The sequence below is a fragment of the Gambusia affinis genome, linkage group LG04, assembly GCF_019740435.1.
Source record: "Gambusia affinis linkage group LG04, SWU_Gaff_1.0, whole genome shotgun sequence".
In the NCBI taxonomy this organism is placed as follows: Eukaryota; Metazoa; Chordata; class Actinopteri; order Cyprinodontiformes; family Poeciliidae; genus Gambusia; species Gambusia affinis.
Window position 1 is genome coordinate 125,201 of NC_057871.1, and position 262,300 is coordinate 387,500.

The 262,300-nt window shown below is 46.9% G+C and overlaps 25 protein-coding genes, 2 long non-coding RNA genes and 1 other non-coding gene across 76 annotated transcripts in view; 13 read left to right on the forward strand and 15 right to left on the reverse strand.

The window, feature by feature from the left end:
* Window positions 1-11,224: 11,224 nt before the first annotated feature.
* On the reverse strand, window positions 11,225-15,553 carry LOC122829990 (serum response factor-like). The gene is made up of 8 exons (XM_044115000.1): window positions 14,781-15,553; window positions 14,188-14,454; window positions 13,958-14,117; window positions 13,671-13,805; window positions 12,346-12,450; window positions 12,082-12,255; window positions 11,924-12,003; window positions 11,225-11,797 (listed from the first exon to the last, which is right to left on the reverse strand). The coding sequence occupies exons 1-8, from the start codon at window positions 15,186-15,188 to the stop codon at window positions 11,705-11,707; spliced, it is 1,422 nt and encodes a 473-aa protein (XP_043970935.1). The 5' UTR covers window positions 15,189-15,553; the 3' UTR covers window positions 11,225-11,704.
* Window positions 15,554-15,627: 74 nt separating this feature from the next.
* On the forward strand, window positions 15,628-18,936 carry opn6a (opsin 6, group member a). Of its 2 annotated transcripts, XM_044115003.1 has the most exons (6): window positions 15,628-16,528; window positions 16,656-16,861; window positions 16,935-17,034; window positions 17,122-17,226; window positions 17,291-17,514; window positions 17,583-18,936. In XM_044115003.1, the coding sequence occupies exons 1-6, from the start codon at window positions 16,399-16,401 to the stop codon at window positions 18,066-18,068; spliced, it is 1,251 nt and encodes a 416-aa protein (XP_043970938.1). In that variant the 5' UTR covers window positions 15,628-16,398; the 3' UTR covers window positions 18,069-18,936. The 2 variants fall into 2 exon arrangements, with proteins under 2 accessions (XP_043970938.1, XP_043970937.1); XM_044115002.1 differs by having other exon boundaries at window positions 16,935-17,226.
* Window positions 18,937-19,565: 629 nt separating this feature from the next.
* LOC122829149 lies at window positions 19,566-25,472 on the forward strand. Its single transcript, XM_044113466.1, has 4 exons — window positions 19,566-19,600; window positions 19,686-19,810; window positions 22,970-23,287; window positions 25,082-25,472. The coding sequence occupies exons 1-4, from the start codon at window positions 19,566-19,568 to the stop codon at window positions 25,219-25,221; spliced, it is 618 nt and encodes a 205-aa protein (XP_043969401.1). The 3' UTR covers window positions 25,222-25,472.
* Window positions 25,473-31,496: 6,024 nt separating this feature from the next.
* On the forward strand, window positions 31,497-34,637 carry zgc:110222 (uncharacterized protein LOC550336 homolog). Of its 4 annotated transcripts, none has more exons than XM_044115009.1 (3): window positions 31,497-31,823; window positions 32,954-33,213; window positions 34,223-34,637. In XM_044115009.1, exons 2-3 carry the CDS (start codon window positions 32,955-32,957, stop codon window positions 34,429-34,431), a joined length of 468 nt encoding a protein of 155 aa, XP_043970944.1. In that variant the 5' UTR covers window positions 31,497-31,823; window position 32,954; the 3' UTR covers window positions 34,432-34,637. The 4 variants fall into 4 exon arrangements, with proteins under 4 accessions (XP_043970944.1, XP_043970946.1, XP_043970943.1 ...); XM_044115011.1 differs by lacking the exon at window positions 31,497-31,823 and adding an exon at window positions 32,219-32,239; XM_044115010.1 differs by lacking the exon at window positions 31,497-31,823 and adding an exon at window positions 32,249-32,530.
* A 145-nt stretch (window positions 34,638-34,782) lies between these two features.
* On the reverse strand, window positions 34,783-44,544 carry alg13 (ALG13 UDP-N-acetylglucosaminyltransferase subunit). The gene is made up of 24 exons (XM_044114991.1): window positions 44,175-44,544; window positions 43,977-44,060; window positions 43,705-43,755; window positions 43,541-43,587; window positions 43,400-43,472; window positions 43,244-43,325; window positions 43,003-43,168; window positions 42,887-42,926; window positions 42,317-42,434; window positions 40,531-40,595; window positions 40,314-40,414; window positions 40,134-40,219; window positions 39,796-40,063; window positions 39,563-39,667; window positions 39,346-39,493; window positions 38,743-38,908; window positions 38,636-38,671; window positions 38,513-38,568; window positions 38,068-38,136; window positions 36,222-36,345; window positions 36,035-36,154; window positions 35,784-35,965; window positions 35,560-35,652; window positions 34,783-35,477 (listed from the first exon to the last, which is right to left on the reverse strand). The coding sequence occupies exons 1-24, from the start codon at window positions 44,292-44,294 to the stop codon at window positions 35,106-35,108; spliced, it is 2,772 nt and encodes a 923-aa protein (XP_043970926.1). The 5' UTR covers window positions 44,295-44,544; the 3' UTR covers window positions 34,783-35,105.
* Window positions 44,545-44,911: 367 nt separating this feature from the next.
* Window positions 44,912-57,481, forward strand: aars2 (alanyl-tRNA synthetase 2, mitochondrial (putative)). 5 transcript variants are annotated; one of them, XM_044114988.1, is made up of 22 exons: window positions 44,912-45,330; window positions 50,458-50,646; window positions 50,725-50,870; window positions 50,942-51,133; window positions 51,212-51,356; window positions 51,436-51,581; window positions 51,646-51,754; window positions 51,828-51,866; window positions 51,942-52,050; window positions 52,131-52,258; window positions 52,382-52,553; window positions 52,624-52,793; window positions 52,860-52,973; window positions 54,682-54,822; window positions 54,891-55,028; window positions 55,093-55,196; window positions 55,503-55,611; window positions 55,693-55,818; window positions 55,887-55,997; window positions 56,071-56,154; window positions 56,237-56,350; window positions 56,425-57,481. In XM_044114988.1, exons 1-22 carry the CDS (start codon window positions 45,043-45,045, stop codon window positions 56,590-56,592), a joined length of 3,042 nt encoding a protein of 1,013 aa, XP_043970923.1. In that variant the 5' UTR covers window positions 44,912-45,042; the 3' UTR covers window positions 56,593-57,481. The 5 variants fall into 5 exon arrangements, with proteins under 5 accessions (XP_043970923.1, XP_043970924.1, XP_043970921.1 ...); XM_044114989.1 differs by having other exon boundaries at window positions 52,415-52,553; XM_044114986.1 differs by having other exon boundaries at window positions 52,624-52,973.
* On the reverse strand, window positions 57,174-59,977 carry LOC122829150. Its single transcript, XM_044113467.1, has 3 exons — window positions 58,720-59,977; window positions 57,958-58,378; window positions 57,174-57,317 (listed from the first exon to the last, which is right to left on the reverse strand). The coding sequence occupies exons 1-3, from the start codon at window positions 59,166-59,168 to the stop codon at window positions 57,174-57,176; spliced, it is 1,014 nt and encodes a 337-aa protein (XP_043969402.1). The 5' UTR covers window positions 59,169-59,977.
* A 264-nt stretch (window positions 59,978-60,241) lies between these two features.
* On the forward strand, window positions 60,242-70,047 carry LOC122829988 (calpain-2 catalytic subunit-like). 2 transcript variants are annotated; one of them, XM_044114995.1, is made up of 21 exons: window positions 60,242-60,519; window positions 61,233-61,302; window positions 62,112-62,230; window positions 62,309-62,442; window positions 62,637-62,805; window positions 62,931-63,014; window positions 63,085-63,170; window positions 63,387-63,452; window positions 63,537-63,697; window positions 63,959-64,128; window positions 64,200-64,211; window positions 65,480-65,691; window positions 65,863-65,899; window positions 66,698-66,763; window positions 66,834-66,891; window positions 66,971-67,035; window positions 67,261-67,329; window positions 67,415-67,493; window positions 69,423-69,539; window positions 69,678-69,736; window positions 69,815-70,047. In XM_044114995.1, exons 1-21 carry the CDS (start codon window positions 60,283-60,285, stop codon window positions 69,836-69,838), a joined length of 2,094 nt encoding a protein of 697 aa, XP_043970930.1. In that variant the 5' UTR covers window positions 60,242-60,282; the 3' UTR covers window positions 69,839-70,047. The 2 variants fall into 2 exon arrangements, with proteins under 2 accessions (XP_043970930.1, XP_043970931.1); XM_044114996.1 differs by lacking the exon at window positions 60,242-60,519 and adding an exon at window positions 60,712-60,832.
* LOC122829995 lies at window positions 69,854-70,738 on the reverse strand. The gene is made up of 2 exons (XR_006370465.1): window positions 70,610-70,738; window positions 69,854-70,082 (listed from the first exon to the last, which is right to left on the reverse strand). It is a non-coding gene; the product is annotated as an uncharacterized LOC122829995 (long non-coding RNA).
* A 46-nt stretch (window positions 70,739-70,784) lies between these two features.
* LOC122829987 (calpain-1 catalytic subunit-like) lies at window positions 70,785-84,840 on the forward strand. 2 transcript variants are annotated; one of them, XM_044114993.1, is made up of 22 exons: window positions 70,785-70,980; window positions 71,610-71,850; window positions 71,922-71,991; window positions 75,057-75,175; window positions 75,427-75,560; window positions 75,642-75,810; window positions 75,924-76,007; window positions 78,330-78,415; window positions 78,486-78,560; window positions 78,634-78,794; window positions 78,885-79,054; window positions 79,559-79,570; window positions 79,647-79,858; window positions 79,934-79,973; window positions 80,426-80,491; window positions 80,563-80,620; window positions 80,896-80,960; window positions 81,072-81,140; window positions 81,243-81,321; window positions 81,405-81,518; window positions 81,595-81,653; window positions 82,405-84,840. In XM_044114993.1, the coding sequence occupies exons 1-22, from the start codon at window positions 70,883-70,885 to the stop codon at window positions 82,429-82,431; spliced, it is 2,208 nt and encodes a 735-aa protein (XP_043970928.1). In that variant the 5' UTR covers window positions 70,785-70,882; the 3' UTR covers window positions 82,432-84,840. The 2 variants fall into 2 exon arrangements, with proteins under 2 accessions (XP_043970928.1, XP_043970929.1); XM_044114994.1 differs by lacking the exon at window positions 70,785-70,980 and adding an exon at window positions 71,028-71,432.
* Window positions 84,841-84,940: 100 nt separating this feature from the next.
* On the reverse strand, window positions 84,941-85,845 carry mrps28 (mitochondrial ribosomal protein S28). The gene has a single exon (XM_044115007.1). It carries the CDS (start codon window positions 85,596-85,598, stop codon window positions 85,077-85,079), a length of 522 nt encoding a protein of 173 aa, XP_043970942.1. The 5' UTR covers window positions 85,599-85,845; the 3' UTR covers window positions 84,941-85,076.
* A 40-nt stretch (window positions 85,846-85,885) lies between these two features.
* On the forward strand, window positions 85,886-88,814 carry sde2 (SDE2 telomere maintenance homolog (S. pombe)). 3 transcript variants are annotated; one of them, XM_044115004.1, is made up of 8 exons: window positions 85,886-86,030; window positions 86,704-86,806; window positions 86,935-87,046; window positions 87,122-87,291; window positions 87,369-87,474; window positions 87,547-87,669; window positions 88,085-88,406; window positions 88,489-88,814. In XM_044115004.1, the coding sequence occupies exons 1-8, from the start codon at window positions 85,929-85,931 to the stop codon at window positions 88,684-88,686; spliced, it is 1,236 nt and encodes a 411-aa protein (XP_043970939.1). In that variant the 5' UTR covers window positions 85,886-85,928; the 3' UTR covers window positions 88,687-88,814. The 3 variants fall into 3 exon arrangements, with proteins under 3 accessions (XP_043970939.1, XP_043970940.1, XP_043970941.1); XM_044115005.1 differs by having other exon boundaries at window positions 88,492-88,814; XM_044115006.1 differs by lacking the exons at window positions 85,886-86,030; window positions 86,704-86,806 and adding an exon at window positions 86,807-86,841 and having other exon boundaries at window positions 86,873-87,046.
* On the reverse strand, window positions 88,727-93,086 carry mtif2 (mitochondrial translational initiation factor 2). 3 transcript variants are annotated; one of them, XM_044114997.1, is made up of 14 exons: window positions 92,952-93,086; window positions 92,044-92,144; window positions 91,860-91,971; window positions 91,620-91,791; window positions 91,383-91,543; window positions 91,118-91,294; window positions 90,908-91,047; window positions 90,706-90,830; window positions 90,434-90,638; window positions 90,042-90,294; window positions 89,834-89,974; window positions 89,582-89,746; window positions 89,352-89,492; window positions 88,727-89,018 (listed from the first exon to the last, which is right to left on the reverse strand). In XM_044114997.1, exons 2-14 carry the CDS (start codon window positions 92,140-92,142, stop codon window positions 88,849-88,851), a joined length of 2,061 nt encoding a protein of 686 aa, XP_043970932.1. In that variant the 5' UTR covers window positions 92,143-92,144; window positions 92,952-93,086; the 3' UTR covers window positions 88,727-88,848. The 3 variants fall into 3 exon arrangements, with proteins under 3 accessions (XP_043970932.1, XP_043970934.1, XP_043970933.1); XM_044114999.1 differs by having other exon boundaries at window positions 90,042-90,291; window positions 92,952-93,044; XM_044114998.1 differs by lacking the exon at window positions 92,952-93,086 and having other exon boundaries at window positions 92,044-92,162.
* Window positions 93,087-99,586: 6,500 nt separating this feature from the next.
* LOC122828917 (echinoderm microtubule-associated protein-like 6) lies at window positions 99,587-126,092 on the reverse strand. Of its 8 annotated transcripts, none has more exons than XR_006370286.1 (42): window positions 124,543-125,747; window positions 123,840-123,999; window positions 123,629-123,727; window positions 123,494-123,562; window positions 122,327-122,512; window positions 122,110-122,245; window positions 121,631-121,832; window positions 121,405-121,542; window positions 121,045-121,301; window positions 120,678-120,887; window positions 120,379-120,546; window positions 120,129-120,235; window positions 119,954-120,054; window positions 118,720-118,906; window positions 118,537-118,642; window positions 117,785-117,878; window positions 117,461-117,561; window positions 117,153-117,355; window positions 116,257-116,368; window positions 116,055-116,182; window positions 115,572-115,941; window positions 115,368-115,499; window positions 115,168-115,256; window positions 114,927-115,094; window positions 114,651-114,852; window positions 113,915-114,041; window positions 113,761-113,839; window positions 113,556-113,685; window positions 113,378-113,476; window positions 112,450-112,470; window positions 110,375-110,548; window positions 109,959-110,167; window positions 109,725-109,882; window positions 106,738-106,852; window positions 105,291-105,479; window positions 105,044-105,216; window positions 104,806-104,968; window positions 104,625-104,728; window positions 102,243-102,396; window positions 102,053-102,153; window positions 100,279-100,371; window positions 99,587-100,055 (listed from the first exon to the last, which is right to left on the reverse strand). XR_006370286.1 is itself a non-coding variant. In XM_044112962.1 (42 exons), exons 2-42 carry the CDS (start codon window positions 123,912-123,914, stop codon window positions 100,347-100,349), a joined length of 5,586 nt encoding a protein of 1,861 aa, XP_043968897.1. In that variant the 5' UTR covers window positions 123,915-123,999; window positions 125,794-126,092; the 3' UTR covers window positions 99,587-100,346. The 8 variants fall into 8 exon arrangements, 4 of the variants coding, with proteins under 4 accessions (XP_043968897.1, XP_043968895.1, XP_043968894.1 ...); XR_006370285.1 differs by having other exon boundaries at window positions 99,587-100,112; XR_006370284.1 differs by having other exon boundaries at window positions 99,587-99,832; window positions 99,944-100,371.
* A 539-nt stretch (window positions 126,093-126,631) lies between these two features.
* LOC122828918 (spectrin beta chain, non-erythrocytic 1-like) lies at window positions 126,632-154,393 on the reverse strand. 2 transcript variants are annotated; one of them, XM_044112963.1, is made up of 36 exons: window positions 154,258-154,393; window positions 150,996-151,189; window positions 147,979-148,130; window positions 146,962-147,135; window positions 146,790-146,881; window positions 146,632-146,712; window positions 146,444-146,559; window positions 146,257-146,369; window positions 145,219-145,406; window positions 145,021-145,138; window positions 144,791-144,949; window positions 144,411-144,713; window positions 144,191-144,344; window positions 137,340-138,210; window positions 137,129-137,266; window positions 136,277-137,033; window positions 135,969-136,171; window positions 135,660-135,750; window positions 135,401-135,547; window positions 134,439-134,702; window positions 134,134-134,358; window positions 133,928-134,017; window positions 133,576-133,854; window positions 133,374-133,504; window positions 132,984-133,188; window positions 132,542-132,916; window positions 132,193-132,437; window positions 131,982-132,120; window positions 131,616-131,700; window positions 131,351-131,547; window positions 131,168-131,274; window positions 129,523-129,574; window positions 128,885-129,096; window positions 128,642-128,815; window positions 128,315-128,357; window positions 126,632-128,090 (listed from the first exon to the last, which is right to left on the reverse strand). In XM_044112963.1, the coding sequence occupies exons 2-36, from the start codon at window positions 151,147-151,149 to the stop codon at window positions 127,902-127,904; spliced, it is 7,023 nt and encodes a 2,340-aa protein (XP_043968898.1). In that variant the 5' UTR covers window positions 151,150-151,189; window positions 154,258-154,393; the 3' UTR covers window positions 126,632-127,901. The 2 variants fall into 2 exon arrangements, with proteins under 2 accessions (XP_043968898.1, XP_043968899.1); XM_044112964.1 differs by lacking the exons at window positions 150,996-151,189; window positions 154,258-154,393 and adding an exon at window positions 148,668-149,038.
* Window positions 139,338-167,731, forward strand: dzank1 (double zinc ribbon and ankyrin repeat domains 1). 8 transcript variants are annotated; one of them, XM_044113014.1, is made up of 16 exons: window positions 139,338-139,412; window positions 161,801-161,946; window positions 164,221-164,368; window positions 164,440-164,506; window positions 164,595-164,828; window positions 164,901-164,971; window positions 165,210-165,324; window positions 165,402-165,506; window positions 165,680-165,802; window positions 165,872-166,033; window positions 166,103-166,286; window positions 166,431-166,534; window positions 166,627-166,710; window positions 166,782-166,887; window positions 167,143-167,189; window positions 167,472-167,731. In XM_044113014.1, the coding sequence occupies exons 2-16, from the start codon at window positions 161,838-161,840 to the stop codon at window positions 167,499-167,501; spliced, it is 1,689 nt and encodes a 562-aa protein (XP_043968949.1). In that variant the 5' UTR covers window positions 139,338-139,412; window positions 161,801-161,837; the 3' UTR covers window positions 167,502-167,731. The 8 variants fall into 8 exon arrangements, with proteins under 8 accessions (XP_043968949.1, XP_043968953.1, XP_043968950.1 ...); XM_044113018.1 differs by having other exon boundaries at window positions 164,440-164,483; window positions 164,656-164,828; XM_044113015.1 differs by having other exon boundaries at window positions 139,361-139,412; window positions 161,804-161,946.
* Window positions 156,508-161,100, reverse strand: polr3f (polymerase (RNA) III (DNA directed) polypeptide F). 2 transcript variants are annotated; one of them, XM_044113052.1, is made up of 9 exons: window positions 160,965-161,100; window positions 160,669-160,786; window positions 160,380-160,447; window positions 160,235-160,302; window positions 160,054-160,166; window positions 158,206-158,349; window positions 157,501-157,608; window positions 157,229-157,420; window positions 156,508-157,153 (listed from the first exon to the last, which is right to left on the reverse strand). In XM_044113052.1, exons 1-9 carry the CDS (start codon window positions 161,024-161,026, stop codon window positions 157,076-157,078), a joined length of 951 nt encoding a protein of 316 aa, XP_043968987.1. In that variant the 5' UTR covers window positions 161,027-161,100; the 3' UTR covers window positions 156,508-157,075. The 2 variants fall into 2 exon arrangements, with proteins under 2 accessions (XP_043968987.1, XP_043968988.1); XM_044113053.1 differs by having other exon boundaries at window positions 156,514-157,153; window positions 160,879-161,017.
* LOC122828977 lies at window positions 164,689-165,302 on the reverse strand. The gene is made up of 3 exons (XR_006370309.1): window positions 165,169-165,302; window positions 164,910-165,042; window positions 164,689-164,823 (listed from the first exon to the last, which is right to left on the reverse strand). It is a non-coding gene; the product is annotated as an uncharacterized LOC122828977 (long non-coding RNA).
* On the reverse strand, window positions 167,724-172,102 carry kat14 (lysine acetyltransferase 14). 2 transcript variants are annotated; one of them, XM_044112995.1, is made up of 10 exons: window positions 171,892-172,102; window positions 171,490-171,611; window positions 171,302-171,423; window positions 171,014-171,186; window positions 170,516-170,944; window positions 169,889-170,451; window positions 169,682-169,815; window positions 168,583-168,758; window positions 168,325-168,515; window positions 167,724-168,242 (listed from the first exon to the last, which is right to left on the reverse strand). In XM_044112995.1, the coding sequence occupies exons 1-10, from the start codon at window positions 172,100-172,102 to the stop codon at window positions 168,069-168,071; spliced, it is 2,295 nt and encodes a 764-aa protein (XP_043968930.1). In that variant the 3' UTR covers window positions 167,724-168,068. The 2 variants fall into 2 exon arrangements, with proteins under 2 accessions (XP_043968930.1, XP_043968929.1); XM_044112994.1 differs by having other exon boundaries at window positions 170,516-171,186.
* Window positions 168,265-192,282, reverse strand: LOC122828925 (CSC1-like protein 2). 7 transcript variants are annotated; one of them, XR_006370290.1, is made up of 25 exons: window positions 191,492-192,281; window positions 188,779-188,997; window positions 188,316-188,395; window positions 188,106-188,144; window positions 187,174-187,264; window positions 181,954-181,991; window positions 181,717-181,859; window positions 181,258-181,309; window positions 180,805-180,913; window positions 180,645-180,715; window positions 180,473-180,553; window positions 180,275-180,398; window positions 180,059-180,192; window positions 179,757-179,894; window positions 178,811-178,964; window positions 178,590-178,696; window positions 178,347-178,433; window positions 178,205-178,270; window positions 177,351-177,513; window positions 177,172-177,277; window positions 176,935-177,102; window positions 176,709-176,824; window positions 176,547-176,630; window positions 174,126-176,447; window positions 168,265-168,289 (listed from the first exon to the last, which is right to left on the reverse strand). XR_006370290.1 is itself a non-coding variant. In XM_044112989.1 (24 exons), exons 2-24 carry the CDS (start codon window positions 188,968-188,970, stop codon window positions 176,247-176,249), a joined length of 2,544 nt encoding a protein of 847 aa, XP_043968924.1. In that variant the 5' UTR covers window positions 188,971-188,997; window positions 191,135-192,282; the 3' UTR covers window positions 173,498-176,246. The 7 variants fall into 7 exon arrangements, 5 of the variants coding, with proteins under 5 accessions (XP_043968924.1, XP_043968923.1, XP_043968925.1 ...); XR_006370289.1 differs by having other exon boundaries at window positions 168,270-168,289; window positions 174,122-176,447; XM_044112989.1 differs by lacking the exon at window positions 168,265-168,289 and having other exon boundaries at window positions 173,498-176,447; window positions 191,135-192,282.
* Window positions 172,012-172,961, reverse strand: LOC122828975 (protein PET117 homolog, mitochondrial). Its single transcript, XM_044113098.1, has 3 exons — window positions 172,773-172,961; window positions 172,223-172,371; window positions 172,012-172,120 (listed from the first exon to the last, which is right to left on the reverse strand). Exons 1-2 carry the CDS (start codon window positions 172,866-172,868, stop codon window positions 172,228-172,230), a joined length of 240 nt encoding a protein of 79 aa, XP_043969033.1. The 5' UTR covers window positions 172,869-172,961; the 3' UTR covers window positions 172,012-172,120; window positions 172,223-172,227.
* Window positions 184,482-196,640, forward strand: LOC122828959 (3-oxo-5-alpha-steroid 4-dehydrogenase 2-like). 4 transcript variants are annotated; one of them, XM_044113065.1, is made up of 7 exons: window positions 192,447-192,686; window positions 192,809-193,307; window positions 193,497-193,836; window positions 194,647-194,810; window positions 195,720-195,821; window positions 195,887-196,037; window positions 196,161-196,640. In XM_044113065.1, the coding sequence occupies exons 3-7, from the start codon at window positions 193,562-193,564 to the stop codon at window positions 196,225-196,227; spliced, it is 759 nt and encodes a 252-aa protein (XP_043969000.1). In that variant the 5' UTR covers window positions 192,447-192,686; window positions 192,809-193,307; window positions 193,497-193,561; the 3' UTR covers window positions 196,228-196,640. The 4 variants fall into 4 exon arrangements, with proteins under 4 accessions (XP_043969003.1, XP_043969000.1, XP_043968999.1 ...); XM_044113068.1 differs by lacking the exons at window positions 192,447-192,686; window positions 192,809-193,307 and adding an exon at window positions 184,482-184,789; XM_044113064.1 differs by having other exon boundaries at window positions 192,809-193,836.
* Window positions 196,641-197,117: 477 nt separating this feature from the next.
* On the forward strand, window positions 197,118-198,642 carry dpy30 (dpy-30 histone methyltransferase complex regulatory subunit). The gene is made up of 5 exons (XM_044113097.1): window positions 197,118-197,226; window positions 197,970-198,010; window positions 198,087-198,134; window positions 198,316-198,458; window positions 198,533-198,642. The coding sequence occupies exons 1-5, from the start codon at window positions 197,217-197,219 to the stop codon at window positions 198,603-198,605; spliced, it is 315 nt and encodes a 104-aa protein (XP_043969032.1). The 5' UTR covers window positions 197,118-197,216; the 3' UTR covers window positions 198,606-198,642.
* A 178-nt stretch (window positions 198,643-198,820) lies between these two features.
* Window positions 198,821-202,781, reverse strand: psen2 (presenilin 2). 4 transcript variants are annotated; one of them, XR_006370292.1, is made up of 12 exons: window positions 202,543-202,637; window positions 202,029-202,162; window positions 201,792-201,961; window positions 201,591-201,732; window positions 201,120-201,187; window positions 200,818-201,038; window positions 200,646-200,744; window positions 200,381-200,440; window positions 200,214-200,306; window positions 200,020-200,135; window positions 199,733-199,835; window positions 199,496-199,637 (listed from the first exon to the last, which is right to left on the reverse strand). XR_006370292.1 is itself a non-coding variant. In XM_044113042.1 (11 exons), exons 2-11 carry the CDS (start codon window positions 202,158-202,160, stop codon window positions 199,482-199,484), a joined length of 1,257 nt encoding a protein of 418 aa, XP_043968977.1. In that variant the 5' UTR covers window positions 202,161-202,162; window positions 202,627-202,781; the 3' UTR covers window positions 198,821-199,481. The 4 variants fall into 4 exon arrangements, 2 of the variants coding, with proteins under 2 accessions (XP_043968977.1, XP_043968976.1); XM_044113042.1 differs by lacking the exon at window positions 199,733-199,835 and having other exon boundaries at window positions 198,821-199,637; window positions 202,627-202,781; XM_044113041.1 differs by lacking the exon at window positions 199,733-199,835 and having other exon boundaries at window positions 198,821-199,637; window positions 202,543-202,641.
* A 5,615-nt stretch (window positions 202,782-208,396) lies between these two features.
* On the forward strand, window positions 208,397-243,969 carry LOC122828948. Its single transcript, XM_044113050.1, has 7 exons — window positions 208,397-208,463; window positions 208,717-208,785; window positions 217,291-217,522; window positions 227,779-227,996; window positions 228,533-228,662; window positions 228,764-228,830; window positions 240,652-243,969. The coding sequence occupies exons 4-7, from the start codon at window positions 227,830-227,832 to the stop codon at window positions 241,308-241,310; spliced, it is 1,023 nt and encodes a 340-aa protein (XP_043968985.1). The 5' UTR covers window positions 208,397-208,463; window positions 208,717-208,785; window positions 217,291-217,522; window positions 227,779-227,829; the 3' UTR covers window positions 241,311-243,969.
* On the forward strand, window positions 214,073-214,178 carry LOC122830449. Its single transcript, XR_006370532.1, has one exon. It is a non-coding gene; the product is annotated as a U6 spliceosomal RNA (small nuclear RNA).
* Window positions 230,635-236,294, forward strand: LOC122828949. Its single transcript, XM_044113051.1, has 10 exons — window positions 230,635-232,636; window positions 232,757-232,863; window positions 233,005-233,173; window positions 233,563-233,764; window positions 235,086-235,204; window positions 235,288-235,344; window positions 235,566-235,631; window positions 235,726-235,814; window positions 235,893-235,998; window positions 236,123-236,294. Exons 2-10 carry the CDS (start codon window positions 232,844-232,846, stop codon window positions 236,282-236,284), a joined length of 990 nt encoding a protein of 329 aa, XP_043968986.1. The 5' UTR covers window positions 230,635-232,636; window positions 232,757-232,843; the 3' UTR covers window positions 236,285-236,294.
* A 4,967-nt stretch (window positions 243,970-248,936) lies between the features above and the next one.
* The window catches only part of LOC122828924 (sodium/calcium exchanger 1-like), a 26,332-nt gene continuing 12,968 nt past the window's right edge, over window positions 248,937-262,300 (reverse strand). For all 6 annotated transcript variants that reach the window (XM_044112982.1, XM_044112985.1, XM_044112987.1 and 3 more), the window contains 4 exons: window positions 253,581-253,708; window positions 253,221-253,320; window positions 252,873-253,145; window positions 248,937-251,789 (listed from right to left, as the gene is read on the reverse strand). In XM_044112982.1, the coding sequence (XP_043968917.1) occupies window positions 251,413-251,789; window positions 252,873-253,145; window positions 253,221-253,320; window positions 253,581-253,708 (878 nt within the window). In that variant the 3' untranslated portion in view covers window positions 248,937-251,412. The remainder of the gene's footprint in view (window positions 251,790-252,872; window positions 253,146-253,220; window positions 253,321-253,580; window positions 253,709-262,300) is intronic.

Here is a 262,300-nt window from a genome sequence, read left to right on the forward strand (position 1 = left end):
TGCAATAGGCTGGTAATAAGCAGTTTATTTGATCCCGGTGTGTTTCAACAGAGATGCATCTAAAAGTTGCAGGACGGTAGCCCTTGAGGAGTGGAGTAGGAGACCCCTGGTGTAGTGTGAACTGGACATTACACTAAATCAGTGTTTCTCAATTCCAGTCCTCAGGCCCCCAGCCTGCATGTTTTAGATGTTTCCCTTCTGCCACACCTGGATTGAATCTTTGGGTGATTAACAGGCTCCTGCAGGACTTGGTGGCTGCAGAAGATGTCATGCAATCATTTGAATCAACTGTTCTGGTAAAGAGGCCCATCTAAAACATGCAGGCAGGGAATGAGGACTGGAATTGGGAAACACTGATCTAAGGAGATGAGGAAGGGAGGGTCAGTGGAGAGCAGCAGAGTTGAGCCTTTTTTCATTCAGTGTCATCAACAGAAAGAAAAAAAGGCTGGAAGAGACGATAATCAAAATGACGTCGATAGTTTTAATTTATCCTATGATTAATTGATTTATTGTTTATCGCGACAGGTCTACCCATATGATAAAAGTTTCAGGGATTTCCAATCTACCTCATAGTATCGCTGTTTTACAAAAAATAAGTGTTGTCATCTTCGCATGTTCTCTCTGTAATCTTTTCAAATCCTGGTGTTTTTTTTTTCTCTGATTCTCTTCTCATATGAGATAATAGATCTAATTTCCCGGACGATTTTGAAATTCCCCGGGACATTTATTTTAGGTCTGAAAAGTAGGACATGTCCGGGAAAAAGAGGACGTCTGGTCACCCTAACACAAACACAAAGACCCCAGCATAAATGTTTGTCTGTTGAACTGGACCGGTCCAGGTCGTTATCAAGCTAATGTTCTGTTAGCAGCTTTACTAATCTTTTACATGGACCTTACCAGAGGGGCCGCTTTTCATTGGCTGATGCCCGCTCTACTGGTCACGTGATTGGCCGTCTCACAAACAGCTTCCTGTTAGCTAAGTACAGCATAATAGCAGCACTGATACAACTTGTACACCTTGTAGCCTGTCTGCTACAGTCTTACGTTAGCTAAACAGATCAATATGCAACGTGTATCTGACTCACACTGAAGATTTTATTTTAGCCTCTCTAGCACCAAGTACAGAGTATCAGGCCTGGACACACTCAGACATTTGCCAACAAACCACAGGAATCACCCACTGATTTCAAAAGCCAACAAATCGATGAATGTCCGACTCACCCAGCCCCCTCTGGGGTCCAGGTACATAAGGTCGTTTTTGACCAATTTTGATTTTACCCTAAAAGAAACCATAATAATATATAATATTGCCTCATGTGGTATCATTTTTTTCAGGACAAGCTGAACTTTATGAATTTACACTTAGTTTTTACTTTTGGACATACTGTGGCTGCATTTTGGACCTTGAGTCACAGAAAAACAAAATCCGATTTGAAAAAATAAAAAAAAATTCATTGTGAAAATGTCAAATATTCACAAAAAATGTTTTTTATAATTTAGAATTACAATATATACTGTAAATTTCTTAAACTGATGTAAAAATATTGCAAACAACACAGTTTTACAACATTATTAGCATGAAAATGAAGGCAATTCTTCATTCATTTGTATGCAATTTTTGAAAAAACATCATAAGTCAAAACAAGATGACAAAAAATTTATAATTGTTTGGGGGAACAAGGTAAAAAAAGGTATTTTGGAATATAGGAAAAACCTTGGTTCCCGGAGATAGCCGTGGGTGTAAGCTGTTTACTACTAGCTGCTGGGGGAGCGGCTCTGCATCACCCCGTAGCGATCGACTCGTTGCAGCTGCGCAGTGCCGCCATTCCCCTGCTTGGATCTCTGAGTATCTGCCTCTCAGACTGCCAGGATCTCATCATACTCTCAGTCTCTGATACTCTGTCAGTTGCTAATAAAAACGATCGATCTGCCATCGTCAACATGTCAATCCTCACTGCGCTAACATTGCGGCTTCGGGTTTCCCCTCTTCGTCTTCCGGCACAAAACAGAGCGCCACTGCCTGCTGCGCGTTCATTCTTCACATAATCCTTTATATACAGAACAGAAACCACTAAGCTAAAAAGAAATTAGTTAGGGATCCCACCGATCGCCCCGATATCTTTGCATCAATTTTGCGATCTCACTGCCTACGGCGCTACTCCGTTTCCGCTTCTCTTTCACCGTAACTTGAGCAACTTTACTTCGTTTCTTAGCAACAAGATACAGCCCATAATTATTTGTTGAAGATGTGCGATTTCCAATAACAAAGGAATCTAATGTTGCGTTTCGTTTTTTGCGTTTGAAGCTCATTTCCTGTCACGTTCCTAGAAAAGCCCGTTTTTAACATTTCTGACATTCCGAAAAATATGGTTTACTTATTTTAGCTTAACTCCGTTTTTACTTGACCTATTAACACAATTTAAAAACTGGCGTGTAGCTTAAAATGTACACTTTAAGCACAAGTTGAAAGTGAGAATGGGGGAGGTGGAGTCTTGCTGCTACGTCGACGCAAAGCAGACATGTAAAAAAGACGCGTATACGCGTCCATGGACTCCAGAGGGTTAAAAACAGTCATCAGTGATCTTGTCCTCAGCTATATTGATGCTGAGGGTTTGAGGATCTGCCGTTTTCCTCCTGGAGCGAAAGCATTTTGCTGTGACGTCACAATGTTGGCGGCATCTGAGGCTCAAACACTTTGATCTCATCCAAAACGATGACATGAACTTGTTAGTTCCTCTTTCCAAAGCTGATATGTTGTGAAAATCCAGTAGAAATGAAGCACTAATGGAGTCAGAAATACACAGCAGAGAATCAGAGACGCCATGTTTCCATAGAAACAACGCGCCGCCAGGCTGTTTGTGAGACTTTTATTTTTATTTTATTAAACAATTTTGAACAAGTGTACAAAAACACGTGGCATGTACATACAAGAAGAAAACAAGTCATACAGACTTATGGCACACATAATTATAAGACAATAAAAAATAAAACAAGTAAATAAAAATTTAAAAAATACAAAAGTAAAATAAAAATATAAATTAAAATGAATCAGAGATCAAACAGAATGAGAAAAACAAACATAAAAAGATAAAGGGGCTTCAGTTCTCTAATCCATTCAGATCATTCCAGATGTTCTAAAGTTGTATTCCTGCTTGTTTTGAAGTGTTTGACCATTAGGAGGTTTTTAAAGGCTGAAAAGTCAGGATTTCTATTTCCTCATTTCCAGGAATGGATGAAGAATTTGGTGAGGATCAGCAGGTTGTTCAGAATGAGGTCTAAATATTACATCCTCTCTTTTTAAAGGATGATGCAGGAAATGTTTTGATGAGATCCAGTCCTGGAAGTTTCTCCAAAATGTTCCAGAAGAAGAGATGATCTGTAGTTTCAATGTCACAAAAGGTCCAGCTGTTGGAACCAAAGTTGAATCTTTGTCTTAAAGATTCCCTGGATGGAAAAATATTGAGAATTTTAAAATGAACTTCTTCAGTTTTAGGACTTAGAGGTTATTTAAGGTCAACAGTTCTCCACTTATTGACCCCTGAATCAGAAAACAGATTTAAAATGGAGTTTTTATTTGTTCTGACAGGAAATATAAAACTAGTCAGGTGCTGATGCATCTGCTTGTTAGAATGACTTTTGTCCAAAAGGTGAAATTAAACAGATGAAGTAACTGAAGGTTGGCTGATTGAATGTTTCTATTTTAACCAGACATTTGACTGCAGAGGGGTCAGAGTTCATCACTGTGTTAAACTGAGTGTGTGAGCAGTTCAAACTGTACAATAAGCAGGATTCATCATGAGACAACCGATCTCCACCATCATTTAGAAAATGTCTTTTGGACCAAAGACCTTTTTCCATCCAGTGATCCAAACTCAGATTTCTTCCTGTGAAACTCGTTTCTGTTCGTTTCTGTGGCTCCAGATGGAGTTTGGTGAGGAATGAATCTGTTCATGTTCAGAAGTTTCCAACACAACAAAACCTGATTGTAAAGGCAAATAATTTAACAGGAAGTCTGTCCACACCAGAGTCACATCTAGGAACAAAATCTATGCTTCCAATCTTTTTAAACCAACCATTGGGAAACAAAACCAGAAACTATTTTATTAGAAACCAGTTTAGCTTTAAAACCACATTTAAAGTGAAAGATGAAATTAAAGTTCATCTGATTTCTATCTGTAATATATTTGTTATATATTTGGCAGTAGAATAAACTGGGATCTGAACTGGAACAGCGACTCCATTTTGGTTCCACAGGTTCTCCAAACAGAGTCAGATCTATTTAACTGAGATTTGCAGTTCTATATTTTATTCTCTATGTTAACAGTTTCACTGAGTTTAACTTCTTTAGTTATTAAAATTACTAGATTTTTAACTGAGGATTTAATGGGGATATCGTGTCGGATCAGAACCATGAATCACCATCAGTTCATATTTCTGCAGGTTTTATTTAATCCTGATGCTTTAGAGAAAGTATTCATGAACTCAAGTACTTTAGGACTTTGTTCTAGACCAGCGGTGGGCAGTCCTGGTCCTGGAGGGTCGGTGTCCTGCAACTTTTAGATGTTTCTCTACTTCAACACACCCGAGTCCAATAATGAGGTCATCAGCAGGACTCTGGAGAACCCGACTGCACTGAGGAGGAGATTCAGCTGTTGGATTCAGGTCGTTGGACCAGAGAGACTCTAAGAGCTGCAGGACACCGGACCTCCAGAACCAGGACTGACCACCCTGATCTAGACTCTTCAAAAACATTGTGGTGTCATCAGCTAGTTGACTGATTATAATTTGGTCATCTAAAACTTTCAATTTAGGTATATTTGAGTTTTTTATGAAAATACTCATTTCAACAGCCAACATGAAGAAAAAGGGGGAAATCTTGCAGCCCTGTTTTATTACCCTATTAATGGAGAAACATGGAGACGCACCGTGTGGCAGAGCAGCTGAACTTGTTATAAAAGCTTTTTATTATTCTGCAGAATCCAAACTTTGAACAGAAACTGATGTTCTAACATATCGAAGATTATCAAAGGATGAAGCTTTTATCCTCCATCAGGTCTCTGGACTGGAATAAATCCTGCACCAGCCTGATGTTATCATGTTTAGATCTATTGGACATAAAACATGTCTGAGTTTCAGAAATAACATCCTTAAAACCAGCCTTTAATCTATTTGTATAGATCTACATTAATAGTTTAGAATCAGTTTAGAAGGTGATCGGACGGTAACTGTCCAGAACCTTGTTGTCTCTTCCTGGTTTGGGTTTCAGGGTGGTACCGCCCTGCTTCATGCTGTGTGGAAGTGAATTATTACACAAGATCTCTTTAAAAACCTGGAATATAAATTCTCTGATAATCCCAGAAATGTCTTTATAGATTGGCAGTAAGGCCTCAGGGCCAGGAGATTTATCCAGTTAAAGCACATGGTGGCGCTGTCTAGTTCCTCAATATTAATATCTCTGTCTCAGTTTTCTCCTCAGAGGTTTGAGGGACAAAGTCTTTGACTTGGTCTAGCAGAAAGTCGCAGTCTGGGGTTGAAAAAGAGAAATAAATGTTTTGGTAAAAGTTGCTAATTTCTTTTGCAATCAGAGTTTGGTCCATATATTCATTATTGTTAATAATAATAAGGGATTGAATGTGTTTTTTATTTGCCTCCAGTCTGCAGAAGTAGGAACTGGTTTTTTCCACTTGATCCACTCTGGATCTGATAAAAACTCCTTTCTTTGGTAAAATGAGTTTAATTTAGTTTGTAGGTCAGGAGGTTATTTTTGTCAACATCTGTTTAACACATGATAAGTTTAACTCTTTAACTAACTTTACTTCTTCCAGGTCATTGTTTCTTTTTAGGTTTTTGCTAAACGAGAATCAATCAATCAATCAATCAATCAATCAATCAATCAATCAATCAGCTTTATTGTCAATTCCTCTTACATGTCCAGACATACAAGGGAATTGAAACGTCGTTTCTCTCCATCCCACAGTGACACAAAACGGGGCGTTACTAACATTGAGTAACAATAAAAGACACAGAATAACTAAAATTATCCTAAACAATTAATAAATAGATGTACAATAACTAGACATATATATATATATATATATATATATATATATATATATATATAGCTCAATAGATAAGTCAGCGGTTTTTCACCCGGTCGACCCGGGTTCGAATCCAGCAAAAAGGGGCGCTATCCTGTCTGGGTCCTTAGGCAAGATCCTTCAAGCTACAGCCTACCTCATAACATGAGAGACACAAAGAAGCAAGGAAACATGCCGGCTCAGACGTCGCCCGGCCAAACAAGGTCTGCGTCAGGTGCTGGGGAACCAGAGCACCTTGATGATAAATGGGCTACTGGAACAATGAGGCGGGCAAGAGGTGAAAACTTGGATCTGTTGGAATGCTACTACTCAAGTAGCCCCGATCGGAGGGGCTATATGCAAAGACTGAGGGAGGAATGGTCACTTCGACATCCCCAGTCCACACTAGTAGCTCAGTGTTCCAACATCCGCAAACGGCAGCTGCTATCACAGCTTGAGATTGACGAAGTACAACACAAATGCTATGGCAAAGAGGAGGAACCTGGATGTCAGAGGGGGCGGGGCTTAACTACAAGCTTAACTACAATAGTATTGTTCAAGGTTCTGTTGGAGAGTCTGGTGGTGCAGGATGGGATAAGAGGCGGTTTTCACAATGCGCTGCAGGGCTTTGTGCAGCTTCCACCCCACACTGTGATGCAGCTAGTCAGGGTACTTTCTATGGTGCCTCTGTAGAAAGTACTGCAGAGCCGTTGTTGGGCCTTCTTCACCAGTGATGTGGTGTTGGTGGTCCAGGAGATGGTGGTCTTCACAGATGTGCACCCCAAGGAATTTTGTGCTGCCTACTCTCTCTACTGCAGCACCATCTATGGTCAGTTCAAAATGGCCCTTCCTGAAGTCCATAACAATCTCCTTGGTTTTGCTGACATTTAGCAAGAGGTTGTTGCTGCATCACTTGGTGCAGCCCGTATCTTATATTTTAGATATTCCCATTTTTTGGTCTAGATTATTATTGAATCTTTTTCACTAGTTTTTTGATTTCCCTGCAATACAATTCATATTTTAAGAGATTCGTATTGAATTTCCAAAACCCTCCATGCCTCAAACTCTCAGGAAGAGGAGAAATTAATAAATTGATGCTGCAGTGATCAGGAAGAGGAGTTGGAGAAATATTACAGTCTGATGTTAGTTTGAGAATATCATCTGTTCCCAGCCAAATATCTATTCTAGATCTGCTTGAAGCGTCTGATTTAAACCAAGAAAACTGTTTTTCATTAATATGTTTGTCTCTCCATCAGTCAATGAGACCCAAACTGTTACAGAAATCAGACAGAATCCGGTTTGGATGCATCAGTCAATTTGTTTGGGTCTCTATAAACTCGTCCATCACCAGATTCCAATCCCCACCTAATGAAACATATTTAGTAGGAAATCTGTGTTTAAGTTGTTTGATATTTACTTCAATAATAGTAAGAAGCTCTTTATTTTTCAAAATGTTACAGTAACCATATATATTGTCTAGAATTATTAATGAGTCTTCAATATGTAATAAGAGACCAACGACCATCACCATCATGTTTTGTATGAATTATTTTCCCTGGAAAGTTATTCAGTTTTTATCAACCATGTGGATAAATAAAATGTTTCATCAGAGTTCAACGAGTTTCTAAAGAAGAATACAATCTGGAATCTTGTTTCTACATAAACATTGTCTTCCTTTTAACATTTTCTCTCAGGTCCTTTACATTTAACCACAAAAACCTGAGATTAGATTTTAAAGACATAAAAATTAAAACAAAAGAGAATATATGTTTAATAGACACAAACCTTAATACCACAAGTTTTGTTAAGATAGAATGAACTAAAGATGTTGGGAATCTGGGAAGTTTAAGAATCCTCTTTACATTCTGACATGGAAAAATCAACCTGCATCCACAACCTTCACTAAACTTAACTTAAAACGGCTCCTTTTTCATTTGAACAGAAATAACCTCTGGAGCTCAGATCAGAGTTTGACTCTGAGATTTAACTCGATATCAAAAGGAAAAACGGTGTGGATTTTTTTTAACCCTGTAATAGGAGGATGTAAAAATCAGAATAATCTCTAACCTCAGAAGGGAGATGAAGCTTTGATCCCCTTGCCGTCGATCACTGCGATGTGACCTCTGTAAAGGTCACCTGACCCTGGGATCTGACCTTGGTGATCTTAGGCCACAGATCTTCTCTTGCCAGCTGATCTTCCTTAAAATCTTAAACTAAACGCAGACCTTGCTCTTTGCACACCGCTGAATCCTTCGTCACTATCCAGACTGTCTCGATGGCGCCTCCTAGTGGCGCCTCCTGGTGAACTGCAGGATGACCTGACGGGTCCGTTCCTCTTCTGTTCTTCCTAATCGATGGATTGTATCGATCACATCTCCTATTTGCTCCGCCCACTGTGGTCAGATTCTTTTCTCTGAGGTTTTCTCCTTCTTGCTCTCCGACAGCTTCAGGTTCTTGTATCTTTCAGCCTCCAAGAGTTTTTCTTTCAAAGCTCCGTTTTCTTTATTTATTGCAGCAAACCTCAGTTCCAGGTTTTCCACCGTAGATTTACATTCAGTAACGCTGATGGTCTTCTGCTCCACTTGCAGAGTAATGCGGGCAAACAAGTCAGAAGTTTCTTTTAGCTGTTTTCCAAAGTCATCATCCTTGCTATCCAGACTTTTAATGGCTGCTAACACGGCAACTAAGGAGACCTCAGTGTCTCTGGCTTGTTTTTTTTAGCAGGTGGTAGTTTAGTAGGAGTTGCATTCAGTTGCTGTTTTGTACCGGAAACATTTCTTGAGTCTCCATCGGTGTTTCAGCAGCGGCAGCATAGTTATGCATGTTTAGCTTAGCAGCGTTAGCATTCTTCAGACTAGGGAAATGTTTGTCTTTAACGGCAGACATCTTTTATAAAACTCTTATTTTCTTTCGTTACTTTAGAGCGTGGACGTTCAGGGTTCACCTGGGGATGGAGTGATGAGTAAAGGGCCAGTTTTAGTAACTGGTTGCTGCACGGATGGAGCTCAGAATAGTGCGTGTGCCCACATCGCCATCTTGCCGGAAGTCGTCCTGTTTGTGAGACTTGCGGCCACCTGGGATTTTCTTGGTGGTTGTGGGCGGAGCTTGGTAAGGTCAATTACATGGACCTTACCAGAGGGGCCGCTTTTCATTGGCTGATGCTCATTCTACGTGGTCACGTGGGTGGCAGTCTCACAAACACGAGCTTTTCGTTAGCTAAGTACCGCATAATAGTAGTTCTGATACAACTTCTACACCTTGAAGCCTGTCTGCTACACAGTCTAACGTTAGCTAAACAGATCAATATGCAATGTGTATCTGACACACACTAAAGATTTAATTTTAGCAGAAAAGGCTTTGGACTAAATTGTTACTCCTGTTAGCCTCTCTAGCACAAAGTACAGCTGGTCAATCAACCATCGCTGTGTTCAGGGAAGCGCTGATTAATAATCCATAAATAAATATCAAGCCTGGAAACTTGATATCGTAACGGACTGGATGTTATGTTTTTAACGTAATCTTTGCTCGTCTTGCGGGGCGCAGGCGATTGATACGGTAACAAGTGTGCTTAAACTACAAAGAGAGAGAGAGTAAAAAGGTACGAGTGGTTTTGAGTTGATCACCTGTTCGGGTTATTTTACCTTTGTTTACATTTGCTGTGGCTCATTACAGCCGCTGTAGTTTCTAAACGTTGGACTAATTACCCTGTTTGTTTGTGATTATACGTCATTCATAACAAACATCAAAAAGAACAAATAGATTTCATAAAATTTTAACAAACAAATGGCTTCTTTACCTTAACAGAGCTCTTTGGTTCCTCCTATCAGTCTGTAGCTTCTCATATTGAGGTCATCAAACCAAATTTCAGATCTACCATAACTGACTGACTGACACCTGCTGGCCTCAGGTTTGCAACCAGCTTGTGACTGAGAAACCAGTAACCTCCTCCCAGATGATGACATGAACTTGTTATTTCCTCTGTCCATTGTAGTAGCTGATATATTGTAGAAATGATGCACTAATGGAGTCGTGTTTACATAGAAACAACGCGCTACGAGGCTTTGCTTGTGAGACTTGCGGTCACGTGGGTCGGTTGTGGGCGGAGCTTGGTAAGGACCATTACATTACCAAGGCTCATCAAATCAAAGCTTTATCTTGGCTTTTTTCTATTCTTCCTCTTTCTTTTCTCCCTCCCTGAAGGATAAGTCCTTTTTTGAGACGTAGTTTTGCTAACTACAAATCAGCCATGTTGGGAAGGAAACAGAGGCTTGTGTAACACTAAAATAGAAATAATTATTTTAGCCCAACACTGGCAAAATTCTGGTCAAGTTCACACAAAGATCAAAGCGTGTAGAAACACTGTACAGTTATCAGAAATATCAAAGTCCAGGAATGTGCTACCTGGTGGTATGATTTAAATGTCCACAATGTTCATATGTATTGAAGATTAAAAACAACATGCTGGTTACAGGACAGCATATAAGTGTAGTACAGAAAATAGATGTGCAATAACAGCCGAAACTCTTAAAAAATGAGTAAATAAGAGCAAATGACTGAAGGAATGTAAAGTTCTTGATTTTGTTGGAACAGTGATGGTCCAACAGCTGCTGGCAGGAAGGATCTGCTATAACGCTCCTTTGTGCACTTTTAGAATGAAAAATGCATCAAAGCAAACAAACTGAACATCCATCCATTTTCTAACAGCCTTTTCCCCAGTGGGGTCGGGAGGAACAAACTGAGCAACATTTCACAATTTAAAGATTGTTTCTGCAATATTTTAGAACTCATGCAAAGATCAGGATGTTTAAATAAACTAGTCTCTCTACCAGTTATTAAATAAATATGAAGCCACTCCACAGATGTTCCAAAAGTTCATTATTATTTACACTGACTGACCAGAGCAGCTGAGCTCCATCCTGGGTCTTTACATCTAGAATGCAAAGTTCTTCATGATCTACCTGATGACTATCTATGTTAACATGTCCGCCCGTCTGGGGTCGGATCGCCAGGACCGGTCCAGCACTGAGTTCTGCCTTTGGAGTTCCTCTAAATTAGGTCAAAGGTCAGCAGTAATCTTAACCGAGTCAGAGTTACCATAGTAACAACCAATCAGAGCCTGGAAGAGGAAACAAACAGAAGAGCATGAATAAGTTTCCAGAAGCAATAAAAACTTTATTTGTTTCAGTAAAAACACAACAACAGTCTTCATGTAAACCTGATCAGCTGTTTGGGTCAGAACCGGACCAGAGAAGAATTATCAGAACCATGCACTGATCCATTCTGCTGCATCATCAGTGAAGCTGCTCTTCCTCACTCAGCAGTCAGAACCGGATCAGAACCGGTTCCTCCCAGTCCCTGAACCAGTTCTGAACTGGGTCTCTGCTGGTTTCAGGCGTGTTGTCCGTCAAACAGCAGTGTGTAAATAAAGTTTGCTCGCCTTCAGGTCTGTGGCGGCCTGACATCATGATGACATCATGATTCCATCATTTTCCAGCCTCTATGAGGCTTTTATTTTGAAAACTTCCTGTATAATTTACATAGTCATCAGTCCAATGGAAAGGATTCCTTCAGATGGAACCTGCATCATGTGACACTAAGGAGTGACGGGTGATGAGGTCACATGACCTTCAGTCCCCCTTGGACTGGTGAACGTCCAGACTGACCACCTGCAGCTCCGTGAGGCCGCCGCCCCCGCTGCCGCCGGGCGCGCCGATCACCATCTGGACAAACAAGCAGCCGTCAAAGTTCTGGTTCTGGGGTTAGTTCAACCCGGTACCACAGGGTAGCGAGTGTGAGTGTGTGTGTGTGTGTGTGTGTGTGTGTGTGCGTGTGTGTGTGTGTGTTACCGGGTGCAGCTGCACAGCAGAAACTGGGATCTGAGCAGCAACCGGAGGAAGAGATGTGAGGAAGACCTGCTGGACTGCACCTGTCACACAGAACCGCAGGGACCAATCAGAGTTCTGGTTCTGGTTCCGACCCAGCCCAAACAGTGAACGGATCGTACCTGGGTCGTGGGACGGGGTGTGGCCGGCGGGGAAGGCGTTGAGGACGGCCAAGCTGCTGTCGGCCAGAGAGGGGCTGGGCGTGGCGTACATCACCGTGGGACCGCCAGAGTACATCATGTGACCCGCCGCCGAGGAAGAGGAAGAAGAAGAAGAAGAGACCACAGAGAGACCAGCTGCCAAGAAACAGACAGGAAGCAGGTCAGAGCCCTGTCACAATAAAAGTCTTTTTCTCTCTGAATACCTGCCTGTGGGCGACGGGTTACCTGTGGAGGAGGCGGGGTTACATGTGTCAGAGCCGCTGTGATTGGATGTTTGCTGACTACTGGGCTGAACCTGAATGGTCTGCAGCTGCTGAGAGACTCCGGCTCCTGCAGAACAGACAGAACCAGAATCACACTTGAGTCCACGTGGACCAGAGACAGCAGGGCCAGAACGGGTCAAAGGTCATAAGCCTACAATAATTCTAACACTAAAGACGTACTTTATAGTAATACATTTTAATAATATCACAACCATAAACAAATCCCCAATGAACCTGCCAGGACCTGGTACTCTGGGTACCAAAGTTACCCAAATTTACCAAAGTTACCCAAATTTACCAAAGTTACCCAGAGTTACCAAAGTTACCCAGAGTTACCAAAGTTACCCAGAGTTACCAAAGTTACCCAAATTTACCAAAGTTACCCAGAGTTACCAAAGTTACTAAGGTTTTACCCCTATTGGTTTACTCACAACAGTCTTAGTTCATCAGTTGCTCAACTTTGATGGATCTTTAATGACTTAGCAAGATTTTATTATAGGATAGGATACTGTGCTATACTTCCTAGTAGTTACCCTGTAATAAATGTAATCCCTGCTGGAGAAGTTACTTTATTTAAAAGTATAATAGGAAAAAACTTTAGCACTGTTTCCTTTTGATACAACTAAACTTGAAATTGGTCAAACGTGTTTCTCCTCAAGTCGTAATAGAGACGGACATATATGCTCATTATTTCAGAAAGATGCATCAACTCCATATGTAGTATTTGCACTTTGATTTGTACTTCCAATGAACCAGATTTCTCCCTTTGTCTTCAACATGAATTGTTTGGCCTCATTGACTATTTTTATATTAAAAACATTTTTATATTGTTAATCTTATGATATTCTTAGCCAAATGGCACATTCACAAATGCCGTTACACTAATTAAAAACCACTTCTTTCCATTTTTGAAAATGAGGTCAAACAATTTATCAGAACTATGGAAAATTCCACCAATACCAAAGCTATTAAAACATGCTCTGTATGTTCTCTCTTTATTGTGTTTATGTGATGTTATGGTGACGTATTGTCTCAATGTTTGTAACCCTGGCAGACATTATAACACAATGTATGCTGTGTTTGTACTGTTATGTATTCTGTATCTCAATAAAGATCTATAAAAATAAAAAAATAAATACCAGAAGAAAAAAGAAAAACTGGTTCAGCAGATGAGAAGCTTCTGTTTCTGATCCAAATCATGTGACCTCAGCTAGTTTGGACCATAAGAACCCTTTAAGCTGTTACCATGAGCCACTCAGAGAGAAGGGGTGGAGCCTGTACACTGACCTGTCAGAGAAACGGTAGCGGGGAGGCGGAGCAGTGTGGCCGGCTGAGTGGGCGGAGCCTGAAGCGTTGCGGCGGGGGCGGGGCCCTGCAGCTGACTGAGAGGGATGGTGTGGGTGCCCGGGGGCAGCTGGGCACCTGTGGACAGGTGAAGGGAGGGGGCGGAGCCACAGAGCAACATTAACAGCAGAGAACAGAACACTGACAGGAGTCTACCCGCATCACTTCCTGTCTAATGTCTCAGCAGCCAGGCTGCTTCTGATTGGTTAGAAGAGACCACGCCTTCCTACCTGACATCAAGGTGAGCCCTCCAGGGAGCACTACACCCGCAGGAGTCTTCAGCACCGCGCCGTTGCTGGAGGAGGCCGGAGGCTGCCAGGAGGGGGCGCTGCTCTGCAGGGGGCCGGAGGAAGAGGAGGAAGGCGGGCCGAAGGCCGGCTTCACCGGATCCTACCGAGACAGAGCACATGCCATAAACAGAACCGGGCCCGGATGGACTAGGCATCCGTCTCCCCCGTACCTTGGCGGCCTCGGGGGCGGCGTCCGCTTCGGCCACCTGGTAGGTCAGGTCGGTCTCCTCGAAGCCGGTGGCACTCATGCGCTGGTCGCCGGACGGGTCGCGCGGCGGAGAGTCGGGCGAGTTGAGGCAGGTCTGGATCAGCGCCTTGCCCGTCTCCGAGGTGATCATGGGCTGCAGCTTCCTGGTGGCGAACGTGTAAACGTGACCCGTCTCACTGGCCACCAGCAGCAGAACCTGGGTCCCAGTCAGGGTGGACAATTCGTAGGCCTGCAGATGGGTTAGAACCAAAACCGGGTCAGAACCAGAGACGGGTCAGAACCAGAACTAGAGACGGGTCAGAACCTGAACTAGAGACGGGTCAAAACCTGACCCGGTTCTGATCAACTGGCATTATTTCTTAATTTATTCCCAACCCAGAACCGCCACACACCTGTCTGATTATCCTCAGGTGTCTCTGGGTCGGGCAATCTGGTCACCATCTTAGCTGCAGGTGACATGACCAGCATCAACGAACTGGGTCCTGAACTGGGTCAGAGAACCGGGACCGGTGTGTTGAACTCCGGGGGTTTCCCGTGAATTCCTCTGGGACTTACCTTCTTCATGATGCCGGTCTTCCTCTTGCTGAACGTCGTGTACCGCCGCAGCTTGTTGTCGATGAACTCCATCTTGATCTTGACCCGGCCTCGGGTCTTCTTCCCGGGTTTGGCTCCTGACTGCGCGGGGTTTCCGCCGCTGTAAGCCCGGTTCGGCCCCCCGGAGGACCGGCCAGATTGACCGTGCTCGCTCCGCTCCCGCTTCACGCCCCTCCGGTCCCCGCCGGAACCCACGGCGTCCTCATCGTCCCCGGACTCCGAGTCCTGATCTGAGCCGCTGTAGACCACCTCGGTGCTGAACTCCAGGTCCTCGAAAGGTTCGCTGTCCGTCTCCTGTCCAGCGGTCGGTTCGGGTCCCGCGGAGCTCACCGCAACACTGCCGTTACCTGCCCCGGTTCTGGTCGCCATCACGGCGGTCAGCCTTCCTGCTTTCCGTAGTCCTAAAGCCACGATAGGTGTAGGTTCTCCCAAAAGCTCGAAGCTCTCTGACCGGACGGGATCAGTTAAGTTCCCCGGCTCAGAGCCCTCCAGCTGGGCAGAGTTCAGGCAGTCTCCCGGGACGCATACCTCTCATTGGGGGCAAATTCAGTTCGGTTTTCCGGGACTCGCACCTCTCATTCTGGACAAATTCAGTTCAGTTTTCCGGCGCTCCAAGTTCTCATTCTGGAGAGATTAGGTTCGCTACGCGGGGCTCCGAGCTCTTGGGAGAGACACCCGTAGCTAATAACGTCGCTAGCAACAGACCTCAGCACTTCCTGTGTGAATTTTCTTCTTCTTCTTCTTGTGGTTGACAAACAACTTAATGCCGCATTACTGCCACCAATAGGCGAGGAGAGTGAATCCGGGTTTTTTTAAATATCTACTTTAGATAACAAAAACAAAGTTGTAATAATACATCAACGAATTTATTATAACTATGATAAATTATTGTAATTGTAATAATTGTTATTATAAAGAAAACCCAATATAAAGGGAGAGCATTTCTTTTTCTCCAACTCTTCAATTTGCTTCTCTCTTTGATCTTTTCAAGGTTTTGATGTTTCATAATATGTTCTACTGACTCTTCATCATCACAAAAATCACTGCTTCCTGTCTTATTATGTTCTAAATATTGTATCTGAGTGTTGATATTATTGATCTTTTCTCATCATCAAATTTTAATTTTAATCAGTTTAACCTGAATGAATTTATTATTTAATGGTGGTTAGGGTTTGTGGAGCATTAGCTTTACTAACTGGAATGGCTCCAGTCCCTTTACCCGCCTCTCCATCGTATCCCTTAACCCAGTGAACCCGGTCGGCCCGAGGGCCTGGCTGTGCAGATAGAAGTCATGGAGGAGGAAGAGGCTGATAAAGAGGAAGACATTTCAGCAGAGTAACCTGCTGCTGATCTGAATTCAGATGTTTCTGAACCAGACAGGAAGCATAGCAGAACTGAAAGCTCTACCTGATCATCCAGCCAATCAGAGATTGGTTTACATGGTGACCTGACCTGTGACCTCCCCGGCTGGGCGTTGGTTCTACGCCAGCTGGGAGCTGAACCAGGATCAGCCGCTAAATTTACCTCAGATTACCAGCAGAGCTGTTGCTGAGAGGACCGTCAGACCGCAGACAACAACATGTCTCTTAGCAACGCCGCCGGACCCGGACCCGCCTGGAAGAATCACAGCTTCAGCACAGGGGGAGGCAGGGACCCCCCTCTATCTGACCAGGGAGAGACTATCATCGGGGTCTACCTCCTGCTGCTGGGTGGGTTCTGGACCAGAGGAACCTTCTGGACCTTCTGGAGGTTCTACAGAACCTTCTGGACCTTGGTCCAACATTCGCTGCGCTGACTGACCCTGATCGATGGGTTCGCTGTCCTCTCTGTCCCCAGGGTGGATGTCCTGGTTTGGGAACAGCATCGTCCTCTTTGTCCTCCTCAGACAGAGAGCGTCTCTGCAGCCCACTGACTACCTGACCTTTAACCTCGCCATCTCCGATGCCAGCATCTCCGTGTTTGGGTACTCCAGAGGCATCATTGAGATCTTCAACGTCTTCCAGGACAGCAGCCACCTTGTCTCCTCTGTCTGGACCTGCCAGGTATCTCTATTGGAGTAGATGGACTCCTCTGTCCTGCTTTAGGTAGAAAGACTCCTCTGTGGTTCTCTTTCAGGTGGACGGGTTCTTCACGTTGGTGTTTGGTCTTAGCAGCATCTACACCCTGACAGTGATCAGCTTCACCCGCTACATTAAAGGGTGCCACTCCAACAGAGGTCTGGGCCCAGCAGAACTCATCTCGGTAGTTTCAGAACCCTGGCTGGAAGGTGCTTCTGACCCTGCAGCTCTGTCTTCTGTTTCAGCTCATCGCATCACCAGGAGCTCTGTTTTCGTCTCTTTGCTCTGCATCTGGGTCACGGCTGGGTTCTGGTCTGCAGCGCCGCTGTTAGGCTGGGGCAGCTACACAGGTAGGAACCCGGTTCTGATCCAAACCCACTTCCGGTGCTGCCCCTCACCACTGCTGCTCTGCAGATCGGGGGTACGGTACTTGTGAGATCGACTGGTCCAAAGCCAGCTACTCTGCCGTCTACCGGTCTTACATCATCTCCATCTTCGTCTTCTGCTTCTTCGTGCCGGTCCTCATCATGCTCTTCTGCTACGTGTCCATCATCAACACGGTGAAGAGGGGCAACGCCCTTTCTGCCAACGGAGACCTGACCGACCGGCAGAGGAAGATCGAGAGAGATGTCACCATCGTGAGTTCCCACCGGTCTCCGAGTCTCTGTGAGTCAGCAGGTCTAACGGCTCTAGTCTCCTCCTCCAGGTATCCATAGTGATCTGCACGGCCTTCATCCTGGCCTGGTCTCCTTATGCAGTGGTCTCCATGTGGTCAGCCTGCGGTTTCCATGTGCCCAACCTGACAAGCATCTTCACTCGCCTCTTTGCCAAGTCCGCCAGCTTCTACAACCCCCTGATCTACTTTGGCCTCAGCTCCAAGTTCCGTAAAGACGTGGCCATCTTGCTTCCCTGCACCCAGAACGCCAAAGATGCCGTCAGGCTGAAGCGCTTCAGACCAAAGGCAGAAGGTCACGGCCGCCGCGCTGCAGGAGGAGCCAGACTCAAAGGTCCCCTGAACCGCTCTGAAAAGAAGTACTCCCCGATGAACCAGATCCCTCAGGCTGCCACCCTGGGCAGTGGCAAGGAGACGCCGCCGCCTGGCACTGCACCAGCTGACGCCAAGGAAGTGTTTTTCATCAACATGGCCGCTGCGAACGAGGCCAGCTCTGAGTTTGAGTGTGTCAGACTCTGACCAAGCCACCTGAACTCTGTTGCTGCAACTCTGTCCGACCTTAACCAACCACAATCCAGGAACATTTCCATCCTCTGAGAAGAACCAGGTGTCTTTGACCTTTAACCCCATCTAGAGACACTCTTGTAAAAGTCCCAAATAAATTGAAGAGGTCAGGTAAAGAATTATCTCTAGAGTCTCAGATTCAGGTTCTCTGACCTTTAGACTGAGTTTTATTGAGAAGCTTTTGGTCTGGCTCTGATCATCAAATGATCCGATTCCCTGCTGAATGAAGTGACCAGACATACTTAAAGGGCCAGTATCGTGTAAAATTTTACCTTTCCAGCATGTTAGAATCAAACCTGGAGTGTTCCCTTGATTCGTTCATGTTTGATAAATCCCTTCCCTCAGCTGTGCAAAACACCAAGGTGGACCTAGCTCCGCCTTCAAGGTGCAGCTCCTCCTCAGAGCTACGGCTCCTTCAGACTAGCCAGCAGCAATTAGTAAACATCTGCTGTGTTCATTACAGGAGCTGCTGCTTAGAGCAATGCTGGTAAAACATTAAATGTTGAGGAGAGAAAGAGCAGGAATTGTTAAACAGACAGAGGCCCAATTTCAAGGCACTAAATTATAAAATCAAATTTCTCTCAAGTCACTTGAGATCAATGCAACATTTTTATACCAACTGAAGGGAACAGCAACTGGATTAGGCAACAAATGGCACCATGTGGCTGGAAAACAGAATACAGGCCCTTTAAATGTCTTTTCTGTCTGGTTAGATCAGTTTCCCTCCTGTGAAGTTTGGGGTACCCCAAAGTTCCCTTTTGGGACACCACCCCTTCTTATGTTTCCTCTGGGGTCCATCCATCCATTTTCTGTTCACCTTTGTCCCTTAGAGGGGTCAGGAGGGTTGCTGGTTCCTCTCCAGCTACATTCCTGGCGAGAGGCGGGGTCACGGGGTCACCCTGAACAGGTCGCCAGTCTGTCGCAGGGCAACACAGAGACACACAACCATTCACACCTAGGGAGAATTTAGAGAGACCAATTAACCTGACAGTCATGTTTTTGGACTGTGGGAGGAAGCCGGAGAACCCGGAGAGAACCCACCATGCACAGGGAGAACATGCAAACTCCATGCAGAAAGACCCCGGGCCGGGAATCGAACCCAGGACCTTCTTGCTGCGAGGCAACAGCTCTATCAACTGTGACACTGTGCAGATGGCCCCCCTCACACAATCCGTCATTTCACTGCCCCAGGTTCTGCTGCTTCCTGTCTCATTGGGTTTTAATTCTTTTATTTCACTGCTTTTGCCTGTTCTTGTGTAACAGGGCTATAAAATAAAGATTGATTGAACATAGGAGTGCACTCTGTCTAAGGTTTGGTGGAGGGATGATCATGCAGTGGGGCTGATTTTCAGGAGCTGGGCTTGGGATCTTCATCATCTTCATCTTCACCAGTGGATCTTCTGCTCAGCTAATGAATCAGAAACACACTGAGCTGTAAAATCTGATTTCATCATGAATATTTCTCCTCCGCCTGACTCCCCCTGTCGGTCAGAAGACGAACTGCAGTTGACTTCCTCCACTGGAAGCGACTCGGAAGTCTGACATCATTTCTCCTGGAAAGCCGGCTTTCAGAGACGCCGGAGTTTACCGACGGCAGCCGGAAACAGCCGAAACTGAGAGGAGCCGAGCGGAACAACCCTCCCCGACCGGAGGACGGAACTGCAGTAGAACCGGAACGGAACCGGTCTCACCAAAAGGTCAGTGTGGCCCAACACTTAATTAACTCAGTTTAGCAGCAACCGAACCGTCTGCAGGTCAGAACCGGTTCCCGGGCCGCAGATCGACCAGCTGATGGTGGAGCTGCTCGGATCGGAACCAGAACGTCAGAGGAAGGTTCTTATCGGGTCACCCGAAGCAGAACATCACGGGAGGGAGGGCTGGCTCTGTGTTGCCATGGTAATGCTGGACGAGACGTCGCCATAGCAACCCATTCATGATGGCTGTTTCTGACAGTCAACTCTCGTGGATTCTGGTTCTGGTTCTGGTCCGTTGATCAAGTTTATTTCAGCTTTACATCACAAAAACACAAAAATAAAAAGTCATAGAAATTAATTATTACAATCATCAATAGATGATCAATATGTTAGTCAATACTTCATTCATCATTGATGAAACTCCAACCAGCTGCTTTGGCCTGAAAGGAGCTCAGGGTTTGTTCCAGATCTGTGGTTGTGACGGTGTGGTTGGAGGCTGGAGAAGGAGTTAGTAATGGGGTTAGGCACTCTACTCCAAAACAGCAGGACGCACTGTTAAAGTTTTCCACACCTCTTCTTTATTCAGAATCTGGACATCAGTTAAATTCAGAGTGGACTTGTATGCTGACACAGCCTGTAACCAGTCCTCTGCCTGCACTTCACCATCCCCAGTGAATACTGGTGGTTCCAGCTTGGCGTGATGTAGTGCAGCAGCAATCACTCTTGTGGTGTTGGTTATCTCAGCTGAATGAGTCTGTAGGAAAGAGCTATGCAGGATAAGGGCATGTGTCATTGGAATGCCTCGCACTGATATTCACAGGAGGTACACATGGTGTTGAGGTGACCACAGGAGCTGCTGGACACTGTTGTGCAGAAGGTCCACCAGACTCACAGGAATTAACCTTATCCAGATGGTTCAGCATTTTCTGTTGCCGGGACAACGTGTTTTGAAGGACATCCCTCAGCTGCTTGACATCATCTTTTAATTCTGGTACCTGCTGACAGAGGTCTGGAGCTCTCTGCTGCGGCGTATAAATCAAAGAGTCAATATCCATGTCAGAGTCAAAAACAGAAAAATCTGGTTCAAATGCCATTTTTGTTTCTTTAACCTTTATGGTAGAGTCCAAAAAAATGCAACATTCACACCAAAAACACTCGGGACCGTGAACAAAATCATTTGTGTTCTTTAATGTTCAGTTCGTTTTACTTTTATTTCTATGTCAGCACTGGCAGTAGGGCTCATAGGCCAGAAAATGTCCAAATATAAAATATGATTCTTAAACAGAGAAACAAACGAGCCCACAGGATGTCTTGCTCTCGCTGCCACTGCTGTGCAGCACGATCTGTCCGTATCCTTCCGCTGGTCAACGAGTCAAAATCCACAAAATAGTCCGTATGACTGAACTCCACTGAACAACAATCCACAAAACTCACCCAGTCCTTAGCAATTGTGAGTTCATTTAGTTAACATGCGTTGGTCTTGTCGTTTACACATAACCTCTTCAGCAGACTAGCAGACGCAGAGCTCTCAGGAATTAAATCCGACCGGGACAGCAAATCACGACGTCCAGCGACGTCCAGGCAATGAACGCTTCCAGCAAACTTTAACACGACGTATTCCGCTCAGAAACTGTATCCACCCCGTGAAACAGACATCCACAAGGAACTCGTTAGCAATCACCTCTAGTCCAAAGCTGAATCGGTATCCAGGAGGGAAAAGGTCCAAAATATGTTCGGGCGCCAATTGTGACGGTGCGGTTGGAGGCTGGAGGAGTTAGTAATGGGGTTAGCCACTCTAACCCAAAACAGCAGGACGCACTGTTAAAGTTTTACACACTTCTTCTTTATTGTCACTCATAATCTTCTCTACGTACACGTGGAAGACTAGTTCTTCCTCTGTACAATCTACAACAAGAGAAAAAGGGAATAGGCGCCCCCTTGTGGTGATGCCTATTCATAACGAGGAAATAAGCAGTATAATAACTGTTACATGGTGCATAGAAGCTGAAAGCTGCTTTTCCATGAACCAGCAGGTTGATCCATCAGCCGCAGACCTTTAATCCATTCTGTGATTTATAAACCAGGTGACGTAGAACTGGGTGGGGCAGAACTCTAGATCTACAACACTGGATCTATAACTCTAGATCTAAAGAACTAGATCTATAGCTCTAGTAGAATCGGGTGGTGGTTTTCTCTCTCTCTTGCTCTCAGTGAAGGCGGACGCTTCTGTCCTCTGCTCCCTTCCTGCTCTGTTTCGTGTCTTTTTCTCTTTTTCTATATTTTTGGAGCCTTTCTTTGCACATCCTCCAATCTACAAACTATGGATCTGGTCAGCTGCTCTCAATGCAATTGATCAAATTTTCCCGATGAGAAGACTGGGCACAGGAGAGCCCTCCTGTCCTGTGGGGACACACCCAGAGGGATTCATCCTGGATTTATTTGGATTCCTGGCTCATTGGCAGATTTGTGACGGTTTGGGCCAACTAGCGAACACGCAGGATGTGATTCTTGCTGAGACTCTAAAACTCACTAACGGGATGGAATCCATCTGGGAGAAGTTGCTGGTTTCAGTGGAAAGACCAAATTAAATTGGATGATTGGGAGCTGAGATGTATCAGAGACTTTAGGGAAGTCTAACATCAGACATTCTGTATCTGAATTGTCTTCCCCATGTTGCCTTGGAAGGGCTGCAGATTTCCAATCTCCTTAAAGAGATGGAAACAAAACGCTCCTTCCCACATCACCTCCTCCTGTTATCCATGCAGCTGTGGAGCTGAGCGCTAACAAGGACATTCCTTGATAACAACATCTGATCGGACTTCTGTTGGGAGGTTGAGCAGCGAGGTTTCATGGCCCTATGATGTCACTTCCTTCACTCATCTCTTTGTTTTGTCTGAATGTCACCATGTGCCCTAATGTGTCCTTTCCTCTTTTTTATTTTATTTAGTTAGAAACTGTGGAGTTCTCATTTCACCCAGAGAAGGAATTAGAACAAACTTAGAATCCAGAAAAAAAAAACTTCCAGAACAACAACACTGCAGTGCGTCACCAACAGTGCACTGGCTGCCATCATCAAGCAGCTGGGAGGACTCAGTGAGTGGTTCTGACCCGGTTCTGATATCTCATCTTGCTTTGTTGACTTTTGACCCTGGTGCTGACCAGGTCGCCATGCAGACGACATCTTTGGGAAACTCTTCCTGGAGGCCAGCAGCTTCTACCTGAGGATGAGCTGGCTGCAGGAGAGGGTGGAGACGCTGGGGTTAAAGGTCAAGCAGCTGGACTCCACTGTGGAGGAAGGTGGGAAGGCCGGGAGACACACAAGTGAACACATCATCACCTCTGTTCATCCATGTCCAGAGTCCCTGCAGGACATCAACCTGAGGAAAACCTTCAGGAGCAGTACCAGCCAAGACCAGCAGGTGGTGTCGCGCTGCTCCATCCTCACACCGCTGCTACCATGCCTGAGCCTGACCCCTACAGGTCAGTGTAAGCCCCGCCCCTCTGCGTCTAATAGGCCACCTGGTTCCAAGTCCACCTGGCTGCAGCAAACAGGAAGTGGCGGGACGGACCGCTGTCAGTCTCAGACCTTATATGGAAATGGAATCATTGCACTCCAGAAGTGAAGGGGGCGCTATTTCCTATATTATCTGCGGTTTCCCATTTATATTTTCCTTAGAAATCTGATATATTGTCACCTTTAGGAAGGAGTTTCACTCTCAGCGTGTATTTAAACTTCTCTCTCTCATTTTCTTCAGCTCAGTTTTTAACTAATTCTGTAGCTTTATGTGAACTTCTAAATCTGCTGCTTAGTCGCATCTTTTCAGGCCTGATGCTGCCTCTAGTGGCGTGGGGTGGTAACACAACTAATATAATTACATTAATTCAGCAGAATACCACAAAGTCTTTATTATTTATTAATTCTGGCATTACTGGAACCGTAAAAGATAAAACTCCCTCACAAAACAACATACATTTTCATTTCCTCAAGGAAGTAGAGGTAAATAAATGATATAAACAAAACCTGAAAGTGGTTCCAGTTTCACTTGATGGTCAACTTGTTGAAACTGAGGCTAATTTTAAATTCCTCGTGTCGTTCCTGGACAGTCAGCTCCACTTTCCTGAAAACACTGACTACCTTTAAGAAGTCTGTCTGTTAGGAGACCCAGAGATCTTGGGGTTACCCAACCAGAGCTTGTGTACAACCTCTGGTTAGATAGAGGTTGTTGAGTTAAAATTTTAAAACCTAACGTTCTAACTCAAGTTTTAACTGTTGAGTGTTTTAACTTTTAATCTTTTCAGCTGATTTGGTCACATGAGCTGCAGACTAACAGATAATATTTTAAGAAAATTTTCAATGACAGGTAAAATAGTAGGTAATAGTTTGAGCTCATGAAGGCCTCATTGTGTTCCTCTGGTAACCATAGATCATCTATTGAAGTCATTTATTGACAGTGCAATAATTATTCTTAGCCAAAACTAAATTATAACATTTACCTGTAGCATCCAAAGTGTTTTCCTCAATGCACAAATTGCTGATATTGTGATTCTATGAAAGTTTTATTTTATCGCTTTAGAGTTGAAGAAAAATGTCCACCTTGGAAGACTAAATAGTTTAACCACATTTTTTCCTATGTACAAGACTCTACCAACAAACAGCCTCAGAATAAGATGGCATCGTAAAAATAAAAATGTGAATTATTGCTTGTATCTGTTTAACAACTCTGGTTATTCTTCTGTGAAACTAATTAATGTTTATTGACTTTTGCTCAATTAAATTTATTACGTATACAATGTAAGTGGTGTTTTTACTGTAGTTGATTGTGTCTTATTTCCTTTGTAACTCCTATAATTGATGGAGATATATATATATATATAATGTATAACGGTATTGTTTATGTCATTTAATTAGCACTACATCCTGAAGAAAATGGAAAAATATGGCGTTTTAGACCATCATTTATCTGTCATGGAAAAATTACTATAAGGTCACATTTGCTGGTCATGTCATATGAAATGCTTATGAACTATCACCAAAAGAATTATTTGGGTTTCATGTAGAAGGTTAGAAGTTGTTTTTCCACTACTGCGTCAGAACCAGACTATCTCTCCCTTTGTTTAATTCTTTATCGTTGGTATAAAACTCATGTGTTTCTCTGCCTGGCAGAGCTTAGCAAGCTTTTCATCCAGACCTGCTTCATTACTGATTGTCCTACAAGCTCTCTGTATTGTGCACAATATATGAATAAACCTGATTGATTGATTTCACCTGAACAGTGCTTGGAAATAGAATTTTTTCCACGACAATTTGGTGCCGTGACCCGGATCCCTCGACTGGACATCCGAGGACGTTGACGAACAGCGTTAAGGCGCCAACCTGGACTAAACACCAGCCTCAAACCTGGATTAGGATTTAAGAGAGAAGAGGGCTGTTGGTCGGCTCCACGGATCCAGCGCTGGGATCAACGAACTCAAAACCACTGTTATCAGGTGGGATACTCACTCAGGATAACAAATTAATTTTACAAATTCTAAATTATAAAATCTAAAATAGTGAAGGATCCGATAAACCTTTCACCCTGGGGAATAGAGATTGGCGTGTTAAGAAAAAAACGTTGGGTTAAAGTCCCACGAGAGAATAAATAAAAGAAAAGAAAAGAAAAGAAAAATATAAAAATAATAATAAAAAATTAAAAATAAAATAATAATAAAAAAAATTAAATAAAACAAACAAAAAATAATACAAACATAAGTGTGGGGTGAATGTCCCCTCGACAGCCGGTTTTTAGACCGAGGAAATGATAAAGGGAACCACTAGTTTCTAGGCTGAAGGTCCTAGTTAAAGCCCTTATCGGTGAATAAGGCAGGTATTTTCTTCAGTTTTAGTTTTTTTAAATTAGGGGAACTAAACCTTTAGAGAATCCTAAAGACCTTTATCGGAAATAAAGGCCCCTCTTAAAGGAGTAAGAGGCAGAGCGACCACAAAGCTGATTTGTTGGATTCTGTGAAGACGTTTGCAGTCTAAAGAGGAAATCCCACCCAATTCAGGAAGAATGGGTCTACGTGGTTCCAGGACGCAATCTCCTCCTCAGGGTGAATTGTTTGACTATTTGATAATGAAATAAAAAAATAAATAAATAAAAAAAAAAAAGAGTGTGCTTGGTGTGAATGGATGTTTGGAATGATTTTAAATGTGGAATTTTCCCTGCAAAGTGAATTAGAAGCAGAGAAAAACAAATAAGGAAAGAAAATGCTGAACATAAATATTTAGTGGATAAATTACTGGCCTTCATATTTAAAACAAAATTTGTTTCGTTTGATTTTTTTTCTCTTTGAACAAAAATTATTTTATTTCTTAAAAGTATCAATCAATAAACTTATTTATAAGGGACCCTTTCTTACTAAAGGCATTCTGGATGGAGATTAAATGACTAAAAGTATATGATCATACAAAAGGTTAAAATATGATTCATAAATACATACTGTATGTATAGAAAAAAACAAGGAAGGTAACAAAACAAGCCCTAATCAACTTCTACTTGCTTCTCTTTCTCTCTGTCTGAGCCTCACTGCAGTGCACCTGACCTCTGACCTCAACTCCTCAAACCTGTCTTCCCATGGACCAGATGATGTCCCTCCTACAAAAAGCAGCCGGTGAAAGTGACTGAGAGGATCCAGAGAATCGAGAAGATGAAGAAGACAAAGAAGACAAAGAAGACCTCCATCACATTCAGGGGACGACTGTCAGGTCTCCTGCTGGACATTCAGACTGAAAACTGAGAGCAACTGAGCTTTAAAATCCTCCACTGGTCTGAATCAGTGTGGAGAAGGAAAAGATAAACATGCTTCTGAGCTGTGAGAGAAGAAGACTGAACTGTTTGATGCCGTTTTCATCTTTGGACAACATGGACATTGACTGAGGGACCATCTGGACAACCCAAAGATCCAACACGAGAACCAGTTGGACAGACAGGAAGCCGGAGGAGAGAGACGGGGGAGGATTTCGCTGCAGCGACGCCAACAGCAGGAGTGGAAAGGGAGCGAAAATAAAAATAAAAGACATTTAAGATAAGTTATAACACACACACTGCCACTGCAACAAAAACTGCTTGCTACTAACCCTGTACACATTTAGAAATTAGTGAGAAAAGAATGACTTCAATAGAGTTTTGTGCCCCTGTTATCTCTGAGTCCTGAACAGAAGAACCAATATTAAAGGTCCTTTACGGGTCCATGAGCCATAGATTGAGAAACTGTGAAGGGAAACTGTAATAACTGTGGTTCTGTAACAAAATTATCCCATTGAAATATAACAAATAAGATGTTGGAGAACATTTTAACCAAAACTATGGTTCTGAAAGAAAAGTTTTAAAATAAATAAATAATTTAAAAGCTGAACTGTTGCAGACAGAGACAGTAAATAAAATGTTATCAATGAGAATTACAAACTGGTCCTATATAAAATACTGGTGTCCCTTGACTTTCCTTTCTTTTTGAAATTCTATGCTGTGTTACATAAAATATTACTAATTTTTTTTTTCCTTTTGTGTTAAGAATTACAAAACCTTGCTACTGCTGTGTTTATAATGTTTTGGTATACCATATAATATTTGGTTGCGTTTAAATTGAACAAAGGAAAGTTTCTATAAAATACAGCTGTGATAAATTTGAACTTAGAGGTTAAAATGATTTTGTTGTCCTGGAAGTACTAGTTATGAAAAAAATTAATTAATTTAAATAATTAATGAAGCGCTTCAGCAAAAACTTGATCAATTGGTTGCTATGATCCTACATTTCTACCTTGATCTTCACTAACTGAAATCTTCTGACTAAACCAAACTTGATGCAGTTTGTTGATGGTTCTGCATCATGTGACCATGCTACTGATCTAACCTTGTTTGCTGTTTTGCATAAATCACCTATGTTTGGCTCCATGTTCAAACATTTTCCTGCTAAAACATCTGTGCTAGTAGCCCTAACTGATGCATGAAAACTAGTTGCTTGTATGTTATTATTCTCACTGATTCCAAGATTCTTATTATGTTGTCTTATTGCTAAAACTTGTCCACTATGCTTTGTCGAGCCTCAGACAGTGAAAACCTTCCTTCCATTTCCTGCCAAAGTGCTGCAGCCATCAGACCGGCTGACGGGTCCAAATGCTGGCAGAGGCCGTTCCAGAGGATTTTCCAGGTGTAACTGGTGACCAACACACCTGCTGAAGTCCAGGAAGGAACAACCTGAATCCACACCAACCACTGTGAAGGACTACCTGTCTGTAATATGACTACATCACAACTCTAAATCTGAAACAACAACAGATTGGTGTTAAGTGCTAGTAACCTCTGACACCCAACATTCCAGAAGAGGAAAGAAACGGAATGAGGGGGAATATGGAAAAGATGGAAAATAACAACAACCATTGGTTGCTTTTGTACGTCAAAAGGCTCCCCAACCAAAGAACTATTGCTGGTCCACTGGCGAGTGGCCGAAGTGGGGAGTGAAGACTGAAATAAATATTTAGTAAAGATCCTGAGAGAGAAAGAAGAAAAACAAGGACGTTCATTACTCATTGTTCCAGTTACAGACATTTGTGTTGGTTATTTCTAATATTTCTTGTTGTTGTTTGTTTTTCTTTATAAATGTTTTAATGTTTTTTTTTCTCCTCCTTAATTAGTTTTGTATTACGTTATTATTTTATTGTTTCTTGGATTTTTATGTCTTTAATCATTGGTATGATACCTCCTCACTTTTCCTGGACAGAACATATACAGGGCAAGGAGGGGTTGCAAGATAAGTTTTCCTACCCAACTCAGAGAAAATATTGTTATGGAGTAGACAAGGTTGCTGCCGGTAGGTTTTTCGTATCTTGCGTATATGTTCCTTTTGTTACATCTTCCAGGATAGTGTTGTGTTATGACTGAGGAGGGAAATGTGTTGATTAATATTAAATATTTTCATATTTATTTATAATCAAAAGGGGGGAAATGTCATGGAAAAATTACTATAAGGTCACATTTGCTGGTCATGTCATATGATATGCTTATGAACTATCACCAAAAGAATTATTTGGGTTTCACGTAGAAGGTTAGAAGTTGTTTTTCCACTACTGCGTCAGAACCAGACTATCTCTCCCTTTGTTTAATTCTTTATCGTTGGTATAAAACTCATGTGTTGTCTCTGCCTGGCAGAGCTTAGCAAGCTTTTCATCCAGACCTGCTTCATTACTGATTGTCCTACAAGCTCTCTGTATTGTGCACAATATATGAATAAACCTGATTGAGTGATTTCACCTGAACAGTGCTTGGAAATAGAATTTTTTCCACGACAATCTTTTACGGTTCCAGTAATGAATAATAAAGACTTTGTGTTATTCTGATTTAGTAATGTAATTATATTAGATGTGCTACCACGCCCACGCCACTAGAGGCAGTATCAGGCCTGAAAAGATGCAACTAAGCAGCAGATTTAGAAGTTCACGTAAAGCTACAGATTTAGTTAAAAACTGTGAGCTGAGCTGAAGAAAATAAGAGAGAGAAGTTTAAATACACGCTGAGAGTGAAACTCCTTCCTAAAGGTGAAAATGTATCAAATTTCTAAAGAAAATAAAAACTGGAGGCCGTGGATAATATAGGAAATAGCGCCCCCTTCACTTCCGAAGTGCAATGGTCTCATTTCCATATAAGGTCTGAGACCGACAGCGGTCCGTCCCGCCACTTCCTGTTTGCTGCAGCGAGGTGGACTTTCTGGTCAGGCAGCAGAACTAAAATCTATTTCAATGTTTTCTAGCGCATCTGGTTTGTCTCTCAATATTGATAAATGTGAACTTTTGCTGATCCATTCCAGCTCTGAGACGTCTGTTGCCTCCATTACAGTAAAGTCTGAGGTTAAATATCTGGGAATGCTGATTTCAAAAGACATTATTAGAAGAGAGGAGGAAAACATTTGTAGTTGCTTGGATGGTATGAAGAGATCATTGAGTCATTGGTTAACTAGAGATCTGACTATTTTTGGACAAACACTTCTGTCCAAAGCTGAAGGAGAGTCCAAATTAATTTCTCCGTGCCATTCTGCTTTTATCTCCTGCAAGAATATTAAGAAACCAATTCAATAATCTTTCAATTTATCTGGAGAAACAAAACTCACTATTTAAGACGATCTGATCTTATTAAAGATTATGATAGAGGAATTAGAGCATTAGATTTTGAGGCTTTGATTGGCTCATCTAGAATAAATTGGCTGAAGATCTTTTTGTCTCATTCCAACTCAATGTGGTTTCATATCCCTAAATCTATATTTAATAAACTTGGTGGCTTGGATTTCCTGCTTAAATGTGATTTTGAATTAACCAAGATTAATATTACACTGTCTAATTTTCACAAGCAAGTTTTACATTTTTGGAAAATATTTAGCCACATTTTGACCCCACATGGATCTGTAGTGTGGAATAACAGATCAATATTGATAAATAGAAAATCTATTTTTAAAACTGACTGGTATGAAAAAGGTATTTTATTTGTAACTGACTTAATGGATAGTAATGGTATGTTGTTAAATCATAGAGATTTCACTAACAAATTTGATCTGAACTGTTCTTGTAATGAATATTTAAAAGTATGTAAATTTATCCCCGTAGCTCTGATCATCTCATCCAAAACACCTTAAGATACTCAAATGTCACTTCATCTTTACCCAAATTAAAAATTGGAGAATATAGTGTGACTGATACAAAGTGCAACAATGTTCTGCTTGTGACTGCCTTCAAATCTAAATTATTTAATAATTACAATAATAATATCTTGATAACAACCAATCTGTCTAGAATTGAGAAGATGTTCTCCAAGTACGTAAAATGGCCGATTTCACCAAAGGTTAAAGAAACTCACTTCAAAATTTCTCACAATTTTTACCCAGTGGCTGAATTTTTGCACAAAAGATTTAAATTTGATTTAGCATGTTGTGCCTTTTGTGATTGTCCAGAAGAATCCAATAATCATCTTTTTTTTCTTGTGTCCCTTTTCTTTTAAACTATGGAGAGACATTAAAAATTGGTTGTCCCTTAAAATTGAAGACATTCCTGAGATAACCATCACCCATATTTTATATTATATTGATGGCCTTGATAGTAAAATATCTGACATGGTTAATATTATCTTTTTACTTGTTAAATATCACATACTCTGCTGTAAATGGAGAGGTTCTACTCCTTGTTTTGATTTTTTTCTTAACCAATTTAAACTTTATTTCACCTCACTGAAACTTTTGAAATCTGTTTCTGCAAGAAAAGTAACTGCCAGTATCTCAACTTTTCTTTTGTTTTAAAATCCTGCTCTATTATTTTTCATTTGCCTTAATGTTTTATGTGCTTGTCTTTAGTCTTAGCCCCTTGTTTTTTTGTTTATTTTTTCTACCTATGTTGCAATGTTCTTGCACCTCATCAAGACTTTGTATACAATTTGTTCAATAAAAAAAACAACAACAAAAAAAAAACTCTTCAAAAAAAAAAAAAAAAAAAAAAAGCAGAACTTACATGAACCTCGGCTTTACTGTTTCCAGCCTGCAGAGGGCGACACCGCACCGTTGATCCGGGACGGTGAGAAGAAGAAAGCAGCAGGACGGAGAGGGAACCGCCGGTTCCGAACTCTGCGGATTGATTCTGAAGGAGGTTCGGCATCGGTTTGCGGTGCTTTTCTGGGCATGCGCTTGGACTTATCACGTGGTTTGCTGCAGGTTGACGGTCAGGTGAGGACTTCCGGTCTGGTTCGAAACCATCAGGTGGTTATAATCGGATCCATTTCGGGGGTTCTGGATCCTCAACCCGCTGATGGTTCTGCTGAGCATCAACTCCTCTTGCAAAGAGACTGGACCCGACCAGAACCAGAACCAGAACGGCGTTGTTTACAGTGTTTCCTACTCCTGCTTCCAGCTGCTGGCTGATGAACAGTGAACAGTGCGGTTCTGGTTCTGGTTGTATGAAGAGAAAAATCCGAACCTGAAGTCAAAAGTCGAGACTTACTGACATGTATGGATATCATATTTTGTTACAATAATTCACTGGAAATTGAAAATTTTTCTTTGACTAATAAACCAAACTGAATATTTGGTGTTGAAACAAAATCCACATTTATGGTTTTAGAAGACAGAAAGTTATGAAGTAGTTCCCATAAATTTAGTTATTCTTTACATTCATTAAACAAATGTTTAGTTGTTTTTGATTTATTCTATAAATCTGTTTTAAGAGTTTTGGTTGCATCACTTTTAGTTAATGTTTCACCAAAATATGCCAAATCTTTGAAGCCAATTATCTTTCTATATTTATCAATTAGTTTAGTGATCTGCAACAGACTGGCGACCTGTCCAGGGTGACCCCGCCTCTCGCCCGGAACGTCAGCTGGGGATTGGCACCAGCAACCCTCCTGACCCCATTAGGGACAAAGGGTGAATAGAAAATGGATGGATAGTTTAGTCATTTTTCCTTCACTAGTAGCTTCACATTTAATAATCCACATTTCTCAGTAGTTACACATGTGAAAAACAGAAACAACTTGAATCTGACAAACGTAATAATGAATTCAATTTCTTTTCAAACGTCATTCAACGTTTTAAAAATAACCTCACCAAACAGGACAAACGGTTCAGCCGGTTCTCCTCCGCTCCACATGCCAGTTAGGAACCTTTTCCAGATGTTTCAGCTCCTTCCAAAGATGCTCAATAGGATTCGGGTCAGAGGTCAGAGGTCTTCTCTGATCTTCACTGATCTTTAACACTGAATCAGCGCCTCTGTTTTTCAGCGGAGGCTCCACCGTCTTTTATGTCTTTCACTGTTTAGGACTCTTTCAGCTGCATGCTCTCTTTGGAGAAGGAATCCATTTGTTTCTCCATTTCTGTTATTTTCTTCTTAGTCTTTGAGCTCCTCCGACTGGAGCTGAACCGACTTAGCAATAGCGGCTAACATAGCACCGTGCTGCTTCATTTGTAAGACAATTTCTTCCATGCAGTCGTCTACGTCCTTCTGACTTCATTTGCTAGCCCTAGCTGCCTCCACTGACAGTGAAGTCACTCCCGGAGCTTTTAGGATGCAGAATTTTGACCGCAGGTGGCGTAAACCTCTGACCTGTGAGTCCTGATATCTCCCATGATGCTCCTCTGCAGCATGGCGGTCCAGCTGTGGTGCCTGTCGTTCCGTCAGCCATACGCCGGTTTGGTTCTGGACGGGGTGAAGACCGTGGAGAGCCGCTGGCGCCCCCTGCTGGCGCCGCTGGAGAACCTCACCCTGGCGATCCACATCGCCCGGCGGGACTGGGAGGGGGAGGAGTGGAGGGCGGTGTTGGGCGGAGCCTGGGGGCTGAGCGCCGCCGGCGTCCAGGAGCTGCTGGAGTCTGGGGACCGCTTCGGCCGCGGCGTGGTGGCAGGTAGGCAGAGACGATGTAATTACTTTGAAAAAGTAACTTCTAAGATCACATTTTACCTTTTTAGTTACTTTCAGCATCTGCTGATAACTAATCAATGTAAAAATTACTCTGAGTTTTGACAAAACTTATGGAATCACTATTTATTTTATAAACATCAATAATGTGTCTCCACTTGTGAGTTTGAAGTGAAGAATAAATCGTTTAATGGTTACAACAGTCCAAAAAAAAAAAACTTGATAATTTTTGTTTTTTTCTTTGTTCCACTGTCTGTAAAACTCTAGATAAGGTTTTAAAGCCCCCATGCAGCCCCCTCTGGGTTACGGCCCAGCGCTCCTCCTGCAGCTCCACCAATCAGATGGCTGCACTGATTAGTGACACTTATCTCAACTCCAATGATTGGTCACGTTCAGTTGTGTAACTTTAGGAACTCCTTAATCCGATTAGTCTCCATGTTTAAAGTTTTCTGGAAACTCGACATCGTTCACAGGTCATATAAATATAATGATATATATTTCTATAAAGACACAGCAGATCATCAGTCAAATTCTGGGGTTTATTCTGCTTATTTCTAAATGAGCAGCTTCACCTTCAGAAGCAAACCCAGAAAACTGAACCCGGCTCATTAAATAAGAAACTTTAGAAAAAAACCAGTCCAAAGTCGCTTATAATAATTGGACCCAAAGTCGTTCCTGTTTTTCCAGGAATAAGATGCGAGTCTCCTCCATGGTTCAGCATGGCAACAGTGGCGAGACGCACAGAGATTAAATGACTAAAGAAAATAGATCACCTGTTTCTGAAAACAGTGGCTGGATTAGTTACTGACATCACTGCATGTAGGGGACCCTGAACGCACCACAAGTCTGCACATGGTGGCAAGTGGTGACCTGCGACTGCCGAGCTTTACACGCCACCCTGAACGGGTCACCCTCCTGCCAGGCCCTGAATGGTGGTGCGTTCAGGGTGGCGTGTAAAGCTCAGTCATGAATGCATTGCTCTCTGTTCCTGCCAGGCCTGGTGGATGTGGGCAGGACCTGGCAGTGCCCCGCCTCTCTGCCAGAGGCGGAGCTAGCGGAGCTGCAGCGGTCGGCCGTTCTGATTGGTCTAGAGCAGAAGCACCTGACCTGGCTGTCCAATCCTCGCTGGCTGAAGGGGCCCCTGAAGGCCCCAGGTGGTCGTGACCTCTGGACTGTGGAGATTCCCGCTGAGCTGTTGCCATGACAACGCTGGCAGTAACAAGGAAGTAACATTGGGGTCACCACTGGTCTCCATGGCAACAGAAATCTGCTGACACCCTGCTTCCTGTGTAAGCTCCTCCCCCTGGCCAGACGGACGGGTGCTGGTCTGGTCCAATGTCAGCTTCCATCATGTTTGTAAATATTTTGTGTTCATTTTTGTAATCAATAAATTTCTACTGGTTGAAAATATTTCTGCTCATTTCCAGTTTTCTAAACAAGTGGGGGAGGGGCTGATATTGCTCACTTCAAACCAGAACTCCCCTCCAGATCAGGTTCTGGTCCCAGGGAGTCAGACTCCGCCCCCTTCAGCCCAGAAATGTAAAGGACCCAGTTCTGCTGTGGAACAAACTTTATTCACCCAAAACAAACTAGCACCAGAACTGAACACAAAGAAATCCCTCCAAAGGTGAGGGACTAGCCCCGCCCCCCACTCTGATTGGATGCTGTTCAGAACAACCCGGTTCTGATTGCTCCGTCTTCTGAACAGCAATTGACTGTGGCAGACATGTTGGAGAAAACCATGCTAGCAGTTAGCTGTCAGCTAGCTGCTAGCCTAGCACATCTCAGTCATGTGACTGATTTTAGTTTGAACTCAAGTTTTGAACCTGAACCAGCTAGCGCTGCCCATTGAAAATAAAGGGAGCTGTTAGCCACAAGCTAACGTTCAGATGGAGGGGGGCACGTAGTGCATGGGGGTGTGGTGAGGGTGGGGGGCAGTAATGTAGCCGACCACATGAGGACTGGGGGCGGGACAGTAGACCCGGGGGGCGTGGCCTGAAGTCGACAGCGCCCCCCAGTGGGCAGGAACACAAGGATGGTAAGAGGAGTGGGGCAGGTGGGCCGGGTGAGGAAGAGGAGGGTGAGGCGCTGCTGGCAGGTAGCCAGCAGGGGGCGGAGCTTCAAACGGCAGGTGCAGCAGAGTAGGGGCAGGAAGGGCAGTCTGATCCTGGTACAGCAGTCCTGAGGGGGCGGAGCCTGGAGAAGCTGGGGTGACGATGGAGGCGGGGCCTTCTGCTGAGGAGGCGGGGCCTGAGAAGTGGGAGGAACATCAGAGGTTCAGACTGTCTGTCTTATGGAGTTCCTACCGTCAGAAGGTGGCGCCGGTACCCACCGCTGGCCTGGCCGTCCGATGCCCTGGAGGATTCTGGGTAGGAGGAGGGGGGCTGCTGGGCCCGGCCGCTCTCAGGGAAGGAAGTGGGGGCCGCTGGGGGCAGAAGCACAGGAAGGAGTCATCACATCCCAGTTCAGACTGGTTTCACTGGTTTTTAACAGACTCTGTTGTCGGCTCCGGCCCAAACGACCCGGTTCTGTCGATGAAATCTGGACCCGACTCACCGTGGGGGGTGGGCTCCTGGCCCGGGTAGGGGGGGTAGTGCTGGTAGGGGTAGGCCAGCTCCGGCGAGGTGGGGGGGGGGTAGGCCTGCTGCTGCTGCCAGCAGCTCTGGTGGAACCACTCAGTTGCCCCCAGTTACTCACCTGCACTCCCAGGTTGTAGTAGTACTGGATGACCCTGCAGTCTGAACACAAACATCATCAGATCTAAAGCCGACCCCTGGGGGGTCAGACAGAACCATGTGACCTCTGACCTCTGGGTAAGTCGCTGCCGTTTGGGTCGTAGGAGTAAGGGGGCGGAGCCAGCACGGTGCACAGCGGCTCGCCCGACTCGCTGACCAACCAGGGAGCAGCAGCGGATATCGTCATGGAAACTGAGGAGAGAAAACCAATCAGATCTCCCAGCTGACCGGCGGCCCCGCCCACAGACGGCAGGTGTACCTGGGCGAGTCTGAGCGTGTGCGGCCGGCGGCAGGTGAGGGGCGGCCGGAACCCGAGACGGCGAGGGAGGCGAGGAAGAGGAGGAGGATGGGGAGGAGCAGATGACGGGCAGCGGCTTCACCACCTGGAACAGACACACCTGAGGCAGTTCAGCTGACAGTCGGGCCGTCCCATCAGCGCCCTCTAGAGGCGAACGTCAGGGAGTTCAGGTTACGAGCTCCGAGTCGAAACGTCGGCACCAAAATGGCGAACCGGTCGCATTTAAACAGACAGTAAAGATATTTCTGCTTCCCAAAATCGTCACTTGAGACAATGGAGCAAAACTCGTTACATCACTAGTTCAAACAAAAACAGACTTTTTATTTTGCAACAGACGGCCAACTGTTTTAAAAAAAAAAAACAAAAAAACGTTGAAACACTCAATTTAACAGTCTGTGGTTTGACTGGCTTCACATTTTATGTGGCTGAAAGTTAGTTTGCTGTAAAGTGGAGCTGATGTGCCAAAAACAAATTTAACAACAGAATATAAATTTATTTAAAAAAAGCCTGATGCTACATTTCAAAAATAAACTAAACTTTAAGAGAAACTATGAATGTTGTGACTTTATGACCCAAAAATGTAACAATAAATTCATCACTTTTCTCCTCTAGTCTAAGAAAACATTTGTTTAAAAATCATAATAAACCCAAACAGCTTTTATTCCACTCCAACAAACTTAATATTAATTTCATAATTAATGACATTTTCCCTGTGATGACTTTCTGCAAAAGAAATTCAAGATAGATATCAATTCCTGCGTTTTGTGACAGATTTTCAGACAAGTGCAACTTTATTAAAGTTTTAGAAAGATTTTCAAAAGTGGATATTGCACAAGAAATAATTCTATAGTTAAGTTTTGAAATAATAAAATTTGGTCTTGTAACAGGAGACCAAAGAGTTAAATTATAATATATTTAATCCTAAAAATCACCTCCACTTTAAAGTGAAATCATTTTATTTTAGTTTAAATGTTGTAGCATCAGAAAAGGCCAATCTGTAACCAACATGTTAATATCTTAAGATTTGACATTTGTTTTATTTTCCTCACTCAGTTTGTGATTATTCTTTTTATTTCTGATCAGTTTATTAAATCAAGCTTTTTTATTACTAATGTGGCTCGTCATATTTTCTTTGAATTTTATATAAATATGAAAAAACAACAAAACATTTCCATGAATCCAACTTCAAACTCAAAACGTTCAAAATGCAGCAATGAATTGTGGGTAATACACTTCGTCAAAATGCAGACTCAGCGTAAGAGTGGAAACAGGACCCAAAAGGGGCGGGGCTAGTGCAGGAAGTGGAGAACAGGGTACACAGTACGACCTGGAACCCTCCCACATGAACGAAGCAACCTCATTTGGTGAACGTCTGAAGCTGCATCACTCCCAACAGCCCATCTGTCTAGTCAAAGTCCAGTTCTGTTGATGAGGTGTGACTGCTAATTGACCTCTGACCTCTGGTCCTCCAAACCTCAGTCTGGGTCCAGTTTGAATGTGAATACCAAGCAGACCAGAGCAGGGCATTCTGGGTAAATCCAACCAAAGCTAACGTGCTAGCCTAGCGCTAGCAGCAGAAATGTCTCCTGGTCTTCAGCCAAAGACTAAAGAGAAATCCTCCAACACTAAAATCTGACGCCTCCATCTTGTTTCCATCTGGTGAAGAAGGAAGTTGCTCTCAGTGTCTTCAGAGGTTTTTGTGTGGTTTCCTTCAGTGGTTGTTGGTGCAGCGCCCCCACAGGCCAGGAGGGGAACAGGTTTCTCAGAGGGTTTAGGGTTAGCAGGGGGCAGAAGCAGGTGTGCTTACCTGAGGAGTGTAGCTGTAGGATCTGTCTGATCTGCTTGGAGAGTTGGTGAGACCCCTTTCCTGTTCGTCCTTTCACAATAAGACAAAATCAAATATATTTATTTATGAAGCATGTTTCCAACATGCAGCAGCAAAAAAGTTTTGCATAGAAAAACAACCAAAAAATTCAAAGGCAAGATCAAAGAATCAAAGATCAGACAGAAAAAACAGCCTGAACAGCTGGAAACCTGACAGCCAGCCACAAAGGTCAAAGGTCATAAAAATGAAACGCCTGGGTGCTGCAGAGTTGGTGAACTGATGGCCATAATGGAGGAAACTCTGAGGCGTTTGTGGGCGTGTCTGTAGTGATTCATGCTGAATGATGAAGGGCTAGCGTTAGCCCCGTAGCTACCGTCTGGACCAATCAGGAGAGAGGAGCTGCAGCCAATCGGGGAAGCGTCGTTACCTGAGTAGCGGTGGGTTCATCGGCTGTGTAGACACCTGGCATCTGGTAGCTCTGATCTACAACACAACACGATGTCACTTCCTGTCCCAGTAGGAAACATGGCAGCAATGTCCCGATCCTCACCCGGTGCGCCGAACACGTACTCCTCCGCGTACTCGACTGAAACGGATCACATAGCCGTCACACGGTACCCTTACCCAGGCTTTTATTCTGAAAGGTCTGCCACTCACCCTGGTCCTCCACGGTGCTGGCGTCCGCCTGGTCGTCCTCCGAGGAGCAGGGAGGCGTGGCGTCGGGCGGGGAGGCCGGCGGGCGGCTTGCCGCAGCCCGCTGCACCCGGTAGGAGGAGCCAGAGGGCGGTGAAGGGGTCCCACTGGGCGGAGCCACAGCAGGGCCCTGTGTGGGAGCACCGTCAGCAGGATTAGCCAATCAGGTGCCAGTAACCGACTCAACATCAGCGCTAATGGTGGCAGCTAGCTCTACTAGCAAATAGGGTTAGGGTCATGGTTGGTAAAAGTTGCTCTAAAGTTCTGAATAACTTTTGGAAATACACAGGTATTCTACAGTACAACTATTTCCCGATACTCCAACGTACCGATATCAGTACCGATATCGGTACCGATATCGGTACGTTGCCCCGACGACGCCGACATGAAGCAGTTCTGCTATGAAGTGTCGACACCTGGAAAAAACCTCAGCCTGAAGGAAATTAAATGAAATTCTCATCATTTAAACCCCGCCCACGGCCGATGGGACCCCCGATGGGACCCTCCCGTTCATGATGTTCAATACTGTAGCTGTGATCTGGAAGCAACCCGGTTCTGGTTGCTCACCTGCAGGGGGGGAAAGACGGCATCGCCGGCGTCCTCCAGCTGGTAGAAGGTCATGGGCGAGTCGAGGTCGGCCGCTTCCTCCACCGCCTCGGTGGGAAACCCGAACTGACATTCCTTACTGACGGCCAGCAGGTGGCGCCGACTGCGGCTGGCGACACAAAGACATGAAGGAGAAGGTTCTGAAAGACCCGTACTGGTTCTGGGCGTGTGGGCTTACCGGGACCGGAAGGCGTAGTTCTCGTAGTCATGGTAATATCTTCTGCCTGGGTGGTAATAGGTCAGCTGTGGACCAATCAGCTGACGGTTCAGGAACCGAGCAGGACTTCAGAGCAGAACCAGAACCCCGAGGTCGGGTCGGGTCAGAGAGAAGAACAGAAACCAGCCAATCAGACATGAAGTAGCTGGGGGCGAGGAGGCGACAGACGGCGGACATATTGGACGGCGTTCTACCTCGACACGCCGTAGCGTGGGGCTCTCGCTGCAGGGGGGTGGTGGTGTGGGGAGGCGTAGGGGTCATAGGTCATGGCGCCTGGTGACGGGGGGAGGGGTGGGCGAGGGTGACCCACAGGTTGGAAGCGGGGAGGGAGAGGTGAGAGGGCAGGGCCTCCATAGGAGATGGGCGGTGGCATCAGTAGCTCCGCCCCCTTTGCCCCGCTGCTCCCGCGGGACTTCCTGAAGTAACGATGGCGGTGATGGCGCTGACCTCGAGGCTCTGGGTCTGCTGAGACAACAAAGGGGTCACAGAGGGGTCACAGTGTACCCCAACAGAACCAGAACCAGAACCTCACCAGGATCTCCTTTCCTGGCCGGTGCCGCCACGTTCCAGGCAGGCACTGGGTTGACTGGTTTCAGATCCGTCAGCGGAACCAGGTGTCTGCATCACATCAGCAGGAACTTCAATCTGTTGCCAACAGCCAGATCCCGGTTCTAACAGGGTTCTGGTTCAGACCCGGTTCTGAATGGCTTACTTCTCTCCCAGCTCCTCGATGAACACAGTGACAGCAGTCGAGTGGGTTCCCACTTCCTGGATGAAGGCGTTGTAGAATTTCCCTTTGGGCTCCAGGCGGACCTGAAACCAGGAGACTGAGACTGATCCTGGTTCTAGAACCAGTCCAGGTTCCCGGTCCGGCCCTCCACCAGCTACAGAAGGACTGGAGAACAGCCAATCAGGAAGTGAGTCGTTACCTGGCACTTGTCTCCGAGAAAGTACTGTCGACCCGCGAACACCATGTAGTCCGTCTTCTGCATCTCTGCCACAGCACAGCAATCAGATTACTACAAACAACCTGACTTCATCCAGGTGTGTCTCACCTGTGATCAGCTGAACAGTTCACCTGGGACCAACAGTTCAAGACCGAGCAAAGTACGGCTGGGCAATATTTTCAATTGACGATATTTCGAATCGCTATATCGCAACCATCCAGTATAAACTGTCTTTCAAATAATAAATGTTCGCCGTCAAATTCACGGAGCGTATGGTTTATCCGACACCCTATGAATGCATCACTAGTCCCTCCCCCGCCCAACCTGAACATTTTCTACCAATCAGCTGCGCGAAGAAAACAAACAACATGGTGACAGCGACAGTTTGAATGAGACGGAAACTGAAGAGGAATCAGATGAACCGTCTGGTTCCGAAGAGAAACAGCAGGATCAATAATCTGGCACCGGTTTGGATTTTATATGGAGGATGTCGAGCAAAACTAGGTAATTTGCGAAACATGTTATCAAACTATCGCCACAAAAGTTCGTACCATAAATTTCTTTCACCACCCAGTGAGACTGTTCTGTTCGGAAGAACTGCAGCTATGATTCATTTATAGATATACAATGGAAAAATAACTCAAAACTACTCATTCTGTCTTTTTTTCACGGTTTTACGCTGCAAGTAGACTTGTTGCCATGGCAACTGACAACAACGCATCTTCATGTATCAGGATTCAGCACCAAAAACACTCCAACATTTCCCACATAGAGCAAAACATTCAGGTCATTACAGTTTCATGCTTTTAGACTTGATGTGTATTTTGCTTTTATTAGCGAGTGATCGCTGTGGTAGATTAGCCACCGCTGCTACTAGCCACGCTAACACAGATGTGGTAGATTAGCCACCGCTGCTATTAGCCACGCTAACACAGCTGTGGTAGATTAGCCACCGCTGCTATTAGCCACGCTAACACAGCTGTGGTAGATTAGCCACCGCTGCTGTGGTAGATTAGCCACCGCTGCTATTAGCCACGCTAACACAGCTGTGGTAGATTAGCCACCGTTGCTATTAGCCTCGCTAACACAGCTGTGGTAGATTAGCCACGGCTGCTATTAGACATGCTAACAGAGCAATGGTAGATTAGCCACCACTGCTATTAGCCATGCTAACTCAGCGGCAAACAGCTGCTCTACTGATGATCTGTCAGTGTGTGTGTCGGTCGCCTTTTTTATTTTAAAGCTGAAAGAAAACACACTTTATTCCACAGCACATCTATATGTTAAGTTTGTCAAAGTCAAGCAAAACTGACCTACTTCCTTCTCCTTCGCTAAAAGTAATTTCTCATCTTGTTATCTAGTCATAGTGTAGACAGTTCATAGCAAAACACTGCATCCCTTTTATTTCATATATCGACCTTTAAGTCTAACAGCGAAATGGCGACGGCAACCTGCATGGTGACGTCATGCTGCATGGAGTCCATAGTTTAAAATAACATTTGAGTTTATTTAAAAATATTGTGATATATATCGTGTATGGTAATATAACAAAAATATATCGGGACATTAAATTTTCCTCACATCGCCCAGGCCTAGAGCAAAGAGGTTCTGACAGACCGGAACCAGGACCGCCTGAGCTGCAGTATTACACAGACACCAGAAGGGGACAACATGAGTTTCATCCCCAACCTTTCAACCAATCAGAGTTCTACTGATCTGATCTGTTGATGTCTGATCAACGGGTTGGCCCATTGACTTCCTGCGTTACCTTTGCAGGTGTCCTGCCACACGTCAAACTCCAGGTTCCTGTAGACGTCACCGTCCAGAGACTTCAGGACCTTGTAGGGCAAACAGAGTCTGGAGGTGGGCGGAGCCTCAGCAGGCGGCTAAATGACAACAGACACGACATCAGCACAGGTAAAGCAAGGCCGCCATTTCATTGTCTGACCTTCCCGATGCGTTTGACTGAGCTGGACGCTCCGCTTCGGTCAGACTGCCAAAAAAATAAATAAATAAATTAACACCTGACAGTCAGCAGGGGGAGCTACATTGCAGGGATGAGGGGGCTTCTCCAGGTCTGGTCCTCCAGAACCGGTCCAATGGAATCGCCTCATTGGTGCATTCCCGGTTCAGCAGAAACCGGGCCGGACCTGCTGATCCGGTTCTGGAGATTCTGTACCAGACCTGCAGAAGCCGCCATCTTTATTTATTCCTGTATTTAAAGAGGAAGAAATAATCATCACTCCTCGACCGTCTTCTTCAGACTTCAGTGCCTTGTTTGTTGTCATGGAAACGGGGCTAGCTATATGTGGGCGGAGCCCGAGGCTGGCGGTCTCACCTTGGTCTCCTCTGCTGCTCCGCCCACCTCCGCCTCGTCCCTGCAGGTGAAACCAAAGAAACACTGACCTCATGTGACCACAGACTTCCAATCAGGAAGCTGGAAGGTTGGCTCACCTGAGCACCCGGTCCTCAGGTGCGTCGTAGACCACGTCAACATCGCTGCACACAGACAGGCTGTTTCTGTAGCGACGACCTCCGGCTCTGAAGGCCTCCATGGCCTGCCAGAGCTCCGCCCCCTCCACGCCAAACACCTGAGTGTACAGCAGCTCGTAGAGCAGAGCTGCACACAAAGACACACCTGAGCAGGTAGACATACCCACAGCCCCTCCCCTCGCCTGAGGCCACACCCACTCACACTGGCACAGTGCTGCTGAGGCTGGGTAGCTCCGCCCATAGATGATGTCATAGTGACCATTGATGGAGCAGCACAGGGTTACCTAGACAACAGGACAGCAAGCTCACCAGCAGCCAATCAGAGGCCAATCTGAAAACCTGACCTCAGTGACCCCACCTTGTCCTCAAAGTCGTTCTCTGAGATGACTGTGGCCGGTTTCCCGGGGTAACGGTAGATCAGGAAGCACCGCCTGCAGATGGACTAGAAGTTACCTGCAACCAGGTGACCATGTGACCTGCAGCAGTCATGTGACCTCACCTATAGAGCTGAGACAGAGCTTTAATCTCCACCTGACCCACCGTCTCCTGAAAACACACACACACACACACACACACACACACACACACACACACACACACACACACGGTGAGCTGGTAGGATCCAGGTGAGCTCAGGTGAGACAGAAGCTCACAAGGACTCACCTTGGGATCCTCCAGACGCTCCAGGTACTTCTCAAAGGAACCCTCCACAAACTGCAGAGACAACAACAGGTGTCAGGGGGCGGGGCTCCGGTTCTGTCAGAACCACTGATCCCAGCACTCTTTCAGCCCAAACAATCAGAACATGTACAGGTCAAAGGTCACCGAGGTTCTCCATTTCCAAAAGCAGAATACACCGACCCGGTTCTGGATAGCACAACTCCCCCAGAAGGTTTTCGCCAGTGGGAGTTTCGGTTCGGTTGGACCCAACTCACCGGCTCAAAGTTGCACCTGTTGGCCCGCATGAAGCTCGCGCAGTCCAGTCGTATCTTCTGATGGTAGTTCTGGGAGAAGTAGAGCTGCGGGACAAAACCGAACTGACTGAGTCAAATCGGAACCGTCACAGACACACTGGTCCTGTTCCAAATCTATCATCTCCATTCGGTGACCTCTGACCCCCAGCACCGGCTCACCTGCTCGGACACGGCCCGGAACAGGCTGGACGCGTCCCGCGCGACCATCTTCCGGTACAGACCCAGACTGGACAGGTACTCGTCCATGTTCACGAAGTACTTCTTCAGGCCTTTCTGCATCCCGCCGAACCGAACGGCGCTCCACGTGCACGGAACAGTTCCTGACCTCAGTGACTTCCGCTAAAGCGGCCGCGCGCGCCTCCAGGTGACTTCAATCAGGTCTAATGAGCGCCAGGGCGCGCGTTGTCTGCGAGGCGTTCACGGACCGAGAGAGGATCGGAAAGAACCGTTCTCTGCCTCGGAACCGCAGCACTGAATGAACCGGATCATTATGACGTCAGAGGAATCAACCATTGTTGCGTAGAAAGTTACAAAATTCACAATATATTCAGATTAATGACGTTAATTCTGATTTACTGAAGCTTCCGGCTGCAAGTGAGCACAGAGCAGAAGGCGGGGCTTAGTCGGAGTCGAATGTCGGAGCTTCCGGTTTTTTTCCCGCTTGTCGGTGTTCGGCTCTGGTTCTGGTTCTGGTTCTAACTGCGTTTGGGTTCTAACTACAACCCAGAACCAAAGGACACTCGAGCTTCAAGAAGTTCTTGATGATTCAATTCAGGTTCTGTCTGTGATAGCTCAGTTGTCACTGGATAAATACTAATATTTATTTATATGTTTATCACTATTATCTCTGGATCACTCTCAACCTCTCGAGGACTGAGCGGCAAATCCTGAGCTTGTGAATTCTAGCAGAACCGAGCCGAACCTCAGTTTCTTTTAGCTGCAGTACCTCCACCCTAACATCAGGCGCCGCAGCAGCGCTGACTGTTCAAATTGTCTAAGGTAGAAGTAGAACTGCATCGCAGTGCGCATGCGCCGGGAAGCCTCTTGTAGGCTTGTAGTCCTTGAGGCTGTGCGTGGTTCAGGTTCGACCTGGTTCGGTGTCGCTGTGGTCCAGATGATGCGGCTGCTGCTCCGGAGGCTGCGGCAGCTCTCCCCCGCCTCGGGGCGCTCCTTCAGCGGCCTGCCTGCCGCTCAGGTCCGTCGAACCTTTCTGGACTTCTTTCGGGATCAACACCAACATCTGCTGGTTCCGTCCGCTCCGGTTCGACCCAGAGGAGATCCCAGCCTGCTGTTCGTGAACGCTGGAATGAACCAGGTCAGCCTGGTTCTGCATGTTTTGGTCCGGTTCGGTCCAGTCAGGATGAACGAGGCGTATGTTCCGGTTCTGACACAGTTCTGCACGGAACTGTTTAATTGTCCTGTAGCTGGGTCCGAGACATCAGAACCAAATATAAAAAATCATACCATAAAATAACCTTATTGGTTCCGATCGGTCCAGTTTCGTTCAGCCCAGGAGATGACTGAAACAGGGATAGATGGTTCAGGTTCTGGTTCTGGTCCAGTTCAGCAGGGACTCATCCAGGATCTGCAGGAAATCAGGCCCAAAGAACCAGAACCAGCTGATAACACCCTGGACCACGAATATTTTGGTAGAACAAATAATGAGCTGCCGATATTTACATGAACAGTTTTTATTTGATCTGCTGGATTCATTGTGTCTCAACAAAAGAGGCGATAAGTGGAACCATCATCACTGTCAACAAACCCGCAGCTGACAGCTTGATGAATGTGAACTGCTTCAGAGTTAGATTATATAATATATATGAATATTTCTTACTGTGTTGTGAAATAATGAATACATGAGATCAAATAGTCCACTGACCGGTGAGGAAGGTCACCAGGGCCTCCAAGTGTCCCTTGGCAGAAAGTAAATGTTCTGCATTTGGAAGATTTTGGATAGTAATGTGTTATATGAACTGTTCTAGACAACGACACAAATCCTCTGAGCTTCTAGAGTGACTTTATATCTGAACGACACTTTGAACTGAAAACAAGTCATGCAAATATCAGCAGGCTGCATGTTTTAGATGTTTCCCTTCTGCCACACCTGGTTTGAATCTTTGGGTGATTAACAGGCTCCTGCAGGACTTGGTGGCTGCAGAAGATGTCATGAAATCATTTGAATCAGCTGTTCTGGTGTAGAGGCACATCTAAAACATGCAGAGCAGGGGGGGGGCTGAGAGCTGTGTGAAGCTGACACCCCACCCACGTCAAAAAATTCAGCAAATAGTCTGAATGGTTAGTGCTCCGTTTGTGCCGTTAAAATTTTCGTTTGTGCAGTTTTGGTTTCTGAGATATTAAAAGTTATTTTTTAGGTCATCTAGAGTTCACCATCCCCCCATATCGCTCCAAAACAAACCAAAGTGGGCTAGTTCGTTAGTGCTCCGTTTGTGCAGGTTTGTGCCGTTAAAATTTTCGTTTGTGCAGCTTTCGTCTTTGAGATATTAAAAGTTATAATTTTGGCCGATGACGTCACCGTCACCCCATCTTGCGCCAAAACAAACCAAAGTGGGCTACTTCTTTTAATTCTTCAGATTTTCAGCTGTTGTACAATGTGTACCTTTTGTTTTGAACTTCAATAAAGACTTAGAACAAGAAAAAATGTGTCTCATTTCAAGTAATGTTTCAAGATAGCAATGTTTTCTCGCGAACGTAGCGTTCTCTCCACAATAATTGAATCCTGCTAATAAAGGACATGCAGCCCTGACTCTAACGTAATGTGTATAACCTGTTCAACTGTGCTTTGACTTCGGAGGTGGTCTGAACAATTATATTCACATTGTTGACGTACTGTCTGCTGATTATGCAGCAAACGTGTAAAAAATATACATTAGCCTATAACGGTTCAAAAAATAGAAAAAAAGTATAATAATAATAATAATATAGTAATAATTATAATAATGTATAATTAAATTGCATTTTCAAAACAGTCACTTTCATGGTTCATTACTTCTCAATTAGGATAGAAACCCTTTGTCTCACACTACAGATATTTGGGTGTGTCAATAGCAAACCATGAGGCACATGCAACTTCATAAAAAAACAAAAAGACAATTACCAGAAATATTGTCTTACTCTAACTGTATACACGATTTATAATACCTTTTCTACCAAAACATAGCGAGGCATCAATTGCATAAAAACGACACAAATTGTATTCTAGCAGTGTCTGCACACTTAAAATAGTCTTGAATTTAAAAATATCAAGTTGGTTTTCCCAGTTTAATTTCTAACATTTAAGCTAATTAAAAAAATATATATTTCAATAATGCATTGTTACTTGAAAATGTAAGTACCTGTTAAAATTAAATTTTCCTTTGGAATAAATTTTTTAATTGAATTCAGAAGATGTGCCCTTTGTGCATATGCTTAAGTGTTAATGATTCAATATAAATGTAAAGGCTGCAAGATGATGCCTCACTATGTTTCAAAAGGTTTGAAATATTGACTTAATACAAGTTGTGAATTTAAATAAATGCATATATAAGCTAGGGATGGATTGCATTGAGTCAATATTTTATGTGAAGCCTGAGCATTAATTTACTTACCTTGTTCAAAAATCAAAATCGGGGTTGAAAAAATTCCAAAAATGACTTATTCAAAACGATTTGAGACCGCTAGAATATTAACGAGAGGTTGAAATTACACTTGCTCTGCCGCCAAAACAAGATCGGGGGTGGTGGGGGAGGGGGCTCACTAGTGGGTGAAGCCAATCCCAGTTGCGTGAGAACTATGTCAAAGTTCGCAAAACATGTGCAGCTTTTCAAAATCCTTGAAGCCCATACACATTTAATGTAAGAAATTTGATGAAATGAAAGTCGTTGCATTGAAAATATATTTACTAAATATTAAGTACATTACTTGGATGAACTCTGAACCAATGACACATTTCCGTTTTACTCTGCAAAAACTTTGCTCAAGCAACTAGCAAATTGGCTGTGGATTTTTTTTTTCTATTTTTTGAACCGTTATAGGCTAATATATATTTTTTACACGTTTGCTGCATAATCAGCAGACAGTACGTCAACAATGTGAATATAATTGTTCAGACCACCTCCGAAGTCAAAGCACAGTTGAACAGGTTATACACATTACGTTAGAGCAGGGGTGTCAAACTCCAGTCCTCAAGGGCCGGTGTCCTGCAACTTTTAGATGTGCCTCTGCTGCACCACACCTGTATAGAATAATTAGGTAATTAGCAAGGCTCTGGAGAACTGATCTACACAAGGAGGAGGTAATTAAGCCATTTCATTCGGGTGTTTTGTACCTGTGGCACATCTAAAAACTGCAGGACAGCGGCCCTTGAGGACTGGAGTTTGACACTGCTAGAGTCAAGGCTGCATGTCCTTTATTAGCAGGATTCAATTATTGTGGAGAGAACGCTACGTTCGCGAGAAAACATTGCTATCTTGAAACATTACTTGGAATGAGACACATTTTTTCTTGTTCTAAGTCTTTATTGAAGTTCAAAACAAAAGGTACACATTGTACAACAGCTGAAAATCTGAAGAATTAAAAGAAGTAGCCCACTTTGGTTTGTTTTGGCGCAAGATGGGGTGACGGTGACGTCATCGGCCAAAATTATAACTGTTAATATCTCAAAGACGAAAGCTGCACAAACGAAAATTTCAACGGCACAAACCTGCACAAACGGAGCACTAACGAACTAGCCCACTTTGGTTTGTTTTGGAGCGATATGGGGGGATGGTGAACTCTAGATGACCTAAAAAATAACTTTTAATATCTCAGAAACCAAAACTGCACAAACGAAAATTTTAACGGCACAAACCTGCACAAACGGAGCACTAACCATTCAGACTATTTGCTGAATTTTTTGACGTGGGTGGGGTGTCAGCTTCACACAGCTGGGGCTGAGGACTGGAATTGGGAAACACTGGACTAGACCAGGGGTGGGCACTCCTGGTCCTGGAGGTCCGGTCTCCTCCAACCCTTAGATCTATCTCTACTTCAACACACCTGAGTTAAATAATGAGGTCATTAGCAGAACTGTGGAGAACCCGACTGCACTGAGGAGGAGATTCAGCTGTTGGACCAGGGAGACTCCAAGAGCTGCAGGACAGCGGCCCTCCAGGACCAGGACTGCCCAGCCCTGGTCTAGACAGTTAAGGATGATATAAAATGTTCTACATAACGGGCCTCTGTTTGTGATGCTTTAGCTTTTATGGTGTTAAAAGAAAATTCGGGGAATTTCAAACCATCTGCTGAGAACATTTTCATCGGACACTGAAAAACGTCCGACTCATATGTGTCAATAAAGGTGTAAAAACCGTATTTATGTAAATTAATCTGCGAAATAAAACCCACCGTTTTAGGGCTTACATGGTTAAGAAACGTGATGATGTCACGAATATCTTTAAAAGTTTCCTCTTCGGTCATTTCAGTCTGTTTTGTCATCAATATGAGAGTTCAGAGCGATGCGCGCTCCCGCGACAGGGCGCGCGTTATAACACCTGTTAGCACAAAATATTCACGTGCGCGACAGCTCAAGACGTTTACGTGCTGCTTTCACAATAAAAGCTCACATCCAGTTCATGTTTGATTTACTGCAAGTAGATTTGCAGCGGCTTCATGTTTAGACTTTGTATTTATCCAGTTGCAAAAAGAAATAATGTATCGGAAATAATTGGGGACATTAAGCAATACTGAAAAACTCTCTGTTTCCAGCGACTTCCCTCACTTCTGGGTGGCAGAGGGTCACCTCTGGAACACAACCAGCAACCCTATCCACATCTTCATTTTTTCTCCTCTAAGTTGCCGTGCTTTTATTTTGAAATTAAACATCAAACGTGGTTGACATTTGCTGGTTGTGCTCTAGAGGTGTCTCTCTGCCACCCAGAAGTGAAAGAAGTCACTGGAAGCTCAGGCTTTCAACAATGTGTGTCTACTTTTGACAAATAAAAATCAAATTGTGTTCCTTAGGCCGGCTCTTATTTTGAAATACACATCAGCTCCGTAGGCCATTGACTGCGTGTCTTCAAGAAGTGTCTTTCCGTCAACCTGAAGGAGAGAAGTCACTGGTAACGCATCGTTTGTCCCCATTTTTTATTGAGGTTTTATATATATATGCTTTACAGTATTTTTTTATACAATATATTTGAATACATTTTCAGATGCATAATTTTCTTTTGCATCTGTCTAAATATAATGTCTAAAGGTGAAGCCGCAGGAAATCTACTTGCAGTTCATGAAACATGAACCGGATGTAGGCTTTTACTCTGAAAGGGGCTCGTAATTGTGCCGAGGCGCAGGTGAAAATCGAGTGTGGTCCGCGCTTTACTGTCACGTTTGAAGAGGCTGCTAGCTTTACCACAGTGTGGTTCTGCTCCAGTTCTAACCGGTCCTGGTTCTGGTTCTGACTCAGTTCAAACCGGTGCTCCTGGGCACGGTGGACCCCCGCAGCCAGATGGCGCTGTGGCGCCGCGTGGCCAACAGCCAGCGCTGCGTGCGAGCCGGAGGGAAGCACAACGACCTGGAGGACGTGGGGCGCGACGGGACGCACCACACCTTCTTCGAGATGCTGGGCAGCTGGTCCTTCGGGGACTACTTCAAGGTGGGCGGGGCTTCCGACGCAGGGGCGGGGCTTCCGCTGCATAGTGGGCGGGGCTTCAGGTGTGTGTGTGTGTGACAGGAAGAGGCGTGCCGCATGGCGTGGAGCCTCCTCACCGAGCATTATGGGATACCGGCAGACAGACTGTACGTGTCGTACTTCGGAGGTGACGCTGGCTCCGGTCTGACGGCGGACCGGGAGACCCGGGACATCTGGCTGGACCTGGGGTAGGTCCGAGCGGACTGCGGCCGGTTCTGGCCCACGTGACTCGGTTCTGACCCGGTTCTGTGCGTCGCAGGGTTCCTGCGTCGCGCGTGCTGCCATTCGGTCTGAAGGATAACTTCTGGGAGATGGGGGACACGGGCCCCTGCGGCCCCTGCACCGAGATCCACTACGACCACGTGGGCGGCCGCCACGTGCCGGCGCTGGTCAACGCAGGCGGACCCGAACTGGTGGAGATCTGGAACCTGGTCTTCATCCAGTACAACAGGTCTGGCTTTGCACCACACCGCCTCAGACCAGTTTAAACCAGCTCAGAGCCGTGTAAACTGGTCCCAGTCTGCCTCAGGGAGGCGGACCAGAGCCTGCGGCTGCTGCCCCAGTTCAGCGTGGATACTGGGATGGGACTGGAGCGACTGGTCGGCGTTCTGCAGGGGAAGCGCTCCAACTACGACACAGATCTTTTCACGCCGCTGCTGGACGCCATCCACCAGGTGAGTCGGTCGAGGGGCGACTGGCCTGTTGTCATGGCGACTGGCGTGTTGTCATGACGACCTGTCTTTGCGTCCGCAGCGGTCGAAGGCGGCTCGTTATAGCGGCAGGATGGGCGCGGCGCCGGAGGCCCAGGTGGACCGGGCCTACCGGGTCGTGGCCGACCACGTTCGGACCCTGGCGGTCTGCATCGCCGACGGAGTGCATCCTGGGATGTCTGGTGCCGAGTGAGTGTGCGGCCCATTGGCTGGCGCCATCGTGATGTCACGCTGACCCGTTTGTTCGGTCCAGGTTGGTGCTGAGGAGGATCCTGAGGCGGGCGGTCCGGTTCTGTGCCGAGGTTCTCCAGGCTCCACCGGGTTCGCTGGCCAGCCTGGTGCCCACCGTGGCTCAGACTCTGGTACTATACGTTTCCCATCATCCCTCTGGCTTGCAACCGTGTGCTTTCATTGACCTTTGACCTCTGCCGACAGGGCGACATTTTTCCGGAGCTGTCCCAGGAGGCGGACCGGGTGAGTGTTGGTCCACAGGAGCAGCACGTGAATGATGTCACGGGAAGTGGTCACCAGCGGCGGGGTCTCTTTCAGATCGCCGACATCATCGATGAGAACGAGGGTCACTTCCTGTCGTCTCTGCGGCGCGGCAGCCGGCTGATCCAGAGGACCTGCCTCCAGACGGACGGCGGCCACTTCCCCGGTCCGCCGCTGCCGCGCTGCGCATGACGATCTGCAGGTGTGGGTGTGCAGGTGAGCTAACTTCCTGCTGCTCGTCCCCAGCGGCGGTGGCGTGGTCGCTGCACCGGGACCTGGGCTTCCCTCTGGACCTGGTGGACCTGATGCTGGAGGAGCGCGGCGTCCAGGTGGACCGCCAGGAGCTGGACCGCCTCGTGTCCCACGACCAGAAGGTGAGGGACTCCCTGTATGCACCTGCTGGTCCTCTGTAGGTCAGAGGTCAGACTAACACGTCCAGCATCGTGGTGGTTGTTTGGCTCCCTGTCAAAAGCTGCATGGGAGGTTTTATTGTGAAGGAGCCAATGTCAGTGGTGATGTCACCTGCCCAGATGCGGGCGGAGCAGCAGGCGGACGCGCAGCCCCGCCTGCTGCCGGACGTCCTGACCCTGGCGGCGCTGCAGCACAGCGGCGTTCCTCACACCGACGACAGCCCCAAGTACTGCTACCACCTGGAGGACGGCCGATACGGTAGGCGCCGCCTGCACAGGTAGGCAGCCTGTGATTGGCCGACGCCGTAACTCCTTCCTTCTCCTCCCAGTGTTCCCAGCATGTCGAGCGACGGTCCTGGCTCTGTACGACGGCCGGGCACTGGTTCCGGAAGTCGGCCCGGGTCAGCGTTGCGGAGTGATTCTGGACCAGACCTGCTTCTACTCGGAGCAGGGCGGCCAGTCGCATGACCGCGGCTACCTGACCCGCGACGGGCTGTGGGTGAGCCAAGCATCATGGGAAACGTCCGCCGAGTCTTCAGACGTCTCCAGGTGTTCTGTCCCCCAGGAGGTTCTGCTTTCAGTGGAGGAGGTGAACCGGGCTGGAGGATACGTGGTCCACCAGGTGACGGTTCCGGACCACCTGAGAACTGGAGACCAGGTGGAGCTTCACCTGGATCAGGTACCAACAGAACCAGAACCAGAATGACTTTATTGCCACCGTACTGAAGTCCAGCCACAGGAAGCTCCGCCTCTCTGTTGGCCATGAGGAGAGAGAGTGTGTGTGTGTGTGTGTGTGTGTGTGTGTGTGTGTGTGTGTGTGTGTGTGTGTGGCACTTTCAAAAAGTGCTGTACAAAAATGATAAAATAAATTGATGAAAAGAGAAATATTATCCAGGTTTTCCTGCTCAGCGCCGAGGCGATCCATCGGGTTTTTGCACTAAAACATGTTAAACTGCAACCGGGGGTCAGACCACCAGGGCCCCCTCCCTCGGCCGCCACCCATCACACATTGCACCCCGACCCCCGTTGGCCCCTCTCACAGGTGGTGGGCCTATGGGAGGGGGCCCCATGTTTCCTCTTCGGGCTCCATGGGTAAAAGCCCGGCCACCAGGTGTTCACCATCGTTGCCCCCCCCCCCTCCAGGCCTGGCTCCAGAGTGGGGCCCCGGTGACCCGCGTCCAGGCGAGGGAACACAAAGTCCAAAGGTTTTGTTCATCATCAGGGTCTTCAGGCTGCACCTTGTCTGGTCCCTCACCTGGACCTGTCTGCCTTAGTGACCTTACCAGGGGCATGAAGCCCCAGACAGCAGAGCTCCCAGGATCATTGGGGCCTCAAACCCCCCCACCACCACAAGGTGACAACAGTACAATTAAAATTTCTGTTTAATCCAAATGAAGTCGTCAGACATTGGATCTAAAAAATAATGTAATGCTGGTCACATTTTGAGCCGGCCCAAGGCATAAATGAACTAAGAGATGAATGATGATGAATGCTGCTAAACTTGACTTAATGGTTTCAGCATCGATCAATTAAAAGATTTTAAATTGTTTAACATTTAATTTTTAAGATTTTAAGGACCTGGCAAGTTGACTTTGTAAAAGTTCAAAGAACAATCTTCATAGTTTGGTTTTGTTACCATAGCAACAATCTGATCCTGTGAGTTTAATCTGTAAGTTTTAGCTGTTCATTAATGCATCTTAGTAAACTATAATTGTCACCGACTGCTTTTAAACAATTAAACTCTCCCAGATTTGCTACATCCATGGTGAAATCCTGCTGATGGGGCCCTAAGAGCAGCAACGAAGGAAACCCGATTTCTTTTCCTCTTAAGTCCAGGGTTTATTGGACCTGAACGTTCTGGACCCAGAAAGAAGTTTCAAAAGAAAAGGAGCGGCTAACCCATTTAAACTTTTTAAGTTGTTAAAAGAACGCTAAAGTCTCTTGGATATGAAACAGGAAGCCAGTTGGTCCTGATCCGGTTGGCTTCCTGCTGCGTCTGGGATTCATCAGTTCACCTTTGGTAAAATCCACAAGGGATAAAACTTGATCTAACGCGGCGCTCCAGCATTGTTTCGGGTCGGTCCATCTGTCTGCCCCACAGGAACCTCTTCCAGCTGGCGCTCTGTTAGCATAGCATACTGTTAGCATAGCGTGCTGCTAACGTAGCATGTTAGTGTTCACACTGATCAGGCAGCCCGACCAGAACCAGAACAGCTGCTGACACCTAACAACCTTTACAATATGCCAGTAAACACCAGAGAAAACTGACCCTCTTATCGACCCGTCCCGGTTCTGCTCTGGCTCGGTTCGGTTTGGTGTGTCTGTCCTCTGTAATAGTCTGTGTTTTCTCCGACCCGGTCCGGTTCTGGATCCGGTCCGGTCCCCAGGCCCACCGGCTGTCCTGCATGGTGAAGCACACGGCGACCCACGTCCTGAACTTCGCCCTGCGGTCGGTTCTGGGTCGGTCCGTCCAGCAGAGAGGTTCTCACATCTCGGCCGACCGCCTACGCTTCGACTTCAGCGTGAAGGTTCCGACCCGATCCACAGCCCGCCGACCGGGTCTGCTGGTTCTGAAGGTTCTGTTGCTTCTCCTCAGGGTTCGCTCAGCTCCGCCCAGCTGCAGCAGGTGGACAGGTGCGTCCGTGACATCATCTCGGCCAATCAGGACGTCCACACCCAGGAGGTTCCTCTGCGGCTCGCCAGCGCCATCCGGGGCCTGAGGACGGTGGACGAGGTGAGCAGAGACGCCGTCCTGGTCCCACCTGGCGCCCCAGGTTCTGATGCTCCGCTCCCTGCAGGTGTATCCGGACCCGGTCCGCGTCGTGTCGCTGGGCGTCCCGGTCTCTGAGCTGCTGGCCAGCAGGACAGACAGAGAGACATCGGTGGAGCTGTGCTGCGGGACGTAAGACGGAACACCCCTGTCCCCCCGGTTTACCCTGTCCCCCCCGGTTCCCCTGTCCCCCCCGGTTTACCCTGTCCCCCCCGGTTCACTCTGTCCCCCCCCCGGTTAACCCTGTCCCCCCCCGGTTCCCCTGTCCCCCCGGTTTACCCTGTCCCCCCCGGTTAACCCTGTCCCCCCCGGTTACCCTGTCCCCCCGGTTTACCCTGTCCCCCCCGGTTCACTCTGTCCCCCCCGGTTAACCCTGTCCCCCCCGGTTCCCCTGTCCCCCCCCCACCGGTCCTCCTGAATCTCCCGTGTCTCTTCCAGCCACCTGCTGCAGACCGGCTCCATCCAGGATCTGGTGATCGTCTCTGAGAAGCAGCAGGTGAAGGGGATCAGCCGGATCGTCGCGGTAACGGGTCAGGACGCTGTGCAGGTGGGATATGGCTCAGGTTCTGCTGGACTCAAGCTGAGATTCTGTGGGACTGGACCAAACCGGTTCCGTTGGTCTCTGCAGGCGAGGGACATGGGACGGGTGTTGTCCCAGGAAGTGGAGTCTCTGTCAGCTAGACTGTCAGGTTCCGCCCCCTCCAGCCTAGGCTCCGCCCTCCAGTTCTCCAAGGAGGCCAGCGCCCTGTCTGACGTAGGTGTCCTTCCCATGATGCCGTGCGGCAGCGAGGTGACGTTTTAACCCTGAGTTGTATCTGACAGGCTGTGGACAACACGCCCATCCCCCAGTGGCAGCGCCGGGAGCTGCAGGTCCGGCTGCGGGCCTCACTGCGCTCCATCGGCACCGCCATCAGGAAGCTGGAGGCTCAGCAGGTGAGAACGCACCTGGACGCCGCGGCGCCCGAATACGCCCGCCGCTCACGCTGTCCCATCATGCTTTGCTCAGGCTGCGGAGAGCGCGGCGGTGTTGCTGCGGCGGCGCGGACAAACGGAGCTGCTGGTGGACGCCGTGGAGACAGACTCGCCATCAGTGAGTAGAACTGGGCCTTGGTCTGGTTCCGGTCTGGGATCGGAGCGCTAATGTGACTGGATCGGTTCTGGTACTGTTCCAGGTTCTGATGAAGACCGTCAACCAGTTGAGTGCCGCCGCCCCCCTCAGTCACGTGATGCTGCTCGCTCACCAGAGGCATTCTGGGAAGGTTTTCTGTGCCTGTCAGGTTCCCAAGGTAACTGCTGACATCATGGGGGGGGGCGGGGCCATCACCGGCCGCCTCTGATTGGCTGTGCTCCTCCTCCACAGGACTCGCCAGCCCTCGCCGCCTCTGATTGGGCGGTGGCCTTGTGCCGCCGCCTGGGGGGGAGTGCTGGTGGATCAGCGCTGGTTGCCAAGGGAACCGGAAGCAGTGGTGACATCACAGAGGCCCTGAGGTGGGCCGAAGACTTTGCCCGCAAGAAGACAGGGCGATGATGTCACAGGCTCCGCCCCCAGGAGGCGCGCTGTGATTGGACCCAGAGATTTCTTTGTTTTAGAAGAAATAAAAGCAGAAGTGAGTTTTTGATTTATTTATTGATTATTGATTACATCAGCTTGGACTGATGTAATCAATAATCAACCAAACACCAAAGGACACCAGAAGATCTGTTGCTTTCTGGGTCGGAACCGGAACCGGCCGTTCTTCAGAGCAGAGACATGTTGAGCCACTGCAGGAAACCAACATTTGTCAGAACTGGACGACTTTCAAAATAAAAGCTTCACACAGAGCGCTCTAAAGCAGCAGATTGGACCGGGCCAGCTCGGTTTGCGGGTCACAGCAGAACCTTCCAGCCCAAATCCAGAGAATATTTAAAATATTTACAGAGAAATTATTTCAAATTCAGGGACCTGCAGCAGAAGAAGAAGAGCGTTTGAAGCCCGGTGTCGATGGAACCGGGATCGATGGTTCCTGTCCACTCTGAGGTTAAACCACCTCCACTCTGGACCGACAGTCCAGTCCAGGGAAGATCTGGACCGCCGGATGTTCTGATCCACGGACGCTCCTTCCTCACCTCCTAGATGGCAAAGCCGATGGTGTGCATGTCTTCTCCCATCTTCTTCATGCGTCCGCGGTTCTTCTGGATCAGAACCACCACGGGTCTGATCCAGACCTCGCCGTCGTCCGGATCGTCGTCCTCTTCCTCCAACCGGATCACAAACTGAGGATTCGTCCAGAATGAGTCTGTGGGTCCAGAGTTAAAGTTACATAAATGAATTTGACTTTGACAAGTTCAGGTGATCAAAGTTAAACTAGCATAACTAACCTGCCCTCCACTTTCCTTCTATTTTTAATTAAAGCTTTTTACTGACCTGTGAAATCTGATCCTGTATCTTGTTATCATTTGTTCTGATTGAGTCACATGATGTCCAGTCCACTGAATCACTCACTGAACTCACACAGGAAGTTTAAAAAGCATTTCCTGTCTGTTAATGCTGTGAAAACAGGAAGCAGGTCAATAAAGACAAAACCGTGTTGTAGAACCGTCACGCCTCACAGCAGACTGAAGGACGGGTCCAGACTGCTGGAGAGGCCCGGTTCTCCCTGGACCGGAGCTGTTAGTGGTGGAAGCCGTTCCAGGGAGAATGGTTTTCCCACCAGAACCAGAACTCTGGTCCAGTTTCTGTTGATTCCGTCTTCCTTTGTTTGTTTCGGAGCCGTTCCCAGTAGAACCGGTTCTTCCGGTCCGGCTGGTTCTGGAAAAGCTGCAGTTCTCACCCAGAGCGCCCTGTCAGATGTCGGTTCTGGAAGCGCCGGAGATCAAGAACTCGGACTGAGACGTCAGAACCTGCAACACAGACAGGAGGATGAGGAGCAGGATGAAGACGAAGGCTCCTGCTGCAGAGAGGAAGACGGGGCCGGTTCCGGGTCCAGGGCCGGGTCCGAGTCCGGAGCAGGGGCCGAGTCCGGGGCAGGGTCCGAGTCCAGGTCCAGGGCCGAGTCCGGGGCCGGTTCCGGGTCCAAGTCCAGGTCCGAGTCCAGGTCCAGGGCCGGGTCCGAGTCCAGGGCTGGGTCCGAGTCCAGGGCCGGGTCCGAGTCCAGGGCCGAGTCCAGGGCCAGTTCCTGGTCCAGGGCCGGGTCCGAGTCCGGGGCAGGGTCCGAGTCCAGGTCCAGGGCCGAGTCCGGGTCCGAGTCCAGGGCCGAGTCCAGGGCCAGTTCCCAGGTCCAGGACTGGGTCCGGGTGGTCTGGAGCTCCTCTCATTCCAGCAGGTCCGATTCAACCTGGATCAGAATCAAACTGTTACCAGCAGGAAGAGGTTCTGGCCGGTCCAGCCGGGTCGAGAAGAACCACAGTGGGGTTCATGTTTTCATCAGGCCCGGTTCAACCCACAGAACTCCCCAAAAGGTTCTGAAGGAACCAGGCAAAACCAGAATATGACTGGATCAGGTTCTGCTGCAGGACGGGTTCTGTTAATCCTTCTGGGTTTATCAGAACCTCATCAGAACCTGCCTGTCTCCGGACCACTTCATTTGGTTAACCTGGTTAAATTTGGTTTAATCACTGAATCAGACGATCACCTACTAAGCTCGGTACGGATGAACAGAACCGAGTCAGAACTCACCGTGGGCCCAGTTCGTTGAAGCCCAGAGAGCCCAGCGCAGGGAAGGAGTCATCCTGGAACAAGCGCCGCTTCAGAACCTCGTAGTCCTGATCCAGGTACCGGACGGCCTGGCTATTGGTTCCGAAGCCCGGCCCGGCCCCGTTCGGTTCGGTTGGGTTCGGCCCGGCCCGGTTCCAGGTGAGTGATGCCAGAAGGGCGGGACCCTCCAAAATAAAAGTTATTTCGTCCTTGGCTTGGAGAAAGGTCACAAAGCCTCGGGTCCGAACCGGATCCAGAACCAAGGTTCTGCATGAAGAAGTGAACCCAAGGATGAACAGAAAAATCAGAACGACCCCAAACCAAAAGTCCAAGAGGTTCCGACCCAGAAGGTTTTCTGCTGCGCGCATGCTTTTATTGTGAAAGTCGCGAGCAGCAGGAAGAGACTTCCGGTTCCCAAAAAACTGCCTCATAGCTGCTGCTTGAGTCACCGCGTCTCCACCCTGCTGTTTACACCACCACTCCCAGTTTGATCCTCCATGTTTCCCAGTCTGTTGCTGGGCTCGGTCGTTTCGGACAGACTTAACAGCAGGGGGCGCCCTCGGGCCAGGTGAGCCGCTGGAGAAGAGGCTCACCTGGAGGGTTAAGGGGTCAAAGGTCACCCCTTGACCCTCCACCCCCAGGAAATCTTCACAGCCTGAATCACATCAGTTTCAGACCTGAGAGGAACCTGAAGAGGAACGGAATTCATTTGGATCCGAGAGTTCTGGTTCTGATATTCATTATTTTGGTTCCTGCAGCCAGTTCTGGTTCTTCAGCTGCTTCCTGTCTGGTTCTGCTGAATCGGACCCAGCCATGCGAGGCCAAGGTTCTGTTAGATCAGCATCAGAGAGAAGCAGCAGTGTGTGTGTGAGTGTGTGTGTGTGTTAGGTAAACAGCCTGCAGAACAAACAGAGCAGCTGAAAGAGGTTCTGTTCGACCCGACCCGCTTCAGGACGCTCCTTCATGGAGACACTGACCACATCTGAGGAATGCGGAGCAGAACAAGGTTCTGGTTCTGCACCAGGACCAGAACCAGAACCAAACATGGAGGAGCAGCATTCAGCTTCTATGCTCCACAGATCTGGTTGGAGTTTGATTGATAAATGAGGAATTGACCAACATATTGATCATGTATTGATGATTGTAATGAAGGTTTTGTGACATCATTTGATGTAAAACACTTTGAAGTGCTCAAATGTTCTAGACTAATAAATTGATTGATTGATTGATTGATCATGGTGAGCTGCAGCAACACGTTTCTTTGTGGAAACTTGGAGCATCCAACCGGTTGGATGCTGGATGAGCAGCGGACCTGCTGGTTCTGGTCGGGATCGTAACTGGACCGAGATCAGATAAACTGGTCCTGATCCGGTTCTGGTCCGGGTTCCGGTCCTGGTTCTGGCTGTTTTGGCAGCCAGTGAGCAGCAGAGATAGGCTCCTCCTCTCAGGGAGGAGGTCTCACTCTGACTCAGACTCCGAGTACAGCAGCAAAACTTTTTCCGCTTAGTTGCGATCCGGTTCGGTTCTGTTCTGTTCAGCGCCATCATGTCCGGAGTCGCCTCCACTCTGGCCAAGAAGCGGGCCCTGGCCGCGGGGTTCGGAACCAACTCCAACGCGATTCGGTACCTGAACCAGAACTTCGAGGCCCTGCGCGCGCAGTGCCGCTCCTCCGGGCAGCTCTTCTGCGACCCCACCTTCCCGGCCGAACCCGAATCTCTGGGCTTCAAAGAACTGGGTCGGAACTCCTCCAAGACCCGCGGAGTCACCTGGAAGAGGCCCACGGTAAGAACCGAGCCGAACCGGGGCGGATGGAGAATCCGGGAGTGAGAAGAGGGGTGGGGCCGGAACCTCCCTGAACCGAATCCGACCGAACCATCCGACTGGCTCCGGGTTCTGGTTCTGGTTCCGGACCTGCCGCAGAGAAAATGGGAAGACATGAACTCCGAGGGTTTTTCTCCGGATTGGACCGGAACCCCAAAGAGACTCTGAGCAGGAAGTCGGACAGAACCAGAACCGGGTCCGATAGACACACCTGGGTCAGCAGCAGTTCCAGGTGGTCCTGTGAGCTATCTGATCCAGAACCGGAACCTCTCAGGTCTGTAGAGACATGGAGAACTGGGTCGTACTGAACCGTCCAGAACTATCAACCTGCAGCAGCAGGTTACTGGTTCTGTTCGGGTCCATTTGGAAGCAGCTGGCAGTCATTAAGAGACTCACCCGGTCCGGCTTTCAGAACCGATCCAGTCTGGTCCAGATGAGTCCTTCAGATTCATTCCGTAATATCTGGAAAATGATTTGATCAGAAGTTTATTAAAGTTTGAACCGAGAGGAGCAGCTCTGCTCTGATTGGTCCAGATCAGGGCAGCTCTGACCCGGTTCTGTCCATCTGTCTGACGCGGTTCTGTCCACCTGTCTGACCCGATTCTGTCAGTCTGACCCGGTTCTGTCAGTCTGACCCGGTTCTGTCAGTCTGACCCGGTTCTGTCCTCCTGCAGGAGCTGGTCTCAAAGCCAGAATTCATCGTGGGCGGTGCCACCAGAACCGACATCTGTCAGGGAGCGCTGGGTGAGTTTTCCACACTGGCCCTGAATACAGAGGTCAAATGTCACAGATTCCTCTGCTTGGTCCAGTCATGTAGAACCGGGCCATGGGTCCACAGAACCAAACCAGCAACTTTGCAGGGGAAACCAGATCCAACCAGCAGAAGCTCCACCAGGTTCTGGAGAGTCCGATTTTACCCGGCCATTCCCATCTGACAAAGATGGTTCTGCTTTGGTTCTGATCCGACCCGGCCCGGGTCCAGAGAGCAGCCAGTGGCTGCAGGTTACGGGGTGGACTCAGCATCATCAGCCGCACAGGAAGAGAAGCAGTATGAGAGGAGCGCGGTCGGCCAATCAGGACGCATCGTGTCACGCGCTCAGTGACTCACGCTGCAGCCAGAAACCGCAGCGCCACAGCTTGTACAACCAGAGATCTGGTCCCACAAGCTGCAGCAGGAATTCCCTGCAGAGTGAGACCTCTCCCAAACTGGTCTCTGTGGAGCTGGACCAGAACAAACATGATGGGAGCCTGATGGAAACCGTCCTCCTGTCTCTTTAAGAAGCTCTTCCTGCTCTGATTGGCCAGGAGTGATGGCGCTGTTTGGGAGAAGCTCTGAGAAAAACTATAAACTATAAACTATAAACCCATCAGAACTGATTGCATCGCCGACAGGCAGGTTCTGATCCAGAACAGAACCGGCTTCAAGTCGACTCCCAAATCAGAAACCATGAAAGCCGGGGGCCAGCAGGGGGGGACAGAGAGCCTGGCTGGATGTGAGGGGTGTGCACTTCCTGTAGGGGGCAGCAGTGAGGTATGGTCTCCTTTCTGTCCAGGTGACTGCTGGCTGCTGGCTGCCATTGCCTCTCTGACCATGAACGAGTTTGTGATGGCGCGAGTCGTTCCCACAGACCAGGGGTTTGGAGACAACTATGCAGGAATCTTCCACTTCCAGGTATTTCAGGTGTTTGGCTTCTTCCGCCATCATAGGAAGTTTGTGTTGTGTCTCAGAGGTCTTCCTGTGTGTCCTCAGTTTTGGCAGTTTGGGGAGTGGGTGGATGTGGTGATTGATGACAGGCTTCCGGTTAAAGACGGGGAGCTGCTGTTCGTCCACTCGGCAGAAGGTCAGGAGTTCTGGAGCGCCCTGTTGGAGAAGGCCTATGCCAAGTAAGAGCACCCAGAACTGATAGAACACAACTGGTTCTACTGGAGCGGATGGGAGGAGTTTGGATCCACAGGCATCTGCTGGGGGGTTGTCCTCCTGGCTGAGTCCTTCTTCTGTCTTCTGCATAGAAACAACTGAAGGAATGAAACCTTATATGACATGGTGTCAACCCGTGACTTTACTGCTGCTCCTGCAGGGTGAATGGCTGCTACGAAGCCCTGTCTGGTGGCTCCACCACTGAGGGCTTCGAGGACTTCACCGGAGGCATAGCAGAGAACTATGACCTCAACCGGCCACCATCCAACCTGTTCCAGATCATCAAGAAGGCGCTGGAGGCCGGCGCTCTGCTGGGCTGCTCCATCGACGTGAGTTCACTGTCACTCCCACTGTGAACCACCTCGAGGGCTCCTGAGGGTTGACATCCTGTCAGCAGAGCATCAGCTCTCTTCAGTTGAACCCTGGCATGATGATTTTCTTGGTGTTGCTGCAGATCACAAGTGCTGCAGACTCAGAGGCGGTCACTCGACAGAAGCTGGTGAAAGGCCACGCCTACTCATTGACGGGGGCCGTGGAGGTAGACTGAAGTCGTGGAATGGAGATTCCATCAAGCAGAAACAGGAGAAAACTATATGTTCTGGTTGCAGGTGAACTACCGCGGGCGTCAGGAGAAGCTGGTTAGAATGAGGAACCCCTGGGGTCAGGTGGAGTGGACCGGAGCATGGAGCGATGGGTAAGCAACCAGAAACAGACTTTGAGATTCTAAAACCAGCAGGTGTTGTCTTCAAAATGAGTTCAGATGATCAAGAACTAAAGAACCAGTTGATCTGGACAGAAGGTAACTGGTCTAACTGGTTTCAGGACAGACGCAGGAGCCTGACCATCAACCAACTTGTCAGTCTTTGGTCCTGCAGCTGAGTGTCTAACAGCAGCATCTCTTTCTATGCAGGTCTTCTGAGTGGAGCCAGGTCCAGGGGGACTGTCCTCACGCCAACTCAGAGGACGGAGAGTTCTGGTAGGACAGAGAGAATGTCCCAGTGACATTCATGAACTGACCTGAGGATGGAATGAGATCACGTCTCTGTTGCTGTCTCTGCAGGATGTCGTTCAGTGACTTCCAGCGTCACTACTCCCGAATCGAGGTGTGCACTCTTACTCCAGATACGATAGAGGACGACTCCGTCAAACACTGGAGCGTCAGCAAGTTTGACGGCACCTGGAGGAGAGGCTCCACGGCTGGAGGATGCCGGAATCACCCCCGTTAGTACACACACGCACCACTACAGACCTCTTGTGGTACTGATGGACCAGATGGTCCTGACTGTTCCCTTAAGAACTGATATGAATCTGGATCATAGAAAAAGATCAGCGTCCTGCCCGAAGCACATGACTGGACCAGAACCAGAACCAGAACTGCTCAGGACAGGTTCTAATGGGAGCAATGACTGTCATGACCCACTGGGTTTTATTGAGTCAGAGGGAACCAGAGGACGATTCATGTCGGCTGGTTTTTCTCCTCAGACACGTTCTGGACAAACCCTCAGTTTGTGATCAAGCTGGATGAGGAAGATGATGACCCTGATGACGGTGAGGTGGGCTGCAGCTTTGTGGTCGGTCTGATCCAGAAGAACCGCAGGAAGCTGCGCCAACAAGGCGAGGACATGCACACCATTGGCTTTGCCATCTATGAGGTCTGAAACCTTTGATTCCAGCTTCAGATCCCAGCACGAGTCCAGGATCTAACTCTCCTTTGTTCCTCCAGGTTCCCCCGCAGGTGAGTCTACCTGGAAGCCTTAGAAACATGGAAACCTGCTGGCTGGAAGCGACTCAGTTCAGGTTCTCCCTGACCAGGGTTGGCCTTACAGCCTGATAGACGTGTTTCACTGGTAATATCAGGGTTGTTTCCTGGAAAGGCAAACAGCATTGTTGATGACTCAACCTGGCCTGTAAGCTAACGGCTGATGGGCGGAGCCTAATTAGGCTACAGGAAGGGAGGGAATTCCCTGTCCTGATCCAAAAGGAAACTATTAACATCTTAGCCAAACACAAGGTTTCTCTTTGTTAGAAAGCATCACTTCCTGGTTTTAGAGTCTATTTTCAGTGAAACCTGATGAGATCACAGAAGGTTGGTTTCAGCTCCGATCTATGTGTCTCTCTGAAGTCCTCCTAGAAGGTCTTCAGGTTATGGACCTTACCAGAGGGGCCGCTTTTCATTGGCTGATGCCCGTTCTACGTGGTCACGTGATTGGCCGTCTCACAAACAGCTTCCTGTTAGCTAAGTACAGCATAAAGCAGCACTGATACAACTTCTACACCTTGTAGCCTGTCTGCTACAGTCTTATGTTAGCTAAACAGATCAATATGCAACGTGTATCTGACTCACACTGAAGATTTTATTTTAGCCTCTCTAGCACCAAGTACAGAGTATCAGGCCTGGACACACTCAGACATTTGCCAACAAACCACAGGAATCACCCACTGATTTCAAAAGCCAACAAATCGATGAATGTCCGACTCACCCAGCCTTAAAGAACAACAGTCATCAGTGATCTTGTCCTCAGCTATATTGATGCTGAGGGTTTGAGGATCGTTTTCCTCCTGGAGCGAAAGCATTTTGCTGTGACGTCACAATGTTGGCGGCATCTGAGGCTCAAACACTTTGATCTCATCCAAAACGATGACATGAACTTGTTAGTTCCTCTGTCCATTGTAGTAGCTGATATATTGTGAAAATCCAGTAGAAATGAAGCACTAATGGAGTCAGAAATACACAGCAGAGAATCAGTCCAAGTGCAAGACGCCATGTTTCCATAGAAACAACACGCCGCCAGGCTGTTTGTGAGACTTGCGGCCACCTGGGATTTTCTAGATGGTTGTGGGCGGAGCTTGGTAAGGACCATTGAACTCTCATTGGGATGAGTCTGCAGATCCTCCTGAAGGTCTTCATGGACGTTCTTGCCTTCATTAGCTCATTTCTGAATGCCGCTCCTGAACAGGCACAGGTGACTTTAAGAGCTTTCCTGATTGGCTGTCTATCTGCAGTTCCATGGACAGAGGGAGGTCCACCTGGACAAGAACTTCTTCCTGACCCACGCTCAGACGGCGAGGTCAGAAACCTTCATCAACCTGCGGGAGGTGAGCTCCCGCTTCAAGCTGCCACCTGGAGAGTACCTGGTTGTCCCGTCCACCTTTGACCCTCACCAAAACGGAGACTTCTGCATCCGAGTGTTCTCCGAGAAGCAGACCGAGACCATGTAAGTTCTGCTGGACCGGAACATCTTGGGTTCTCCGTCTGACGTGTCCCCCTGCTGTAGACTCTGTGTGAGGTTCCTCAGAGACTTCCTTCAGTCCAGAATCCCGGTTCTGTTCTGTGGAAGGTGGAGAGGAGGGGAAGATCGTGATCAGAGCCGTTTGTTCTGTTTCAGGCCCTGTGACGACCCGGTCAGCGCCGACCTCAGTGACGTGAGTGATGATCCGCCCACATCTGGTTGCTAGTGCATTCCAGCTGCTAGTGAAAGTGTTACAGCTGTTAGCTTCCAGGTGTAGTCGTTGGTTAGCAGCTGTAGCATGTATTTAACTTTGAACATTTTAGCCTCTAAAGTTGTGTTAAAATATGTTGGTGTACAGTTATGATGCTGCGCCCTAACCTGGTGAAACGGAAAGTACCTGGCACCATTCTGACCTATGAACCCTGGCTGGCAAAGTTTGAAATGTAGATTATTACATTTTAAATAGTATTTCCTGATCATTCAGGCTTGTACAGCTCTTTGAACTCAATATGGAAATGTCGGTTCCTCTGCATCTACAAACGACCACCAGCCTTTAAACCTTTTCCTATCTTTATCCCAAAGTATGGAATGATATTCCACAACATATAAAGTCCATCTCAGTGTTGTCCAGAAGACTGCAGGACACTGGCCTCACTGGGAATGGACGTCTGCCTCGCTTGCAGCATATTTGTGTATTTCTGCATTCTGCTGTGAAACTGCAGTCATTCTAGACTTGTTTTAAACATTATAATAAAATCAAATCTATAAAATATTTTGTAGCAATTCTGGTTTAGATCATGTTTTATTATTTACAAAAACTTGTAATAATGATAGAATTGTTTCTTTTGAATTTAAAACCAGTGGAAACAGGAACATTAATACTGGCTGATGTTGCTGGTACCAGTTGGTACCATGATAGCCCCGATCTTTGCACCGTTATCCATTTGGTTTGTTGTGATGCTCTGACTGTTGCCATGGTGACTGTGTCTAGGAGACGGTGTCGGACAGCGAGGTGGACTCCGGGTTCAGGAACCTGTTCACTAAACTCGCGGGAGGCGTAAGTGTCGCCGTGGCTGGCCCCGCCCAGCGGCTGCTTCCTCCCTGCTGATTGGCTGCTTCTGTTTCAGGACATGGAAATCTCCGCCTACGAGCTCCAGACCATCATGAACAAGATCGTAGCCAAACGTGAGCCGACGCTTCGCCACGTTCAACACGCTGCGCTGTAGCGGCCGCAGACATGACTTCCTGTTTGCTGTTTTAACAGGAACTGACATCAAAACAGACGGATTCAGCCTGGAGACCTGCAGGGTCATGGTCAACCTGATGGACGTATCCTTCACCGCCTGAGGGGCGGAGCATCAGGGCAGAACATGCGGGCGGGGCTTAGGAGGGGCGGAGCCTGTGAGGGTTGTGAGGAGGTTCTGGTTCTGGATCTCTGGACCCAACCAGTTTAAATGTGTTTAGATGATCTGTGATTGGTCAGCTGATCAGCCAGTTGATTGGTCATCGGTCCCACCTGTCCAACATCTGTGAGTGACCTTTAACCTGCAACAGGACAGCGGGAACGGCAAGCTGGGCATCGGGGAGTTCGCCACGCTGTGGAAGAAGGTGCAGAAATACCTGGTGAGCCGTGACCTTTGACCTGTGACACCCGCTGTTTTCTTGTGGGAAAACTTGTGGGAAATCTCAGAGTTTGCTGTTCCTGCAGTCGATCTACAAGCAGATCGACTCGGATAACTCTGGAACCATGAGCACTCCGGAGATGAGGGTGGCCTTCAAGGACGCAGGTGAGTCGCTGCGGTCAGAGGGGAAACTTCCTGCCTGCTGCCTTTCTGCTTCCTGCCTGCTGCAGCGGCGCTGCCAGCTTTAACCGTGTCAGTTTGATGTTTGGTGCCACTGGCAGACGGATCAGCTCTTGGTTTTGGTTCTGCCTCTGACCCGTTTGCTGCTGCAGTGCATGATGGGACAGCGCCATGAGGATGCTGAGTTTTCCCGTCTCGCTGTGACCAGCTTCCTCCTCTCCTGCCCCATAATGCAACACTGTCGGCAGGTCGGGCCGAGTCGATCCAATGACAGTTTGGAGCGAATCGGGTCGCTCTAAACAAGCTGCAGGAAACCGTCACCATAATCTGAGAACATGTGGGATTATCAGATCGGGTCCAAAATCGGAACCAGAATCAGCCGGAGTGAAGCGGCCAGCCGAACCGTCAGCAAAGATTTAATCTGCTAATCTACCATGCTACTGCTGGACCCAACAGAACCAGCAGAACCTGCAGCTGGGTTCTGGTAGAAACCTCTTCACTAGTCAGATTAAGTGGGATTATAATCTGGATTTCGTATCCGAAACTGAAACAGGAGAAACGTGATTTCTGATTTTCTGACTCTTTGATTCCTGAAAAACCGTCGAGGTCAGAGCAGCTCCAGTCCTGGAGGCTTTAGAGAACCTGCTGCAACACCTGAGTGACATCATGAGGTCATGAGGTCATCAGCCTGCTCTGAGGTGTGTTGGACCAGGGACACACGGAAAAGCTGCAGGAGGCCCGGAGTGGACAGATGGACAGATGGACAGATGTCTCTGTGTCTCTGACGTCTATCTGCTTCCAACATCTGCAGTTTGTGCCTCTGATGGAATCGCTTCCAGGATGGAGGCAAACAGCCAATCAGCTGTTAGTGGGTGGAGTCAGAGTTCCCTCTGTGGAAAAACCCCGGCTGGGTGGGAGGGGCCACTCCCCCTGACATTCCTGGGCCAGGCGGCGCCACTCTGAGGTCGGGATGAGTCACGGTCCGGGCATCCAGCCCGAGGTGCTGCTGTGTGTGTGTGTGTGTGTGTGTGTGTGTGTGAACTGAGGAGAACTTCCTGTTTATCTCTAACTTCTTCTTCTGCAGTGTTTGTCTCTAACGTGTGTTTCTGTTTTCTGCTGCTCATCCTGCTGATGGCGATGGTACGTCTGGTTCTGGTTCTGGTTCAAACTGTCCTTCATCTGTGTGTCTTTCAACATGAAGCTGGGTTCTGTTCAGGTTCTGATCAGCTAACAGTGAGTCAGACTCAGGCTGGTTCTGTTTTACAGATGTTTCCAGAAATAAAGACCATGTAAGGATCCAGAACCTGCTTCAGAACCTGCTTCTGCTTTATTTAGATCATTTTAAATGGGTTTCTGTCTGTTTAATTTAATTTATCTTTATTTTGAAAGGCCAGTGAAATGACTTTCCTGTTTGGACTCCAGATACTTCTGAACTGTATGAACTAAATTCTGCAGAACCAACCCGGTTCTGGAACTCAAGAAGTTCTAATCTGGGATTACTGTGGTGGCCATGATGGAAGAAGAATCAGGAAGTCAGTGGTTGCCATGGTGATTCCCTCCTTTCCTCAGCAGGAGGCGTGGCCTGTAGTATCACTGGTTTCATTTGCTGGGCCGACAGAACCGTTGACCCGTCTCTGCGGTCCAGCCAGGTCCAACAGGAAGTTGTTAGACAACCTCCAACCGGCCTTAATGTGTCCTGTTGGCGCTACATTTGAAGCTAGCCCAATTAGTTTCACCAGTTGTTCCAGTTTAACCATCATAAATCTGGACATTAAACTTTACCTTTAACTCCATCATCTCATTTTAAAACTGGATTATTTTCTCCTGTTGTTCAGTTGTCAACTCGTTATGCTAGCGTCCTGTTAGCATTGAGTTAGCATGCTGCTAGCTAACTGCTTCCTGGTCCTTCTGAAGGTTTCTCCCTCAACAACACCATCTACCAGCAGCTGGTGGCCCGGTACTCGGACCCGGACATGACCATCGACTTCGACAACTTTGTGGCGTGTCTGATGAGGCTGGAGATGATGTTCAGTGAGTCTGATGACCAACGGCGCGAACGAGAACACCTGGAAACCTGAACACACATCACTGTTGTTCCACTTCCAGAGTGGTTAAAAATCTATCTGTTTTCAGCCGAGCAGAGACGCTAACCTCCGTCTTTTTCCTCAGGGATCTTCAGGAAGCTGGACGCCCACCAGAGCGGCTCCATCGAGCTCGACCTGAACCAGGTGAGGCAGGAGGCTGACTCCGTTTTTAGTAGTTTATTATCAGAGTTCAGGAAGTGATCCTCTGTGTTTGTCTTGCAGTGGTTGAACTTCACCATGATCTGAACCAGAACCGCTCTGCTTCACGCCATCAGGGCGTTTCCAGCTGCAGCTTCTCTCTCTCCTATTGTAACCTCTCCTCCACCAGCCGACTGGCCCTGAACCTTCTGCTCTGCAGGTCCATTTGGACCGGCGCCACACAGAACCTGTTAGTCAGGCTTTTATCTGCCGGCTGCTCTTTACCGGATCATTAAAGTGTTTCCATGGCGAACGCACTCAGAGTCTGTTTCATTTGAAAGACATGAAGAACCTGGAATCAGAAATGGAATATAATAAACATAATAAAACAAATATAATAAACATAATAAAACAAATATAATAAACATAATAAAACAAATATAATAAACATAATAAAACAAATATAATAGATATAATATAATAAACATAATAAAACAAATATAATAAACATAATAAAACAAATATAATAAACATAATAAAACAAATATAATAAACATAATAAAACAAATATAATAAACATAATAAAACAAATATAATAAACATAATAAAACTAATATAATAGATATAATATAATAAATATAATCCTGTTTCCATGACGTTTACAGTAAACAGTACTGTAGAAAATAAAGAAATAATTTCTAATCACTTTTCTGCAGCTTCACTTTCATTGGCCAACAGGAAGTTCTGAACTTTCACAATAAAACTATTTACCAGAACACAAAATAAAGCTCAAAGTTCATACATTAAATATGTAAATACACCTTATTACTCTTAAAAATCACAAACAGGTTCTGACCCGGTTGGAACCTGCAAACTAACCAGAACCGGTTGTGACCCAGTTAGATCCTCCTCCCGAGCCTGAGGGCGGTTCTGTTCGCGTTTCCAGAATGTTCTTTTTCATCTCAGCCGGTTCTGATCTGATGATTTTGGACCAGAACCCGCCTTCTGAGTCAGAACCAGAACCAGATGTTCGGTTTGGATCGCTGTCCTCCTGCAGGGGGCGCTTTCTTACCCCCCACCCCCTTCTCTCTCTCTCTCTCCGTGGCGCTGTGACGTCATGCGGAGCCCCGCCCCTCCCGCCGGGCGGGGCCGATGCTGCACTGTAGCATCCTCAGCATCATTTGGAACCAGAACCAGACTGCAGAACCCAGAGACATCCCGACACCGAGCCGCCGGAACCAGAACCGCAGGTGGGTCAAACTTCAAGCTGCGGTCCGACCCGGTTCGGACTGGGAGTTCTGGTCCGGACCAGCCGCTAAACTGATGAAAAACATTTGAACCAATCAGAGCCGTGCTCGTCACAGCGTCCCGGGCGCGCGCACAGACAGGTGTTACTGTGGGTGGCGAGGTTCGGAAGGAGAACTCGGTTCTGGTTCCGGTTCTTAGGTCAGTGTAATTGAATCAGCAGCAGAGTTTGGTCCGGCCCGGTTCGGTTCGAGCAGAACATCCAGAGCTGCTACTTCAGAACCAGCCGGAACCAGTTAAAGAACTCTGGTCCACTAAGTTGTACTAGGAGCAGAAAGTTACTGGTTCGGACCATGTCCCTGAACTGGACCTGACGGTTCTTCTGGTCCGGCCCAATTAATTTGTTAATTTCCACTTTAATTAGTTCCTGATCAGAACTGGAACCAGAACCAGCGAGGTAATCAGCTGATGGTAGAACAGGCTTTGTCCCGGTCCAGCTCATGTCCGGGTCATCCAGTCCAGAACTTTGACCGGAACCACTGGGTCCAGTTCCGTGTCAGAGGCTCTTTCACACAGCAGGGGGCGCCGCTGCTGGTTCTGACCCGGTTCTGTGTTTGGTTCTGGTTCTGCTTAGGATGTTCAGCAGCGTGTCGGGTCGAATCCAACACGAACGGGACCGGGCCGAGGGTCTGGGCTCGGCCCGGCAGGCGGTCCGGTACCAGAACCAGGACTTCTGGGCCCTGAGGGAGGAGTGCCTGCAGAACGGAACCGTCTTCCTGGACCCTCTCTTCCCGGCAGAACCCGGCTCGCTGGGCTTCAAAGAGCTGGGCCCACTCAGCACCAAGACCCGGGGCGTGGAGTGGCGCCGGCCTACGGTAAGAACCGGAACCGGGCCGGGAATCGAGGACGTGTCGGTGACGCAGCTCTTCTCTGATTGGCTGGACAGGAGCTGTCGGCGGAGCCGCGGTTCATTGTGGGCGGAGCCACCAGGACCGACATCTGCCAGGGGGCGCTGGGTGAGTTACCATGCCAACCTGACCACATCTACCCCTCATTCAGCCACCTGGTCTGGTTCTGGACCTGGCAATGTGTACAGAACCCAGACCAGGTCCAGAACCTTGCTGGTCCTGATCCTGTTGGGTTTCCTCTACTGAGGCGAGACCAAGCCGGGTCAGAACCTTAAGTTGAAGGTCCTTAGTTCCCAGCATGAAATGGGGCAGATGCTACCTGTCCGCGCAGCCTCTGTGGGCGGGGCCTCCGCTGTGGGCGGGGCCAGTCGGTGTTTGTTAGAAAGCTGCCGGTGAGGCTGAACTGCTTGTCACTGAGGAGTCAGTCAGGAGGAAACTGAGTGGTGGCTGCAACCTGCTGCTACAGCCGCAGCTCTCTGAGGGGCGGGGCCTAAACGAGGGGCGGGGCCTCGTCATCCCCCCTCCTGTGGCCCAGTTGGCATCATGGCAACCGAAGCCCCGCCCTGCTGTTTGCGTATAAACTAAGAATGCATTCACACCAACCCCGTCTAGACCATCCATCCATTTTCTAACTCCTGGTCCATCTCCAGTGAATGTTTCAGGTGAGAGGCGGGGTCACCTGGACGGGTCACCTGGACGGGTCACCAGTGTGTCGCAGGGCAACACAGAGACAGACAGTCATGTTTCTGAACTGGAAGAGCGCCACTGTGCAGCCCTCCGTTTACTCTAATTTGTCAGTCTAGAAAGTCCGATTCGTTTGTGGAGTGTGAATGCAAATATGAATTCCAATCTGGACTGAAACAGCGAACTCTGATGCAGTTGGGAGGCAGTGAGAATGTAACTGCTCCTAAAGCAGGAAGTTAGCTACAGTGCAGTGCAATACTGTCTCCGGTACTCACATCACCGATCCGATCGGACCCATGGAGGTTCGGGTCGGTGGTAAAGTCTGGTGTGGTTGTTATCACCACCCGAACCGGACACAGCGCGACAGACGCCGGGGGAAATGTCAAAGGCAAGCGGCGCTAACGGAGCTATTACTACTGGAAATGCTAACGGAGCTAGAACACCGGTGCTGAATGTACCGAACCACTACCAACACCGGACAAAGTTCGGATCCTAAACTTTTTTTGCCGAACCGGATTCAGAGCTACAGAAGTACTTACCGGACCACACAGTGACCAGAGGTGAGTCTCATTCATTGTTTCATTATGAACCTGAAGGCAGCAGCAGCTACGGCCAACTCTTCCTCTTCCTGTTTGCTCCTCATCTTCACCTCTTGTTATTTCTAGTTCTGATCGGTTTCAATGCGCTCCGGGTCAAATTAAAAAGGTTTAATCACGTTACTCATCACTGTTGTAGCTGGAGGAGCCAGGCAGTTGGACGATTACACGTCATTTACCCAGAATGCATTGCAGCGTGAACAACATGGCGACATTCCTGTGACAAAATTGAAGTAAAATGTATAAAAACTAAATAACCTGCAGTATTATTACTGTATTGTTTTTACATCCAACATTAATACTTCCCAAATAAGGTCTATTTTTATCACTAGTTGTGGTTCCCTTTAAACTAGTTGTGGTTCCCTCCCTCAGGGACCCACTTTGGGCCCCCTGCTTTAAACCATCGGAATCCAGCTCATGGAAATCTCAGTGAAATCTTGGCGCCCCCTGCTGGTGAAGTGACACGTGGAAGAAGATCACATGGGAGCCAGCCGTTGAGTATTTCCTGACGGCTTTTCCAGCCTCGCAGCGTTTGACAGATTCAGCTGCAGAGAAAAAGTCAAAGAGGAAAGATGTGAAAATCTTGTTACTAAATCAAAAGAATCAAACCTCAGAAAAAACTGAACTCATTTAGTTATGAGAACCAGGAAGAAGCAGCTGCTGATCCAACAGCAGTTTCTTTCTGCCGCCTTTCCTTCTACTTCTGTTTTGCGGTTTTTATCTCATACTTAATTTTCCTTTCAATCCTTTCATGCAGGAATTGTGATCCTTTGTGCCAGGATGTATTTTCAATTTTTATTTTTACTTTTTTAAGGCATTAAAAAAAGGTAGGAAAAATATTTTGTAAAAAAAAAAGAAAAAAAGTTTTATTTAGTATTTTTTCTAGGTGATCAATTGTAATTTTCTCCAAATACAAAGTTGTTATTTGAAAAACACATCAGTAGTAATGTTTTTAGGGTTATCTGGTGTCAATATTTCTAGAGTAGAGACAGTCGGCCATATTGGATTTAACAAAAATAATTTCTTGCATTTGCAGCTGATGGCCAGTAGTTGATGCATTTTCTGATGCATTAGTGTCCACTTCAGTGGTCTGTGGGCTTTTGTAACATAAGACCTCTATGCATGAAAGGGTTAAGTAAGTTTCCTTCTCAGAATGCCTTTCTCTTCTGCTTCAACAGATTGTTGCTCTAAGAACATTTTTTCACTGTTTTCTTTTTGAAATCAGTCAGTCTTTATAAAAATCCCTCAGCGACTAATAATATGATCAACATTCCTTAAAATGCCCCATAATTCCTCAGTCTCTTCCGTCTCAGCCCCCCCTGCTGGGCGATCCTGGTGACACACTGGTCCAAACTCAGGGGCCCCTGAACCTCCACGGCCCCTGAACACAAACCTTTCACAAGGGAACAGGCAGACTGTTGTGGTTAATAATTAATGTTTCTCAATAATCATAAATCATGCATCAGCCGTTTCCCAGCAGGAGACACTTCCTGTTTACTTGAACCACTTCCTGTTTACCTGCAGCTTGAGGCAGTCAACATCTAGAAAGTCAGGATTACAGAGGACACCTGAAGGCAGCATGGAGCACAGGCTGATGGGTGGACGGGTCCGTCCGTCCGTCCAGAGTCAGAATGAGGCTTGAATTCCTGCTTCCAGCCTGGAAGGAGCTGCAGAGATGAGACGGTTCTCCTGGCTCAGTGGCTGGTTAGACTGGATCAGAACCAGGACCTGGAACCCTCTCCCTAAATGTTTGATTATCTGAAAATCTTTTCCACAAGCCCCTCCAAGTTGCTGCCTGTCAGTGAGAGGCAGCAGTACGAGGGTTTAAGGGCGACAGACGGCCTCACCTGGCCATGTGAAGCATCAGCTGACTGCTCTCACTCTCTCCTCCAGGCGACTGCTGGCTGCTGGCTGCTATCGGATCTCTAACTCTCAACCAGCAGCTGCTTCATCGGGTGGTTCCTCATGGCCAGGACTTCAGCCACCTGTACGCCGGCATCTTCCACTTCCAGGTGAGATTCTACCTGCCAGCAGGCCACGCCCCCTGACCTGGAGGAGAAGTTCTAGTTCCTCCTACTGGTCTTTCCTCCAGCCCTGTAGGGCCGGTGCACTGCAGGTTTGTCTCTGCTTCGTCATCCAGTCATTAGCAGGTCACCGGCCCTGAAGGCCTGTATCCTTGGACTAGGCCGTCTCAGAGGTTCACTGCTGATTCTACAAATCTGAGTTTGGTAGACAGGATTGGATTCAGTCTGTCTGTCCTCAGTTCTGGCAGTTTGGCAAGTGGGTGGACGTGGTGATTGACGACCGGCTGCCGGTTAAAGACGGAGAGCTGCTGTTCGTCCATTCAGCTGAGGGAAGCGAGTTCTGGAGCGCCCTGCTGGAGAAGGCCTACGCCAAGTAAGAACTGGAACCAGCCATACATTTGTCCATCCACCTGTTCATCCATCCAACCATCCATCCCCGTTTGTGTTTTCTGAGGCTGAATGGCTCGTATGAGGCCTTGTCCGGCGGCAGCACCACCGAAGGTTTTGAGGACTTTACTGGAGGCGTGGCGGAGATGTATGAGCTGAAAAAAGCTCCCAGAGATCTCTACCGGATCATCGGCAAAGCTCTGGAGAGAGGATCGCTGCTGGGATGCTCCATAGACGTGAGTCCCTGCTGCACTTGTTCCAATCAGCCTCCAGGAACTCCTTTGGGCCTCCTTGGAGAAACAAACTAAGTCTGAATGAGTTGAAGATACTGAGTGTGCTCTGTCCTCAGATCACCAGCGCCTTCGACATGGAGGCTGTTACCTTCAAGAAGCTGGTGAAAGGCCACGCCTACTCAGTGACTGGTGTCAGACAGGTGAGCTCATAGCGGCTCTCGCTGTCACGGTTAGAAAACCTGATGCTACGGTCTGGACCAGGGGCCACCAACACGGGGCCCGCGGGCCCCCGGGGGGACCGTCAGTCGCCCGCAGAGCAACTTCTAAAAACAGCCACTGTCTTTAGGGAGCACTGCCACAGAAATGATTCAATTTAATGTTGTTACATTGAATTAATAACATTTGTTTAGATTTAGATTTTTTCAAGAAGTAAATTATAAAAAATGTTTAAAATAAATTGCTTCATGCATGAAACTCTTTTCTATGGTTAAAGTTCAGAACCGGTCAGACGCCTGCAGGGTTTTATCGGAGGGCGGCGCCTGCAGGGTTTTATCGGAGGGCGGCGCCTGCAGGGTTTTATCGGAGGGCGGCGGCGCCTGCAGGGTTTTATCGGAGGGCGGCGGCGCCTGCAGGCTGCTCCCTCTCTGCCTACCTTAAGATTTTCCTTGGAGTAAAAAAAGAAAAGAATAATTTATAAAAGTTTTATTATCTAACTCTCTTTACAATTAACACAATCGTGGAGAAATAAAAACATCTTATTTCAATCTGTAGAGACTCAGACAGACAAAGGGTAACCATTAGAAAAGTTTAATGACAATATGATTTAAATCTTTGGCGCCTGGGCCCCAGCTAAGGACATTGATCATCGCAAACTTTGCGATGGGCTTGGATGAGCATTCCGTATGCTGAGAGGAACTTCATCCCCCCGGGACCCGGCACTGGTGGTGGAGGCGATGAAGGATGTGGCCTGATGCTGAGCGAGTGGAGGTGAAGGGGTGGAGGTGGGTTGAGCTCAGCTGGAAAGCGCATGACGCCATGGATGGCGGTCCTTATCAGCTGGGGCTTGGACTGTGATTGGACGTGACGAGTCTTGGACCGGCGTTGAGCGATCAACGGTGATGAGCCGGAAGGTCCGGCTGGAAGATGCAGGTGGGGCTAAAAGAGTCTTCTAGATTGAATTTGCGCCTAGGCTTCATTTGTCAAAACATCTTGTACGTCTGAGTCTGGGGGTCAAAGGTCACGCCAAAGCCTAAATCTTATTGGTCAGTTTACTTTTGTTTATTTGAATGATCAGAGTTTGAACCTCCTGTAGTTCTAAGAGCCGTTTGGATGCCGGTGGAGCTTTTTACTGGGTCGGTTCTGTTGGGTCGCCGGTTTATGAGTTTCTTTGATGTTTCCTGACCTGCAGAGCTGATGGGTCACCAGTTAACTGACCTCTGCTGCTCTTCCTGAGCGTGGAGCTAAAACTGAGGGTTAAACCATTTAATCTAGTGGAAACGTTCCCAATGAATCAAACATTGTTGCTTCACCTTCTGCTCCTCTGGACTCTGACACCACCTGGACCTGGAATCTACATCCTCCTCTGGACGTGGATCTACTGGGTTTATAGGCTTCACTTCCATGTCTTTATTATTTAACATCGTTTGTATTAAAATAAAACAAAGTGTGTTCTGCTTCAGTGGTTTAGTTTTGTGTTGGTTTTGTTCAACACTCACATGATGGAGATCTGGTTGTTCTCCTGCAGGTCAGTGATAGTTTTACCTTCTGATCTGTCTGACATTTTTATTCAACATCTCCTGGTTTCAACAGGCGACCCGTCAACTGTTCAGTTCACCAAACCACAAAAAAACTAATAAACCGGCGACCCAACAGAACCAAACACTGTAAAAAACTCAGGATCTTAGAACAACAGGAGATTCAAACTCCACTCATCATTTTTAGTTCACAGTAAAAATAAACTGACCAATCAGATTCAGGCTCTGGCTGACCTTTGACCCCCACAGACTCACACTGATGTGCTACATACAAAATGTTTTGGTACAAAATAACTTTCTCTTCTCTCCAGTTTAGTTAATAGTAAAGAGGGTTGGATAATAAAATAATAATAACTTTTCTGTTTGTATTTAAAGGAAAATCTCTCAGTGCCTCCAGATGTTCAGCTGCAGCTGCAACAATCCAGACTCTCAGTCACTTTGGACAATTTAGAATCAGACAGAAAATCTCCAACAGGGAATCAAACTCACAACTCTGAACTAAGAACTTCTGATCACATGATAGTAATGAACCAATTATTACTGATAACTATTGTCAGTAATCCCTAACATTAATATGATCATATATACATATATTAATATTGTTATAAAGGCTGAGACAACAATATTTATGTCTGAATCAAACCAGCAGCCCTTCGTGTTGCTCTGGACCCTGGAAGCAGCTCCCAGTCTCTAGAAGGTCGGTGACTCCTGGTCTGGATGCTGGACCAGAGCTCACTGATGTGTGTTGTCTCCTGGTTTCTTCTGCAGCTGGAGTACCGAGGACGGCAGGAGCGTCTGATCCGGATCAGGAACCCCTGGGGTCAGGTGGAGTGGACCGGCGCCTGGAGCGACAGGTCAGTGCACCACAGAAAGGAAGAACAGGAGGTTTGAGTTGGATCATTGATGGGAATGTTGATGTTTCAGCTCCTCAGAGTGGAACGCCATTGATTCTGCAGAAAAGGATGAGATGTTGTGTAAGATGGAGGATGGAGAGTTCTGGTAGGTTGGTACTGGGTGGTCCAAGTCCTTGAACTCCAGAATGTCCCAACTGATTGATGTTCTTCTGTGTCAGGATGTCCTTCCAGGAGTTTCTGCATCAATTCTCACGTCTGGAGATTTGCAACCTGACTCCAGATGCACTGAGTCAAGACGCCACCAGCTTCTGGACCACCGTGACGTACGAGGGCAGCTGGAGGAAAGGAAGCACAGCTGGAGGCTGCAGGAACCACCCCAGTGAGGATAAAGGCTCTAGAGCTTTCAGCCGCACCACTGTCATGAATCTATCTGTGATAAGACTTCATTTCCCATGATGCCTATGTGCAGACACCTTCTGGATCAACCCTCAGTACAAGATCACTCTTCTAGAGGAGGACGATGACCCTGAGGATGACCAGGCCGCCTGCAGTTTCCTGGTGGCTCTGATGCAGAAGGACCGCCGCCAGTTCCGCCGCCACGGCGAGGACATGCACACCATCGGCTTCGCCATCTATGAGGTGAGAGCTGCTATTCAGATCTCCCCTAACAAACCGGATTGTCCAGGGCAACGATCTAGAGTTTGATCAAAGCGCTCTAAGCGGTTCTGGTTGGAGTACCTTTTGTTTCCAATGGTAGACTGTGAAGAAACTCCGGATCCAGGTCTGGTTTTCCCTCCAGCAGCCTGGAAAACTCTTGATCAAATCAGCTTCAAGACACCAAATGTAGTGTAGTCAGAGAGAATCAACCTTCTTAGCACATGCAGGATCAGTTGGAGGTTTACCCACAGGACAGGAAGTCCTTGGTGTTGGGTTGGCCATCACCTGGTTCCTGTGGTACCTTGGTGCTCCTTCAGCCTCTGGCTGGAACACAGCAGGAATATCTGGTTCATTGTGTTTGCTGGTGATTGATTCGATCACCTACTGTAAGATCTACTGAGGTCCGGTTACTCACTTTCGTCACTACAGACCGTTCTGTTGACTCTCTGAGTGTTTCAGGACTTCTTCTTTCTGTCTCATTCACAGATTCCAAAGGAGGTCAGTTCTTATCATTTATTTCATATGTACTGTCTCTGGGAACGACGTTGACGCTCTCCGTCCGCTCATCTGGCAGTTCCGAGGTTCTGCAAGTGTCCACATGAAGAAGGACTTCTTCCTGCGCCGCTCCTCCTGCGCTCGCTCTGAAAGCTTCATCAACCTGCGGGAGGTGAGCTCCCGGTTCCGCCTCCCGCCCGGAGAGTACCTGATCGTCCCGTCTACGTTTGAGCCCTCAAAGGAGGCAGACTTTGTCCTCAGGGTTTTCACTGAGAAACAGTCCGAGACCGAGTGAGTCTGAGAAACCTGAAGGTCTGGTTCTGGATTTCAGTCTTCTCTGATTGATGCTCATGTGAATCTCTGCAGGGACATGGACGACGTGTTGGTGGCCAACCTGGATGAGGAGGTGGGAGATGACCAGTGGTGGCACAGTTACTTTGAAAAAGTTACTTTAATCAGATTACTGATTACTTGTATTTGAAAAGTAACTAAGTTACATTAAAACATTTTAGTTACTTTCAGCAGCTGCTAACAACAACGCAGTGAAAATCACATTGATCTTGTTGTCAGCTATTTTATAATGTCAACAATGTGTCTCCACTGATGAGGTTGAACTGAATGGAAGATTTTTTACTGCTTACTACTATGCAAAAAAATGTTAGTAATTTTATGTTTCTGTTGTCTGGAAAACTCTAAGAAGGATTTTAACGTAGAGGAAATTAAATTACAAAAGAAAATAGTAATGCAAAGTGATTTCGATAAGTAACTGTAGTCTGAGTACTGGATTTGACATGCGTTAGATTACTGGTTACTGAAAACTGGTCCCACGTCAGTAACGCGTTACCTTGGTGTTCACAGGAGGAACTCTCTGAGAATGACATTGACGACTCCTTCAGGTCCTTGTTTGCTCAGCTGTCCGGAGACGTGAGTTCAAATCCTCAGGCTCTTTTAGTGGCTGCTCAGAAACCTGCTCACTATTTGCTTTCTGTCTTCAGGACATGGAGATCTCAGTGCGGGAGCTCAGAACCGTCCTCAACAGGGTCGTCTCCAAACGTGAGTCTTTATGAAATCTGGACATGTAGGGTGGCTCGTCCACGTTTCTGCAGCCAATCAGGTTCCACACAACAGGGCTCCCCCAGCAGTATCTACCAGGTGTACAGACACATTCTGGGCCTGAAGTGGTTTCAGGTTTCACTTTCTGTAGGTTTCAGGTTCCACTTCCTGTAGGTTTCAGGTTCCACTTCCTGTAGGTTTCAGGTTCCACTTCCTGTAGGTTTCAGGTTCCACTTCCTGAAGTTGCTTCTTGTTTCTTGTGTCTGTTGGTGCAGACAGAGACCTGCAGACAGATGGATTCAGCATGGAGTCCTGCCGGGCCATGGTCAGCCTTATGGACGTATCCTCCCTCTGAATTACAGGGTCGGTTCTGATCTGGCCTGAACGAGGTTCTGGCCGTATTAGAACACATTACCGGGTCTGGATCAGGTAGACCTTAACTAGAGCTCAGAAAGACGGCAGCGCTCGGCTCGGTCTGCTGGAGTTTCAGATCCTTTGGAACAAGATTAGGAAGTGGCTGGTGAGTCAGTGGAGTAGTCATGCTGGTTCTGACCCAGACGGGTCAGGATTAAGAACCTGCTGGGTCCAGTTTAGGTTTTCAGGAGATTATGTTGTGTTCTAGGGGATCTTCAGAGAATTTGATCTGGATAAGTCCGGCTGCATGAACTCTTACGAGATGCGTCTAGCGATGGAAAACGGCGGTGAGTTTTATGTTCACGGAAGAAGTTTGGGTTGGACCAGGCTTGGTTCTCTGGACCTGACCCAGGATGTGCTCTATCTGCAGGGTTCAAACTGAACAACAAGCTGTATCAGATGTTGATCGCTCGATACGCCGACAATGAAATCATCGACTTCGACAACTTCACCTGCTGCCTGGTCAAACTGGAGACCATGTTCAGTAAGTCCACACCCTGATCCATGAGCTGGTTCTGTTCATGTGGTTCTGAACTGACCTGTTGGAGTCTGTTGGTCAGGAATCTTCCAGGGCCTGGACAGAGACGGGACTGGAACTGTGGAGATGAACCTCATGGAGGTACCAAACCCTGTTCTGTCCTTTTACTTTACGGTTTGGTTCTGGTCCTCTGGACTTAAATATTGCTAGCTCAAATATTGTTAGCTTAAATATTGTTATCTTAAATATTGCTAGCTTAAATATTGCTAGCTTAAATATTGCTAGCTCAAATATTGCTAGCTCAAATATTGCTAGCTTAAATATTACGAGCTTACTTCTCCAGTATCAGACTTTTATTTGTCATCTAGTTTCACCAGCTCACTGTTAACGTATTAAGCAGTGAGTTACACAAAATACTTTTTGTTACTGGAATAATGAGAAACTTACATAAGTAATTTAAAACAAATATATATATAATTAAAAGACAATGTTACTTAACATTACTGTCTTGAAGATGGTATGAACTTCTCATTTTCTTAAACTTTTTAAAGCGGTCACAACCGATGAGTGAACGAACTGAAGCGAATCACTTCACTTACTGATTCATTCTCAGTTTTCGATGAGGTCGGCGTCCTGCTGGGTGGGTCTTCCGGGTTCTGGTTTCGGCGGAAACGGATCGGGTTCTGAACAATGCAGTACGCAGATTGTGCTGGAGGAGGCGCTGTTCTGTAGAAATGAACTGTGAGATCTGATGAACGGATCGTTCTAATGAACTGATTCTAGATATCCAGTGAGACTCAAATGAACTGACGTTTCCATGACAACAGACAGGAAGTGCAGCCACCAGGCGGCGCCTGACAGTCACTGTTTGTCTGTTGCTTCTTCTCCACAGTGGCTCTTCGTGACCATGTGTGGCTGAAACCCAGAGCGCCCTCAAGAGGACAGATGAGAGCAAAACACCCAGACTGAGAAGATGCTGCTGCTCCACTGAGCTACAAAACGTCCACATTACTACAGAGTTACTACCATAATCATAATAATAACAGAATAATTACAGGGTATGACAGCAAGGCTACAGTGTTGAGCCTCAGTCTGATTTTAAGTGTATTTATTATATTAATTCGTATTTACCTGCTAATTATCATAACCTTCACTAACATGCATGAATCCACCAAGCTCAGCTTAACCTGAGAGGACTCACCTGGTCAGGTGAGACAGCTCGTCCGTCAGCATTCTCTCATTGGATTCTCGGAAGTGGTTCTGGTTCTGGTGTTCAGCTGCAGTCAGAAGTCATTCACTATGATCAGCTGCTTTCATTTCAGAAGTTATTTAACAAAACGTCATAAATGGTTCATCTAAGAAAGTTTCACCTCAAATTGAGAACACACATTCATTCATTCATTCATTCATACTGACCTGCAGCTGGGCTCCACCGGGTCGTCTAACCCAGAACCAACAGTCCTGCTGTTCCTGAGCGCTTCCTCCCTCCTGCTGTACCAGTTTGACCTGATAGAGGGCGCTGTAGCTCCTCGGTATTTATGCCTGTGAGAACCTGCTCAGGGTTTATTGAACCCACAGCTTTAATAAAGTGAAGCATCAGCTGACTGCGTGTGACTATCTATATACTTTAACTTCCTGGATCAGAACCTAAAGCCCGGTTCCCTCCACGTTCATCAAACGCTTTTTATCCTGAAATATTCCAGATCCAGACAATAAACCGGGTCAGAACCAGAAGATCACTACAGGTCCAAACCCAGAACACGGGTTCTGGTGAAAATCATTAGGAACTGGTCGGCTCGGGTACTAACCAGCCACCCGAGTTACAGAACCCGCACAGATCAGACCCGTTAACGGTCGGTTAGGGTTGGGGGGTCATACGGCGTTCAGCAGTAGCAGGAAACGGGTGCAAACATCAAATCAAAGAGACAATAAGAAAATCACCTTCAATCCAACACCTCTCACTCTCACCTCTGTCACTGAGGGCGCTGGGAGAACAATTTGCAAGACAGACGGAGAACTGGACCACAAACTGCAGCCCCATCTGTTGAGATAGGATCTGTCCCGACAGAGTGAGGGGCCCCAGGGAGCCAAGACCTCAGGGCCCGGATGCTGGAAGAGACCCGATTCAAAGCTGCAGGTGTTGGATCTTGGGAAAATTTCCTCTTGCATGTGCAGCTGCTCTGCTGCAGACTCTTCCTGGATCCGTGGCCCGTTGATCCGTCTGGACGCCAGAGCCGCTTCTCTCCTCCTGCAGCCGACGATTTAAGCTCCCTAAGGACAGTCTGCCTTTTCCATGGTCTGTCTACTTGAATAGATGATCTCAGATCCACCTTTGCTTTGGAGACATGATGTCACGTCTGTGTTCTTGTCCCGGCCAGGTCAAGGGTCACAGTCCTTTAGCCTGCAAACTTCCCTTCAGTTTCCTGGAGTTTCAGTTCCTCTTTGGGTCGTTCATCTCTCCTGATCAGCACCGTCTCGCCCCTTGGACGTGTCAGCAGCCAGTGTTCAACTCTGATCACCTTTACTGAGGTTAAAGGTCATTTCTGATTCTCCTTTCCCTGACCTTTCACCTGGCAGCTCCATCCAACACACATCAGTGATCTTTGATTGCAGTTACAGTAATAGGATGAAAGCAAAGCTTGCATGACACAAAACATAAAAACACAACAATATTGACGTTACTGAAGTTTGATTCTACTGTTGGGTCTAGATGTTACTTTATATGATTTATTTTACAGGTCATTTCATACATTATTACTGCCAAACTGAAACGTCCAGCATGGGGAAATGGGATGATCTCCACTTATCCTGACAGTTCGCACATAAAACACTTTGTTTTCATTTAAATCAGAGAACATTTTTGATCCTCAGTTTGGAATATTAACTCCTAATTTTGGATTACATAAAATGTCATTAGCCTGTTTATACATACAAGCTTTAAAATAAAATAATTCAATTTGTTCAAAGCTGCCTCAACTTACTTCTGTAAACATACTGAAAATCTGCCTCTTCATCTGTCTAGTCCAAGTATTTCTGCTGGATAAATCCAACTGAAGATGTTTGTTAATCTCTGATCTGCCGGATTATTGAACCAGGAAAAGGTGTATTAATGAACACATTAATGCCTGAATATTAAAGAACCCGGGTACTAACGGGTTCGATCCAAGCTGCTCCAGGTATCAATGAACCTGGTCCCAGTCTGTCTTGGAACAGAGCAGGAACCGTTGGTAAAAGTTCTGGATGATCCACATCGTAACAGGAATGGGTCCAGAACTTCAGTCTTGGCATCCCTGGATCTCAGTGCTGGGTTTGACCCGGCTCATCAGAACATCCTGACTGATGGACTCTCTGGTTCTGATCTTACTGGCTTAGTTTGGGCCAGACTCCAGCAAACTGGGTCTCAGACACAGCAGACAGAAACACTTGAATACTTTATAAATATTTATTCTGATCATTTTACTCAAACTTGATTGAAAAGAGTATTGTAATGATGCACTCTGCGGTCCAGACGCTGAACCAGAACTGTTTTTGGTCCCGCTTCTGGCTTCAGCCATTGTTCCGGTTCTAGTCCTGCTTCTGCACCCGTCCTTGGGCTTCCCGTACCTCCAGCGGACCCAGCAGGACCGCCTGGGCCTCCAGCAGGGTGGTGTCGGTCTTGGCTCCCAGGAACCGGGCGGTAAGTTCCGGGTCCAGGACCTTCAGCCGGACCCTGGAGCCCCGCTGCAGCCTCTCTCCTCCGGCCGCGGGTCTTCGGCAGACGCAGTGAAACTTCCCTCCGAAGTCGATGTACAGGTCGTCCCGGACCACATGGAAGATGTTCCCAACTACAACCTTGTCTCTGACCGGAACAGCCTGGAAGAGCGAGGCGAAGGTCTGCTCCTGGCCGGAGATGGAGGCACTCTGATCGGGCGCGGAGGACTCTGCCTCCCGCTGGAGCTCCGCCTGCCGTTGAAAGGCAGCCGCGAAACCGGCTGCGGCTCTGGTTCCGTCCTCACTGTCCGAGCTGAAGCAGGTCCGGACGGAAACGTTTGAGGAGAAGCGGAACGCGGACCGGCACCCGAACCTCAGTCTCCACAAGGCCGCCATGTTGTCCTCCAATACCGGAAGAAGACGAGTTCCCTTTGAATTCCTGTTGGGCCACAGCGCCAACCCCGGTTGATTTAGGAAGGTTAATGCAAATTTGGACTGGAAATCTTAAATAGCTTCTTAAACTTTTCAGATTTTAAAAATGTATTTGTTTATTATTGTCTGTTCGAAATAAATAGAAAATTAAGTTTATTATTTTATGTATTTACTGGTTCGTGTTTCGCCCCAAGAGCATCGATTCTAATCCTATGCACCAGAGGCGCCTATGAGACCTCCCTATAAAGTCCTGCGCCTGCGCAGTGCATCCAGCTTGTAACAAACGGAGCCAAGATGGAGGTGTTTGTTGTTGCTCCGAGCTTCAGGTGCTCAAGCTTCGAGTTACCACCTGGTTCTGTTGTCAGAGACGTTCTGGAACGGTTCATTCCGCACCAGGTGAGTGATTATATCTAAAAGAACCGGAACCGAACCTTAGCGTGGGGTTACAGGGTTTAAACCGGAGCTGGAAGCCTATTAGCTGCTGAGCTACCGGAGGCTAATATAGGGATAATAAAAAAAACTTCACCATGAAATAGGTTGACAACAGGCTTTAACATAAATCTCCTATTTTACTTCAGAGCTGTATTAAAGTTAATTTAAGTTGTTACAGTTTTCCAGATGGGTGATTTGTTTTCTTCTAACCCTTTAATTGTTTGCACGATTGTAAAGAAGTTCATATTGTGACAGTAACAGATAATAACTAAATGCAAAAGAAACATTAAATCAGCAAAACTAGTGTTCAGATATAGTTCCTGCTGGGACCGCTTCTGATACCAGTACTTCCAATTTCAATGGAACTGGGAGTTAAAACGGTTCTCAAACTCTGAGAGCGAAACTCTGAACAAATAAAGTTTTGTGTTTAGAGAACATTTATATTATTCTAAATAAATGTATTTAATTTAGATTTATCCACCATTTTGTGACAGTGTCCCACAGCGCTGTGTGACCTCTAGATCGTCAGAAAGTAAAAATCCGAACCAGAGGTCTCACCCTGAAGTGGTGACGGGTCGTTGGTTCTGTCTCAGGTCCAGTTTGTAGGAATCTTTACTGATCCAGTATTTCCCATCAGGACTGGTATGTCACCACTAACGGCCGTTTGTCCGGGCTGGAGGAGCGGCTGCAGGATGGGGCCGTCTACCGCCTGGAGCCCCGGCTCCGTGGAGGGAAGGGAGGTCAGTTCCAGGAAATGCACAGATCCCATGACCAGGTTTTGGCTCCATGTTTCATTGGTTTTCCAGGTTTTGGCTCCATGTTTCATTGGTTTTCCAGGTTTTGGCTCCATGTTTCATTGGTTTTCCAGGTTTTGGCTCCATGCTCCGGGCTTTGGGAGCGCAGATTGAGAAGACGACCAACAGAGAGGCCTGCAGAGATCTGAGCGGCCGCCGCCTTCGAGACGTTAACCATGAGAAGGAGTAAGTTCCTCCTCCCGCTCTGGATGTTGATTTGTAGTGAAGGGTCCAGACGGGTTCTGGTTCTGGTTCTGGTAGGATGGCGGACTGGCTGAAGAAGCAGTCGGAGCGCGAGGCGGAGAAGGAGCAGCGGCGGCTGGAGCGTTTGCAGAGGAAGCTGTCGGAGCCGCGGCATCAGTTCACCGACCCGCAGTACCAGCAGCAGTGCCACGACCTGAGCGAGCGTCTGGAGGACTCTGTTCTGAAAGGTGACGGGTCAGAACCGGGCAGCGGGCCGGCCCAGCTGCAGTTCCGGGTCCTTATGGTGTGTGTGTGTGTGTCGCAGGCCTGCAGGTGACCTCCAGCAGCCAGGTGAAGGTCGGAGCTGACCCGGATCAGAACCGAGCCCCTGCGAGGAAGAGGAGGAAGACTGCAGCGGCGGCTGGGTTCTGGTCGGTGTGCGAGGTTCTGACCCGGTGAAGGGAGCACAGCCCGGCTCTGACCCTCTGTTACCATGGTTACAGGACGGGTCTGGAGGAGCTGCTGAGCTCTGAGGATGAAGATGATGAAGATGAGTCTCCATGCAGTAGAGGAGCTGTTACCATGACGACCCAGAGGGCGGAGGCGGAGCCTGGACCCAGCAGCAGGTCTGTCGATTTATCGGATATTCATATCGGGACCAATATTCTGGTTTCATTGAGAACATGGCTGATCCTCAGAGGTCAGAGGTCAGCGTTAGATCAAAATGTTTTTCTACGTCTGACCAGCTGGAGGCGCTGCAGGTTCAGCGTCCACTGATCGGACCTGCCGGCCGGTTCTGGACCCATCCACGTTTAGCTTCAGGATGGGTTCTGGTCTTGGGAGCGCTGGCTAAACTGGTTCTGACTGGTTCCTCATAATCCGGGTCCAGACGGTCCAGCTGCAGAAACCCATCCAGCACCGGTCCAACCAGCTAAAATATTCTCAGTTCTGATTCAGAACCAGCTGTTCACTCTAAGCAGAACCGATCCAAACCGGTTCCCATGACCCGGATCCAGCCTCAAGTTCTGCTGTCTCTTCCAGCACCGCCACAACCTCAGAGGTCCAGAACGCCGGGCTCCCGACGGAACCGACCCAGGTCCAGAACGCCGGGCTCCCGACGGAACCGACCCAGGTCCAGAACGCCGGGCTCCCGACGGAACCGACCCAGGTCCAGAACGCCGGGCTCCCGACGGAACCGACCCAGGTCCAGAACGCCGGGCTCCCGACGGAACCGACCCAGGTCCAGAACGCCGGGCTCCCGACGGAACCGACCCAGGTCCAGAACGCCGGGCTCCAGACGGAACCGGCTGTTGGACCGTCAGGGGACCAGAACCCTCCTCAGGGCTGCAGGGAACCGGATCAGGTCAGAACCAGAATCCAGATGCTTAAACATGATTTAGAGCAGAACCCTCTGCTGGGTTCTGACGGTTCTGGTTCTGCCTCAGCAGTTGGACCTGTCCTCGGTGCCGTCCGTCCAGCAGCTGGAGTCTCTGGGTCTGGAGGTTCTGAAGGAGGAACTGATGCGCCGCGGCCTGAAGTGCGGGGGAACGCTGTCGGAGCGCGCCGCCCGCCTCTTCTCCGTCAGAGGCCTGAGTCCAGACCGGATCGACCCGGCACTGCTCGCCAGAACCAGGAGGAAGTAAACCCAGCTGGGAACTTCCTGTCTGGAATGAAGCGTTCGGGTCTGGATGTTGGAATCGTTTATTTGAACATGTGAATCGATGATCAGATTTGTTTTCATGAAATATTAATAAAATGTTTCAGAACCGAACCGAGTCGTTTCTCAGTCTCAGGGTCCGGTCCGGTCAGAACCCAGGGTCCCAGGAAGTGACCCGAGGAACTTCCTGCTCCTCAAAGCATTCGATGACATCACCGGCGCTGAAGTCCACCTCGCCGTCCACCGACACGCCGCAGTCCATGCCCGCCTTCGCCGTCGCCACGTCGTCCTTATGGTGCTTCAGCGCCGACACAGAACCTGAACCAGAACCAGAACCAGAACCGGCTCATTAAAGCTGAAGCACGTAACTTCTATACCTCAACCGTCTCCACGGCGATGCACCGCTCCCGGTCTGCCAATCATCCTTATGCATGTGCTGCCAAATGTTCTATTGGCAGAAACAATGTGTTGCTGCTGCGGAGGCTTTGAGCAGCGTGTACATGAGGATGACTGGCAGCTCTGGTCACTCTATAGCTTTAACTGGTTCATCCTGACCAGGATGAACTGGGTCCCATCAGAACCCGACCATTAAAATCCTCAAGGTTTAAGTTCAGAACCAATTGGACCCGGCCCGGTTCTGGTCTCACTCACCCTCCCAGACCGTGTCTCGTCCTCGGATCAGCCTGAACTTCAGCCGTCGGTCCAGCTGGCCCTTCTGGACCCGGCAGCCGGCCACCAGAACCTTCTTCTTCCCCACAGAGACGTCGAAGACGGCGAGGACCGTCGCCTCACCTGACAGGAGGGGACGGATAGGACGGTTCTGAGAACCTCCAGCAGTCCGGTCTGACCCAGTTCTGCTGTGGTTCTGGACCTGGACTCACCCACGGTGCTGCTGCGGCGCTGTGGCGGCAGCTTGCTGCTCAACTCGTGGCGCAGCTGCTCCACCAGCTGGTAGATGACGCGGTGCAGCCGCAGGGCCACGCCCCTCCGCGCCGCCAGCTGCGTCACGCCACGGCTCGCCGCCACGTTGAAGCCGTACACCGACCCTGAGGAACAGAACCGGAACCTGCTGCCGTTACCAAAGCGACGCCGCTCGGCCCCGGGTCGCTCCGGCACCAGAACATCGGACCTACCTCCGAACGCGGCGGCCATGTTGACGTCGTTCTCCGAGATGTCGCCGACACCGAAGTGGATCACGTCCAGCCGGCACTCGTCCTGAGCGTCGTAGCCGTCCAGGATGTTCAGCAGCGTCTCCACCGACCCGTCCACGTCACCTGCAGGTCAGAGGTCACCGGTCAGCGGCGTCACGCCGGGCGGAGCCGGGCGGAGCGCCGTCCCCACCTTTGATGACGAGCGACAGGCCGAGCTCGTCGCTCTCCGTCCGCTCGCTGGGCCGCACAGAGAAGCGGATCTTGTCGGCCCGGTACAGCGCCGCCCTCCTCTGGCGCCAGCTCAGGTGGGCCAGCGGCTCGCGCTCCCGCTGGTACTCCTCCAGGTGGCGCTGCTGCTTGAGCTGGATGGCGCTCTGCTCCTCCTGCAGCTTCTGCTGCTCCGCCCGGTGGCTCCTCCACTCCACCACCTCTCTGGCCCGCTGCTGCAGCCAACAGGACAGGCTTTTACTGCAGCGGTCCACACAGGAAGTAGCCAGCAGCCAGCTGGGACAGGACAGGCTGTTTATACATGTGGGGATTCACAGACACCGGTTCTGGCCCGGTTCTGGTTCTGGCCCTCACCTCTGACTCCACCTCCAGCACCGTCTCTCCGGCAGACGGCAGCTCCTTCCATCCGACCACCTGGACCGCCGCGCTCGGCGCCGCCTCCGGCACCGCGCGGCCGTTCTCGTCGAACAGGAAGCGGACCTTGGCCCAGCAGCGGCCGGCCACCAGAACGCAGCCGCGCCGCAGCGTCCCCCGCTGGACGATGGCCGTAGTCACGGGGCTGGGCACAGGGAGCGGCCCGTCAGCGGAACCCCTATCAGAACCGGACCCGGTTCCGGAGGACTCACCCTTTGCCTTTGTCGGTCCGGCTCTCGATAACGACGGCCTCCACCGGGCCGTCCGGGTCCGCCTTCAGCTCCAGAACCTCGGCCAGCGCCACCGTGGCCTCGGCCAGAGCCTGCAGGTTGTCGCCCTGGAAACAGTGACATCGTGGGTGAGGACGCGCCGCAGGTGGGCCGGACCGCGGCGGTTCCGTTCGGGTCGGATCACCTTCAGAGCCGAGACGTTGATGGCCTGAACGTCGCCGCCGAACTCCTCGCAGACGACGCCGTGCGCCAGCAGCTCCCGCTTCACCCGCTGGGGGTCGGCCTGCGGCCTGTCACACTTATTCACCGCCACGATGACGGGGACTGGGCCGGGCCGCAACCAGAACATCAGAACCAGGACCTCAGAACCACCCGGCGCCCCCCCCACTCCTACCTTTGGCGTTCTTGGCGTGCTGGATGGACTCCACGGTCTGGTTCATGACGCCGTCGTCGGCCGCCACCACCAGCACCACGATGTCGGTGGCGTTGGCGCCGCGGGCCCTCATGGAGGAGAAGGCGGCGTGGCCCGGCGTGTCCAGGAAGGTGATCCGCTCCCCAGTGGGCAGCTGGACTGGAGGTCAGAAAGACAGAGGTCAGAGGTCAGGAGCTGTACCAAGAAGGATCTGGGGCCTTGGGGGCGGAGCCTCCCAGCTGGTTACCCAGGAAGGCTCCGATGTGCTGCGTGATGCCGCCGGCCTCCGTGGCGACCAGCTGGCTCTTCCTCAGGCTGTCCAGCAGCGTCGTCTTCCCGTGATCCACATGACCCATGATGGTGACCACCGGGGGGCGACTGGCCAGGAGCGCGGGGTCAGCGGGGGGCCTGGGGCCGCAGAGGGGTCACAAGCAGGTCAGTTGGATGATGGTCGGGTCGGGTCGGGTCCAATCCGGTTCCGTACCTCCTCTGGGCGTCTCTGTTGGGCCGCTCTCGGCTCTCGCTCAGCTTGGCCCATCTGAACTTCATCCCGGACCGGATCACCGCCTCCTTGATCCAGCTGTCCTCCAGAACCGAGTCGGGCCGGAGCGAGTCCAGGTCCGCCGGCGTGTTGAGCAGCGCCTCCAGAACGTGGTCTGTAGCAGAACCGGGTCAGTAGAATATGCAGGAGAATCGGGTCATCGGCGTTAATCACGCTGCTCACCAAAGTCTCTGTTCATGGCCGCCGCCAGCGCCGCCGCCGTCATGCCCTGTCTGATCTCCACTTCCTGTTTGTCCACTTTGAGCTTCTTCTGCTCCTTCCTCTGACCTTTGACCTGCACCAAGTGAGTCATCAGCCTTTACTCTAGTCCACCAACCACAAGCTAAGCTAACATCCACAGCCTTACCTGCTTGGAGGCCAGTCCTCTGCTCTGAGGCCAGGTGAGCAGGGGGGCGGAGCTCCGGAGCAGCCGCGCAGCCCGCATCACTGATGACATCACACTCATAGCTACAGAGGACACAGGTGGAGGACAGGTGTTTCTGTTCAGCCAGGAGACAAACTGCAGCAGCTCTGCATCTGTCCTCACTGCAGGACAAACACTTTGATTGATTTATTTGACTTTTATTGTGAAAACTCTGGAGATGATGATGATGATGATGATGATGATGATGATGCAAAGAAGGATTTCACATGAAATCAAGAAAATTATGAACAACTCTGACCATCCTCTTCATGAAAGGTGTCAGTCAGAAGCTTCTTTCAGATCAATGTAAGACAGACTGCTACAGCAGGTCACTAGCAACAATAACTACCTAAAATGTTGAATTAATGAGTTATAACATTTTATTTTCTTTTGGGATCAATAAAGTATTTCTAAATGGAATTTGAAATGACAGAAATACAAAGACTCCCCTCAGCTGATCTGAGAAGTGCAAGAGAGAATCTTTCAAAATAAAAGTCCCTTAAACCAAAGCCGAATGAAAGAAAACAGCTGAACTAAATCAGCAGATTATAAGAATAATCCTATTTAGACTAATGAAGATCAGCAGAAACCAAACCACGTAAAACTGAACAGAATGTGTCTAAAGTTCGAGCAGGTCAGTAAAAGCAGATCCAAACTGACCAGCCGGAAGGATGACCGTAGAGCTGCTGTCTAATCAAAGCCCACATGACTGTTTATCTCCAGTCTGTTCACCTGCCGAACAGTTCTTTTCACTTCTTCAGACTGAAGTCTGCTTCTGTTTTCTGCTAGAAAGGCGGACAGGAAGTCCTCCGCTAACGGCGGCCCGCCAGCTCGCGCGCTGTGTCTCTCACCTCAGACAGGTGAGCTCTTCACCTCATCCTGCGTCACCGAACCACGAACAACCTCACCGTGAACGATACCTGCAGCTGGGAGCCGCCATGATAGACGGCATCTTCTGATGACGCAGGAAGTCACATGACTAGCTTAAAGGAACCCGCTCTGATCTGACTCCTCCCACCAGAACAAGACGGATCTAACATCATTATTATTATTATTATTACTATTATTATTATTATGTATTATTATTTTTATTATTATTATTATTATTATTATTATTATTATTATTATTATTATTATTATTATTATTATTATTATTATTATTATTATTATTATTATTATGTATTATTTTATTATTATTTTTTTTATTATTATTATTAATATTATTATTATTTTATTATTATTATTATGTTTTATTATTATTATTATTATTATTATTATTATTATTATTATTTTGTTATTATTAATATTATTATTATTATTATTATTATTTTATTATTTTATTATTATTATTATTAATATTATTATTATTTTATTATTATTAATAATATTATTATTTTATTATTATTATTAATATTATTATTATTATTAATATTATTATTATTTATTATTATTATTATTATTATTATTATTATTATTATTATTATTATTATTATTATTATTATTATTATTATTATTATATTGCATCAGAAGAAACCGACCCAGGCTGCTTCCTTTCTTTAGAAGTTTTCCATCAGTTTCCAACAGTTTATCATATTTTCCAATTCTGCTTCTTGTTCTGTGTTCATGAATTGTAGAGATGAGAACAGGAAACACTGTGAAAAGATGGTTTGGCTTTTAGAAAACCACATTAGTGAATGAAAAACTTGCCCATAATAATTATTACATTTAGTAGCATTTCAAATTTCTTTTCTTCTCTCAGGATCCCATAAATAATCTTCCTTAGAAAATTCAGGTAAGTTTGGAGTTTTAGGGAAAAGCCAGTAGGTGAACGTCATAACAGAAAGTTTTGCAATAAAACATTCATAGAAAAAGATGTTCAGTCGACTCAATATCACAAAATAAACAAGTTTAATCATCAACAGCAAATCAAAGTCTGAGGATTCCTAGACGGATGCAGAGCCTGCCAAATATTATCAGGCTCTGAAATTAAAATGCATCTCCGTACATTAATAGACTAGACAGTTAAAGATGAAATAGCTGCTGTCAAGGCAACTGCATCTGAATTATTGTTTTTTGTTGTTTGGTTTAAGGTGGCAGTAGTTAAATTTTATTTAATGGAAAACATTGAGTTTAAATGTCTGGCAGTTTTAGTAAATTTGTGTTGATACTCATTAGGTTCAATTAAGTGTAAATTCAAATGTGGGGGAACCTTTTATTTCGTTCCGCGGGCCACGTGTTGCCCGGGGAAACATTGACTGGCACACTTAGAGCCACATGGAGGATTCAAGCTGAAGAAACTGATTGTTGGAAATTAAACTTTATTCCTCTAAACCAGGAGTCACCGACCTTCTAGAGACTGGGAGCTGCTTCCCGGGTCCAGAGCAACACGAAGGGCTGCTGGTTTGATTCAGACATAAATATTGTTGTCTCAGCCTTTATAACAATAATACATATATGTATATATGATCATATTAATGATCTACTGACAATAGTTATCAGTAATAATTTATCATGGCAGATATGGTTCATTACTATCATGTGATCAGAAGTTCTTAGTTCAGAGTTGTGAGTTTGATTCCCTGTTGGAGATTTTCTGTCTGATTCTAAATTGTCCAAAGTGACTGAGAGTCTGGATTGTTGCAGCTGCAGCTGAACATCTGGAGGCACTGAGAGATTTTCCTTTAAATACAAACAGAAAAGTTATTATTATTTTATTATCCAACCCTCTTTACTATTAACTAAACTGTGGAGAGAAGAGAAAGTTATTTTGTACCAAAACATTTTGTATGTAGCACATCAGTGTGAGTCTGTGGGGGTCAAAGGTCAGCCAGAGCCTGAATCTGATTGGTCAGTTTATTTTTACTGTGAACTAAAAATGATGAGTGGAGTTTGAATCTCCTGTTGTTCTAAGATCCTGAGTTTTTTACAGTGTTCGGTTCTGTTGGGTCGCCGGTTTATTAGTTTTTTTGTGGTTTGGTGAACTGAACAGTTGACGGGTCGCCTGTTGAAACCAGGAGATGTTGAATAAAAATGTCCGACAGATCAGAAGGTAAAACTATCACTGACCTGCAGGAGAACAACCAGATCTCCATCATGTGAGTGTTGAACAAAACCAACACAAAACTAAACCACTGAAGCAGAACACACTTTGTTTTATTTTAACACAAACGATGTTAAATAATAAAGACATGGAAGTGAAGCCTATAAACCCAGTAGATCCACGTCCAGAGGAGGATGTAGATTCCAGGTCCAGGTGGTGTCAGAGTCCAGAGGAGCAGAAGGTGAAGCAACAATGTTTGATTCATTGGGAACGTTTCCACTAGATTAAATGGTTTAACCCTCAGTTTTAGCTCCACGCTCAGGAAGAGCAGCAGAGGTCAGTTAACTGGTGACCCATCAGCTCTGCAGGTCAGGAAACATCAAAGAAACTCATAAACCGGCGACCCAACAGAACCGACCCGGTAAAAAGCTCCACCGGGATCCAAACGGCTCTTAGAACTACAGGAGGTTCAAACTCTGATCATTCAAATAAACAAAAGTAAACTGACCAATAAGATTTAGGCTTTGGCGTGACCTTTGACCCCCAGACTCAGACGTACAAGATGTTTTGACACATAAGATCTTTTTATTTCTCCACAATTGTGTTAATTGTAAAGAGAGTTAGATAATAAAACTTTTATAAATTATTCTTTTCTTTTTTTACTCCAAGGAAAATCTTAAGGTAGGCAGAGAGGGAGCAGCCTGCAGGCGCCGCCGCCCTCCGATAAAACCCTGCAGGCGCCGCCGCCCTCCGATAAAACCCTGCAGGCGTCTGACCGGTTTGAACTTTAACCATAGAAAAGAGTTTCATGCATGAAGCAATTTATTTTAAACATTTTTTATAATTTACTTCTTGAAAAAATCTAAATCTAAACAAATGTTATTAATTCAATGTAACAACATTAAATTAAATCATTTCTGTGGCAGTGCTCCCTAAAGACAGTGGCTGTTTTTAGAAGTTGCTCTGCGGGCGACTGACGGCGTCCCCCCGGGGCACCGCGGGCCCCGTGGGCCCCGTGTTGGTGGCCCCTGGTCCGGAGTCAAAGCTGCTAATGAGGTTTGGTTTGTTTATTTGTATCTTTTATTTATGTAAATACTCCATTTATTGTGAACTGATTTGGGTTTGTGTTACTTTTGTTTTTTGTTCTGACGGTATTTTGGGGACTTTGTAAAATGTGTCCACAATAAATGGCTGTTGAAACCAAGAACTGCGTTAAGCCTTGATTAAACTGGAGAGGAGTAAGAGCTGATATAAAATGTTCTACATAACGGGCCTCTGTTTGTGATGCTTTAGCTTTTATGGTGTTAAAAGAAAATTCGGGGAATTTCAAACCATCTGCTGAGAACATTTTCATCAGACACTGAAAAACGTCCGACTCATATGTGTCAATAAAGGTGTAAAAACCGTATTTATGTAAATTAATCTGCAAAATAAAACCCACCGTTTTAGGGCTTATGTAGTGGGTCTAGAAATTAATGTTTTACTAAAACAGAAACTCCCATTTTTGAAAAGATTATTTTAAGATGATTTGAACAACTTTCTAACATTAACTGACTCATGTCGATGACCACCTAGTCAGTAGAGGGCGCTACTGTGAGTGAATGAACAAACGAGGAAACTTCTATAGTCTCTGCCAGCGCATGCGCAGTTAATAATAAACCGCTGCCAGCAGAGCAAGGCACAACGTATTAACGTGTCTGTTCCTCATCATTCACAGGTACTAATTATAACTATTCCTAAACATTCTTAAAGATGTTGGAAGTAATGTGAACTGTCTGTGACATTATAGTAACATTTTGAGAGAACTTGATCCGAGTTCTGATAAGTATTTGTTTTGTTTTGTCGAGTCGAATAATGGCTACCGCTAGTAGTTCTTTAACGGCTTGATTACAGAGAACACATGGGATGTACAGATGTGCATGTGAAAGAGAACATCGTGTCCGTTTTACGTTTACTTTTTGTATCTGAGCCAATGGCTGAAGGTATGAACGGGCATTAGATTTATTACTGTCTTTGGTGATGGGAAGTTATTATTTTGATGAACATTAAGTTTATTTTGCAATGAATGACATATACACTCAGAGACACGTGATGGGTTATTATGTTGCACTTTATTTTATTTTACAAGAGTATTTGTTGTATTACTCAGGTTATTAACAATATTGTAAACCAAGAGGTCAATTGTATTTTGAGCTGTTTTGAAGTGAAAGACTATGACAGTGTATTTTGACATGAATACTATCCCCATGTTATGATGTTTTGTGATATTTTCAAAGCAAGGATAGTTTGATATTTGTGTTTAAATGGAATGACTGACTGTTTAAGATTGTTGCAGTCAATAATAAACCGCTGCCAGCAGATCCAGGCTCAACGTATTAACGTGTCTGTTCCTCATCATTCACAGATCCACAGCGCATCCTGCCTGTGCATCGCTTGTCCCGGCCCTGATTTCCCCGAGGTCTGAGGCCGGTAACACTTATGTAACCGGTGTATACTACTTATCTAAATAAGTAAAATAATAAAATTCTTAAAATATGACAAAGAAATAAGATTCTTCATTGTTAGTCAGGATTTGGTGAAATTTCAAATATTATAATAATAAAAAAATAAAGCACATTTTCTAAAGTTGTTGCACTTACATGGTTAAGAAACGTGATGATGTCACGAATATCTTTAAACGTTTCCTCTTCGGTCATTTCAGTCCGTTTTCTCATCAATATGAGAGTTCAGAGCGATGCGCGCGTTACTCGGCATGACACCTGCTCGGACCGCCATCTTCCCCGGACCGCTGATTTGCTAAAAAATTATGAGGAAGGTGGTATTAAGGCAATCGAATTTGAAATTATGAATGGTACTTTAAAAATTAGATGGCTTCAGTCCCTTTTAAAAAACAGTGATCTCATATGGTTTGTTATTCCGTCGTTCGTATTTCAAAAAGTTGGAGGTATTGAGTTGTTATTGAAATGTGATTTTGAATTATTAAAACTCCCCCTACAACTCTCTAATTCCCACCAACAGGTTTTGTTACAGTGGAAGTTCATGTTTAAACAACTTCAGCCCTCATAATGTTCCACTGTGGAACCACAGAGCCATTCTATGTGGTAGAAAATCTATTTTTCTAGAAAATTGGTGGAATAAAGGAATCTGGTCAATTACTCATTTACTGGATGGAAATGGTGATTTTCTAAGTTTGGAGGATTTTAACAGGAAGTATAGAAATGATTGTTCACTAAGAATTTATAAGAAAGTTTTATGTAGTATCCCTGATGTCCTCATTCATTCAGTTAAAAACAGTTTATCTAATTTCTTTATTCCTAGACTCCATAAGATTCAATTTGAGCATGTGGACATTAGAGATAATAAATGCAACAACAAGTTTTTGAATCAGTATTCTATAAATAATATGTACCCAGGAAGAACAAACAGTTCTCTTACAAAATTTTAAGAAATCCATGATAGTCAAAATTAGGACAAATTATTTGAAATTCCCAATTCCTCCTAAATATAAAGAATTACAATTTAAAATAATAAATAACATATATCCTTCAAATGAGTTCTTTAGAGAGATTTAAGTTTAATGTTGAGAATTGTGACTTTTGTACAACTCAATTGGAAACAACTAAACATCTTTTTTATGAATGTAAAGAAGTATCAAACTTATGGGATCAACTTCGAAACTTTCTGTCTTCTAAAACAATAAATGTAGATTTTATTTCCTTGCAAAACATTCAATTCGGTTTATCCATTAAAGAAATTTTTTTTTTTTTTTTGTCAATATTCTAATAATTGTAACAAAGTATGATATCCATAAATGTTGCTGTGTTAAATGCTGCCTCTCAATCTCTGCTCTCAAAAATGAACTTTCCCTTTTTAAAAGATGCAGAATTTAAATGCAATTAAATTGTTTGAGTTAATGGAAGATTTTCAGTTGGTAGCCCCCGCTGATTATTTTATCTATTTTATCATTATTGTTATTATTTTATTTATTTATTTTATTTTATTTTTTTATACTTTGTTCCAGTCTTTGTATTTAATTGTATTTTTCAACAGCAGTTGTGATATTTCTTTTTGTTTTGTAATATTTGTTATTGACTTGTTATTTGAGATTGTTATTGTTTTCTTATACATTCAATAAAAAAAATAAAAATAAAATCTTCCCCGGACCTCCAAGACGGATCTAAACCGGCTGAGATCCTGGAGCTCCTCGGTTCCGAGTCCATGTCCCACAAGTCATCAAACCACCGATCAAAACAACCTGGACTAACCAAATTCAGAGTTTCATCACCCCGGATGCCTCGACCAGTCCAAACAACACGGTTACCATGGTGATTCTTGAACTGGTCTTTCTCTGGACTTGTTTTACTGAACTGGGAGGAAGTGGTTCTGAAAATGGACCCAAACATGGCCACCATCAAATCATTCAATAAAACAACAGAAACACTCATGTTGTGCTCACATGTGACAGTTTTATTTATTTTGATTAAAAGGTTCTGTCCCGGTTCAGACCCAGTTCTTCTGAATCGGGAAGCGATCACTCAGGAGCCACGAAGGTCCAGATGGTTCTTCAACTCAGTCCGGGTTGAACCACAGAGACTCTTCCAGGTTGAAATCGGAACCAGAGCCGGTTCTGACCCGATCGGAGCCGGACTTCAGCAGCGCTACATGAGGCCGTGTTGGATCAGAACTTTGGTTCTTCACATTTTCAGATACAGACAGAACATAAAGAGTTTATTAAATGTTCAGGCAGCATTTCGACCAGAGGGAGGAAACAGCACCACCGTGTGGCTCAGAGCGTCACTGCACCTGTTCTCTACACAGCTGATCTCAGAGGAAGAAATCTTCACTGGTTTCTACATGATCTCAGGTTTCAACGGCTGGGATCAAACACCGATCCATCTTCCTCTTTTTTAGTGAACTGCATCATCATCATCATCACATGACACAAACACAACAGCATCCACATGTAAAAGCCCTAAAAGATTATAGCACCACCAGTAAAATAAATCTGTATCAAATGTTTGGTCAGAGATTTTAAAAAAGGCACAAACTGACACCAAAACACGTCACATGACAGCTACAGGTGGAGATCAGACGTTTCTCCACGGATCTACAGAGAACAATAAACCTGAAACACACACAGGGTCGTCCCTTTCAGCCAATCACAGGCCTGGAGGTCCGGGGGCCTTCATCAGAGGAAGAGGAGGACTCACTGGCATCGCCACACCAACAGGCTGCAGAGAAGAAGAAGAGAAGAGCTCCAGATGGTTCATCCTGCAGCAGCCACAGCAGTTGCCATGGTTACCAGCCTCAATATTCAGGTTTAGTTATAAACATTTCATTCCAGTTTTCTAAATTGTAACATTTAATCAAATTTTCTATCTTTACAACAAAATAAGTTAAAATTACAATAAAAAATAATTTTCTATTAAACAAAAAACGATCCTATTCAGTGACACTCAGATCACAGCGTGTTTCTGAAAGCTGCTCGGTGTTTACAGGTTATAATCAATTATTATTATTAATCTATCATTATTAACCCGCATGACGTTTCTCCACCGTATTTTCCAGGGTGAGATTTAAGGGTTTAAACTCTCCACGTGTCCATTATGACGCTTTTATATGGCAGCTTAGAGCCCCTTTGATTGACACCTCATTTTACCATTAATGTTATGAAATGGTTCTGACTGAATATAAACCTGAAGCAGCTGCAGAAACACTAAACCCAAAACCTCCTGAGAAAGTAAAAGGCAGAAACAAAAAACCTGCTGATCAATTTCTGCTTCTATTGTCAGGTACTGGGGTTCTGTTTCTGTGGGTTGGGTTCCAGGCTGCACAGTGGTGCAGTTGGTAGAGCTGTTGCCTTGCAGCAAGAAGGAGCTGACCGCCACTCATTCAACGCCTGAGTGTTAACCTGCAATGGTGCAGCCCTTGAGATGTGGAGTTTCCTTCTGAAACATATTCTGCTCCATCTTACCTGTCCGCCCTCCGCCGCAGCCCTTTCCCTCTGGACCCCTGGAATTGTCAAGAGACCCACTAGGAGATCCTACAGCCCGAAACCCCCCCCCAGCTCGTAATCTTCTTCAGCACAAGTAAAACCACTCCTTTTCTCCGAAGCTCCCAATTCCCATTACCCGAAACTCATCATCTGTCTGTCGCCTTCTTAGTGCGTCATCAGACTGCGAGCCGTTCCCTGGGAGACGCTTCCGCCTCCTGCAAATGTATTTCTCTGTTTTCCTTTTTTAAAAATAAAAAACATTGATTCTCCTGTCGTGTTTTGTATGTGGGCTAGGAAATAGAGCCGAACGTCACATCTATAGACAGTGGAGCTGCATAAAACAGAGCTGGTTCTGGTTCTGGTTCTGGCCTTTTTTTTCTTTTTGTTTACAATAATATGTACAACAAGTTACATAAACAGTAACTAAAAGAACGACGAGACTTAAGGAAGGAAAAGAGCAAAAAGTACAACAGAAAAGGTTAAATACAGCATCAGGGCAGATGGTCTCTACAGCTTTAGTATTGGTACAATATTTCAGAAAATACAAATATGAAGAAACAAGGGCATAAAAAGCAATCAATTTGGGTTTCAACTTAAGAAATTTGCAGCTGTGGATATTAAAATTAATAAACTTTATAGCAAAGACTTTATATTTTGGAGTGTTTAAACAAAAAAAGCCACATAATATAATTTTAAAGTTAAGCAGAACGTATATTTCCAAATTTCTTTTTAGGAGTAAAAAGTTATCTTTCCTAAATATTCGAATATAAAAGCAGTCCCAGAAAAGACGAGTGATTTAATGGACATAGAAGGTCTATTATTAAATATTGTGCTGTTAACAGCATAACATCTATGGAGACTTTTTGACCCTTACTAGTTATGACCCGGTTCTGACCCGGTTCTGACCCGGTTCTGACCTGCAGTCGCTGCCTCCGGCGCTGATGACGTATTTGTCGTCGCAGGAGAAGCGGACGTTGGTGACGTGAGCCGAGTGGCCGAAGTAGCGCTTGTGCTTCGCCTGGAGGGACAGCCAGAGAGGACAGGGGTGACGGGTTGACCCGGTTCAGCCGGGTCCGGAACACGTTCCGTTCAGACTCCGTCTCTTACAAATTTTTCCGGGCAGGGGAAATCGAAGAGCTTGACGAGGCCGAAGTCGTCTCCGGTCACCAGGTTGAGGCCGGCGTGGGAAACGCAGGCGCAGGTGACGTCGGCCTTGTCGGCGTTCCGCGGCCAAACGCCCAGAACTTCATCGCCAAAGATGCTGGAGAAACAAGAGAAACCCAGAACCAGTCAGAACCCAGAACCCAGTCACGCCTTAGACTTCTCCAGCAGCCATGTTGGTCCAGAATTACAGGAAATCAGCACCTGTTGTCATGGAAACAACAACCTAGGCTAACAAGTAACCTCACGGTTTGGCTTTCAGACGTACGGAGCCCCCTAGGGGACATGGAGATTATTTTTTCTTTTGCGTTCCCTCACAAAACTGTACTGATCATTTGTGCGGCATAATTGAAAACTGTAAGACTTTGTTACGGTGGCCGCCGTACTTTCTGATTTAATATAAGGTTATGTAAGGTTTTTCCATGAATGTTAATATCTCGTTGTGAAATATCTGAAGTTTTATATCTTTCTTTAGGATACAAAGGCACCAAAACCTATGATATAAACAGAAACCTTCCGTAAAGAAATATAAATACTGTACATCTAAACTATATTTCTGAGTTATTATCGCGGCGTAATAAGTCATCTGACAGTTTTGATTGTGTCGCTGTTGTGTTGGTTAGCTAAATGGTTTAAAGAGCTGCTTTTATGTTCAGTTCCATCTCAACCCTAACAGACATAAACATGCAGTAAATAAATCGATTTTCAATCAGTTTTTTGCACCAAAGACTTAATAATAATAAACAAGTTTTCACTGAGGCTCTGTAAGAGCCATATGAATGAAATAAGTAATTATTGATATGATAGGAGCACATGACTTTGACACTTAGGTGGTGGGTGTGTCGATGTGGGAGTGACGTCATCAAGTATGAATGGGAAGGTTACTGGCCTGCTGGTTTGTGTGTATGAGGAAACGGTGAGCGGGTTGGTCAGTCCTTGCAAAGTTTGGAGCATAATAATCAAAATGGAATAAATCGATAAATGTGACAGAACAAAGAAGTGGTTTGGAGCTAATTGATACGGACAGATGAGATTCCCCGAGTTAACCCAACACGGCCCTTTACCATAATTAGTTTGTCGTGTTTTTAATAATAAAACGTGTTTATTATTATTAAGTCTTTGGTGCAAAAAACTGAATCGATTTATTTACTGCATATTTATGTCTGTTAAGGTTGAGATGGAACTGAACATAAAAGCAGCTCTTTAAACATTCAGGCAACCAACACAACAGAGACACAATCAAAACTGTCAGATGACTTATTACGCCGCGATAATAACTCAGAAATATAGTTTGGATGTACAGTATTTATATTTCTTTCCTACTTACGGAAGGTTTCTGTTTATATCACAGGTTTGTGGTGCCTTTGTATCCTAAACAAAGATATAAAACTTCAGATATTTCACAACGAGATATTAACATTCATGGAAAAAACTTACATAACCTTATATTAAATCAGAAAGTACGGCGGCCACCGTAAGAAAGACTTACAGTTTTCAATTATGCCGCACAACTGATCAGTACAGTTTTGCGAGGGAACGCAAAAGAAAAAATAATCTCCATGTCCCCTAGGGGGCTCCGTACAGACGAATAAATAATTCACCTCAGAATTTTCCCAGAATTCCTTTTGTGATTTTTAAACACGACCAGAACTGGATCCTGGTTCTGTAATGGAAGACGTTTGGACTGAGTGAGGATTTCAGTGAGGCCTGTACTGTTCACCAGGCCTGTCAGGTTCTACTGATCCAGTTTCAATCTTATCTTTGATTTGTCATAAAGATGTCCAAAATAATTACCGGAGGAGTCTTAAAGGTCCGGTCCAGTTCTACAGAACCAGAAACGGAAGAAGCTCTGCAGCCAACTTAAAGCTACAGGCTGCTGCCCTCTGCTGGTAGATATATGGTACTGCAGTGCAACAGGAAAAGGTTCGTTTGTCCCCGTTCTGTCCCAATTTGACCTGATATGTCTAATAGGGAAGCCAAAGAGGACTGGGGTTTGTCGATTTTGTTTCTGGTGTTGGTGGAATCTCAGGGCGCTATCTTCGTCAGGGGGAGGAGCTGATCTTGTTTCATAGGCTGATAAATGTTGTTATTTTTCTTTTGAGAACTTTGTTTTTCTGCTGCCTTCAAAGCAACATGAAGCCTGGCTTCTCATTGGCTCCTCAGCAAGCCTATCAGAGTTATCCAACCAAAGTCTGTCATTACCTAAAGGAAAAGTCACGGAGAACCATCAGGTTTGGACCAGGACCAAATCAGACATCAAACTTTCTAACTACAGGATAGAATTGTTACTAACCCACAAACGTTTCCCAACCTCGACATCAGTCTTACCTGGTCCAGGTCGCCCAGGTGATACGTTCAATGATGTGCAGCTCTGTGACAATCTTCCCTAAGGGGACTTCATGGACCTGACGAGTGTAGGTGCTGGTGGACACCTGACAACAAGGTGAACATGTGAACTGTTAGAGGCTGCAGAGATCAGTTAAAGACTCAAACCTTGAACCCAGATCACCTGGATGTGTTTGCTGTCAGCAGAGAAGTCGATGTGGATAACGAAGCCGGGGATGTCCTTACAGTAACCGATTCGGTTGAGTGACGGGCCAAGAGTCAGATCATAGAAATCTACAGCACTTTCTACTGAACCCACTGCCAGAAACCGATTATCTGGACTGAACCTGGACCACAACAACCCTCAGATTTTCACAGACACCACACAGAGGAGTTCAGCTCTAATGCACTGCCTTACTTACCGGATGTCCTGGATGGAGACACTGCGGTCTCTCTTTTTGCCCCAGACAGTGAGGGAGTTGACCAGCAGCACGATAAACTCCCCATTCTCCATGCCGATGGAAACCATTTCTCCATTGGGGCTGTAGCATGTGCACTTGGCAGGGTGACCCAAACTCACCTTGTTCAGGAGTTTCTAAGGCAGAAAAACAAATGAAAGTTTGGACTACAGGAAATCTGAAGGTTAGACTGGACCCTGGAGGTAGGTACCTTGTCAGCCAGGTCCCAGATGCGTATGGTCCCATCATCACTAGCAGAGATGAAGACGTCTTTGAAAGGATGCGATGCTAAACCCCATATTCCTCCCTTAGTGTGACCATTGATCATGGTGTTGGAAGCAGCATTCTTCTCTCCAACCTCTATGATCTCCCCGTCTTTGGTTCCCACCAGAATCTTACCCTGCAGCAAACAGAGGCAGAAAGGATTAGATTTTAAAGAAGATTAGGACCTTGGATTGAGCATGACAAGGTAAGGTAATTTTATCTATATTGCAGATTTTCAGCAACAAGGCAGTTCAAAGGGCTTTACGTGAATTAGAAGGAAAAACAAACAAAATAACAAACCAAAAGGCAAAAACTACATATTGGTTCCACATGTTTAATAAGAATAAGTAGTCCGTAATTTATAAACTAATAGGAATTTTCTTGGATCTTAGTAGAATGAAATGACAACATTGGGAAGGATATGGCACATAACAAGATAAGGCTCAGACTTGAGGCCAGCAAAAGGCAGTGACACCACAGAGTGTATCTGTTTGCTGTTTTTGCGTGTTGCATGTGTACAAACATGAAACCATGCAGCTCGGTCTCCCAGGCAACAGTCTGATATGATGGTGTTATCTAGGAGCAAGTCCTTGGGAGCGCTCTGCTCCACAGTCACATGGATGATTTTAGAAAGCAGTGAGGAGAGCAGGGGGCTCATGTTCACATATCTTCCAGGAGATTTGAGATATCAAGCCAGTCAAGGCTAACAGGGGAGCCAGTTCAGATACAGAGAGCTTTAGGTCGGGTAGATTGAAATTTTTTATTTGTCCTAAAGTCTCACCGATACATCTCTGTTAATTCCAATCATCCAAATTAGTGTGGTCGTTCCACTGAACCGAAACGAGCAACTTCTCCAGGATCGATTTGTTCCTGCTAGAGAGTTTTAGTCTGCAGCTGGACTACCATTCTCAGCAAGAATCACATCCAATTTGCATCTCTGTCCCACAGCATGTCAGTCTGAGTGTTCGCTAGTCGGCACAAATTTGTTGACATGCCAGGTACCCGCCAACTCCAAACAGAAATCCTGTTGTCATGAATAAATCCAAGATGAATCTCTCTGGGTGTGTCCACGTAGGACAGGAGGGCTCTCCTGTGCCCAGTCTTCTCCTCAAGAAAATTTGATCAATTACATTGAGACAGCAGCTGACCAGATCCATAGTTTGTAGATTCGGAGGATGTGCAAAGAAAGGCTCCAAAAAGCAACACAAAAACAGAGCAAGCAGGGAGACGATGAGTAGGGAGGGAGCAAAAGGAAAAAGTGTCCACCTTCACTGAGAGCAAGAGAGAAAGGCCTCTCTAGCTTTTGTCTAAAAGCATGGACACTTAGACGCTGAAGAAACTATCCTTACATTCTTAACATTGCCTGCAGGTCAGAAGCAGACTGTGGGCCTTACCTTCCCTCTGCAGACGGATCGAACGTTCTCGACTGGCTGACCGGTCTCCAGCTGAAAGGCTCTGCAGCGCTTCATCTCTTGGTCCCAAAGCTTCACAGCTCCCCCCTCCTTGGTCCTGTGAAACAAACAACCTAATGGAGTACACAACCTACTCCTCTGGAGACAGAGTTAGTCTTTCTGAATAAAGGATCTGGTCTTCATATCCTACACTGATAAATACAGAGCCTATGGGACTAACAGCTGGATCCCAGAACAATGAGGATGCAGAGAAACTGGACCAGTTTTAGGTTCTTAGAGGTGTTTCTTTCTTCTAAAGTATCTGCAGAACATCAATGATAGTCAGGGGTCTTGTTAAAGCACCAGATTTAATGAAACAAGACCATCTCCGCAACTGATAGAGACATGTGTACAACAACATTATGATCAGTGTTGTGAAGTAACGAAGTACATGTACTTCGTTACTGTACTTAAGTACAATCTTCGTGTATCTGTACTTTACTTAAGTATATTTAATAATGGATACTTTCGACGTTTACTCCACTACATTTTACAGTAAGTATCTGTACTTTCTACTTACTACATTTCTACAAAACCGTCCCGTTACTCGTTACATCCAAGTCGCATTGCGCTTTTTTTCCCCCGTTAAAATATGAAGTTCAGGGACTTAACAAGGCGCTGTAAATCCAAGCAATAACTTGACCTACTAATTACTGTCGTCACCCATCGCCTCCTCCTTTCAGTCGCACGCGGAGCTCCCAGACATGCGCAGTGGTTTCCACTAAGCGGGAGATGATTGTGTCTAATCGTCAGTAATAGAATTTCGCTACATAAATCATAAGATTTGGCGACATGTAAAATCAGCAGCGCTTCACTTTCACAGACGGTGGAAACTTCGTCCAACTTTTAGCGTCACTTGGAAAGGAAGCTTAAAGGAAGGTAAGCTAAGTGGACCGGATGTTAGCAAAGCTAGCTGTACAGAGACACATATGGTGCATCTGCGATGACAAAACGTTGTCAGTCATGCGTTTAATTATTGTGTGGAAGTGTTGTTTTAGGTGTCGCATATATGGGACAACGCTGTGACCAAAATCTGCTATATAGTGATAGTGATGAACGATCCGATTCTTCTGGACGGATTTTTACTAAGTCCTATAGAACTGAAGCCTCACTGAGAACCGTTCTTTGTTCTTGTGATGCTCTGCACACACTGCAGTAGCTATTATTATTTTATTTTATTAAAAAATAGATAGATTTATTTAATTGGCCAATAAACAAAACAAGAACGTGTAGCAGAGCTGCTCATTGCTCTTTGATTGTGTTGGTAACCTGTCATGGTGGCAGACAGGGTCAGAACCGTCACTGTCCTTCTGCCTGGTTACTTCTTGCTTCTTGCACCTTGGACAGTATTCATAGTCAGTGACGTGCGGTGAGGTTCATAGCTGGTGAGGCACTGACGTCATCAGAATCAGATTTGCAAATAGATGCATAGATTGACAGCAGTTTACAGGTTATGTAGTCTGAAACAAACCTTTCAGCTCCGGCGTTGGTCTTCCTTTGGTTATTATCTCCTGCTTCGATTGAAAGTCCACTTGAGAAAACATTTTTAGTGTTGTAATGTAGTCATCCATGTCGAAAGTCGGGATAAGCGAGAGGAAAAAAAATCTCTATCTCTATTATAATCTATCGCTGCACTTGACTTGCTTCCCGAATCGTTTAGCCTAGCTCGCTGTCACTTACTCGGCAGTTGAGGAGTGAACAAGACGAACGTCTGGGATCTTGAGCGCCCCCTGCCATGAGGCAAGAGAACTGCCTGCCTCACCTCGAACCTGTTCTCTGCCGTTTATAATCGCTCATTACATAACGTTACACAAACACAGTTGGTGACAAAAAGCACTGTACATTATATACATAAGCTAAATTATTGGAAATAAGTTCACATATTAAATTTGTTTAAACCATTTTATTGACGCCGTACAGCAACATGCTCTCTCCGCTTAGCAGCCAGCGCAGAGCCAGGGGTTGCGCAATCCAAGGTGAGGCAGAGCTCGCTGCTGCCTCACCGCATCGCAGCATTTGAATGGGAAAATAAGAAAATTCAGCGATTTTGAACAAATAAAAATCGAAATTGGTGAAGCTACATGAAAAATAAATATTTTTTAGTACAAACCACCGGATGAATATAACAATTTAAATTACTTTATGATTATATATTTTCTTTCTTTCCATGATGGCTGGTGAGGCACTGCCTCACCTGCCTCCCCTGACCGCACGTCACTGTTCATAGTTGAGTGTTGTTTACCATTGGGGCATTGCCTTAATTTCTATGTTTAATGGAGCAGACAGTTGTGGTTTCTGACTTGGGTGATATGGGCAAACGCCCAGGGTGTTATCTTTTAGGGATGGTAGGAAACCACTGTGGATTGTGCCACAGAGATGGAAGCAAAGCAGAATGAAGAGTTTGAATTGATAATGATACTGGTTAAATTTATTTCAGCTCTCAGTATTTAATATCTAGGTGTTTTTATGGGAATGTGGATTTAAGATGTTTCCATCCCTGAAATTATGATGCATAGAATCACAAATCTAAATCTAAACTGTCACAGAGATTAAACACACTAAAAACATGCTCTATCTGTGGCATTGTTCATTAAAATGACCCATATTTCATGTATTAAAATTAAATATGATAGGTACACTTAATGATATTGTATTAGAGATCAAGTAATGCATTCAGGAAGTACTTTTACTTTTAATACTTAAGTATTTTTAAAAGCCAGTACTTTTTTACTTTTACTCAAGTAAAAGTGTTAATGTGGTACTTTTACTTTTACTAGAGTACATTTTTGTCCATGTATTTGTACTTTTACTTAAGTAAATTTTTTTAGTACTTTATACAACACTGATTATGATAACCTTCTGACTGGGAAAGTCTTAGTACCCCGACTAACCCCTGACTACAGCTCTTGATGGTGAGTTGAATTCCTTACGGCCTTTCCTTCCCTCCAGTGACGATGAGTCCATCCCTCAGCGTGGTGTACATGGTGAAGATGGGACCGCTGTGCGCCTTCGCCACTACTCGGACCAGGAAGTGGTCCCTCCAGACATACACGTCTCCGTTTATTGCACCAGTGAACGTCAAATTATTCTAGGAGGGAAACATAGATTTACAATAAAACTAAAACTTGGTAGACATAAAAGGACTACATATAACTAGGACTTACAGCACCAAAGGCGACAGACAGCATGGTCTGCATGCGGCCATCCTCCACCGAGCCAATCACACCTTTCTTATACATGAGGGAACCACCAACCAGCGTCCAGAACTTGATGTGTTTGATTCCCACCGACACAAACTGAGTGTCTGAGTCGGGTCTAAACTCGACCACAAAGATCCGCTCAGCGTGACCGCCTTTACTGGTCACCTTGGTGCCTGTCATAAAGGTAAAGGGTCAGGTTGTCCGCACTTCAGATGCAGCAAAAGCAGAACAGGTAACGTTTCTTCTCTACTTCAGCAGATGCTTTGGCAGGATTCTCACTGCAGTTCTGAGTTTTCAGATGTTTAAATGTCAAATAAGAGTGAGACTGCTGGTCCTTGACAGCAGAGAGATGTTTCCATGTTTCTACCTTCATAACTTACCTTCTTGCCATCTCCACACTGTGATGGTATGTTCAGGTTCCACCCCCACTGACAGCAGTAACTTCCCTGTTGCACTAAAGTTGACATAACCTACGCCTTTAGCATGGGAACACCGCAGGATGGAAAGAGTCTGCTTGGTCATTGCATCCCACACATGGATGGATGGAGCAAGACCTGTGAGAAGACACCAGAAACAGAGAACCAAAGACAGAGCCTGTAAAACAGTGGATCTAGAATCACAGAAATTGTGCTGGAATCAAGGAACCACACAAACTAGGAGTCCCAGCAACACATTAACTCCCTTGTAGCTCTAAAATATGATCTGTTAGTTAAAGAACAGATCATTTTGTACTGGACCTTCTGATTATCTTCTAATTGTGGAACATTAACAATCAAAAGTTTTCAGATCACAGGATATTGATACCAATTAATGACTCAACCACCAGGAGGTTGAGGTGATCCAGGTTTGTTAGGGTCATGTCACTTCCTGCTAGCTCGTGGTACGTAGCAGAATACTTTCGATCTTGATTCTTGCAACCTGATCTTATTTCTCAACACTGTGCCACTTGTTTATTTTGAATCACTTTTTTAGTCTCTAGTGGCTTTATTAAACAGTAAATGGACATAGGGAGGAGAGAAAGGGGAAGACATGCAGCAACTGGCCTGAGACCAGGAATCTAACTCAGGGCAACCGAGTCGAGGGATATAGCCTCTGCACCTGGTGCACTTGCTCTGTGACACGAGCCACCTAGCGCTACTGAGACGCTTCACAGTTACTACAGTAACATCTGACGGTGGCTCAGGAGGCAGGAGTTTGTCCTGTAACTTGTAGGTTCAAACCCCGCCCCACCAGCAGGTGGCGTCAATGCCTTGCCTCTGTCAGACTGCCCCAAGGCAGCAGTAGCCAACCACCATTAGCCAACCACCATTAGCGTGTGAATGTCCGAATGTAGAAGCTGGTTCTGCCCGGGAAGAGAACAGGAGTGTTGACTCAGCACCGTAGCCAGAATGCAAGGCAGGATCCAGATCTAACCAGCAGAGTGGGGGCAGTGGGAGGGACAGTGGGAGGGACAGTGGGAGGGACAGTGGGAGGGACAGTGGGAAGGACGCAGCAGTTCAGGTGGAGAGAACACCAGAGGCAAAGCAAGGGTTAACAGGAAGGCCGGGTGCAATAAAATCATCACTAACAGTAAAACTGCAAACAGGAAGAGATGTTCATTCAGATCAGAACCATCAACAGATAAATCATTCAGTTCATCTGACAAAACCAGGTCCAAACAGGGCAGAAACAGAACCAATCCATCCGTTGGTCAGTTCTACATGGGGAACAATCCGGCCAGGTGTGCTACTGGCACAAGTTGGCAGGGGGCGCTACGCAGGAATGCTGCTACTTCCTGTCTTCATCATTCTGATGAAAACACTCATTACAGAACCTGGTTCTGGTCTGGTTCTGTCACCTGTCGGGTCAGAACAGGAAACTACAGGCTCAAACCAATGGTGAAACCAGAACCCTTTGGAAAAATCTTAATCTTTACCAGAATCAGGATCAGAACCAGGAGAACTCGGTTCTGATCCTGGAGCTGAGAGTCCGGAAAAAACCGGGATCCCGGTAAACCTCTCCTGCTACTGAAACTTTAACATTCGGAACCGTGACCCATCTAAAGCAGAATCTAATCTGATCAGAATATCAGAATAATTAATTCCTTTGGAATAAGTGATTTGATTACTGTCAGAATAAAAACTGGGAACCATTTTTCTTTCAGTCTGGAATCAAAAAGAAAAAAACTTGATGTGTCACTTTTCTGCCTGATGACATCGGAAACAACAAGCGTCCAGTTTCAGATCAGAGCTTCCTTCACCTGCAGGTTCTGCAGCGAGTGTTTTCTGAGCCCACATGAGAGCAGATCTAGTCTAGGACAGAACAAACATGAGTCGGACTCGACCCGGATCCTGACCACTGGTACTCACCGGACACCTCGGTCTCTACGCACCGACAGCAGACGACACAGCAGAGCAAACAGAATCATGTGTGTGAATGATGATGAGCACAGTGAGAAAGGTAGAGGCAGCCTTACCTGGCAGGTCAGAGATGTCACCTGGCCGTGAGGAGAGGCGGTGACAATGAGGAAGCAGTGGAAAAGAAAGAAAGGTGTGATGGACCAAAAGCAGCCAGTCATGCATGAAAGCAATGTGCAGAGGAGCTAACGACCTGCAGTCTGACTACAACATGGAGCAGCTACCACACACCTGGCTCCCTCTGGTGCCCTTACACTGCTCTGCAGTCTCACCGGACCTGCAGGAAAGCCAGGTTGTAGCAGAAACTGGGAGCTTGTCTAAGACAGAATCCCGGACAAGCCCCCAGTTTATGTTCAGTCGGTTCTCCATTCCTGCAGCTTCAAATGAAGACTGAACTCTTTGATAGATTGCAGATTATTCTTCTGAGAGCCAGCAGGTCCTACACTTTTACTGAGCTTGGTTCACCTGGGCACCTTCACTCCATGGAGGATCCCGTGGGACCTACCAATGAGCTTTCCACCATAACGGACCCGACCTGAAAGATCTTGACCTCAAAGTACTCAACCAATAAGAACCTGTCCTCAGGAATCCTGACCTGTAAGAATCTGAGCTGAAATGATCTGACCTAAATGAACTGGATCTTAGAGAACCCAGCCTGATGGGACATGATCTGAAACAACTTTCTTAATGACACTTGAGCTGCTTCAGAACTAAATGAAATTAGCTGAGATATTTTAGCAGACTGTGACATAAAACCAGAAAACATCACTGCTCCAAACAAGTTCATTCATACTTTTATTCAGGTGGTTGTGGGGTTTACTGAAAAGATTCTTTTAGACGTTCTACTTAGCATTCCTACTTTCTGATGTAGGAGTGATAGTCAGTGATCTTATCATGATCATGAACCAGAACCTTCTCTGCTACGCTACCAGAGAGGCAGGTAAGATCACCTGAAGGTGATGTGAAGGTTTGCGGTCTCACACTTACCGATCTGTCCAGTGGCGATGATGTTCTGGTACTTTGGGTGCTGGTTGACTGTCAGGCAGAGAATGTCATCTGTGTGTTCCAGGTAGAAACTCTGAGTTCCTGTCAGGACAGGAAGCAGGAATAGTGACCTCATGAGCGACATTGGCAATGACCGACGATGACCGACGGTTCTACGCACCGGCAGACAGATTCTGGATGACAACAGCAGCGGCGGTGTGGAAGACGATGTCGGCGCCGTCATTGAGGTAGTGCAGGTTGTTGCGGCAGTCGAAGCCTCGGTAGCCGAAGACGTGTTCCAGCAGCAGCTCCTAACAGACGCAGACGGCAGTTAGAGCCGAGGTCAGGACGTGTTGGACGTTATCAAGCAGATGCCATGTGCCGACCTCAACCGCTTTCCTCTTCTTAGTCACGTTGTCCTTCAGCAGTTTGTCGGGCAGCGGCACGGCCCGGCTCACAGGAGGCCTGAACAGGAAGAGCAGCGTTAACAACAAACTGCACCTGAACTCATCAGGAGGCCTAATGAGGCCTTCAGGTTACCTGTCCTCCAGAGGAAGCTCTCTGTGCTGCAGATGAGGCTTGGTTCCTGTCATGTTCCTGATGCTTGCCGAGTAGATCTTAGTGACATAATCCACCACCTTCTCCCGAGCCACATCGCTGTCGTACCCTAAAAATACAGAATTTCACCAATTACTGTCTCAGACAATTCTACTCCCTCTGGATGGCGGCGCCTTGGTCCTGGGTGCTGAAGGTTGGGGTTGTCCTTGACCAGAACTTTACCATTCTCAGAAAACATCTTTGCAGTGGTGGACACACATCCACAGATTGGCTAATGTGCTAATAGACGAGCTGGTTTTTCATTTGCTTTAGCACTTGGGCTAATTTTGGAAGGGTTACTGGGTTACAACCCTCTTACTGGTCAGGATAGCAACACTCAACTATAAAACTGAAATCACTTTCTGAAGCACAAATTGTACAGGTTGGTGTGTAATGACAGATACGACCCTACTGAGGGCGCTATGCTATGATGCAGCACATGTGTCATTGATACATGGTGGGTAAAACATGCTGGAAGTTGGATTCACCTAAATACCATGTTGCTGTAGCACTTAGCAATAGCGCAACTAATGTTTGTGATTAGGTCTTTAGGGTTAGCACATCTAGCTTTTTAGCTAATGGCGGCTACAACTGCATCTCTAAAACTCAAATCAATCTGAGAGCCCCCCAACCAACCAGCCAGACGTTCACTATGACCTCCTTCCTGCTGTGATGTTACCTCCGTCCTCCTCTGGGTCATCGTCAGACTCTTCGCTGTCCACGGCTTTGCTCTCCTTGTGGCCCGGCGGCTCTCTGGTCCAGATCATCAGCGCCGTGTCAGCTCCGCCCACAGACAGAAGCACTGCATCATCATTGGACCAGCGCACGTTCGTCACATTGGTGCTGTGACCCACGTACTTCTTAAACTTAGCAAACTGACCCTGGGAGAAGAGACTGAGGAGATGAACAGAGATCCTCCAGGAAAACCAGCTTCGGACTCTGTCTCTGGACTCACCCGGGACGGGAAGCTGAACAGTTTGACAAAGCCAAAGTCATCTCCTGTGGCGAGAAGTTTTTGGTCTCTGGTGAGTGAAGCAGCATTCACAAAGCTGAATGACGGCCATATTCCTTCACAGGTGGGACCCAGAACGGACGTCCACGTGGCCCAGTCCATCTTCTCAAACTGGACACAGAAACAGCACAATGACCTCAGGGAACAAACGCCTCTGAGAAAACAGAGAGACGTGCTTTCTGACCTCTGAGACGCTGATGTTCTGTCTTCGTCCTCGTGGAGCCTCAAAGAAGAGCTGATCTTTAGCTCCGGTATTCACCTGGAGGAGTTTACCTGTAGGGAAAAGATTCAAATGAGATGTTAGGTTGGGGCCTTGAACAGCAGGTAAAGGTGAGGACCAGGGAAATGTCAACATCTGAGGTTAATTAAAACAGGTGACTCCACCTCTGGAGTCCCAGTCGATGTGGGTGATGAAGCTTCCAGCTCCTTTACAGATTCCAACCCTCTTACTGGTCAAGATGTTGTAGATGTCCACAAAGGAATCATGGGATGCCACAGCCAAATACTTTCCTGCATCTGTGAAACACTCCTGACACATTAGTGACTCAGCTTCAACACTTGTCACACCTGTGCAGTGAGTTCAGGTACCTAAGGAGAAGCGGATATCTGAGATGAGCTCCCTGCGGTGGTGGAAGGTCACCATGTCCTCCAGGGTGTCAGCGTTCACCACCATGAAGCTGCCATCGTTCAGACCGACTGCCAGAGCTTTACCGTCTGGAGAGAAGGTGCAGCATCGCCCACCTGGAAGGTGACACAGAACACAGGTTAGCCAAATGAAACGAGCATAAAACCTACGCTTACCTGAACAGGCGTCACCTTTCTTCAGCTTACGAACAGCAACCATCCTGTGATTGGTCGACAGCTCCCAGATCCTGAGAGTTTTGTCGTCACTGACGGTGGCGCAGACAGGAAGTAGAGGATGGGCCGCCAACCCCCACACGTCCCCCTCCATGTGACCCTGAACATAGAAGTACCACAGGTGAGACACACAGGTGAACCCGGTGGCTGCTACAGGTCAAACAACTCTCCTTCCAACAGTCTGCTGGACAGACCAGAGTCTTTTTGTCTCACCTGAACCAGCAGCGTCATCGGCCCGCTCTTGTCTATCTCCAGGATTTCCCCGTTCTTGGTCCCGAGCAGGATGTGACCGTGACCCAGAGTGATGGCTCTGATGGACGGGTTGTCCTCCAGAAGCAGACCTGCTCAGAAGGATGACATCGTCAGTCCAACAGCAGAATCCTCAGGAGGGGAAGCTGTGGACACCAGAGGACACCTTTGGAGGACGGGGACAGAGCTGCCCTTTTGATGGCGTAGGTTTTCAAACATCTCTCAAACATGTCGTCCCACAGCTCCACAATGCCGTCCTTTCCTCCGGTCACAAAACCCTGACAGTGAACGCAACACAAGACGACTATATTTATTAGGTCCTTTCAAACAGTAAGACAATCCAAGGGGCTCTATGGGACATCAGACACATTTTTGAACAAAAACCGTCATCTATGAAGAGCTTTGCATCAAACAAGAAGATGGTAACATACAGATATAAAAACCATGAACAAAACAAATGGTAGTAGCCAGTAGGTTCTGATCATCTCAGGTTTTCAGGCAGTTTGTTCCAGATCTGAGGAACAGAGAAGCTCAACACCTCTAACCAGGTTCTGATAACACTGAGGAAACGGGTCACTGAAGACCTGAGATGGATGGATAGATGGATGGATGTTGGATGGATGGATGGATGGATGTTGGATGGATGATGGATGGATGTTGGATGGATGGATGGATGTTGGATGGATGGATGGATGGATGTTGGATGGATGGATGGATGGATTGATGGATGGATGGATGGATGGATGGATGGATAGATGTTGAATGGATGATGATGTTGGATGAATGGATGGATGGATGTTGGATGGATGGATGGATGTTGGATGGATGATGGATGTATGGATAGCTGGATGTTGGATGGATGGATGGATGGATGGATGGATGGATGTTGGATGGATGATGGATGGATGTTGGATGGATGATGGATGTATGGATAGCTGGATGTTGGATGGATGGATGTTGGATGGATGGATGATGGATGGATGGATGATGGATGTTGGATGGATGGATGTTGGATGGATGGATGATGGATGTTGGATGGATGATGGATGATGGATGGATCACCTTGTCCAGGGAGCACATGGCGAACACCGGCCCGTCGTGAGCCTTGACGGTCTTCATCAGGGTCGTTTCCTTCCAGATGTAGACGTCTCCATTGGTGGCTCCAGAGAAGACCATGTCCTCAGACCGGCCGTAACAAGCTGACATCATGGTTTCCTGCTTCCCAAGGTTCCCAAAAATTCCCCGTTTAAACGTCAGACCGCCTCCTAGTTGGAGAGAACAGACGGTGGATCCTGACTCCTTGTGTCAGGTTCTCAGGTCTTTGTCTCCTGCAGACAGAACCTTTTCTAAAGTGAAGACAGGAAGCATACCTGAGTGCTGCCAGAACTTGATGTGTTTTATTCCCACAGTGACCACCTTGTCCACCCTAAAAGGGTTGCTCTTCACCACAAAGATTTTATCTTTGTGGCCCCTGCAGGACACAGGAGGACTTCAGTCAGTCAGAGACATGTCCATCTGCAGTCTGTCTGACTGGGAGAACTCGGCCTGATGCTGGAGCAGATTAGACTATAACCTGAAGCCACCTCTGCTCTACTTCTCACTGCTGTAGCCAACAGGTGAAGGTCAGTTAGGGTTTATGTAGTACCCTGGTTTTAGGCCCAGTCTGCATCGGACCTGGATCCAGGTGTGCTTACCTGGCCTTAGCCAGCCTCTCTCCTTTCTTCCAATCCCAGATGACAATGGAGTGGAACTCATCGATTCCCACCGAGACTAAACTCTTTCCATCCGCTGGGACAGACAGAGACAAAAGGACACATTAGGGTTGGAGATGGACCAGCAGGTTTCAGATGTCCCAGCCAGGGTCTCCATGGTAACTCCGAGGAACTGGAGTTACCACCAGGTGGCTTCAGGAGCTGGAGGTGAAGTTGCTGAAGCCACCTGTTGGTTTCATGGACAAGGACTGCCACCTGGTGGCGCTGGGCTACAGACCACCCAGGGCCTGGATGATCTGAACACTGGGAGTTCTAGGGCCGGCTGGTTGGTTCTGTTCATCACCTTCATGGACTGCATGTGATGGTGCCACCAGGAACCTGACGGTCCCCAGGTCATATGGTTTGGTTTTATTCTTGGCTATTCACTGAGTAATAAGATCCAACTAAAGATGTCATTCAAACACTGAATGTCCATGGAGATCTTTTCAGTAAATTCTGGATGAAAATGATTCAGCCTTAATATCCAAATTCAGTCCAAACAAAGTCTGAATTGGTTGTTCTGTTTCATCACATTTCAACACCAGAAGTTTTCATTTACCTTTTCACTTGTTGAGATGATCAGGACCTGTCCCATTGAATTAAAATGTTCGGTTTACTGGACATTTTATGATCTCTACGTTTGATTGGACGAACTCCAGCTGAGGTGGAAGAGTTTGTGGGGAGATTTGACTGACCTGTGAAGTCCAGAGCACAGATTCCTTTGCTGTGGTGACCTTTGACCAGAGACAGGCACTTCAAGGTTTGGATGTCCCAAATGTGGATGGCTGGGTCTCTGCCCACCTAATGACAGAGACGGCCAATTAGAAACCCTAAAAATGTGTCCCAAACCGAGCTGCTCTATGATTGGTTGGGCGTACCTGGGCAGATGCCACGTAGTCTTTGAGAGGGTGAACGGTGAGGCTGAGGATGTCGTCGTCGTGTCCGAGGTAAAAGCGCTGACTGTGCTGCACCCGGTGGTAAACGACAGCGACTGCGGCCACATGGAACACCACCTCCCCCGTCTGGGTGTAGAACAGGTTGTTGCGACAGTCAAAGCCACGGTACCTGCAGCGAACAGGAAGTAGGAAATCACAGGGGGGGTGATGAGCAGCTCATTAAAGCTGCTGGCTTTCTAAAAACTGCTCTTAACATGGGTCTAAATGTGAGCTAATGAAGAAAACTGTGGATTATCAGCTCCAGTCAACCTTTTTCTTTCTCTAAGGTGTTCAGGTGAGTCTGGTTTACCTATAGTTCCTTCATCATAGAATTTAAATCAGCAAAATAACACAAAGGCAAAGAGATTACCTGTTGTATCTGATTTAAACCTCAGGAAGATGAGCGGACATGAACAAACTGTTACTTCAGAGAGAAAGTCTCTATATTTTACTCGAAAGGTCTAAATCTGGTTCCAGCTCCAGTCCTTCAGAGCTACCATCCAACACCTGCAGGGTTGCAGGTCTGGTTGTGCCAATGAGAGAACTCAGGTTTGCATCAGAAACCTGTAGGATCTTAGCTCTCCTTACTGGAGTTGAAGACCTCTAATCTAGGTAGAGATTGTTGACTAACACTGACCCATGTAGACCCTTTGCAGCTACGTCACCTAATCATGTTGCGCCCTTCACTGCCATGTCATTGGAAGTGAGGAACAGGAGTACTGATTGTTTTCCCAAATTGTTTTTGCCAGATTAGCCATGGCTTCTACTGGTTCAAGTTAAGTTAACTAACTTTAGTTACTTATGAATGTTAATCTTCTTACCTTGTAAAAAGTGTTTACAAACAAGGCCAACCTGGTGTATTCACTCATGGCTGCTATCCATCGCCACCTTCTTTCCTTGCCAAAAGGCTTACGGTGAAATGACAGGTTTGGTTTGCGTCCTTATCGGTTTGTGCAGCCAACTGCTCAGCACCTGATTTCATCAGTGAATCAGGAAAATAAAAGTGACCAACTGTATGGTTTGGACGAGCTTTAAAGGAGTTAAAGCGCGCCTAGATTGTTTTGCTGTCCGTCATGGTGCAGTGGACAGCTTTCTGAAGAACATTATGTCAGGTGCAAAGCGTCAATAAACCTTGCTTGCATAGAACTGACATGTTTGACTGCTTAAACTTTTTTACCCGTGAACAAACTGTAGACGAAGCCCCTCCTCTGGTGCTTTCTGTCTCTTCAAGGAACCAATCAGCTTCTTCTTGAGCTGTGGCAGATCCTCCTTGTACACCTGGAGACAGAAACTGGTGGGTCTGACACACAGACAAGTCGTAGAAAGGTAAATGCTGTTTGTTCCCTCCTCACCTGGCGATCATAGTTGGTCTGAGCTTCCTGCTCGATGTCCGAGTCGAGCTCTGGAACGTCTGACACATCTGAATCTGACTCACCACTGTTGGAGTCGGCGTAGCCCTCTGACAAACCAAGACCAGAAAATAACAACATTCTGAGATCCTACAGATGGTTCTGTCTGTGGTTCTGACGGGTCCTTTTGGTCTCAATGTACTCAACTTTCATGGAGCTTCTGACCAATAGATGAGATAAAGGTTTAATCTACCTTGAAGAAGCGGCTCCAGAACACCGCTCATTACACCTTCAGGAAGGAACCGCCATTGGAAGACTGCGTGGTCGGCGCCACCGGTACTGATGACCCACTGGAGGTCATTAGACCAGCGTACATTGGTCACGTGGGCAGAGTGACCGATGTACTTCTTAAACTTGGCCCCTGTGTCAGAAAGCAGTTGTCAGAAACTCACGTGTTCGTTCAGGAAATAGCCCAGAAAATTCAGAACCAGATCTAAAAACTCTGTAAAACCTTGAGTTGCCAAATGTTCCTGTTTGAAGGAAGATACCAACCTTTCTTCAGGCAGGGGAATCTAAAGAGCTTGATGAGACCCAGATCATCCCCTGTCACCAGCACAGCACTGCTGTAGTTGGCATGCACTGAGTTCATATTGGTTACATTGGAGTACTTGGGCCAGATTCCATTCACCTCTGGCCCGATGGTACCGGTCCAGGTCATCCAGTGGATACCCTTTGCTTCTTCTTTAGGAACAAGTTTTCCTGCTGCAAGACCAGAACACACACCCAAAACCAACCCTCGGCTCAAACAACTGGGATGCAATTAGGGTTTTAGAACATATTGATACCAGTTGAGACGACCTGCTGGGTTCAAGGTTTGTCAGGTTTCTTCAAACTATACCTGACCAGTTAGGATCCATACCTGGCATCCTGTAGAAGAGCCGCTCGCCAGCGCCGTCGTTGGTCTGCAAGAAGCGGCTGTCGACAGACCAATCCAGATGGGTGATGAAGGAGGTGGAGCGGCTACACTCTCCCACCTTCTTGAAGCGCTGAGCAACGGCATAGATGTCCACCAAGCCATCGTTGGAGCCTACCGCCAAAAAGGCGCTATCTGGAGAGAACTTCAGCTCATGGATGACCTCCTTCCTGTCCTTAATATGCACAACCTCGGTCATGTCCCTGCAGAGGAAGAGGTTTTGCCGACCATTAAACCCACCTTGCCTTTGCAGCTAATGAAGCTGGTGAGGCAGCAGTAACTCTAGAGACAAATGAGTGAGAGCACCTGACTCGCAACACGGTGAACGAACCGTCCCTCATACCAAGAGCGAGCTGGGAGCCGTCGTTATTGAAGGACACACTCCTAACCGACTCCTCCATGTTGCAGCGTGCCAGCAGAGTGTGGTCTGGTAGGCTCCACAGCCTACACAGATAGGACGAACAGGTGAGACCCAGATGGGGTTAAATCAGACAAGGGAAGACAATGGTGGAGAGTTTCAGTTCAAACCAACCTGACTGAGCGGTCATCACTCCCAGTGACAGCCACTGGCTGTTTGGGGTGCACGTCCAGCGCCCAGAGCTCACCCTCACTATGACCCTGCATCAGCAGAACTGGCTTGTCCCGGTCACGAACCATCACCTCAAAAATCTCACTGTCCTGAGTCCCAGCCAGAATCCGGTCTGCTTTCCAGCAAACGCTGCGAACTGACAGTCCTGAAAAAGAAAACACACATTATTGAAACCAATCTAATGCTGGGTTATACCCGGAAACAGACCAGTCCCTGGGTACACTGGGTACCGTGGGACTGACCTGAGGCTAGGACGGGGGCTGACCTTGGATATACGTGGAACCAGTGTACTCAAAGTACACATAGGTTCCTGGGTACACCTGGGGCCAGACTAACCTAGGTACACCTGTGTTCTGTTGGTGACTGAAATTTCAGCAGGTGAGCCCTACCAACCACAGGATAAAGTGACAACATCTCCAGACCTTTGTAGCCCTGCTCGGCCTCCCTCAAGTCAATCTTGGTGATTGGTTTGAAGTCCACATCCCACAGTCTGATGCAGCCGTCGCGTCCTCCAGTGGCGAACCCTTCCTCACAGGCGTGCATGCTGAAGATTCCTGCCTGCACAGTGAAGCACAAAACAATTCAACATTTAGAAACTAGCTGGCACTGCTCTAAAGATGTTGGAGTGTTAGCTGGTACCCCATGTGCAGCCTGGACGGTCCGGATCAGAGTGATTCCTTTCCACACGTAGATGTCTCCGTTCAGAGCTCCAGAGTACGTCAGCTCATCTTTGGCTGCAGAGACGCACAGGATGGTCTGCAGGTCGCCCGTCTTCCCAAAGATGCCTCGCTTCGGAGTCAGAGCGTTTCCACACAGAGTCCAGAACTGCAGTCAGGAGAGAGAACACCTTCAGAACCGGAAACCTGCCTTAGATATTCACCCTCACAAACACAGTGGGACCCAGTGACCTCCCTGCTGCACTGACTCGCATCTGGTTATCACCTGGATTTTACCACAAACATCAGGACTCAATTGGACTCCAGTGACTGGGTTGAATTAGAATGAACTGGTTTGGTTCTAGTCGAACTCGGACCATTCTAAACTCCACAACTGGTTTTGAATTAGCCAAAACTTTTTTATTCTGTCTGTCTGACATTAAATCAGGCTAAATGGTTCCTGGTTCAGGTCAGTGGGAATTACAAGAATGAGTTATCTCTGCTAAAGAGAGATGATGATGTCATGGGTTTTTTAAAGCTTCTGACTGGCTGACTTATAACTTCTGAACAAAGTGGAGAAACAGCTGTGGATGTATTTTCAGGTAACGCCTGAAAGTTTCTGCCTCCTTGTGTGACATCATCACTGCCCAGATATCAGGAACAGAACCAGAACCTTCTCCAGTCTGGTTTTTCCTTGGGTCCAGAGAGTTGAAGGTTCAAAGTGTATCTGTTCAAAAAGTTACATCCAAGTATGAACATCATGGAGATGGCCAGCCATGAAGGAGACCGGTTCTGTACCAGTTGGATCTTGTGAAGATGCTGCTGAAGGTAGCAGACAGGTCTTCCAGATCCACAATGTCCCTCAACAGAGCAGCAGATTAGATACAAAATGACTGAAGGACAACAAAGTGTTGTGGAAGGATAGTCATGGAATTAAAGGCAATTTAACCAAATACAGAGGAAACAGCGGGAAGATCTGAAACTATTGTGTCTTTCAGCAGACAGAACTCTAACCTCTAACTCAGTCCAATTCATGTCAGAGCCAATAAAATGGTTTAACAGTTTAGTCTCTTCTGGAAGTTGAAAGATGTTATGATTCATGATGTGTGAGCTGCAGATCCACTGCGACCCTGTGGGGGCGCTGTCTCACCTTGATGTGTTTGACTCCGCAGCTGACCAGGCGGCTGGTCTGGAACGGATCCCAGCACACGTCAAAGATCTGTGGGAGGAGCAGAGCGTTACGCACCCAACGGTTTCCAGAACCTTTAACCTTCTACAGTCCTACTCTGTCCGAGTGTCCAGTTGCCATGGCGACGACCCGCCCTCTTCTCCAGTCCCAGATGCACACCGTGTTCTTGGCGTCCAGTCCAACTGAGGCCAGTCGCTATGACAACAGACATGAACCACACAGGTGAGGCGACCTGAGGGCAGCTTCGGTCATAATTAGTATTCATTCTCTGGACTCCGCCCATCATGGAGAGGGGGCGTGGCTTTACCTGTCCATCTGAGTCAAAGGCAAGGCAGGCGACTCCGTGGGTGTGGACGTCCCTCAGGATAGAGACGGTCTGCATGGCGTAGGTGTCCCAGATGCAGATGTACGGGTCTTTCCCCACCTGACCCGTCGCCACCTGGATCTTATCCGGGTGGATGGCCAGGCTGCGGACAGAACGAGTCACTAAACCCAGTTTATCTGAACAGCACCACGTCCTGACAAGTAATTCATCTTCTCTCCACTAGAGGCAGCATGGAGGTGTTTCAGTGACCCGATTGGTCCGCCGATTCCATCAGAGACAGAGAGTGCGTGTTCACTGGCATGACCCCCCCCACACACACACACACACCTATCCTAATGGGGACATTTCTTTACACTTTTAACCTAACCCTCCCTGCAGTGACCTCAGCAGTGACCTTCTGACCCGTTGACCATGTGTTCTGGTTCCATCAGAGGCTGATGTTCTGCTGCACCGCTCACATGGAAAACGCAGCAGCCAGTCACAGCCCAGCACAGGTCTGCATCAGCCGCTGTCTGAGTGATGACGTCAGACCCAGAGCAGGCTGCGTTCTGATAGGCTGGTTTACATGGATGGATGATTGGATGAACAGATGGATGCAGTTGGATGATGAACTCGTCAGAGTTCATCATCCAACCGCCTGTCCTGCACTAATCTAGGCGTGGTTGCGTTGGGCCCCGCCCCTCACCTGATGATGTCATCGTTGTGACCCAGGTAAAACTTCTGGGTGTGCTCGCGGGTGTTGTAGACCACGCCCACCCCGGCCACAAAGTAGACCAGCTCCTTCCCCGCCGTGTAGAACAAGTTGTTCCGGCACTGGTGGCCCCGGTACCCATGGACCCACTCCAGCCGCAGCTGGCAGCGCGGCGCCGTTTTATCCGACATCCCGCTCTGCTGCTAAGGATGCTGGGAGCAGAAGTCCCTTTCTGCAGTGCTTCTAACTGAGCAGCCTCCAACTACACTTCCCATAATGCCATTCTGCAGCCTCCTGATTGGAGCAAGAGCAGCAAGCAGATTGTTCCTTCAGGCTGCCTCCATCATGGCCGCCAACATGGCCGCCAACATGGTTTCTATGGTTTCGTGTCTAGAAGATCAAACCTCAGCTGGTCCTGCTGTGAACTGATTCCTTGTTTCTGATTGGATGGAAAGTTTCTTCATATTTTTTTAAAACAACAACAACAACTACAAAACGATCCGATTCTGTAGATGTTCGTGAATCGAGAAAGAAATCAGAGTATTTCTGTGTATTTATTGATGATGAAAACAGATGGAATCATATTTTATTCCTGATGTTCGGCGCTGCAGCTGTTTCAATATCTGCTATTATTCTGATCTGAATCCAGTTCGGATCAAAATCAGTTCAAACCCGCAGAACCGGGTCCTTTAAAGATCCGGTTGGACCTGGCAGAGTCCAGCGGCTCTCTGAACTGTTCCTGGGTCAATGATGCGGATCGGTTCAGCCCACCGGGTCTCGATCAGCTGCAGATCCGAACCCGACCAGAACACAGGATTAATTCCGTTGATGAGTCCGCGAAGGCTGAAATCAGAGAAAATCCCTCCGCCGTCTGCTCAGCATCAAATCCGTAGATTACAGAACCAATCTGAACCAGAACCGGCACCGCGGCCCGCAGCGAAACGTCCCGCTGGAGCAGGCCGCCCGACAGGCACCGGCGGCGGGTCCGAAGGCCACGGAGAGCCGCTGGACCCCAAAACTAGCAGAGTGGGAATACTAACGGGAATCTCAGGAACCGCTGAGCGAGTCGGGGTGGAACACTGGGACAGGGATTTCCTGTGGGAACTTCAAAGTAAAAGCAGCTGAAACTCTCCAGGTCTCGCCACCATCTGGACCTCCAGCCAGTCCACAGAACCTAGCAGGACTTTGACTAGGTAAAAGGTCATTAGAACCCAGAATCGGATCAGGTCTGACTACATCTGTTACCTGGGAAACAGCTGCCGCAGTGCCTTCCCGCATTGTGGGAAGAGTCGGTGGTTCGGAAGAAGTCCAGGCTTCTGAATCAGAACCAAAGTCTGGATCGAACCGAGTGTTCCAGAACCCTGTGAGCCTGAATAGTACCGCTGCTTGGCACTACCTCACAGCAAAGACTTTTATTCCGAAGGTGAAGCTCCAACTTCCGGTCTGTCTGACTCTACCTGCGCGCGCTGACAGCGCAGGTGCGGGTTTAGCGCATCGGGGGATCAGACTCAGCTCTGCGCGGTGAATTCTGGGAGCTGCAGTGTTTAACACTAATTACTAAATATGTTTCAGAATTTTATATTTACAGCTAATAATTTTGCTTAGTAAAGCACATAAAATAAAAACTTAAATATAAAGGAATAAATAAAACGTATTAAAATAAAAGTATGTTCAGACAAAAAATAGTGACGGTTTGTAGCTTCGTTCTTATTACAAACCAGATCATCTGTAGCTCTGACGTCACATTGGAACTGAACAGTCATATTTCCATGTTTCTTTAAATCAATCTTTCCCTGTTTTATGGTTTGCTGTTCCCCAAGATCTGCTGAACTAAATTCATTTTCTATTTTTTTTTCTTCTGTTTGACAAAACAAAGATTTAAACTTGAACTTAAACAACTTAAAAACATACAATTTCACAAATAAATAAAAAATAAAAAATTATAGAATAGGCTTTTTAATTTGTTTGAACTTGTTTACAAAAATTGTTACAAAAATCTGAAATACTATAAAGTTTGTTTGGAAAAAATATTCAGTTTAACTGGGAAAGAATTTCAACAAGAAAGAAATTCAAGAAAAAAGGCTGAATTATTGAGAAAATGTTTAATATCAGAAAGAAAAGTCACAATATAATAATTTATATGGAAAAACTCAAGCATGACGAAGGAAAACGTTTTTGAGAAAATTAATTGAAAAGGTAAAAAACGTGAGAAAAAAATCTGAATATTTGGAATTAAAATGATGGAAAAATAAGCAAGAAAACATGGTGTGATGAAATGACATCACAGAACAGGAAGTGAGGTCATAGTTTAAAAGCTTTAATGAGTTGGCAGCTTTAACAGGTGCAGCTTCATACATGAGAAAAGCTTTAAATAGGTCATTCCTAACGATGCAGCTCGGATTGTGCAGAAACACGAACCTCCATACATGTTCGCTACGTTACGATGCGCGGCGCAGAACCATAGAAGAAGACGGCGGTCGGTCAGGTGAGCTTACGTGAAACATGCAGGTGAACGTTTAACTCCAAAGCTGTAAAAAGTTGGTCCAGTTTCTCCTTCAGAACTGAAGAACAACGAAAATACAAAATCAAGTTCAGGAAAATCAGAACCGGAGCGGCCGGTCCCGCCCAGGTCAGGCGGACCAATCACAGCGCCCGCAGGCCCACCATCAACCAATCAGGGGAGGCCATCTGCGTCCCAAAGACGAACACAACACAATCAGAACCATTCGGAACCAACAACCGGGTCGACGCTGGCGACTCGCTCATCAGCTGTCCACCTCTACCGTTGGTCGGTCACTGTGACATCATCAGTGACATCATCAGCACACCAGAGTTTATTAATGGTGGTTCTGGTTTGTCCGATCAGCGACCAGTTCTGATCAAAGACGGGTCCTAACGCTGCAGAAGCAGCTTTATATCCCAACCTCTCTGGTTCTGGAGCAGAACCAGCGATGTGTCTGGGGCCGGGATTGGTTGAGCAGAACCAGATTTAGATCCTGGTCTGGGTCCGGTTTGGGTAAGCCAATATGGGATTTTGGTCTCAGGTATGTTCTGGACCGGTTCTGTAGAACAGGTGAACAGCTGATGAATGTTTCAGGAAGTTCTGGATGTGCAGTTTGGGTCTCAGTGAAGCAGGAGCTGAGGCAACGCTCCGAAGCGGGCCGGGTCTGGTCCGGTCAGATCCGGTCCAGTCTGGTCGGGTCAGGTCTGGTCCGGTCAGATCCGGTCCAGTCTGGTAGGGTCAGGTCTGGTCCAGTCTGGTCCAGTCTGGTCTGGTCAGGTCTGTTCGGGTCGGGTGCTTGATGTTTTGCAGCGCCGGGTCGGGTCCTCCAGCGCGCCCTGTGGTTCTTCTTCTACTGTTTCTTCTTGCTGAACAGGCCGAAGCGTTTCTCCTTGTCCCGTTTCCCCGGGCTCGACTCGGCGGGCAGCGACACGCTGGCCGGGAGCGTCTGAGCGCGCCCAGAGGGTGGCGTGCCCAGGGCGGCGCCCGGGGCGGGGCGCTCTGCGCTCAGCACGGCCTGGATCCACGAGCTCATCTCCTCCTGCAGGGGGCGACAGAGGACAGCGGGTCACACCGAGCCGCAGCTGGAGGACGGATTCAGATGTTGATCAGAACCACAGTGACCCGGTCATCAGAACCAGTTAGTGCCCTCCAAACATTTTTCCCAGATGAGTTCTTCCAAACTCATCTGGGTTCTGGAAAGCTGGCTGGTTGGACTGGTTCCGGTCCACTTCCTGTTTCTAGCGCAGCTTCAGGGATACTCACTTCATCTTTGGCTTGGAACAGAAACTCGTTCCCATCGGAGACTCTGGAAGAGAAGAACAACTAGATTCAGGAACTGGGTTTGGATGTTTGGACCTTCAGTTCTGATCTGGTTTAAACCGGCTCAGAACCGGTTCATACTGGCCTAAGCTCGTTGGTACCAGTTTGAACTGGTTCTGAACTGGTTTTTGCAGGTTAAAGGTTGGTTCTGTCAGAACTCCATTGGACCTCTCACATGGACACATTTATCGTTGTCATCACCAGAAACAATCAGGCCGTCCAAAGACCATGGTGCGGTCCGGTCCAGTCCGGTTCTGGACCGGTGCTCACCTGAGCTTAAAGACATGTTTCTTCTTCTTGTAGTCTGAGGCGACGTCACAGGCGGCGTCCTTCAGTCCGACGGGTGCCTCCCCGTGGTACGGGGTGCCCTGGGCCGCCGCCTTGCTGTCCTTGTAGAAGCTCAGCTCTGCGCCGCGAATCACACAGTACACGTGGTGCCAGGACCTGCCAATCACAGAGCGCAGGAGTCAGGGGGCGGAGCCTGGGGGTGGGGCCGGTGACTGCAGGCCTCACCTGTTGGACGCCTTCTTGTTAGGCCCCTCCCACTCGTGCTTGCGGTGTAGTGGCCCCTCCAGCAGCGCCGGCGCCTCCTGGCTGCTGGCCGGCATCGTGGCCGACTGGCTGCTGCCTGACTTCCTGGCCGAGGTCGGCGAGGGGGCGGGGCTCGGCTCCTTGGAGCCGCGCTCCACCATGCCGTTCACCAGGTCGCCACCTTCCACGCAGTCCTGTCGGTCCGGATCAGACAGAACCGGGTTAGAACACATTCCTGACTAGTGTGAAAACTAAACACCGTGACTTTGATCTGGCTTAACTGCTGTACGGAAACTGAGAACTGGATCAGAACTGGATGGATCAGAACCATCTGATCGATCCCTTATTGGGGTTCTGCCTGGATCTTCCTGAACACGGATCATAAATTGGACCTGCTTATTTTTAATACATCCAGGCGGTTCTGGACCGGAAGTTCTACAGAAATGGTTTTAATAATGCAGCTCTCTAAATAAATCTAATTAATTATTAATATTTCATCAAATACTGAATGTGAAACAATCCAGAATAAAATCTCTAACACTTCAGTGTTCTGAAAGTTCTGGTACTGGAACCGGGTTGGTCCGGCCAGTGGGAGCGGCAGGCAGAGCAGCAGAACTGACCTGAGGAGAGTCCTGGTCCCGATCCGATGGGAGTCCGTTCTGGGTCACGGCGCTGCAGAACCAAGACAGATGCCAATTAAACACTCACAGTGAGGACACAACCGGGTCAGCAGAACCTCACAGACTTCTCCAACAGAATCTGTCAGGCCTAGGCGGGCTTTGGGGGGCATCATCTGTGATTCTGTTCCCCTGTGAAATTCTGTTCCCCTGTGAAAATCTGTTCCCCTGTGTCGGGAGCGCGCATTGCAGCCAGAGAGGCGGATCTGAACATTTTCACGGCGCTTCTGATCGATTTCTCGGTAAAACAACTCATATAATCATGTCAAGGTTGTAACATTCAGTTTAATCGGCAGCTGTTGTTTACAAAATTGTAAAGTAATTAAATAAAAAAGGTCTTTTTACGCTGTTTTGTGTTATTTTAAACGCCAAGAGAATCGGTCTTTCTTCAACTTTTGTCACTTCAGCTTGACAGAAATAAAAGTCAGTCACCAAACACAATTTTTCAACACGTTGTGTGTATTTATAGTTTTTCATTGCTGATATAAGAGGATGGTAGCTGTCTGATAGCAAGGCACACAAATTAAGATTTCCTGAAAAGATGAGAGTTTAGACTTTCTGGTAAATCTTGTTCTAATGTAAAATATGACAGATTTTCTGGATTGAGGAAATTTCTAGTATACTACATGCTACCACACATAACAATTTTTGAGAATTTGGAAACAGTTGCTCTTTATTCCCCAAAGTTATGGGAGGAGAGGAGAGAATGGATATTTCAGCTGCCTGAAATAATCTGTTCCCCCTCTGTAACATGGGAACAAATTAACTTATCAACAAGTCTTTAACTGTGATTATTCCTCTCATCATCAACAAGAAATACTGCAAGTTTGGAAACATTTGCTCTTAAATTGCCAAAGTTATGAGGGGGGAACATTTACATTTACTGCAGTAACTGGTACTCAAGTAAATGAGTTCTGGTCCAGTCCGAGGTGTGTGTGTGTGTGTGTGTGTTTGTACTTATAAGAGTAGTTTAACTGCACTGTACCTTTTTCTTTTACTTGAGTAATGTCACTGTTTATATCCTTATTGTTTATTTTGTTTAAACAATAGTGGGATTTTTAAAAGTTGCCTGTCACCAATAAAATGACGATCTCTGTAAAATAAATCTCTGGTCCTGTGTGGACCGGCGGCTGGGCAGATTGAACAGAGAGCAGGTAAGTTACAGATACCTGCTGCCTCATTCCCTCATAACTTGTCTCCTCCTGTTCTCCTAAATGAAATTAACAAATGCAACTGCAGGTCTGAATAACTGAATGTATATTTTGCCCGTTGCCTGTTTCCGTTGCTCTCAGGAATGTAAACCTGACAGTTAAAAAACAGCTATTTGCTTTCTGCTACATGTTAAATTCACTAGCAGAGCTTGTTGTGCTAGCTTTAGCATTAGTTATGTAACGTGTGGTGACTGCGGGTCCAGGTTCTCCAGAACCATCTGGAAGTGAGAAAGCGTGGGCGTGTGCCTCTGCCCTCTGATTGGTTGGAAACTAGCTCTGATGTCACTCGTGTCCAGGTTCTGGTTTGACCCGGTTTTGTGTGCTTCCTGTCTGCTTTGTGGGTGTGAGTGGTTCTGGAGGTGGTTCCGGAGGCTCACCTTTGCTGCTGGGGTCCGTCTTGCTGGACCAGAACCGGTTCTGGACCCAGTGGCTTCCTCATTCTCTCCTCTTCCTCCTGCTGCCTCCTGACCTCCAGCAGCTCCATCTGGAAGCAGAACTGGGCCGTCAGCGCCAGTGGAACCGGACCGGGCAGGACCCCGCCCGCCCGGCGCCCTGCTCACCGTGGTCAGCCGCTCCAGGGCGGAGAAGCGTTCCTCCCAGGTGGCGGCGGACTTCTCGAAGGCCTCGTGGCGCTTGATGAGCTTCTCCACCTCGTCCACGCTGCGGCCCAGCTCCCGGCTGGACAGGTAGGGCTCCTGGCCCAGCAGCCAGGCCTCGGCCACGCCCGCGTCCCGTGAGAACTGGTGCACCTCCAGGACTGAGGAGGAGCAGGAGGGTCAGGCTGGCTCTGATTGGCCGGCGCGGAGTAAACAGGAAGTGTCTTACTGAGGCGGAGCCACTCCCAGCGGTCCTCCCACTTGTCGATCATCTCCTTCCTCTTGTCGGTAAGCTGCAGCAGCTTCTCCTTGATCTGGACCACAGGAAACACAGAACACAGCTCAGCCCGGACCCACCAGAACCAAAACCCCCGGGCTGCACAGGCACAGCGGCAGAAAGTATTCATGCCCCCAGTTAAGATATACATCAGCTGAAACCGTATTTTTACAGCATTAATAGAAGCAGTCTGTCGGCACAAAGCAGTCAAACATTAAGGGCGGATCTTAAAGAGTCCGACGTCCATCAGTCTGGAGAGGAATCCAGAACCGTCCAGAAGGTTCCCCCTACTCCTCGGTTCCCCCTCCGTTTCCTCACCTCCTCTGAGGCGAAGTGCTTGCGGGCCAGCAGGGCCTTGCCCAGCTCGATGCAGGCTGTGAAGCTGTCATTGCGGGCGTCGATCTCCGCTTTGATGCCCTGATGGTTGTTCATCAGCAGCTCCACTGAGGAAACGTCTCTGGAACCATAAACACCCTGTCAGTCGGACTCCCGACGCCAGCGGAGCGGCGGTGGCAGCAGGCGGGCTTACCTGGGCTTCTCTTGGGCCTCAATGAGCCGGATCACGTCGTCCATCCAGAGCATCAGGTCGCGAACCATGCTGAAGAACCGGAACTTGTCCCCGGTGTCGAGGAGGCGGAGCCTGCGTCCGTCGCAGGCCTCCAGCAGAATCCTCCACGCCTCCAGCACTTCACCCTCCCGCCGCTGGATGTCGTCGGCTTTGTCTCCGGCGTATGCCGACTGCAGGCGCGCGGCATCCTCTTGAAGCTGCCTCACCTGCAACCAGACATGACACTGCTGTCTTCGTTCTTCAGCCGACATCAGCAGACACTCTGCCTGTTCCTCCAGGTCATGGCTGGAAGGACTGTCAGCTGTGTTACCTGTGTTCCCAGCGCCTGGATGTCGTGTTCGAAGGTGTTGTGCATCCTCTGCAGTGTCTCCACTGTGTTCTGGTCCCGACCCACCTCCTCCGGCAGCTTCTTCTGCTTGTCTGCGATGCGTCCCAGGATCTCCTTGGCATCATGGTAGAACTTGTGGAGCTCGAAGGAGGCGGCGAGGATCTGCGTCCGAGTGTCGATGAGCTCCAGCAGGTCGGCCCACGCCTCGTTCAGCCCGTCCTTCCACTCCGCCACTGTGGCCGCGTCGGCATGCCCAGCGTTGATTAGCTCGTCCGCCAGCCGATTCACGGCGTCCACTCTCTCCTGCCCGATGTTCCCGGTGTCCCGCGCAAACTCCCGGAAACGTTCCTGCAGCATCTGAAGCCACCAAGCGTCGGTCATCCCAGCTCCAATCCAGGAGGCTTCAGGTACGACAGGATCTTACCGTGACATGTTCGTAGTCCTGGCCCAGTTCGTGAGACCCGGCCACCACCTCCCGTTCGGCGATCCACTGCTCCAGGTCGTCCACCTCCCTGTTGAGCTGGAAGAGGCGGAGCCTCTCATCCAGCTTGCCCCGCCTCTCCTCAGACAGGTCCTTCAGGCCGGCGTACAGCTTGTCCACCTGAGACTGGCGCATGCTGATCCGCTCGCTGACAGACAAACAAAGGATCTGCATTAGAAGGCAACTGGTATGCAGATTTTTCACAATAAAAGCCCTGCTGAGAACCAGTTCCTGTTTAGTAAAATTCACATCAGGAGACTCGTCTATTTTCTGAGAGCTCCTCAGGTTTCTACTCAGGAAGGTGCAGAACAATAAAAGTGGAGCAGTGACGACCTTTCAGGGTGTCCGGCGGCCACTAGTCCTCGGCTGGTCTTGGACAGCTGATGGACGGTCTCTGCATAGTCCTCCACAGCCTGCTCCATGATCTGATGCTTCTTCAGCATGGTTACGGCGCTCTGCTCGTCCTGACCAGAACACGGGGCGGTTGAGAAGGGACTTCAGGAACTTTACATGCTGAGCGGTTTGCTCCACTCACCTTGGCTTTCTCCTCTGACATCATGTAGAGCTCCTGTTCACTCATCCAAGACTCGGCCTCAGCGGCGTCAAAGTAGTACTGCTGAGCTTTGTGGGCCTCCTCCAGTCGGCCGTGCCGCTGCTCCACCTCCTCAATCAGCTCCTTCCACAGCTGCTGCAGGTCGGCCAGGCGCTGCCGGATCGAGTCGGTGTTGGAGGACTTGTCCTGCAGTAGGCTGCGGCTGCGCTCCATGATGTCGTTGATGCGGGGCTGATGGCCCTGGATCTCCTTCTGCAGAGTCTGAGGACACATCAACCAGAGAGGTCAGGGTGCAGCTGGGAAACTCCAGAAGCTCAGGAGAAGAAGAAGTCACCTGGTTCTTCTTGATGAGCAGCTGGACTGTCTGCAGGTTGTGTCCATGCTCAGTGGATGTGGCCACTGGCATCCTCTCCTGGGCCCAGAGCTGCAGGAAGGAAGGACACCGGTGAGAACGCCCCTTCATGATTACTGCCATGAAAGGAGCAGGTGGGGGGTGGGATCAGTTGTAAACCTCTGGAGGAGGAGTCTGTTTGTGCGTACCAGTTCATCCTCCACATCACGGTTGAACTGATGGACCTCTCTGGATGCCACCAGGAAGTTTCTGCGACGCCGCAGTGGCTCCAGCAGCTCCTGGAACTTCTTCTCTACCACCCGTCTCCTCCCGTCAACCTCGTCTGTGTCCTTCACCTCTTGACCAAGGGCCTTCACTTGGCTCTGCAACTCCACCACCTCCCTCTGGCGCACATCCACCTGGTTCTCCAGCATCTGAGCAGCAGGCAGAAATCAATCGCTAGCCCTCATTCAGAAGGAGATAACATTCGTGGAGCCACATCAGGCAGCTTTACCTGCTGTTTCTTCAGAAGTATGTTGACAGATGTCAGGTCTTTGCCGTAGTCGTCGGACTGGATCTGGCCCTCCAGGCTGCCCAGCCACTTGTCCAAGTCGGCACAGCTCTGTGTGAACAGCTCGGCCTTGTTGGCGTCAAACAGACCCTGAGCTTTGGTCTGAGTGGTGGACTCAAGCTTCTCCCACAAGGAGTGGAGTGACGCCAGCTTCTCCTTCACCACCGCCTCCGTCTCTGGCTTCTCCGACACCAGCAGCGTCCCGTCCTGACGTCAGGAGGAACCAAGGAGATGAGATCTGCAGGGCTAGTGGACGTCTTTAGGAACAGGATTAGCCTTATTTATGATATTCAACAAGTTATTCTGGGAATTGGGAAATGTTAAGGAAACATCATTCTGGGGGCGCAGGGGCAAAGCACGACCCACGTGTTGAGGCCTTGGTCCTCGTGGCGGAGGTCGCGGGTTCGATTCCTGGCCTGCCGATATTTGCCACATGTCTTTCCCCTCTCTCATTACCCTGTTTCCTCATTACCCTATAGGGAGGAGCTTTAAGGAGGAGCTTTAAAGCGCCGCCTCCAAATTATTGTCAGATGTCATTTTGCTCTGTTGGCCCAGAAGGAGAGCAAATGGACCAGCTGTATTTCAGTCTTAAGATGAATGCATGAATTCTGCTAATGGAGAAAGGATCATTCTCCACAGAAACTCCTTGGCCCTGGTGCTACTGGTTGACCACTACGGGTCCAAGGAGAGGCAGTCTACGGTCCTGAGAGGAACATTTGTTAACCTGAAGAGGATTGTTGGTGGAGAATCACTAGCAATGACAAAAACCTCCATGGAGTCTGTTGGAGACACTGAATAGTTTCAATGGGAATAACGTGATGAGCTGTTGACTCAGGCGGGACTGATTCAGCTGAACCATTGTAACTCTGAGCATGGAGTTGTCTGAACTTTACGCCCTCCAGTACCTTCTGGATCTTGTCCAGCCACTCCTTGTTGGACTGCAGCTCAGCCATGAAGGCCTGGTGCTTCAGCCACTTGCTGTGCAGGTTCCGGGCCTCGTCGTAGGTCATGTCCTGAGCCGTCAGCATCTTCTCACTGATCCATAAAGACAGCTGCAAAGAGACCCAACAGAACCTCATCTTCTGGAACCTTTTGGTCTGTCTCAGACTTTCTGAGCCAGTTTTCTGAAAATGTTGGGTTAAAATGTACTTCTGAAGGGCTGACCTCCTGGCAGTCCTGCAGGAACTTCTGAAGGTCGCGGTTGTCCTTCAGTCTCATCAGCAGCTCCACTGCTGCCTCCCTGTTCTTCTTGTGCCTGGAAGAAGAAGAAACAGCAGGTAGCTCCACAAACAGGCTCCATGTGAACCAAACAGGTAAAAGAAAGGTCAAGTGTTAGAAAAAGCAGAAACTCTACAGTCTAGAGCATGAAGGCAGCACCCTCACAATCCAGCTCCTGAACACAGACTCCTCAAGCTGCTGATGCTACAGAAAGCCACGTTGGGTCCATTAAACTGGATGTAGCTCTGAAGCTACCTGTCGTCGATGGAGGCCACTCTCTCAAGGATGCGCTCAGCATTGATGTTCCCGTCACTGGCCAGCCTCCTGCCTGCCTCCACCACACTGTTGATCTTCTCCTCGTTGGCGTCCATTGTGGTCATGAAGTCCTCCTGCTTCTTGATGGCCCCCTCGGCGCCCTCCAGGGTGGTCGGCATCTCTGTGTGAGCCAGCACGTACTCCTGGAGAGAGGATAAGCTGGAAGTCTGGAGGCGGTTCTGTTTCAGGGACCAGAACAGCCAAGATGTTCAGTGCTCACATGTCCTGATTCTGGGGTCTGGACTTACCTGGTTGTTGAGGAAGGCCTCGGCCTGCTTGGTGTCCCTCAGGAACAGCTGGTAGGCGTGCGACTGGGACAGCAGGTTCTGCCGGTTCTCCCACATTTTGAGCAGGTCGTTCCAGCCGGTGTCGAGCGCCTGCAGCCGCTGCCTCAGGAACATGTACTGGGCGTCCGCCTGGCCCTGCGTCACCATGTCCCCCATGTCCCTCATCTTCTGGTAGTCCTCCTCGTAGTTGTGGATCTCATTTTTGATGCTTTCGTGTTGGGCCATGAGCTTCTCGGCCTCAGACAGCGTGTTGGGCATGTCTTCGGAGGCGATAGCTGTCTGCGTGCGGGACAGCCAGGACTGGAAGTCGTCAAGCTCTCGCAGGAACTGCTGCAGCTTCCTGGCTTCACCCAGGGACTCCTCTCGTGTTTTCAAAGTATTCTTCATCTCATCCCAGACAGCAGTGATCTCAGCCAGCCGGTCTGTGATGGCGTTGGCCTGGTCAGGGTGCTCCTCAGCCAGCCTCTGGGCTTCACCCCGCAGGTCACCCAGCTTGTCTTCGATGGCCACCAAGTCTCGCTCCATGCCGGTCAGCTTCCTCTGCAGAGCCATGACTCCGGTGAGGTCATTGCCCAGTTCCTGGGTGGACTCGATTAGTTTGGTCTTTTCTTTGATCCAGGATTTGGTCTCATTGCAGTCGAGATGATAGTTCTGTACACCCAGAGCAGAGTTCAGGGACTCCTTCTTCTGGTCCACCAGGTCTCGGAACTGGCTCCACCTGCAGACACAAGGTCAAACAGTCTAAAGATGTGTCCAGATTCAGGTCTGCATTGTACCTTTAAGGTTCTGTCTTGCCCAGGGGGCCAGATGTACCTGTTGTTCAGTTTATCCTGCTGAGTCTTGATGTTTGTCTCGCTTGGATGGCCACTGTGAATCAACTGTCGGGCAATCTGGTTCACCACAGCAACGCGAGACGCTTGGTTGTTCATCTCTGGCTCCAGATTCTCAAACCTGCAGAGAGATCCACATCAGATCTGTATAGCCTGACAAAGATCCAGGATGCATGCAGTCCCTCAGCTGTTACCTGTGCTGTATCACCTCCAGATCCTCCAGTTTCTCAGGAATCTCCATGCTGTTCAACCACTGCTCCTTCTCGTCGATCCAAACTTCGCAGGCGTCAGCCTCACTCATCATCTTGTAGAGAGCCAGTGCATCCTGGAGCGCCTGCTTCCTCAGCTTCGTGAGCTCGGACACTTCCTTGTAGCGCTCCTCGATGCCAGCTAGGCGGCCCTGCACGTCCTCTGACTCCGCCTCCTCTTTGGGCAGCAGTGCGACCTGCTCATGCAGAGAGTCGATGACCGAACGGTAGCTGGCCACCTCTGCTGCAGCATCTTTGTGCTTCCTGACCAGAGCCTGGGTGGAGAACTCATCATGGCCCGTCTCTCCACTGGAGACGATGCGCAGAGCGTCTAGAGTCCACGCATCCACATCGTCCGCATCGGCCTGGAATTGGTGCATGGCCAGAGCTTCCTCCAGTCTCTTCTTTCTCACTGCTGCAAGCTGCTCCAGCGCCGCCCACTGAGCCTGCAGGTCTGAGACTCGCTCCTGGATCTTGGCAGCACCAAAGTGACCCGCATCCACCATGGCCCGGCCCTCAGCGATGGTGTGCTGCAGGTGTCCGGCCCGGCCACTCATCTCGTCCTCCAGGGCCCGCTGCTGGCTCAGGAGGCGCACCGCCCCGGTCAGGTCCTTGCCGTGCTCCATGGAGGACAGGATCTGCTCCTTCTCCCGGATCCAGCCCTCTTCCTCCGCCATTTCCCAGAAGAACTTCCAGAGTCGGCGAGATTCCTCGAGACGTGCACGGCGCTCAGCGGCCAGCTGGGTCAGCTCCTGGTAGCAGAACTCCAGGTGGGCCACCCGGTCCTGGATGATCTGAGGATCACAGGGCTTGTAGCCTGGAGAACAGACAAAGTGGTTTCAGCTTGTGTGACGACCTCTCAATGATCAGCCAGAAGGATCTTCTGCACATTTTCAGCTCTTGGCCACTTCTGCATACTTCAACTGATTTCAACAATTTATTTATCGATGCGTTCAGCTTCTTCAGGAGAGCTGTGCTGTGAATTTTGGTAATTTCTCCTATTCAGGGTTCCCACGGTCCGTGAAAAGTCCTAAAAGGCTTTGAATTCATCAATCTAAAAGTAAGGCCTTAATTAGCCTTAAAAGTCTTATATTAATTTTTCAATGGTCTTAAAAATGTTAACATATTGTAAGTAGAATGATTGTAATATGTCTGAAATATTAAAATAAGTAAGATTTATGTATTTTTAGAAATATTTTACCAAATGTGCCACTCAACGCCTACAGTGGAACCAATAAAAGGCGGTGTGGATGCAGCCGTAACTCTAATAGCAGATGCACATTGTTCATATAACCAGATAGCAGTATGTCACCTTTAACCTCATGGGAAGTAGAAATTTTTTGGACTTTTAAATTCAAAAGTCCTGTGGTACCATTTCATACCGGATCTCTTTCAGCATCAAGGACTCTATAAAATGAATGCTCTCTATCCTAAAATCACTAATGGAGGATTTCTTTATTTAAATGGGTTCATTTTTCTGAGTGTATCGTGACTTTAGTTACATAAGAGCAATATTCTGTTGTCAGCAGCATCCAGATGGACAATAAAACACTTTTTAATTTAAGTTGCTGCTTTGACATGATCACAGCACCCAAAACATTTGCACAAAACCCTCAATAAAACATAAAATATTTGAAAATCGGACACCAGACAAATGAATCCCAGCAGCATCATCAGCCGGTGTGACGCTGAACTGACGCGGTGAAGCTACCATTAGCAGGAGAAGCTAACATTAGCAGGAGAAGCTAACAGACCCTGAAGAGAAGCAGAGCTGCAGCTAAACATGTTTTAATGTCACAATACCGTCTTAGCAAGTTGCTCAAAGTCTAAACTGGTATTGTTGTGCATATAAGGTGTAAAGTTTACCTTGGAGCAAACGGCCCATAGGAACCTCAGCGCCCCCTGCCGGCCGCCCGTTGCTAGTATAAATGACAGAAAGCTTGTTCATGACGTAACCAGAGGAAGCGGGAAGCGGGAAGCGGCGTGGCTGAGAGCCCGAAGGAAGGGCTGGTTAAAAAGGTAGGAGCAAAACAGGTTCGGTTTACAGGGGTAAAAGGGCAGTTCAGTGTGTAGGACTGAAACGATTCGAGCATTATTAAAATTTTTCGAGGAAAATGTATCTGTCTCGGTTTTGTAGCACGCCGTGTTCCGGGTTGTTGTTTAGCGCTAGCAGCAAGGCGATGAAGTGAGCGGCGTTTTTCCAGGTTTGGGGAAAAAGGAGGATTGTTGAATTTTGCGTGGTTGGATTAGACAGGAGCGAACCGGTGAGAGAGAGAGACGATTCCTAAAATATTCTTTCATAACAAACCTATCAGTGTGCGAACCAAAGCAAATGGGGTCATAAATATTTTACTGTATGGATAATGAAGAAACAAATCTGGAAAGTAATTTGCTACATTTACATTTATTGATGTAATTACAATTAGTCTAATTTGGCCTTTAGGTTGTTTGAAAAGCCTGACCTTTTACTTGAATTTGTTTTGAGTAAAGTTACTCAGTTACATTTGAAATCATGTCCATCAATGAGTAACAACAAACAATAAGGAAACAGCAGCTGGGTCTGTATTAAAATCTAAGTTTAGTTCAAGTTACTTCTGTGAAAAAGAAATAATCTAACTGTAACTAAGATATCGATTCAACTGTAAATACGGAAAGGCAGCAGCTTTATCACACACAGTGTAAACTTTAATATTTGAACAACTAATGGAAATGTCAGTTTCATCAGGTTCTAGTGATTCTAATGTCTATTGAAACTGTAAACAGAAAATCAGGATGTTAGCTTGGAGTTGCTTATTTAAAACTATTACAGCTGGAATCAGATATCAGGAATCAATGTCCCAGTAAAAATACACTTAATATTGCTTTTATTTATAATGTTAAATATAATGTTTAAATAAACCATTTGAGGCCAACATTTCCTTTGTGATGAGCAGAACTAATGATCATCACAAAGTTTCTAAAGTAAAATTGTAATGAGGGGCTTGTTACAAGAGCAGTTCTTTAAAAATAACTTTTTAAAGAACTACCTTTCTTTTTTTGGAATAAAGTTTTTATTAGTTATTGTTTTCTGCACTTGGCTTGAATTAAAAATTCACTGTCCAGGGTGTTTTCCTGGTTTTTATTTTAAGGTTTATTGTTCGTCCTGCTGCCAGCAGCATGTTTATGTCTGTAGACCACCTGGGTAAAACGTCCCGGTCCATAAATCAAACGCACCAATCGATCAGAAAGCCTCTCAGAGGAAGAACTGCAACCCAGAGGAACTTAGAGTCGTTTAGTTTTTAATATTACGTAGAAACTGTGGAGTACTTATGACTTTTATAAATTTAGAGTGGACTTAGAAAGTCCAGAGAATACTTACTTATACTTATCTATCTGAAGTTTTATGTCTTTTTCTTTAGTATAGAAATGCGCCACAAATCTGATATAAACAGAAACTTTCCGTAAGAAGGAAAGAAATAAAAATACATCCAGACTGTCTGAACTGTTTCTGAGTTGTTATTGCAGGTTATGAGACACTTTTGATCGTGTCTCTGTTGCATCTGAATGGTTTAAAGGCCGTTTTTATTTCCAGTTTCATCCCAACCTTAACAGACAGAAACATGCAGCGAATAAATCCAGTTTCAATCAGTTCTTTGCACCAAAGAGTTTATAATAAACAGGTTTTCCCTCAGGCTCTGTAAGAGCCATGTGAATGAAATAAATAGTTATTGACGGGACAGTTGGGCGGTGGGCGTGTCCGTGGGCGGGTCTGTGTGGGCGTGTCCATGTCTGTGTGGGCGTGTCCGTGTGGGCGTGGCGTCACCAGGTATTGAACAGGAAGGTGACTGGCTGGTGTGTATGAGGAGGCTGATGATCGGAATGGAATAAATCGATAATCGTTACAGAACCTGGAGATGATTGACAGACGAGATTCCCTGAGTAACGCAGAGTTTATATTTGAAATGTTACACCGACATTCCTGACTGTCAACAACATAGACCAGCAAATGTTGCAGTAAGCAAATTGTGAGGGAACGCAAAGGGAAAATGTTCCCATGTCCCCTGGAGGCACCAGTAGGATCCAGTCGGATCCTTCTGTTCTGATCAAGGATGATCTGGTAAACACATTTATTCACTTCCTAAAGCAAACTGGATATCTGGTGAAAGAACAAAGATGTCAACTGTTGTTGAGGCTTGAGCCCATCGATGAGATGATCAGCAGCTGATGGCCGGTGCTGTCAAGGCCGGACAGCGGATCAGCGCCGTGGCGGCCGACGGTCTGAGCCCACGCGGTGCGACTCCGCCGGGCCGAAGAAAACACCAGTGGGGTTTTCCTGACTGACTCTTAAAAACCACAGCAGGGCCGAACGGTCAGAACCGGAGCAGCAAAATGTAATCTGCAAAGTGCGGCAGAAAGAGCTTCAACACCAGCCAGTTCCAGTCACAACAGGACACTGAAATGATGTTTCTACAGAGACGCTGGACTTTTATCTGACTGGGATCCAACCAGCTGCTGCCGCCGATCGTTGCCAGGTCCAAAATGTTGCCAGGTCCAAAATGTTGCCAGGTCCAAAATGAGATCTTTACATGGAGGCCTGGCCTGATGTTCCCCTCTAGGAGAACACTAATGCAGAATAGTTGTTTAAAATGAATAGTTATCTGCAACTTTTCCATTGGACTGAGTTCTGTTTTTTTAACTTCTGGGTAAAATTGTTGCTAGTTTTATTTCTATTTGTGTGTATTGTGAAGTTGGTCTTAAGTTTAATTTCAGGCGGTATTAAAAAAGTATTTAAAAGTCTTAAATTTAACTTGCCTTAAGCTGCAGTAAGCCTGCTATTGCAAGTTTTGAAGTTTTTCAACTTTTATGCAAATTTCATCCCCACTGAAACGGATTGAAAATCTTCAGAATTCAACAAAACTTTGGCAGCTGCTCACCTCCACCTACTCCACCTTAGAAACTTCTCTCCACTTTTAATCGCGTCACAAACCATTCCTCTGCCTTCAGATGATTCAGCGTTTTGAAAGCCCTTATAGTTTTATGCTAACTCTGGTCCTTTTCAGTTTTACAGAGTGCCGTCTGGTAGCTGATGCTTTTCAAACTTCAACAGTTTTTCACAAGCAGAATGTCACTCAGCTTTTTGCACTGCATTCTGGTTTTCTGTAAGACGGCGTGGGAGTGTCACCCTTCCTCTATTGGGCTCATGTGAAACGCTTCTAGTGACTCGTATGGGGATTTTTCTGCCATAACTCCAGAGCAGAGCAAACATTTTCATGTTTTCTGTCTCTAAATATCTGATGCTTGAACTTCAAACTTCTGCTCTCTAACTTTTCTCCTCGAGCTCAAAACCCGGATCAACTCTCCTCTTGCAAACGTCTCTGCTGGCTTACGAATCATTTTCTGCTTGGAACAGAAAAATACTGTTGCCCGGCAACCTCTCAGCCAATAGGATGCGAGCGTTATACTGGGTGCGTTTGTTCCAGCGCTCCCTGTCTGCCCAATGAGTCCAAATCTGAAGTAGTAAGGGTTGCCATGGCGACTGACCAGCATTGATCGATAGCTCCTCGGCTTTATGTGATTTATTAGCAATGTGGATACAGAGAGAAACGTCTCTGCTCGGACTATTGGTGAAGGTTTGACTGCAGTGCTGAGGAAGAAGCAGAAGCTAATAGCTGCTAACAGCTGTTAGCTGCTAACAGCTGTTAGCTGCTAACAGCGGCTCGCTCAGGACAGACATTCGGACCGCCGGCTGCAGAACGTTGTTGCCATAAAAAGTCTCCACCGACATGTAACATGCTGCTGAAAGTGCCAACAGATGCATGCTGTCATGACAGTTGCTATGCTAGTTGTTAGTCGTTGCTATGACGACATAAACAACCCAGAAGCTTGGAACCAAATGTTTCCTCGCTCTACATTACACAACAGAATAGGAGCTGCTAAATTCATTATTAGTTTTGGCTTTGGAGAAAAAGTCACAGAGGAATCTGAAACATCGAAAAGCGACAAAGTGGATAAAGTGACAACAGTCCTTCTGTCATCCTGATGACATCACCCATCCCTCAGTGCGGGGTCAGAGGTCAGTTACACTTTAAAGAGTCAAAACAATGGCTGCTGATTTTTTTCAGATTGATGGATTTTCTATTAATATCTATCTAGATTGTTCCTATATTGATTTAGGGTAGACAGATATTTCTCTCTAGACCAGGGTGTCCTGGACGGCCACCAGCCTGCAACCTTTAGATGAGCCTCTGCTGCACCTGAACAGAATAATTGGGTCATTAAGGTTCTGGAGAACCGATCCACACCAGGAGGAGGAAATGAAGCCGTTTCATTCCAGTGTTTTGTAGCTGTGGCTCTTGTAAAACCTGCAGGACGGCGACTGGAGGCCTGGAGTTTGACCCCTGTGCTCTGGACTGACACATCGCCACACAGGCTCACCCACTAGAAGGAAACAAACGCACCCAGTAGATCACCTGCGTTCTATCGGCTGAGATTTGATCCGAGCAGAGAGACGAGATTTGAGCGTGAGGAGAAAGGTTTGAGAAAGCAGAGTGAATATTTGAGAGAAGAAGTTTGGAGTAGGAGCATTACAAGCTTTGAGACATGAAGTCGTGCTTTTGGACCGAAAACGTCTTCTCTGGAATGATGGCAGCAAAATCCGCCAGACTCTCAGAGCAAAGGGAGGAGTTGACAGAATTACAACTCTGTGTTCATGCTGCAGATTAGTTTCTCTACAGCAATTGTTCTAGTTTAAGGAGCTGTTCTCCTCCAGGTGGCGCTCATGGTGAAGGAGCGGGTCCGATGTGGCCAGAGCTGCTCACCGCTGTCGGCCATCGAGTACTTGTTGGCGTTGTTGACGACGGCCTTCACCCTGTCGGCCTGGATGGCGATGTCGGCCTCCACCAGCGCGTGTTTCTGCAGCAGGTCTTCCACGCCCAGCAGGTGTTTCCCGTAGTCCTGAGACAGCAGCAGCATCTGGAAGACAAAGCGGGGTTAGTCTGGGATCCTGGTCCGGGGCTGAAGGCGGGTTCCTCTGCCTGCCTTCATCTCGTCCATCCAGTCCATGATGTAGAGCATCTCCTGGAAGACCCTCTGCAGGCCCAGGTTCATCTCCAGCCGCTGCCGGCGGGCCTTCAGCAGCTCCAGCAGATACTCCCACAGCCGGATCACGTTGTCCTTTCGGGCCGCGATGCGCTTGATGTCGTGGTAACGCTCCGCCTCCAGCTCCTTCGCCACGGCGACCACCGCCTGAACACGCTCCTCGTACGCCGCGATGTCCGTCTCGATGGCCTCGTGCTTCTTGGTGGCCGCCTCCACAGCTTGGAGGTCGAAGCCAAAGTTGTCCTGGAGTCAGAGGGGAGGGCAGGTGAGGAAGACAGGACAGGTGAGCTAACGGTGAACTGCTGCAGAGATCTGCTCACCTGAGACACCAGCCTCTGGTTTTCACTCAGCCAGGTCTCCCTCATGGCCGCCTTGCGGTCAAAGCGTCTGGCCAGCTGCTCCAGTTTTTCCTGTCGGATCAGCTCCGTCCGAAGAGCCAGCTCCCTCTCGTGCTCCGCCTTCTCCAGACGCTCCCAGGCCTGACGGGAGGAGCGGACAAAGACTCTAAATCTGGACGACGTTTCAGAGACCAGCGGTGGGCGGCGCTCACCTTGTTGATGTCTGAGATGAGCTTCCCCTCGCGGGGCATGTAGACCTTCTGGTTGTTGGCCCTCATCTTGCTCTGGATGGTGAAGAGCAGAACCTCCAGGTTCCCCTTCTCTGTGAACCTGAGAGACAACAAACCTGTTCAATGTCTGAACAGGAGGAGTTACCTGGAGCTGAGGACACCTGGAGGATCGCCACTCACTTGGGCGGTTTCTCCACGGTGCGGTACGTGTTGAAGGCCTGCAGCTGCTGCTGGACGCCCACCAGCGAGTTGGCGAACTTCCTGTTGTTGAGGATGATGATGGTCTGTTCGATCCACTCCAGCAGGTCCGACGCCAGCGACTCGTACTTCTCTATCATCTTCTCGGTCTCGATGGCGTTGTCCAACACCTGACAACAAAGAACCTGGATGACTCAGGTGAACTGACACCGGATTCACAGAAATACGACCTGAAGGGTGAAGACGGAACCAGGACCTTGGTACCGGTCCTTTGGTTTGGTCAGGGAGCTGCTGAGTACCTGCTCCTCTCTGATTGGCTGAAGAACCCTCCGGTCGATGAACAGCGAAGGATCAGTGAGGTTCATATTCTGACCAGATTGAAGATTTACCCTGAAAACTAGCAACATGTTCACCATGACGACGGCTCCCAAAACAGGAGAGTGGACCGGATGGGTGACCCGTCAGGACCAGAACCAGCAGACGTCTCTGAAGGAGGATGTGGAGCTAAAGGAGGATGTTTTCTAGACTCAACACGCCTGTTTCTTTTGTTCAGACGAAAGGATCTAACTGATTCTTACAGCTGGATAATTGGCCAAATCTTCCTTTCAAAGTCTTTGGGAGTTAAATAACAGACTGCAGTCAGGTCCCAGAACATGACTGGACCTTAAGTCCTGCTTTATTCTGTTTGTTTAAAGTCCTGTTAAGCTCGTTATTGATGATGGAAAACTTGGAATCAAAATGGACGTTTTGAATCAAGTGTTCAAAACTTTGTCAAACGTTCTTTATGTCCAAATCGATTTTCTTAGGAAAAGAGTCCAGAGTTCTTATAGCAGCTCAAACTCTGAGCCCACTGGTCTTGGAAAAATAATATTGCTTTGGATGGAAGTGTTTGGAAAACTCTGCAGGATCTGAAGCTGAGCAGCATTTAGATTTTGTGGACACAGGAGCTGGTTCCTGTAGTTAAGTACCAGTTTACTCTGGTTTTATAAAAACGTTGCTGAGGGCCCCAGAGGCTCCTACCTTCCCGATGCGTTTGCCCTCCACCTTCAGCGCCTTCATCTTGGAGAAGTAGTGGTAGTAGGTGACCACGTAGGTGATGACAGACTTCTCATCAGGATGCTCCACGCTGATATCTGCAGACAGACACACCAGCCCCGGTCAGTGAGGTTCAGCCTGATTGTTGCCTGACGGTCAGACGGGTCAGAACCTTCTGGGTCCAGCAGCTTGGTGAGGCCCAGGTGCTGCTCCGCCAGGTTGAACGCATTCTGCAAGTTGTAGTGAGCGTTGGACTTCTTCAGCTTGTCGAAGTCGATCAGGTCAGGTCTAAAACACCAGACAGGATTTCACAACACACCTGTACCACACCTGTCCAGGTGTCCAGGTGGAGGAGGGTACCTGTGTTTGTGGATGAGGGCGTTGAAGGCCATGCCGTCTCTCCAGCTGCTGGTGAAGTTGTGGATGTTGACATTGGAATAACTGCAGAGGAACAGATGAGGTCAGAGACAGTCCGGTCCGGTCTGGTCACCTAATTACCTGTGCAGGCCGAGACTCACCCGGCCGTCTTCATCTGGCACCACAGGAGCAGGGCGTCCTTGGCCGATCGCTTCTCCTTATTGTCTTCAGTCTCAACACTGATGTCCTGGATCTGAGGCGGAACAGCAGAGGGTCAGGGCCACCTGTCTCACCTCCGCCTGCTGGCGGCCTGATGGGGCGTGGCTCTGTTACCTGGAAGCGCAGGATGATGGTCCAGATGAGGCCCAGAGTAAGTCGGTGGTTGCCATCGACGATGTCGTGGGATCCCATGTTCTCCAGGTGAACCCGCTGCTCCTTCAGGAACTGCAGCGCTTTGTCCACGTTCTCCAGGCAGTGGATCCGCATCCGGCCTTTGGTGGGCTTTGGCTGCAGATAAACAAGGGAATGTAGTCCCTCTGCTGTCCACTAGGGGCCGCTGTTCATATTAAACACTGCTGTACAGTAGGGGCCGCTGTTCATAATAAACACTTCAGCAGCAGGAGATAAGAGTTCTCAAGATGGCTGCTTGGTAACCATGGCAGCGACACATCAGCCCTGCCTTATCAGAGGGCAGTAAAGCGTTTAGCAGGCTCTAAGCACAGTACAGGAAGTGGAGTGTCCCAGAACCTCAGGACAGGAACTGGATCAGAGCCATCTTATCTGGATCCAGAATCCACCACTCCAGCTGCTAGCGGCAGCAAAACAGGAAGTGACACACCTGGTAGAACTGAAGCGAAGCAGAGAGGGATGTTAGGCTCCGCCCATTGAGAGGGTAATTGTGTTAGGCTCCACCCATTTCTTGGAAGAGCAGCTTCCAGGAAAGGCAGTCCTCAGACTGAGTGGACCCAGAGAAGAACCAGAAGCAGCTTGTCTAGGTTGTGTTGCATGCAGACTACATTACCCAGAATCCCCAGGGGCCTTCAGGTCCTGGAGCGGCGCTGAGAACAGCGGCCCCAAGGCTCGGCCCAGTTCAGACTGACTGAGTTCAGAAAACTCCTGAAATCAGCCGGGATGAAAATAAGAAACACCTGAAACACGCAAGGAAGAACTGCAGTACCACCGGTTCTACCGACAGACCCGTTTGGACAGAACCGACGGACCCGACCGTCCGGTCTGGACGGAACCGACGGACCCGACCGTCCGGTCTGGACGGAACCGACGGACCCGACCGTCCGGTCTGGACGGAACCGACGGACCCGACCGTCCGGTCTGGACGGAACCGACCCTCACCAGCCTCTCTCCGGACAGAACCTCCAGCAGCTTGATGAGCATGCGTCCGTCCCTCAGGTCCAGGTAAAGGTCGGTGATCCTGCAGGAGACTCTGGACAGGTGGGAGTTGACCCACTTGGTGAAGGTCTTCTTCTGGACCGCTTCACGTTCATCTGGGTGGACAGAGACACAAACTGGGTCAGAACTGCTAATTCAGTGGATCCCACTGGCTCGGTTCAGGATTCTGGACCTTTACTCTGAAGGAAGGAAGAGGAACCGGATCGGGTTGCTGATTCTGATAGAGCAACAGGAAGTATTCCTTCGTGGAATAGAACCATCAACTCCAGAACCGGCAATTGTTTGCTCTCTGGTGCTCATTTGAATAAACTGTCGTCATAGCGACGGACCCATGAAATATTTGGTCAACAGAATCCTGATGTGCCACATTTTCCTAACGCAGCCGGTTCTGGAGAATCGGGTGACCCAACTTGAGTTTCATCCAAATTAAAATTAAAAACGGATCAATTTAAACCAGATCTGAGGACGGTCCAACATATCGCCGCTGTTGGCGGAGACAGATGAACCGGACCGGACCCATACCTGAAGCAGACCGACCCAAACATCAGAACAAACGGTTCTGCAGAGAAACCAGTTGACACTGGACCCAGTTAGGGGAACCTGTGAGCCTGGAGGCAGCGGTTCCCCCTCACCTTGCAGCTGCTTGAATCGTCCGTCCAGCAGGCTGCTGCTGGCCTGCGGCTCCGCCTCCATCCCTCCTGCGGGTCGGATCCCGGACCGCTCCAGGCCCGGTTCTACTTCAGTCCAGCGACATTCTGGCCGACGCGGCCCAGCCGGAACAGTCCCAGCCGATCCGAGGATTGGGTTGGGATGAAACCAGGAAAGGAAATCCTGCGGTCGTTTCCTTCGAGGCGACGGAGCTGAACTTTGGACTTCATCGACAAGAAGCTCAGATTAAAGTTTAACCCAGCAGACTCAGTCTGAAACTCTGGTTCTGGACGGGAGCATGTGGAGCGGACCGGGAGCAGCGACCTGGAGTCTGCAGCGACGAGTCCAGAGGTTGCCGTGACGCCCTGCCCCGCCCTCGCAGCAAGGCAGCAGCAGCCTCCCTGTCCTGCTGCTGCTGCCGTCCGATTGGCTGCAGGGACCCCCCTCCGCTGCCCCTCCCCTCCAGGACCGACACGCTGCAAAAAGTGAAGGTGAAGCAGATTCCTTCAGGAGGTTGCTTCCAGCAGAGAGATCTATGCAGAACTGGAACCAGAACCGGGTCAGAACTCTGAGGGAATCCCAACTCTTCAGGCGTTTCTTATCTGGACGAGATCCGTTCCAGACGGGCGTGAGGAACTCCTGTACTGAAACCCAGAGTGTTTTCTGGGTACAGAACCAGGACCCGTACCGGCACCACCCACACCAGTCCGGACATGGAGGTTCAGGAAGCTGTTCTCTGGTTTCTGACAGAAAACAGGAAGTTCTGGTTCCCCCGCTGGTCCAGATGAAGCCGAGGTCAGCGGGGGTCAGCACGAGGTTCTGGAGGAACATTTCAACATCATCTGCTGCTGGTTTGGATCCAGCATTCCCAGTAAGTTCTACCTGAAAGCTGCTGGGACAGTTGGACCTGTCAACAGGTTCTGTTCTCATTGTCTGCAGGCACACACACACACACACACACACACACACACACACACACCCACCATCTGCTCATATGTTTATTATGATGCGAGCGCAGCATCCATCTGGTCCAACAGAGCAGAACCAGAACCAGAACCAGGTCAGACCTGCAACACTCCAGTTAGTTACATAATGAGCCTGCGGGGGGCGCTGTCCTTTTGATTCTTTCTATGAAGCTACAAATAAAAAACGATGCTGATTTCTTCCTTCAGTTTCATCCAGAGTCTGATGAGGTCAAAGGTCATTGGGGATCAATTTCTACCTTAGACTTCTCAATGGACTGAAACTGCTTGTGTGTGGGTTCAGAACCGGTCCAGAACCGGTCTGACCAGCACCATGCTGGTCCCAGTTTGTCTTCTGCAAACAGACTGGTATTTACTCCAAACAGTTTTCTACAGTGGAGAGTGTGAGCCAATGACGGGACAGCATCGCGATGATGTCATCAGTTTCCCTTCATTGTCTCACATTCCAGAGTCAAAGACAGGAAGTGAGAAACAAACATCCTGCCGGGCCTGCTGGACCGGGACCAGAACCAGAACCTGGACCAGGACCAGAACCTGGACCAGGACATGGACCGGGACCAGAACCAGAACCAGGACCAGGACATGGACCAGAACCAGAACCTGGACCAGGACATGGACCGGGACCAGAACCAGGACCAGAACCAGAACATGGACCGGGACCAGAACCTGGACCGGGACCAGAACCTGGACCAGGACATGGACCGGGACCAGAACCAGAACCAGGACCAGGACATGGACCGGGACCAGAACCTGGACCAGGACATGGACCGGGACCAGGACCAGAACATGGACCGGGACCAGAACCAGAACCAGGACCAGGACATGGACCAGAACCAGAACATGGACCGGGACCAGAACCTGGACCAGGACATGGACCGGGACCAGGACCAGAACATGGACCGGGACCAGAACCAGAACCAGAACCAGGACCAGGACATGGACCTGTAACCAGAACCAGAACATGGACCGGGACCAGAACCAGGACCAGAACCAGAACATGGACCTGTAACCAGAACCAGGACCTGTAACTAGAACCAGAACATGGACCGGGACCAGAACCAGCTAAACACCTCTTTCTTCAGCTGCTTCTGATTGGTGCGTTTCTGTTTCTGGCCCCGCCCACTTCCCCAGTGAGTTGTGCAGAGAGGCGGGGCTTCCTCTGGTCGCATCGTCTCCACTTCCTGCCTGAACTGCGGCAGAAACACACCACTCCTACCAGGAACAATCAATCACAACCAGGAGGAGGGGCTTAGTGCTGTCAGTCATCCTCCCGCACTCGCTGCTAAATGAGTACGCCCCGCCCGCCCACAGGGGGCGCCGCCCTCCTACCTGCCAGAGCCTTGATGCGCGAGCGCTCGAAGAGCCGGGCGGAGCTGTTCTCGTTGTCCCCGTCGTTGTCCCAGCGGTTGTTGACGGTGTCGCTGCTGCTGTACTGGCCGTGCAGCTCCATCGGGTCGTACTTGGCCGCCACCGTCGTCATCATGATGGGTCGGCTGACACGGGCCGCTTCAGGGCCACCACACCTGCGGGCGGAACCACGGGTCAGAGGCAGAAACAGAACCTGGGCCCGGTTCCATGGAACAGAACCCAACACTGTATTGTTTCTTCCTGTTGAGTCAGGCTGCTGCGCTCTGATTGGCTGAGCTCTAATGGAGGTTGGGGGTCATGTGGCCGAGTGGCGGGTCAGCATCATTTCAGCGGGACGGAGAGCAGACCGGCAGCAGAGGAGGAGACATGTTTCCACCTTTACATTCATAATAATGCAGTTTATGGCAGCACTTCAGAAAACATCTCATTACTCATTTTATTTCTTTTTCCCATTCATATCGAAACAGAAACTCGTTTTATTTCTGAAAACGTTGAGCTCTTGTTGCAGTCCAGAGGGCTCCAGCACTTCACAGGAGTTAATATTTAATGCACATCTTTGCAGCATTAATGTTTCATATTGCAGAGAGGTTGAGGTCATGCAGCTCAGGTAGAATCAGGAGGCTGGAAGTTCCCACACTGACCGACACCCTGAACCTGGCACAGCCAAGTCTGACTCTGATTGGACGGCAGCAGGAGCTAGCGCCTCATTGGCTGGCCCGTGTGTTCAGGGAACCAGAATCTGCATCCAGTCTGTTTTTAACAGCAGCTTCACTGAATCCTTCTGGGTTTGATCCTGGACTCTAGAACAGCAGATCCTGGTTTCTGGTTGCCTCATGTTTTTCAGCTTTCTTTATTTCACATTGCAGGTTTTGAACTGATATCAGTTTTTGCTGCAGAACTGCAAAGCCAGACCACGGACTTCTGGCTAACCATGAATCCGCCATTTTTACTCCTGGCAGAGATTTTGTCTTCCAGGTTTAGTGATGGCAAAACTCTGAGTGGATCGGTCTAATTGCTGGGCTGTTTTAACCCAAGCGATCCCCAGCACCAGAACATCTTCCAAATGTCTGGTTAAACCTTATTTTTCCTGGAAATATTTCACATCAGAGGGGAAAGTCGTCTTTGACCTGCGTTAGCATCCAGAAGGGTTAGCTAACTTGGTCTGACCGAGCAAAACGCTAAGCTGCTAATTAAGTTAAAATGATGACAAACTTCATGAATCTATTGTTGACATTCTGGCCACTGTTTGCTAGCATTAGCATCACATTGGAGTTAGCGCTTTGAGCTAGCTGTTAGCTCGTACTGGACAGCACCATCTTGTTTTGAATATTAACAGTTTGGCATCAATTTCACTGTTTTGTCTTGGGAACCTGTGATCCAAATGCTTTCAGTTACGTTCTTGGCGCTCGCGTTAGCTAACCAGCTAGCTACGTGAGCCTTGTTTACCATACGAGGTCAGTCCTGTTGTGGCTGGATAGACGAGTCTAACGTCGTTGGCATCTTCCAGTCAGTGGGGAATGAAAAGTTTCTGCTCCGCTAGTTAAGCACATCGCTGCTATAAACTACAAAAATGGCCGAACAAGGTGGATGGGAACGCTCTGCGATCTGTGGGGGGCGGGGCCTGAAGGGCCTCATTTGCATTCTCAGGTCAGGGGTCAGAGAGAGGTCAAATAGAGGTCAGAGAGGAGCTAGAGTCACGGATTCAGACCAAAGCAGTCGAGCCTCAGACCAGCTGGATGGTTTGAGAAATGAGAAATGGTCAATATGAAGCTTCTGATTAATTAATTATTGGTGTTCATCATCATCGTCATCGTTATTGAAGAGCAACAGCAAGAAGTCCAAGCCAGGGAGTGGCTGGAAGGATGATCTCATCAACATTTCCAGGTTCTGGCCGCGCACACAGAACCGGCAGCTGTCGGGTCCTGAACACACGTCCCCTAGAGACATATGACCCGTCCCCCTGCGGCCCCCACCCCTCAGGTTGAGGAACAGCTGTCAGACAGCCAGACGTGGAGCAGCTGCAAGGAAAACTGCACCCACCAGAACCCTCGACCCGGTTCTGACCCAACAGAAACCCAAACTGAGCAGACAGAACAGGTCCACTGAGTCTAGGTATTTAGGAAAAACTGAACTTCAACCTCCGGAACCTGATCCAGCTACGCCCTCCTGCCTGACTTCACTCAGAACCAGAACCAGCTCTTGACTGGGATTCCAGGCTTCAGACAGGAAGCTGATCAATTAATTGATCATCAATTGATTGTTGATGCCATGGCCTCAGATCCACCCAAGATGGCCGCCAAACATCAGAAATATTTGCAGTTTCACTCCCTAAGGACACAAGTAGAGGACAAACAAAAACAGGAATCGGATCGGAGCCGATCCGTTCAGATTGGACCGGCTTCAGTTGAGTCCAGATTTTCCCAGAGTTCATGGAGGACGTTTCTGGAGCGGCAGACCGTTCAGAACCTCCAGCAGGAGAACGTTCTGCGTGTTCGGGTCAGAACCAGCAGCTACAGCTGGCCCGGCTCTATGTTCTGGATCCAACCACTTCCTGCAACTTTTCAGAACCAAGAGAATGAAGTCCTGGAACCAGATTCCACTTTGGATCTTTCAGAACCGGTGAAGTTCCTGTTGAATCTGGTTCTGCTGTTTGAACACCTGCAGCAGGGCTCGGTTCTCTGAGAGGAACGTTCCTCCAGCAGAACCCGGGGATGGAGGCCGCTGTTTTCCAGCATTTTCTGCGGAGCTGCGCGGCGGTCTGCGGAGCCGCAGAGAACCGGTGAGAGATGACTGGAGGCCGGCCACAGGCGGTCCGAGCCACCGCTGAAACGGACCGGGAAATGAGGGCAGAATCGCGGCCGCAGCGGCTGTTATTGTCCCGGCCAGACCGCCTCCTCCCGCGGCCACGCCTGCATGGCGCACCGTTATTATTCTCCATCCTCCATCCGGGAGGGCGGGGGGCCGGAGGCGGCTAGGCGGGCTGCCAGGCGCCGCGGCCCGACCACACGGCGCGGCCGGGTTAGTACCGTGGTGCTGGTTCGGAGATTCCGAGGTTGTTAGGTTCGGATCCGGAGTCCAAACGGCCGGACTGAGCCCGGACTCCCGACACGAAGCGAAGTTAGCCTCAGAAACCCAGAGCCCCCCCACCCAACCCGGAGCTCCAATCACAGCGGCCACTAAAACCCAACCGAACCGAACCGAGCCGGAGCAGGGCGCCGCTTACCTACTAAGAGATCCACAGCAAGGATCCAAACTTCAGCTGCGGAGGAAGAGTCTGCAGAGCGGACGGAACCGGAGGAGGAGCACCGGGACGTGGGGGGGCGGGCTGCTGCAGGGAATGACGGGAAAAGATCCGCACTGACCCTCCTCCTCCTCCTCATCTTCATCTTCATCCAGCCAGAAACAGAACCGAGCCTGAACCGGACCACAACAGGACCGGACCGCCTTGTTCCCACAAAGAATCATTTTAAATCCCAGAAATTCCATGGAAAACCGGAAGCAGGGGTCACAGTGTTACTGTGAGAGGTCAGAGGTCATGTCTCGTATTCCCTCACCTTCTTCCTGAACCGGCCCTGTGGGAAGTAGAACTTCTGGTTCTGGTCTGACCGCCCTGCTGCTGACCGAGCCATGGTTCCTCCACCTGAAGCCGGTAGAACCGGATCAGAACTCAACCCAAGAGGAAACCAGTTCAGAACCAGGAAGATTCAACAGAACCGGGCTGAGACCCAGTAGAGTTCAGCAGCTGGTTGTGGGTTTGAATCCCAGCCCAGTTCTGACTGGAACTTTAGCTTCCAGTCTGGAGTTGGACTGGAGAATGTGTGTGTGTGTGTGTGTGTGTGTGTGTGTGTCGCTCGTCTCTGGCAGAATAATTATAATACATTTTATTTATGGGCGCCTTTGTTGACTTTTGAGGACACAATGAGTAAAATCAATAAAATAATCAGTTTCCAGGATGTAAAACTGGAGAGATTGAGGTTTCTAATGGCAACCGCAGAGAGGAAGAGGAGGAGGAGGAAGCAGCTGCATTACAACACAAGGGTAAAATGAACCAGGATGGAGATGAAGAGGAGAAGGGGCCCGATGATGGGGCCCTGGGGGACCCCAGAGCTTCAGGGTCTGAGCTACGCTAATGGAAGCTAACCTTTAGCATGATGGAGAGAAATCCAGAATCAGCAGCCATGAAGAGATTCAACTGTTCACAAAGAACAACTCCGGCTGTTTTAATGTGTTTTTAATGTTTTTCCACCAGAACCATCAGGTCCGATTAAACCAGGCTGACCGACCCAAGTCATCTAAACCGAATGAAGCCCAGCAGCTGCCAGAACCCGACCAGAACTCTACAGGCTTCATGGACCTTACCAAGCTCCGCCCACAACCGACCCACGTGACCGCAAGTCTCACAAGCAAAGCCTCGTAGCGCATTGTTTCTATGTAAACATGACTCCATTAGTGCATCATTTCTACCGGATTTTCACAATATATCATCTACTACAATAGACAGAGGAAATAACAAGTTCATCTCATCATCTGGGAGGAGGTTACTGGTTTTTCAGTCACAAGCTGGTTGCAAACCTGAGGCCAGCAGGTGTCAGTCGGTCAGTCAGTTACGGTAGATCTGAAATTTGGTTTGATGACCTCAATATGAGAAGCTACAGACTGATAAGAGGAACCATAGAGCTCTGTTAAGGTAAAGAAGCCATTTGTTTGTTAAAATTTTATGAAATCTATTTGTTCTATTTTATGTTTGTTATGAATGAGGTATACTCACAAACGAACAGGGTAATTAGTCCAACGTTTAGAAACTACAGCGGCTGTAATGAGCCACAGCAAATGTAAACAAAGGTAAAATAACCCGAACAGGTGATCAACTCAAAACCATTCGTACCTTTTTAGTCTGTCTCTCTTTATAGTTTAAGCAAACTTGTTACCGTATCAACCGCCTGCGCCCCGCAAGACGAGCAAAGATTACGTTAAAAACAAAACATTCAGTCCGTTACGACATCAAGTTTCCAGGCTTGATATTTATTTATGGATTATTAATCGTTGGTTCCCTGAACGCAGCGATGGTTGATTGACCAGCTGTACTTGGTGCTCGAGTGGCTAACACGAGTAACAATTTAGTCCAAAGCCTTTTCTGCTAGGGTGACCAAACGTCCGTATTTCCCGGGATAATGTCCGTATTCCACGCCCTGTCCCGGGCGTCTCGGGATATTTTTAGAAAGTGAGGAAATGTCCTGTTTTTTGCAGGACCCGGTCCAAAGTGTTGCGGTTTCTAGTCACAGTAAACAGTTGCATATTGATCTGTTTAGCTAACGTTAGACTGTGTAGCAGACAGGCTTCAAGGTGTAGACGTTGTATCAGTACTGCTATTATGCTGTACTTAGCTAACGGGAAGCTCGTGTTTGTGAGACGGCCACCCACGTGACCACGTAGAATGGGCATCAGCCAATGAAAAGCGGCCCCTCTGGTAAGGTCCATTGAATTTATTCACAAAATAAACCAGCAGCACATAAACTAGAGTTTTGGTTCCGGTCCGTTCCTGAGGTTCTGTGGGGATTCCCCACGGACCCAACAGAACCAACAGGCCCGGATCCAGAACCGGAGAAGTTCTCTGTGTTTGTTTTCGTCCCTGGAGTCGGAGCTGCGGCCGAAGAGCCGTTTCCTGTCGGGTCGATACGGAGACAAGAAGTGGTGTAAGATGATCCGCGCTGACCGTCAGCACCGGGTCCATTAGGGCCTGATGGAGCAGAACCGGGCCTGATGGGACAAACATCGATCCGTGGGTCAGGCTGAAGACGCTCCCACTCTGGGTTTTCCTCGTCCCAGCTGCAGAGTCTGTGTGATGTAACCGACTGCAGTCTCCCCCTAGTGGCGGGAGGACTTCTGTTGTTTTTGTTTCCATTTTTTCTGTTGCGTTTGTTTCTTAGCATTTGGGTTTTCAGTTTGCATCGTTCATCCCTCCACCCAGCAGTCTTCACATGTCCACAGCCCTGCCCACGCGTACACAGACTCCGCCCATATGGCTCCTCCGACCCCGCCCATCAGAAGTCCAGCCACTCGCTCATGTAGACGCAGCTGGACGGGGAGATCTCTCCTCCTTCGTGGCAGTCGTGGAACACCTACAGAGAAGACAGACAGGTGAGGTCAGGTGAGGCTGGGGAGGGGCTGCAGGTGCGTCAAGGAGCCATGGTTACCGGGCAGAGTCCGCAGGGCGTCTTGACGAGGCCGGTGGGCTGCAGGATGGCATTGACGCCGCGGTACAGCTTCATCTGACCGTCCACGCTGCCCACCGTTCCCTCCTTGGCAGCGATCACCGTCATCTCCACCTTCCCGTCGTAGATCAGTGTGTTCAGGATGGTCTCGATATCGTCCATGGACAGGTCCACCTGTGCCCAACACACACACACCTGTCAGCCCACAGGTAGACTGGCTGCCAAGGGTCTGGACTGCAGGTGGGCGGAGTCACCTTGCTGATTCCCAGCTCACAGATGTACTTCCACACCTCATGCGACGTGGCGAACGAGCTGTTCCTCTGGACCATCGGGCTCTGCTTCCCGTCCCTCGCCGCTTCCGCCTTGGAGCAGAGCAGAGAATCCACCAGAGGTCACACGACCAACCAGGGGTCACATGGAGCCGTTGTAAAGGAAAATTGAGGACCAAGACGGAGTTTATCTCTGATCATGTTGGTTCCATCTGATCTACTTTCATTACTGAGGCCCCAGACCTGCAGGGTCTTGAGGAAGGAGAGCTGTGCTGCCCCCTGCTGGCCCAAATCATCTAAACCTGAACCAGTGTGTGTGTGTGTGTGTGTACTTGTATATATTACATATAGAGGGCCACTTTCACAACATTTCCCAACAGAGGGAGGTCATTGTGGAAAGTGAGGACCTTTCCACCGACCTGGCTTACTTTGCAGTTTCTGCTGAGCTCTGCTGGTTAGATTACAGGCTGGTTAGATTACAGGTTGGTTAGATGTGGGTTCTGGTTGGATGGAGTTCAGAATGAACTAGTTCTTGTTCTGGTCAGGGAACAGGTCTGGGTTAGGATGAAACAGTCACTGAAATGAATGGAGATCAATACCAAGTCCTCAGTTTGTATAGAAGTACCAGGCTGTGTGTGTGTGTTTGTGTCCAGACAGCTCTGGTTCTGGTCGGACAGACTCTGCAGGTACCTTGCTCTGCAGGAACTTGAAGCACTGCTGGTTCAGAACCTCCACGAACTCGGACTCGAAGTCCTGGTCGCTGTACCAGGCGCCGCCCGTCACCGTTCGATCCGGCTGCAGGTTGTACAGCATGTACACCTTCTTCTTGGACGCCTGGAGGACAGAACCGCAGCAGAACCGGATCAGAACTGCTTAACTATATATTGTTAAGCAGACAATCCGTAGTTAACGGTGGTCTAAAAACGAAACCAGTCAAATCTTAGCTGCAGGAATCTGTGGACTCTCCTCACCCTCAGAGTCCAGGCTGCTGGTTTCTATCCAGACTGTGATGATGCACAGCTGACCACTTGGTGCGCAGACAATTTCAACGTTACACACAGAGAACATGGCGGAGCTCACCATCGATCAACAGAACAACTTCTGTCAGAGTATCATCTCTCATCTGGACCTTTAATGGACCAGAGGTTCTGGAGCGTCCAGCAGCTGATCAGCTTCAGCGGGATTTTTCTCCCGAGTGAGATCAGACTCGGGGAACGATCCGAGTTCTGCCGTCTAATCATCACTTCATTTGGTGAAATGTTACCTGATTTCAAAAACGTTCTCACTGCAGAGAAAAAGCTAAATGTTCAGCTTGACGACTGCAGAATGGAAATAAAATCCTATTTTTCTTTCAAGAACAAAGAAACTCAACGAACCTCTGCTCCAAACTACCAACATCGTCTCCTCCCTCTCTCTTCTTCAGTTTTGTTTCTGTGGAGGGTCAGTAAAGAACTTATTGATGTTTTACCTTCACCTCCAGGTATGAAGTGAGGTTTAGTCTCCAAGTTGCACCACAGCACAGAACTAGAGAAACATCCGGGACAACTTCAGCTGCACCGACAACATCACAGTGACAAACGTATCCAGGTCTTCCCAAACAAACAGGCAGAGCGGGGAAGTCTGCTCAGAGAAAGAAACGCTGCCTCAAGTGTGGAGCTGAGGCCCTGCAGCTCGGCACGGAGAGAACGGGTCGGAAAACGGGCCGACCAGGAGGACGGAGGAGCACCAGGACACCAACAGCAGGCGGGGTTAGGATGGAATAGGGTTAGGGTTACTTCTCACCGGCGCAGAAGTTGGGTAGGGTAAGGTAAGGTAGGCTAACCCACTTCTTTGCTTGTTTTGTAGACAATAGAAAACTACAAATGTCTTGGGACTATTAGTATTAGTATAGTATTTATATTGAACCTGCAGAAAAAGGGCCAGCAAAGATTGCTTTGTCTAAGAAAGCTCATACAGTTTCAGGTTGATAAGTCAGAGATGATCCTAGTTTATAGATCATATGTTGACCTTTTCTCTCCTCTGTTGGTTTGGTATCTTAGTATTCAGCAGAGTAATAAATACTAGTAATAAGATCTAAGAGTTGAACAATGCTCACTTCCAGAACTGATCAATAAACGGATCACCAGGGAAACTAAAGCCGCCCTTACTGACGGCGCTCCAAGTCCTACGAGTCCTCAGGTCTTCTCCACTGCCTCTGTGCTTCAGACGGACGGTTCAAACCCGGTTGCTAGTCGCCATGGTTACCGTTTACCACCAATTTCATTAAAGTCCATGTAATTTTATACACATAAAATTACATCATGCTTCTATAATAACAATAACAATTATTGATTGATTGATCATTTATATTTTATGTGTGTTTGTATTTAGAGACATCAGCTGTGTATGGAGGACCGATCCTGCCAAAACCGAAATATCAAAAATAAATAACGATTTGACAAAAGTCTTTAAAACAACAAAATATTGCTCCAAAAAAATGCAAATAAGTCTGGGTTGTACCAGCCGGGCCTGAACTGGGCCGGCTGGTTCTGGACTCACCGCCACAGACTTGACGGCCTTGATGAGCTTCTTGCTCTCCAGGTTCTTCAGGATCTTGTTGATCTCCGTCAGAGGAAGGTTGCTCTTGAAGCGGATGTCTCTGCTCCAGATTCCTGCGGCGACACCAGAACCAGCCGTGAGGTTCTGACCCGATCACGGCGGGCCATGTGCAGGACGTTACCTTTGTTTCCTGCGTCCTCGATGATCTGGTAGACCAGCTTCTCCTGGTTGTCAGAACCTTTCATCTTACTAGAACACAGAGGAGCGTCAGGGCGGAACCACCCGGCCAAACCGGGTCGGCAGAACTGGGCCGGCCTGGATCTTACCTGGCACTCTGCGTGTCCTTCAGACGGTACAGCAGACCCGAACTGTTCCTCAGCAGGTCCAGCTGACCCTGAAACACAGTCGGGTCAAAGGTCAGGAACTGGAAAAGTTTTCACACCCTTTCAGTTTCTTCTTCTTTTGTCTTAAAAGTTTCATGTCAGACAAACAGGAAGCTGCTTCCTAAAGACGGTGATCAGCCCAGATTTGCTGATGTTCCACAGAAACGGTCTCAGTCATGCAGTCCACTTCTACGGCGAATAGCGAACCGAACCGGAACCGGAAGTGACTGACCAGGGAGAGCAGCTTGTTGAGCGCCATGGCGCGCTGCTGGGGCTCCAGGTGAGGCAGGTCGTTCTGGATCACCTGGTCCGTGATTCCATGGGGAAACTGCTGACACAGCTCCTTGATCCTGAAAAACACCCGAACCGAACCGGGTCAGAGCCTGCTTCTGGAAACATTAAAAATAATGAAAACGTTTCTCCTGGTTCTTCCTCTCCGAACCTCTGGTTCTGCTCCTTTCAGAATCATTCTGTTTAAACCTGAAAGTTCTGTCAGCTGGAGTTCGGTTCTTCTGAGCGGGTTTTCACCTGTTCTCTATCTCCGCCGGTTCCGAAAGGTTCGTCTCCTTCTTCACCTTCACCTCTGCCATCCTGACCCAATTCAGTGGTTCCGTCTCTCCGCAGCCGGGCCGGGTTTGACTGGACCGGGTTTGACTGGACCGGGTTTAAGTGTTGAGACGAGCCGGATGGTCGGGGTCCTTAAGGCTGCGTCTCTCGGTGTGAGCTGTCCTGTACCGTGCCTGATTACAAAGGAGTCGGGGTCCTGCAGATATTCTGCTGGTCTGTTCTTTTAATGAACTCTAGTTCAGTTTTATGAAATTAAATATATAATATGTTTAGGTTAAAACATTTTACCGGGAGTTTTAATTTAGAAAATACTTCGGCTGTTTTAGAAAAAGTCGGCAGTGAAACCCAGAAAATCCGATAAAAATCCGGACGAGACTGAATCATATTAAATATATAAAAACTGTGCCGGACCGAACCAGGGAATGTGGTTCTGGTTCTGGTTCTAGTTTTAGAATCAAAGCATTGTTGCTTAGCGTTGTGGGCAGAGCCTACTGTGATCCCGTTGTCATGGTGACGCCAAACGCAACAGCTCCGCTTCAGTGAAAATACAGCTGATGTCCCGATCAGAAATTCATTTTGACGAAATTCACAGAAAACTGGAACCAGAACCAAACAAGGGTCAGAACCAGATCAGAACTGGAACTAAACTGGGGACCAGTTTGTCAGGAAACCTTTGGAACATTCTGCTGCTGGATCTGAACCGGGTCAGAACCGGATCTGAAATACGTTCATCAAAGTTTGTGAACCTCTGAGGTAACATGTTGTTTACATCAATAATCAATCGTTCTGCCACTCAGCAGCTCAGTGACTGTTATCGATCGGACAGCGGTTGCCATGGCAGCAGGCGCCATTTCAGCTCCTCTCATCATCCCGATCAGCGAGGGCGTGACCCGAAAACCCAAGACCCGCATCGACACCAGGACGCCCGTCTGCATCCAGTCAGGTACATCCAACCACATCCAACCAGCATCCAACCACATCCAACCAGCATCAGACCACATCCAACCAGCATCCGACCACATCCAACCAGCATCAGACCACATCCAACCAGCATCCGACCACATCCAACTAGCATCTGACCACATCCAACCAGCATCCAACCACATCCAACCAGCATCCGACCACATCCAACTAGCATCCGACCACATCCAACCAGCATCCAACCAGCATCCGACCACATCCACCCACATCCAACCAGCATCCAACCACATCCAACCAGCATCCGACCACATCCAACTAGCATCCGACCACATCCACCCACATCCAACCAGCATCCGACCACATCCAACTAGCATCCGACCACATCCACCCACATCCAACCAGCATCCAAACAGCATCAGACCACATCCAAACAGCATCAGACCACATCCAACCAGCATCCGACCACATCCAACTAGCATCAGACCACATCCACCCACATCCAACCAGCATCCGACCACATCCAACTAGCATCCGACCACATCCACCCACATCCAACCAGCATCCAACCAGCATCCGACCACATCCAACCAGCATCCAAACAGCATCAGACCACATCCAACCAGCATCCAACCACATCCAACTAGCATCTGACCACATCCAACCAACATCCAAACAGCATCCGACCACATCCAACTAGCATCAGACCACATCCACCCACATCCAACCAGCATCCAACCACATCCAACCAGCATCCGACCACATCCAACTAGCATCCAACCACATCCAACCAGCATCCGACCACATCCAACCAGCATCCAAACAGCATCAGACCACATCCAACCAGCATCCAACCACATCCAACTAGCATCCGACCACATCCAACCAACATTCCAAACAGCATCAGACCACATCCACCCAAATCCAACCAGCATCCAACCACATCCAACCAGCATCCGACCACATCCAACCAGCATCCAACCAGCATCAGACCACATCCAACCAGCATCCGACCACATCCAACTAGCATCAGACCACATCCACCCACATCCAACAGGCATCCAACCACATCCAACCAGCATCTGACCACATCCAACCAGCATCCAACCAGCATCCGACCACATCCACCCACATCCCACCAGCATCCGACCACATCCAACTAGCATCAGACCACATCCACCCACATCCAACAGGCATCCAACCACATCCAACCAGCATCCGACCACATCCAACCAGCATCCAACCAGCATCCGACCACATCCACCCACATCCCACCAGCATCCGACCACATCCAACTAGCATCCGACCACATCCACCCACATCCAACTAGCATCAGACCACATCCACCCACATCCAACAGGCATCCAACCACATCCAACCAGCATCCGACCACATCCAACCAGCATCCAACCAGCATCCGACCACATCCACCCACATCCCACCAGCATCCGACCACATCCAACTAGCATCCGACCACATCCAACCAGCATCCGACCACATCCAACTAGCATCCAACCACATCCAACCTGCATCCGACCACATCCAACCAGCATCCAACCAGCATCCGACCACATCCACCCACATCCAACCAGCATCCGACCACATCCAACCAGCATCCGACAACATCCAACTAGCATCCAACCACATCCAACCAGCATCCGACCACATCCAACCAGCATCCAACCACATCTACCCACATCCAACCAGCATCCGACCACATCCAACCAGCATCCGACCACATCCAACCAGCATCCGACCACATCCAACCAGCATCCGACCACATCCACCCACATCCAACCAGCATCCAACCAAATCCTACCAGCATCCGACCACATCCAACCACATCCAACCAGCATCCAACCACATCCAACCAGCATCCAACCACATCCAACCAGCATCCGACAACATCCAACTAGCATCCAACCACATCCAACCAGCATCCGACCACATCCAACCAGCATCCAACCACATCTACCCACATCCAACCAGCATCCGACCACATCCAACCAGCATCCGACCACATCCAACCAGCATCCGACCACATCCAACCAGCATCCGACCACATCCAACCAGCATCCAACCAGCATCCGACCACATCCAACTAGCATCCCACCACATCCAACCAGCATCCGACCACATCCAACCAGCATCCAACCAGCATCCGACCACATCCACCCACATCCAACCAGCATCCAACCACATCCAACCAGCATCCAACCACATCAGACCACATTCAGTCAGGTACATCTAAACCTGGCCCTCCAGGTGTTCCTGGCCCTCCAGGTGTGTGTTTCTTCAGACTCTCCAGGTGTGCTGATCTTCTTCACTCTGGATGGTTCAAAGCCGGTTGCCGAGCACCAGGGGTCAGAGGTTGGCAGCAGGAAGTACACAGGTCCCGTCCTGCTTCCTGTGGGTCGGGTGTCTGTCAGAGCCGTGGCCGTCGCCAGGTAACGTTCAGCAGAAACACCTGAGCTGCATCACTTCCTGTTTCCCTCTGCTGAGTGTGACTGCGGCACAGGGACGGGAGGCGCAGCTCTGTGGTCACCAAGGTCTTCTCCGTGGGTCAGGTGGAACCAAATCAGCAGGTAGCCAATCAGCAGCCTGTAGCTGACCTCTGAACTCGCTCGCCTGTCTGATCTGAAGAGCTCCACCTCTGTGGTTCTGTTGCTTCAGGTCCAGTCTGAAGGCGGCTATGATTCTGATGAGCGGTCCGGTTCTGATCCAACACCTGCAGGAACACCTGGATGCTCTCAGTGGAGGAAAGTCACCTGCAGTCCGGCTTCAGAACCGGAGCGGATCGGGTCCAGTCCTCCACCGGTTCCCCTGCCCTCCAGATGCTCCAGAGGTGCCGGGATTCCAGATCCTGATGCTGCCTGGACCTGCTCTTCCCGACGCTCCTGCTCTGCGGTAAACAGGATAACAGAGAGATCCGGCAGGAAGTTCCAGACCTTTTACTGTGATCAACTTCCTGTCTGCCAGGATTCTCACCATCCAACGCCGCTGAGCAGCGAACCGCAAACCCAACCGCCGAGTGACGCCGCTCCGCCGCGGTACGCTCTCAGGACACCCCCACTCTGATGACACTACCATTAGGACACGCTCACTGGCGGAGACACGCCCACTAAATCAAGCATCAATGAAATACAAACTGATTTCCAAGTAGTTTGTTTTTATAGTGTCAGAATATCTTTGTTGTTGGTTTATTATTGTTTTATTCATTCTTATTATTGGTATTGTGGTTCCTCACCCGTCCACTGGGGGGCGTATCCTGGTCCTTTGTGTTTCCAGGTGTCCTCGCTGCCTCTGCTGCCCTTCAGACCCGTTTGCTCGGTTCTGTTCTCAGTGTGGCGCTGTGATTCCTCCGGTACCGGCGCTCTGGCCGCCCCCTGCTGGGAGAGGACAGGTACTGCCCTCGTCCACCGTCCAGCTGCTGCCGGCTGGTCCAGACGGACGGACTGACCGTCTGTCCTGCTGTCTCAGCTCCTGCCGTGTCCTTCCTGTCGCTGCCTGGTTCCCATCAACTCTCGGACCTGTTGGACCTGTGAGGCGTCCACAGAAGGGTCCCGGGCCGGATTCTCTCTGCAGGTGAGCTCAAGGTCCATCGCCGTTAGCAACCATGGGTCAGGTACTGATGGAACCGGGACGTCAACCAGGAAATACTCACATCGAGTTTTGGTTCTGACCTTTGGCCGATACGTCCAGACCAGAACCGGGTCAAGTCGATTCTGGTCGGGGTTTACCTGTTTGTGTTGCTGCAGGTCAATCTGGGTGGAGGTGGCGCCCCCTCTGGTGGGCCGGGGGACAGCAGCATGTGGTCCTGCTCCAGATGTCGCCGTCTGAACCGCCATGATGCCAGATTCTGTGACCGTTGTGGCACCAAGGTGACCTTTGACCTCCTGCTGTGCTGGGCAGTGAAGAATTGTGGGATATTTACTGGTGTGCGTATCCAGGTTGGCCACGCCCCCTGCTGGGTGACGTGTTGGCGGTGTGGAGCAAGCGCACCGCCGGATGCCCCCCACTGTGTGGCGTGCGGCGTGTTCCTCCTGGCACTGGCCCCGCCCACACCCTGCAGTGACATCACACCGCCTGAAGAGGACGCCGCCCACAGCCAGGTAGAAAGACGCCGGTTCCCTGTGGTCTGCTTACTTCCTTCCTGTTGTTAACAGGCTCCGCCCCCACAGAGCCCCGCCCCTAGACAGGGCGTAGCTCCTCCCCCTGTGGATCGGTCCACGCAAACCGTCGGACTCTATTACCCATCAGCCACTGAGCTGCAGCAGCGGGACCAGCAGAGGGCGCTGTGGCGCCGGCGGGAGGCGGAGAGGATCAACCACCGGCCGCCGCTCAGCGCCGTCAGCCCCGGCAGAGGTACCATGGCAACAGCATCAGAGGCTCGGCCCGGTCCAGGGATCTTCCCAATGGTTCTGTTCGGTTCTGATTGGTTCTGTTTGGGTTTGTTGTTTCTGTTTTGTTCTTTTGGTACCGATGGTTTTGATGGTTCTGGTTCTGCAGGTTACTGGAGGAACCAAGTGGACCACGTCTGTGCTCACCTGAGGAGCTACACCCAGAACCGGGCCTCCTTCAGAACCCTGCTGGCAGAACCTCGACTGGGCCGGGTAAGCTGCTCAACTGAGGAACAGAACCTGTGGTTCAGCTGAATGTGGGCCAGAATGGTTCTGATCTGGTTTGTTGTTCTGGCCCGGTCCAGATGGTGTCGGCGCTGGTCCAGCAGAACCAGGATGAAATGGTTCTGACGTTGAGCTTCTCGCTGGCAGCCAATCAGAACCGGCAGGTGAGGATTGGACCGGGTCACTGAACCGATTCTGAGTCAGACATTTGACCCGGCAGAACCTCTGTGTCCAGCAGGTCGGACCTGACGACGACCCTGACAGCCCAGCTGGAAGTTCTACAGTACCGGGTCGGGTCCAAAAGCTGAGCAGTGTCACACAGCGCGCTACAGATAGAGCTGGTAAGAACAGAGGATGTTCTGGTGGTTCTGATCCGGGCAGAAGAGAAACGGGTCGGACTGATGAACAGTGACCCCTGGTGGCCGGACGGAGAAACCCAGAATCACTTCCTACTTTACTTTTAGGATGAAATTGGTTCCTCTTGACAGAGCCGGTTCTGACTCGGTTCAGACCTGCGGAGCACCTGGAGGTTCTCCTTTGACTCAGTTCAGAAACGGATCAGAACCTCTGGCTCAGAACTCTGCTTTGTCTTCCAGGAAGTCCTGGGAGGAAGCGGGACTCTGACCTGGAACCGGACCTGTTGGTAAGTACAGAACAGAACTGAACCGGGCCAGGCCTCCAGCTAGCTGAGCTCTGATTGGCTGTCTGGCTGCAGGTGAGCAATGGATCAGACGGTTCTGTTTGCCTGAACAGAACCGTCCTCCGGGTCACCTGTCTGATGACCTCAAACAGGTGGTGTGGGCGGAGCCACAGGTGTTACAGTGAAGGTGGTAACACCTGATTCATGAAAACCCGGCCACGCCCACATCCGGACCACGCCCCCTTTGGTTTGTCATGTGACTCAAGGCGTTCTCCTCTTCCTCAGGATGAAGAACTTTGCCGCTCTGGGTTCTGATCGGCCGCCCATCACTGCTTCCTCTACTGGACCGGGCCGATCCAGAACGCTGTTCCTGCGACAAACTGAGGCAGCCATCTTGGATTGCTGGCTGCTATGGTGATGGCCGCCCTCGATTGGACCAATCAGAGCCTGCAGACGGAACGTGATGGAATATTTGTGGGGTTGACCTTTGACCCCAGCCAGGTCGTTTCTGAAGGTTTATGGAAATAAAACCCAACATTGATTTAGAAGTTCTTATTTATTAATATCATCAGGAGAAAATTATTTTTATCATCTTAATCAAATCAGGATGAAAAATTATCAATTTATTCAGATTCATTTGTGACTCGGGGAAACGGCGCCACCTGCTGGTCAAACATGGAAAACACAGAGCTTCAGGCCCCCTACAGGTTTAAACTGGAAGGGTCAGAACCGGGCCGAAACCGGGTCAGAACCCCGACCACAACATGAGCTTCAGAGGAAATGTGTCAGAATACTTCTGATCCGTATCAGACGAGCTTCTACACTTCCTGGGTTCCAAAACCAGAACCCACTCTAGAACCAGAACCAGGTCCAGAGCGCAGGTCAGCGCCGCAGCCTCAGGAAGAAGGCGTGGCGGCACTCGCTGCTGTCCACTGGGTAATATTTGTCGTAGAAGTCCAGGATGTATTCCTCGGCCTTGAAGCCGAACTTCTGGTACAGCAGCATGGCCGGGTTGCTGGCCGACACGTGGAGCGTCACGTCCTTCCCCATGCACGTCTGAAACACACGGGTCGCACACGTCTGACACACACACACACACACACCTGTCCCGGCAGTGTGTGGGCGTCGCCGGACTCACCTGGATCAGGTGGTAGATCATGAAGGTGCCGATGCCGGCGCGCCGCCACTCCGGGTGAACCAGCAGGAAGGAGATGTACGCCTCGCTGTACTTCACGTCCGGAACCATGAACCCGAAGCCCACCACCACCTTCCTGTAGAGCGCCACCACGCTGAAGTCCGGGTACTGCAGGCACTCGGACAGGTCCACACCTGGAGGGACACGCATGAGGTCAGAGGCCTCCGCCGCCTCAGCAGCGGCAGGTGGGGGCGGGGCTACCTGGCCAGAAGCTGTCGTGGCACATGGCGTTGACCGAGGGGATGTGGTTGGGCCGGACGTAGCAGTAGTCGATGGGACTGTCGGGTTCTGGGGTCCAGTCCGGATCCGTCCTGTGAGGAAACGCCCGGATCTCAGCCAGTAGGCGGAGCTTCAGGGGGCGGGACTCAAAGTCCCTCCTGAGGAAGAGACAGACAGGTGAAGAAGAGACAGAGGGACACCAGGACCAGAACCAGGACCAGAACCAGAACAGAGTGTTCCTCGTAGGAGGAGAAGTTTGCACTTCAAAGGCCTGACCACTAGGGGGCCCCCCACAAAAATGTATTTTTTAATACCAAAAGGCCTTTTTGTCACCAATCCAGTAAATGCTATAGTTGATTTTACTTGTTTCTAGCAGTGAGAGTTAAATGTTCTCCCTCCCAGACCAGAAAGCCAGCGTCTATATTTAGTGACCCCCGTTTCTACGTGAAATGGTTTGTTCCTGCTGAGCGCCGGACGGTGACGGTGTTTAGCAGTCAGTAGAGAAAGAGATAATAACCAGAAAACCAGGTTTACAAAAGAACAGCGGGAAGAAAGGGAGTCAATTTGTAACCCTGTTTTTCTTCAAGAGGTCGGTGGCTATCGACCGGTTAGTAGTCTGTAGCTAAGCTAACTAAGCTGTTAGCCTCTAATTGGCCAGGATTTAATCAGTGAAGGACAAATATTAATTTCAAATATATTTAACTTGTTGGTTTTACCACTTAACAGCAGATGAGTCTGAGTCAGCAGCAGCCCCCCAAACCAGCCTGACTCCTACCTGTGAAAAAGGTGAGGACATGCTAGGCTAGTTAGCTCCTGGTGAGTCAGGATGCGCTGGGCCCAGATAGCTGGCTAACAGTTTGGGTTTCCAGGTTTGCTCTGGTTTTGTCCAGTTTTCATTACTTTGAGATGAATATGTTCAAATGTTTGTGAAGTTACAATGTGATGTTAGTTACCAATCTGTCTTTGTTTTTTATATTTCAAGAATATCGGAGGAATTATTTGATATGAATCTTTGCAGTGGAGAACTCGGCCCCGGGCAGACTCAGACTGCTGCATGTGTGAACGGCGGCCGGTTCCGGACCTGATGAAGGGCTTCAGGATCCGGGCCGTGTACGGACTCTTGATGTTCTGGTCCAGACCGCCCTCGGCTCCCATCAGGCGGTGCCAGAAAGACACGGAGCGCTGCCGGACGCCCGGCCGGCTGGACGCACTGGTCTGCAGGGAGAGAGATGGGTCAGAGCCGGTCGGACCCAGCGGAGGTTCTGACCCGCCACTAGGAGGTTCTGACCTGGAAGCGGTCCAGAATCCGCTGCTCCTGGCTGTTGGTGCAGTACTTCCCCTTAACCCCGCCCACAGGCCGTGGCTCCGCCTCCTGTGTGGCGTAGATCCCTCCCACCAGGCTGAGCGCGGCGCTGACGGCGCGGTCGATGTCCAGCAGGGGGAGCCCTCTCTGACGCTTGGCGTGGCGGACCAGCAGCTTCCTGCGGAGGCGCTTGGCATGTGGTGTGACGGCGAGCGCCAGTGGGCAGCCGTCCAGCCGCCGCAGCAGCAGCCGCTCGTCGTACAGGCTGAGGGCGGAGACGACGGGCCGCGGCGTGGCGCCGTCCAGTTTGTCCTGAAGGTTCATTCGGCGACGTTCCGCCACCCGCCTCTCAGGGGGCGGCGCCTCTCCGCAGCCCGCAGGCTGCTCAAAGCGCTCTTCGCGGGCGTCATCTTCCTCACTCTCAGCTTCCCGCTTGATGAGAGTCTGCGGGGGGCGGAGCTTCTTCCGGCCGGAGTGGCTGGCCCTGGGCGGGGGTAGGTACTCCATCCCCGGGTCGATCATGCCCTCTGTCTCCAGCTCCTCGTCATCTGTGGGTGGAGCCGGCAGTCAGGAAGTGACGTCTGCGCTGACATCGGCGGCGGGCATACTCACCGTGGAACAGCGCCTGCGGCGGCATGGCGTCGGGTATCAGGTCGGCCTCTGACAGCAGGCTGGGTGTGGCCGAGTGGGAGGCCGGAGTCCCCGGCCCGGAAAAGTCCGGTGACGGCGAGGGCGAGGGGCTGGTGAGTGGCGTCCGGTCCGACGAGCTCAGCGACGAAAAGTCGACGACCTCGCCCCGCTCCAGCACCAGGTCCAGGCGGCGAGCGCCACTGCGGCTCGCGCCCACCTTGACGGGCGTGGAGGCGCTGCGGTCGGCGTAGCCTCCACCCGCCGCCTCCTTCTGGGCGCGCCGGATGTCTTTGGCCTCCTGCGTGCGGCTGCGCTTCTCCTTCAGCTGCATGGCGTTCTCCACCGGGTTCCTGGCGCTGCGCTTCCGCAGGCCTTCCACCGTGATGATGGGGTCCAGGGGCGGCCGGGTCGCTGCGGCGGAACCACAGGTCAGGGGGCGAGGCTCACTCGGCCGGTCGCCGGCACGCCTCTGCCGCTCACCTTTGGTCTTGGTGCCGGACTTGTCACCGTCTGGCCTCAGGGTGGGGGGGCGGTTCTGGACCAGCTTCCACCAACCCGGCTCGCCGAACTCCTGCGCTCCGGACCGGAAGAAGGCGGGGCTTCCGACGGACAGGCAGCCGGCCACCGTGCTCCACCAGGTGGACGTCTTCTTCCTGCCGACATCAGAGCAGCAGCATCATCCGGCCGCCCACCCCGGCTGGGGTACAGGAACTGCACCATATATGGACAGAGCCGCTTCCTGCAGCCAGGTCCGGGAGGGAAGCTCACCTGTTCCCCAGCAGGAAGTTCCAATGTCGACCAATGAAGGCGCAGATGTCCTCCTTCCACCTGAAGTAGCCCTGCCGCCCCGTTCCCTCCAGAGACAGGTTGTACATGGCCAGCATCACCACCTGCGCACGCGAAGCCGTTTCAACCTACAGGACAGGTGTGCAGCTGCTGAGGGGGCGGGGCCTTACCTGCTGCCAGGTGAGCCTCAGCCTCTCGAAGCTCTCCTTGCCGTCCTCAGAACAGTCGCAGCACAGAAACTTGAAGAAGTTGTCTCCCTTCAGGTAACTGGGCTGGTCGCCGTGGAGCTGACCTGGAACCACAACCGGGTCAGGATGCTAGCCTGCTAGCAGCAAAGCTAACTGGTGGCTTAGCACCTTTGCCAATATCTAACATTTTTAGTGCTCTTAGCTCTAAGTTTGTCTGTTTGGATAAATTCTGAAGCAATAATTTCCAGGATGGTTTGACCTTTTAATTCTCCAAGTAGCGTGACATTAATATTCATGCTCTTATTTTGAAGGGTTACTTTTTCCCTCCCAATATCTTTATTTAACAGCAGAATAAGTCAGACAGCAGAGCTCTGATTGGCTCACCTGCAGGGACCCACTTGTGGCAGCGGTCGCAGTAGAAGGACATGTCCTCACAGGCCCAGCCACTGTCCACGTCCTCGCCCAGGTCGCTGGTCAGCGAGTCTCCGCTCTGGTCATGTGACAGGTCCTCCTGGTCCTCCGACTCCACAATCAGCAGCGTCTCTCCCTCCACCTCCCCCTCCTCCAGCCCCTCCGTCGCGCCGCCGCCGTCCATCGCCTGGAAGAGAGACACCTGGACGGGTCATGTCACCAGCCGCTGGTTTGGACTCCAAACCGGGTCAGGACTTCCTCAGAATGACCCGCCACGGTGAGAGTCTTTTTGAGGTGTGCCTACCTGGCTCAGGTGTCCTGTGGGCGGAGCCTGGCCTCCTGGCCCCGCCTCTCCTCCTCCAGCTGCCGGGTCAGAACCTTCTGCTCCTCCAGCAGGTTCTGCTGCTTCCGCTGCAGCCGGTCCAGATCCCGCAGGACGCCCTCACGCAGACGCTGCACAGAACCGGGACCGGATCAGAACCAGGATCGGATTAGAACCAGAACTGGTTAGAGTTTGATTGACGGGGAGAACCGGACTACCACAAGAGTTTTGACCTTTGACCTGTAGAGGTAAAGCTCTGGGGTTCAGCTGGTCCCTCTGACCTCTGGCTGGGAAGTTTTCCTGCTGGCAACCATCTTTCTCTCTAGGTGAGGATGATGAAGTGGACCGAAACCAGCTCTTTTTCCCGGGTCACCGGCAATTCGCTCATTAAACCACAGAACCACCCGAACCCTGAGGGTTCTATCGGAACCAGATCGGTTCTGGACTTTACCTCTACAGGTCTGTGTCCGGAGGAGTCTGGATAGACTCGGTTCCGCGACCTGGTCGATCTCTCCGGTTGCGGTCCGCTTACCTCCCGGTCCCAGGCCTGCTTGAGGTGGACCCCGGCCACCGAGCTGACAGTCAGAACCACAGAAATCGTCAGAACCACCTTGGAGGCCGTAGACATGCCTCTGAGTCGATGGACTTAGCACGAAGCTAAGAGACGCTGCTCCGCTACTTCCGCCTTCTCTTCTTCTTCTGCGGAGTTGAAGTGGAGTGACCCCTGCCGGTGGAGCGGGGTCATTACTGTTTCCAGCCAACATCACCGAGACTCGGAACTCGCTGATTATTATTGTTTTTAATCTTTTTAAAAAAAATAAATAAACAAAGGGTTGACAAACAACATCAATATAATAAACACAGAACATGCAAAACAATAATGCCAGTGTGGTATTTAGCAAAAATAATAGATAGAAATGTCAAAAAACTGTGTTAACGTGAACTCCCTTTGCTGTGGAGCAAAGCACCAAATCAATAATATCTACATGTCCAAGTTTGATTGACGTGTAATTATTCTACGGCGGCGGAACGTATGCATGACGTAGGCTTTGCCGTCCAGCGTTGTCCGCATGCGCGAAATTTCCTTATGTAAACAATAACATGCAGAGGTTCTACTTTCGTTAAAATGATTATGATTAGGTCAGCGCCTCACCAGCTATGAATCTCACCGCACGTCACTGGTTCAATCCCACTTTGTGAGCCACTAGGTACCGAGACCACAACCCGACTACGGGTCCAGACAGAGAGACGGAGCGGTTTGGATCAGCTGCTTTATTGATCATGGAACATAAACAGGACAAAGGTTCACTGTACATCCGGAGAGCAACGTAAAAATAAATATTCACAGCAATAAATAAAGCCTGACATGAAGCGCCGTGTTCGCCTCAGTCGGTGTAGTCCAACGCTATTTACACTCATCATCATCATCATCATCATCATCATCATCATCATCATCATCATCATCATCATCATCATCATCATCATCATCATCATCACGTGTCACTTCCTGCAGCAACGCTTAAAAATCTAAGGAAAGCAGAAAGTGTGGCGTTTAAAAACCTTCCAGCTTCTTCTTCTGTAACACAGTCCGGTATCAAACACTTCAATCAGCAAGATACAAAAATATCACACAGCCGGTCCACCTGCGGTCCAGATCAGAACCAGAACCCAACGAGCCGGATTATCTGCATCCCGCTAGACCCAGAAGAGTCCGGAGAGTCCTGGAGGTTCTGACCCGGATCCTCTACAGGTTCTACTTCCTGTGTTACAATCGAGGCCGAGGAGACGCAGCGACACGACACAGAGGCGGCAGGTTCTCCAGCGTGCAGCCGCCGCCAGGAGGGGGCGCTGCAGCTTTCATAGTCCAGCTCAGTGTCTGACACACACACACACACACACACACCCTAAAACAAACAGATGTAAACATGAACTCAGGAAAAACAAACACCTGAAACTTCCCGTCGCAGGCGGTTTCCCGTTACCATGGAAACCACCATTGGCGCTCAACAGTAAAACCTCAACATGGGCATCATAGTCTGAACGGACCGGTTCTGGTCCGAAATGAAAACTGGGAATGAAGCCACAACACAACTGGACCAGGTCTGGTTCCGACTGGGCCGGCACCAACCAGGTTAGAAGAACCAGTAGTGAAGCTGTGGTTCTGTTCAGATCCGGATGATGCTGGACCAGGCTGGTCCGTTTCAAACACAGGTTTCAAACTCCAGTCCATGAACCTCCAGTCCAAAACCGGAATGAAACGGCTTCATTACCTGGACCTGTGTGGATCCGTTCTCCAGAACCAGGACCTGGACCTGGACCCAGAGCCTTAACAATCTAAGTATTCTATCCAGGTGCAGCAGAGGAATATCTGAACGTTGCAGGATAGCCTCCAGGACAACCTCCAGTCCTGGAGGGATTGGAGGTTGACAGCCCTGGTTTAAAGGGACGGTACCACATATCTGTTTTTACGGCCAGTCAGGGACTGCGTCTCCTTGAGTTATGAAAAGGTTTAATGCGTCTAAAATGACTAAAGAACTTTGACTTTGCAGTTGAACGTTTTGAAATTGGGACTCTGTCTCTTTAAGAAGCTCCTGCTCTTCCTGACAAGTTGCTCCTCCACTAAGACTTTAATGATGTTTTTCTTAAACATGAACGAAAGAGTCCAGGCGACACTCCAGGGATGTTTTTGATGTGGGAATGACAATAACATGATATTCTAAGTAATAATGCAGCTGATTCTCAGGATCCAAGAGAATTAAGGTTAAGTGGATCAAACAGGAGCTTTTAGCAGAAAAGTTAGTTTCAGGAATACCAGCCAGTAGGGGGCGGCCCAGAGCCTCGCTGCAACATAAACCTTCTGGCCCATCTGGATCGCTGAAACGGAACAGTTTGGTGTGGAACAACTACTGCCATCTAGTGGTCAGATTGGAGATAGCAGCCATTTGAATACCTGTGCCAGGTAGTAATGAGCTCACCTGTCTGACAGGGAACAACCCAGTCCAGCATCACTGGGATCCACTGGGATCGTCCCGATCCTCAGGATCCATCACTAATCCATCATCAGAACTACCCGGGACCAGAGTAACCGGAACCGGTTCTGTTACCTGGAGACGGTGCTGGACAGTACGAAATGAATGCCGGAGAGCAATCAAATATACACACACACGCACATACACACACGCACACGCACACACACACAGAGTTCACAAAAGACACAACAAAACGTTTCCCTTGAGAGTCCAAACAGCTTCAGGCATCGGACCGGACGAAAAGCGCTGCTCTTCCGTGTCTCCGGACATCCGAGCTCTCTGCTGCCGGAAGAGTCGGAGAGTCTTGAAGGAGTCGAAGCGCTACGCTACCGACACCAACGTCCCATTCCCTTATTCACAATTTAAGGTAGTCCAGGTGAGATAATCGGGGAGGAGAGGATCTGGACGGACAAGCTGCTGACAAACAAAGGAATCTGGGTGAGTTTGTTCCTGTGATGACTGATGTCGCCCCTAGGTGGCGACGTCACGACATGCAGCGAGAAGCTCTGCGGGTCGACAGCAAACCAAAAGGATGTGCAGAACAGACATTGGAGTTTTGGGAACAGAAGGAAAGTGGGGCCGTTCTGCGTTAGCGAAGCTTCTACGGCTACGGGATCGGAAGGTTGGAGAGTTCAGCGGTCCGACCCGTTCGTTCTTCTGACGGAACAGGAATCGATGGGGATCAAGACACGAGTGCGAACAAACGGAAACCAGCCCAGGCACAAGTTGGACCCCACCCTCACCCGGATAACGGACAACAGTTTTGGCATTGTGGGTATGTACAGTGACTTCCTGTGGAGGGCTGGATGGTGGCGATCCGGCGCCGGCGTCAAAGGTCAGGGTCGAGTCTTCAGGCTGAGGGGGGCGGGGCTAACCCAGCCACACTACCGTTTGAGTGCGAACGGTGAATCTCCAGTTAGCCTTATTGGTAGCTGTGGTGTGGCTAGTTCCGCCCCTTCCTCTAGCTCCGCCTCCAGCTACTGGTGGACCTCGTTGGCGATCAGACTGTCCTCCCCCGACTGGAAATCCGCCTCGTTGATGCTGTTCCCTCCGTTCAGCATTTCCTCGTCCTGCGACGAGCCTCTGTCCTCCTCACTGCTGGCGCCGCCCGGCTCGTCCGAGTTTGGGTCCTGCAGCACCTGGGCGATGTACATCTGCTGCTGCGGCGCCACCTGCTGCTGGACACACAGAACCACAAGTGGGTCAAAGCCAGACCCGAACAGTTCGTGTCCCGTTGGAGTACCGAGGTCTGGTCAAAACCTGGCAGGAGGACTCACCTGAGACTTGTTGGTTGGAGAGGACGAAGAGCGAGCCGGTCGTCCGTTCTTCACGGCGTCCACGTCACTCTCCTTTGTGTCGATCTGAAACAGAAACGCTGGGCAGTGAGACGACCAACCGACCAATCAGCGGCCTGCCTCTCACCTGAAGCCAGAACTCACCTTGTAGTTGTGGGCACTCAGGTACTTGAAGTGTCCAAAGCAGACATGGGACAGACAGACCACGATGGTGACCACAAGAACCACCAGCGTGAACATGGAGGTGGGCGTATCAAAGCCTGGCGGGATGGAGAACAGTTAGAATGAGACCACAGAACCAGTCCTGGTACCAGAACTCACACCTAGTCTCTAAGGTAAGCTGCAGGTATCCAGAAGCAGAGCTGCTCACTTGTGCGGACAGTGGAGAAGAAGAGCAGCCAGAAGAGGCAGAGGATGGGCGCGGCCACCACCTGAGTCACTGCAGCTGAGTGGATCTTCTTGTCCAGCTTGGAGGGCAGGTAGGCGTAGTACATGTTGTACCTGTCCACCAGGTGTTTCAGCAGCATGTACATGAGACCTGGAGGAACAGCAGAGTTGAGTTACCTGCTCAGGTAGCTACCTGCTGATGGAAGTGCTGCGTACTAACCAAAGGGGACTATGATGGGGCAGGTGATGCTGTAGGCCATCACCACCGTGAAGACGTTCATCATCCATGCGTATGCAGCGCCGAACTGGAACTCGTAGGCTTGGTGCTGCAGAGACAGAGCTGCAGTCAGAAAGGACACTTCTAGGACCAGGTGTCCAGCACCGTCTCCGCCCTCCTACCCTCTTCACGTTGCGGCGGTCGGCGGCGGAGCGAGCCAGGCACAGGCGGATCATGTACATGAGCAGACCGGGGATCCTCAGCAGGTCCATGGCGTTCCCGATGAAGGCCGAGGCGATGACGTAGTTGACGAAGAACGCTCCGTTATCCGGTAAGAAGACGCACCTGAAGACAAAATCCTTTCTCATTGGCTGATCAGAAGGATGAAAACACAAACCCGACCAGATGCCTTAAAGCTCACTTCCTTTTCTGAACGTCTGTTTGTGCTTCTGTTGAAATCCTGTCTGCTTGACGTAACTTTGGTTCTTCCACGTTGTCCTTGGCTTTGACTGAATCTCAGATGCTCACAGTTGTAGTCTTGGTACTTCCTGAATCCTGATTGTGTTTATTTACTAATTTAGGTCAAGACTCTGTTTGGATCTCCAAGTCTTTGTCTCGGTGGGGATGACTCTGAGTTTTGGTGTTTAAGTCAGGAGAAATCCTGGTTCTGGTGAAAGCCTCTCTGATTTTCTTCATACCTCATTAAGTTTGGTTTTCAGCTGAATGCACTCTAATTGTTCTGACTTCATTTAGTCTCATCCTCTGTAATTGAGGCGCCAGGCTTTGACTTGTTCCCAAGTCGTTGGGGCAGTGACTCGATCGCCGTCTTTAAAAGTTGACCCGATTCTTCATCTTGGTCAAGATGAATTTGGGTCTTGGTGTCAATTTTAATTCACTTCTGGTTTCAGCTCAGGTTGTAACTCAGACTGTATTCGCCCCCTAAAGGGAGCGAAACTGAACTGAAACTTTATCAGTTCTTCCCTGCAGTTTGTGGCAAAGTAGTGAGCAGTTTACAAATGGAGACAAAGTGACTTACTCAAATCTGACTTTAGCGTCATCCAGGAACTTCTTATCGAACAGCCAGCGAAAGAAAACATCCAGACTGTAAAGAGAGAAAGGATTCAGTGACAGCAGAGCAGACAGGCGCTGCGGCGCCGCTACAGGTGCAGGCGTCCCACCTGCTGAGTCCAAGAGACGGCAGCAGCAGAACCATGAAGATCAGGAAGGTGTAACATTTGTGCATGGTGGTCCTGTTTTCTCCAGACCTGCAGGAACAGACAGAGGAACCGGTCAATACCCGCCAGGGTTCTGGTTTCACTCGCCGCTCCAATCACCGGAACACCGGAGCCCGATCTGGACCGAGGCGGGCCTCAGCAACCCGACCCCTGGTTGATGCCAGAGATGAGAGGAAGCAGCGGTACCTGGTCCAGTGAGCTTCAAAGAAGGCAGAGTAATAGACGATGGTGGGCAGCAGAGCAGAAAAGGCCCAGAGCAGCAAGGTGGGGAAGAACTGAGTGATTATGGGGTTCTGTCCAGAAGAAAACACAGAGTCAGAACCAGAACCAGAGCCAGAACCAGAGCAGAACAAAGCTGACCCAAAGAGTTGCTCAGAGGACCACAAACACAGGACGGTTCTGCTTACATTCAGATACTCCACAGGTTTGGTGACGTTGAACTTGTCCATGGTGGAGATGATGATGGCCGGTGTCGTGAGGAAGAAGAGCAAGATGAAGAGGATGCAGTTGATGATGAAGCAGCGGATCCACCAGGAGATCCCGCCCAGCGACAGGTGCTCCCTGCAGGAAGGAACCGCAACAAGTCAGCAGGCCACACAGCCACGGGTTAGTTTTACAGGCAGAGTCTGTGGGTTTATCCTGTGGGCGGAGCCTGTGGGCGGAGCCTGTGTGTTCAGTTTGTGGGCGGAGCTTGTGTGTTCAGTTTGTGGGCGGAGCTTGTGTGTTCAGTTTGTGGGCGGAGCCTGTGTGTTCAGTCTGTGGGCGGAGCCTGTGTGTTCAGTCTGTGGGAGGAGCCTGTGTGTTCAGTCTGTGGGCGGAGCCTGTGTGTTCAGTTTGTGGGCGGAGCTTGTGTGTTCAGTTTGTGGGCGGAGCCTGTGTGTTCAGTCTGTGGGCGGAGCCTGTGTGTTCAGTCTGTGGGCGGAGCCTGTGTGTTCAGTCTGTGGGCGGAGCCTGTGTGTTCAGTCTGTGGGCGGAGCCTGTGTGTTCAGTCTGTGGGCGGAGCCTGTGTGTTCAGTCTGTGGGCGGAGCCTGTGTGTTCAGTCTGTGGGCGGAGCCTGTCTGTTAAGTTTGTGGGCGGAGCTTGTGTGTTCAGTCTGTGGGAGGAGCCTGTGTGTTCAGTCTGTGGGCGGAGCCTGTGTGTTCAGTTTGTGGGCGGAGCCTGTGTGTTCAGTCTGTGGGCGGAGCCTGTGTGTTCAGTTTGTGGGCGGAGCTTGTGTGTTCAGTTTGTGGGCGGAGCCTGTGTGTTCAGTCTGTGGGCGGAGCCTGTGTGTTCAGTTTGTGGGCGGAGCCTGTGTGTTCAGTTTGTGGGCGGAGCCTGTGTGTTCAGTTTGTGGGAGGAGTCTGGGTACCTACCAGCGGACGTTCTGCGGGTCCGGAGCGTACGTCACACTCCAGTTGTGAACATGCAAAACTTCGCTGAACTGAGAGGAACACGGTTCCTGACGACAACGACAACCCTGAACCTGACAGGCGTTGAAGTCCTTCAGGATGCTGTGGAGGAAAGGGGCGGAGTCAGAAGCATGAATGGCCAACGACAGGAAGAAAGATATTTGATGTGAGGAATAGAAGTAATGTAAGTGATGAAATTAATGAAATCGTGTTCATCGGTATCTTGGATGTAAAATCTGAGCTGTGGTTTTGGTTCGGCTGCTCACATGGCGGTCATGGTCTCGTTCTGGAAGGTGACGAAGGCCATGCCCAGCGGCTTGGTGTGGACCTTCTCCTTCTCCTTCCTGTACTCCTCCTTCAGCTTGGCCTCCCTCTTGGTGTAGTAGCTCACAGCCTCCTCCTGTAGGGAACCAGACACATTAACGGCCCGGTTCTGATCCAGCAGCTGCTGACGAACGAGGGACCGGACGGGCAGAGGTCACCTCCTCGCAGCCGGCGATGGCGCAGCAGCACAGGTGTCCGCAGGGTTTGGGGTTGATCATGGTGGGAACGTGCTCCTTAGCCATCAGGTCGGTGAAGAACTTCTTACTGCGCTCCGTCTTCTTCCTGCAACCACACCCATAAAACGTCCTGAACGCTGCGGCAGCAGGCCCGATGACACGGAACCGACCCGGACTCACCTCTCAGCGCTCAGCGCCATCAGTTTGGCCACATTGTAACAGATCCGAGCCTCCAGAACCACACAGTTGTCATAGGCCTGCCTGCAGAGCAGCATGGAGGGAAGGTTAGGACAGCTGCAGCGGGTTAGGGTTAGAGGTTAGGGTTAGGGTTTTAGGTTACGCTAAAACTCACTCAAAGTGCTGCTTGATCTGACTCTCGTCAGCATACTTGGAGATGCCGTTTATGAATAAAGTGCGTTTCACCTGCAAGACACAACTCTGGGATTACTGGCCACTCCAGCACAAACCCAGTAGACGTTGTCAGAACCAGGTGGATCAGAAGGATCTCCTACCAGATCATCCTCCTTGTAGTGCATCTTAGATGTGTGTCTCCTCATGCTGTAGACCGTCAGCAGAAGGTACATGAAGGCAAAGGTCGTATGGAGCCACAGCAGCTTGGTCCTGGAAACAAGAGCTGGTTCAGTTTCTGTTGGGCTGATGCTGCGTTCTGCACGCTGCGCTGCAGCTGTCACCTTTCACTTTCAGTATTGTTCCTCTGTGGCAAATCTTTATGCTGAGCTAGCAGTTTCCTGTCCTTGTAAACGAGGCAAAAATTTTCTTCCAATTCCAGTATCCATGCTAAGCTAGGCTAACATTTAGCCTGTGTTTTAGGTCTTTATGCTAAGCTAGGCTAAATCAATTCAAAACCTAATACTTCATTTGTGGCATGCGGTCAAACGTCTTGATGAAAACATGCAAACAGATGGTGTGTGTTGCCTGGAAGCAGACTGAGCGCCGTCACTCACTCTGACTTCAGGTTGGCGATTGTGGTGCGTCCGAAGCTGTAGGCGTTGTTCTCTGGAACAGACATGATAAAACGAGTCACGAGTCCAGCAGGTGAAACCTTCACTGACACCGTTTCAGACGAAAAGCTGGAGGTCTAAATCTAAAGATCGTCAGGGAGAATTCACCAGAACCAGACTCGGGTCACACCACTCAGTACAGCATCTACAGACTGGATGGGACCGAGTCCAGGTCCAGCTACGACCACCAGCTACATCACGTCTAGAGCGGCTGCAGCCGCCGCCTTTACCTTCTTTGGAAGGAGGTCCAGGAGCTCCCTGGCTTAGCAAAGCATCTGCACTGATAATTCTGACTAAAACCAACCAGAAACAAACGGAGAGCGTCACGAAGGGAATCCTGCAGACCGCAGTCCGTCCAGAGTCTGCAGCTTTGGGCCTCTGAGCCTCCGCCGCAGCGCTTACCCAGCAGGTCACCGGAGAAGTTCACCGGCAGGACGATGCCCACGGAGAGGACGCCGACGACGACCAGCAGGCCGATGATGTGGCGCTGGAAGGACAGGTAGTGCACGGCGTCCTCGCCGCACTTCTCACGGATCTCCTCGTCCCTGAAGCATCGAGGAAGGAGACAGATCTCAGGCCCTCAGATCAGACATTTCCAAAGCAAAGAGAAGCTGGCGGATTGTCGAGAGCCAGACTCACTTTATTCTGAAGATGGCCGTGAGCCAGGAACAGAAGCCCTGCAGGAGAAACCAGATGGATCAGAACCAAACCCCAGAGCACATCATTTATTTTGTTGTACAGAAGAACAACATTTTATTTCAGGGCATTTCCATCGAGCAGCGTCTGTATTTCCAGGCACAGCCCAGCGGCCATGTTGCCTCCAGCTCATTGTAATACTAAATATATCAAATATCACTTAAATTAATAGCATTTCTTTAAATGCTACCAATTTAAAAGCTCCGCCTCCAGGAAGTCATCTCAACATGGCTCCTCTACTAACCCTTTAACTGCTAGCACACTGAGGGAGGAGCTGCGCCTGGAAGGCGGGGCTAGATCCACCCGGGCATTTTGCAGCTGTTGCCATGGAGATTACAGGATTTCTCAAACATGAAAGAATCAAAGCAGCAGGATCTTTGACTTGATTATCAGAATACTGTAACATCTGAAGGATCTACATACCTGGTTGCTCAGGCCTCCAGTTGTTTCTACAGTTTTAGGTAAAGTTATTAAGCCTCTGAATGCTTTTACAGCTTCTGCCTTCATAAGGATCTGTCCTTCCACTGGACGAGTCCCGGCTGCCTCCAAACGCCCACCAGAAGCCCAACTTACGCCGCAGTGTTCTTGCTAAAAACTACCGTTTTTACCAAAAGTTTTAGAGAAGATTGTTTTTACTCTGGTCTTTTCTAACAGATGGTGATGAATCTAAATGTGGACACAGAAACGGCCTTGCTGAGTCTTTATTGATCTCCTAACGGCTGATCCAGGGACGCCGCGGTTGGATTGAGGCGCAGCGCCCCCTCCCAGCAGTCCAGAGGGACTGCAGCTCTGTGTTGGTCTGCAGGGTCCAGACTCGGATTGGTTCTCATTGAAAAAGAAGTTTTTCTCTTCATATTGATCTCTGATCCTCTGTGGCAGCACCTCAAGGTTCAGACCATTTATTTCATATTTGCTGCCTCTTGGATATATTTTTAAGAAATTGAATATCTCTGTTCACTGTTTGCCGATGATGTGCAGATATACAACAGATGGCTTAACAGCAGTTATCCAATGGATGAAGTCACGTTGTTCTGTCTGGACATCAGTAAACCTGATCAAATTCTTGGCTCTCTTGCTCCTTTTGTCGTTCTGTTAGAAATCTCTTTGTCTTGAATCGGATCAGCAGGTGAGCTCTGTCTCCTAGCAAAGCTTCATCACTGCATGTTTATATCAAAATATGGACCGATCTTCTCTACAGCGACTTTTAACTGGAACCCGGAAACCAGAGCGCAGAACTCCAGTATCGGCTCCTCTGTCAGTTTCTTATCGGATTGATTTAAAATCTTTTTATTGGTTTTTAAAGCTTTCCGTGGCCTAGTTCCAGCTTCAAATAGGAAACTGCTCTTAACTATTTCCAGAACCTTTTGCTGCTCTGCTCCGGATGTGTGGAGCGATTGGCCCTCCAGAAAACTTTTTTATTCTTTAGCTGTTGGCCTGACATGGTAATTTACTAGTTTCATTTGTGTTTTTATCTGCAGGTTTATGAAAACAGTAAAGCACTTTGCTGCCGTGGATATTTGTTTTTAAGATCAAAAAGTTAAATTTTACATGACACTTCAGAATTTTCTGTTGTAATTTATGAAAAACAAATATTGTAAAACTACTTTTACATGAGTTTCTAATTAATTAATTAATCTACTTAACTATATCTGATGCTAAGCTAAGCTTGTTTTTAACAGTATTATGCTAAGCTAGGCTAACAGGGTTTATACAGGAATCCCAAAGTTGAATTTACGTTTTTTACTACGTCTACAATATTTTTACTACAAACACAAGTGGGTGGATATTTAGGCGAATCTCTTCCTGTGATCTAGTCAGTAAAGGTCTATAAATCATCTCTGTCCTGCTGCTCTGCAGTGGGAGGTTTGACTGACCGACCCACCGGGTCGGGTCTCCAAACTTGTAGTTACCAATAGTGACCCCACCGTTACCAACTCACAGACTTTCTTTCTACATTTAGCAACATTTCAGTCAAAAATATGGCACTGGCTGAAATCTAAATGGACAGATCAAACTTTTTCTAGCTTGATAATCTGTGAGAATCTGCGGTCGGCTCACTGACCCATGTTAGACGACGACTCATGGAAACTTTATCCCACTAACTTGAAGGTCTAACTGTGACTTTAACTTGACCAAAACCTCACATGTTAGAAACAGGAAGTATTTTTAGTGCTTATCCTGACTCCATAAGACATTAGGATATTTGTTTTTAAAGAATATCAGTAAATGCAATGATATTCCAATTTCACAAGCTGCTGTTTTATTCTCAGAATATTAGCTTGCTGCTAATCGCCACCACTAGAACAACTCCATGACCAGGTTCAAGGTGTCATATTTCACAGGTCAGTGAACAGACCGACACACCGACTCTGTCAGATCATGGTCACAATGAGAGCAGCTGTTTAAACCAACCAGAGTTCAGATGATGGTTAGAATCCCAAATAAACATCCAGCCTGAATCATGGAACTGCTGAGGACTCAATCTGCTGCCCTTTGTGTGGGAAACCTTTGCTGGTTTTATGGTGACGGATCCTCATGCATATAGTGGAGCTGCTTGTTGCCATGGCAACCAGTCTGCGCGTAGCTATCCGACACGGAAAGTGAGGGAGGAGGAGATCCGGGTGGTTTGAGTTGTTCTTTGATGGTTTTTCTGAGTTATTCTCCCTTTGCTGTGGCGCACTGCTCTAAATTAAGGTTTCATTTCGTTACCGGAACCGTTCTACCGGCTACGGAGGGCAGGAGGAAGAATCGTCTTTTTACCGTCGCGAAATTTCTGGAGGTAAACAACAACATGAAACGTGTCTAAATGGTGTCGGATAATAATGAATGACAAACTAGTACGTAAAAGCTTTACCACTTTTCCTACATTTGAATGTTAACTTCTGAGTTTGTTCACACTGCAGTGTGTTAGTGATGCTTTGGTGTTATTTAACTGACTTTAGCTGCTGCGGCTCTGACCGCTGCCTGTCTGCAGCTCCCCACGCGCCGCTGGTCAAACTTTAGCTCATAACTGAGCTTGAGTTTGCAGATGCATCGCTTCATTTAGCACCAAAAAACCAAACAGGGCTCTGCTCCACTATGGAGCCCCAACCCGCGCAGGAATCCGCTGCTGATGGATGCTGGACGCTCCGCTCGGTCTGATTTATCTCCGTCAAGTCGTTCCAGGTCAAATTTAGATTTTTTCCTGGATCCAGTGGCGCAAAAGGTGGCTATGCAGTGTGTGCAACGCATAGGGGCGCTGCACCAGAGGGGGCGCAAAAACGATGTGGGGAATTCTTTCCTAGTCAGCATTTTATGTACTTAACAGCTGTTTGTGTATGAAATGATCAATAACAGAGGAATACCACTGATTAGGCTCCCCTCCCCTCACATACAGGTAGTTTGGGCAGCGGCCCTTCGAGGACGGGCTGAGGCGCGTTTTTTTTTTTCTTTTAAATTTGTCGTAATGCCTCGACAACAGGGAGAGAAAGATGGCAGCAGAAAAAACTCCGGGGCACAAAACAGAAAACGGAAGAGGGGGAAGGATAAAGATGTTAGAGAGACGAAGAAAATCTTTTCAAAGTGGTTGAAAGACAGAAGGTAAGTAATGTCAGTGTATCAAGAAGAGAGATGTAAATATTCAGGTTAGCTTAAGCTAGGCTACTATGACAGCTGGTTGTTGTTCAATACCGGACGCGATTTATTCCGTATTGCTATAAATGTCTGATAGACTCACCGATCACACATCAACAATAATGTTAAAATAATGACCAAAACAAAACACGGGAAATATTAGGGTCAGCTAAATTGTCGTTGCGGGACCTAAATAGGACCCCATGAACTGACGCTGTTGTCATGGTTACCTAGAGACGGACACTACGCAGCCGCAGTGAGCTGCTATCAACCAGTGTCTTTTTAAAATGTCCAGCCAATAAAACACCGTCCTTAAAGTAAAACCTCTGACAGAAATACAGACGGTAGTGGGAAGACAAGGCTAAACAATCACAGTGAAGTTTAATAGGAGCATTAAAATAAACGTGTTGGTGACATTCAGTGGCAACCAGTGGGTTTGATATCAGACAGAATGGATCAGGAGAGGAACCGCAGAACCTAAAGAACCTAAAGAACCTAAAGAACATAAAGAACATAAAGAATATAAAGAACATAAAGAACCTAAAGAACCTAAAGAACCAGACATCAGTCTCTTCATCCTTCAGTCATTTCCTGAGACCAAAAAATAATATAAATGGCAATTTAAAGAACAAATTATACAAATAGATTAATAGTAAATAAATAAAGATTGTGAAGAGAACATTAATAACGTTTGTTAGGAAAAATGTTGATATCTTTTATAAATAGTGTTTTGTGGTCAATATTATTTCACAATTTTATTAATGTGGGTTGCCAGTTTGGATCAGGCTTCCTATCAAGCTATAAAAATGATAGAAAACATGCTAATAAAAAGCCTCAGACCTGCAGCTCATAAGAGGTTCTAGACAGGCTAACAGGCTAACAGGCTCACTGGTACACGTTTATGTCCTGGGATGGGGGGGTGAGATGTTCGCATCCACCTCAAAAATATGTAGTTGTGTCCTGCCTGCATACTTTACAAAATCCCTTTCGGTCATTCCTAGTCTTTGAATCTTGAATCATGGAGACAAAGTTGTGAAAACGTAGATTTTCCCACGGCGAAGAGCAAAATGACTGGCTAGTCTCAACACGTTGGGCGGTTCCAACATCACGCATGAGCACAGCAGCTCAGGTCCTGCCAGTACCGGAGTTATCATTTTTATACAAATTTCAGTAAAAAAGCTTAAAACAAGAAGTGAGCATCAATGGAAAATTAAAAATATTTCGAAGGGAAAATGTACAACCTTTATTTACTTCTTACTACCTTTAACTACCTTTAATTTGAGCTCATTAATTTACTACCCTGGTCCCTCTGTAGCATTTTGTTAAACTAAGCTAATGGTTTCCTCCTATTTACAGCATTATGCTAAGCTAGGCTAACGGGTCATGTCTGCACTGAAGGCTGAGTTTTATATGCGAACAGGGAAACTAATCGGACCTCAGCATAAGATCAGAACCTGAAGGAAACTCCAACAAGGAGGCCATTAAACATCTGAAGGTTCACATGAGACTGATGACGGTGAGGAGGAGGAGGAGTGATGAAGACATCCTTACGTTGTCTCTCTGGTCGAAGTCCACAGAGCTGGACACCGAGGTGAGCCGTTCGTAGCGATCTGGAGTCTCCGAGTGCATCGCTGAGGCAACGCTGCAAACAGACGGGAAGGAGCCAGTTAGCATGTAGCCGCCTGACCTTTGACCTCTATACCTGAAAGCTGATTCCCTTAGACTGACAGAAGGAGGGAGACACAGACGGAGCTGCTTCAGGGTCTGAGACCTCAGGACAAAAGGGACAGGAACTAAGACTGCGCCCCCTAAAGGCCGACCCGATTTAACGATGAAGATCTGGATCAAATTTCAGGCGAATGAAAACAGAAAAATGTTGAGCTAAAAGTTTAAAAATCCACCAAAAACATAAAGAATTTCAGAAAACCTTTCCAGACAGGCCCCGCCCACTTCCTTGCTGCGACCAGATGTACGGGGTTTCCTGACCGTCCTTCCAGGGACCGACCTGCAGGAACCATGAACTCCTTGGCGCCTCCTAGTTTGGAAGCTAGCAGGCGGGTTTTGAGTTCAGACATGATCTACCTGGTTCTGACTCGGCCCAAGGCGCACTGAGGTCTAACCTACTGACTACCACGAGGTCACCACGAGGTCACCAAGGGGTCACCACACACTGAGCTGCAGCAGCAGCCGTTACCTTTTCACCGGCTCATAGTTATCGGTGTCTCGTCTGCGGCTGAGTTAAAGATGGAGAGAGGAGCGCAGCGTTAGCTTCATCACACACACACAGAGTACGGAAGGTTAGCAGGGCCAAAAGTCACTCATTAGTGAGCAGAACGTCTGATAGGACAAGAAAGAGCCAGATGTGCTAGTGGACCAATCAGAGCGCAGCATCCTGTTAATGGAAGCAGCAGCAGAAGAAGAAAGAGGAGGAGGAAGAGGAGGAGTTAACGGACAAACCAAACAGCCGACAGGCAGCAACATACTATTCCTGCTCCTCCAGGTCGCTGAAACGCTTCTTCAGTCTTCAAGAAGGAAAAACAGGAAGACGAGGAAAAGTTACTGAAGCAGAACCTCCCGCTTCTCCAAATGTTCCTGATCCTCAACCCAGCGTTCTCCAGAGACATTTACACTCCAGCAGTGCTGCCACCAGGGGGCGCCACTGAGACCACAGGAACCAGTCACTTCCTGCTTACCTGTCTGCATCTGTGACCAGCGCCAGGCGGCCATAATCCCACGCAACCTTCCTCAGGATGGAGAAGACGAAGAGGAGCACCTGAAGAAAAAGAGCATGATGAAGAAGAGCATGAAGAGCTGAATACGGAGCTAGACGTAGATTCTCCAGATTGAACCCTTTCTTTTTCCTGCTCCAAAGTTTCTGCTAGCTTTCAGCAGAGGGTATTTTTTCACTGCATACTGTTCAACACAAGCAGCTGAGAACATGGAGCCATTTGCTCTGCTTGGAATGATCAGAAATTAATACAGAAATGCAGCTTTTCTAGCATAACGTCACATTATACTGATCCAACCAGAGAAACACGGTTCCCTCGCTGAAACCATCTGAGCAGCATTTCAGAATCAGAAGCTCACATCCACCACCTGCTAATGCTCTGCTAACAGCTCTGCTAAGGCGCCGCTCGGCGCAGTGACGTAGCTCACCAGGAAGCACATGAAGTCCAGGGCGAGCACAGTGGGAACGCCTCCGAACGGCAGCCCCTGCAGCACCGTGCTGCGGATGCGGGCTGAGTAGCAGTAGTCTTTGGATTCATCGTCGGCTGTACAGTTCTTCTGTTCGCTGCAGGCCGGGCTGCTACCCACTGACTCCATGGTGACAACCAGCGCACTGAGCATGCTCACTGCCACATCCTCACTGGGAACCTGAAGAGGAGAGAGGCCAGAGGTTTGGGATCTGGGAACATGCCTCTGGATTTCCAGCAACATCTAGAAACAGTAGGCTAACACCAGCAGGCTAACACCAGCAGGCTAACACCAGCAGGCTAATGCTAGCATCCACAGCTATGTCTTGTAATTTCCTTTAATTTTTTTTTATCGTCTGAATGGTGGGGCAGAAATCTGTCAAAGATAGATAGAAACATAGATGTTGTACATACAGACATACTTGGGCTGGAAGATATGCCTTGAAAATAAATTTTTTTTGGACCAAATGAAATTTTATTCGGTTACACATGATTAATTATTTTTTAAAGGATGTTCTTTAGGTGTTGGAATCAAAACCTCCTCCACTGAGTCCGACACAAATTGGAACTGCATGAATATCGTCATGGAAACCTCAGCGCTAACAGCGGAAAGCAGCATGCGAGCTAACGTGCTAGCTATGTTTACCCTATAGCTAGCCGGCTAGCATTCAGAGTCACAGCGCTGAAGAGGAGGAGCTCTGTTACTCTGATTTGATCCTCATCACCATGGTAACCAGTAGCTGCAGCTGATCCAGGTGTTGCTACCTGACGCTCCGACCAAAGGTAAAAATATTAAAGATGAAGATTAAAACATTGAGCAGAGATCCAGGAAACCATCCGGACGGGTCCATCAGTCTGTCCTGACCGGACCGACTGGTTCCATCCCGACATCATCTGGTACCGGACGCAAGATGATACCAGATGATGGTACCGGTTTGGACTCATTTGAGCTGAAGGAAGGAACCATATAAGAGCAGAGGTTCCGGTTCTGTTCGGCCGCTCCATGATAACCACGTCTGGTTCTGTTTGGTTCGGGTTCTAGTTGGTTCTGTTTATTAGTGGAGCAGTTGATGGAGATCCATAAAAGTTCTGCTTCCAGAACCAGCAGGTTTCTCCCTGCTCTTCCCCCAACCCCCCTTCCCCGTTGCCATGGCACCGCGGCAGCGTGACTCATCGTCCAGGCCCCGCCCCCTCCCAGGCCCGGCTCCTGATTGGTCCGGGAGGATCGGCTGCAGCCGGCAGATAACGATAAGGAGCCTCAGATCAGAAACAGGAAGTGGTTCTGCTGCAGCGTCCTGCTCCAGAACCAGAACCACCAACGGCCCGATCTGCACGGGACCGGCAGAACTTCCGACTGTCAGCAGAACCATGAGAAAAGTTCTGAAGTCCAAACATCTCCCTGAGACCGGTTCTGGTTCTGATCAGGACCCAAATGGATGAAATCCCTGGACTGCCTCCATTCTGGATCCAAACTCCTCAGTACCGGGTCAGAACTCTGGGAACATTCCCAGAGTTCTGACCCGGTTCAGCTCGTCAGACCCGGTTTCCTTCTTGGAGTCCAGAGCTGCAGCTGACGATTAATGGGTTAAATAATCAGAACCTCCATCTGCAGCTGAAATCCCTCCGACAGGAGAAAAGCTGAACATCAATAGATATCGATTATTGATTAATGACTGGATGCTGAAGCCGTTTAATGGGAGATTATTTCCAGAATGTGAAGCTAAAACTGAATAGAGTTCAGAGCAAAATGTTTTTATTTTAAAATGTATTTTAATTTGAATTATTGATCTGATTTTCTGATGATGATTAGAATCGGACCGGAACCAAACAAAGATCCGTTAGAATGTGGCCGTCATGGATCAACGGCTTTGATAATATTAAAATATTGGCGGCTGTTTCTTTCATGTTTTCAACATTAAACATTAAAAACTGGATTTTGTCCTTGATGCTCAAAACGCCTCGATCAGTTCAGATCCTCTGGAAGCTAAACTTTCACTAAAATCATCAAGTTTCTGTTCTCACGCATCTGCCAGGTGCTGACACCGATATCAGCTCCGAACCAGAACCGATCCATCACCAGGTCTAACGAGGAAGCTCTGAAGTGATGCGGGTGAACATTTACTGGTTTATTTTTCCAGGTTTTTCCAGGTTTGGGCTCCAGGTTCTTTATAAATCAAGGTGCTGGAAATATTCTGAAAAATCTGCAGTTCGTGTTGGACCGGCATCAAACAGACCCATCAGTTCCAGATGACGGACCGAGCCGAACCGAGCCTTCGGGTTTTAGGCCTGACAGCAGGCTGATCCTTTGACTCACTGACCTGATTTCTGCGGGAGCTCCAGCGGGCCGTGCGGGGCCGCAGCACGTACAGGCCCGAACCGAACCGGCCCTCTCAGCCAAACAAAGCGCAGAGATCCCGCACATCCGCCACCTGCGTGGATCTGCTCCATCAGATGCGGACAGGCACAAGCGCGCGCCGGGCGCGTGCACAGCGCACACATTATGTAACCCCCTCCGCGGCCCCCACCGGGCCGGATGATGCTGCCGGGGGAAGCGGCGCCGCCAGGCCGCCGGAGAGGCTCCAGCCGCGGCCTGGTGGCCCCCGGCGGCCCGCTGAGCGGATCAGGCGGAGCCGCAGCTCAAAGCCAATCATGGAGAATTAGAACAAAACCGGTACCTGACCATCCGAAGCCGAACCGAACCTCCTCTGCTTCTCTGCTCCTCTTCCAAAACAACCGCTAAATGAACGAATCCTCAGAAGAGCCGATGCGTCCGAACCGCGGGCCGCGGCAGCACCGCCATGCCGCAGAAACCCGCAAAGAGCCGCACAGAGCCGCACAGAGCCGCACAGAGCTGGATCCACCGCCGGGGACGCTGGGCCGACAGTCCGCTGCGAGCCGCTGCTCCTCCGCCGGCTGTCCGAGGCAAAATGGAGGCGGAGCGGAGCTGCGGTGACGCGCCGCCGCCAGCAGGGGGCAGCAGGAGCTGACCTTCAGGCTGCGTCTCGCCCTGCGGTTACACAACCTGTCCACGCAGAAGAAGACCTGCTGCTGCTGCTGCTGATGATGATGAAGATGATGAAGATGAAATCAGGTGTCCGATCATCTGGACGCCTTATCACGTGACTAAATGGGGGACTTCCGGTCTGACGCAGGTCCGGACAATCAGAAGAAAAACGTTTGGTTAAAACTCACTATGAGCTGTGGAGGCAGCAAGGTCCCCGGTTCAAATCCCAGCCAGTTCTGCCCGGGGTCCGCGGTGGACCCGTCCAGGTTGGACCCGTCCAGGTTGGACCTGGGGTCTGCTGGCAGCGTCACGGTTCCTTCATCAGGACTATCGGAACAAATGTCCTAAAAAACAGTTTCTACCCGATGGCAATCATGGCACTAAATTTAGAGGCATAAGAACTTCTGCTCTTGACATCACTCTGTTCATCCATCCATCCAGGGTTGCTGGTTCCTCTCCAGCTGTGCCCCGGGCGAGAGGCGGGGTCACCCTGGACAGGTCGCCAGTCTGTCGCAGGGCAACACAGAGACACACAACCATTCACACACACACTCACACCTAGGGAGAATTTAGAGAGACCAGTTAACCTGACAGTCATGTTTTTGGACTGTGGGAGGAAGCCGGAGAACCCGGAGAGAACCCACCATGCACAGGGAGAACATGCAAACTCCATGCGGAAAGACTCCGGGCCGGGAATCGAACCCAGGACCTTCTTGCTGCAAGGCAACAGCTCTATCAACTGCGCCACCGTGCAGCCCGACATCACTCTGTAAACTCTGTTCACTCTGATACCTCCAGGCTCTGCAACCATCTTCTGATGTCTATTTATTTCTTGTTTTGTGCTGTTTGTTTCTTCATCTTTTTATGTATGTATATTTATATTGTGTGTTGTGTATGTTTATATAACCTGCACTTTAACTCGAGTCAAGCACTTTGTAATCTGTTGATGACAATGACTAATAGATCTTATCTTATCCACTTCTTAAAGGTTTTTCAGAGTTAGTCTGCAACACATAAAGTTTGCTGCTGTCCCCTTGGCTGAGGGACAGATCCGTCTCTCTCAGGTCCAGCAGAGGACGGATGGACTCAGTGGACCTCTAACCCTCCAACAAGCCAGAACTCGACGCAGAGCCGAGAATTAAATCACCTTTATTTCCAGAGTCTCAGCTGCTCCTGGTTGTAATTGGACAGAAACATAAATATTATAAATCATATCTGAACTGAAGAAGAGGATGATGAAGATTTAACTTCATGAAATCTAGAGTCTCCGCCTGGACTCCCAGGAACCGGGTCAGAACAGAACCTGTGCTGCTGATTGGACCCCGTTATGTTCGGTGATCAGACTGGGACTGCTGGGAGGAAGATGGTTCTGATGGTCCGCTGACGTTCATCTAAACTGGTTCCGGCCTGGAAACCCGGATCCCATCAGAACCGAACCTTTTGACCTCTCACAGAGCCACGGCTCGGCTGTTGATGTGGAACCGGAAGTCAGTTTTCTGCCTCTTCTTCCAGCGTCTTTTTGAAATATGAAGCAGTAATTTGTTCAATGGTTATTAATGGAGAGGCTGTTATGCTGCCATCTGCTGTGTCTTCTGAGTACTGCAGTTGCATTGCACCGTTCTAAACAAGTAAATAAACCAAGTCACGTTGAAATGCCTGTTCTCTTCACTCTGCAGCTCATTGGCTGAGCTTCCGGCTCTGGCAGAGGGCCGCGCCGGAAGAAGCAGCTGCGCCGCCGCGGATGGAGTGTCGATCCGCCGCCGTTTCTTCCCTCAGCTGGGCGCTGGTGGTCGGCGGGGTGGCCTTCCTGCTGCGGCAGACGCGCCGCTGCGGAGAGTACGGCCGCTACGCGGAGCCGGGCGGCCGCTGCTGGCCCGCCGGCCCGGCCTGGTTCCTGCAGGAGGTTCCGGCCTTCCTGGTTCCGCTGCTGCTGCTGCTGCTGGGTTCTGCAGAACCGGGCTCTGGCACCGGGAGGTCTCTGCTCGTCTGGACCTTCATGCTGCACTACTTTTACAGGTTAGACGGGCCGGACCGGGCCGCGGCGGGTGGAGGTTCTGGAAAGGTTCGGGGTGTTTTGGGTGATGGAGTGACGCAGTGAGCTCAGGTCCAGAGTATCGGAACCGAACCTCCTGGCGGGACGGTTCCCTTCAGATCAGATCAGTTAATGAAGGTTATTAATCAGAACCAGAACCGCTGACCCAAAAGAACTTTCAGCAGCAGATCTTCTCTCCATCAAGGAGAGAAGCTGATCAGATCTGGTCTCTGATTGGAATTAGGAATGACGTCATTCCTGCTCAGAGCCCAGGCTCTGGAGGTTTAACTGGACTGAACAGAACCTAAGATGGTTCTGGTTCTAGTAAGACACTCAGACCTCACCTGTCCAACTTGTCTCACCTGAGGCTGAAAGCTGAGCAGAGTGGGACATCATGTTCTGGTCCGGCCGGCCCGGATCCCAGGGAAGACGTTCTTCAGGTTCTGCTCCAGGTCAACCTGTTTGGTTTGTTGCAGTTCCTTAGGGTAGCTTGACCTTTGACCCTTCTCTGCCAACCTGTGGTTGATGCTCTCCATTAAAGGGACCCAAAGCGGTTCCACCCTGTTTGGTTCTGTCGGACCGATGCAGATCAGGTTCTGCTGTGGGATCCAGCTGTGATGCATTTAAGGAGCCGCTGGTCCTGTGGGAATTTACAGAATTTAGAAAGGTGTAAGATTTCCAACAGCTTCAGCATCTCAGGCGGGTTTAGTTTGGGATTATGGATTATGGATTATTGTTCCTGTTGAAGTTCTGGGTTTCAGATGTTCTGAAGGAACTTTGTTCTGGTTCTGCAGGAGCTGCGTCTACTCCTTGCTGACCCGCGGACGGCCGGTTCCTGTGAAGATCGTCTGCTCCTCCGTGGTCTTCTGCTCTCTGAACGGCTTCCTGCAGGGACACCACCTGCTGCACTGCGCTCAGCTGCAGCACACCGGGCTGACCGGCGTTCGCCTCTCTGCAGGTCAGACGCAGCGCTCCGCTGCGGCAGTGTGAGGAACCCGACTCAAACGAGGACAAAAAGAGTTCAAATTAGAAAAAATTTCAATTTAATTTTTTCAAAATAGCAAACAAAACATAAAATTCAATGCAAAAATGAATCAAAGAATAAATAACAATCTTGGGCCCAATTTAACTGAGGTCAACTGAACTCTAACTGAACACAAACAAAACTGACCTTCCTAACAAAGAACAAAAGGCTGTTTAAATAGGGGTGGAGGAACCTAAATCTATCACTTGAGGGACATAACAAAAGAATAAATAAATACAAAATTAACTAAAGCATTCTATGAAACAAATAAAGCAAAACTAACTTTTACTTAACAGAAACAATAATAAGTGAATATTTAAGTGACAAGATTAACTAATTAAAAACAACTTGAAACAAGTCTCCTCCTTCAGTCTTTCAAGACAAATGGTTTCCTCCAGGTTTCCTCCTCCAGCTGTTTTGAATCAGCAGCACCTCAAACGAAACACAAGTGTAAATAAACCATTCAGACAGACATTAACTAAAGTGTGCACCCATTAGAAAATGTATATCTAAATGAAATAACTAACTTAAACACGTAAACTAAAATATAATATAAAGAAAAATACTAACACGATGTGGTGGTGGGAGGAGCATCCACCACAGGCAGGAACCGGTTCTGAGGGGGTTCTGAAGTCCAAAAGCTGAACAAGCCACCAGAGGACAATGAGAATCACACTAGAACATGAATTGATTTGTTTTTGTTTGGAAAGATGAGATGAGGAAGTTTGGGCTTGGTTTGTTCAGGGGGTTCTGAAATAGGAAAGTGAGGAACTGGGGCGCGGATCAGGTTGGGTAGAGGTCTGGCTCCTGCTGGACTTCATGTCTTGATTCTGTTTTCTCAAGGTATTCTGGTGTTTGCTGTCGGTCTGACCATCAACATCCACAGTGACCATGTCCTGCGTAACCTGAGGAAACCTGGGGAGTACGTCTACCGGATCCCCCGCGGTACGGCACAAAGACTGTCGCTCCGCCTTATGCTGACTTCCTGTTGACCGGTCTCCGTCTTCCAGGGGGGATGTTTGAGTTCGTTTCTGGTGCCAACTTCTTTGGGGAGATCACCGAGTGGTGCGGCTTCGCCCTCGCTGCTTGGTCCCTTCCAGCCTTCGCCTTTGCCTTCTTCACCATCTGCTCCATCGGGCCCAGAGCCTACCATCACCACAGGTACCATTCAGTCCCAAACCTTCAGGATCAGACACACTGAACAAAGGTTCTGGTTGGGTTATGGTTTGGGTTTTAGCCCGCATCAGAAGAACTCTGGCTGAATGGCTCCTTCATGTCTTCCAGGGACTATAAGCGGAGGTTTGAGGACTACCCCTGCTCCAGGAAAGCCATCATTCCCTTCATTCTTTAGGGATGGAGGCCCGACCCGGGAGAACTGGTTCCTCCTCCTCAGAGAACCAGTACATGCTCCATAAATCCAACCCAGAGCCGTCCTCTCCTGGTGCTCCTCCGTCACTGTGAGGTTCTGGACCGGTACAGGTTGACGTTCCCTCCATCCAGGCTGGAATATAGGTCAAAGGTCAGGACCCCGCACGTCCAGGCTTTTACCATCAGGTGGCGCCACAGAGACAGAGTGGTCTGCTGCTCTGCAGTGAAACTAAATAAGCTGATTTGAAATGTTACAACCTGACAAATTTTCTTTAAAAATAGTTCTATATTCACATATATGCACTTTTAATTCTTTTGTTTCCTCTAAACTTTATGTATTTGTCTTAATATCTGTACTAAATCATCATAATAAACATTAAAGGTGATTCAGACTGAGTTTCGACTGTCTTCTGGTTCTGGTTCCTCCAGGATTTTAAACCTTTCCAGCAGAAATCCGACCTGCGATCTAAAGCGGTTTACTTCTTCTCCTTCTTCCTCTTCTTATTTAGATTTTAACGGCAGCTTGCATCCATTATTGTTGCACTACTGCCATCTGTTGGATCCTAATATCTACACCTCAAATTTTCAAAGATTCCAGTATCTTCTCATTCCCCTCATTACTATTTAACTGATCAACCACATTCTCAAATTTCTGTTCTCTATTGAAAGCTAATTCCGTTTTAAATAATCTTCTTTGATTCACATGTTTCCTACAACTAATAAAGACATGTTCCATCCAGTATCACACCAACTACAGAAACCAGTAAGATGTTAAGAGTTCCATTCAAAAAAACTGTGACCGGCCGAAGCAGATTAGTTTTTCCTTCAGCCTGAAATCAAGTACTTGTTATGCTCTTATTTGAAATGGAACCGGAAACAACGTTGCTTTTATTTTGGAAGGAACGTTTCTAACGTAAAGTCAAAGCAGAATCAGCGTACGACGGATTTACTACGCAGACTTCCACAACAAATATGGCGGACGGTGAGTTCATTGTTGAGCTTTGATGGTTATTATCGGTGGGTTCTGGGGAGGTTCGGTCTGGTGGTTCGATGGTTCCGGTTTCATCCTGCGCGTTATTGCTCAGGTCTCCCGCCGTTGGCCGCTTCCTGTCGTCGGTCCGGTTTATTTACTGGAACGAGCTAAGATGCTAAGCTAACAACCCGCCGCGTACTGACCCACGTCGCCCGGTTCGATCTGGGTCCGGGCCAGGTCCGGATCCAGGCCAGCTGTATGGGCTAAGACCGGCCAGAACCAGAACCGAACCGCTGCTCTCGGATTTATTTCCAACCAAACTTTAAACAACCGGCTTTGTCCCTGCTGTGTTGCTGGAGACACAAACAGAACCAGAACCGGTTCCGGTTTCGGTGGTTCTGTCGGTGAGTCCGGGCGGTTCCGAATCAACCTCGAGGGTTCAGCTGGAGGTTCTGGTTCTGAGTCCAGTCTCCTCCCGCATCCAGAGGCTGCTCCTCTGGTTACCATGGTAACCGCAACTGGCGACGTCACCAAGGTCCTCTGACGTTGAGGCTCAGGTTCCCATGAAGCTGATCCCAAACCCAGTCGGTCCAGTTAGTTTTGGTTCTGGAGTCAGAGGACCAATCAGAGTGAAGAGCTGCAGGATTCTAGTCACGTGATCAAAGCACTGCGTGTTTCCAGTCTGAGGAGAACGTTCTCCCATGATCAGGAGCTGGACCTGCTGCTAAGCTAACTGCTGCTTTGCCTTTCAGATCACACAGACCCAGACCAGTCCATGGAGGGACACACACCTGTGAGACACACACACACACACACACACACACACGGTTTCCATGGCAACAGCTGTCTGAACCTGAATCCTCCTGCAGGTCTCTGAAAACCCTCACGCGGAGTTCGGCCTGACGGAGAACCTGCAGGTAACTCTGTCTGCCAGCATGCTTTGCTTCACTCACCACTCTGTACAGGTTCTGTCCCGTTCCGAGGTTCTGCTGCTACTGGATCCAGAACCTGATCAGAACATCGGGACGGGACAGAGCCACCGACCGGTTCGGTCCTAGAACCGATGTCTGAGTAACGGGTCGGGTCGTTGGTCCCCAGCGGACGGTGGAGAACGAGAAGGCAAGTGCGGAGAAGCTGTCCAAGCAGAAGGTGGACCTGCAGGCGCTGCCGACCCGGGCCTACCTGGACCAGACCGTGGTTCCCATCCTGCTGCAGGGCCTGTCCGTCCTGGCCAAGGAGAGGTGGGTTCTTCCGCGGGTCGGGTCAGTACCGGCTACCACTCGCTGGTTTTGACGTTGTGGATGTTTCTCTTCAGGCCTCCCAACCCTATCGAATATTTGGCGGCGTTCCTGCTGAAGAACAAATCCCAGTTCGAGGAGCGGAGCTAAATCTGTTTTACAATCCAGAATAAACATGTTAAAAATGGAGACGCCTTGTTTATTCAGAACACACCAGTTCTGTTCTGGAGACCGGAGCCGACGGGCTGCAGCATCCTGTGAAGCTCAGGATAACTCAGAGGTCAGCTGACCTCTGAACTTTTTGCTGGAGGGAGGAAGGGTCATGACCCGAGGAGCAGGAAGTCACTGAAAAGTTAAAGATTTGAGTCTGTTCCAGAAAACTCCATTTAATTTGTTTATGTGAAACATTTACAGAACAACAAGTTAAAAACAAAACAACCTGCAGACGTACGGAGGCCCAGACAGGCCAATATTATACAAACACATACAGGGGATCATATTCACCACCATCAATTTTCTAGGAGCCAGACAAATACTATAAAAAATTATTTTCTGCTTTTATTTTGGCAGATTACATCCTGTTAAAACTACTTTATATAGTTTAATTATGTAGTAAAATATCTCATCAAGAAAAAAAAAGTAAAAATGTTTGTGAGCCTTATGAGAAACTACAACTCCCACAATGCTTTTCAACAGGAAGTGTCCAAAGAACCAGACTATTTGACCTGAGGATTGTGAGTAATGTAGTGGATGTAGTAGTAACAAACTGGAGGCTCCGCCCACTTTGCAGCTCCACGCCTTTATTGGAGCGTCTGGGGGTCACCAGGTTGATGATGCAGAGGCCAGGTCTCAGCCAACTGCAGAGTGACAAACTACATGGATCAAACATACCAGGTCAGACCACCAGGTAAGGTCACAGAGTGTATGACGTCACTTCCTGTTGCTCAGAGTTGCACAGGAAGTGGCCTTTAAGTGTCATCAGATGACGGTCCGGCAGGCTGATGAGGAAGTGGGCGGGGCTTGGTCTCAGATGTAGAACTGGTGATTGGCTAGATTGTCCATGAAGGGCTGAACCAGGAAGTCAGTGGAAAAGTAGAAGATGAGACCAAAAGCGATGGAGATGGGCAGAGCAGGCAACGCCTTCCTGAAGATGGCCAGGAGCAGCAGGGTGAGGCACAGACCCTGGAGGGAGGAGCAGAGGGGTTGGGGCATAAGAGGGGGGCAAAGAAGGTGGACAATGAGTCACATGACCGGCTCAAAGTTCTCACACTTCATACCATCTCTTCAGCCCATTCTCTCCTAGTTGTAGCCACTAGAGGTGGCATGATGTTGCCATTACCTCTACCTCTGACAGGAAGTGGGGCTGGATCAGAGTCTCGCCTCAAAAAACACAGGAAGAAGACCGAATCCTCAGATTCAACCTCAGATTCAACATGGCCGACTTAGATAACCTAACCTAACTAAGAAACTTGCCTTACATCTGAAACTGTCTTGGCACTCTGAATGACCCCAGAAATGATTGATGGAAAGTTTAGTGGAAGGAAAGCAACATGACTGAACATACAATGAGGATGGCCACGAAGCAGGCCAGGGTGGTGTTCCAGTCTCCACCAGTCGCTGCAGCCTTTCCCACCAGGACGCTGTAGAAGATGAAGTCTCCGAGGCCGAGCTTCACCCCGCCTGCACATACACACATCATCATCGTCGTCATGGTAATCAGACACCGGCTGAGCTCTGGCCTGCAGCTCCTCCACTCACGTTCCTCCTCCAGTTCCTCTTCCGTGACTGGCCTCAGACATCGGCTTTGAGGCTCCGCCCTCCCACCATTTAGCTCTGCCTCCTCATCTGAACCTGTTGCCGTAGAGACAGTATTCAGACTGCAGGCTTGGAAACCAGAGCAGGCGTTGCCACTAGCGTTGTCTGACCTGTTTCAAAGCGCTGGCCATCGGCCGGGTTCGCCATCGTCACTGTCCACATCATGGCAGCTACAGAGAGACGGAGACAGTGTGACCAATCAGAGTGCTTCAACCACACATCTGGAGCAGACCCGGATCCAGCCCCCAACTAGATCAGAACGAGAACCAGACCAGCCCCCAACTAGACCAGAACAAGACCCGGACCAGCCCCCAACTAGACCAGAACTGTAATTAGACCTAACAAGACGCCGACCAGATGAGACTCTGGACTTACAGGAGTAGATTAGGGCGGGGAAGATGGGTTCGTTGCGCTCCTGAGCCGTCTCCACCAGCATCCGCAGCGGTCCCTTCGGACTGAGGACTGCGACCAGATCTGCAGGGGAGCAAGCATGATGTTAGAGGCACCATGACGGTGAGGCAGGAGGAGACGGCATTCCAGGACTCACCGTAGACAGAGATGGCGCCCAGGATGACCCAGGTGGACCACTCGGGGAGATACTTGATGAAGACGAGGGCCATGAGTGCGCTGATGAGGATGAGGTAGGCCTGCTGCAGCTGCAGGGGCCCCTTCCAGTGGATGCACAGCATGCCCACGGCGCCGAAGTTCCAGATTACCATGGCAATAGTTGGGTAGTCCACCGCCACGTTGTAGGTCCGAAACACCTCGCTGATGGCACAGAAAGGACGAGCCTAGCGATGGACCAGAGCCAGAACCGGGCCGGCTGGGTCCTTCAGAACGGAAACTCACCCCAGGTACATGAAGCTGAACCAGAAGAGCAGCATGAGGGAGGACAGGATGAGCCAGCCATGGATGAACTGAGGCAGAGAAAAACCAGAACTTCAGGCTGAAACGGACCCAGAACATTCACCGGGTTGGACCGGCTTCTAGTTCAGAACCAAGGCAGCGATTCTCTGCCCCGAACTGGTTGGACCGTCTGCTGGAGAAATATTGTTTCCTTTCGAAAACCTGCTGGCAGTGCTGGTGGCAGCGGCGCTAGGGGGCGCCAGATCCACCCAAAGTGGTTTTATGTTTCAAAATGTTAAGAGTTGACAGGAAATGGAAAAATATAACTTGGTGATTCTGAGTTAGAAGATTTACTGATGTACACACAAAATCTAAAGAAAATATAATTAAATGTGTTTATGATGCTGATCATGATGAGTCGGGTCGGGTCAGGTCGATCTGCTCCGGTCCAGTCCGGTCTGGTCCCAGTCCTACCTTGTAGCAGCGGTTCTTGTACAGCACCACCAGGAGGACGGTCATGACCACGATGACACTGATCATGATGGCGGTGTTGAGGACGGAGTGCAACAGCCGGCGGCCCACATCGGGCGTGTCCTCGCTGAACGGCGTGTAGATCCTGCAGAGAGACCGGGTGAGACCAGAACCAGAACTGGGACCAGAACCTGACGGACCTACAGCTGCTGGGTGGTCTTCTCTGAGTAGAAGCTGACGGACTTGATGGTGGCGACCACCACCGCCATGCACAGCGTGACGGGGACGAACAGCATGATGACGTGCTTGGCGCCATACTTCAGAGGCTCCTCCTCCTCATCCTCCTCAGGTTCCACCCCCGGGTCCAGACCGGCCTGCGAGAGGAGAACCCGTCAGGACCAACACTGTTCTCAAACACGGTCAGCAGAACTGGGCCGGTACCGTTTTATTGTCAGAGTCCTCGGTGGGGCTGAGCTCAGGGTCGGGTCGGTAGGACGGAACCGGAGGGTTCTGGGCAGGAACCAGGGCGGTCCGCTCATTGTAGAGCTCCTCATCACTGTCTGACACGCTCATCACTGCAAACAGAACCAAACAGAACCAACTGAACCAAACAGAACTCAACAAAACTGCTGAACCCAACAGAACCTGCTCTCCGTCCTGAAACTACAGGTACCGTTATCTGTAGAAGAACCTAAAGAATCAAGCAGAACCTGGACTCTGTAGACAAACAGAACCATGTAACATCTTCTCCAACAGAACCGAACATTTTACTGTCTGTACTACCAGAACCTGTTCTGACTGCTACAGAAGAATCCAAAGAACCGATAGGAACAAATCTGGGCCGTATTGTGCAACAGAAACGGAACTCTAGTGTCTAGTCGAACAAAACAGAACCGAACTGGAACAGCCTGCCTCAACAGAACCGAACAAACTGACTCTGTTGGCCCAAACTGACTTTTTTCCTGAAGCCAACCGAACTCGGATGATTCCGACCGTCACTCTAGTCGCTTTTTGTCAGAGTAAGTTCAGAAAAACGAACCTGTGCAGAACCGAACTGGACCTGGACCGAAATTAAGTCCGAGATATAAACCCGGAAACACCGCGGTCAGCTGATCCGAGCGACGCACGTGATACGTTCACTGACGTCACACCCACCGTGAGAAGAACCGAGAGAAGTAAACCGGAGGGAACGTTCCGGGTGTCGGGCGCCCTGCCAGTTAAACAAAACCAACGAGACGTTAAGAAATGTCCTTTTAACACATTTGGTCCTTTCTGGAATATTTTATTGGTCCATCATTTTTGAAAATAGAAATTGGAAGTGGAGTTGGTTGCTTCCAAAGAAATGCCTAATTAATAAAGTAAGAGAAATTTCCTACAAAATTATTCACAATGGTTATCCAGTTTGACAAAAAGATATTTGGGAAAAGTTCGCTCACTTGCTTTGGGATTTTAATGTAACTTTAACAGATAAGGATGGAGAAAAATCAACTAGTTAAAACGGGATTTTTTTTGTCAACTTCTTTATTATTTTTGGTAAATATCATCTTCACACCTCCAAATATTTACAACAAACGCCTAATTTATAGATTTGATTATCTTCTATTACTATTTGTATAGAATTCCTAAAACTAAGCTGAAATGCTGAAGCCATTCAAATTTAGTGGTTTTATAACTGCAGCGCCGGTAAACTACGTTCTGTAAAACCCTTGGAGTTGTATTGCGCGCTCTATGTTGTTCTTTGTAAATAAAAATAAAAAACCCTTGAAGGCATTCCATGTCTTACTTCCGCATCCGGTGGCGTCCGTCTGTCTCGATCTGACACCGTTTATCTTCGGAAAACTTTTAAAAAATATGACTGTAAAATTAATAAACTTCGAATCAAACGGGCCCAATTTCTATGGAAGCCCGTTTCCGCCACTCTGCTAACAAAAAAAATAAAAAAATAATCTCATTATAATGAGATAGTATCTCAAAATAATGAGATAGTATCTCAAAATAATGAGATAGTATCTCAAAATAATGAGATAGTATCTCAAAATAATGAGATAGTATCTCAAAATAATGAGATAGTATCTCAAAATAATGAGATAGTATCTCAAAAATAATGAGATAGTATCTCAAAAATAATGAGATAGTATCTCAAAAATAATGAGATAGTCTACACAGGCTCAGGACTGTGGAGGTTGAACCCCCTTTCGAATTGGTTCAATCCATCTGTACCGGGATTACTTTACCGTCGGTCGCGCCTGCCGCCTGCAAGCACCCAGCTAAACGTAGCTGTTTACAACGGTAAGAAATGTGGTTTTGTTAATTTAAGTTAAGTCTGTAATATAAGCTAGCAGAGTATAAAGTGATCAATTTGGCATACTGACGACGGTAGCTAATCTTGAAGATAGCTTAAGAAGATGCATTCATATCTTTGAAGCTAACGTTTTCTGTTTCTTTACTTCGTCAGTCCACAACTGACTTTCCGGTAACTGGTGTTAATATCTCAGGATTACGTGGTACATTTATTTGCTGTAATGACACATGTTCAGTCTACCACAAAATCGTGGTGTGATAACTGGTGAGTAGTTCGTAGATGCTGCGTCTCGCTCCCAAGCCACCAAAACAATACGCCTATTTATTTTTTAAAAAAAAGTTAAGCTAAAATATGTCATGGCATTTTATGTCACGTACTCTCTCTCTCTCTCTCTCTCTCTTTTATTATTGTTAAATTCTACATAATTTATGTAACTGCACCCCAAGCAAGAAATGTAAAAAAGTAAATAAATATTTTGTCTGTCTGCAAATCTTTTTCATTCATTTAATCAGTAAGTTCAAGTAACAATCAAAACCATATGTGCTTGCTTTTGTACAGTGCGGGTTGTTTCAGAAAGACAACACTGGATGGTGTGGAGGAGTTGCATTTTCACTGGCCTTTTCTGATCACACAAGAGGTATAAGTGACTTCTCTGCCATAGTGTGTTTCTCCAGTTCTCTATTGAAAAACCTCTATGCTCCACAGGCTTAATTTTCAGTGTTTTTCCTTTTCTACTCCTGAAGACAGTGTCAATATGGAATGGTACGGTTCTTTGTTATTACCAATAAATATTTTCTTATCCTTTCTGTGAATTTAAAGAAGTTTCTCAAGATGTTTAAAAAAATGCTAAATATTTTTGTGAAAGAATTTATTTGTGGCATTGAAATAGTTCGAGTTTAGCCTTAGGAAAGTCATTTGACAAAAAAACATAGTTCTTAAATACATTATGAATGTCCCGGCCCGAGGTCTTTCTGCATGGAGTTTGCATGTTCTCCCTGTGCATGGTGGGTTCTCTCCAGGTTCTCCGGCTTCCTCCCACAATCCAAAAACATGACTGTCAGGTTAATTGGTCTCTAAATTCTCCCTAGGTGTGAGTGTGTGTGTGAATGGTTGTTTGTCCCGTCTGTCTCTGTGTTCCCCTGCGACAGACTGGTGACCTGTCCAGGGTGACCCCGTGACCTCGCTTCTCGCCCTAAACGTTAGCTAGAGACAGGCACCAGCACCTCCCGACCCCACTAGGGATAAGGGTGTTAGAAAATGGACGGATGGCATTATGAATGACTATATTATGATTAGTTTTTCAGTTAAAATTCTAATTTGTAGTATGACTTGCTTTACATTTTATTGGAAACATATGATGATGGTCTTGTGTATCTTCTCTTCCAGTGTATGATCACAGAATGGATGACCTGAGTGATTTCCTGAGACAAAGGAATATTCCTGAGGAAACTATCGAGACCATGCTGAGAGAGAAGGTACTAAATCAATATTTCAGAAACTACAGTTTTTTTAAAGCATGTGTCTAGCAATTTTATCTAATTTAATTAAAATAATTTGCATGCAATTCTAATTCCATTTTTGTAGTTTTAAAGAAATTATTTTTTATTCTCCTTGTTTAGATTGATACCAACGTCATCCAGCTCATGACAGATGAAGAGCTAAAGAATTATTTGCCATCATATGGAGACCGCATAGCCCTATTAGGATACTGTAAAAGGAAGGAAAATGGCCCCCCAAACAGTCGCAAATCAAAACTGTTTGAGCGCCTGAAATCAAAGCTGGGTAAAAAAAATCTGCTCATGAAGATGGCCGTGGTATGGAAAAAGAAGAGCAATCTGAAAGAACTGTAAAGAAGAATGCTCTGAAGTCAAAGAGAAAAATCGAAATAGGCTGGCTGCTGTATGATGAAGAACAACAGGCTTTTAAACAAGTAAGAGCAAGAAAAAGTGGTGGAACAGGGAAGGTCGATGTATCAAAGGATGCTAAAAAAAAGTGAGATAATCCAGATGGCTGTTGACATTTTCTTTCCAAATGGAAGAAATAGAGAAGGGTTCAAAGCAGATTTTGAAATAGATTTGAAAGATTATCAGGAAGTGGCAATTGATGACAAAATCACTGTTGGACAAATGTTTCATGTTACAAAACTGACTATTCTCAGGTTTTACCTGACCACCCATAAAAAGAAGGCCAAACAGTCAGGCAGTCAAGATGAAGTTTTATCTTCACCATTTTTTCAGGATCAAGACAGTTCTCTGAGTCAGCCTTCCTCTTTATCTGCTGTAAATGTTGCAATGACCAGCCAATCTACAATATCCACAGAAGTAACTTCTGACTTCCTGTTTGTTGGAAACATAACAAATCATGACAGTATTAACTTTTCACTCATTCTACAGAGCTTAGTGATGAGGATTTGGATAGCAGTAACAAAGTGTTTCTAGGACCGTTTTCTGACAGTGAGCCACAGATTTTGGATGATACTTTGCCAATATCCCCTCAATCCACATCATCTGAAGAAGATACTGATAGTTAACAGAGGACAGGTACTTCCTGAGCTCATAGCACAATTCTGTGATGACTGACTTCTAGATAGAGATTTCAAAATCCAGCTTGTACTCCCAGATGGAACACCTGAGATGGGTTATGATGACGGAGGAGTCGTTAGAGACTGTCTTTCTGAATTCTGGAAAGAATTCTATGACCAGTGTACTACAGGAAACACTTACAAAGTGCCTTTTCTGAGACATGATTATGGACAGCAGCAGTGGGAGAGTGTAGGCCGAATAATTGATTTTGGATGGACAAGAGAGAAATATCTTCCTATGATGATTGCACCTGTCATACTAGAGCAAGCTGCCCTTGGACAGGTAAAAAGTGAGGTGGTGGAGAATTTCCTTAAGTGCATGTCTGAATCTGAGCGCTTTGTGTTTCAGTCATGTCAGTCAGACTTCAGCAGTGTTGACAAAGAGGAATTGATAGAGATTCTTGATACCCACAGTTGCAGACGAATGCCCACTGCCAGCAATGTAAACGAAATCCTCCAAGAGCTTGCACACAAAACACTTGTCCAAGAGCCTGCTTACGTTATTGAACAGTGGGCCAAAACACTCAGTATCACCGGGAAAAGCTTCCCGGACCTTTCTTCAGTGTATGAAAACTTGCAACCAAATGCAAGAAAAGTTTTGAAGTCCATTGTTTTTCCTGAGGAAATGAATGTCCATCAGAAGGACATTCAAAAGTACGTTAGCACATATATCAGGAATGCAGATTTGCAACATCTGTCCTTGTTTCTAAGGTTCTGCACAGGTTCAGACCTGTTCCTGGATAAGAAAATTCTTATTGATTTCACAAAGATTCAAAGGTTTCTCAGAAGACCTGTGGCTCACACATGTGGCTGTGTCCTTGAGCTATCAATCCATTATGATAGCTATCCAGATTTCAGTGCTGAAATGAACAAGGTTTTGGAGTCTAATGTATGGGTCATGGACATTATTTAGTTTTGAAAGTGGTGGAGGGTGGAGTTCCTCATTTGTGGAACTCTGAAAAAAAGGGATTAAGGTGGCTATTTAAAGTAATAAGTTGCCTATCAAAATCTAAGTAAATGTTTTAAGAATTTTCCCCCCAAATTTCCTTGTCAGAGTTTAAGGTTTTAAAGATAACATTTTACCTGTGGGATGTTACCCTTCCAAACTTTTTCCAGATGTAATAAAAAGGGATCAATTGTTTGTGATGGGAAAATGCTGCTTTATGCAGCACAGCTGTTGGTTTGTTTAAGGATAGGTTGTCAAAACTCAACAAGGGAGATATTCTATCACACATGCACAAGTTCTGCATATCTATGGAAGTAAATATGTGTCATCAGAATTTGAATTAAAAATGCCTCTGAAATTTGAATGCCGTATATTAGTGCTTACTTTTTCAGTATTAAAATAAATTCAGAATATATTTTTAACCTAAAAAAAATTCAGTGTCATTATTTGTACATGAAAAAAAAAATTCAGTGTCATTTTTTGTACATGGTTGCAATTTTCATTTATTAAAAAAATTCACATTCCTATTTCAAAGTCATCAAATTTTCAATATACATATTTTTCACAGTTTAAATTTTCAGTGTTAAAAAAATTCAGCATATAAAAAAAATTAAACTTTTCACTTTTCACTTTTACTCATTATTCTGCTATGTTTTAGTTCCAATTTGCAGAGAAATCCGTTCGGAAGTGAAGCTGATATTTGAGGGAATCGTTGATTTCAGCCGGGCAGCCATCTTTTTCTCCACTGGTTTCTCACTCCTTCTGTCGGCCATTTTCTCGAGCCATCTCCGCGGGGCAAAAGGGAAAGGATCAGCAGAGGAACTCCAAAATAATGTTGATTTTGTTGACGATGACTGTTGGAGCCATGTTTTACGTGGTTTTTGTTTGTTGCAATACCTGAAAATCACAGCAGGTGTCCTCACGGGTCGCAGGTAACTGCGGCGGAACTCGCAGTTTTTTTCCAACTTTGCTGCTGTTTTGTCGGAGAGCACCGGAACAATAAATGCTCTCCACCAACCGAACCGGATCACCCTGTCAGCGGCTGAGGTTGGTTCTGGTTTCTTTACGAACAAGTCACTTCAATTACGATAACAAAATTATTTCGTTTGACGCCATTTTTTGTCGAGACAATGACGAATTGACATGGCTGTTTGATGACTAAGACTAGATGTCTGACGAAACTAGACAGAAACATGTCTGTCACACGGCTGAACGTTAGTGACGTTGCTCCCTCCTATTGGTCCGGCCTTCACGACTCTGCTCGCTGATGGATAATGGCGGACGCTGCACGTGGATCCAGGAACTTTTACAGTTTAGGAAGAGGACCTGAAATGTTGATGGAGATTTAAAGTCTGACGGAGTTTCTGAGGTGAGTCTGGTACCAGCCACACTTTGTCTGTACTGTCAGTACTTCGCTTACATTACATCCGGGGATTTATGACATAGTGCTTGGTTTTTTTTTTTTTTAGCCAGTTGTGCTAAGAATCCATAAACATCAATAGCAGACGCCTCATGCAGCGGGTCGGCCCGTTGCTGCGATACGTCACAGCGTCCGCCATGTTGAATGTGGCCTATCTGCCAGTAAGCCAGTGGACCTTACCAGAGGGGCCGCTTTTCATTGGCTGATGCCCGTTCTACTGGTCACCTGATTGGCCGTCTCACAAACAGCTTCCTGTTAGCTAAGTACAGCACAATAGCACTGATACAACTTGTACACCTTGTAGCCTGTCTGCTACAGTCTTACGTTAGCTAAACAGATCAATATGCAACGTGTATCTGACTCACACTGAAGATTTGATTTGCTGAACATTGCTGTTCATGAGATGCGTGGTGTGTTATAAGGAAGAGTCCTGCTTTAGCAACAGTGAGAAATGAGACATTTCACTTTTCAGACATAACTTTTTGTTCACAGCAAAACATTCACATTTTGCACAATGAAATGTTTTCTGTAGCTGGTGATACAGTATAAATTCTTGTAAAATATTTAATTACAGTTTTTTTTCACGTCTGCCCTTCTCACTTCTCCAGTGGTTGTTCACTTCGCCCAGGTTGATGCTCCATCTGCTTCTTGCTTTGACTTTATGTGCATCAGCTGGTCCAAATGGGACTTTGAAGAATGTCCTGACTGACCCCTTGTTACGGCCCTGGGCCTTATGGGCTGAGTTGCAGGTGCCTTGTTGTTTGTCTTTGTGCTCCTCCCCTTTACAGGTGCTGCTGATTAGTTCATTTGGGGCACAGATCATTTAAACCTGGCCGTCCGTGTTACGACTTGCTCAAGGTCATAACAAAAACGGGAGACCATGCAGTGGTTAAAGTGCTTAACAAAGAATATTTATTAACAAAAACAACAATGGATTGTGAATGTCGGTGTCAGTGGTGTAATGTGAATGTTTGGATGTGGTGTGTGAGTGCATATGGAAGTGTTGAAGTGCAAAAACAAAGACAAACTCAAATGTGCAGAAGGAGGGGAGCTGAAGTCTGGCACCAAAACACAACAAGCGGCAGAGCGGACGCCGAAGGCGACCCAGAAGGTGGAGACGGCCAGGTTTAAATGATCTGTGCCCCAAATGAACTAATCAGCAGCACCTGTAAAGGGGAGGAGCACAAAGACCGACAACAAGGCACCTGCAACTCAGCCCATAAGGCCCAGGGCCGTAACACCCCTGCTTAGGTTATTGCTTCGTTATGTACTTGAATTCAGCATATTGGCCGCTAATGGCCTCCATAGTCTGGATGGGTGGAGGAGAATGGCCTCATACTTCTTTGCCATACAGATGTCTGCTGATCCATAGTCAGAATGTCTGAGCTCAATGCTTCAGTGTCAAATGCAGACCATTCCTTTAATTCATCCTCTGAAAAACGAGCATCAATGTGATCACAGAGCTTACTAATGAAAAGAGCAATCTCACCAGTATATCACCTGATCAGGTCCCCATTGCCTCCTTGACACGGTTCCTCCACTGCACACTGAACTGTTTTTGTATTTGCACAAAGTCCGACAGCCATTTAATCTTAAAAGAAGAGCATTTGTTTTTTACTCTGGCTTGGTGAGTGGATGTTCCACTGCCCGTTCGCTCAGACATGATAAGGTGTTAGCTTTAGCGTCTCTTAACTCCGCTGCACTATTCTTACCAATCTAATCTGCATATGACCAAGGCTTATGCACACAATAGCAGGCGATGATTGGCTGCGTAGCGAAAGTGAACCACATCGTATGATTGGCTGGACACCTGTCACTCACTGAGTTAGATCACAAAGTCCATCCATCCATCATCCATTTCCTGTTTACCCTTGTCCCTAATGGACCTTACCACAGGGGCCGCTTTCATTGGCTGATGCCCATTCTACTGGTCACCTGATTGACCGTCTCACAAACAGCTTCCCGTTAGCTAAGTACAGCATAATAGCAGAACTGATACACCTTGTACACCTTGTAGCCTGTCTGCTACAGTCTTACGTTAGCTAAACAGATCAATATGCAACGTGTATCTGACTCAAACTGAAGATTTTATTTTAGCAGAAAAGGTTTTGGACTAAACTGTTCCTCCTGTTAGCCTCTCTAGCACCAAGTACAGCTGGTCAGTCAACATCACTGTGTTCAGGGAACCAACGATTAATAATCCACAAATAAACTTGATTATATCGTAACGGATTGAATGTTTTGTTTTTAACGTAATCTTTGGTCGTCTTGCAGGGGCAGGCGGTTGCTACGGTAACAGGTGTGTTTAAACTACAAAGAGAGAGAGAGTAAAAAGGTAGGAGTGGTTTTGAGTTGATCACCTGTTCGGGTTATTTTACCTTTGTTTACCTTTGCTGTGGCTCATTACAGCCGCTGTAGTTTCTAAACGTTGGACTAATTACCTCGTTTGTTTGTGAGTTTACGTCATTCACAACAAACATCAAGTAGAACAAATAGATTTCATAACATTTTAACAAACAAATGGCTTCTTTACCTTTCCAGAGCTCTTTGGTTCCTCCTATCAGTCTGTAGCTTCTCATATTGAGGTCAAAGTTCAGATCTACCATAACTGACTGACACCTGCTGGCCTCAGGTTTTCAACCAGCTTGTGACTGAGAAACCAGTAACCTCCTCCCAGTTGATGACATGAACTTATTTGTCCATTGTAGTAGCTGATATATTGTGAAAATCCAGTAGAAATGATGCACTAATGGAGTCATGTTTCCATAGAAACAAGGCGCTACGAGGCTTTGCTTGTGAGACTTGCGGTCACGTGGGTCGGTTGTGGGCGGAGCTTGTAAGGTCCATGAGGTCAGGAGGGTTGCTGGTTCCTCTCCAGCTGCGTCGCGGGCGAGAGGCGGGGTCACGGGGTCACCCTGGACAGGTCGCCAGTCTGTCGCAGGGCAACACAGAGACACACAACCATTCACACTCACACTCACACCTAGGGAGAATTTAGAGAGACCAATTAACCTGACAGTCATGTTTTTGGACTGTGGGAGGAAGCCGGAGAACCCGGAGAGAACCCACCATGCACAGGGAGAACATGCAAAGTCCATGCAGAAAGACCCCGGGCCGGGAATCGAACCCAAGACCTTCTTGCTGCAAGGCAACAGCTCTACCAACTGTGACACTGTGCAGCCCTAGATCACAAAGTAGTACAGAAAAAATGTTATTGGTCCAAAGTCAAAACTGATGTCTGAGCTCAATGTCCAGTTTACACTGGACTTTATTTTATGCACTCCATGGATTTTCTTGTGCGCTGAGAATATGCGAGCACTGCGCGATTGTGCAGGCGCGCAGCTTAGAGGGAACATTGCTGAGGTAAGTGATGGTCTACATGGCACCATGTAGACCATCACGTCAGTTTTAGCTCATGCATTGGTGTTTGCATACCAGGTGGAGTACGTTACCCGAGATACATGCTACTGATAGCATTTTAGCTAATATTGGCTTAAACACCAAGGATTGTATACCGAATGGAGTAAGTCAATTTTAGTGAACATGCTAATGATAGCAGTCGAGGAAGCCTTAGCATGTTGGCTACTTTTATTTTATGCACTGCTGTTAGCATAGCAGATGGAGAAAGTCAACATGACGGTAAAAGCCCTCATACTAACAATAGCATTTTTGCTAATTCTGATAATAAAGCTAAACATAACCTATTAAATGGAGTAAATCAATATTGGTCACCATGCTAGTGATGCCAGCATTTCTCTTCATAGCATTTTAGCTAATTTCATCTGGTACAATGTTTGCATGTTAAATGGAGTAAGTTGGTGGCAGTCAACAAAAATCACCTGAGGGTTAATATTAAATGTTAACATGCAGATCTGACCTGGTCAGTCTGTCAGTCAGACCAGAAGAGGACAGCGTGAGCGACTGTGGCTCTTTGGTAGAGTAGTTGTCTTGTGATTGGAAGGTTGTAGGTTCAATTCCAGCTTCCTCCTGTCACATGTCTATGTGCCTCTGGGCAAGGCACTTACTCCCAAAATGCCTATCGGTCTATAAATGTGTTTGTGAGTGCGACTGGGTGAATGTGACTCTAGTGTAAAGCGCTTTGAGTCAAAATGCCTGGAAAAGTTCTATGTAAGTTCAGTCCATTTACAGCGGCTGATTTTTAAACCTTTGCTGAGGTAGATGAGATTGGTTTCATAATGCAAGTATCAGCTTATCACCGAGCCCCCAAGCTTCAGGAAACCGGCCGATAAATGTGTCCTATACTATACTTGCATACAGGATATAATGTAAGCAGCACTACCAGAGATGCAATAGGTTTATAGCAGGTCTTTGAATGATCTAATGATTGGGCTGCTGATTGCAGCCGGTCCACATTTGCCCCTTTTCCACCGGCTCTACTTCAGCAGCGTGGCTCAGCTTTACTTCGGAGTGACCGTATTTCCACCGTCCAATAGTCTCGTAATATTCTGACTCCTTGTAATATTCTGATTTCCTGTAATTTTATTTGTTCTTAATATGGCTGTAATTCCTTGTTTCAGCTGTTGCTATAGTTTATTTTTTCTGACAGTTTCTGGTTTCTGGCATTGATTTTGACCACCAGAAGGGAATACACCAGGGTTTTTTGTGTTTTGTTGGGGAGCAGGTAGGTGTTTATTTTCAGTATTTAGACTACATTTGAACTTTGCTTTGTGATTTCCTCCTGCCCCAGAAACCAGAGTAACACTGCTGAAAACTTCAGGGTTACTCTGGGCTTTGCAGTGCTCGGCTTGTCCACCAGATGGCAGTCATAGACCAGACATCGTATGGCTCGGTTTAACCGGAGCAGACCGATTTTCTCCTGTAGTTCTCATTCAGTCTTGTCTTATAGATATTAGTGTGCTCATATTTACCTTTCATAATCACAGTTGATGGCAGGGAGAGCTTGGAGCCTGATATCTGTTGTCAAAGCTCTGGTTCTTGTGAATTCAGCTGGCTGGTTACTTTGTAATGGAGTCCACGATTACCCATCATGCATCTGTGCACAGAAACGACCAAGTTACAAGAATAAACAATAAATTTGTGGATAACCTGGGTACATTTTGATAATAGTCAAGTACAGGAAGGAGGTAAAAGTTTATTTAGCAGCAGATCTTTATGTTTGGAGGTTTTCTCTTGTTATGAAAGTGGAAGTAAAACCACTGAAGGGAAGATGGTGAACCAGAGGGCTATAAATTCTGCTCTGAGACAGCATGCTAGTGTCCTAGTTCTCTAGGACATATACTAAAATTGGAACGATACAGAGAAGATTAGCATGGCCCCTGCGCAAGGATGACACGCAAATTCGTGAAGCGTTCCTCATTTTCTTCTTTGTTCAGAAGAACAAAAAACATCTGCGAAGAAATCCCCAAACAAAACGGCACTGTCAAATCACAGTTCAACTCTCGGTTTCTGAACACTTTTCCTCCAGAAGCTCACTTCCCAGAACCTTTAGCCAAGTCAGGTAGGTTCTTCCACTGAGGAGTCTGGCAGGTTATGTGGATAATATCCCATGGCGGTCAGTGGGTTTGTACCGCCACCCCTTCGCCATTAGCAACAGGCTCACGCCATTCCCATGTGTGTCCACTAGGGCAAACATCATTCAGATCCAGTTTGGTGTCAGTCAGACCATTCATGTGCGAGTTAGAACCAAACATATGGAAACAGCGAGGAATCACAAGACGCCGCTCTGCCGCGCCCACACTGCCCGTCCACCAATCAGCTTCAGAGGTGAACTCAGCATCACCTTGTTCTGTCACCAGATGCAGTTTGAAATCTCTGAGTCAGAGTGGTTGTGGGCGGAGCTTGGTAAGGTCCAGTGGTACATTTGGCAGAAAAACTGTGACGCTGGTGCCGTAATGTATGGGGTGGCAGTATGGAGATGTAAGTAAACTTCTGAATTTGGAGAAAGTCTTCAAGTTTCCCAACTTTTAGCAAATAGAAATAAATTAGATAACCTGAAATCAGAAAAGTTTTGATCTGGTTTAATTTCAGACAGGGAGAACAAGGAGACTATTCAGCTGTGATTAGTGTGAGAGGACATTTTGGTTCCAAAGTAACTACAATATACACAGACATGTTCACAATGAAGTGGAGCTATTCAGGTGTCACGAGTGTGGGAAGAGCTACATTACCACCGAGCAGCTGAAAACACACAAATGTGTACACACTGAGAAGCCATTTAGCTGTGATCAGTGTGGGAAGACCACTTACCTCGTCTCACACAAGATGACACACATTCAGGTAACACCACACCACTGTGTGAAATCATTCAGTGTACTTTATAATTTAAAAAAGCATCAGAACACCAATGCTAGAAGAAAATCCCATGGTTGTAATCGGTTTGAGAAAACATATGGTTCAAAATCGGCTTTTTGTTTATGCAAATTAGTCTATAGGGAAGAGAAACCATTCAGCTGTGTCCTTTGTGGAATTAATTTTCACACAGAGGGAAGCCTAAGTCAGCACAGCTGTGTTGACAGTTAGGTGAAACCCTCCAGCTGTGATCAATGTGACAAACAGTTTAATCAATTAGAATGCGCTAAAGACCACCAAAACTCCCACAGTGGAAGGAAACCTCCAGCTGTGAACTCAATGGAAAATCATTTGAGCCCTCTGGATCTTTAACCAAACAGAAGCAGCTTCGCAAAGGACAGCTTCAGCACTGTTGTGACCATTGTGGGAAGCTGTTTAGTAGCGCTTATGTTCTCATGGTTCACAGAATAAGTCACACTGGAAAGAAACCCTACAGTTGTGATCAACATGTAAAGTAATTCAGAGAAGAAAGAAGTTTAAAACATGTGCCTGTCTATGCTGGAGTCGGTCTGTACTCCTGAGATAAACGCAGTAAAACATTTACTCACATCAGTCTTTTGACCAAACATGAAGTCGCCCACAAATAACTGAAGCCTCACAATTGTGACGAGTGTGGTAAAGCTCTTGGAAGAGTCACCTGGACCATCACAAATTGGTTCAGAGAAGTGAAACCTCACTCCTGTGATGAATGTGGTCAGAGGTTTACTCAGAAGGCTAACCTGAACAGACATAAACTCAGTGTTGCAAGAGCCTTCAGCTGTGGGAAGGCTTTCCCCTGTAAGGAAAACCTAAAAGGTAATCTAAGCACTGTTGGAGATTATCCTTTCTCCATTTAGGTTCGTAATGTATGAGGTTCAAGAAGAGTCAGTGAGTTGAATTCATGATTCCATTAATTAATAAAATACAGCTGGTCCATTGTGGTCTCCTTAAGGGACAACACAGTAACATGACACCCAACATCAGTTTCTGATTCCTTTTGTTAGCTTCTGTCTAAGCTACGCCTCAAAGAGAGCGTTCCCTGCTGTGTTATTCCCTTTAACCTTAGCCTTGTTCATGTGAGTGTGTGTGTACACGAGTATGCAAGCAGCTAAAAGAGAGAGGGGAAAACATTAGTATTTATTCCCAGCAGTCCCCACTCGAGAAGGAGACGGTTCCACTGTGGCCACTGTGGGAACCTGCAGTGGCTCCTGCAGCGACTGATTAAACAACCAGAGCTGCAGCGTGAAAAGCAGGAAGCTGCTGTCAACGGCCACAAACGGAGGATATCAACTAACCTATTTCTGCTAACTTTGTACTCGGAGGTTTAGTGGATTTTAAACATGGTGGTCAATTTTCTATCAAAGTTACTGTGGAGGGAAATCCAGCTGAGGAAAGGAGCAGGAACATAATTAATGTCTTCAACCAATATAAGGATGTGATAAAATGAGCAGTTCACTGATATACTGCTGGAAGTTTCAGTTTAATTATGCTACTTTTAATAACCTCAGCGCACGTGGAAATATTTGATCCTGATTGTTTTGAGTCGGCCTCAGTTTAAGTTAGATTTAGACTCTTAGTTTAATCAACACATCATCAGTAGAACATTTTTCTTAATGATCACGGTTTGATTAAAATTAGTCTAATCGGTAGTTTTTTATATTAAATCACATTCTTTATAGAGTGTATAAATCATATATTCATCTGAAAATCTTTTAGTTCATTATAAGGAAGTTGATGTTTTAGTATTGAAACTGCTCATGTCTGTTTTATAAGAGTTTGAAGACTTTCTATGAAAGTTTATTCAAGAATATTCAAACAATACGTATGATGTATTTGCATAAACAATAATATAGTGTCAATAAATGTATTTTTTAAATATGTATCTTTTGGATGAAATTTTGTGATACAACAGCTTAATTCTGGTATTTTGTACAGATTTTAAAGAACAAAAGGAGCTGATGAGTTTATTCTGTCAGCTTCACACCGTCGGGGTTTTAAATGGTTGTGAAAGTTGGAATCACTTTGCATGTTTAAGGATTTTATGTTTCTGTCTATTTCTGGAATAACTGCTAAATTTTCTCAGCCTTCTGCAGACAGTATCCCATGGTAACGATAACGTTGAACAATCTTCTGATTTGTATTGAGGTCAGCAACACGGACCTTCTCCTTCAGTGAGACGCCATCGTTTCGCCACCATCTCAGAGACTGAAGCTGCTGCTCTGCAGATCTCTGACGCAGGCGGGCTGACGGACTGCGACTCCTGCGTGTTCCTGTCCCTCATAGCGGCTGACCTTGGTTGACCAGAAGAGAGAGAGTCTGACTGTGATGTTCCTGATGGATCTGAAGTGCGGCGGCGGCCCTGGACCTGATACGGCAGGTGAGGGTGGAAACATTTTGCATCCTGAAAGCATTTTGTCCATGCAGTGTCCTGCTCAACGAACGGCTCCAGACCGATTGTTATCAGAAAATTATATTTGATTGACATTCACTCTCGTTCCTCTGGCTTCGCATCCGACCTGCAGGCTAAGATTAGGTGGGCGGTTCAACGCCGCCTGTGGTTAGAAGTGTGGGTGTCAACAATTTGAAGGTAAAATTGAGGATGCAGGAAGGAGCGTTAGAACGCTCTGCATCGTTCACAGGTAGTTGTTAGTTATTGAACGGAACGAGAAAATATCACACGGCTCAGATTTTCAGAAATATGTACAAAACTGACGACTCTCACTTTGCCTGTCCAGCTTTAGCTAACATCTCTGTCTACATGAGTACACAGTTATTACCGTCTATGCAACATGATGATGATTATCTACGGGTGGGACCAGTCACAAGCCAGGCTCAGCTGAACGAAAACAAACTGACCTGCAACAGGAACCACAGCCGGCCTAAATCTGACTCCACAGAAACGACGAGAAAAACTCAAATACTTAAAAATGATAATACAAAATGATTCAAACCACAATGTGGAGCAGATGAAGAACAATGAACATTTATTTAACAGACGATGTTACAGCAGCATTGAACTGATGAACTAACTGATTTTGACTGCGTAAAGATTCAACACTGACTGATTTTCTCCAGGTTTTCTGCTCTGGCTGGTTTCTCTCTGCAGCAACTTCAACAAACACGAATGAATGCAGGATTACAGACAACAAGCACCAAAACACCTGTAACCTGTAACTGTAACCTGTAACTGTAACCTGTAAACTGTAACCTGTAACTGTAACTTGTAACTGTAACCTGTAAACTGTAACCTGTAACTGTAACTTGTAACTGTAACATGTAACTAACCTGTAACTGTAACCTGTAACTAACCTGTAACTGTAACCTGTAACTAACCTGTAACTGTAACCTGTAACTTGTAACCTGTAACCTGTAACTGTAACCTGTAACTCTAACCTGTAACTGTAACCTGTAACTTGTAACTGTAACCTGTAACTAACCTGTAACTGTAACCTGTAACTGTAACTTGTAACTGTAACCTGTAACTAACCTGTAACTGTAACCTGTAACTGTAACTTGTAACTGTAACCTGTAACTAACCTGTAACTGTAACCTGTAACCTGTAACTGTAAACTGTAACCTGTAACCTGTAACCTGTAACTTGTAACTGTAACCTGTAACTAACCTGTAACTGTAAACTGTAACCTGTAACTTGTAACTGTAACCTGTAACTGTAACTTGTAACTGTAACCTGTAACTGTAACTTGTAACTGTAACTTGTAACCTGTAACTGTAAACTGTAACCTGTAACTGTAACCTGTAACTGTAACCTGTAACCTGTAACTGTAAACTGTAACCTGTAACCTGTAACTTGTAACTGTAACCTGTAACTAACCTGTAACTGTAAACTGTAACCTGTAACTTGTAACCTGTAACTGTAACCTGTAACTGTAACCTGTAAACTGTAACCTGTAAACTGTAACTGTAACCTGTAACTAACCTGTAACTGTAAACTGTAACCTGTAACCTGTAACTGTAACCTGTAACTGCAACTTGTAACTGTAACCTGTAACTGTAACCTGTAACTGTAACCTGTAACTTGTAACTGTAAACTGTAACCTGTAAACTGTAACCTGTAACTTGTAACTGTAACCTGTAACTTGTAACCTCTAACCTGTAACTGTAACCTGTAACTTGTAACCTGTAACTGTAACTTGTAACCTGTAACTGTAACCTGTAACTTGTAACCTGTAACCTGTAACTGTAACTTGTAACTGTAACCTGTAACTGTAACTTGTAACTGTAACCTGTAACTAACCTGTAAACTGTAAACTGTAACCTGTAACTTGTAACTGTAACCTGTAACTTGTAACTGTAACCTGTAACTGTAACTTGTAACTGTAACCTGTAACTGTAACCTGTAACTTGTAACTTGTAACTGTAACTTGTAACCTCTAACCTGTAACTGTAACCTGTAACTTGTAACCTGTAACTGTAACTTGTAACCTGTAACTGTAACCTGTAACTTGTAACCTCTAACCTGTAACTGTAACCTGTAACTTGTAACCTGTAACTGTAACTTGTAACCTGTAACTGTAACCTGTAACTTGTAACCTGTAACTGTAACTTGTAACTTGTAACTGTAACCTGTAACTGTAACCTGTAACCTGTAACCTGTAACTTGTAACTGTAACCTGTAACTGTAACCTGTAACTGTAACTTGTAACCTGTAACTGTAACTTGTAACCTGTAACTTGTAACCTGTAACTTGTAACTGTAACCTGTAACTGTAACCTGTAACTTGTAACCTGTAACTGTAACTTGTAACTGTAACCTGTAACCTCAGCATCAACTCAACTCTGTGACCAAGTCATGGTGGGAGCAGAGTCCGTCTCATGAAGAAACGACCCGACCCGATCCTGATCCTGATCCGATCTTGAACCAGCGATCGGCGCCATTTTCTTTGGAGTTTTGGGTCCGGTTCCGGTTCTGTTACAGAAACAGGAGAATAAACGGAGTTATTTTATTGGCACATTTTGAGTTGTGAATCTTTTTATGTTTTGAACAAAGTAGTTTGCAGGACTTTACAATTAATCCACTAAATGTGTTTTTTGATGTATTTATTCTCAACAAACAAAAGTAAAATCAAGAAAGAAATTAAAAGTTAAAACAAATTTTCATGCCCAAGTGATGTGTAATTTTAAATTATCTGTTGAAAAAGGAGCAGGTAGAAGATACAAGATTTTATCATTTCATATTTATAATTTAATTTCATGCTCATCAATTTAAAATCAGTTAAATGTCGAAACAAAAGAAAGAGAAATTATTTCCACCTTACATGATATTTAAATCTCACAATTATTCAAACACTTTCTATATTAATCACCTTTATGGACTTTAAAATAGAACATGTTTCCCAATAAGCTCCTTTTTAACCTGGTTTATGTTTGTAATTGATCTTCATGACTGGAACTATTTTTACTTAAGTCTCTGTAAAGCATTTAAAAGCATTTTTGCACTTTATAAAGTGCACTTTAAGCATAGATCTGCCCACGAGAAGTTTTAATTGTATTTTAGTAATTAGCATGTAGCCTTTTGTTCTGGGCTCTGCACAGCTGCTCTGCTTGATGAGGGAGGTTGGTTGCTGTTGCCTTTGGAGGATCATTGCTACTCAGAGCAACGAGCTGCTGGTGGGTAAAACTGAGCAAATGTTTCTGCATAACCTGTGGAGAGACTCTCCTGTCTTTTCTGTGTCCTCTCAGGGTGTTTGGACAAATTCTGCCCCGGGGTCCAGACACCGTCTATAGCAGTGGTCCCCAACCGCCGGGCCGCGGCCCGATACCGGGCCATGGACCAATTGATACCGGGCCGCGCAAAAAGTACATAAATATGTCCGTTCTATGAATTGAGTCTGGAGGAGCTTTTATTTTGAAAATACTAAACCGGAAGCTGTCAGTTATGTCTTGCTCGCCAACATGCAGCAGAAACAACGGAGTCGGTGTCGGTCCTCTCGACGCCCCCCCCCCCCCCCAACCCCCCTTCCCGGTCGCAGGAGATTTACCAGGGGTAAATAAAATAATAATAATAATAATAATAATAATAATAATAATAATAATAATACGGTCCTCCACTAAACATGTTGGGGGCCACTGGTCTGTAGTTTACAGGAGAGGCCATTGAAAAGTGTGGGGGGGTTGTTTATGGGTTTTGTGGTGTCACATTATGGTGTAATGATAAAACAGAAAATATTTATAAAAAGTAAATGATGTATTTAGTAAGTTATTTTATTTAAATAGGTGGGGATTGATGAAGTGAATTAACGGTGGTTTGCTCCGTCACAGCTGATTAAAGCTGCAGTTTCACTGCCAAGTTGTTGATTTTTGTGAAGAATAAACCGCTGACTGCCTCAAAACTTCATCCTCTCTGTAAAATCAAAAAGCTCGTCTTCTTACAATATTTGTGCTTTTTTGAATCACAGTTCAATCCATCCACACCGATAAACAAAAACTGTTTTTTTGTTTCGTCTCCCATTAATCAACTATTTAGATAAGTTGGAGTTTTCTATAGTAATAACGAACATATCGAGTATATGAATTTAATAGATAAAATTAATGTGCTACTCTAATAAATTAATATTAATAAGCACCAAAATAGTTTTAGAAATTGTACAGATTTTCTTTAAAACATGGGAGTGATGCTCGGCTGTTCGATCCAGAATAATATTCTGTATAACTCACCAGGAAGCTCTGAATGTTTTTTTTTTTTTTTTTGTAGATATGTTTATTGATTTTTTTTTTTGTTTAATAACAACAACAACAACAACAACAAAACACAAAACAAAACAAAAGCTCAGCAGTGCAGTCCAGAGATAAAAAGAAATATAAGATGGGGGGCATACATACTTCCATCATTGTACAGTACACATCTAAACATTCATAAATGCTCGAGACAGGATGGTAGACACGTGTCCTTCAGCATAGTCCAAGAAGGGCTTCCATATGCGTCCAAAAACGTCAGTCTTAGAGTGGACGAGGCATGTTAGAAAGTCTAGAGGGATATATTCCAAAACAAGCTTCTTCCACCCAAAAATAGTAGGAGATTTATTAGAAATCCATTGTAATAAAATATTCTTTCGGGCACAGAAAATTAGAACATTGTACAACTTACTGTTATTTTGGTTTTGGATATGTTTATTTGGTAGACCAAGGAGAAGAGACACTGGATCAAGATCAATGTTAGTTTTAAAAATTTTCCTAATCTCAGCCAGAATAGATTTCCAGTATATCTGGATCTTGGGGCATGACCAAAGACAGTGTGTGAGGCTGCCTTCATCTATTTTGCATTTTGGACACAATGAAGAGGACCCCGGTTTAAATTTAGACACTCTGTTTGGGGCCAAGTGAGCTCTATGTATTAATTTAAGTTGCAATGCCCAGGAGCGATTACAAATAGTAATTTTTTTGGCAGAATTCCAAATACTGCTCCACATTTCATCAGTGATCTCGATATTCAGCTCTCCTCCCCAGGCCCGGGCCAGAGTTGGTATGTGACATTTATAGCATTTTAATGTTTTGTAGCACATGCTGAGTGACACTTCACGAGTTCCGAAGAACAATTTTTCGATGCCCACAATCTCAGTGTCCCTGATTAGAGTTGTTTCTTTTTTAATAAAGTCTCTTAGCTGGAAGAAACGGAAGAGGTTATTTTTCCCTACTCCAAAGGCTTTCATAACTTGATCAAAAGACATGAGGATCCCCTCCTTAAAAAGACAGCCCAAAGAGGAAACACCTTTAGCCACCCATTCCCCAAAACCTGCATCTAACATACCCGGAAGAAAGTCAGGGTTCTGGACAAAGGGTGTAAATGGGGATGTCTTCCCAGTTCTTCCCTCGATGTGTTGAACCGCCCTCCAGGCCTTGACTGTATTCACAGTGATTGGATTGTAACAGTATTTGTTTATTGTTTTTATATTTTTCAAAAAAAGCAGGCTTTTAAGAGGACAGTCACATAACGAGGCTTCTATATCCAGCCACACTGTGGATGAGTTTCCAGATACCCACTCTCGGGCATATAAAATAAGAGAACTCAATTGGTATTTTCTGAGGTCTGGAAGATCTAAGCCGCCCATGTTTCTTGGTAGCTGTAGTGTTGACATTTTTATGAATGCCCTTCTTTTGGCCCAGATAAAGGAACCAAACCAACTCTTTAATTTTTGGATCCATCTCTGAGTAAACAAAATAGGAATCATCCTAATTGGGTACAACAAGCGAGGGAGAATGTTCATCTTAAGAAGCGAGATTCTACCCAACCAAGATATGGGAAGATAATTCCAGCGTTCAAGGTCTAGCTTAATTTTTTCAAATAATGGGACAAAGTTTGTTTTGAACATCTGATCGAAAAGAGGTGTGACGAATATGCCGAGATATTTAAATCCTGCTGGAGACCACTTAAAAGGGGAATTAGGGATATAGAGTTGTTTACCCAAGGGCATGGCCTCGGATTTGGAGAAGTTTATTTTGTATCCCGAGAATGACCCGAACTGATTAATGACTGCAATGACTCTTTCGACTGAAGTGGTAGGTCTAGAGAGAAACAACAGAACATCATCGGCATATAAAGATATTTTATGGGTCCCCCGATCAGTGTTGATACCGAATACAGTGGGGTCACTACGAATTGCTTCAGCCAGCGGTTCGATTGCAAGAGTGAATAAAAGAGGTGAAAGGGGGCAGCCCTGCCTGTTTCCCCTTCCTACCTCAAAATTTCTAGACCTAACCCCATTTGTAATAACTGCAGCTAAGGGACGACTGTAGAGGACTTTAATCCAGCTGATAAAGTTGGGGCCCAGTCCAAATTGATGCAGAGTATGAAAAAGATATGACCATTCCACGCGGTCAAACGCTTTCTCTGCGTCTAAGGACACTACAAGACCATCCACTGCCCGCTGATGACACAGCTGAATCACATTCAAAAGACGTCTGAGGTTATTGCAGGAATTACGACCCTTGATAAAACCCGTTTGATCTATCCCTATCAAAAGGGGTAGAATGTTTTCCAAGCGTATTGCTAGAATTTTGGACAGTATTTTCAAATCTACATTAAGTAATGAAATCGGTCTGTAAGAGCCACAGTTTTCTGGAGGTTTTGATTTCTTAAGAATTAAGGATATATTTGCTTCCCGGAGGGAAGGGGGAAGGACACCGTTACCAAATGAGTCATTCAGCATGGATAGATAGGGCTTTAACAGCAGGTCCATAAATGTTTTGTAGAATTCCGAAGTGAGGCCATCCGGGCCCGGTGCCTTCCCTCCCTGTAGGGATCTGATGGCTCTTACCACCTCTGCCTCCGATATTTCTGCATTTAGATCTTTTTTTCTGTCCTCTGGCAAATTGGGCAGCCTAATTTTTGAGAAAAATGTTTCCATTAAAGATTGAGAGTTGTCACATTGTTCAGATTGGTACAAATTTTTGTAAAATTCACAGAAAGCTGCGTTTATTTTCTCTGGGTCTGTAGAACATAAACCCCTCCGGTCAGAAATTGAAGCAATTGTTTGGGAAGTCTTACGTGTTTTTGCAAGATAGGAAAGGTATCTACCTGGTTTATCCCCGTATTCAAACAATTTTTGTTTAGCAAATTTGACTTTGTCTGTAGCGTTCTGCGTCAGTAATGTATTCAGTGAGCCCCGGATAGCATTCAGCTCCCCCAACTTAGTCCGCGAAGGTTTTTTTATATATTCTTCTTCCGCAAGTCTAAGCTTTCTTTCTAAAATGTTTTGTTGTTCTGCAATTCTTCGTTTTTTGCTACATGTATATGATATTATTAATCCTCTACTAAATGCCTTAGCTGTGTCCCAGAGCAAGGAGGGGCTGCTAGCGGAAGGAGAATTGACAGCGAGGAATTGTTTGAATTCTGTTCTAAAATACTCCGCAAATTTTTCATCTTTTAAAATTAAAGGATTTATTCTCCAATGATTTGATTGAACCCTAGCATTTTTAAAGGTATAATTTAGATACACTGCAGCATGGTCAGATATAACAATGTGTCCTATTTTGCAGGAAGCAACTTGTCTTAAAATAGTTTTAGGGAGGAAAACATAATCAATACGTGTGTGGCATTTGTGGGGGTTGGAGTAGAAAGTATATTCCTTTCCAGCAGGATGGAGTTTTCTCCATACATCCACAAACCCCGCCTCCTCAAAAAGATCAAAAATCTGTTTTGATTTCCCTGAAATGGGAAGGGGGCTAGTGGGGAGCCTATCAATCAGTGGATTCTTAAGACAATTAAAATCACCTCCCACAATAACATTTTCAAGAGAGAGCCCTGCAAGTTTTGCCATTATTTCCGTTAAGAAGTTAATGGGGTGGCCCGGTGGAAAATAAACATTCAATATGGCAGATTCTTCCCCATTTATCATTGCTCTGACAAGTACGTACCTCCCATTTGTGTCTTTAATACATTCTATGACTTTAAAGGGCACTGATTTTTTAATAAGAATTGCGACTCCTCTACTTTTGGTCGTAAAAGAGGAGAAAAAAACATGTTCAAAACCGCATTGTTGCAATTTTAAATGTTCGGAGTCATTTAAATGTGTCTCCTGCAGCAGCGCTATATCTACGCTTTCCTTCTTAAGGGCTAAAAGGACCTTCTTTCTTTTAATTGGTGAGTGACTTCCCTTAATGTTCCATGTACATATTCTTAGCATTTATAATCCAGAGTCATAATGCAATGCCACCCAAATAATGATTACATACAAGGACTGTAATGCCTCAAATTGTGTTCTGTGCTGACAAACCAACAAAAAAGTTCCAAGCAAAAACCCGAACATTACACAAAGCTTGGACCAGATTCTAAAGAAATAGTATCCATAACAAACTACATGAAAAAAGAACAATAACAATAACGAACTTGTCATACCCTAACTCTAAGGTACAGCAGATGGGAGGGGGGACCAAGATCAGAAAAAGAAAAAAGAATGAAGCATCCTGCCCTCTCTGGGTCTGAATATTAAGCCCCCATGGATATATGAATGTGAAATATAATGAAGATGTTTCATCTCAACAAACCGTTCTTATTTGTAAAACAATATAAGCAGAACTGATTTAAGATTATGAATAATGTTATTAATGTATTTATCTTACCAGTGTTCAGTGTTTACCTCTCATCATTACTCAGTCTTTTATGCCACTCGAACGTGTGGAAAGATCCATGTGAAGTCATTTATGAAGCGTTTTGATGAATTCGTTAATTTCTTTCATATCATTTAGGGATGTGGTCGTCCCGTTCTGGTTGAAGATCTTGATAACCGCTGGGAACAGGAACGCAGATTGACACCAGCCTCTCGCAGCTGTCGCCGAGCGCCTGAGGACTCCTGTCTCTTTCTGACAATTTCCGCAGAAAAATCCTGGTAAAAGGAGACTCTGCGATCTTCTACTTGAATTGTTCCTTTATTCCTTGCAGCGTTAAGAATCTTTTGTTTATCCATGTAGTTGTGGAGTCTCACCAGGACTGCCCGTGGATGGTCTCGGTCACCTCGTCCGGCCGGGGGTCCTGTGCGGTGGGCTCTTTCGATTTTTATCTGTGTCTGCTGCAGTCCCAGGACTTTAGGAATCCACTCCTCGAAAAAAACCGCCGGTTCTCTGCCTTCGATGCCTTCTTTTAGTCCCATAATCTTAATGTTCTGGCGCCTGCTTTGGTTTTCGAGGCTGTCCAGTCTTTCCAGTGTTCTTCCAATAGTTTTCTCCATACCGTCCATTCTAGGTGAGCTTCTTGTTGTTACGTCTTCCAGATCAGAAATGCGCTGTTCAGCAGCAGCCATTCGCCGCGTCATGCTATCAAATTTTTCTGCAAGTTCAGAGACTGGTTTAAGAATTGCAGCTACTTTTCTGTCCAGTATTTCTTCGATATTCTTGGTAACTCGCTCTACTATAATGTCTTCTTTTAGAGTGTTAGCTTCTTCCACGTCACTCACAATGCAGCTCTGCTCCATGTCTTCAGCCACATCGTCTTGGTCGTTTTTGGCTGGCTAGCATTAGCCCCACCTTTCCGACCTCCTTTCTTCTTTTTGCTCGATGCAGCAGGTGCAAAAAAATTATCTAGAGACATGTCGAAGCTTACCACAACTATTGTTTCAGTTCACACGGTGGGTTGTTGTCTTAAATTGTAGATTCACGTCGACCCAGAGAGGAGACGAAAAAACACACGACTATTCCGCAGCGTGCATCACGTGATCTCCCCGCTCTGAATGTTTTTATTTTCCTCACCTAATAAATTGATTCTGATCAAATGTTTCTCAAAGCTTATTGAGAAATATGAAAACGCTGCAGAAGGAAAAGAGAAAATATTTCATCAACTGAAACAAATATGTAACATGCAACCCACAAGAAAGGTTAATTCGTTTATTTTTAGACCATATATATATATATATATATATATATATATATATATATATATATATATATATATATATATATATATATATATATATATATATATATATATAATACAATACAGTCCGCCGCGTCGAGGACTGTAGGCCTCCAAATGTGGGTCGCGCTGTCCGCTACGCCACCACAGCACGCCCTGATCCACATCTGGACCCGGACCGCTCTGGTAGCAACACTTCCTTACGTTGAGGAGGGAAATCAGGAACAATAAAAGGATTATTAATTAACTCGTTTAACTTGTATATCTCCTCAGAAACCAATTTCAGACATCTGGAATGCGAGCGAGCGTGGGGAGGCCGATTTTATGTCAAGACGACCTGCCATAATGTCTGACGTGGCTCCGGAGGAAACTCCTCCCACACCGGCTCGCCGTCACTTCTTCCCGCTGGCGGTAAACAAACGGACCCTCCTGGAACCAGGTTCCTGGTTCTGCTGCGACCGGAAGCCCAAAAAACCGGAGAAACTGGGCAGGTAAGACCGACACCAGGTGACACTTCCTGTCTCCGCTGGAGGACAGAAAACAAATATTATAGTTTTATGATATTTTTAGCTTCCAACTTCCTTAAAGACGCAGCATCGGTGAGATCAGGTTTAAAACGGGCCATACAGTGGTTTCATAAATATCTGCTACATTTATTAACCAAGTGCTTTAAAGATAATCCAAGAAATAATTGGACATTTTCCTTTAATTTGCTTTAAAAATGTAAACCAAATGAAAGATTTCTGAACAAACCATAAATCTAAACTTTAGTCAGTGACTTCACTTAATTCTGTTCTTTAATCAAAGTATAAATGTATAAGTGGATCAATAAACTTTAGTATGAAAGTTTGTTGGAATCTGTAGGTATTCAATATAATTATATAAAATATAGTTTCTAAACGTAAACTTCAAGTATCGCCTCATTTAAATGGAACTTTAATCCTGGAGGTGTATGAACATTTATGACCCTGAATGGATCAGAAAAATCCTCCTGATTTAACTTCCTGTTTCCTGCGGTGGGTTGGAGGTTTAACTACTTGTCTCCAGGTTTCCCCAGGTTTCCCCAGGTGTCTCCAGGTTTCCCCAGGTGTCTCCAGGTGTCTCCAGGTTTCCCCAGGTGTCTCCAGGTTTCCCCAGGTGTCTCCAGGTTTCCCCAGGTGTCTCCAGGTTTCCCCAGGTGTGTCTCCAGGTTCCTCCAGAGTTCTGCCTGCAGGTCCAGACCAGCTGAGTGCTTTCAGTGGGTGTTTGTGTCCCTCAGGGTGGAGACATGTCCTCAGACCAGGAGCAGCCGCTCACTGCACTGATGTCCAGCGAGCTGATCCCAGGTAAGGCCGCTGTCTAGCTGCTCTCTGATTGGCTCCGACTCCACCTGTAGGCCCCGCCTCCATCTTCTCTCGCTAAAACTTGCGTGACTTGACGAACCCTCACAGTGTGTTAAGCCCAGTTCACATTACGTGATTTTATAATTGTCGGATGATTTTCAGAACCTGAGACCTCAAACATCCTGGTGTGTTCAGCCTCACACCAACTGATTCCTCACAGACATTCAGATTCCAGACCGAACAGGAAAAGCCGCTGTAACACAGGTGAATTTAGAGTAAACAAACATGGCCGACAACGTAGAAGCAATAGACAGTTTGTGAGTTTATTTCAAACATAAAATATGTAACAGAAAGAAAAGGCGTTGGATAAAAGGTGGAGGCGGCGGCTCTATTTTTTAAAAGTTACGGTTTTTTCGTCTATACAATTTGTGTGTTTAGATTATTTTCTGTTCTGTCGTTTCTTTAAACTTCTTCCGTTAATTAGTATTTGCTGTATTAATGTTTACAGTTACATTGAGAACAATATGCACAAAATAATGGCTACAAGTCCAGTTAACTAATTTTAAAACCAGACATTAATCAATGTGTTAGAGAGACAATTACATTCTGTGAGAGTCAAGCCCTGACTGAATGAATAACCTTATTGTTATAACATATTTATGTCACGTTAACGATGAACAGCTCAAAAATTACCGGAATCAACTGTGGTAGCAATTTCTGTGGAATGAATAAACATCAATGTTGTTTCCACATACCATCTTTCTTTCCCCTCCAGGGTCTTTTGTGTCCCTTATATGAAAGTAGGCTGACAGATAAGACATGCGGTAAATTCTCCGGGAATCGAACCCGTGACGTCTATACAATTTGTGTGTCGTCGAGGGCTCAAGGTCTCCAAGCGTGGGTCGCGGTATCTCCTACGCCACCACAACACGCCCCACATGTTGTCTCTGGTGTCCGTTGAACTCTGGGTTGCGCCACGTTAGCTGTTTGGGTTCCTCTCCGTGCTTTCTGATTGGCTACCTGTCAGCAGGCTGCGTTCTCACTGCCGGTCTTGTGCGAAATTCTGTTCCCCTGCGAAAATCTGTTCCCCTGTGAAATTCTGTTCCCCTGTGTCGGGAGCGCGCATCGCAGCCAGAAAGGCGGATCTGAACATTTTCACGGCGCTTCTGATCGATTTCTCGGTAAAACAACTCATATAATCATGTCAAGGTTGTAACATTCAGTTTAATCGACAGCTGTTGTTTACAAAATTGTAAAGTAATTAAATAAAAAAGGTCTTTTTACGCTGTTTTGTGTTATTTTAAACGCCAAGAGAATCTGTCTTTCTTCAACTTTTGTCACTTCAGCTTGACAGAAATAAAAGTCAGTCACCAAACACAATTTTTCAACACGTTGTGTGTATTTATAGTTTTTCATTGCTGATATAAGAGGATGGTAGCTGGCTGATAGCAAGGCACACAAATTAAGATTTCCTGAAAAGATGAGAGTGTAGACTTTCTGGTAAATCTTGTTCTAATGTAAAATATGACAGATTACTGGATTGAGGAAATTTCTAGTTTACTAAATGCTACCACACATAACAATTTTTGAGAATTTGGAAACAGTTGCTCTTTATTCCCCAAAGTTATGGGAGAAGGAGAGAATGGATATTTCAGCTGCCTGAAATAATCTGTTCCCCCTCTGTAACATGGGAACAAATTAACTTACCTTCAAGTCTTTAACTGTGATTATTCCTCTCATCATCAACAAGAAATACTGCAAGTTTGGAAACATTTGCTCTAAATTTGACAAAGTTATCAGGGGGGAACCAAATATTTTAGCTGGTTTTGCCCCTGAAATAATTTGTTCCCCCTCCAAAACATGGGAAAAAATAAACACACCTTGTGAATTTTGAAACTGTTGGTCATTATTTTTCTTTATATCGTTTGAAATATTTATTTTTTAATATTTTAAAATCAAAATGGTTAAAATAAATAGGACTGTTAGTTTGATGATCTTTATGAAAGGTATTTTCTGTTTAGATGTTTATCTATTTAAATATTTTTATATATTTACAAATACATTTGGAGATATTACAACTAACAATGTACCTTACAATATAAACACGCTGTTTTCTGGACAGTCAAAAATCACGTGATGCTATTCCTTCAATCAATTATGCAAATGTGCAAGTCCGCTCTGTTGGTCAGGTTGTTTATCACGTTTTGCTTTATGTTAAGCCAACTATTGCATTAACTCGACACTTTTCATAAATATGGACAGTTTGGAATATGAAACGCTCTTTAACTATAAAGCTAAAGGCGAATATCCCCCGCAGTCAACAAAGCAAAACAAATATGTCATTCGAAGGAAAGCCTCTTCGTACAAGATTGAAGGTAAGAATTTTTATCTTCCAGAGTGATACCTTGAAGGTAACCTCTACTTTAATATGTATCAAATAGTGGAATGCATTAGTTATCTAAAAAGCAGTTAGATAACACTCAATGCTTTTTTGTTATTGATTTCCTGCTGTATTAATTTCGATTAATATGTGTGCCCACACGATTGTTACTCCAAGTTATAATGCAGGAATAACGCACAATTTTCTTGACTGCACTGGTTATTCATGTGAATTACACTTCTACTCCATTTCTACTTTTAAGTTGTGTTGTAGAAAGATTCCCAAACTGCTACATTAATCAATAAAAGAAACAAAATCTAGCAAAGTGGCCAATTTTAAATGAATATGCATTTGATAATGTCTTTCTTTATGTTCTGTTTATTGCATGCTTCTTGTTTCAACTTCTATGTATAAGTCAGGTAGTAGTATACATTTGCCTATTTTTAGAATTATAAATGTATTTTAATAATAGAATTTCATGCTTCAGTCATATTTTTATTAGTGTCCTTTATCTTTTCCAAGGAAATGACCTCTTCTATGTTAGACACAAAGGCAGTTCTTCCACAACAAAGGTGAAAGTTGTTAAAGGTGCAGAGGAAGCCGAAAGAATATTTGTTGACCTCCATGCCAGCCCTACAGGTGCACATTGTGGACAAATAAAAACAACAGATGCCATCTCAAGAAGATTTTATTGGCCAGGAATGTCTGTGGACATCAAGAAATGGGTATGTTACATAAGCAATGGACTAAGGAAAGAAGTAATACCAACTACAAGATTTAAATTTTAGAAAAATAAATGTCTAAGCATTATTTGTTTTACCAATAATAATTGTCCAATAACACTTTGCATGTGTTAAATTCTTGTTCACTAACTTCCCAGGTCTCTGAGTGCTCATCCTGTCAGGCCAGTGGCCAAGCACTGACACAACCATCAGTGTATAGGAATACATAATAAAATAAAAAACAGGTTTAGTGAGACTACATGGTCGTGTGCAGCAGTGGTTGATTGTCCTGTTTTATCTGTGCTCTCACAAAGGGCCTACATTTTGAACAAGTTGATGAATAAAATGTATATTTATTATACTAAACATTTTACAATATACTGAGAAGCTATTATTTTTGCTTAACAAAATACTGCTTTTAAAATTTTTCCTGTGTTCTATTATTTTTATTTATTAATCTATTACGTCTTTCATTTAAGGTTTCCCATCCCTTTGAATTAATTGGGATGGACCTCATCGGAAAGCTGGCCGAAACAAAATCTGGACACAAGTATATTTGTGTCATGATTGACTATTTTACAAAGTGGCCACAGGCACTAAAATCTAAATCTGCACCTGAAGTTACGGGATGCATAATTAAGTTTGTGCATCAGTTTGAAGCCCCAAAAAGGATTCTGACCGACCAAGGACGAGAATTTGTAAATTCTGTAAGTACTTGTTTTGAATCTCTTAAAGAAATTTCACACAATTAGTGTCCTCCTTCCCATTATTTTGTTCGATATGTTTTTGAAATATTTTGTCAGAGCTATTTGTTTGCAAATTTTCAGATAAACCAAGAAGTGTGCAAAATTCTTAATATAAAACGAAGCCTGTGTTCCTCTTACCATCCCCAAACAAATGGGTTGGTTGAATAAATGAATGGGACCATTCAAAGGTGAGTTCTATCTCTAATACATACATTTTCTAAGAAAGATCACAAAACAAGATGTGTATTTGATAAACTACTTACATAATAAGGGTAATTGTTAGAAATCAGGAGTTATGTGTGGCATCTTACACTTTTCATGTATTTCAGAGCTCTGAGGAAGGTTGTGGATGGTCATCCACACACTTGGGATGAGTATTTGGATGCTGTGATGTTTGGGATTCGCACCAAAAAACAAATTACAACACAGTATTCCCCATACTTCCTCATGTTCGGAAGAGAGGCACGCTATCCCTCAGAAGTCCCTGAACATTACATGGTAGAGTTATGGTCAATCTTTCCATTTCATGTATTTAAGTCAAAAATTCTTATTTTCAATTACCACTTGAGTTTCTTCAAAAACTTTGATGTTTTCATGCGTAGTCAGCAAGACTTTGCATCTGAATTAAATTTCACTGAGGTCATGAATTAATGTAAAGCATCTACTTTAAGTGTATCATTCACAAAGAACTTTATTCTGAAAAGGTTTTCAGAATTTTTTCTACAAATTTGAAAATTGCATAAACCGTTTCAAGAGACATTGTCACTATATTCCTTTTCAGAATATGTTGTGATATCTCACTGTAGCATGCCATAAATATGATGAGTGTATGCTTTCTAAATGACAGATTTGAACTGACACTTGAAATATTAATTTTGTGTTGACAGATTGACGGTGCTGTGGAGGACGTCATTGGAGTGGAGGAGTTGGCAGAGGACCTTAAAATCCAAGAAAGCTTGAGGAGCATTGTCAGTGACAATGTATCCAAAAAACAAGAGAAAGCGAAGGGCAGAGCACAACAAATTGGGACTGTGTTTAAACCTGGTGACCGAGTGTGGAGGCAGAACACACGCAGTCAGCAGAGAAAAGGTGGGAAGTTGGATGCTGGTTTTCTTGGACATCAGTCTTCAAGGCAAAAATGCAGATATTCAAGATGAGAATGGTGTGATATTCCGGAAGAAAAACACTGACCATCTGAAAATCTGCATTAAAGAGAGTCGACTGCCACACTGTTTAAAAATTCAAGAAAGCAAAATAAATTTTGCTCAACCCCCGACTGATGCAGCACTGCACCCTTATGATCCAGTACCACCCCCTCCCTCAACATCTCCCCCTGTCAACATCCCCCTGTCAACATCTCCCCTGTCAACATCTCCCCCCTGTCAACATCCCCCCTGTCAACATCCCCCCTGTCAACATCTCCCCTGTCAACATCTCCCCCCTGTCAACATCCCCCTGTCAACATCCCCCCACAACATCCCCCCCTGTCCAACATCCCCCTGTCAACATCTCCCCCTGTCAACATCCCCCTGTCAACATCTCCCCCTGTCAACATCTCCCCCTGCTCCAACATCTCCCCCCCCCTGCTCCAACATCCCCCCCTGCTCCAACATCTCCCCCCCCTGCTCCAACATCTCCCCCCCCCTGCTCCAACATCCCCCCCTGCTCCAACATCCCCCCCCTGCTCCAACATCTCCCCCCCTGCTCCAACATCTCCCCCCCCTGCTCCAACATCCCACCCCATGCACCAACATCCCCCCCCCTGCTACAACATCCCCCCCCTGCTCCAACATCCCCCCCCTGCTCCAACATCTCCCCCCCTGCTCCAACATCTCCCCCCCTGCTCCAACATCTCCCCCCCCTGCTCCAACATCCCCCCCCCTGCTCCAACATCTCCCCCCCCTGCTCCAACATCTCCCCCCCTGCTCCAACATCTCCCCCCCTGCTCCAACATCCCCCCCCCTGCTCCAACATCCCCCCCCTGCTCCAACATCTCCACCCTCCTCTCTGCCTATAACTCCTCTCCAGTTTGCTTCCCAGAGAAAATCTCTAGCAGAGAAATGTAAATTTTAGTTTAAATTCTTATAAATATATATCAAAGAACATAAATTTCATTTTTTATAATCATATGTGTTTCACAAATTGTTTCTTTGTACCGATATGCTTTCGTCTTGTTTTAATGAAAGGAATCATTTCAGTCAGTACAACAAACTGCTTGCTTTATTATTAATTCTTATGTAGAAAATAGTTGTATGAATCAGTGAAATTAATACTTTCTCATCATTTGCATAATGGATAAAATATTAAATGTTTTGTAAAATTAAATGAAATAGGTGTCATAACAGTGAAACTAATCTTTAACTTTTGTTTTGTTTTGTTTTCCACTACTCCTCACCATCCTCATCATCAGATGTGCAAGATGCTTTTACTGGGAAAAACATATTTGTCCTTCTGTCAAAAGTAAATGCATACAAGTTGTTTTACTTTGACATTAATAAAATTGGTCCTGACATGGAACTGGAGAGTCAGGTCGGTACAATGACTATATAATTTTCAAATATCACAGCTGCTACAGTATTTAACTAATCTTTTTTCTTTTAATACATTTGCAGTCTATTAACGCATTTCTGGCAGCAATGTGGCAGGGAAAAAGTCCTAGATTAAAAAAGGTAGATCTTACACATTCCAGAGTGTTTCAGTGTTACTCTTCCAGGTGTTATTAGTATTTTTGAATTGATGAAAATAAAATATGTTGATGATTATATGTTTTTACAGATTTTTCTGTATCACCTATACAAAAATATAATCTCAGTCCAATGTGTGTGTTACTAAACATGTTTTGTTCTTGATATGAAAAAATCTTTATGTTTTTTTTCATTATTATTCACAGATGAACCCAATGAATTATGAAATAATTCTGGGAATCAACAATCAACACCACCACTGGACTTTAGTGGTAATAAAGGTTTTTTAAACTTTAAAAATAATCTATATTATACTTGTCTCATAGACAAAAACCACCTGAAAACTGTCAAATACACACTTTCTAGGTGATCTACCCACAAGAGAAAAAGTCTTTGTTCTTGAATCCACTGGGGGAATCAAAACAAGACATCCAGAAATGTTTGCAAATCACAAGGTATGGTTAAAAATTGAAGTTTAACTCGAGTATGAAAATCAAATAAAGTTTTTCTTATTAATATATCTATATTTACAGGGCATTTATGAGGAAGAAGGGGTGCAATGTCTCACGTTGGACATGTGACACAGTCAAGCATCCAAAACAACAGGATAGTACATCATGTGGTGTATTTTCACTGAAGGTGCATACATGTTGTCACACAGTGTATGACTTTAGGATTTTGATATTTATTTTGAGGCATGTGCAGTGAATTACTTTCTTTGTTACTTCAATTTGAAGCCATTAAATGAAGCTGTTCATTTCAGTTTGCAGAAAAAATCCTATCAAAGGAGGTTGTGGATTTTCCTGTTTCCAATGAGGCGGTCTACAGCATGAGGTTGGAAATTGCTGTGAGACTTATCCTTAACATTAATATTCTTATTTTCAGTGTTTATGACAATTGTGATCATGATTGCTATTATTTATAGTACAGACCAAACGTTTGGACACACCTTGAATTCAATTAGAAGGTGGGGGCTGCACAGTGGTGCAGTCGGTAGAACTGCTGCCTCGCAGCAAGAAGGTCCTGGGTTCGATTCCCGGCCCGGGGTCTTTCTGCATGGAGTTTGCATGTTCTCCCTGTGCATGGTGGGTTCTCTCCGGGTTCTCCGGCTTCCTCCCACAGTCCAAAAACATGACTGTCAGGTTAATTGGTCTCTCTAAATTCTCCCTAGGTGTGTGTGTGTGTGTGAATGGTTGTGTGTCTCTGTGTTGACCTGTGACAGACTGGTGACCTGTCCAGGGTGACCCCGTGACCCCGCCTCTCTGGAGATAAACACCAGCAACCCTCCTGACCCCATTAGGGACAAAGGGTGATTAGAAAATGGATGGATGGATAGAAGGTGTGTCCAAACTTTTGGTCTGTACTGCATATGTTTTGCTAAGACATCTATACTTAGCCGAAACTTAATACATTAACATGGACTCTGAAAACATTTATTTAAGGAAACTTATCACTGCTTTGCGTGTTTGCCTTAGGTTCTTGAGTTTGCTGTGGTGTGCTGGTTTATGTATGTTATATAATGGTTAATAAATTGCATTTTGAAAACTGTTTGATATTTATACTTACTTTGACATAAGGCATCTATGGAAAGATAGTTTAAATCCCAAGGCCCCTTACCTTTGTCAAATAAAGAACAGATGTTTCCAAACTTGCAGTATTTATTGTTGATGATGAGAGGAATAAACACAGTAAAAGGTTTTCTGGTAAGTTAATTTGTTCCCATGTTACAGAGGGGGAACAGATTATTTCAGGCAGCTGAAATATCCATTCTCTCCTCTCCTCCTCCCATAACTTTGGGGAATAAAGAGCAACTGTTTCCAAATTCTCAAAAATTGTTATGTGTGGTAGCATGTAGTATACTAGAAATTTCCTCAATCCAGAAAATCTGTCATATTTTACATTAGAACAAGATTTACCAGAAAGTCTACACTCTCATCTTTTCAGGAAATCTTAATTTTTGTGCCTTGCTATCAGACAGCTACCATCCTCTTATATCAGCAATGAAACACTATAAATACACACAACGTGTTGAAAAATTGTGTTTGGTGACTGACTTTTATTTCTGCCAAGCTGAAGTGACAAAAGTTGAAGAAAGACCGATTCTCTTGGCGTTTAAAATAACACAAAACAGCGTAAAAAGACCTTTTTTATTTAATTACTTTACAATTTTGTAAACAACAGCTGCCGATTAAACTGAATGTTACAACCTTGACATGATTATATGAGTTGTTTTACCGAGAAATCGATCAGAAGCGCCGTGAAAATGTTCAGATCCGCCTTTCTGGCTGCGATGCGCGCTCCCGACACAGGGGAACAGAATTTCACAGGGGAACAGAATTTCACAGGGGAACAGATTTTCACAGGGGAACAGAATTTCGCACAAGACCTCTCAGGTAAAACCCACACGCTGCGGAGCTGTGTGAAGCTGACACCCCACCCACGTCAAAAAATTCAGTAAATAGTCTGAATGGTTAGTGCTCCGTTTGTGCAGGTTTGTGCCGTTGAAATTTTTGTTTGTACAGCTTTCGTCTTTGAGATATTAAAAGTTATAATTTTGGCCGATGACGTCACCGTCACCCCATCTTGCGCCAAAACAAACCAAAGTGGGCTACTTCTTTTAATTCTTCAGATTTTCAGCTGTTGTACAATGTGTACCTTTTGTTTTGATCTTCAATAAAGACTTAGAACAAGAAAAGATGTGTCTCATTTCAAGTAATGTTTCAAGATAGCAATGTTTTCTCGCGAACGTAGCGTTCTCTCCACAATAATTGAATCCTGCTAATAAAGGACATGCAGCCCTGACTCTAACGTAATGTGTATAACCTGTTCAACTGTGCTTTGACTTCGGAGGTGGTCTGAACAATTATATTCACATTGTTGACGTACTGTCTGCTGATTATGCAGCAAACGTGTAAAAAATATATATTAGCCTATAACGGTTCAAAAAATAGAAGAAAAGAGTATAATAATAATAATAATATAGTAATAATTATAATAATGTATAATTAAATTGCATTTTCAAAACAGTCACTTTCATGGTTCATTACTTCTCAATTAGGATAGAAACCCTTTGCCTCACACTACAGATATTTGGGTGTGTCAATAGCAAACCATGAGGCACATGCAACTTCATAAAAAAAACAAAAAGACAATTACCAGAAATATTGTCTTACTCTAACTGTATACACGATTTATAATACCTTTTCTACCAAAACATAGCGAGGCATCAATTGCATAAAAACGACACAAATTGTATTCTAGCAGTGTCTGCACACTTAAAATAGTCTTGAATTTAAAAATATCAAGTTGGTTTTCCCAGTTTAATTTCTAACATTTAAGCTAATTAAAAAAATATATATTTCAATAATGCATTGTTACTTGAAAATGTAAGTACCTGTTAAAATTAAATTTTCCTTTGGAATAAATTTTTTAATTGAATTCAGAAGATGTGCCCTTTGTGCATATGCTTAAGTGTTAATGATTCAATATAAATGTAAAGGCTGCAAGATGATGCCTCGCTATGTTTCAAAAGGTTTGAAATATCGACTTAATACAAGTTGTGAATTTAAATAAATGCATATATAAGCTAGGGATGGATTGCATTGAGTCAATATTTTATGTGAAGCCTGAGCATTAATTTACTTACCTTGTTCAAAAATCAAAATCGGGGTTGAAAAAATTCCAAAAATGACTTATTCAAAACGATTTGAGACCGCTAGAATATTAACGAGAGGTTGAAATTACACTTGCTCTGCCGCCAAAACAAGATCGGGGTGGTGGTGGTGGGGGAGGGGGCTCACTAGTGGGTGAAGCCAATCCCAGTTGTGTGAGAACTATGTCAAAGTTCGCAAAACATGTGCAGCTTTTCAAAATCCTTGAAGCCCATACACATTTAATGTAAGAAATTGGATGAAATGAAAGTCGTTGCATTGAAAATATATTTACTAAATATTAAGTACATTACTTGGATGAACTCTGAACCAATGACACATTTCCGTTTTACTCTGCAAAAACTTTGCTCAAGCAACTAGCAAATTGGCTGTGGATTTTTTTTTTTCTATTTTTTGAACCGTTATAGGCTAATGTATATTTTTTACACGTTTGCTGTATAATCAGCAGACAGTACGTCAACAATGTAAATATAATTGTTCAGACCACCTCCGAAGTCAAAGCACAGTTGAACAGGTTATACACATTACGTTAGAGTCAGGGCTGCATGTCCTTTATTAGCAGGATTCAATTATTGTGGAGAGAACGCTACGTTCGCGAGAAAACATTGCTATCTTGAAACATTACTTGAAATGAGACACATTTTTTCTTGTTCTAAGTCTTTATTGAAGCTCAAAACAAAAGGTACACATTGTACAACAGCTGAAAATCTGAAGAATTAAAAGAAGTAGCCCACTTTGGTTTGTTTTGGCGCAAGATGGGGTGACGGTGACGTCATCGGCCAAAATTATAACTTTTAATATCTCGAAAACGAAAGTTGCACAAACAAAAATTTCAACGGCACAAACCTGCACAAACGGAGCACTAACGAACTAGCGCACTTTGGTTTGTTTTGGAGCGATATGGGGGGATGGTGAACTCTAGATGACCTAAAAAATTATTTTTAATATCTCAGAAACCAAAATTGCACAAACGAAAATTTCAACGGCACAAACCTGCACAAACGGAGCACTAACCATTCAGACTATTTGCTGAATTTTTTGACGTGGGTGGGGTGTCAGCTTCACACAGCTACGCTAGCGGTAATCCAGCATGTTGAATATGTCGGATTTTAGATGGGATTTCTACCGACTGGACCCGATCAGTCGTAACACACTGCAGGATGATCGGTTATGATTATGGCAAGGACAATCTTAGAATGCAGAAGTTCTAAGATTGTGGTAAGGGGGAAATCGGGGCTAAAAATCATGTAGTGTGAACTGGGCTTTACTAGTTGGACTTCCGTTAATATGCTAACAGTGGAGCTAGCTTCTTGTTTAGCGCTTTTGCTAGCTTAAACATTTAGTTCCCTGAATTAATTTCTCCAGATAACTTCTGAATCGTTGATTTTCTCGGCCGTTTTGTAAACTTTGAGTTGGACAAAGTTCAACATCTGTGTTGTAGTTTTGATTATCATCTATTACGTTTTTAGACGTTTATGCACATGCTCTTATTTTGAAGTGTATTTAAGCAGGAGTTCTATTTCCGCTAGTCATTTTCTTTTTCTAAAGAAACTTTATTGAGCGTTATGAACTAAACAAATACATAAAAAACACATTAACTTTAATGTATCATGCTCTGAAGCCGACCCGTCGGACCAGTTGGACCCGTCGGACCAGTTGGACCCGTCGGACCAGTTGGACCCGTCGGACCAGTTGGACCCGTCGGACCAGTTGGACCCGTCGGACCAGTTGGACCCGTCGGACCAGTTGGACCTCGCCCTGGACCCAGACACTGCCAACAGCTGGCTCCTCGTGTCTCCGGACCTGCGCAGGGTGACGGTTTCGGACCGGTACCAGAACTACCCGCAGAACCCGCAGCGGTTCAACGCAGAGCTGCAGGTTCTGAGCCGGGCGGCGCTGACGGGTCGCCATGGCTTCGATGTGGACTGGATGAGCGCCGACAACCGGGCCGCCGTCGGCGTCGCTCTGGCGTACGATAGCGTTCCCAGGAAGGGAGCGGGCAGGGCCGCGTTCGGACGGAACCAGGCGTCCTGGTTCTTCGCAGCAGAGGGAGATGTTCTGACTGCGTGGCACGGCGGGGAGAAGTGGACCTATGACGTTCCTGATGACGGCTATGAGCGGGTCCGGGTCCGTTTGGACCACGCTGCGGGGGTTCTGTCCTTCTTCCTGCTGACTGAAACTGGGCCGAGTCACGTTCACACCTTCAGAACCGAGTTCACCGAGGCGCTCTATCCGGGTCTCTGTGCTCGCTCCACCGCCAGCTACGCTGGGTTCTGCTGAGGCCCATCGGACCAGAACCAGAACCTCCAAGGCGTTCAAAGGAACCACCTCAAACCGGGCCACAACCCCTGAGTGAGCAGAATCCAAGTCTTGCTCCAGTTAGGACCGGACCAGAAACCGTCAACCTTTTCTTTTCTTTTCTTTTCTTTTTATGGCGGTTGGCAAACAACTTTTAGGTGCGATACCTTCCAGACTGGAGTTTGGATCAGATGTTAATCCACTATAATCTTCCCATTATTAGGTAATTAGGTGGCCCGGAGGTGCAAAACTCTACAACATTAACCAAACAGAAAGGGTTTGTTTTTTGCACAAAAGATTTAAATTTGATTTAGCATGTTGTGCCTTTTGTGATTGTCCAGAAGAATCCAATAATCATCTTTTTTTTCTCCTGTCCCTTTTCTTTTAAACTATGGAGCGACATTAAAAATTGGTTGTCCCTTAAAATTGATGACATTCCTGAGATAATCATCACCCATATTTTATATTATATTGATGGCCTTGATAGTAAAATATCTGACATGGTTAATATTATCTTTTTACTTGTTAAATATCACATACTCTGCTGTAAATGGAGAGGTTTTACTCCTTGTTTTGATTTTTTTCTTAACCAATTTAAACTTTATTTTACCTCACTGAAACTTTTGAAATCTGTTTCTGCAAGAAAAGTAACTGTCAGTATCTCAACTTTTCTTTTGTTTTAAAATCCTGCTCTATTATTTTTCATTTGTCTTAATGTTTTATGTGCTTGTCTTTAGTCTTAGCCCCTTGTTTTTTTGTTTAATTTTTCTACCTATGTTGCAATGTTCTTGCACCTCATCAAGACTTTGTATACAATTTGTTCAATAAAAAAAACATTAACCAAACAGAAAGGGTTTGTCCCAGTAGGAGACCTGAGAGATCACTGATTGGACGACGGTGCTTTGAACCGGAAGTTATCGCTTGAGCGGGTCGGTCCGTTGTTGCAACACGTCATAGCGTCCGCCATATTGAAAGTGGCTTATCAGCAAGTAAATGGACCGAACTTCATAAAGTGCCGTTCTGCAAAGTGTTTCAAGTTAATGAATGTCACTGACACAAACTCTCACAGATTATTATATATAGTTATGAAAAAACCCAAAGGACAACATTTCAAACCTGTTGATGTTGTAACATAACCACTATGTTTGTTTTTCATGAATAAATACGATAAAAAGTAAACGTATTAAACTGTTCTGTAGAACAGTTTCGGTGCTTTAATTGTTAAAAAATATTTCGAATTTCCACTGTTTGTAACTGATTTGGGTGGATCATGAAGTTTTCAGGTGTGTGTGTGTGTGTGTAATTAGTGATTTAAAAAGGGGCGTGGGCGACGGCGCGGGAGGCGCAACCGGAGAGAAAGACGCTCGCCGGTAGATCTGTGCAGCGGGAGTTTTGACTCGTATGAACGTTTAGAACTTGTAAAAATCAAAGGAAAGACATTAAATAACGATCAAAAGTTCGCCCAGCGCCGCAGATCATATTTCAGGAACTGGATCGGAGTTTGCACCCAAGAAACGCCGCCCGGGGCAAGAAGACGCCGCCAGTGCGAGAGGACGCCACCGAGGGGAAAGAAAGACGTTCCCGGTGAGATCTGGACTTTACTTTTCTTTTTGGGGATTTTTGGTGGTACCACTCTTTTTGTTTTTCCATTTTTTGGAGGGGTTTTTGACGTTTGGATTTTTCCCTTTTGGATCGGGACTTTGGAATAAAACGGGGGGAATATTTCCAGGACTTTGTTTATTTTTCAGGATAAGGAACTCTGGTGTGGACAATAATCTCTTTGGGAAAAGGAACAGAAAATTTCGGACTCTTAATTATTGAGGGTTTTTTTTTTTTTGCTGATTCGAACTGAGTAACCATAATTATTGTTGAGGGATTTTGGTTATTGATCTCTTTATCATGATAACTATTATTATTTCGTAGTATAATAATTCTTTTTTGAATAAATCATTGTTGCAGAAGATCGACAAATTCAGTGTTTGAGTGGTTGAGTATTTATTTTTATCAGATTAAAGGTGTGGCATATTTTACCTGATTCCTGTGACAGATTTCCCCCTTGAGTGTATTGTGAATTCAGCTTTCAGCCGAATTTTTACAATTTGGTGGCCCGTATGGGGTGCAGGATGATATACTTTCAGGTTTTGTGCTACATTAGATGACATAATTAAAGAGGACCCTGTTGTGAGTGCTTTTTCTTTGCTAGATGGATAATATAACTTCTCAATCACCACATGCTGAGGAAAGAGATACTGATGAGAATGAGGAAGAAAGTGGAGCAGGTCTTCTTGTAGATCAGGAAGAGACAATATGCAACACAGAGGGAGATGCCTGGGTTACAAGGAGGAATCCTGTAGGTGAAATAACTTCTTTGATTAGCTCCCTTTATGTATCAGATAATGAAGTTGAAGAAAAAGAGGATGATGAAGAAGAGTATCTCCCTATGTCAGACATTAATGATATTAGGAATGATTTAACTAAAATGGGGGTTAAGATTACCTCATTGGAAGAAAATTTTCGGGCATCTGTAGACAGTGCTTTGAATAGGGAACAAAACATCAGGACATATATAGATAGGAATGTTGAGGCCCTGGAGCAATGCATGACCGCAGCCTTTAAGGAATTGGAAGCTAAGGTAGTAGATTGTCACCCTCAAAGAACGGATCAAACTACTGCCTACATCCCTCCAGGAATGTTTCCAGTCAGGTCATCAACACACAGTGGGATAGTAGACCTCCCGACATCAACCTCTCACCTGACAGTGCCTTCATCAAGCAGAATATCTGTAGTTTACTCCAAGCCCCCTGTGCACATGGAGTTCCCGACATTTGAGGGTGCAGGAGAAGTTTCTGATGTCTTAAATTTTATCGATCAGTGTGAGACATTTCTAACAGTAAGGCCTCTGGCTGATACTGAATTATTGGGAGCTTTAACAGCTGTCTTAAAAGGCTCTGCTCGTTGTTGGTGGAGTGTGGCTAAAAACAAGATACATAACTGGCTTGAATTTAAAAATGCCTTTTGTGCTGCCTTTCTTCCTGCAGACTATCTTTCAGAAGTGGAAGAGAAGTTAAGAGACATGGTCCAGTTGCCAGAGCAATGTCTCAGAGATTTTGCCTTTGAGTACCAAGCACTATGTCTAAGATGGAAGCCAGACATCGGTGAGACAGAGCTTGTGAGGAGGATTTTAAACAACTGTAATCCAAAGCTAGCAGGCTGTCTTCGTGGCACAGTCACCTCTATGGATCAATTAATAAAGGTGGGATCCCAGGTTGAAAAAGACTGCGCTGGGGTTAAAGTTTACTGGGGGAAAGTAGATCAGCACAAAGCCAAAGGAAAATGCCCAGCAAGATCTAAGGGAAATACCAGAAAGCCAACCGACTCTGTATTTGTTGTTCAGCGAGGACCTGCATCCTCCCTCCTTCACGTTCCCATTGAGGTGCGTGACAGGATGTACAACGCTGTTCTGGATACAGCATGCACCTATTCCCTGATGAGAAATAGTCAGTGGAAAATAATTGCTAAAGAAGGGGAGGTTTTGAAGCCAGCTGACAACCAGAAGTTTGAACTTGCCAATGGCAAAACCTACAGTGCTTTAGGGAAAGCGACAATCATCTATGGTTGGCATGGGATGATGTGGTCGTTGGAGACTTTTGTGGTGGAGGATGATAACCTCACCTTTCCCATCATCCTAGGACTCGACTTTTTGTCCAAAACCTCTGCCATAATCAACCTGGGTGACCACACCTATGGGGTAAAAGGGCCAAAAGGTTATACCTTTTATCCTTTTTCATCTTCGGTTGTTGCCAGAACACCTGGGCATGATAGTCATTCTCTGCTTAATCTGATCCTGGCTCTGCCCCTAGAAATAGACAAAGTACCAAACACAGCATCATATCCCATGAAGATAAAACATCCTCCAGAAGTCCAGAAGCTTTTGGAGGCCTGGCCATCCGTATGCTCGGATACATTGGGTAGAACATCTGTGGAAGAACACAGAATAATGACCACAGATGAAATACCCATCCGCTGCAGAGCTTACCGGGTGTCTCCTTTTAAGCGGCAAATAATAAAAGAACAGATTGATGCTATGCTAAAGGATGATATTATAGAGCCATCACAATCTTCATGGGGATCCCCCGTTGTCCTTGTTCCTAAGCCAGACCAATCTTTTCGGTTTTGTGTGGACTACAGAGCTTTGAACACCAAAACTCTTCAGGATGCCTATCCCATGCCCATCATCCACGAGCTGTTGGAGTCAATGACTGGAGCAAAAATTTTCAGCACCCTGGATTTGAAGTCTGGATATTGGCAGATGGTGGTGGCAGAAGACAGCAAAGCGAAAACTGCGGTTATTACCCCATTTGGACTTTATCAATTTAAGTGCATGCCATTTGGATTAAAAAATGCAGGAGCATCCTTTCAACGTTTAATGGAGAAAGTTTTAGGAGAGCTACGGGGAAAGATCTGCTGTGTGTACATCGATGATGTGATTGTTTTCTCAGCTTCGGCTGAGCAACACCTGAAGGACCTGGATACCGTATTTGCAAGGCTCCATGACGCCAATCTGTCCCTCAATCTTAAAAAATGCAACTTTTTCCAGCAAGAACTCAAGTTTCTGGGACACATTGTATCAGCGAAAGGTGTTCAAGTGGATCCCGAAAAAACCGACGCCATTACGGTTTATCCTACTCCAACTGACCAAAAGCGCTCAGAGATTCCTTGGAATGGTTGGTTGGTACCACAAGTTCATCTCCCATTTTGCAGAAATCGCTACACCTCTTTATCAACTGCTCAAAAAAGATGCTAAGTGGGGGTGGACAGAGGAATGCCACAATGCTTTCATGACACTGAAGAAGGCTTTGGGGGAATCACCCATACTTGGGCAGCCAGATTTCGAATTACCTTTTGAAATACATACCGATGCCAGTAATGTTGGTCTGGGTGCCGTCCTGGTCCAGCCAACTCCTGATGGAGAAAAGGTTATTGCTTTTGCTTCAAGGTCATTGAAGGGAGCAGAGCGGAACTATTCCACCTCTGAAAAGGAATGTTTGGCAGTTGTTTGGGCAGTAGAAAAGTGGAGACACTTTGTAGAGGGTACAAAGTTTACCATTTATACTGACCATGCTGCCCTAACCTGGGCATTTAATTGCCCCAGAACCAGTTCCAGGTTAACACGCTGGGTGCTGAGGTTGCAAGATTTCGATTTTGAAGTACGATATAGAAAAGGAATGCACAATGTAGTGCCTGATGCGCTGTCCCGAGCAATGTTCTCTGATCCAGCTGGAACAGCACATGTAGCCCTGAATTCTGCTAAAACCTTGTTAGGTTTACCCCTATCATTAACAGATATCAAGGAAGCTCAAGAAAATGACTCGGACCTGATGGAGATGGTTCAGGATCAAAGATACCAGAGACCTGACAAAATCTCTTACTACAAAGTTCACGATCTCTGGTATAGGAAGACCCCACTAAAAGATGGCATGAAATATCAGCTGGTGGTTCCCAAATCTTTAATTCCTAAATTTCTACAGTATTTCCATGATCGGCCATTGAGTGGACATCTGGGCCGGCTAAAGACACTCCTCCGGCTGTTGGAAGTAGCATGGTGGCCATCCGTCCGTAAGGATGTGTGGCAATATGTGAAGAACTGTGCAGTTTGTCAGAAGTACAAATCAGATAATCAAGTTCCAGCTGGTTTTCTGCAGCCGACACCTCTGACTGAACCCTGGGCGAAACTTGGGGTGGACCTGATGGGACCTTTTCCACGCAGCAAAAAAGGAAATGTTTTCCTTTTTGTGGTGATCGACTACTTCACAAAGTGGGTGGAGATGTTTCCTTTAAGAGACAGCAAGACACAGAAGCTCATCACTATCCTCCAGGAGGAGATATTTACTCGTTTTGGAGTTCCACAAAGTCTTGTGTCAGATCGTGGGCCCCAGTTTACCAGTCAAGAGATGTCCAGGTTTTGCTCTATGTGGGGGCTAAAGCATCATTTTACCACCAGCTATCATCCCCAATCTAACTTGACTGAACGGGCGAACAGAACTATCAAAACAATGATAGCCTCATTTGTTGGACAGCATCACAATCAGTGGGACCAACATATATGGGAGTTCCGTTTTGCCATTAATAGTGCTCAACATGAAACCACAGGGAGAGCCCCTGCAGAGTTAATGTTGGGACGCCAACTTCAAGGGCCTTTGGAGAGGGTGATAGCCAAACCACCATCGCCTCAGCAACCCATATACAAATGGTTGGAGCGTCATAGTGAGATGAAAGAAGAAGTCAAAAGGAAAGTTGGGATAAGCCAAACCCGACAAGCCAAATATTACAATGCCCGGAGGAGAGGTGCACAGTTCCGGCCGGGAGATTTGGTCTGGGTTAGGTCTCACCCACTTTCCAAAGCAATAGACAGTTTTTCCTCAAAGCTAGCGCCAAAGTGGTCAGGTCCAGCTATAGTGAGGAAACAGTTAGGCCCAGTAAATTATCAGCTTCAGTGGAAAGACCAGCACAAAGGAACAGACACAGTTAATGTGGTTAACTTAAAGCCTTATTTTGGAGTTCAACCTCCCTTGCCTCCGGCTGGGGGGGGGGGATTGTAACATAACCACTATGTTTGTTTTTCATGAATAAATACGCTAAAAAGTAAACGTATTAAACTGTTCTGTAGAACAGTTTCGGTGCTTTAATTGTTAAAAAATATTTCGAATTTCCACTGTTTGTAACTGATTTGGGTGGATCATGAAGTTTTCAGGTGTGTGTGTGTGTGTGTAATTAGTGATTTAAAAAGGGGCGTGGGCGACGGCGGGTGAGGCGCAACCGGAGAGAAAGACGCTCGCCGGTAGATCTGTGCAGCGGGAGTTTTGACTCGTATGAACGTTTAGAACTTGTAAAAATCAAAGGAAAGACATTAAATAACGATCAAAAGTTCGCCCAGCGCCGCAGATCATATTTCAGGAACTGGATCGGAGTTTGCACCCAAGAAACGCCGCCCGGGGCAAGAAGACGCCGCCAGTGCGAGAGGACGCCACCGAGGGGAAAGAAAGACGTTCCCGGTGAGATCTGGACTTTACTTTTCTTTTTGGGGATTTTTGGTGGTACCACTCTTTTTGTTTTTCCATTTTTTGGAGGGGTTTTTGACGTTTGGATTTTTCCCTTTTGGATCGGGACTTTGGAGTAGAACGGGGGGAATATTTCCAGGACTTTGTTTATTTTTCAGGATAAGGAACTCTGGTGTGGACAATAATCTCTTTGGGAAAAGGAACAGAAAATTTCGGACTCTTAATTAGTGAGGGTTTTTTTTTTTTTGCTGATTCGAACTGAGTAACCATAATTATTGTTGAGGGATTTTGGTTATTGATCTCTTTATCATGATAACTATTATTATTTCGTAGTATAATAATTCTTTTTTGAATAAATCATTGTTGCAGAAGATCGACAAATTCAGTGTTTGAGTGGTTGAGTATTTATTTTTATCAGATTAAAGGTGTGGCATATTTTACCTGATTCCTGTGACAGATTTCCCCCTTGAGTGTATTGTGAATTCAGCTTTCAGCAGAATTTTTACAATGTGATTATTTAATTGTTTTGGGGCACAATAATTACATTTGATACGATTCTGATAAATCGTTTTTATTGATGAACACACACACACACACACACACACCTTTACAGTGATGGATTCATGGACATATTAACACAATTCCATAATTCAATGTGCATTTGCTATTTCCAGAAATGAATTAAAAGACGTAACGTAAAGGCAGTGGGTCCATTTTGTACAGTAAAACCGTTGAAACTCGTCCCGCAGCAGGTTTTCTCCAACTGCCACTTTCAAGATGGCGGCGACGTAAGTAGGACTCAGCGTATTGATGCCTGTCGTCCAATCAGCGATCTCTCAGGTCTCCAACTGGGACAAACCCTTTCCGTTTTCGGTAACGTTGTGTTTTGCACCTCAGGGCCACCGTACATACCTGTTCTCCTTAGAAAACTAAAAATACTATTAAAAACTACATCCCCAGACGATCTTTGGAGCAAAAATCCTAATATCTAATTAATTTTTATTCCTACTTAAATCTCTAATTAACTCCTCCCTTTCCTGAACATACTTACTGTATTCTAAAAAAATATGTTGTATTCTTTCTAATTTCCCACAATAACTACAGAAACCTGTATCATGTTTATTAATTACTTTAAGAGTTCTGTTTAAACCTGTATGTCCAAACCTTAATCTAGATATAATATCCTCTTCTTTTTTATTCCTGCTACGTTTCCTAAATTCTCCAACATTTTTTGGATGCTATAATAAAATCTTGCATTGCTTCCTCTATCCCACTGTTCCTGACATTTTTCCTTACATTTTACTAATATTTTTAATATTTAAATCAACAATACACTTTTTGCTGCATTCTTAGCAAAACTATCTGCCAGCTCATTTCCTGTTACTCCAATGTGAGCAGGAATCCAAACTAATCTAACCCAAGACCCATAATTCTAATCCTAAAAATTGAATGATTAATATCCAATATAATATCTTGCCTTGATTCTGAATTTTGTTCTAAAATACTTATTAATGCACTACTTGAATCTGAACAAATTATAACCTCCCTCTCTCTGTTTCCATTAAAAGCATTAATTCACCTGTATCCACTGTTAACTGGTCTGTTATTCTTCTATTTCTCATAATATCTAAATCCAGAATTAGAAATGCTATTCCTATATTGTCATTTCACATTTTGGAAGCGTCTGTATATATTTGTATATACTCTGCATATTCTTTACTTTCCACCTCTTTCTTTTCTAGTTGTTTTCCTTTTTCCAATAAACTTAAATCAACTTCAGCTTTTCCAATTATCCATGGTGGAATAACAGGAGTAACAATCACAGGACTAATTAAACTATAATTTATTCCTACATCTCTTATTTTATTTTTATAATCCACCCAAAACTATTAATTAGCTTTTTTTCTTTTTCTTGACAAGGTTGTAGCAGAACATGGAGGATCATTTAATATTTGCCCAGTAAATTATGGCTGCTTGTTTTAGACGGATGTTTTCTCATCCGTCTCAACTTGTGGAGCTGAAACTGGGGTCGTTTTCATCGCTCCGCAAAACCGTCGACATCAGAACTGGGCCTTTGTTTCCGGATGGGGGGGCGGGGCTTATTTTCTTCTAAATTACCAGTTTATTTAATGATTGCAATAAGCAGTTACAATAATTCTGAATTACTACGGACCTCTGGTTCCCAGTTGGAAGATCCAAGACAGAAGTGGACTCATCATCACTCACTAAACTTTAATATTTTGAGGAGAAACTGCATTCAACAACCAACACATGGCAGAATAAAGACGAAGGATCTCTGGTGACGTCACTCTGTGGCGGTGGGTTCAAAGTTCATGCAAGGCTAAATATTGTGCGTAACTAAAGGTGGAGGAGGAATCACACAGGGAAGTCAGCAACCAAACCGGTCTGGATGGCGGGGGTCTGGATGGGGGGTCTGGATGGCGGGGGGGGGGGTCTGGATGGCGGGGGTCCGGTCGGATGGTGGGGGGCCTGGTGGTCTGAAAAGCTGCTCAGATTCACAGAAAACCCCTGAAGCCGTTTGGACCCGGCTGAACTTTAAAATACATGAAAAAAACTCACTTTAAATATAATAACAGAGTGATGAAATGCCTTGCTGCTGAAATGTGCTATACAAATAAAGTTTGATTTGATTTGATTTGATTTGATAATCTGGAGGTATGAGATAACTTAGAGGAAAACATGCAGCATTCTGGGTCCAACAGAACATTTTAAAGATGGTTCTACAGAAACCAGAACCAAGACACTGAAAACCTGAACAACTGAAACCAGAACCTTAGAAAAATGAAACAGGAAGTAAGGGGAACCAGCAGGACTGACCCAAACATCTTGGTTAAAACTAAATTCTGACTCTCAGATCAGAACCTGAAGGAACCCAAAACCCACCAGAACCTCTCGGGAGCTCAGTCTTTACAGAAACACACGTTATAGGAACCCGTGACAGTCAGATGATCCGATGGACCGAGGAGAAACCGTCCGAATCACAGCTTCAGTTGGAAGCAGGTGGCCTAGAAGCCCTGGACGTGGCAGTACGCCTCCAGCGACGAGAAGATGATGTACATCAACCACAGGCTGAAGAACAGGCAGGAAGTCAGGATTTTAGGAACACGCGGCCCGCCGAGCTCCCCGCCGATGGCTGGCCGGCGCCGGTAGATCAGGACGGCGATGCAGATGAAAGCAAAGATGGTGAAGAGCGTGACGGAGAAGGCCAGCGTTCCCGGGTCCACCCTGAACTCCTGGCCCTTGCTGTAGTGGTAGATGGCGGCGATGGACCACGCCACGCCAATGCCCAGGAAGACGTTGACAGCGTTACTTCCTGTAACGTTCCCGATGGAGGCGTCCGCGTATTGGTCCTGGGTTGCTGCTACTTTACTGGCAAAGGTGTCTGACGAAGAGAGACGAAGAAAACAAAAAGTTCTTTCAGTGACCAGAGTCCTGCTGGTCTGACGGCTGAACTGACTTCTGGTTCAGCATTTTGCTAACTTGGAAAAGTTCAGCGCTCTTAGCTTCCCCTAAATTAATTTCTCCACACAAATTTGAAAGCGATAATTTACTGGGCTGTATTGTAAACTGCCAGTTGAGTAAAGTTCAGCGTCTGTGTTGAGGTCTTGGTTTTCACCGGTTGTGAATTCTGCAGGTCGTTAGTTTATGTTCATGCGGATCTACAGGCTGTAGTTCTACAGTAAACTGGTTAATGCTTTCTGACTGAAGTCGCTCTAGAAAACCAAAATGTTCCACAGAATCACGTAGCGCCTGGTGGGAACCAGTTTAATCTGACCTAAGAACTGGGATTTCTGTTTCCACAGGAAACGTCCCATCAAAGAGGTCAGAGGTCACACCTGGTTCTACAGTCCTTCACTGGTCGTTTATAAATCACTGGACGGAATAAAGATCTGCTGCTGGATCAACCTGCTGGTTCTGGTTCTGGTTCAGGTTCTGCAACAGAACCAGAACCAAACATGGAAAAGCAGCTGTCAGCTTCTATGCAAAGATCTGGAACAAACTTCCAGAAAACTGAAAAACAGTCGAAACCCTGAGTGCTTTTAAACCTGGTAAGTGCTGCTTTAGAAACGTAATCAATAAAATATTGATCAATAATCTGATGTGTGATGATAGCAGAATGTAACCTTGTTCTGTTTCTATCACTTTGTATTTTTGTGTTTTTATGATTAAAGCTCTTGTAGCACATTAGGAGCACTGAGGAGGAGATCCAGCTGTTGAGTTCAGGTTGTTGGACCAGAGAGACTCTAAGAGCTGCAGGACACCGGCCCTCCAGAACCAGTACTGCCCACCCCTGACATAGACTAAGGGTGTTTTTCCCCAACCTGTGACTATTCCTCTCCGACTGAACCAGACTTTCTAGTCAAACAAACTGGAGTTTAATGAAAGCCAACTAAACAAGGCTGGTGTGAACGCACCCTAAATCTGTTTTTACTGGCTGCGGTATCAACCTTAGCTTGTGTCACACCTGGTACTGAAGTACCCAACGCGACGAACACCACGGCAGTGACGGAGTCTTTGAGGCCGACCGTGCAGCCAAAATGCGACGCCAGGTCTCCGATGATGGCGGTCAGCATGCCGATGACAGAGATGGAGACGACGAAGCAGGCCCAGCCGTTCCAGTAGTCCGTTGGAGGAACGAAGGCAAACAGAAGCTTCCAGAAGACAGTCAGGAAGTGCATGACATAGTCAAAACAGGAAGGTATTTTCTCTTCACCACAGTCATCATCATCATCACCACCTGAGGAAAGAGACAACATTCCCTGTTGCTTCGTGTGAAAAACTCAGAAGCAGTTTTTCTTCCTTCAGTTTGTACCTGAGCTGACAGTGATGGCCTCCACAAACTGCTCCCTCCAGCTGTTCGTCCCGATCACCAGAGCCAGGTTGGTCTTCTTAATCAGTTTATCCACCGTGTTCTGAAACCAGACCAAACTTGAACGGAAAGTCTACCTTTCTGGCCATAAACCAGTGGTTACTCTGAAGACAGACTGAATGCTGTACAAAGTGGCCTGATGTAAGAACTGGGATACCAAACCGCTGGTGGACAACCAGTGTTCTTACCAGAGCTCCGTCTCTGTACATGTTAAGCTGCAGCCTGGATCCAGTGCAAACAGACCTCCTGATATTTGGGAGGAACCCAAAAGGCAGAGGTGGGATTTTAGGGATTTACTCTCACCTTGAACTCGTACGATTCCTCGATGATGACCTCCAGTCGGACGTGTTCGCCCAACGTTGGTCTGCCCATCTCTGCGATCCGCCGCTCCTCCTCCTCCTTCTGTGTCAAAACGTCCTCACACACCCCATCTGACAAAGGTCACATGGTTTGTTTAGCTGCAGGCCAACACAGGTAGTGAGTTTTGAAATGAATGCAGAGTTATCTTCTCTGAGTTCTCCAGACTCTGATCTCCTGATCTCAGTTTGTCTTCAAACTCAACTGTTCTGCCTACTGATGGATGGATGGATGGATGATGGATGGATGATGGGTGGATGGATGGATGATGGGTGGATGGATGATGGGTGGATGGATGGATGATGGATGGATGGATGATGGGTGGATGGATGGATGATGGGTGGATGGATGATGGGTGGATGGATGGATGATGGATGGATGGATGATGGGTGGATGGATGGATGATGGGTGGATGGATGATGGATGATGGATGGATGATGGGTGGATGGATGATGGGTGGATGGATGGATGATGGATGGATGGATGATGGGTGGATGGATGGATGATGGGTGGATGGATGGATGATGGATGGATGGATGATGGGTGGATGGATGGATGATGGGTGGATGGATGATGGGTGGATGGATGGATGATGGATGGATGGATGATGGGTGGATGGATGGATGATGGGTGGATGGATGATGGGTGGATGGATGGATGGATGGATGATGGATGATGGGTGGATGGATGATGGATGGATGGATGGATGATGGATGGATGGATGATGGATGGATGGATGATGGGTGGATGGATGGATGATGGGTGGATGGATGATGGGTGGATGGATGGATGATGGATGGATGGATGATGGATGATGGATGGATGATGGGTGGATGGATGATGGGTGGATGGATGGATGGATGGATGATGGATGGATGGGTGGATGGATGATGGATGGATGGATGGATGATGGATGGATGGATGATGGATGGATGGATGATGGATGGATGGATGGGTGGGTGGTTGGATGGCTGGCTGGATGGGTGTATGGATGATGGTTGGATGGATGATGGATGGGTGGATGGATGGATGGATGGATGGATGATGGATGATGGATGGATGATGGATGGATGATGGATGATGGATGGATGGATGGATGATGGATGGATGGATGATGGGTGGATGGATGGATGATGGATGGATGGATGATGGATGGATGGATTGATGGATGATGGATGGATGGATGGATGGATGGAAGGATGGATGGATGGATGGATGGATGATGGGTGGATGGATGGATGATGGATGGATGGATGATGGGTGGATGATGGATGATGGGTGGATGGATGGATGGATGGATGATGGATGGATGGATGGATGGATGGATGGATGATGGGTGGATGGATGGATGATGGATGGATGGATGATGGATGGATGGATGGATGGATGATGGATGGATGGATGGATGGATGATGGATGGATGGATGGATGGATGGATGATGGATGGATGATGGATGGATGGATGATGGGTGGATGGATGGATGATGGATGGATGGATGATGGATGATGGATGGATGATGGATGGATGGATGTATGATGGATGGATGATGGATGGATGATGGATGGATGGATGGATGGTGGATGGATGGATGGATGTTGGTTGGATGGCTGGATGGATGGATGGATGATGGATGGATGGATGGATGGATGGATGGATGATGGATGGATGGATGGATGGATGGATGGATGGATGGATGGATGGGTTGGATGGATGGATGTTGGATGGATGGATGTTGGTTGGATGGATGGATGGATGATGGATGGATGGATGGTTGGATGGATGGTTGGATGATGGGTGGATGGTTGGTTGATGGATGGATGGATGATGGATGGATGGATGGATGGATGGATGGATGGATGGATGGATGGATGGATGATGGTTGATGGATGGATGATGAATGGATGGATGATGGATGGATGGATGGATGGATGGATGATGGATGGATGGATGGATGGATGGATGGATGGATGATGGATGGATGGATGGATGATGAATGGATGGATGATGGATGATGAATGGATGGATGGTGGATGGATGGATGGATGATGGATGGATGGATGGATGGATGGATGATGGATGGGTGATGGATGGATGGATGATGGAAGGATGGATGGATGATGAATGGATGGATGATGGATGATGGATGGATGATGGATGGATGGATGGATGATGGATGGATGATGGATGGATGATGGATGGATGGATGATGGATGGATGGATGGATGATGGATGGATGGATGGATGGATGATGGATGGATGGATGGATGGATGGATGGATGATGGATGGATGGATGATGGATGGATGGATGGATGATGGATGATGGGTGGATGATGGATGGATGGATGGATGATGGATGGATGGATGGATGATGGATGGATGATGGATGGATGGATGGATGATGGATGGATGGATGATGGATGGATGGATGGATGATGGATGGATGGATGGATGGATGGATGATGGATGGATGGATGATGGATGGATGGATGATGGATGGATGGATGGATGATGGATGGGTGGATGATGGATGGATGGATGGATGATGGATGGATGGATGGATGATGGATGGATGGATGATGGGTGGATGGATGGATGGATGATGGATGGATGGATGATGGAGGGATGGATGGATGATGGATGATGGGTGGATGATGGATGGATGGATGGATGATGGATGGATGGATGGATGATGGATGGATGGATGATGGGTGGATGGATGGATGGATGATGGATGGATGGATGATGGATGGATGGATGGATGATGGATGATGGATGATGGATGGATGGATGATGGATGGATGGATGATGGGTGAGGGGTGGGTGGTTGATGGATGGATGGATGGATGATGGGTGGATGGATGGATGGATGGATGGATGATGGGTGGATGGATGGATGGATGATGGATGGATGGATGGATGGATGGATGGATGATGGATGGATGGATGATGGATGGATGATGGATGGATGATGGATGGATGTATGATGGATGATGGATGATGGATGGATGGATGATGGATGGATGGATGGATGGATGGATGGATGGATGATGGATGGATGGATGGATGGATGGATGGATGATGGATGGATGGATGATGGATGGATGGATGGATGGATGGATGGATGATGGATGGATGGATGGATGGATGGATGGATGATGGATGGATGATGGATGGATGGATGATGGATGGATGGATGGATGGATGTTGGATGGATGGATGGATGGCTGTTGGATGGATGGATGGATGGATGGATGGATGATGGATGGATGGATGGATGATGGATGAATGGATGATGGATGGATAATGGATGTATGGATGATGGATGGATGGATGATGGATGGATGATGGATGCTGGGTGGATGGATGGATGGATGATGGATGGTGGGTGGATGGTTGGATGATGGATGATGGGTGGATGGATGATGGATGGATGATGGATGATGGATGATGGGTGGATGGATGGATGGATGGATGATGGATGGATGGAGGATGGATGGATGATGGATGGATGATGGATGATGGATGGATGGATGGATGATGGATGGATGGATGATGGATGGATGGATGGATGATGGATGGATGGATGGATGATGGATGGATGGATGATGGATGGATGGATGATGGGTGGATGGATGATGGATGATGGATGGGTGGATGGATGGATGGATGATGGATGATGGGTGGATGGATGATGGATGGATGGGTGGATGGATGGATGGATGATGGGTGGGTGGATGGATGGATGGATGATGGATGATGGATGGATGGATGATGGGTGGATGGATGGATGATGGATGGATGGATGATGGGTGGATGATGGATGATGGGTGGATGGATGGATGGATGGATGGATGATGGATGGATGGATGGATGGATGGATGGATGATGGGTGGATGGATGGATGATGGATGGATGGATGATGGATGGATGGATGGATGGATGATGGATGGATGGATGGATGGATGATGGATGGATGGATGGATGGATGGATGATGGATGGATGATGGATGGATGGATGATGGGTGGATGGATGGATGATGGATGGATGGATGATGGATGATGGATGGATGATGGATGGATGGATGGATGATGGATGGATGATGGATGGATGGATGGATGGATGGATGATGGATGGATGGATGGATGATGGATGGATGGATGGATGGATGGATGGATGATGGATGGATGGATGGATGGATGGATGGATGGATGGATGGATGATGGATGGATGGATGGATGGATGGATGATGGGTGGATGGATGGATGATGGATGGATGGATGATGGATGGATGGATGGATGGATGATGGATGGATGGATGGATGGATGGATGGATGGATGATGGGTGGATGGATGGATGATGGATGGATGGATGATGGATGGATGGATGGATGATGGATGGATGGATGGATGGATGGATGATGGATGGATGGATGGATGATGGATGGATGGATGATGGATGGATGGATGGATGGATGATGGATGGATGGATGGATGGATGGATGGATGGATGATGGTTGGATGGATGGATGATGGATGGATGGATGATGGATGGATGGATGGATGGATGATGGATGGATGGATGGATGGATGATGGATGGATGGATGGATGGATGGATGATGGATGGATGATGGATGGATGGATGATGGATGGATGGATGGATGATGGATGGATGGATGATGGATGATGGATGGATGATGGATGGATGGATGGATGATGGATGGATGGATGGATGGATGATGGATGGATGGATGATGGATGGATGGATGGATGATGGATGGATGGATGGATGGATGATGGATGGATGGATGGATGGATGGATGGATGATGGATGGATGGATGATGGATGGATGGATGGATGGATGGATGATGGTTGGATGATGGATGGATGGATGGATGATGGATGGATGGATGGATGATGGATGGATGGATGATGGATGGATGGATGGATGATGGATGGATGGATGATGGATGGATGGATGGATGGATGGATGATGGATGGATGGATGGATGATGGATGGATGGATGATGGATGGATGGATGATGGATGGATGGATGGATGATGGATGATGGGTGGATGGATGATGGATGGATGGATGGATGATGGATGGATGGAGGATGATGGATTGATGGATGATGGGTGGATGGATGGAGGATGGATGGATGATGGATGGATGGATGATGGATGATGGATGGTTGGTTGATGGATGGATGGATGATGGATGGATGGATGGATGATGGATGGATGGATGATGGATGATGGATGGATGGATGGATGATGGATGATGGATGGATGGATGGATGGATGATGGATGGATGGATGGATGGATGGATGGATGATGGATGGATGGAATGGATGGATGGGTGGATGGATGGATGGATGATGGTTGATGGATGGATGATGGTGGATGATGAATGGATGGATGATGGATGGATGGATGGATGATGGATGGATGGATGGATGATGGATGGATGGATGATGGATGGATGATGGATGGATGGATGGATGGATGATGGATGATGGATGGATGATGGATGGATGGATGGATGGATGATGGATGGATGATGGATGGATGGATGATGGATGGATGGATGGATGGATGGATGATGGGTGGATGGATGATGGATGATGGATGGATGGATGATGGATCGATGGATGGATGATGGGTGGATGGATGATGGATGGATGGATGATGGATGGATGGATGATGGATGGATGATGGATGGATGATGGATGATGGATGATGGATGGATGGATGATGGATGGATGATGGATGGATGGATGGATGATGGGTGGATGGATGGATGATGGATGGATGATGGATGGATGATGGATGATGGATGGATGTTTGATGGATGGATGGATGATGGATGGAGGATGTTGGGTGGATGGATGGATGATGGATGGATGGATGATGGATGGATGGATGGATGATGGATGGATGGATGATGGGTGGATGATGGATGGATGGATGGATGATGGATGGATGGATGATGGATGGATGATGGATGGATGGATGGATGGATGGATGGATGGATGATGGATGGATGGATGGATGATGGATGGATGGATGATGGATGGATGGATGATGGATGGATGGATGGATGGATGGATGGATGGATGATGGATGGATGATGGATGGATGATGGGTGGATGATGGATGGATGATGGGTGGATGGATGATGGATGATGGGTGGATGGATGGATGATGGATGGATGATGGATGGATGGATGGATGATGGATGGATGGATGATGGATGGATAATGGATGGATGGATGATGGATGGATGGATGATGGATGGATGATGGATGATGGGTGGATGGATGGATGGTTGATGGATGATGGGTGGATGTATGGATGATGGATGATGGGTGGATGGATGATGGATGGATGATGGATGATGGATGATGGATGATGGGTGGATGGATGGATGATGGATGGATAATGGATGGATGGATGATGGATGGATGGATGATGGATGGATGATGGATGATGGGTGGATGGATGGATGGATGATGGATGATGGGTGGATGGATGGATGATGGATGATGGGTGGATGGATGATGGATGGATGATGGATGATGGATGATGGATGGATGGATGGATGATGGGTGGATGGATGGATGATGGATGGATGATGGATGGATGATGGATGATGGATGGATGAAGGATGGATGGATGGATGATGGATGGAGGATGATGGGTGGATGGATGGATGATGGATGGATGGATGATGGATGGATGGATGGATGATGGATGGATGGATGGATGGATGGATGGATGATGGATGATGGATAATGGATGATGGATGGATGGACGGATGGATGAACGGATGGATGTTGGATGGATGGATGATGGGTGGATGGATGGATGGATGATGGATGGATGGATGATGGATGGATGGATGGATGATGGATGATGGGTGGATGATGGATGGATGATGGATGGATGGATGATGGATGATGGGTGGATGGATGGATGATGGATGGATGATGGATGGATGGATGGATGATGGATGGATGGATGATGGATGGATAATGGATGGATGGATGATGGATGGATGGATGATGGATGGATGATTGATGATGGGTGGATGGATGGATGGATGATGGATGATGGGTGGATGGATGGATGATGGATGATGGGTGGATGGATGATGGATGGATGATGGATGATGGATGATGGATGATGGGTGGATGGATGGATGATGGATGGATGGATGATGGATGATGGATGGATGATGGATGGATGGATGGATGATGGATGGATGGATGATGGATGGATGGATGATGGGTGGATGGATGATGGATGGATGGAGGATGGATGGATGATGGATGATGGGTGGATGGATGATGGATGGATGGGTGGATGGATGGATGGATGATGGGTGGGTGGATGGATGGATGGATGATGGATGATGGATGGATGGATGATGGATGGATGGATGGATGGATGGATGGATGATGGGTGGATGGATGATGGATGGATGATGGATGATGGATGGATGGATGATGGATGGATGGATGGATGATGGATGGATGGATGATGGATGGGTGGATGGATGATGGATGATGGATGGATGGATGGATGCTGGATGGATGGATGGATGATGGATGGATGATGGATGATGGATGGATGGATGGATGGATGATGGGTGGATGGATGGATGGATGGATGATGGATGGATGGATGATGGATGGATGGATGATGGATGATGGGTGGATGATGGATGATGGATGGATGGATGATGGTTGGTTGGATGATGGATGGATGATGGATGGATGGATGGATGGATGGATGGATGGATGGATGGATGGATGGATGGATGGATGGATGGATGGATGGATGGATGGATGGATGGATGGATGGATGGATGGATGGATGATGGATGGATGGATGGATGGATGGATGGATGGATGGATGGATGGATGGATGGATGATGGATGGATGGATGATGGATGGATGATGGATGATGGATGGATGGATGATGGATGGATGGATGGATGGATGATGGATGATGGATGGATGGATGATGGGTGGATGGATGGATGGATGGATGATGGATGGATGGATGGATGATGGATGGATGGATGATGGATGATGGGTGGATGATGGATGATTGATGGATGGATGATGGATGGGTGGATGATGGATGGATGATGGATGATGGATGGATGATGGATGGATGGATGTTGGATGGATGTTGGATGGATGGATGGATGGATGGATGATGGATGGATGGATGGATGATGGATGGATGATGGATGGATGGATGGATGATGGATGGATGGATGGATGGATGATGGATGGATGGATGGATGGATGGATGGATGGATGGATGGATGGATGGATGGATGGATGGATGGATGATGGATGGATGGATGATGGATGGATGATGGATGATGGATGGATGGATGGATGGATGATGGGTGGATGGATGGATGGATGATGGATGGATGGATGGATGGATGGATGATGGGTGGATGGATGATGGATGATGGATGGATGATGGATGGATGATGGATGATGGATGGATGGATGGATGATGGATGGATGGATGGATGGATGGATGATGGATGATGGGTGGATGGATGATGGATGATGGATGGGTGGATGGATGGATGGATGATGGATGATGGGTGGATGGATGATGGATGGATGGG

What these genes read in the sequence shown, in the direction of transcription:
- dpy30 (XM_044113097.1), top strand. An exon ending in GCCTGACGGAGAACCTGCAG is followed by an intron (nt 198,135 to 198,315) that starts GTAACTCTGTCT and finishes GTTGGTCCCCAG; the next exon opens with CGGACGGTGGAGAACGAGAA. An exon ending in TCCGTCCTGGCCAAGGAGAG is followed by an intron (nt 198,459 to 198,532) that starts GTGGGTTCTTCC and finishes GTTTCTCTTCAG; the next exon opens with GCCTCCCAACCCTATCGAAT.
- LOC122828949 (XM_044113051.1), top strand. Translation starts at nt 232,844, where the DNA reads ATGAATGGGACCATTCAAAG. An exon ending in AAAGTCCTAGATTAAAAAAG is followed by an intron (nt 235,345 to 235,565) that starts GTAGATCTTACA and finishes TATTATTCACAG; the next exon opens with ATGAACCCAATGAATTATGA. An exon ending in AAATGTTTGCAAATCACAAG is followed by an intron (nt 235,815 to 235,892) that starts GTATGGTTAAAA and finishes CTATATTTACAG; the next exon opens with GGCATTTATGAGGAAGAAGG.
- LOC122828917 (XM_044112959.1), bottom strand. Translation starts at nt 124,739, where the DNA reads ATGTCGGATAAAACGGCGCCGCGCTGCCAGCTGCGGCTGGAGTGGGTC. An exon ending in GCTCTTCTACAGGATGCCAG is followed by an intron (nt 120,888 to 121,044) that starts GTATGGATCCTA and finishes CTGGTCTTGCAG; the next exon opens with CAGGAAAACTTGTTCCTAAA. An exon ending in CGTCTACAGTTTGTTCACGG is followed by an intron (nt 118,907 to 119,953) that starts GTAAAAAAGTTT and finishes TGTTCGCTGCAG; the next exon opens with GTACCGTGGCTTTGACTGTC.
- LOC122828948 (XM_044113050.1), top strand. Translation starts at nt 227,830, where the DNA reads ATGTCAAGACGACCTGCCATAATGTCTGACGTGGCTCCGGAGGAAACT. An exon ending in AAACCGGAGAAACTGGGCAG is followed by an intron (nt 227,997 to 228,532) that starts GTAAGACCGACA and finishes GGTGGGTTGGAG; the next exon opens with GTTTAACTACTTGTCTCCAG. An exon ending in GTGTCTCCAGGTTTCCCCAG is followed by an intron (nt 228,663 to 228,763) that starts GTGTCTCCAGGT and finishes TGTGTCCCTCAG; the next exon opens with GGTGGAGACATGTCCTCAGA.
- LOC122829987 (XM_044114993.1), top strand. Translation starts at nt 70,883, where the DNA reads ATGCTGCACTGTAGCATCCTCAGCATCATTTGGAACCAGAACCAGACT. An exon ending in CGCCGGAACCAGAACCGCAG is followed by an intron (nt 70,981 to 71,609) that starts GTGGGTCAAACT and finishes GGTTCTGCTTAG; the next exon opens with GATGTTCAGCAGCGTGTCGG. An exon ending in ACCGGCGCCTGGAGCGACAG is followed by an intron (nt 78,416 to 78,485) that starts GTCAGTGCACCA and finishes TTGATGTTTCAG; the next exon opens with CTCCTCAGAGTGGAACGCCA.
- dzank1 (XM_044113010.1), top strand. Translation starts at nt 149,219, where the DNA reads ATGCAGAACTGGAACCAGAACCGGGTCAGAACTCTGAGGGAATCCCAA. An exon ending in CAGAACCTCGACTGGGCCGG is followed by an intron (nt 166,535 to 166,626) that starts GTAAGCTGCTCA and finishes GGCCCGGTCCAG; the next exon opens with ATGGTGTCGGCGCTGGTCCA. An exon ending in CAGCCAATCAGAACCGGCAG is followed by an intron (nt 166,711 to 166,781) that starts GTGAGGATTGGA and finishes CTCTGTGTCCAG; the next exon opens with CAGGTCGGACCTGACGACGA.
- LOC122829988 (XM_044114995.1), top strand. Translation starts at nt 60,283, where the DNA reads ATGTCCGGAGTCGCCTCCACTCTGGCCAAGAAGCGGGCCCTGGCCGCG. An exon ending in CAGGAATCTTCCACTTCCAG is followed by an intron (nt 62,231 to 62,308) that starts GTATTTCAGGTG and finishes GTGTGTCCTCAG; the next exon opens with TTTTGGCAGTTTGGGGAGTG. An exon ending in TTGGAGAAGGCCTATGCCAA is followed by an intron (nt 62,443 to 62,636) that starts GTAAGAGCACCC and finishes CTGCTCCTGCAG; the next exon opens with GGTGAATGGCTGCTACGAAG.
- polr3f (XM_044113052.1), bottom strand. Translation starts at nt 161,026, where the DNA reads ATGGCAGAGGTGAAGGTGAAGAAGGAGACGAACCTTTCGGAACCGGCG. An exon ending in TCAACAAGCTGCTCTCCCTG is followed by an intron (nt 160,448 to 160,668) that starts GTCAGTCACTTC and finishes ACTGTGTTTCAG; the next exon opens with GGTCAGCTGGACCTGCTGAG. An exon ending in TCAAGTTCCTGCAGAGCAAG is followed by an intron (nt 157,609 to 158,205) that starts GTACCTGCAGAG and finishes CTCTGCTCCAAG; the next exon opens with GCGGAAGCGGCGAGGGACGG.
- LOC122829149 (XM_044113466.1), top strand. Translation starts at nt 19,566, where the DNA reads ATGAATATTTCTCCTCCGCCTGACTCCCCCTGTCG. An exon ending in CCGCCTGACTCCCCCTGTCG is followed by an intron (nt 19,601 to 19,685) that starts GTCAGAAGACGA and finishes GCCGGCTTTCAG; the next exon opens with AGACGCCGGAGTTTACCGAC. An exon ending in CCTGAGCCTGACCCCTACAG is followed by an intron (nt 23,288 to 25,081) that starts GTCAGTGTAAGC and finishes TCACCTGAACAG; the next exon opens with TGCTTGGAAATAGAATTTTT.
- kat14 (XM_044112994.1), bottom strand. Translation starts at nt 172,102, where the DNA reads ATGGACGGCGGCGGCGCGACGGAGGGGCTGGAGGAGGGGGAGGTGGAG. An exon ending in CCACAAGTGGGTCCCTGCAG is followed by an intron (nt 171,612 to 171,891) that starts GTGAGCCAATCA and finishes TTGTGGTTCCAG; the next exon opens with GTCAGCTCCACGGCGACCAG. An exon ending in CCACGACAGCTTCTGGCCAG is followed by an intron (nt 168,516 to 168,582) that starts GTAGCCCCGCCC and finishes GTGTCCCTCCAG; the next exon opens with GTGTGGACCTGTCCGAGTGC.
- psen2 (XM_044113041.1), bottom strand. An exon ending in AGGACTCTGACAATAAAACG is followed by an intron (nt 201,962 to 202,028) that starts GTACCGGCCCAG and finishes CTCCTCTCGCAG; the next exon opens with GCCGGTCTGGACCCGGGGGT. An exon ending in CCCCGCCCTAATCTACTCCT is followed by an intron (nt 200,441 to 200,645) that starts GTAAGTCCAGAG and finishes GTCTCTCTGTAG; the next exon opens with CTGCCATGATGTGGACAGTG.
- mtif2 (XM_044114997.1), bottom strand. Translation starts at nt 92,142, where the DNA reads ATGAGTGTGATGTCATCAGTGATGCGGGCTGCGCGGCTGCTCCGGAGC. An exon ending in GCACATCGGAGCCTTCCTGG is followed by an intron (nt 91,295 to 91,382) that starts GTAACCAGCTGG and finishes TCTGACCTCCAG; the next exon opens with TCCAGCTGCCCACTGGGGAG. An exon ending in CCTGTCGCTCGTCATCAAAG is followed by an intron (nt 89,975 to 90,041) that starts GTGGGGACGGCG and finishes TCTGACCTGCAG; the next exon opens with GTGACGTGGACGGGTCGGTG.
- LOC122828959 (XM_044113068.1), top strand. Translation starts at nt 193,562, where the DNA reads ATGGAGTGTCGATCCGCCGCCGTTTCTTCCCTCAGCTGGGCGCTGGTG. An exon ending in CGGCGTTCGCCTCTCTGCAG is followed by an intron (nt 194,811 to 195,719) that starts GTCAGACGCAGC and finishes TGTTTTCTCAAG; the next exon opens with GTATTCTGGTGTTTGCTGTC. An exon ending in CGTCTACCGGATCCCCCGCG is followed by an intron (nt 195,822 to 195,886) that starts GTACGGCACAAA and finishes TCCGTCTTCCAG; the next exon opens with GGGGGATGTTTGAGTTCGTT.
- LOC122828975 (XM_044113098.1), bottom strand. Translation starts at nt 172,868, where the DNA reads ATGTCTACGGCCTCCAAGGTGGTTCTGACGATTTCTGTGGTTCTGACT. An exon ending in AGCAGGCCTGGGACCGGGAG is followed by an intron (nt 172,372 to 172,772) that starts GTAAGCGGACCG and finishes GGTTCTGTGCAG; the next exon opens with CGTCTGCGTGAGGGCGTCCT.
- LOC122829150 (XM_044113467.1), bottom strand. Translation starts at nt 59,168, where the DNA reads ATGAGGCAGTTTTTTGGGAACCGGAAGTCTCTTCCTGCTGCTCGCGAC. An exon ending in TTCAACGAACTGGGCCCACG is followed by an intron (nt 58,379 to 58,719) that starts GTGAGTTCTGAC and finishes ATTCTGATCCAG; the next exon opens with GTTGAATCGGACCTGCTGGA. An exon ending in ATCCTGCTCCTCATCCTCCT is followed by an intron (nt 57,318 to 57,957) that starts GTCTGTGTTGCA and finishes ACGAATCCTCAG; the next exon opens with TTTGTGATCCGGTTGGAGGA.
- LOC122829990 (XM_044115000.1), bottom strand. Translation starts at nt 15,188, where the DNA reads ATGGCGACCAGAACCGGGGCAGGTAACGGCAGTGTTGCGGTGAGCTCC. An exon ending in CGCTACCGTTTCTCTGACAG is followed by an intron (nt 12,451 to 13,670) that starts GTCAGTGTACAG and finishes TCTGTTCTGCAG; the next exon opens with GAGCCGGAGTCTCTCAGCAG. An exon ending in TAACCCCGCCTCCTCCACAG is followed by an intron (nt 12,256 to 12,345) that starts GTAACCCGTCGC and finishes GTTTCTTGGCAG; the next exon opens with CTGGTCTCTCTGTGGTCTCT.
- mrps28 (XM_044115007.1), bottom strand. Translation starts at nt 85,598, where the DNA reads ATGGCGGCCTTGTGGAGACTGAGGTTCGGGTGCCGGTCCGCGTTCCGC.
- LOC122828918 (XM_044112963.1), bottom strand. Translation starts at nt 151,149, where the DNA reads ATGATGACGACGGTGGCGGCCAAGTACGACCCGATGGAGCTGCACGGC. An exon ending in AGGACTACGAACATGTCACG is followed by an intron (nt 132,917 to 132,983) that starts GTAAGATCCTGT and finishes TGGTGGCTTCAG; the next exon opens with ATGCTGCAGGAACGTTTCCG. An exon ending in GGGACCAGGACTCTCCTCAG is followed by an intron (nt 129,097 to 129,522) that starts GTCAGTTCTGCT and finishes CCGGACCGACAG; the next exon opens with GACTGCGTGGAAGGTGGCGA.
- LOC122828925 (XM_044112989.1), bottom strand. Translation starts at nt 188,970, where the DNA reads ATGCTCAGTGCGCTGGTTGTCACCATGGAGTCAGTGGGTAGCAGCCCG. An exon ending in CTTCTCCGGTGACCTGCTGG is followed by an intron (nt 181,310 to 181,716) that starts GTAAGCGCTGCG and finishes TGTCTGTTCCAG; the next exon opens with AGAACAACGCCTACAGCTTC. An exon ending in TGAGTGCCCACAACTACAAG is followed by an intron (nt 176,631 to 176,708) that starts GTGAGTTCTGGC and finishes TTTCTGTTTCAG; the next exon opens with ATCGACACAAAGGAGAGTGA.
- sde2 (XM_044115004.1), top strand. Translation starts at nt 85,929, where the DNA reads ATGGAGGTGTTTGTTGTTGCTCCGAGCTTCAGGTGCTCAAGCTTCGAG. An exon ending in GGAGGACTCTGTTCTGAAAG is followed by an intron (nt 87,292 to 87,368) that starts GTGACGGGTCAG and finishes TGTGTGTCGCAG; the next exon opens with GCCTGCAGGTGACCTCCAGC. An exon ending in GCAGCGGCGGCTGGGTTCTG is followed by an intron (nt 87,475 to 87,546) that starts GTCGGTGTGCGA and finishes CCATGGTTACAG; the next exon opens with GACGGGTCTGGAGGAGCTGC.
- opn6a (XM_044115002.1), top strand. Translation starts at nt 16,399, where the DNA reads ATGTCTCTTAGCAACGCCGCCGGACCCGGACCCGCCTGGAAGAATCAC. An exon ending in CCTCTGTCTGGACCTGCCAG is followed by an intron (nt 16,862 to 16,934) that starts GTATCTCTATTG and finishes GTTCTCTTTCAG; the next exon opens with GTGGACGGGTTCTTCACGTT. An exon ending in AGGCTGGGGCAGCTACACAG is followed by an intron (nt 17,227 to 17,290) that starts GTAGGAACCCGG and finishes GCTGCTCTGCAG; the next exon opens with ATCGGGGGTACGGTACTTGT.
- alg13 (XM_044114991.1), bottom strand. Translation starts at nt 44,294, where the DNA reads ATGCAGAAAGGCCTGAAGAAGTACTTCGTGAACATGGACGAGTACCTG. An exon ending in TCCGGGCCGTGTCCGAGCAG is followed by an intron (nt 44,061 to 44,174) that starts GTGAGCCGGTGC and finishes TTTGTCCCGCAG; the next exon opens with CTCTACTTCTCCCAGAACTA. An exon ending in CTCAGCAGCACTGTGCCAGT is followed by an intron (nt 43,169 to 43,243) that starts GTGAGTGGGTGT and finishes CTTTGTGTGCAG; the next exon opens with CTCTGCTCTACGAGCTGCTG.
- aars2 (XM_044114986.1), top strand. Translation starts at nt 45,043, where the DNA reads ATGCGCCGGGAAGCCTCTTGTAGGCTTGTAGTCCTTGAGGCTGTGCGT. An exon ending in GACATCTGGCTGGACCTGGG is followed by an intron (nt 50,871 to 50,941) that starts GTAGGTCCGAGC and finishes TGTGCGTCGCAG; the next exon opens with GGTTCCTGCGTCGCGCGTGC. An exon ending in TGGAGACAGACTCGCCATCA is followed by an intron (nt 56,155 to 56,236) that starts GTGAGTAGAACT and finishes GTACTGTTCCAG; the next exon opens with GTTCTGATGAAGACCGTCAA.
- zgc:110222 (XM_044115008.1), top strand. Translation starts at nt 32,937, where the DNA reads ATGATGCTCCTCTGCAGCATGGCGGTCCAGCTGTGGTGCCTGTCGTTC. An exon ending in CGGCCGCGGCGTGGTGGCAG is followed by an intron (nt 33,214 to 34,222) that starts GTAGGCAGAGAC and finishes TGTTCCTGCCAG; the next exon opens with GCCTGGTGGATGTGGGCAGG.